This window comes from Epinephelus fuscoguttatus, linkage group LG8, assembly GCF_011397635.1.
Source record: "Epinephelus fuscoguttatus linkage group LG8, E.fuscoguttatus.final_Chr_v1".
Classification (NCBI taxonomy): domain Eukaryota; kingdom Metazoa; phylum Chordata; class Actinopteri; order Perciformes; family Serranidae; genus Epinephelus; species Epinephelus fuscoguttatus.
The window spans coordinates 21,785,647-22,039,263 of NC_064759.1; the positions used below are offsets into that span (position 1 = coordinate 21,785,647).

Below are 253,617 nucleotides of genomic sequence, written 5' to 3' on the forward strand. Positions count from 1 at the left end.
AAATAATATACTATATACTATTTTTTATGACATAATATCCTATCACATTCTCATGACATACTTTACTATGACTTTTTTTGACATGCTATACTATGACATTTTTATGACATGCTATAGGCATACTGTGACATTTCTTTGACATGCTATGCCTTGACATTTTTATGACATAATATACTATGACATCTTCATGACATTCTATCCTATGACATTTTTATAACATGCTGTACTATGAGGTTTTTATGGCATTCTTTACCATATACTGTCCCTTTAACAATGGAGCAGATTTGATCTAACCGAGCCTAATTGTGTAATGAGAATTACTGTCCCTTCTTCATTACTCAAGCAAATCTCCTTTTTTTTTCTCCTGTAGATGAACTCTTCGAATGTGGATGTGATTTATACCAATAAAGCCATTCTGGAAGATGAAGGAGTGACAAATTCTTTAAAACAGGATGTGATTTATAACAATAAAGCCACTATGGAGGAGAAAGGAGTGATCAATTTGTCCAAAGAAGATGTGATTTATGACAATAAAGCCATTGTGGAAGGGGGAGGAGTAGCTGAGGAAGACCTTCTCCAGTATGCAAAAGTGGACTTTGCTAAACTCCAGGCCAAATCTCAGGGTAAGCTTGGGGAAGAGGAGATCAGAGGCCTGGCCTCCAAGACGTCTGAGTATGCTGAGATCCGTCTGCAGTCCCGAGGAAGCAACGGGGACGCAACGGAAGAAGAGACAGTTGCTGACACTCATTTGGGACAAGAGAAAGACACTGATGGTCTTATTGTAGACGAAAAGATTAAGGATTAAGTATGGGGGAAATGCCATTTGAAAGAAAGGATCCTGGACTTTAAACTACTAGGAGACTTCACCAGATCTCACTTTAGTTTTATTGCAGTCAGCTGAGCTCAAAAAGTCTGCAGCAGTGGAGGCAGAAACTGCACTGCAGGCAACTTATTTAAAGTCAGTAAAACACACTGGTGGCTTCAAGGTTAGCTCTGAGCTTTTGTCACTGTAATTTCTTTGGTTTCTCTTTACTGAATATATGCAAAGCTAAACAAAATAACCATTAAAGGTATTTTGAATAAATATAGTAGGTAGTTACCCCACAATCAACCATAACAGCAAATACTCCCTTCAAACTCACAACCTTTATTCTTCTACGTGGTTCAATACTATAGAAAAATCCTGCCACATTTAATTATTGTTGATATTTAATATTTCAATGCTAACTTTGTCAATTTATCAAATAAAACCTTTTCGCAGAGGAAAGAAGCAGTTACACACTTTGTCTGAATTTTTTTTATTGACAATTTTGTATTTATTTTGTGTTAAAGTTCCAGCATGTAAGATTTAGTGGCATCTAGATGTAATGATGTAGAACTGAAATTTCTCCCATATGCAAACCACAAAAACATGAACGGACCGATCTCGAGTTTTTTATTTGTCTGTTCTGGGCTACTTTAGAACAACATGGAGGACTTTGGGAAGAGGACCTACTCTGTCTGTCAGGTGATTATAAACTAATGAAATAATAATGAATATTAAATACCATTTCCATCAATAGATGCCCCTAAGCCCCACACACTGGACTATATGTAAATGTTTGTGCTTGTTTAAAAAAAAAGAAAGAAAGACAGACATTCTTTCTGCTCTTTGGTCGGCAGTTACATAGTTACGTACAAAAGCTGAATTCAAAGCCTGTCATGAAATGATGCAATATTCATATGACACATTGTTTTAACATGTATGTTTCAGAAATAAGCCTCAGTAAAGAACTGCTGCACAGCATAACAGTATTAAAGCTATTTCATCTTCTGCTGTTCATAAATGTCCTCATGTCAATAAATGTTTTATCTGCACGTGCATACTTTCTTGTAGAATGCAGGAATCTGTTTGGTACTTGTTACTACATGTTCATAAAAGCAAAAAGGCACTGAAAATGGTGTATTTGGAGTGAAAAAAAATTAAAGTGGTGAAATCCCAGTTAGAAAATGACTCTACCTGTACGGTAAGACTATGCCAGAAAAATTCCGTAGGATAGTGTGCCATAAAATTGTCATAATATAGCGTTTCATGAAGATATCATAGTATAGCATGTCAAAAAATGTCAAAGGATAGTGTGCCATAAAAACGTCATAGTATAGCATGTGATAAAAATGTCATGGTATAGTATGTCATAAAAACGTCATAGTATAGTATGTCACAAAAACTTCAAAGAATAGCATGTCAAAAAAAGTCATATTATAGCATGTCATAAAAAGGTCATAGCATAACATGTCAAAAACATGTTATAGTGTAGTATGTCATAAAACGTCATAGTATAGCATGTCAAAAAATGTCATTACTTAGCATGTCATTAAAAAGTAATAGTATAGTATTTCATAAAAATATCAGAGTGTTGCATGTCATAAAAATGTCATAAAATAGCATGTCATTAAAAAGTAATAGTATGGCATGTCATAAAAACGTCATAGTATAGCATATGAAAGAAATATATTGTGGCATGTCATAAAAACGTTATAGTATAACATGTCATAAAAACGTCATATTATAGCATGTCAAAAAAACGTCATAGTGTAGCATGTCAAAAAATTTCATAGTATAGCATATGAAAGAAATATATTGTGGCATGTCATAAAAACGTCATAGTATAGCATGTCAAAAAAAATGTCATAGTATAGCATGTAAAAAAAAAATAGTGTGGCATGTCATAGACGTCATAGTATAGCATGTGAAAAAAATATTTTGTGGCATGTCATAAAAACGTCATAGTATAGCATGTCATAAAAACGTCATAGTACAGATTGTCATAAAAATGTGATAGTGTAGCATGTCATAAAAATGTCATAGAATAGCATGTCAAAAAAACGCCATAGTATAGCATATAAAAAAATAGTGTGGCATGTCATAGACGTCATAGTATAGCATGTCAAAAAATTTCATAGTATAGCATATGAAAAAAATATTTTGTGGCATGTCATGAAAAAGTAATAGTATGGCATGTCATTAAAACGTCATAGTATAGCATGTCATAAAAATGTCCTAGTATAGCATTTCATGAAAACGTCATAGTATAGCATATGAAAAAAAATATATTGTGGCATGTCAAAAAAACGTCATCGTATAGCATGTCAAAAAATATCATAATATAACATGTCATAAAAATGACATCGTGTAGCATGTCATAAAAATGTCATTGTATGCCATGTCATTAAAACGTCATAGTGTAGCATGTGATAAAAATGTCATAGTATAGCACATGATAAAAACGTCATAGTATGGCATGTCATAAAGACGTCATAGTATAGCATGTTAAAAAAAACGGCATAGTATAGTATGTCACAAAAACTTAAAAGAATAGCATGTCAAAAAAAGTCATAGTATGGCATGTTATAAAAATGTCATAGCATAACATGTCAAAAACATGTTATAGTTCATAAAAACATTATAGTATAGCATGTCATAAAAAGGTCATAGTATAGCATGTCAAAAAAATGTCATAGTATAGCATGTGAAAAAAAATAGTGTGGCATGTCATAAAAAAGTCATAGTATAGATTGTCATAAAAACGTTATAGTGTAGCATGTCATAAAAATGTCATAGAATAGCATGTCATTAAAATGTCATAGTTTAGCATGTCATGAAAAAGTAATAGTATGGCATGTCATAAAAACGTCATAGTATAGCATATGAAAGAAATATATTGTGGCATATCATAAAAACAGCATAGTATAGCATGTCATAAAAACGTCATATTATAGCATGTCAAAAAAAGTCATAGTAAAGCATGTCAAAAAAAGGTCATAGTATAGCACGTCATAAAAATGTCATATTATAGCATGTCATAAAAATGTCATTGTATAGCATGTCAAAAAAACGTCATAGTATAGCATGTCAAAAAAAATAGTGTGGCATGTCAACGTCATAGTATAGTGTTGTTTATTCAATAGCGATGATGTGAAGGTGATGAAGGAGACTCCGCTGACACCGTCTTGCTTGTATATAGAAAAGTTTATCGCAAGAAACTTAGCTGAGGAAGACCTGCTCCACTATGTAAAGGTGGACTTTGCTAAACTCCAGGCCAAATCTCAGGGTAAGCTTGGGGAAGAGGAGATCAGAGGCCTGGCCTCCAAGACGTCTGAGTATGCTGAAATCCGTCTGCAGTCCCGAGGAAGCAACAGGGACGCAACGGAAAAGACACTGATGGTCTTATACAGTAGTAGACAAAAAGGTTAAGGATCAACGATAGAAAAAATAATATTTGAAACACAGGATCATGGGCTTTAAAGTCTGCAGCAGTGGAGGCAGAAACTGCACTGCAGGCAACCTCATTTAAAGTCAGCAAAACACACTAGTGGCTTCAAGGTTAGCTCTGAGCTTTTGTCATTGTAACTCGTTTTCTGTGTTTTTCCTGAAAATTGCAAAACAAAATAACCATTTAAATCATTTTGAATATATATATATTTTTAGTAGATACCCCACAATCAACCATTACAGCAAATTCTCCCTTTAAACTCACAACTTTTATTCTTCTATGTGGTTCAATACTATAGAAAAATGCTGCTACATTTAATTATTGTTGATATTTAATATTTCAATGCTAACCTTGTTAAATTATCATTATAAACCTTTCTGCAGAGGAAAGAAGCAGTTACACACTTTGTCTGACTTATTTTATTCATTTTGTATTTTTTTGTGTTAAAGTTCTGGTATGTAGGATTTAGTGGCATCTAGCAGATGTTGCAGAACTGAAATTTCTCCTGTGTGCCAAGCACAGTAACACAAATGGTCCTATCTAGATTTTTTTATTTGTCTGTTCTGGGCTACTTTAGAACAACATGGCAAACTTTGAGGATGAGGACCTGCTCTGTCTGTATGTAGACATAAACAGCTCATTGTGAGGCAACAAAAACACAATGATTCTTATTTGTCAGGTGATTATAAAACTAATGAATACGTAGTTATGAATATTATTTACCATTTCCGCCTATAGATGCCCCTAAATCTCACACACTGGACATTTTAAAATGTTTGTGCTTGCATTAAAAAAAAACAAAGAAAGACATTGTTTCTGCTCTTTGGTTGGCAGTTACATAATTATAAACAAAAGCGGAACTCAAAGCCTGTTATGAAACGGTACATTATTCATATGACACATTGTTTTAACACGTATGTTTCAGAAATAAGCCTCAGTAAAGAAATCCTGCACAGCATAACAGTATTAACCCTTAGATGCATAAGTGGGGTCAAAAATGACCCCAGGGGTTGTTTTTCTTCAATATCTATGGAATTAAAAGTTTTTATCATTTCATATTCCAGGTATTCCTCATAAAACATGTTTTTGACATGAGGTCATTTGCATTTTTAAAAAAAATTATATACATTTTAAGAAATTATTGTTTTTGTATCACTACCCCTCTCTTCCATAAGTGGGGTCAAAACATGACCCCAAGCATTTCCTGGATGATGGATGGATGGAATATCAAGGGTTAGACCTAGGAATTTTTGATTCTTATCAACTGTGACTGTCAGGTATACATTTACTGTCGCACTTAAACATCTAATGCCAGCAGTCTCACCACCCAGGAGGATTTTTATACAGCAACATATATGTTAGTATTATATTTGTTTTATATCTTGGAATACATATGATGGTATAAAATATGAACTTATTTTTCCACATGCATGACTTTTATGTGATAAAGTATAGTATTATTGTCATCAAATTAGCCTACTTTGTGGTTAGCTGACACTAGCTTACTTAACTTAGCTAGTGTTAGCTAACTACAATATAGTTACTAGTTAGCTAACTACTGTGTAATGTTAGTACTGTAATGTTAGCTAGCTAACATTACAGTACTAACATTACTGCATTTGTTGTGTAGAGATAAGCAGCCTTACTATGATATTTATAGCTTCCTTGTAATAAAATCTAACCATTAGTGTGTGTGTGTGCGTGCGTGCATGTTAGGTCTATTATGCTATTATTGATTATTCAATGATGTCATTTGTGTGTGTGAGTGTGTGAGTGTGTGTTTGTGAGTGTGTGTGGTTAGCTACATTACTGCATTTGTTTTGTAGAGATAAGCAGACTTACTATGATATTTATAGCTTGCTTGTAATAAAATCTAACCCGTTAGGTAGCCTATTATACTATTATTGATTATTCAGTGATGTCGTTAGTTGTTAAAATGTTAATAAAAAGTGATAAATGAACACGTCAAACATGAAATTATTCTTTTGTTGACCAAAATATAATACAAATCATCATCTTTAACCAAAATGAAAGAAACTGCTTAAGTTTATCACATAAAATGCATTGATTCTAACTGGGGTCATTTTTGACCCCACTTATGGAAGAGTGTAGGTATTGGTAGGTCATGCATCTAAGGGTTAAAGCCATATAAATATGTACATCTGCTGAAGTCTGTTTGGTGCTTGTTACTGAATGCTCATAAAAGCAAAGAATGATATATTTGGAGTGAAAAAACAATAGAGTGGTAAAACCCGAATAAGAAATTGGCTGTGCTTGTAAAGTAAGAGTATGTAAACTCAGAGTTTGACCTCAGAGTACTGCGTCTTGTCTTCATCAGAGCTGCTCGAGTCTCGTCTGGCTCTCTGATGTCCAGGCTTTGCCGTGAAGTTCACCTGTGAGTAATTGAGCTCTACTTCATCCTCACTGGTGTCTGTGTCATAAGCCAGTGGATCTGGAGCTTTGGCTGTGCGTGCTGCGTTGACATTCTCATAGTCCTCCAGCTTTTCTTCAATCTAGGATGGTAACAGTTGTAACCTGATCATTTGTGTCATAACTTCTGACAGTATCTGGATTTTATGCACAGCTAATGTCATGTTAATACACTTGAAGCTTGTAAGGACTGTAAGATGATGTTTTCCTTGATTAAATCATTTATTACAGGTAATTTATTTCTAACAAGGAAACATCTTTGTTACAGTACTGTTGGCACACATATGTACTATACAGAGCATGATTCTGGTATAGCTTTTCTGTAATTTTCTTTATAACCACAGGCATGATATGTATCAACCGTTTATGTGATTTACACATTAAACATAACTGTCTACAATGTTCCACTGTAATAAACTGATCATGACACATGAAAAGAATGTGGTTCATATGTTTCTGACCTTTTTAGGTGGCTTGTGCTTTGACACCATGGCATACACATCCTCTGCTGCTTTTGCCTGTTTGTTCCTAGAAGAACAAATAACATCAGACATTTGGCATTCAATAATACCTTTCTTGTTCTGGTTTTTGTATGAAAAAACATATATTCTCACTTTTGCTCATTTCCAAAGTATAATGACGCGTAGTTGAGAGAATCATCCTGTGTTTGTCCACCTTGCTGTCTGACTGGCTTTGGTGCAGAAGGACCCTGAGCAGATGCAGACCGAAGACATCAGTGAATGTACAGCAGCAACTGAATCAGTTCATTCATGTCTTAAAATGGAAACTGGGGGTTGCCTGGTCATTCAGTGCTCCACAATACTGAATACTGAATGATTACTGTTCTGACAAACAGCGAGGACAGAGTTACAGCTCAGTGGGCAAAGCAACAGCTTAAATAATTAAAGGACACATCCGCCTGTCTAAAGTAGAGCTACACAAATGACCGAAGCCAACGCAGATGTTTGCATATTGGTCTTGCAAACAGTAATATTATTGTATGTGTTAAACTAAAATGGTATGGATGCCATTAAAAAAAAGTCGTAGCATAGCATGCCTTAAAATATATCAAATATAAAATGTGGTGTGAAAAATGTAACAAAAAAACAAACAAACAAAAAAAAGAAGAAGCCATTAAAGGGTCATCATAGAAAATGTCAGAAAAAAAGAAATAGTACAGTATGTCATAAAAAAAAGTAATATTCAAAAAATCAAATCAATTTCAAATACAGTATGTCATAAAACTATCACAAAAAGTTGTGGTATAGTATTCCATAAAAAATGCCATTAAAGACATTCCTTTAAAAGGTCATAATATAGTATGCAATGGAAAATGTCAGAAAAGTCATCGTGGTAAAATGTCATAGTATAGTATGTCATAAAAATGTATAATTTGGCATGTTAACAATTTCATAATATAGTACATAATAAAATGTCACAAAAAGTCACAATATAGTATTCTGATGGAAAAAAAAGTCTTAAAAACATTGTAAACAATGTCACAGTGTAGTATGTCAAAGATAATGTCAGAAAAAAAACTCATGGTAAAATGTCATAAAAAAGTATGTCATAAAAAAGTATATAAAATAGTATGTGGTGGTATGTAAGTATAATATTTTTTTAACAAAAAGTCATAGTATAGTATGTTATGAAAAATTGATAATATGGTATGTCATAGAAAAAGTAAAAAACGTCATAGTACCTTAGGCCATGACAGTATATGTAAGACAACATCATAGTATAGTATGTCTTAAAAAAAATTCATAATACAGTATGTTAGAAAAGGTGTCAGGAAAATGTCATAGTATAATAAGCCATAAAATGTCTTTAAAAAAAAGTTTTCTCTTGTAATACAGAACATCCTAAAATTATCACAACAAGTCATGGTATAGTATTACATTAAAAATGTCATAATAAAGACTGTCAGAAAAAATACCACAAATAGTAGACAGATACATAAAAAAACATTGTAAAAATGTCATAGTATAGCATGGCATTAAAAATGTCAGGAAAAATGTCATAATAAAGTAAACTCATATAAACAAAATATGTCTGGAAAAAGTCAGAGTATAGTATGCCATAAAAATAAAGATCATAAAAATTCATCGTATAGTACGTCATAAAAAATAATAGTATAGTATATATGATATGGTATGTCATGTGAAGAATCAGGGAAAAAAAGCCAAAGATGTTTATCATATGTCAGAAAAAATGTCTATGGTAAAATGTCATGGTATAGCTATCATAAAATGTGGTAAAAAATGTCACGGTACACTATGTCAATAAAAAATGTATCAATTTCATAAAATAGTTCACCCTAAAAACATATATAAAAAAGGTCATAGTTTAGTATTCCATTAAAAATGTCATACTAAAATATGTCAGAAAAAATGTAAAAAACATCACAGAACAGTATGTGATAAAATTATTCAAATCCATTTCATGACATAGTGCTTCCTAAAAATGTCCCAAAAAGTAATAGTCAGTCTATAGTCAAGTATAGTATTCCAGTGAAAAAATGTCATAGTATGCCATGTCATAAAAAAGATAATAAAAAGTCATATTATAGTATGTCATGAAAAATAATATTATAGTGTGTCATAGAAAATACCAAGAAAAAAATTCATAGTGAAAAATGCCATAAAAAAAATTCAAGACAATTTCATGATATTCATCATAAAAAAAAGTCACAAAAAAACATAGTGTAGTATTCCATTTAAGAAAGTAAGTAAATATGGTAATCATATAATTTGCCCTAAAAAAGTCAAAGTATAAAATTAATAATATGGTGTGTCACACAAAAAGTAAAAAAAAAAAAAAAAAAGTTTGCCATAAAAATATGTAACACAAAATCATTTTATAGCTTACTATAAAAAAATATGAAAAAATGGAAAAAAAATATAGTTTAGTATGCGATACAAAAAGTTAAATCAATTTCATAATATATGATGCATAAAATGTCACACAGTAGTAACAGTGTAGTGTTATATTATAAAAAAAATCATAGTATAGTATGTCAGAGAAAGTGTCATAGTGTAGTATGTCATAAAAATTTGGATACAGCGGTACCTGATAATTACAGACCTGTTTCCAACCTGCCATTTTTAAGCAAAATTTTAGAAAAGATTGTTTTTAACCAGTTAAATGATTTTATGATTTCTAATAATATTGGTGACGTATTTCAGTCAGGTTTTAGAAAAAATCACAGCACAGAGACAGCACTGGTCAAAATTGTTAGTGACCTCAGGTCCAACATGGATAAAAGATTAATCTCTGTTTTAGTCCTGTTGGACCTGAGTGCAGCTTTTGACACAGTGGATCACACAATTCTTTTAAACAGACTCCAAAACTACATTGGCATCTCTGGTACTGTTTTTAACTGGTTTAAAACATATCTGAATGGTAGGAAATTTTATGTGAGCACTGGGGAACGCTCATCAAGAACCTATGAAATGGAATGTGGCGTTCCCCAGGGCTCAATTTTAGGTCCTACACTTTTTAATCTCTATATGTTACCGTTAGGAGATGTCATCAGGAGACACAGCATTAACTTTCACAGCTATGCTGATGACACACAGCTTTACATGGCCGTGTCTCCTGATGACACAGGGCCCATTGATGCCCTTTTTAACTGCATTTTAGACGTCCAGTCCTGGATGGCAGACAACTTCTTGCAGCTCAACCAGGACAAAACTCAGGTCTTAGTCATCGGTACAGGTCCAGAGAGAGAGAAACTGGACAAACTCCAGGCACTGTCTTTTAATCCCTGCAAACAAGTTAAAAATCTGGGTGTTACATTTGATTTTAATCTCAGTTTTGAATCACACATACGAGATGTTACCAAAAATGCTTTTTATCATCTTAAGAACATCTCTAGAGTGCGCCAGTTTCTCTCTCAAGCTAATGCAGAGACTCTTATCCATGCTTTTATTACCTGCAGAATTGATTATTGTAATGCCCTCCTCTCTGGTCTTCCTAAAAAGAATATCTCACAGCTTCAGCTGCTGCAAAATTCTGCAGCACGCATGCTGACGAAGACCAGAAGGAGAGCTCACATTACACCAATTTTAAAATCTCTGCATTGGCTATCTGTATCTTTTAGAATAGATTTTAAGGTTCTTTTATTAGTTTATAAATCTCTTAATGGTCTTGGTCCTTCTTATTTATCTGATTTGCTTTTACCATATGAGCCCAGTAGAGCCCTCAGGTCCTCAGGTAGTGGTCTTTTAATAGTTCCCAAAGTTAGAACCAAAACATACGGTGAGGCATCATTTCATTACTATGGCCCCCATCTGTGGAACAGTCTGCCTGAGGACCTGAGAGCAGCACCTACTGTTCATATTTTTAAAAGCAAACTAAAGACCTACCTTTTTAGTCTGGCTTTTAGCTGATCTTTTGCTTTATTCTTCTAGCCTCTCTTTTAGTTTACTCTTTTAATCTTATGTATTTTACTCCATTTTAGTCTCTGAGCTACTATCCTATGTTTTAACACTTTTTGTTGTGTGTTAAATGTGGGCTGGGACGGTGGGTGGGTGGGGTTTTGTATTTCATTTTGTATTTTATTTTGTACCCCCTGACCCTTTCCTGCTTGTGTTCTGTAATGTACAGCACTTTGTGATACATTTTATGTATGAAAAGTGCTCTATAAATAAAGTGATTGATTGATTGATCGATTGATAAACAAATTCTAAAAAGTCATTATTTAATACGTTAAAAAATATGTCATAAAAGGCAGGGATATAGTATGCCAAAAATAATTATATGGCACAACATAAATTATGTCATATAAAAGCCATAGTATAATATGCCATGAAAAAGAAATATGAATTTCACAATATAATAACAAAAATTCATAAAAATGTAAAAAATAAATAAATAAATAAAATGTTATAGAATTTGCTAAAATTGCCATAGAACAATATGCCATAGTAAATGTCTGGGGGAAAATGATAGTTTAATAGCATAAAAATTGATAATATAGTATGCCATTTTTTTTTTTTTTAGAATATTGTATGTCATAAAAAAGAACAGCAGAGTTTAGTAGAACAACAAGCTATGTCTTTTAATACCTCGGAAAATTGCATTCTAGACTTTTTACTACTTAACTGATTTTTTAGGGCCTTAATTGTCGCTCAATCAATTGATCAACTTTTAATATTTTTTAAGACCTCGCTGACAACCTACAGGATGACACTAAAGTTGGAGAACATTAAGGGGTTTGCACAAAACTGTTTTTAAAAAAGAATGGTGCAGAGAGACGCAGCATGCAACTTCCAATAGGAATATTTCATTAGACTTCCTCTACCTGGAAAGCACCCATATCATTCATACTCCATGCCAGGTTTCCAAACCCAGGCTGAGCTAACCCTGAGGACACACTTCACAGGCTAAATGTAGTACCCACAAGTACTTGTGTAAAATTGGCAGACCTCCCCTGTAATAAACTCATTGAATTGTGATATGAAGTCTGCCATATACAACTGTTTTCATGCACTGTTGTGGTAATGAACTGCTGTGAAACTTGAATTGCTTGACTCACTTGTTTTCCTGGAGGCAGATTCACAGTACAGTAAACAGTGCTGATGTTAGACGCAGGCCTGTGGAACACCAATGACGACAAGAACATAAACATGCATACTCAGTGACTGACTATAAGATATGACAGGGAACACTCTCATTGTGCCATTCTTGTCTGAAGGATCTTAAATGGATGCTTTGACTCCAGCATGTGCAGCAGCACCCAGCTCTCTGTCCGACAGAGTGTGCCTTGTCTTGGGTGGGGACAGTGTGTGTGTGTGTGTGTGTGTGTGGTTGCTGTCTTACGTGCTGTCTGGAGGAGGCTGGCATCGTGGCTGGTCTGGCAAGAGGTCATCTCTGCTCCTGAAAGGCTCTGCCGTGCCGGGATGGTTCATCTGATTCCTCCTCTTGGCGCCATTCCCAAAACCCTGAATTGGTATACACATACAAGCGTGCACACACAAAGATGTGTCATGTTTGTCCAGATCTCTTCAATAAAGCAGCATGAAAGGTTGCAAAAATGAGTCATCACCAGCAAACCAAAACAGGGCGGTGTGTTCTTAGCTCTTTGCTGAACTGATTTCCGCCTCCTGTGTCTGAAAAACATAAAGAGACATGACAGTGGTTATACATTCCAATTACACATGCCAGATCTGTGAAATGAATTTGTTTTCATAGTTTACCTGTAGAAAAAGACAATCACAAAGATGAGCAGAATAAGAAGAACAATGACGATGAGCACGGCCTTCAAAAGGCTTCCTGTAGATCAAAGAGACCGAGCATCAGAATAGAAAAACAAATGTGAGAACAAGTAGCACAGTTTCAACTGGCTGTGACTTTATCAGAGGGAGTCTGATTTCACAATACCTACAACACATCTACCATATTAAAGCAATATACTTTAAATTCACTCACGGTCAAACATGTGGACCGGGCTGGACAATCTTTCATAGACTTCATTTTTGGCGATGCAGTAGTAGCTTCCCGGTTGATCTGAATACACTGTGAAATTCTGACGTTCAGAGACCTTTTCATCCTTTTTGTTCTTGTTTATCTTGTACCAAAAGTACTGTTTGATCTCAGGATAGCTGTCACTGCTGCAGCTCAGTGTCACAGAGCTCGTCCCGTCACTGTCCTGCTGCTCTGCTGCTCTTGTGATCTTTGTGTGTTTTGGAGGATCTAAGCAGGGAAATTTAGGAGACAGGGAACCAGGACATTAGCTCAGTGTTAAAGTTTACAGAGGAACGACAGTGTGTCAGTGTTTGAATTTTTTGACATGCCCTGGTGGCTGCAATGAACCACCCACACCTTTAAATGTGTGCTAAAAGATAATTTTTTCCCGTGTAATGTAATGAATGGTAAATATTATTTTGAAGTAGCGATGGTCAGATTTGTTGACTAACAGTTATTGTCTACATCACATTTAAAGGTGCCCTGTGGAGCGATATTCTAAAGAGTGGGTGCCCCCTTTTCTGTATCTTTTGAACACACACAAGAGCGCACAAGTAGGCGTTCAGGCACACTGTTTCACAATGCATATTCCTGTTAGGTTCCAGGTCTCTTCAAGTTATTGACAGTTGTTGGTGGTAAAGCAGCAAGAAATTTAGCAACAGAAAAAGAGCACATTTTGTTTCCACCCCCACCAGAGGGGAAAACAATTCATCACTCAGTTTACTTTGTATTAAGTGAAGATGACTCGTTACTTACGTCTGCTGGCAAACCAACTGCCCAAACAAAGAAGAGCCTTTTAAGCTTATAAGCAGTGTTGGACCTAGCACATGTGGTGGCCCAGTGCCCTCTCCCATATCATCTGTCTGCTCTGAGACAGCCCAATCTGTATTTACAATTATGTGTTGTATCTCTTAGTTCATCCACACACCACCCTGCATGTATCAGTCCACTCACATCTGACTTTAACCTCAGCTTGCTGTGATTTTCCAGTTCCAATCTCATTACTGGCTGCACAGCTGTACCACCCTCTGTCAGAGGGACTGACAGACTTTAAGTCAAAGGAACGCGTCTTCCGAATGACTACATTCTTTCCATTGACCATCTTCATCCAGGTGATGGAGGTCACTTGTGGTTGAGAATGGGCACTGCACTGCAGCGTCAACGTCCTGTTTTCATCCACAACAAAGTCGGGCGTAGCTTGTACGGTCACGTTTTTGGGATGATCTGCGTTTACCAAACATATCATGAAAAAGAGAAGAATCAGATCCAGACATCGTCAGATATAATGACCTGTATGGTTATCACTATCATGATCCAAAACATTTAATTTAAGGTTACCACAGAAACTATTAAACTACTGCGATTAATAATTGCATACTATATGTTTTAATTTTGTCAGAGGGGGACAGTTTAAGGTATGTATTTGTCCATGTGGATGGTGGACATTAAAATGTACAACTGCTAATTCAGAAAAATGGTAATTTTTGAGTTGCAATAGGTGCATTATACCTTAAGGTGGTTTGTCAAAACAAAAACTGAACATTTAAAGCTTTAAGTTAAGACTATTTCATTGAACTATATTTTACTCAGTGGTGGAATAATAATTGGGGTTTAAATAAAAGTAACAATTCTACACTATAAAAAAATAAATGAATTAATACATCTCCAGTAGCTACTTTCTGCCTCTTATTATACAGGTGTGTCTTGTGTCCACCCATTGTACACGATAATTCAACCAGAACCACTGTACTAATAACTTTACACATAATCAAAATGTCTTAACATGGAAAGAACAGATGATAAAGATCTACTTTTGCCCTTTAAAATCAAATTGTTTTTCTTGTACTGAGATTAAATAACTATATGGAAAGTTTTGGTTTTGCTGATTTGTTTGATGAGCAAAAACACAATGCACCACTGAATCACTCACATTTCACCACCAACGTCCGTGTTTCGCTCCTATTTAAACCTTCACTGCTCTTGGCTTCGCAGACGTAAGAGCCTGTGTGGGCTGAAGTTACATTAAATGTGTGATTGAGAGTGTTGGGGTGTGAATCATCAAGTTGAGTGACAAACACTTCTGGACGCTGAGGATTTGATGAGGAAGTCCTTGTAAGGGTGAGCTCTGACAGTGGGAAGCTCTCCACAGTGCAGGTGATGGTGATGAGCTGACCTTCCTTGACCTCAGTGTCCATAGACAGGTTGGGTATGGTGGGAGGATCTGTAGAGAGGAAGCAGTTGTGTGATTTTCAGGCGGATTCACGTTCATTTTTTCAACAAGTGGCAAGATATTACAAGAGCAGCCCACAAACAGGAAGTCAACCTCCGTCTTGAAGGCTTAAAGTTTGACGCTTAATGTTTCATCGCTCAGCGGCAGAGACAAGGGCATAGGTTTCATTTCAGGAGGGGGCATCAAACAAATCTGAGCATCAAACACTCAATTTCCTGCATTCTGATAAATGTTGTTCACTAAGTTATGGCGGAAATGGCTTTATCTATGTAGAAGAAAACACAACATTCAGGTGATATGTAGCAAGTCAAAATAACAATGTAATGGAACATAATCCAGTAAGGATCGCAGCATTCTGTATCACTGTCAAATATTATCTAATTTATAGATAGTCTGGCCTGTAGTGAGTTAGCCAGCACAGGGCAGCTGCCTTTTCATATCACTTAACAATCAATATGTTTCATTTGACACTAGCACTGTAACATTATGATCTCACGGTGAAGCACCTGCAAGACAACAGCCTGGATTTTCATGTACTCCAGCCTCAGTGCCATGTCCTCTGACAAACAATGAGTCATCCAAAATACACACCAGCAATTATACTGTTGCATGTAAAGCAGGTGGAAACAAAGCACACAAACACCAGTAGAAATTATTTCCCATCCAGAAGATCAGATGGAAATTAAAGGCTATCTGATTGAAACACACATACAATTAATAATGACATTAGCGTAGGGAAAAGTCGTAGGGACATATTCCCATCGTCCCAAACAAAAATTCTGCCTATGGGTAGAGAGTTAGATGTACGGATCGATACCACTCTCACAACTGTCTGTTAAATATACAGCTTCAACCAGCAGCAGTTTAGCTTAGCTTAGCATAATGACTAGAAACAGCTAGCCTGGCTGTGTCCAAAGGAAACAAACTCTGCAAACCAGTATCTCCAAAGTTCACTAAGTGACACATTAATTAATCTGTATAGAAACTAGAATGTAAAAATCAGAATTTGCCATTTTATGCAGGGCTATGTGCTGGACCTTTTGTAGGCTGGAAGCAACTGCTTTTTTGTAAAATGGCGAATTGATTCAAACATTTTAATTTGTCAGTTTTAGAGGTGCTTGGAGGTAGATTACCATTGTTCTCACACAGAGCCAGGATAGCTGTTTCCTGTGTTACGCTAGACTTATCTAACCAGCTGCCCGCTCTCGCTTCATATTAACCGCACAAATGTGAGAGCTGATTTTATCTTCTCACGCAGATTAAAACTCTGCCAGAAAACGATTAAGCATGTCTTCTAAAACGCTACTTTACTGACTTTCAAAAGACATGAAATGATGAAAAAATACAGAATGTAAAAATCATATTGCGTAAAATCTTTTTTTTATATACTTAAACTTGATTTAAAAGTTAAAAGAAACTTCAGAATGACAGAAATTTTTCAGGGAAACACAGTTACTTACAGAGTACTTGTATATACACTTGCTCACTATTCTTCCCTGTACTGATGCGGTTGGTTGCGTTGCACATGTAATATGCTTCATCAGCTCTTTGTACATTGCCCAAATACAGAGTACTGTCATAAGTTGTGTTGGACTTCCACTGTAAGGAGTCAGTCTGTTTATTTGTGTTGAAGCGGTACCAGGAGTACATCTCAGCGGCAGGATTGGCATCAGTGATACAGGTGAATGTTAAAGATTCACCAACTTTCACTCTGTTATCCTCTTTACCCATGGATATGTTCGTCTTCCTCGGGCCATCTAGAGGGAAGAAATAACTTAGTATGCTTTTCTCTGTCATCATCGACGCTCTGATATACATGCACCACAAGGAGCTGTGAAACTTACATTGAACGTCAATATGACAAGGTGGGGATATTTCTCCAGTACCGACGGTGTTAGTGGCTTTACATCTGTAGAGGCCTCTGTCCTCAGGCTTGATTCTTTCAACAACATAATGGTGAGTCTTCGTTTGATTAATACTTGTCCCATTCAGAAACCACCAATAGGTTGTAGGTTGTGGGTTGCTTCTTTTCACGTTACATGTCAAAGTCATTTTATCTCCTTGTTTAACTACAGAAGGAGCTGAAACCTTTTCAATCTCAGGCAGATCTGAAACAGAAGATTTAATTATTTTGTTAGGCTGATTCACAATAATAATGGACTGAGAATAATTTACTGTAAATCACAAGAAAATGTATCATTCGAGATTATTGTTATGTACAAATATCAGAGTACGTTGACAAAAAATGTACAGCGGCATTACAGAAGCTACCAAGAATCACAAACACACCAAAATACATTGAGGTAAAACACAGGAAGTACTCACATTCAACATTTATATTAACTGGTTTTGATTTTTGTTTGCCATGTGTATTTTGAGCCTCACAATGGTATTCTCCCCCCTGTGACTCCTTAATTGATGGGATCTCCAATACTGCCCCTGTTGTCATTTCCTTTTGTTCGTTTTTAAACCAGATGAATGTGGGGTCAGGACGTCCTTTTGCGGAGCAAGTGAGTGTCACAGTTTTATTTTCAACAACAGTATTAAGGCTTTTGTTAGCCTGTGTTTCTCTGGGACCATCTGTGTGAAAAAAATAAATACAAGTCAGGAGAAACTGGTCAACACAAAACATCGTTTATGTAAATCAAATATGCTTAAGAATAGAATCAAACTGTATTTGATTCAAGTCCAAGTAAAGATTTTTTTTAAATTGTCTAACAAAGAGGCAGAGCATGAATTTAGCACAAATATGTGACTTCAAAATTCAGATTTTTCTGATATATATATATATATATATATATATATATATATATATATATATATATATATATATATATATATATATAACTAAGCTGTTTATTTATTCAGTGCGCATGAAAACTGTGCCATGAAAGTTGTATTGCATGCCAGTTTTTGAGACCTTTCAAATTAAGTATCAGCTGCTCAAAACGTTCATAATTCCTTATCTTAATATTACTACTTAAAAGCACAACAATTAGCTTGTTAATTCTGTTATTAAAAGAAGAAGCATTTAAAAGCGGTGCAGATACAGCCAGTAGGCACTGTTAGTTTAAGTATTCTTTTCCAAATATTGCATGTCTAGTTTAGGTTTGACACACACAAAAATGCAATGTTTAATATTATTGACCATATAATTCAGAGGTATATAGTCTGAGTTGTGAACAAAACACTTGTCAACTGATCAGAGTTGAAAATGTAGGCCTGTTCCTACTGCTTAGTTTAAAAATGTTTCTGATGTTTTTCTGCAGAGACACTGCCCTGTGCCTGTATTATAATATTCTCTGTGCTCAGGACATTTGTGGGCATGTAACCCCCCCATGGCGCTCAGGTGAAGTCAGAGCTTTTACTTTCATTGGCGAGTATATTAATAAATAGTGACCCACAATCCTGCATAGTATACAGTACCTTTAACAATTACAAGAACAGCACCACAAAACATGAATAACTTAGGCTCATAAATCGTTACGTTGTATTTGCTCCTGTGTTAAAATACTTTTTGATTCATTTGAAAGGGCTCCAAACTTGGGTTTTGATTTTGAGTGCAGGTGCAACCCTTAGTGTACGTTTGTTTATATCCATAATAAATATGTCCACTGTAATGTAGACGTGACATAAATAAACCTTATGAACTTACATTCAACAGTTATACTGATATTTTGAATCAAATATTTGTCATCTAGTACTTTGCATGAAAACGTCTTCCCATCATCCTGCCAGTCGACTGGAAACCTGACTGTGGTGCTTTTCTGCTTTTCCTCTATTTGCTGAGGCTTTGAGGTCAGAGTTGGCGTCAGCTGTGTCAAACCTTCAATTTCTGGGTTGGAAGGACACGAACTTGAAGTAGAGCATGTGAGCGTTATAATGTCCGATTCGTTTAGAATGGGTGGTTTCTTGAAAGTGAGTGGGCATGGATTTTCTGAAAATATGAAAATGAGACAAAAGTATAATGGTGAATATCTACAGTATGACAAAGGTTAGTAAATTAGTATTAATACAGTATCACAATAAAAAATAAAAAAAACCCAATTCAATTATTCTTTTTCTGCATCAAATACTCTGCATAGATACATAGAAGTAGGTAGTAAAATGGATTAGTGATTTAGTAAAACTACACCAGAGTCATAATTGATGTCAATCAATTGAGTTAAAACTCATGAGCCAAGGAACCACAGAGTTCAGATTAAATCTTGAAACACAGTGCTTCCCAGCTGGTCCAGCCACTGGGTCCAGACTTTCCCTTAGTCATTAGTTCAAGGTCCACACAGTTTAATATCTTCAGCATCATACTTGTGCTTGGCCATGCCATTGGGCTAATTTGCTGTCTCTGTCAAGTAGCTGTCCGTTAGTCACTCACTCTACAGCAGGAAACTGCACTTCAAAATAAAACCTCTGTGTTGGGACTTCACTTGATTCCAAAATAAAGATTTTTTTTTTTTTAATTTTTTTTTTACAAACTCAACACGTTCGTGAGTCATTTGTGGTCCATTCAGGATGGACCCCCAACCCACATTTGGAACGTGGCCCACCAGTTGAGAACCAATGCACTAAATTATGTTATCTTAATCTGTCCTAGCATGGGACTGAAAAGAGGGTTAAGCAGGGTGAGCGACACGCACATCCAAAAAACTTTTACAGGTGCTGGATCAAAAAATCAAGCAAATAAAGCAAGAACCACACAGGAGATCTGCACACTGTATTAAAAGCTCCCAGTAATAGAGATCACTAACAGAGATCTTTGTCAGCCATTTTGAAAGGATTTCAAACAGAGATCTTTATTAACATAAATCTAAATTAGACTGGATGGTATTGTGTGTTCTCAAAACCTGTCTTAGAAACTTACATGAGATTTCAATGTGGCATTGAAAGACACACAGGAGAGGGAAGCAGTGCAGTCTCCCTCTGGATTTTTTTTTTTTAACATTTATTCTAACATTGTTTTTTTTATCTTCACCATATTTTTCAGTCTCAACCAATTCCACTCATTCTGCCTTCAGACCAGCTCGTCATCTCATAATGTTTGCATAACTAATCTTTTTGCTGTGTATTTTTTGAAAATATCTTCCAGTATTCTGATCATTCTACTTACCTATAACAGTAAGGATCACTGGTGGATCAGTTTTCCATTTATTTTTGACTTCTTTTCCTACAAATCTGAAAAGATAATCTCCATTGTCAGTTTTGCTCAGGTTACAGATTAAAATATTGCAGGACTTTGGTGGGTATACATCCCTCCAACTTGAAGGTGGAGAGCCGGTATATTTCACTCTGCCTTCAAAGTCTGAATTGACAGGACGTTCTGTGTAATTTGTGCTGTAAATGACAGTGCCCAACAATCCATCTTTGTCAGACCAAGTTGAATTCTTTATCCAAAACCAGTATGCTCCATCAGTCTTAATTTTCTGAGAGACTTTGCATTTTATTTCAACGCAGGACCCCTCGTTACCAGTCACAGCAGTAACCTCTGTTGTGAAGAATGGTTGGGCACAAGAACAATCTGTGGCAGTAAAAACACAAGTGGGAAAGTCAGGTATGTGACCTAAAATCAAATCTTGTTCAAACAAAACATTATTATCATAGTGGAGAAATAAAATTCCTACCTTTTATGAGGGCCAGAATTACAAACCACCCGACTGTCAGAGCATTCATTTTTGTGAGGCACTCAAGCTTGATATCTGAAACACAAAAAAAATGTGTGTACATTATTGTATACATCATAACAACATAGAGCCTTTTTTTAACTGTAAACTATATTTGCATTTTTTAAAATGCAAATGAGTTACAAGATTTTCTTCTTCCTCTTTTTTCTTTCTTCCTCAATTCAAGATTGTGGGGAATCCTCCAGTATTGCAAAAATATAAGTTATTTTTTCCCTCACACGTAGCAGAACGTGTCATTGTTTTCATTAAAAGACTGAGAGAAAAAGACTTCATTAAGAAATATTAAGGCTAAATGTGTTGCACTGTAGTTGTAATTGTCTGTTGTATACAGCTGAGCCCAAAACATAACTATAATTTGAGGCTTCAGGTTTCTTTTTCCATTATTACCTAAAATAGGACTTGGGGCAACATCGTATTTGACATCAACTGTTTGGTTAGATCACTTTCATCTGCTCCACCAGCCGTGCATTCAAAAAACATCCATAATACAGTACACAGAATATTTAGAGTGCAAACAGTAAAGTGCTTTTATTTTACAGATTTGGTGTTCTTAAATGCTCCACAAACAGTATTTACATACAAATGGCAAATCCTGTACATTTGTGGATACACCAAGATAACATGTTGTTGAGAATGCAAATCAACTGAATCAATTTTCCCATTCAATTGAAGGGCTTATTTAGAAATCAAAACTTTCTCTAGACACAGACATTGTACATCCTTCATGACTGAGATAAACCATCACAGACAGAGATAACTCATTCAGTGAAATCAGGCGGTCAAACACAGTAAGTATTTCACGGTGAAAGATACAAAATTAGCTTGTTCTTACCTCAGAGGATCCACTTATAGCAGCCTGCAGCACACACCATCCCTCCTAAAGTAAGAGTAAGATTTAAAAAAAGGAAGTTTTCACAGCTGACTTAAAATCTTGTGAAATTTGCATGCCCATCCATGCAAGCCTGAGAGCACAATCTTTTATAGACAAACTGATGAAGGTGATAATGTATTTTCTTCTTCAACTTGCCTGCTACAGTGTGCATACAACTTCCTCTCACTTCCTCTATTTAATGCCTTTTGTTAATAGTGAAAGCCGCTGTACAGGGTGGGCCAAGTCTTTTTCTGTTTGCAGAACATACGCTAATACAGTATTTAAAGTGTCCTTTTAATAATTTAAGCTCTGAAAAACAGTGAAATATAAACGTTTCTGCAGTACTGCATTAAAAGTGCCTTCCTTATATACCAAAACAGAAAAGTAAAGACAAACCACGCGTAAACAGGAAACGTTACACAAAGATAAAAACATTTTTCTTCATTTCCCCTCCACAAGAGCAACAGCCACTATCTTCTCAGCGTCAGCCGCCATTTCATCAATGGCGCCGTTTAAGGCTTGTAGCATGGCAGCAAATGAGCGGCTGGCAGAGCGGGCATGTCTGGGCATCGCCATCTCCACCAGCTTTGACGAAACCGTGGCCAAGTCCTTCTCTGCCGCCACCAGCCGCTTTTTCACTTCACCTTTACTGACCTCCACTGACAGGACACAAGTCCGCAGTCCTTTGAGCCTTGTGGGGTCCATGCCTCGCTGTCGGGCCAGCCGCTCGACTGATTCATCGTCCAGGCACAGTGATAATTGTGCTTTGGTTAGAATCCGCACTGCTACACTTGAGTCCACCATAGAGGCCACAAGGGGAACAGGAATAGCCGACACTCCACCAGATAGCGAGGCGGCAGCCCACACTAGTGCTTTGAATGCTTCTTTTTTCTGAGTGACCAGAGTGGGGGTAAGCGTCGGGAGAGCAAAGAGAAGGGCGTGGGCTCGGATCTCTGGAAGGTCTCTTCCCATGTCCTCCAACAGACCAGGGAAGTCAAACCTCTCCAGGGTGGAGGGTCTCACCAGGTAGACTTTCGGCAGTGTCACACCCTGTGATGTCAGCACGTCCACACTGGCTTTCCTCTTTTCTTCCAGGCTCTTTTCTGTGTCTTTTGCTGAAGCTAAGAGAATAAAGTACACGGTTTGCCGCTGCAGTGACCGGGCTTCCAGGAACACCTCCACACTGTTGGGTTGGGGCGTCTGTGTGAATGTCATGACGACAGCATTGTAGCGTGGGAACTTAAATTTATCCATGTATCCCTCAGGTTCAAATGGAGAGGTGGATGGGATGGGTGGCAGATCCCACAAGCGAAAGTCAGGATGTTTAGGGTTTGGGTAGCCTGCCACTTCCTCCGGAGCAACAGTGGACTGAGACGGCGCTGCTCCATCGTCCCCAGGACCAAGGCCTCGGAGGGAGTTTATAAAGGTGGCTTTTTCATCCCCACGGTCCCCTATCACAGCTAAGTTGATCCTGCTGATCAGGAGATCCTCAACTGCATCCTTGACATCTGATAACTTATTGAGTTCTATGGACTCTTTCAGGGTCTCAAGGAGGTTCAGGCTTTTCAAAACATCAGCCATGTCTGTGAACAGATGAAGATCACAATTATTTAATAATAAGTGCAGACCAGGAAGACCACATGGATACTTAAAGATATCTGCAAACGTTAAAGCCAATCTACTTTATCATACCGGAGATGTACCAATAGATATGATGACATCTAACATCATGAATAAAAACTAAAAAACTGGCAGCTTTTCAATAGTAACCATGTAACATAATCATCCTAAAAGAAACGTCAAAGCAAAATATATTTCTGGTGTCACAGGAAACCTGCTCATTTCGCACTGCTGTTAACACTTAAACTAAAGGTTTGCATGGTACATTTAACCAATCAAATTTTGACTTTCTGGCAAGTTTCAGATCAAAACCATAAAGCACACACTCACCTACAAATCTAAAGAATCGGCCCTTTGGATGAAATATTTGTCCTTGTTTGTCAAATGTTGAATCTTCTGCAGCTCTAATGCACCAGCAGCGTCAGGTTGATCTATTTAAAGGTGTCTGTCCAGCTGGTGGAACATTCTAATCCTGTTAGCTTAGCCCTAATCCAAAATCACTTTAAGCACATTCATGCACACTGTGTGTTTATGTAAATCTATTTTATTTAATGCATAAGCATACACACATTTACAAGCACATAAAAAATATAATACAAAAACACATTTTTAAAACACAGCATCATTTATGTTACATTAACATTTATATTTAAAACATCTTACATTATTATCATAGCTATTATTACAGTGCAAATATTTACTAATTAGTACAACTGTTCATGTCCAGACAGGAGAGGACGACCAAACAGTTATCAGTAGCCATTAAGTACCTAAAAATATACATTTTATTATCAATATAAACCGGAAAAGGAGCTATGAGGTGACCTGACTGCTGAACGGTTAAGGTGCATATTGCATTACCCCAACATCCATGATCTGACTCCAGCTGTGGACCTTTGCTACATGTCAAACCCCATCTCTCCACTTTTTCCTGTTTCTCTACACTTTTAACAGTCAAAAATAAATGCAAAAATGGCAACAAAAAAATCTGACAGAGATAAATTAAACTCAAAGCCTTAACCAAGTATTTTTAATTTCCTAAATTTTACAACAAATTTTTAGGCTGCATTCACAGCAAATCAGATTTTGCAGCGATAAGCTGCAGGGTTGTGGGCCGGTGTGGGAGTGTCACTTAAATGGCCCTTTTGTGTGTGGGTGGAGAGTGGAGGGTGGAGAGAAAACCACTCTCTCAGTCTAAGCAAGTGAGTATTTGTCTTAGTAAGTTTGTTTATGTTGGCTTGAAAGATCTAGAGACTTTTAATTATCATCAGTGTAGTATCAATACTGACATAAATGCATGCACACACAGTGTGTGCTCTCCTTTGTAGGACAGCAGGCTGCACACGAGCTGTTAATATGCTATATTTCTTTTACTCAATATAATATCTAATGATAGAAAGAGATTGTATTACTTGTTTCCATGGACTGTGGGAGTTTTTCCAGTCTCATCACCAGTGATCAGTTAATGCAGGATTGGCATTTGTGAATGCAGCCTAAGTGTGACAGATCTGTAAAGGACAGATTACCTGTTTTCAATTCAGGTTTAAAGACTTGATTTTCAGAACCTGGCCTACCACCTTGAAACACAAAAATCATAATCAGCAGTATGACAGTTTCATTTTCTTTTCATTTACTGTGAATTTTGGGTTTCCCCACATAGGCCTTACAGAGGCATTACCAATAAAAAGGAACTGAGTAATGTTAATAAAGTTGAAGGAGGCATGTATACTGTATGTGAGCCTCTTAAAAGCCAAGCCACAGATTCTTGCTTTCTTCCCTTTTATGAGGAACCAAGTATGCAAAACAACTGACACCTGGTTGGTGTTTCAGATGCTATTTTAGGCTCACATCCTCTCACACAGTGATTTCCCGTCTTTGTGACAGAAGACGGTGCTGTAAATTCGGGTTTATATGTGTGTTAATTTCAAATACAAAGTAATTTGAACTAAATTCTCAGATAACTTGAAGGATCTGTAATCTAGATCTATTAGCAGAAACGGAATATAATATTCTCAACTGTGTTCTTTTAGTGTATGATCACCTGAAACTAAGAATCATGTGTTTTCATTACCTTAGAATGATCCCTTCATATTTGAAGGGTCAGCCATGTTTTACTGGCATTTTTCTACAGTGGCCCAGAATGGACAAACCTAGCACTGCCTGTAAAGAAGGCCTCCTGCGCCTCACTTTCAATTCACAGTACTGCAGAGAAAAAGATCTATGAAACTATTGACAGGACATCTCAAACTGCAGACAAGATCTTGTCTTTAATCCATGGGGCACATGCTCTACCCACTGAGCCATCGGACGCCCCAATACATCTATGGTTACCTGAAGGCCACCAGAAGTTCTTTAAATGGGGGTGAACTGAGGGTATTCAGCTGGTGGCAGTCTCCAACCTCACTGCTAGATGTCGCTAAATCCTGCAAAATGGTCCTTGTATGTGATATAATCTCTCTGGTCTTTAAAAATAATACTATATAGAGCACAATAATATGTTAAAATTGCTATATTCAGCAGTTAAAGCTGTAGCTGGTAACTTTTATCAGCTTTTTACATTTTCTTAGTTCTATAGTCTTTTGAGTCGGTCTTGAATGTTGAGTTAGGTCACAAGAAGGTACAAATATCTTTATTACGTATGATTTGTATATGTAATATGTACTTTTGTTGCGGTAACAATGTAATTTGAATGACAGCTGCTCTTGTAGGTCCAAAAAATTATCTACAAATCTCTGTACTAATACAACTTTTTAAAAACTACTGCACAGTGGTCAATGCTGCTACTGTACAAAGCTGACTCACTTATGACTAGTACTACCTATGACAGTTACACAATATCATTTGAGGGTTACCGCAGGCTCAGTTTAGCTTTTGAAAACCACAAAATCAATGAATATGTTGCAGGAAAAAAAAATAAATCACACAACAGCAAGAAGTCATCTAATCAGAGCAAATTACATAAGTAATCTTTATCTTCAAACACCTAAGCAGCACTATCAGATCTGACTTATTTATTTGTTTTCTTAACACTGGAATACAGTGCCACATCCTCACCTTCACCTTCACCTTCCTTCTCCTCTGGTTCACTATGTTTTTTCTCCTCATCCTCACCAGTCATTTCCTCCTCACCCTCTTCATCTTGATCCTCCTCTGATTCTTCTTTAATTTTCTTTAGTTCTTTAATTTCAGCGTACTCTGTCTCAGTGGTCCCCTGTGTCTCTCCTGCCTCTTCTGCATCCTTCCTTTTAATCAGGGAGAAATCAATCTTGGAGTACTCCACTTCCGATTTCCCCGTCGCCACGGCTCCTCTTGCTTCATTTGCCACTTGGTCGATGGCCTGATAATCTTCCACTGCTTGACCAGCATCTACCTGTCAGGTCCAAAACATATGGTAAGAGTCATTCATCAGCTGCTACAGTGCAAAACAATTGGAAATCCTGATTGGCAATCCTCAGATGGCTCAACTTGAAGAAGCTACTGAAGCTCCTCCACCTACTGAAAACTCCTGCACTTCTCTTTATCAGGGTGTATTTTTCAATTTTGCCACAAGGTGTCACAAAAGTCAAATCCTACACATTCCAGCTTTACAAATGTATGATATGACTAGCTGTACAAATATAAATACCGGAGGATCCTCGTGACTTGACACCATCTCCAGAGTCTCGGCCAGATTTCCATATATCCTTTGTTTTTTTCTGAGGAGAGATGTTTATAAAAAGCACAAACATTAACAGACAAATACAACAAGTGACTTTTTATCTCACATAACAAACTATAAAGTACCATTGTAATAGTTTAACATGTTTTGGCCCACTTGCTCCAATAAATAAATATTTTCCATTACTTATGATCATTTTCAAAGCATGCACTGTTCTTTATAGCACCCTTTATGACTTACAAATTAACATTTTACATGAACAAAGCTTGGAATAATCAGATAAACAAATAAATATCAGCAAAAAAGTAAAAAATAACAAGACATGAATCAGAGCGTCAAAGTGTACCTGTGACATTTTCTTGCCAAACAGCAAATGATTGCAGATAGAAAGGCGCCAACCGAAAATGCAATGATAATTTCCCACCGTGTGATAATTCGTAACACTTTTATGACTTCACCTAGAAACAAGAGGAACAACTTGTTATAAACAAAACAAAACTGAGGCCACTGTTGCTTCTTGAATGTCATAATACAGAGATTACAAAAAAAGAACATTTCAAGGTTGAGCTGTTACCTTCTTTTTTTTGTTTCTGTTCTGCATTGCTTATGATGAGGTTTTCTTTTGCTTCCCCATTTGTGTTGCTGCTGACACACTCAACAGAAGTGCTGTGGTCTTTTACAGTCAGGGTGGCAGTGCTGTTGACCTTGTGGTTTGACACGGTGATAAGGACTGAGTACTCAGTGTGGTTCTCCAACAGCGGCCATTTGATGGTGGGCAAAGGAAACCCTTCACTAATACACACACAAGTCAGGACCTCTGACTGATGAATGCATCCGGAGCTCTTTAGGATCTTTGGAGACACTGCAAACATCACAACATCGGATAAAGTTTACAGTGAGCTGATAGTAGAGTAGGCAGAATATGATAAGTTTCCTGTAAAGGGGATCTACTTCAAAGTCTACTTACAAATCACCGTGACGTTGGCATACATAGTCAGAGTTTTGTTCAGATGTGTTGCTGTGCAGATGTACTGTCCAGTATGTTCTGCTGTTACATTAGGGATGACAAGAGTAGCTGATCCAGTGCTGTTCTGCAGGTTAGTATCAGCTACACTGTTCAGGTTTTTCTTGGATGGGACTTTACTCCACATGACAAGAGACGAAGGGAAATTCTCAAAACTGCAGGTCAGATTCAGAACATCCCCCTCATTTACACTGGTCTTTCCAGTTATTTCAGATTTCTTCACAGCTATGAGACAAAAATGGACAAATTATTTTTATTTATTAGATAATGCAGTCTAAAATATTCGTAACATACGGCATTGATCTGAAGCTGACAACAAAAGCCTTACGTCTCATTCTCACATATCTTTGCATAAGAATGTGCATCAACCAGAAGTCTGTTCATCTCTGATGTGTTTGAGAAACTCCTCCATATGTTTCTTTTTGCCTCAGTACAGAATCTGCCTGGAATATACTAATGAAGTTGAACTTTTGCATAAGATTTCGGAAAGACAATATGCTCTCGATGTGTAGACAATGATAATACATCAGGGTATCTACCTGCTAAAGAAGAGAGACTTTCACTGAAATGCTGCTGAACCTGTGGAAGGCCAACCAATGCTATTGCTGTAGCATGTGACCAATATAAGTGTTTCCTGATGCAGGATGTGATATGGTTTCAGTCAGTAATGGTGTCAGGTTCCTGTCTGAACCATAGACAGTAAATGATGCATGCACAACAATGAGGGGTGTAATAATACGCATATTTGTATTGATACTTTCGGTTTGGTATGCATTACAAACTGAGCAATTAGTTAAACTAATCCTATTACACTGGGAAAACAAAATGTCCAGCGTTAATTGTGTGCTAACACATAATGCTCTCAGTGCTACAGCACTTAACAGGCAAGGTGCTGTCTGCCCCTCCCCCCACCCCCAAACTAAAACATTCTACTCCAGTGAGACATGCTGGGATGCACGCTATGCTAAGCTAGCTCATTGCATGATGGTTACTAACGCCATCCCCAGACCACAAGTAGAAGATCTTCCAATAACCTACAGGTCTGGCATTTGGAGTTACTTAGGTTTTGCTATGAATTATGAGAATGATGGCAAGAGGGTGGTGGATGAAAAAATCAACAGTATGCCACATCTGCTACACGACAGTAGGTTACATCGGTAGGAATACTTCAAACACATCAAGTCATTAATGCTGACACCACCCCAGTGTGTGGAAACACATACTACAAGCTGATGCTATCCCCGCAGCTTTTAAGCAGCTGTTCCTAATGGATATTCATTCATTCACGCGGGGGGGCTGGAGCCTATCCCAGCTGACATCGGGCGAGAGGCAGGGTACACCCTGGACAGGTCGCCAGACTATCGCAGGGCTGACACATAGAGACAGACAACCACTCAGGCTCACGCTTGCTGTGAGGCGACAGTGCTAACCACCACACCACTGTGCCACCCTCCTAACGGATATGACAGAGCTAAAGAAATAACTGCAGGGTTTGGTAATGTTGCATTTATTGCCATGAATACGAGATAACTACACTGAGCTAGGAGAGCTTCTCTAACATTCTGCAAAGTCAAAAGAATGTGAGAGTATGAAGAACATGTGCTACTCACTGGTCACGTCAGGAGTCGTCATTTTCTCTGTAGCCGTGTTGCCTTTCAGGCTGATGTTCAGAGTCACCGTCTCCTCTGTTTTGATGTTGTTTGTGAAGCTGACCTTACAGGTGACATTGGTGTTGTGGTGTTTGGCTGAAGGGTTAAAGGTCAAAGTTGAGCTGTGTCTCTGAGTGACAGCAGTCAGATCCTCAGTCTTGAGATCAGTGATGTTTCCTGTGATGTGAGAGTCCTTCCCTCCTGCTCCTCTCCACGTCCAGGTGATTTTAGGAACAGATCCAGAGCAGAGACCAGGAGCAGTGCAGGTCAGTGTGGTCTGCTGTCCCTCTGTCAGAGGAGGAATCATCACTGTGGGCTTTTGGGTCAGACCTAATGGGAGAGCAGTCCATGAGTGGAATCAGATTAACCAGAAGGTTATTATTCATTTCAAGTAGGACTTATATAGTACTCTACTCTGCTTAATATTTCAAAGGGGCAATAAGTAGAAGGTATGGCAGAAGTGGCTCAATCTATCAGCGTTGTTGCTGTCCCTTCTTGCCACCCACAGACGTCAGTAGAGGCCAAACATTACTTCAGTGCATTAAAGGTTTATGAAAACCAAATATGTTGGCGTCAGGGTTGAGTGCTGAACTCAGTACTTTTAAGGGTACCGACCAGATAACATTGGTATTACCGAGTACCGATTCATGTTAAATTCATCTCTGCCAAATGTCAGCATCTGTGTGAGACTGCCAGGCTCAGACAACAGTCAGAAGTGAGGCCTGAAAGCCAGTCATGGAGCTCTGAGGCTGGCAACGGAGCTCCTGGTCACTCCATTGGCCTCCAAGCAAGCCAAAAGTATCGCTGCAGCACCGATCTGCTGCAATAGTTTCGGTGTCTGGTCAATTTTCTTTTCTATATCATTTTAGTAAGAACCTCGGATCACTGCTAGATGAACAGACACACATACACACACAAGTAGATGGACAGAGACAAAATATTAGCTCTATGTGTGATTAGAATAGAGCAGAACTGTGTTTTAATCTCCTATGTCAGCCATGCAGCTTGTACACAAATTAAATTTTTGTTATTACAGAGAAAGTGAAGTACAAAAAAGCTACCTTGGGCCCCGATCACACAGGAAGCTTTTTGCAGGTTGCAAAATGCAAAACGCGAGACGCACTGCCCTGCCGTTAATTTTTTTAAAAGTTGAATGCCACTGGCAAAAACAATGCTGCCTGCACCTTTTTGTTGTTGCCAGGCAAACACCTCCTTACCCTTACCTTCCCGTGTACTTAATCTACTGTTTTTTATTCATTTATTTCACAGTAATTAATAGCTAGTTACTATAATGGTGAGAGGCTGTTGGTAAATAGTTCATTGGGCACAGGGAAACGGAGTTCGGTGTGGGAGTATGAGACCCTTAAAAAAAGAGGGTGGATCATGGGGAGCACCACCAGCTGGTCCAGGAGCTTCGCCTCCATGATGGCAGTTTCCAGGCATATTTTAGGATGACTCTGGGGCAGTTTGACAAACTGCTGTCTATCGTCAGGCCATAAAGCTCTGGGTATCCAGCAACCGCTACCACCAGTTTCTCCTCCATTATTTACCATCTGTGAACCTGTTGTCATGACCACCACAGAAGGTCCAGTTCTAATCATCTGACTGGACAATAGGAAAAAAGCAGAGATGATATGGGGCACTTTTCTGCTTTTTTCGACCGAGGAGTTCAGAGCTCTCCAGCAAAACGCCAGGTGCCTAGAGCGCAGAAACACAAGGCGCATAGCAACACAAAAACAGCAAGCAAAAAGCCTCATTCTCATCAAAAACAATTACAAAAACTCACCTCAAGATGCTAAAAATGCTTTCTGTGTGATCGCGGCACAGGTACCAGTACCAAATTCCAGGTAGCAGAAATGATACCAGTATCAATTCAAATGTGAACGGTACCCAACCCTAGCTGATACATGCTTTAGTTATGACAATAAACATATTCAGTTAGCAAACAACATTTGCTGTGGTTCTACTTACCTTTTACAGTGACATTTGCTCCAGAAGATGCATATTCTCGCTCTGTTCCATTCAGGATACCGTTAAGTCTGAAATGATATGATCCAGAGACAGACTCACTAAGGTCATTGATGATGATGCTGCAGTTCTTCAGTGACGCTCGTACTCTAGACCCAGTATGAGCTTTAGGACTGGTGTCATTCAAGTGGAGCACTATGTCAGAATCACTACAGTTCTGTTTAGAAGGATCACATTTGTGCCAGACTCTAAGTTCCAAAGTGATGTCAGGATCAGTGGTAAAATGACAAGGTATCACAACACAGAGTCCAGCCTCTGCTGTTAGTTCTGCATCACTAAGCATGACGCAGGGTCCATTTTGAGAGCATGTTGTTTGTTCTTGAGATGCATCTGTTAAAACAAAGAGGGAAAAACAAACAATTAGAAACACAGGATGTGTAGACAGTAATAATACATCAGGGTATCTACCTGCTAAAGAAGAGAGACTTTCACTGAAACGCTGCTGAACCTGTGGAAGGCCAACCAATGCTATTGCTGTAGCATGTGACCAATATAACTGTTTCCTGATGCAGGATGTAATATGGTTTCAGTCAGTAATGGTGTCAGGTTCCTGTCTGAACCATAGACAGTAAATGATGCATGCACAACAATGAGGGGTGTAATAATACGCATATTTGTATTGATACTTTCGGTTTGGTATGCATTACAAACTGAGCAATTAGTTAAACTAATCCTATTACACTGGGAAAACAAAATGTCCAGCGTTAATTGTGTGCTAACACATAATGCTCTCAGTGCTACAGCACTTAACAGGCAAGGTGCTGTCTGCCCCTCCCCTCACCCCCAAACTAAAACATTCTACTCCAGTGAGACATGCTGGGAGGCACGCTACACTAAGCTAGCTCATTGCATGATGGTTACTAACGCCATCCCCAGACCACAAGTAGAAGATCTTCCAATAACCTACAGGTCTGGCATTTGGAGTTACTTAGGTTTTGCTATGAATTATGAGAATGATGGCAAGAGGGTGGTGGATGAAAAAATCAACAGTATGCCACATCTGCTACACGACAGTAGGTTACATCGGTAGGAATACTTCAAACACATCAAGTCATTAATGCTGACACCACCCCAGTGTGTCAGTAGGTGGAAACACATACTACAAGCTGATATTATCCCTGCAGCTTTTAAGCAGCTGTTCCTAATGGATATGACAGAGCTGAAGAAATAACTGCAGGGTTTGGTAACGTTGTATTTATTGCCATGAATACGAGACGCCACTTGGTAGCAGGCTTTATGAACATGCTTAATGTAACTGAGCCCTGTTACAGTGTTCCATGAGGAGTCCATTTCAGCCAGACCATAATTTCTGCTTTATACTACTTAACACAAGCCTAAATTATGATGTTAGTTTTAAAACATTAAAACATTTAAGAAGATGGGACACTCAGGTATCGCTTCATCATTATTTAAAATAAAAATAGATCATACTTTATGATGTTAGTTTTAATAAATTAAAAATGTAAAATCAAGGAAATTTCTGCAGCATATCTACTAGATTTTTAAATATCTAATGGATTTATCTTTGGTAAATAAATAATTAATTTATTCAGAAGTCAGGTGTTGTGGGCCATTTGAGCTTCAACAAGCTGCTAAGCTAAATTTAAGCGACTAAAAACAGAATACATGTGACTGTTCAAGCAATTTTAAAGCGTGAAAGGAAAACATTTATAATAAACATTTATTAACTGTGGACATTTGATTTTGGTCTCATAACAAGATTGCAATAAAGCTACACACTATACCTTTGTTGGCATAGTTGCTTCCCACAGCGAAGAGCAGAGTCACCCAGACAAGAAGAAACATCCTAATTTGACGATTAAGTCACTGAGTCTCTCCTTCCACAGACAAACTCTTTCTTTCAAAGGCACGAACACCTTATGGAAAAAGTGCAACAAACATACAGGAAGTCTAGTTGATCAAACTGGACCAGAAACACAGCTCCACAGCTGACAGCACAGATGTTAATACAGGATGTTGCATGTTCATCTATTCTGCACTGAGGATAATAAATTTGACTACAATATTCCCCAGGGCCTCATTTTACACCTCTTAGCAACAGCTCTGAACAAGAGATATCTGTGGTCTCTGCACTGTCTAGCTTTATTGTAGCATCACTATTTAGTTCAATAGATTTTATATAGAAACATTTAAAAAATATAGTATATGTGCTGTTTTACCTGTTTGACTCACCTGCTCTCTTCTCAGCTGTGTGACTTCACTCTAAACTGACTCTTTCTCTCAGCATCTTTCTACCTCTTCCTTCTTTGAACAAAAAAAACCCAAGGGTTGTTGCTTCTCTCATTAGACTACTATAATGTTGTAATGCAGTTATAATCTCATACTGTAGTATCACATTATCCTTCATATATACTCATGGGAATTTGTACTTTCAAAATTGAATAATGAAAGGCAAACCATTTTTGTTTAGTTGTTTATTTATTTGTACCACTTTCATGACTCTGAACAGACATGAAACTTGTATGAAAGAGGAAGCTTACAGCGGATGCACAAACAAGAAGTAAAAAACTTTCTGGTCATCTTGAGAAACAACCAACTAGAAATAACTTTTCTTTGTGCAGATATTTATGACTCATGCGTTTGATCAGTATTAAATTAACTATTGGACCAACATTTGTTGGTCCAATAGTTAATTTGATTCTTTTTCCACTGATGAATGCATTAAATACCTACAGAATATCTGTTTGCTGTCATTTTATTTTGAGCCTCTTAGAAAGCACTTCTGTATTTGTATCTCGTGCAACATCTGTAGGTACTATTCTCAGCAAAGTCACTGGCTATTATTTGATGAATTTCCTGATATGGCATTACTGTATTTTTAGTCTCTGATAACTTCCTGTTCTACCACTGTGCTACTAAACTATAACTATCAATAGCTTTAGCTACGTACATGTACATGTTAAACACTGAACCTGCTGAAGAGAGAATCATGAGGGTTGAGAATACACTTATACCTAATTTAATCCTACAATGTTTCCTGTGCAACAAATTCTCTGCTCACTCTTAGCTATGAGCATCATGTTGATTCCTGTTACACATTTCTAAAAAGGGAAGTTATACAACTACTTGTTAGACAGAAACAAGAAGTACAGTTCTGCAGAGAAGTGTTAAAGCTGATTTCTTTAATTCTTCTCTTTTCACATCAATAGTTGTGTGAATTTATGCAAATTTAAGTTTCCTTACCAAAGTGATACATACAGAATGACTCTCTGAAATAAAAATGAAAGAATAAATACTAAGTACATCTCTTCTGTTACAGGGTTAATGTTTATTTCTGTGCAAAGCTGATCACCAGCCAACAGATCAGAGCTGTGCTTAGGCAAACATAGGGGCACTGGAAATCCAGCAGAGCACTTGAGGTACAGACAAACCACCACTGAGAAGCACAGAAATGTGCACATACATGGACTGCGTTTGTACAGAGCTGTAATCTAAAGCACTTTACAATTTTTGTTACAAATGACCAGGAGCTGTCAGGGCTCAGTGTCCAACCCTGCATTTAATAGACGACCTGGTCGCTCCACCTCCCGAGCCACAGATACACGTATTGTTGCTTTAAATAAAGGTTTAAAACAAAAGCGCAGCCCAGTCACAACAAGAAAATGTACATTTCTGCAAACTACAAATACGAGACATTTGCACGTGTCATACATGTCATGTCAAACTTTGTAAAGTGACGTAATGTATGAGCTGACGTCATTGAGGGGTTGAGGTGACGACGAATGGCGACTCACCTAGGTTATACCCATGACCAAGTGGTGCTTGTGCCTAAACCTAACCACATGTTAACCACAACTTTGTTTAAATTTACTGGCTACATAGTGAATGTGCAAATGTCACATTTCAAGTGGTCTGCAGAAACATTCAGTGCCAACATTTTTTTTGGTGACTGGGTTGAAAAGAGCTGCAGTGCCCCCTCTGTGGGCACTAGCACCATAATGGCAACTTCTTCATCAACCTAGAATAAACTAATACAAACTTATAGACAACATTTGAACAAAGACATTCTGTACAATATGAGCCCTGAGCCCTATGTCTTGATACTAATGACATGTTAGATTTTGGTTTATTCAAGCGCAATTTTAGCTGCATGTATTTCTTAAACAGTAACATAAATAACATATTGTTTGAAAGCTTAACTACTATATAAAGCTGTTAATCCTAGCTGATAGTGAAAATAAATCATATGTTTGACACCAAAGATTTTCTCTACAAAAACAGCTTTTTACTTTTTTCCTTGCCTTATTTTTTGGTATTTATACGGTTCAGAATTGCTTATTTGAGGATCAGTCATGTGAAGCTGCAGTTGTGTGGATTAAATGTGTTCTGTACATGAAATAGATGTCACCTCATGTTGTGATTACCTATAATTTAATGGTAGTTTAATGAATGTAAAAGCACAGACTCTAGCATGTAGAGGTGTTGACATGTCTTCAGGCATCACATTAGAAAATATTATATTTGAAACCTACCCCAGAAATCAGTCTCTAACATCTCACTTGCTTTTTTTTCCAGACCCCTGTTAACAAACCTCAACCTAACATCTCTTTGCTTCTTTTCATTTATGAATCTTTAAGTATTGAGAACATAGTTATCCACCTTCATCTTTTCTCCCTACCTCTTTTGTTTTATTTTTAATGTACATACATGTGGTCCTTTCTGTAAAAGGAAACCTACATTAGCATCACATCTAAACATTAATATCTGCACTATATCAACTCACAGCTTGCACTTATGCCTGTGTTAAATGTGATACTCATCTCACTGTATTTATGTTATGCCACTCCTGTCTATATAAAATAATCTGTCATGTTTGTCTCATTTCTTCAATAAAAATATCATACTGAGACTCCACCAGGCTACACAGTCCTCACATCTCACCCATTATTTCATTTACATTGGAGTACATTGCCACATCCTCACCTCCCTCCTCCACTGCAGACACACACTGCTCTGTCTCCTTTTCTTCCTCAATCGTCACTTCCTTTTCCTCATTGCCCTCCAACATTTCCCCTTCCTCTCCACCACTGTCTTGACTCTCCTCTGTAACTTTGTTCTTAATTTCAGCGTACTCTGTCTCTGTGGTCCCTTGTGTATCCTCTGCCCCCCTGGAACTCGTCCTATTTAACAAGGAGAAGTCAATGGCGGAGTATTCCACCTCTCTTGGTTCCACATTACTGTCAGGGGCTGACGCTCCTCCTTCAGCTGCCTCTTGGTCATGGGCCCCACCATTTTCCCCTGCGTGACCAGCATTGATCTGTCAGGTATAAATAAGAAACGATATATTATTTGCCAGCTGATAAAATTCACACAACTGAATGTGCACTGTGCATGAAATCTTTTCAGCTATCATTTAACACAAAACAACAGTAATTCAAAACTCTGCAGGGTTTCTTCACTTACTATGAATCACAAATACTTTACATTCACGACCAAAAGTTTCCAAGTCGCTGTATTATCTTTATTTTTAAATGTATTTTTTCCTGATCTTCGAGGTTGAAACTGGCTCCTACTCAATTATCCTATCCTAGCTGACATTTGACAAGAGGCAGGTTTACACCCTGGACAGGTTACCAGACTATCACAGTACTGTGTATAGCTAAGCAAGTATAAGAAGACCTGATTTCAAAAAGGCAAAAAGTTAAAGATGTCACATTTCTTCCAACATGTTAAGCAGTATTACTTTTTTCATTGTAATCTTTTACACGTTCAACATAAAAAAAAAAAGAAAAAGAAAAGGAAAAGGGCCTGACGCAAAAGTTAGAACACCCTGCATGGTCAGTACTTATTATCGCCCCCTTTGGCAAGTATCACAGCTTCTAGGCTTTTTTGTAGCCAGCTAAGAGTCTTTCAAATCTTGTTTGGGGGATTTTGACACTGTCTTTACTGCAGAAAGCTTCTAGCTCTGTGAGATTCTTGGGCCTTCTTGCATGCACTGCTCCTTTGAGGTCTATCCACAGATTTTCAATGATGTTTAGGTTGGGGGACTGTGAGGGCCGTGGCCAAACCTTCAGCTTGTACCTCTTGCCATTTCTTCAGTACATTACCAACTGAGGTGACAGACACCTAAAATGCTTTGTTATTTTCGTTCTGCTTTCTGGGCATCAATTATTTTAGTTTTCAGAATGCTAGGCAGGTTTTTAGATGAACCCAGGGCTGCTGATTGTTGGGACAAGGTTTTATGAGTCAGAATATTCAAAATTTGCATTACCTGGCCTTTCCTAACAACGACTGAGAAAGAGCCATATTCCTAACATGCTAATTAAGGTCTTAGACCCTGTTAGAAGTTGTCTGAGAGCTCAAATGTCCTGGGGTGCCCAAACTTTGACAAGGTACTAATGTCCTTTTTTTCCACTCTTAAACTGTACAAAACAAAAATAACTAATAAATAGCATATTTCATCTTTAACTTTTTGCCTTTTGGAAATCAGTAAAGGAGAAATAACAGCAGAAATCAGTTTATCTTGAACTATTCACAGTAAAAGAAGTTTTGACCAGGGGTACCTTACCTTCTGTTTGCCAATGTATGCTTTTATTTTATATAGTTGAGATTGCTGTTGGGTGATGATGCCATGCAGTCCTCTTCAACAGGTCTATACTTACAACTGCATAATAGTGCAAAAGTAAGAAAACTCTGACAGTTTAAAGCTACAGTTGGTAACTTTTATGAAAATAACTTTGTGTCCTATTTGCTGAAACTGTCACTATATTCTGAAAGAAGTACATGAACAGATAATCTGTAAAATAAATAAAAAATAAAAATCATGTCCCTTTACCTCTTCCTCCTGCCTCTTATGGTATATGCTAGAATCAGACTGTGGGGCAGCAGCATCAACCAATCAGTGCAAAAGCTTTAAAATGAGAAGTTGGTTCCAGCTGGTGGGCGGTGCTCTGTACTCTAGTCAAGTGTATCCAACATGGTGGCCAGGGTCACAAATGTTCTCATTTGACAGCTAAACAGTACAGTAAAATATGTTTCTGAAAACATTTGAGGTGAGAAATGAGGCAACACAGTGACAGAATACTGATTAATATTTGATCAGTGCTGAATAGTTTGGTTGCAGTTCGTGAGCAGTGATTGACATGATTGACAGCTGCATTAGAGACTCCTCGGCTCTGATTGGTTGTTTTCGTTCACATGTGGTAAGGCCATTAGAAATGCAACAAGGCAATAGAACAGGCAGAGGAATATGATTGTTTTCACAGATTACTGGTCTCATTTAGTGCTGTGTAAAGTAAGTTGTGTATAGTAAGTTGCAGCAAATATGAAAAGTGTTTTTGAAATAAAAGTTACCAACTGTGGCTTTAGGTTTCTGCAAGTTGATATTCATACTGAAATTTTTCATACTATGATTTTCATACATAGTGAAATAAAAGAAAAGCAATGGCACTACATGTCTCATCACAAGATTAATATTTCAGCAAGTACAAAAAACATTTAACTATTATATGCAATAATAACCAGCTGTGTTAATATAAATACCAGTGGAACTGCTTGAATAGTCATCATCTCCAGAGTCTCAGCTGAGTTCTTCTGTTTATTTCTGGGGAGAACATTTAATAACATGGGAACACATGTTAATGAGTAACAACTGATGAGCAGGGATTATTGAATCAAAGTCACATTAAAAAACGTCTCAAAAGGACCACACTTGTGATTGATTGATTAACCTAACATTATTATAACCTTTGTTTAATCAGGTCATCGTGGCTGCTAACCATTGTCTTCTGATTTTTTCCAATTGTTTTCTTTCTATTTACCAGGTAACAATTATTTTATTATTAATTGCTTAATAGGTCATTTTAGCGGCACAATAGCCCATCAGTGTTGCTTCACAGCAAAAATGTTTGGTTTAAACACCACCAGCAAACTGTTAGCAAACACAGTCATGGAGGCGTGTGAATTTGTCGAATTGAAAACTCTGAATTATCCCTGTGTCAATGTGTGTAAATGTCGCTATAATACAGACCATCTGTCCAGTGTACCCAACCTTTCACCCACCACCTGCTAGGAAATGCTACAAACCCTAAGTCCTAAACCTGAGCAGCAAAAACAGTCTAGAAAAGGGGTTCTCAACTGGTGGGTCATGGTCCAAAATGGGCATTATGAACACTTTATTTTCTACGTACAGTGAATTTCCAGCACAAGCTTTTATTTCTAAGTGCCATTTCCTGGTGTATAGAGAGTAAATAGTAGACAGATACTAGTAAACAACAAACTAGCTTGACGACATGGCAAAATGCAAGTATGGCGCCGATTATATTAAACTGTGTGGACCTTGAACTAATGACAAAGGAGAAATCTGGACCCCATGGCTGGACCAGTTGGGAACCACTGGTGTAGAAGATGGATGGATGACGTAAAGAGACAATGCTCCATTAAAATACATTTACAATTTCAGATCGATATATGAAATCAGCATTGCATTACCACACAATGCAATGTTCACTGTGATAGACAATCAAATTCAAGCAAGTTTCAAGTCTTTACATTTAGATTCATACTCTTACATTTATCTATATCTGTATATCAGTGGAACACATTAAATAATGCTAGTGGTATTTCTTGGAAAATGGTTGGCATTAATCAAAGGTATTTGCGATTTACTGTACAATGTATAAAACACTGGTGTGGTCCTTTATATTGATCATTATACACAAAGAATGCTTTTAAAATCTTTTCTAAAAAAGATGAACAGTAAAGTGAAAATAAATGAAAGTTTACCTGTCACATTTTCTGGCCAAACAGCAGATGGTTGCTGAGAGAAGTATCCCAATCAAAAATGCAATGATGACTTGAGGCATTTTAAAAGCCATTAAAAAAATCTTGAGTAGATCTGAAATGGAGATGAAAAAATTGTCCAAAGATGAATAGTCCTGATCACTGCTGACTCTTGTTGAACACATTTTTTAAAAAATAGGTAATGAAAATGTCAGTGGTCTAGAGTGGAGGATGTACACACTGTATTAGTTGTCAACACTTACCCTCCTGGTTTAACACGACTGTTTTGATTGTGAGGTTCCTAGCGTCATTGTTGCTGACACACTTGACAGTGGTGTCGTTGTGATGTTTAACAAATACAGTAATGCCGATGTTCACCGTGTGATTTGACACATTGGTAGTCAGAGAGTATTCAGTGAGAGTCTCCAACAGCGGCCATTCAATGGTGGGTAAAGGAAACCCCTCACTGATACACACATGGGTCAGGACCTCCAACCGAACCACACATGCAGAGCTACTTAAGATCGTTGGAAGAACTGCAAACACAAAAGAAGAATCCCATTAATAGATGATGAGAAGATGATGATATAAATCTCTTTAAAAAGGAGACTAGTAAAGCCTGCTTACATATCACATTCACTTCAGAATCTGTAGTCAGACTGGTCTGGTGTTGGGCTGTACAGATGTACAGTCCAGAATACTCTGCTGTCACATTAATGATGACAAGGGCGGCTGTTCCAGTGTTGTTCTGCTGGGCAATTGTAGTTTCTTTTGGCAGGGTTTTGTTGGAGTCGTGCTTAGGCCAAGTGAGAGCCGATGGATGAGAACTTTTAATACTGCAGGTCAGGTTTAGAGCATCACCCTCTTCAACAGTTGTATTTCCAGTACTCGCAGGGGTCGTTACAGCTTGAAGACAAATTGTACATGAATTATTGGAATCTGTCTGACGGACAGTTTGTTATTAATCTACATATAAGGCCCCAGTCTGAGGCCAAATGCCACCTGGAGGCCTTAAAAATGCATCAGTAAGCATTCAAACCCTTTTTATAAAAGGATTATGTACCTTAGAGCCCAATGTAAGAACAAAATCTCTATATCAGTAACTGAAATGAACTGCCATTTGACTTGAGGAGGCCCTCTGGTAATCAAGATATCTGACAATGAAAAACACAACAATAGTAATAGTTACAAAATGTCCTCACATAATGTTACGTCAGCTTTTGTCATCTGTGTGTTGTTCAGATGTGTTGCTGTATGTACAGTCCAGAATGTTCTGCTGACATATTATTGATAATAGGAGAGGCCGGCGTTGTGTCTTTGCATTTCATTTTTATTTATTTCATGCAAGCTTCTATTGGAGCCAAATTTAGTCCATATAATAAAAGGCACAGGTTAACTATCAGCACTGCAGGTTAGATTCAGAGCATCAACATCTGAGGCTTGAATTACTGCCTTTTGGTTGTATGCCTTTGTGAACCAGTTAAGTAGCTGTTACAGTTTACATTCATTTCTATCCACACTTGTGTAGCCACGACACCTGGCAATGCTTCAAATATGGATGTTGCTGTTAAGAAGCTACAAATTCTGAAACATACATGCTTTACACACATTCAGTATGTGACCCAATGTCTCCTCTTCTGTTCCTGAGTTATGACAGTGAATAATGGCCAAGAAAAAAAAGCTTTTTGCAGAACATTGATGTCACAGTGAAGTTGACCTTTGACCTATTTTCAAGGTCATCTTGGGATATCGTGTTTACAAGAATGAGACAGACGAGGTCACAATGACCTTGAACTTTTACCACCAAAATCTAATCAGTTCATCCTTGTGACCAAGTGAATGAATAATATTCACCTCACAAGAAGTGAATATACTGATGTTGTTTCCTTAGTATTTTGTGTTGTAGTATTCTCTATCATGAGACTGTGCCAGGAAAGGTTGTGACTCCCCCTGCTGGATGTTCTTCTTGTGCTGGCTGCAGTCACCAATAATTATCCCCACCTGTGTGTACTGTTTGTGAAATTGCCTGTGTCTGTGTCACACGTCTGTGTGACGATATTAAAGTCAAATTGGTGTGCTGTCCAAGTCTTTACTTTTTATTATCATTTTATACATCAAGGATACAGGACCTAGTCTTCAAGGTCTCACTGTGAGCTGAGCTGTTTTGTTCTTATTTTCTCAATAAAGTGAGAGAAATTTCACAATGAATGCAATTTGTGAAAGTCCTAAACCAGTCTGGGTTTCAGACCTTCATCCAGACACAAGATATTTAAGAGGGAGCTTAAAACAGCCAATTTTAAAAAAGCTGTTCACGCTGTATTCAGTTAAAAATCTCAGGACGAGCTAAACATTTTTTCCAAGATAAGACCCAAGAGTTTCACCTCAAGTTATGAAACTTTATATATTCACGGTCCAGTTTTAGGATAACTACACTGAGCTGGGAGAGCTTCTCTAACATTCTGAAAGGTCAAAAGAATGTGAGAGTATGAAGAAGAACAGAATGTGCTACTCACTGGTCACATTAAGAGTCTTCATTTCCAGTGTAGTGATGCTGTTTGCAAAGCTGACCTTACAGGTGACATTGGTGCCGTGGTGTTTAGCTGAGGGGTTAAAGGTCAAAGTTGAGCTGTGTCTCTGAGTGACAGCAGTCAGATTCTCAGTCTTGAAAGCAGTGATGTTTCCTGTGATGTGAGAGTCCATCTCTCCTGCTCCTCCCCACGTCCAGGTGATTTCAGGAACAGATCCAGAGCAGAGACCAGGAGCAGTGCAGGTCAGTGTGGTCTGCTGTCCCTCTGTCAGAGGAGGAATCATCACTGTGGGCCTCTGGGTCAGACCTAATGGGAGAGCAGTTCATGAGTGGAATCAGGTGAGCAGCCAGAAGGAAATCATTCATTTAAATTTGGGCGTGATAATTAGATACTTTGTTATTCATTTTAAAGAGCATAAATCAGGAGATATTATCAGGAACTGCTGCAGGTCCTACTGCCTGCCCATAGAGGTCGACAAATGTTAAACATTATTTTATGCTCCATTGAGACTCTAAATACACCAAAGATGTTGCTGCAGTTGTTAGGTACCACAATTAACATCTTTATTGTATATATTTGTTTCAGCTCTTCGTACCTTTAACAGAGACAGTTGCTCTGTGAAGAAAATCAGAGCTACCCGGCTTCCCATTTACTCTGAGTTGATATGATCCAGAGTCAGACTCAGTGAGGTCATTGACGATGATGCTGCAGTTCCCCTGAGTCACATCAGGTTCCAACAGTGACACTTGTCCTTTGAACCCAGACTGAACTTTGTTCTTTTGGTGGTGTTGAATATAATGTCTGAATCACATTTTGGTTCAGATGGTTCACATTTGTACCAAACTATATGTTGGGGTATAAAGCCATTTCCAGTGGTGAAAGAGCACGGTATCACAACACAGAGTCCGGCCTCTGCTGTTATTTCTCCTGAGAGTGATACAGTAGAATCCTTCTTGGCAATGTTTTTTCCTCCTGGAGAGGAACCTGTTAATATGGAGGAGAAAATTTTTTTTTTTAAAAAAGAGATCACTGATAAAGAGGTGAAAGGTGTCCGCATTTTTCTTTAGCATCATTAGTTTATACTTGCTGATATGTGAGGCTGATATTAAACATTGTCCCATCTAATCATGTTATCAAATTTCAGTGATTTTAAACACAAAACCTATATTTAGAAAAACAATATCTAATTTTTGTTTACTTCTTTCCCTATATTTAGCAAGTGAATTCTTAATTTACATTTAAGGTATTCCCAGTAATGAATAGATGTTTTGATAGTTTTAACAAGCTCCAGTCTCACTAATAATGCAAAGTACTTGTATGTGGAGCTTGAAAGGGCAGCGTTTTAAAGGCCATCTAAATGTTAAATCACTAACATTTTAAGATCTTATCAACAGCTTTAAAAGAGAAATACTGGTATCACTACAAGACTCAGTAAAGTTTAACAAGATTATAATAAAGACGCATACCTGTGTCAGCATTGCTGCGTCTCACAGTGAAGAGCAAAGTCGCCCAAATGAGAACAAACATCCTGATTCGATGATTAAGTCACTGAGTCTCTCCCTCCACAGGAAAAACTCTTTCTTTCAAAGGCACGAACACCTTATGGAAAAAGTGCAACAAACATACAGGAAGTCTGGTTGATCAAACTGGACCAGAAACACAGATCCACAGCTGACAGCACAGATGTTAATACATGATGTTGCATGTTCATCTATTCTGCACTGAGGATAATAAATTTGACTACAATATTCCCCAGGGCCTCATTTTACACCTCTCAGCAACAGCTCTGAATAAGAGATATCTGTGGTCTCTGCATTGTCCAGCTTTATTGTAGCGTAACTATTTAGTTCAATAGATTTTATATAGAAACATTTAAAAATATAGTATATGTGCTGTTTTACCTGTTTGGGTTGCTCTCCTGCTTTCAGAAGCACAAACATTTTAAACATTAAAATATTTCAACTGATGAAACTGGACCAGAAACAACTCTGAAGTTGATGGCACAGATTTAAATACAGTATGTTGCTCTTTTTAGTAGTCATGCTGATAAATGTGGCCAACATGTTTTCAGGGTTGTGAGTTCCTCGAAATTTCCCAGCACTTTTTCACACATTACAGGAAGCTGCAAAATAAATAATCTTAAGTAACCTTTTATCTAAAACCCCCTTAAAACCCAGACTTTCCCAATAAAATGCACACCTTGGTTTACAAGTAAAGTAAGGAATTCTAAAAAGCATTTTATGACATTAGTTAGTGAAGAAAAATATATTTTAGAGATGAAAAGTTGTGGTTACCTGTTTTTGTCTTGCTCTTCTGCCCTCTTCTCTCCACAGTGAGCTCTGCTCTGAACTGACTCTTCCTCCTCCCTTTATACTGCTCTCTGCACAACAAGGACGTTTCTCTACACACACACACACACACACACACACACACACACACACACACACAGACTGACACACCTTGAGCAAAAATCTCTAAAATATCAAGGTGATATATTAAATATGCACATATGATGATGTGCAACTTAAACAATGAATGAAATGGAACAAGTCCTTTATTTAATAATCTTTGTGAATGTTAGAAACTTTCAGAGAGGGGAAATACCGTATGTGTGGCCTTTAAAATGTTTTCATCATAACAAACCCACAGTCCTATCTACTATCTGTTTACATTGAAATGCATAATACATTACGTGCATGATGTAAATATGTTTATCACTGGCTTATATCTGCAGTGTCAGCTAAGTTATGAGGAAGTAATTATGACTTAAATATCTGTAGAAAAAAGTAATTGTTTAAATCTTAGTTCAACTGCATGCAGCCTCTTTGAAAGAACCTCTGTGTTAACAGTGTGTTGTTGTTTATTAATTGTGCAACATCTTTAAGTTGAGTTCTCAGAAAAGTCCCTGAAGTGATCACTCATTAAATCATCCCCTTATAAGGCATGACTATATTCTCTCTAACAACTTCCTCTTGACACTTAAAGGTGCTAGATTATAACTATTTTCAGCTACGAACAGGCGACAACTTTGTCCTTATCAGTTGTCTGCAGATTTAACACTCACTACTGAACCTGTGAAATTTGCAGTGTTTACCTGCAGTGAAAAAGGCTTTGTTGTAATTGACAACTCAATGATTTCATCCCAAACATAAACAGGTGTTTTCCATTGAAAAAATACATTTAAAAACAAAGAAAAGAAAAAGAAGAGACACCATGTTGCAAATACTGGTCACTCCAGTACTCAGTAGTCAAGCTCGTTCCTGTAACACTTTAAAAGGGAAGTAATGTGTGACTACTTAAAGGACATTAACATAGAGACAAATCAGGCCAAATGTTTCATCTGTTTGAAATTACAGATTAAAAAAAAGCCAAATATTGAAAATAATAACAATAATAAAAGACAGCTTACTGATTTGTATTTACAAATTCTTCATATTTTAAATAAAATGCATACATTTAAACAAGTTTACAGTGAGAATGTCCGGTTTTTTTTGTTTTGTTTTGTTTTGTTTTGTTTTTTTTTTGTCTTTTTCAAGTAAGTCTTGAAAGAACTCTTAGATGTCTATATGTACATCCAAATTTTTGCAATTAATACTGTCCATAGTGGCCCTAAACAGGACCCATCCTAATGCAGTTCCACTGTCTACAGTCCTAATTTCTGGGGGGAAAATGCATCTCAAAGTTCAGCTGAAGATGTGCAGCTTTAGTTGAAAACACAATGACAGAACTTTGTACCAAAAACAGTAACTTTAGAAGACATCCACATTATGTGTCTCACTAAAGCCTCATTGCAGCAACTTTGGTTGATCTCTGTAATGCAGATTGAACTGTAGGTTTAGATCTCTGAAATCAGACTTGCTTAAGGAAGGGATCTAACTTTCTCAATACATGTATGTCCATGTGAGTACTGCACAGAGATAAGCTAACAGTCTTACATTTGGGTTACCGTCTATAGACACTTACTAAAAATGAAACAAGACAAAGACTACAGCCACACTCGCAGCTACAGTATGAAACTGAAGCTGTTAGGTTCAGTGACAGCTGAGCTGTTTTGATCTAAATGCTAAAACCGCATGCTAACATGTTCACCATGTTAATTTAGCACATTAGCATGCTAACATTTGCTAATCAGCATTAAATACAAGATAAGTTTACCCTAAGGGGGAAATAAAGGTCTGTTCATTGGGATATATCCTCTGGAGAGTGCAACAATGGAGAACTCGCACAAAGAACAAAGATTCAGTCTGGGTCAAAGCACATTAGGGCTGTACAAATGTGCAAAAGTGCTTAGAGTGCAAACATTGCAGTCCATGTTGGAGTTTCCTTAGTGCCAAAAACTGCGGCACTAATGACAGTTCAAAATGGAATGAAACCTTTGCACTGTGAGCTTTATGCACTTTTGAACATTGTTCCGTCATCTGCATAGCCCTAATATTTGAATAAAACCATTTAAAAATTTAGACATTAGTCTGAATCTTTTTGTTCTCTGTGTGTGACTCCTCCATTGCTGCTACTGCACCAGAGAAGAAGACTGGGACTCTTCTGGGGACCATGAGTGTACAAAATTTAATGGGAAACCACTGAATAATTGCTGAGATATTTCAGTTTAAACCAAAGTGGTCCAACAAACTGACCGACACACAAAAACAACTTTGCCATCCCTGAAGGAATTCTGAAAAAGAGTAACCTCTTCAAAGTGAGGGTTAATTTTTGCAGAGAAATGTGGGCTGACACTTAAGGCATGTGTTCATCTTAGTTAAATAAAAGGTATCAAACAAATTTCACTTTGGCTCTCAGAGCAGAGAGGATGGAGATGGTTGCCCCTTTACAAACTGCTGCCATAATGGTGGTGTTAACTTTTTCATGGATGGAGGGAAACTTCTCTGATAAGTTTATAAAAACTAAAACACAACTGACCCTTTGCAAAGTCTCTCCCCCAGACACAGACTGGCTAATCATAACATAGCATCTGGCCGGCTCAGACCAGGGTCTGACAACAACACAGCTGTGCTCCATTGACTCTAATGCAGTCATTTGAGATTTCCTTCATTTTCAGGCTGGTTTTGTGGATTTAGAGCTAAATGTTGTGCCTGGGGCACGTCGTGTATTAATGACACTCGTTACCTGGAGAGGTTGGAAAAAGATAAACGTTTCTTCCCTGTTCCAAAACCAAAATCAGACCCTGAAAAGTGTAGGGTTAGCTAGCTAGCTACTGAAGATACAGCCCACTGAATGTACACATGCTGCTTTTGCTTTTTAATGATTATAACAGTGAGAAAAGACCAACCCTGCTGTACAGGACAAGCACATAAGAAACACAGCCAAACACCATTCATCTGCACACACTGCGATGCCACACAGCTGGTTCAATATCAGAAAAGTTTCCCTTTATATTCATTGTCTTCTGTGGCGATCAGCAGTGATGTGGTGGTTCACTTTTACACTGTGATCTGTAGCCTATAGTTTGGCTTTAGCTTCTAACTATCTTTGTCTTTTTAACCTGTTGTTGCTGCTGAGTCAGTTTGACATCCTGGATATATCCTTCAAACACAGACTGTAGACCCCTCTGTCTGCTTCTCTCTGGAATCACTCTTTCATTTTTCCAAAAATATGATAATATTTCTTCAGGGAGTGCAGTTAGTTACAGTGTGGGCTCCATGCTCACTCTGACAGCTTGACAGACCATCACAAAGTGGCGGGGCTTAGAGAGGGGTCAATGACATATAAGGAAATTCAGTCAAACTTCCAGTCCAGTCTTGGTGGAATGAATGGATTTGCACAGCTCCTAACATAGAGGTGTGAAGTGTCTTCACCACTTAAGGTTACGACATGCTGAAATTGGCGTTTGAGGATCACAGCCTTGTGGTGAAACCCATTTACATTCACCAGAATAACAATCCATCATCAGTCCATTACATCTGATAAGAGCAAGGAAACGTTATCCTCAAGCAACTCCACAATGCAACAGTCCTCACATCTCATCCATTACATCCTTTACACTGGAGTACACTGCCATTTCCTCCCCTTCCTCCTCTTCAGGAACATACTGTTTTGTCTCCTCATCCTCCTCGATCATCGCCTGCTCCTCTTTGCCCTCCAAAACTTCACCTTCCTCTTTACCATTCTCTTCAGTTTCCTTTTTCACTGTTTTCTTAATTTCAGCATACTCTGTCTCCGTGGTCTCCTGCTTCTTTGCTGCCTCCCTGGGACTCCTCCTTTTCATCACTGAGAAATCAATGCTGGCGTACTCCACATCTTTTGGTCCACCATTGAGATCAGACGTTGCTTTCTCTGCTGCCACAGCTCCCCCTTCTTCAGCTGCCTCTTGGTAGTAGGTCTGATCATCTTCCACTGTTTGACCAGCATCTATCTGTTGGGTACAACATAATTTACACCCATCAGCCAGAACATTAAAACCACTGGCTGGTAAGGTGAAATGATCAATGCTATCATTGATCATTTCGTTACAATGCAGTGTTCTGCTGGTAAACCTTTGGTCCTAGCGTTCATGTGGATACCACCTGACACCTTCCACCCACCCAAACAGCAGTGCAGACCAAGCACACCCCCCATGGCAACAGCAAATCCTTGATGGAAGTTGATGATGATGCAAGATGATGAATCAAAACCATGTACATTAAGCGTAAAATCTCTCTCTGGTATATTTACATTACTGCCAACCATTTCTTTCAAATTATGCCATAATCTTTTAATATTGCGCTGCTCAGTAGGTATCCTCAGATCCTTAAAATCTGACATTCCTAATTATTAATCTGCTAATGCTGAAGCTCCCTCTACTACCCCAACCTCTTCCTTAATTGCTGTATCTTTGGTATTGCTGAGGTAACTGTAATGTAATGTCTATAAATGTGTTTGTAACTATGAAACTGTTTCTCCTATAAGTCTCTTTGTTGCTTAGCTGAAGTAATGTACATACCAGTGGATACTCTTGACCGGTCACCACCTCCAGATTTCCAGAGCTCTTCTGTTTTTTTCTGAGGGGGTGAATGCATTTAAAGACAGCAACACAATTAAAGAATGAATAAGATCCACAAACAACTGAAATCCATCATTGGATTCAAAAGTGTACCTGTGACATTTGTTTGCCAAACAGCAAAGGACTGCTGAAAGAACTACCCCAATCACAAAGGCAATGATGACTTCAGGCCGTGAGACAATTTTCAGTACTTCACTGGTTTGACCTGCAGTCATGAACAAAAGAAAAATGTTGCTGTTCATGTTGTTCTGAACACTAAAAAAAACATGCAATGGCTTATTTCCTTTTGAATGCTTGCCCAACGGTTATGTGAGGACAAAGGTAACAGTAAAAAATAGAGGCACTAAAAATGTCATAAAGCAGTGGTCTACAGTTGCTGACGTGTTTTATTTGAGAACACGTACCATCTTGATCTGAGATGTCATTTCGAATGGTGAGGTTTTCTTTTGCTTCCCCATTTGTGTTGCTGCTGACACACTCAACAGAAGTGCTGTGGTCTTTTACAGTCACAGTGGCGGTGCTGTTGACCATGTGGTTTGACACAGTGGTAACGACAGAGTACTCAGTGCGATTCTTCAACAGCGGCCATTTGATGGTGGGCAAAGGAAACCCCTCACTGATGCACACACAAGTCAGGACCTCTGACTGAACCACACATCCAGAGGTTTCCAAGATCTTTGAAAACCCTGTAAACACACAAGCAGAATTACAACATCACAACTAAAAGCAGATAGTGTAAAATGTGATCATGAAATTCCTTTTTCAGAAGATTATTAAGGTCTACTTACAAGTCACAGTGATATCAGCATATGTAGTAACAGTTGTGTCCAGGTGTTGTGCTGTACAGATGTACTGTCCAGAATGTTCTGCTGTCACATCAGGGATGAAGAGTGTGGCTGATCCAGTGTCCTTCTGTAAGTCACTATCAGGTCCACTCTGCAGGTTTGTGTTGGAACCACGTACAGTCCATGTGACATGAGACGGAGGAAAACTTTCAACACTGCAGGTCAGATTTAAAGCATCTCCTTTCTCAACAGTTGTGTCTCCAGTGATTACAAGTTTCCTCATATCTGTGAAGCAAATTATAAACATAATATCTTAAGTCGAGATATGACAAAGAGGTCAGAAACAGATACAGATAGATTTTTCTCAAATCAAACACAGAATACATTGAATTAAATAACAAGACAAGATAAAGTCATTAAACACATTACAACATCTCACAACATTTATAGACAATAATTGACCTTATCCTTTGTGTGAACTAGGGCGCTTCCACATTGTGTGATGTTATAATATTACTTCTGTTTTAGAGCCAAAGTGTGGTCACTTTGCTGAGTGTTGCCAACTTTATCACTCTTTATTTGCCAAAAAGCTGTTTTTAAGCTGGTATTGAGTTTTTATTTTTTTCCAGACACTTTTTCCCAAAGTGTGGAGGATAAATATAATAGCTTACAAACCTTCATGGTTGCCAGGTATATCAGCAGTTGTATATTTTAACTTATTTATCTATTTTATTTTGCTAATGTAATGGTTTGCCACTGAAGAAGAATGAGTGAGAGCCGCTGTTCAGCAGGCAGCTGACACACCTAGAGAAACAGTAGGGATGACTGGTGTGTACAGAGAGCATATTTTCACATCTAACTCTGAATTAAGGAGTTATTTCAAAAACCAGAGTTGGTGATTGCTGTAACTGTGGGAAACTAACCAAGATCATTTCAGTGATTATTTATTTATTTATTTTTGTTAATGTGTTTACAAGACAATTACGTTAGTTTTAGTTTCATGAAAGAGAGAAACTCTACAGCTGTATTCTTCTGTTTAATAAGGAAAACAGATGTGAGAATATTTGCTTTCTTGACATTTTGTGAGTTCATTTCTAAGACTAAAAAAATTAAAAAGTTGTGGAACATAGTGAACTCGCCGCTCAAATACACTTCTCAGTTCAAGCAAGAGACACTACAATGTTATGAAAGAAGTCCTCACATGTGATTTCATGCCATTTTCTCATGTTGTCACTGATGGCTGATGTTTGTACTGTAAAACCATCCTATCACGACAGTACAACTGCTGAATGTTCCCCATTTTCATTCACTGTTTGCAATGCCAACTAGCGCTGTTATCGCTACACCAGGAGGACAAATAAGATTGGATAGAACCGAAAGGCAAGGCAAGTGTATTTATGTTGTTGCATATTTCAGTAATTCAATGTGCCGGCGGCCGGCTGGCCTGCCTCATGCACCTCCCTCGCTACGTGATGGAGGTGGCCTGGCTGACTGCCCCAAACCCAGGCCGGCTGGAGAAGCCCCCCCAATGCCATTGGCATTTTTTTTTAATTACTTTTTTTTTTCTCCCCCTCCACTCACTGGAAGTGGCTGACCTCCCGTCACCCTCTCCCGTGTTAAACACTGATAATAAAGCACGGGGGAAAAAAATAAAATAAGTAAAAGTCAACTATCTTTCTATTTTATGTTATTCGTTCATTTATTTATTTTTATTAATTTATTTTAGGCCCACCTTCCTTCCCTCTTCCCTCTAGCGTTTATACATACTATATAACGTTTTATACACAATAATAGATGGATTAGCAACCGTTTTACTTCTGACGATAAATACTTTCCATCCTACAATTGTATGGCTTTTTAAATTTTTATTTAAGGTGTTAAAAAAAAAAAAGAGAGAGAGAAGACGATACCACAATATCATACCGTCACAGCATCCCCCCAAAATAATACCGTGACATTGATTTTAGGCCATACCGCCCAGCCCTATTTACATGTACTGTCTGTTAGTGTTTTATAATTACCATCGGAGGGCACCAAAGTCTAAAGATTTTCAAACTCCCCACAGAGTGGCTTTAACAGACACGATTTTTATTATTTTGAACATGTGGCTCTGGTAGAGCTGAGAACCATCTGGAAGCCTTCATAGGTTCTAGGACAATTTTTTTTTAAAAAGTTCATTATAAACTAAAGGGGCGGAGCTGTGGAAGTTATTCAGGAATTGAATTTGGTATGATTAGTAAGGTCTTTTGCTCTAAACAGAATGAATAGCTTCAGCTCCTGGATTAGAGGAAAGAGGGAAAAAACTACAAGCCATTTTCTATCGTGGAAGAGTTGTACAGTGTACTTACATATCACTGTGACATTAACTTTTCCCATCAGGGTGTTGTTCTGATGTTTTGCTGTGCAGATGTACAGTCCAGAATCTGCTGTTGTCACGTTAAGGATGGAAAAGGTGTCCATTCCACTTTTTTCCAGGAAGGTCTCAGTGTCGTTCTACAGGTCAGTAACAGTGTCGTTCTGCAGGTCAGTAACAGTGTCGTTCTGCAGGTCAGTAACAGTGTCATTCTGCAGAATAGTTTCTGTTTTATTTTGCTTTTCATCAGAATATTTAGTCCATGTAATGAGAGCTGGAGGGAAACTTTCAACACTGCAGATCAGACTCAGAGCCTCACCCTCCTTCACACTTGTATTCCCAGTGATTTTGACTTCCTTCACATCTATGAGACAAAAATTGTATATTGTATTATATACAATATAATGGCACCACTAAAAAATCCAACATAGCTCAGAAAAGCGTCAGAAATTACATGACAGAACATCTCATATCAAGCATCTCAGATAGTAAAAAAGTAAAGCTGTGAATAAAGTACAGTATGTGTTACTCACAGGTCACGTTCAGAGTCACTGTCTCCTCTGTTGAGATGCTGTTTGTGAAGCTGACCTTACAGGTGACATCGGTGCCGTGGTGTTTAGCTGAAGGGTTCAAGGTCAAAGTTGAGCTGTGTCTCTGAGTGACAGCAGTCAGATCCTCAGTCTTGAAAGCAGTGATGTTTCCTGTGATGTGAGAGTCTGCCTCTCCTGCTCCTCCCCACATCCAGGTGATTTCAGGAACAGATCCAGAGCAGAGACCAGGAGCAGTGCAGGTCAGTGTGGTCTGCTGTCCCTCTGTCAGAGGAGGAATCATCACTGTGGGCTTCTGGGTCAGACCTAATGGGAGAACAGTCCAGGAGTGGAATCAGGTGAGCAACCTGAAGATCATGATTCATCCAAGTTTAAGCTAAAATTATCAAATAATTTGTAATTCATGTTAATGGAGCACAAATCAGGAGATATTATCAGGAACTGCTGCAGGTCCTACTGCCTGTCCATAGAGGTCGACAAATGTTAAATATTTTTTGCTCCATTGAGACTCTAAATACACCAAAGATGTTGCTGCAGTTGTTAGGTACCACAATTAACATCTTTATTGTATATATTTGTTTCAGCTCTTCGTACCTTTAACAGAGACAGTTGCTCTGTGAAGAATATCAAAGCCACCCGACTTCCCATTTACTCTGAGTTGATATGATCCAGAGTCAGACTCTGTGAGGTCATTGACGATGATGCTGCAGTTCCCCTGAGTCACATCAGGCTCCAACAGTGACACTCGTCCTTTGAACCCAGACTGAACTTTTTTGTTGTTCTTGTTAGTGTGGAATATAATGTCTGAATCACCACATCTTTGTTTTGATGGTTCACATTTGTACCAAACTATATGTTGGGGTATAAAGCCATATCCAGTGGTGAAAAGACACGGTATCACAACACAGAGTCCGGCCTCTGCTGTTATTTCTCCTTCACTGAGAGTGATACAGTATCTTCTGTCACAGAATTGTCTTCCCCAATCTGCACCTGTTAATAAAGACAATGAAAGAATATTAGAATATTTAAATTTTGACAATGCACCATATTTAATAAAATATGAAGGAAGGCTACTATGACTGTTTTTGTTTCACATCTCTGCTGTAGAGCAGAATGCATCATAATTTCAACATTTTACATGTTTCTTTTTCCGTTATACATATGATTAACAAAATGTCCATTTACATAGCAAGTCCATTGTTTCCAACTCAGTTAATAGATGCTGTGAGGAATGCTTCTAATGGTGCTGGAACTAAATATAAGTAAATAACTATAAGGACATTAATCACGGCAGATTATATCTATCTATTTCGTTCATATCTTTAATGTCAGCATCATAACAAGATTATAATAAGAGATGCAAACCTGTGTCAGCATTGCTGCCTCTCACAGAGAACAGCAGGGTCACCAGGATGACAACAAACATCCTGATTTGATGTTTGAGACAGACAGTCTCTCCCTCCACAGGATAAACTTTACCCTGAAAATACAGTGAAGATAGAGGAACTAAACCAAAGGAAGCTCCACAGCTGACATCACAGACAAGAATACAGGATGTTGCAGATTTAGTTAGTTGCAATATTAACACACATTATATTTGTTGTGGTAAGGCATTTAGGATTTGGTTACACTTGTCTTTTTAATGCACCTTTGTAATTTAATCATGCCAGGATGCATTAACTGTCAAGTCTAGATCAGAACTTGACCACACTGGGATCTGATCAGCCAGACCACATGCCAAAGTGGCCTGACTGGTATAGGGTTTGGATCTCAGTGAGGTGTGGACAGCATGTAGGCACAATCCGGTCAATTTATCGAACGTAGGTCATCCTCCTGCCACAGGGGAGTTCCTCTCCAGAGCGAGAGCTACAGGAAGTTACAGGGTTTTTTCATACACACGTGCTGGTTTGGCTTAAATCGGCTGAACTCAGCACATCAGCCCAGCGTGGATGGGATGTGCATTTCCATTATAATAGGGCTACCCACTTCAAAGTGTGTCTTTTACTGATCACGGCTTGTCGTTGGTCAATGAAGTTTAAAAGCAAAGGGCTGATCCACAGCTTAAGATCCCAGATTATTTTGCTGTTAGTGGTTTTTATGGCTGGTAACCAAATAGCTCACCTGTTGGAGGTGAGCTGTTTGCAGAGGTGCAGTAAGAGCCTGTTGTCTGCAGCTCTTCATCTAACATCTCACTCTGGCTGTTTCTGCTTGTAGCCTTCCTCCCTGTGGTATAAGTAGCTTTGTTTTTACTGAAAAACAGCTGCTAACAAAGCTGCACTATTTTGGTGATAAACACATTTCATTCCTTGTAAATACTTCCCAATAAAAGTCCCCTGATATTTTGTTAATTAAAAGCTTTTACTGTGAAGCAGCAAAATAAGGAAACTTTCAGTTTTCATGAGCAGTAACATAACACTACTTACAGCTGACAGCAAACATGAAACAGTAAAATAAAGTAGATGTAGTAGGTGTAGGTGTTGGCTTATGTCAGCTATGTGCTCACATAAGCAAATCACAAATCACAGATGTTTATTATATTATTCAGGGAAGAATTAATCACCTCGACAACTTTCATTAACAGCTCAAAAATAAATATAAATGTTAAATAAATGTTTTACCTCTTCCTGTGTCTCTCTCCTGTGGTCTTCTCTCCACTGGTCTTTTTCTGCTCTGAACTGGTTCTTCCTCTCCTCACTTTTTTATTTCTTCCCTCTTTGTGCAACAATCAGGTTTAAGGAAGTTTCCACACACGCTGCTGAGCAACATTTCTCCTCTCCTTAGACTGACATGCTCATGTACACTCAAACGTCATAATATTACAGAAATCTGCACCTTTAAAATTGAATGATGAAAAATGTTTTGCTTCTTATTGTTTTTATCGCCATGATCAAAGTAATGTGGTTTATATTATGCAATATCTGAAGGTACTGTTCTTAGCAAACTCACCGTAATTGTTATTTATTTAAACACTGCTTTATACAGCACCACTGTGTTCTCTGTATCTCTGATAACTTCCTGTTTACATTTTATGCTGCTTTAAGTGTTCATCAAAATGAGGTGGGTAGAAACTGGAAGGGATGGAGGAAAATAATCAATACATTATAGTATTGTGATATTTTGTGTGGCAATATTGTATTGATAGATGAACTCAAAGTATTGATATTTTACTGCTCCAATAAAAAAAGGTGAAAGTGTGATGACTCTTATTAGATAAAAACACCTGTTAAAGTTTTTCCTTCACTTGCAGCTAAAAAAGGTCATAAATTGCAACATATATCACAGTGTATGTTACTGCAATACTCAGCATGTTGCAAAACATCTGTAGTGACAATAATGTTGGAACATGAGCTGAGTATCCTGATAATATCATATCAGGGGGCCCTTGATGATTCCCACTCCTAGAAACCGGTATGACGCATAAGCATGTATGCAAAAAGAAGGCAGTAAAGGGTTGAAGGTAGCATGTATACTCAAACTGACAGTAAAGGGAAAGTTGTGTGTTATTACTAGCACTGACATGGTGTGGGAATAATATGGAGAAGCGGGTAAAGTCCTTAATAGTGGTGCAAAATGTGACTTTCAAATATATCAGACTTATCAACTGCACGATCAAATTTAAACAAATTTAGCACTGACATCTGGCCTATGGGATTCAAAAACAGTCAACATGTAGTATAAATCATTTGTGCATTACACAGCACAACAATCCAGAACAGGGATGTAAAACACCTCAACAAGTAACAACCGGGCTCCAAACTATCAGAAATCACACATGGCAGAAGATGTAACTTTATAGCTGACAAGTGGTGAGAAGTAACTGAGTACATTTACTCAAGTACTGTATTTAAACACAATTTAGAGAAACCTGTACTTGTGTTTCCATTTTGTAGCCTTCCTCAGGAAAATATTATACTTTTCACTCCATGTCATATAATTTATGTACTTTGCTACTATGTTGATAAAGATTATCTTATACAAAACTTATGAAATGAATTGTTATATATGGAAATATCTATCAATAACATACAGTAGTGCACACTGAGTCACATGTACAAGCTAGAACAGTAACAGTGTTTTAGGTAAAGTCAGGTATTTGAATGCAGAGCTTTAAGCTGTATGCTAATGTAGTATTTTACACGGTTTTATTACTACTTTGATTTGGGTAAAGGATCTTAATACTTCTTACACGACAGCATCAGCAACAGGTACACAACTATGTTATGTTACCGACTGCAGAGGCTGGATAAGACAGGAGAGAGGAGAGGAGTGGGTGGGTTTGTTAGTTTAACGTTACTTACTGGAGATGATAGAACTGCGACCTGTCTTTCATGTCGGCAAAATGACCAGCAACCATGTGATATTAAGTCCAACTAGACTTGTCTTCCAACACAGATGCTCCATGATACTTTGCAAACGTTATCAAAGTGTCCGTCCTCATTATAACATCTGTTTGAGGTTAGCATCAAAGGCTAATGTTGCTAGCTAAAAACACGAAGCTGACAGCATTGATACAGACGTTCAGATACCTCCTGACTGTTTAAGTTGAAGGATGTTGCTAGTTTTTCAATGGTTTAATAAATAAATACTTAAATAAATAAAGGTTTCAATTTTTTTTTTCAGAGTTTTTAAATTCCACACCTGCGCATAAAGTTACTAATCAAGGCCCGGAGAGTTCGAAGTACTGAATGCAAATACACACAAAACAGAAAAAAACAGAAAATACAACTATTTTGCATGCATTTTCATTTATTGTGAATTTTGTTTCTTTTATATTCTCTTAGGCCTATGTTGTATTATTGATTGCAGCTTTTATCTCATGGCACTATCTTAAATGTTGATTATGGTCTTGCCTTTTAGCTTCCTGCCTACCTTCCTACTGTGAGGTGAGACGAGGTGGAACGAGGTGAGACAAGAGGAGAGGAGACGAGATGAGGCTTTATTTATAAAGTATCCTGAGGGTGACTGTTGTGCAGCTGTTGCAATACAGAGCTGAAGAAGTGCAAATATAAAATAACAAGAAGGTGCGAAAAGAATGCAAATCCAAAATATATAGGCCAACAATATAAACAATGCCAAAGTCAGGTTAATGATATGGATCATAACATCTAAACACAGATTAACGGTGTCGTGTTCTTAAAGCAATATTTAAAAAAACTAATAAGTTCGTCTGGCCACTGTGTCTACGCAACTATGTTTATTATTTTCTTGCTCGGCAGTCACCCTCGACAATACAATACAGCCTGACGCCACAGCGCCCCCACATGGTAACATGACTCAAAAACTCCCATAGCAATAAACCATACTATGAATCAACATACAATAACACCACAAACGATAGGGATCAGTCTACGTGGGATTGCATATATATGTACAGTATCAAATCTGAAGCTTAGAAAAGTGCCAAACACCCCCCCCCCCCCCCCCATTTTTAATAATAGCTATTTTTGTGGAAGGTGAACTGCTGATGCATCCATACATTCATACAATGTACACCTTTTTTTTGACAATTTATCAAATCCAGTGCAAGAAATCCTGTATTATAGCTGGTTGAAAGTCATCCCAGCAGACTGTGAAGACATGGTGGAAGCTGACATTAGTCCTGAAGTTGGCCAATAACATCCTGCTCTTGAACCACTGATGCATCTATACATTCATACAAACTGAATGATGGCAAAGGAGCTTCAACACGTCTGTAGTCCTGAGTTTGGCCAATAACATCATACTCTGGTGATCTGTCTGTTTTCTGCAGAGACATGTAAGTTCTGTCCTCTTGATTTGGTGTCACCTTTGTTCTTGCTTTCCTTTAGAGAGAGAGAGAGAAAAAACAGAGTGAGCCATGTGTTGCCTCAAAGTCTTCTAATGCATTAACAAAGACTTTGAATCCTAAAAAGCATAAGTAGTAACATACCAAAGGAATATCATGAAGATTGTGCAGAGGGCGTTCACACTTAGAGATACACCAGCAACAGCCCAGGGAAGTACTGCACTGTGAGGTCCACGCTGCTGCACAGGACCTACCATAAGAAATAGGGGATGTAAACAAATCTTTATGAATCACATTTCATCATCATATTTATCATTTATGAGTCATAATGGCCTCATAATGTATTCAAATATGGATATTGCTGCAAAGAAGTTGCAAATTCTAAAATATACTGTAGATGCTTTACACACATCTTCAACCCCAATTCATTATCTCACCAACCTTTTCCTTAGTCATGATGGTGAATAATGGCCAAAAACGTTTAGCAAAACATTATGACGTCTCAGTGAAGTTGACCTTTGACCTTTTTTCAAGGCTGTCTTGAGATATCATGTTGTTGAGAATGACACAGACAAGGTCACAATGACCTTGAATGTCTACCACGAAAATCTAACCAGTTCATCCCTGTGACAAAGTGAATGAATAATATTCACCTCACAAGAAGTGAATATACTGATGTTGTTTCCTTGGTATTTTGTGTTGTAGTATTCTCTATCATGAGACTGTGCCAGGAAAGGTTGTTACTCCCCCTGCTGGATGTTCTTGTTGTGCTGGCTGCAGTCACCAATAATTATCCCCACCTGTGTGTACTGTCTGTGAATTTGCCTGTGTCTGTGTCACACATCTGTGTGACAATATTAAAGTCAAATTGGTGTGCTGTCCAAGTCTTTACTTTTTATTATCATTTTATACATCAAGGATACAGGACCTAGTCTTCAAGGTCTCACTGTGAGCTGAGCTGTTTTGTTCTTATTTTCTCAATAAAGTGAGAGAAATTTCACAATGAATGCAATTTGTGAAAGTCCTAAACCAGTCTGGGTTTCAGACCTTCATCCAGACACAAGATATTTAAGAGGGAGCTTAAAACAGCCAATTTTAAAAAAGCTGTTCACGCTGTATTCAGTTAAAAATCTCAGGACGAGCTAAACATTTTTTCCAAGATAAGACCCAAGAGTTTCACCTCAAGTTATGAAACTTTATATATTCACGGTCCAGTTTTAGGATAACTACACTGAGCTGGGAGAGCTTCTCTAACATTCTGAAAGGTCAAAAGAATGTGAGAGTATGAAGAACAGAATGTGCTACTCACTGGTCACATTAAGAGTCTTCATTTCCAGTGTAGTGATGCTGTTTGCAAAGCTGACCTTACAGGTGACATTGGTGCCGTGGTGTTTAGCTGAGTTAAAGGTCAAAGTTGAGCTGTGTCTCTGAGTGACAGCAGTCAGATTCTCAGTCTTGAAAGCAGTGATGTTTCCTGTGATGTGAGAGTCCATCTCTCCTGCTCCTCCCCACGTCCAGGTGATTTCAGGAACAGATCCAGAGCAGAGACCAGGAGCAGTGCAGGTCAGTGTGGTCTGCTGTCCCTCTGTCAGAGGAGGAATCATCACTGTGGGCCTCTGGGTCAGACCTAATGGGAGAGCAGTTCATGAGTGGAATCAGGTGAGCAGCCAGAAGGAAATCATTCATTTAAATTTGGGCGTGATAATTAGATACTTTGTTATTCATTTTAAAGAGCATAAATCAGGAGATATTATCAGGAACTGCTGCAGGTCCTACTGCCTGCCCATAGAGGTCGACAAATGTTAAACATTATTTTATGCTCCATTGAGACTCTAAATACACCAAAGATGTTGCTGCAGTTGTTAGGTACCACAATTAACATCTTTATTGTATATATTTGTTTCAGCTCTTCGTACCTTTAACAGAGACAGTTGCTCTGTGAAGAAAATCAGAGCTACCCGGCTTCCCATTTACTCTGAGTTGATATGATCCAGAGTCAGACTCAGTGAGGTCATTGACGATGATGCTGCAGTTCCCCTGAGTCACATCAGGTTCCAACAGTGACACTTGTCCTTTGAACCCAGACTGAACTTTGTTCTTTTTGGTGGTGTTGAATATAATGTCTGAATCACGACATTTTGGTTCAGATGGTTCACATTTGTACCAAACTATATGTTGTATAAAGCCATTTCCAGTGGTGAAAGAGCACGGTATCACAACACAGAGTCCGGCCACTGCTGTTATTTCTCCTGAGAGTGATACAGTAGAATCCTTCTTGGCAATGTTTTTTCCTCCTGGAGAGGAACCTGTTAATATGGAGGAGAAAAATTTTTTTTTTAAAAAAGAGATCACTGATAAAGAGGTGAAAGGTGTCCGCATTTTTCTTTAGCATCATTAGTTTATACTTGCTGATATGTGAGGCTGATATTAAACATTGTCCCATCTAATCATGTTATCAAATTTCAGTGATTTTAAACACAAAACCTATATTTAGAAAAACAATATCTAATTTTTGTTTACTTCTTTCCCTATATTTAGCAAGTGAATTCTTAATTTACATTTAAGGTATTCCCAGTAATGAATAGATGTTGTGATAGTTTTAACAAGCTCCAGTCTCACTAATAATGCAAAGTACTTGTATGTGGAGCTTGAAACATCTAAATGTTAAATCAATTTTATACATCAAGGATACAGGACCTAGTCTTCAAGGTCTCACTGTGAGCTGAGCTGTTTTGTTCTTATTTTCTCAATAAAGTGAGAGAAATTTCACAATGAATGCAATTTGTGAAAGTCCTAAACCAGTCTGGGTTTCAGACCTTCATCCAGACACAAGATATTTAAGAGGGAGCTTAAAACAGCCAATTTTAAAAAAGCTGTTCACGCTGTATTCAGTTAAAAATCTCAGGACGAGCTAAACATTTTTTCCAAGATAAGACCCAAGAGTTTCACCTCAAGTTATGAAACTTTATATTTCACGGTCCAGTTTTAGGATAACTACACTGAGCTGGGAGAGCTTCTCTAACATTCTGAAAGGTCAAAAGAATGTGAGAGTATGAAGAACAGAATGTGCTACTCACTGGTCACATTAAGAGTCTTCATTTCCAGTGTAGTGATGCTGTTTGCAAAGCTGACCTTACAGGTGACATTGGTGCCGTGGTGTTTAGCTGAGGGGTTAAAGGTCAAAGTTGAGCTGTGTCTCTGAGTGACAGCAGTCAGATTCTCAGTCTTGAAAGCAGTGATGTTTCCTGTGATGTGAGAGTCCATCTCTCCTGCTCCTCCCCACGTCCAGGTGATTTCAGGAACAGATCCAGAGCAGAGACCAGGAGCAGTGCAGGTCAGTGTGGTCTGCTGTCCCTCTGTCAGAGGAGGAATCATCACTGTGGGCCTCTGGGTCAGACCTAATGGGAGAGCAGTTCATGAGTGGAATCAGGTGAGCAGCCAGAAGGAAATCATTCATTTAAATTTGGGCGTGATAATTAGATACTTTGTTATTCATTTTAAAGAGCATAAATCAGGAGATATTATCAGGAACTGCTGCAGGTCCTACTGCCTGCCCATAGAGGTCGACAAATGTTAAACATTATTTTATGCTCCATTGAGACTCTAAATACACCAAAGATGTTGCTGCAGTTGTTAGGTACCACAATTAACATCTTTATTGTATATATTTGTTTCAGCTCTTCGTACCTTTAACAGAGACAGTTGCTCTGTGAAGAAAATCAGAGCTACCCGGCTTCCCATTTACTCTGAGTTGATATGATCCAGAGTCAGACTCAGTGAGGTCATTGACGATGATGCTGCAGTTCCCCTGAGTCACATCAGGTTCCAACAGTGACACTTGTCCTTTGAACCCAGACTGAACTTTGTTCTTTTTGGTGGTGTTGAATATAATGTCTGAATCACGACATTTTGGTTCAGATGGTTCACATTTGTACCAAACTATATGTTGGGGTATAAAGCCATTTCCAGTGGTGAAAGAGCACGGTATCACAACACAGAGTCCGGCCTCTGCTGTTATTTCTCCTGAGAGTGATACAGTAGAATCCTTCTTGGCAATGTTTTTTCCTCCTGGAGAGGAACCTGTTAATATGGAGGAGAAAAATTTTTTTTTTAAAAAAGAGATCACTGATAAAGAGGTGAAAGGTGTCCGCATTTTTCTTTAGCATCATTAGTTTATACTTGCTGATATGTGAGGCTGATATTAAACATTGTCCCATCTAATCATGTTATCAAATTTCAGTGATTTTAAACACAAAACCTATATTTAGAAAAACAATATCTAATTTTTGTTTACTTCTTTCCCTATATTTAGCAAGTGAATTCTTAATTTACATTTAAGGTATTCCCAGTAATGAATAGATGTTTTGATAGTTTTAACAAGCTCCAGTCTCACTAATAATGCAAAGTACTTGTATGTGGAGCTTGAAAGGGCAGCGTTTTAAAGGCCATCTAAATGTTAAATCACTAACATTTTAAGATCTTATCAACAGCTTTAAAAGAGAAATACTGGTATCACTACAAGACTCAGTAAAGTTTAACAAGATTATAATAAAGACGCATACCTGTGTCAGCATTGCTGCGTCTCACAGTGAAGAGCAAAGTCGCCCAAATGAGAACAAACATCCTGATTTGATGATTAAGTCACTGAGTCTCTCCCTCCACAGGAAAAACTCTTTCTTTCAAAGGCACGAACACCTTATGGAAAAAGTGCAACAAACATACAGGAAGTCTGGTTGATCAAACTGGACCAGAAACACAGATCCACAGCTGACAGCACAGATGTTAATACATGATGTTGCATGTTCATCTATTCTGCACTGAGGATAATAAATTTGACTACAATATTCCCCAGGGCCTCATTTTACACCTCTCAGCAACAGCTCTGAACAAGAGATATCTGTGGTCTCTGCATTGTCCAGCTTTATTGTAGCGTAACTATTTAGTTCAATAGATTTTATATAGAAACATTTAAAAATATAGTATATGTGCTGTTTTACCTGTTTGGGTTGCTCTCCTGCTTTCAGAAGCACAAACATTTTAAACATTAAAATATTTCAACTGATGAAACTGGACCAGAAACAACTCTGAAGTTGATGGCACAGATTTAAATACAGTATGTTGCACGTTCTTTTTAGTAGTCATGCTGATAAATGTGGCCAACATGTTTTCAGGGTTGTGAATTCCTCGAAATTTCCCAGCACTTTTTCACACATTACAGGAAGCTGCAAAATAAATAATCTTAAGTAACCTTTTATCTAAAACCCCCTTAAAACCCAGACTTTCCCAATAAAATGCACACCTTGGTTTACAAGTAAAGTAAGGAATTCTAAAAAGCATTTTATGACATTAGTTAGTGAAGAAAAATATATTTTAGAGATGAAAAGTTGTGGTTACCTGTTTTTGTCTTGCTCTTCTGCCCTCTTCTCTCCACAGTGAGCTCTGCTCTGAACGGACTCTTCCTCCTTTCTTTATACTGCTCTCTGCACAACAAAGATGTTTCTCCACACACACACACACACACACACACACACACACACACACACAGACTGACACACCTTGAGCAAAAATCTCTAAAATATCAAGGTGATATATTAAATATGCACATATGATGATGTGCAACTTAAACAATGAATGAAATGGAACAAGTCCTTTATTTAATAATCTTTGTGAATGTTAGAAACTTTCAGAGAGGAAATACCGTATGTGTGGCCTTTAAAATGTTTTCATCATAACAAACCCACAGTCCTATCTACTATCTGTTTACATTGAAATGCATAATACATTACGTGCATGATGTAAATATGTTTATCACTGGCTTATATCTGCAGTGTCAGCTAAGTTATGAGGAAGTAATTATGACTTAAATATCTGTAGATAAAAGTAATTGTTTAAATCTTAGTTCAACTGCATGCAGCCTCTTTGAAAGAACCTCTGTGTTAACAGTGTGTTGTTGTTTATTAATTGTGCAACATCTTTAAGTTGAGTTCTCAGAAAAGTCCCTGAAGTGATCACTCATTAAATCATACCCTTATAAGGAATGACTATATTAACTCTAACAACAACCTCTTGACACATAAATGTGCTAGATTATAATTATTTTCAGCTACGAACAGGCGACAACTTTGTCCTTATCAGTTGTCTGCAGATTTAACACTCACTACTGAACCTGTGAAATTTGCAGTGTTTACCTGCAGTGAAAAAGGCTTTGTTGTAATTGACAACTCAATGATTTCATCCCAAACATAAACAGGTGTTTTCCATTGAAAAAATACATTTAAAAACAAAGAAAAGAAAAAGGAGAAGAGACACCATGTTGCAAATACTGGTCACTCCAGTACTCAGTAGTCAAGCTCGTTCCTGTAACACTTTAAAAAGGGAAGTAATGTGTGACTTCTTAAAGGACATTAACATAGAGACAAATCAGGCCAAATGTTTCATCTGTTTGAAATTACAGATTAAAAAAAAGCCAAATATTGAAAATAATAACAATAATAAAAGACAGCTTACTGATTTGTATTTACAAATTCTTCATATTTTAAATAAAATGCATACATTTAAACAAGTTTACAGTGAGAATGTCCGTTTTTTTTTTGTTTTGTTTTGTTTTGGGTTTTTTTGTCTTTTTCAAGTAAGTCTTGAAAGAACTCTTAGATGTCTATATGTACATCCAAATTTTTGCAATTAATACTGTCCATAGTGGCCCTAAACAGGACCCATCCTAATGCAGTTCCACTGTCTACAGTCCTAATTTCTGGGGGGAAAATGCATCTCAAAGTTCAGCTGAAGATGTGCAGCTTTAGTTGAAAACACAATGACAGAACTTTGTACCACAAAAACAGTAACTTTAGAAGACATCCACATTATGTGTCTCACTAAAGCCTCATTGCAGCAACTTTGGTTGATCTCTGTAATGCAGATTGAACTGTAGGTTCAGATCTCTGAAATCAGACTTGCTTAAGGAAGGGATCTAATTTTGTCAATACATGTATGTCCATGTGAGTACTGCACAGAGATAAGCTAACAGTCTTACATTTGGGTTACCGTCTATAGACACTGACTAAAAATGAAACAAGACAAAGACTACAGCCACACTCGCAGCTACAGTATGAAACTGAAGCTGTTAGGTTCAGTGACAGCTGAGCTGTTTTGATCTAAATGCTAAAACCGCATGCTAACATGTTCACCATGTTAATTTAGCACATTAGCATGCTAACATTTGCTAATCAGCATTAAATACAAGATAAGTTTACCTAAGAAATAAAGGTCTGTTCATTGGGATATATCCTCTGGAGAGTGCAACAATGGAGAACTCGCACAAAGAACAAAGATTCAGTCTGGGTCAAAGCACATTAGGGCTGTACAAATGTGCAAAAGTGCTTAGAGTGCAAACACTGCAGTCCATGTTGGAGTTTCCTTAGTGCCAAAAACTGCGGCACTAATGACAGTTCAAAATGGAATGAAACCTTTGCACTGTGAGCTTTATGCACTTTTGAACATTGTTCCGTCATCTGCATAGCCCTAATATTTGAATAAAACCATTTAAAAATTTAGACATTAGTCTGAATCTTTTTGTTCTCTGTGTGTGACTCCTCCATTGCTGCTACTGCACCAGAGAAGAAGACTGGGACTCTTCTGGGGACCATGAGTGTACAAAATTTAATGGGAAACCACTGAATAATTGCTGAGATATTTCAGTTTAAACCAAAGTGGTCCAACAAACTGACCGACACACAAAAACAACTTTGCCATCCCTGAAGGAATTCTGAAAAAGAGTAACCTCTTCAAAGTGAGGGTTAATTTTTGCCTGAGGCAGAGAAATGTGGGCTGACACTTAAGGCATGTGTTCATCTTAGTTAAATAAAAGGTACCAAACAAATTTCACTTTGGCTCTCAGAGCAGAGAGGATGGAGATGGTTGCCCCTTTACAAACTGCTGCCATAATGGTGGTGTTAACTTTTTCATGGATGGAGAAACTTCTCTGATAAGTTTATAAAAACTAAAACACAACTGACCCTTTGCAAAGTCTCTCCCCCAGACACAGACTGGCTAATCATAACATAGCATCTGGCCGGCTCAGACCAGGGTCTGACAACAACACAGCTGTGCTCCATTGACTCTAATGCAGTCATTTGAGATTTCCTTCATTTTCAGGCTGGTTTTGTGGATTTAGAGCTAAATGTTGTGCCTGGGGCACATCGTGTATTAATGACACTCGTTACCTGGAGAGGTTGGAAAAAGATAAACGTTTCTTCCCTGTTCCAAAACCAAAATCAGACCCTGAAAAGTGTAGGGTTAGCTAGCTAGCTACTGAAGATACAGCCCACTGAATGTACACATGCTGCTTTTGCTTTTTAATGATTATAACAGTGAGAAAAGACCAACCCTGCTGTACAGGACAAGCACATAAGAAACACAGCCAAACACCATTCATCTGCACACACTGCGATGCCACACAGCTGGTTCAATATCAGAAAAATTTCCCTTTATATTCATTGTCTTCTGTGGCGATCAGCAGTGATGTGGTGGTTCACTTTTACACTGTGATCTGTAGCCTGTAGTTTGGCTTTAGCTTCTAACTATCTTTGTCTTTTTAACCTTTTGTTGCTGCTGAGTCAGTTTGACATCCTGGATATATCCTTCAAACACAGACTGTAGACCCCTCTGTCTGCTTCTCTCTGGAATCACTCTTTCATTTTTCCAAAAATATGATAATATTTCTTCAGGGAGTGCAGTTAGTTACAGTGTGGGCTCCATGCTCACTCTGACAGCTTGACAGACCATCACAAAGTGGCAGGGCTTAGAGAGGGGTCAATGACATATAAGGAAATTCAGTCGAACTTCCAGTCCAGTCTTGGTGGAATGAATGGATTTGCACAGCTCCTAACATAGAGGTGTGAAGTGTCTTCACCACTTAAGGTTACGACATGCTGAAATTGGCGTTTGAGGATCACAGCCTTGCGGTGAAACCCATTTACATTCACCAGAATAACAATCCATCATCAGTCCATTACATCTGATAAGAGCAAGGAAACGTTATCCTCAAGCAACTCCACAATGCAACAGTCCTCACATCTCATCCATTACATCCTTTACACTGGAGTACACTGCCATTTCCTCCCTCCTCTCTCAGGAACATACTGTTTTGTCTCCTCATCCTCCTCGATCATCGCCTGCTCCTCTTTGCCCTCCAAAACTTCACCTTCCTCTTTACCATTCTCTTCAGTTTCCTTTTCACTGTTTTCTTAATTTCAGCATACTCTGTCTCCGTGGTCTCCTGCTTCTTTGCTGCCTCCCTGGGACTCCTCCTTTTCATCACTGAGAAATCAATGCTGGCGTACTCCACATCTTTTGGTCCACCATTGAGATCAGACGTTGCTTTCTCTGCTGCCACAGCTCCCCCTTCTTCAGCTGCCTCTTGGTAGTAGGTCTGATCATCTTCCACTGTTTGACCAGCATCTATCTGTTGGGTACAACATAATTTACACCCATCAGCCAGAACATTAAAACCACTGGCTGGTAAGGTGAAATGATCAATGCTATCATTGATCATTTCGTTAAAATGCAGTGTTCTGCTGGTAAACCTTTGGTCCTAGCGTTCATGTGGATACCACCTGACACCTTCCACCCACCCAAACAGCAGTGCAGACCAAGCACACCCCCCATGGCAACAGCAAATCCTTTTTGTATTTGCCCCCCCCCCCCCCCCCCCAGCAGGACAATGCACCATGCCACACCATAAAAACTGCTCAATTGGAATTTGACAAAGAGCTCAAGGTGATGACCTGGCCTCTAACTTCCCCACATTCAAATATGATCAAGCTTCCGTGGGACGTGCTGGCACCCCACCTCACAACCCACAGGACTTAAATGACCTGCTGCCAATGCCCTGGAGTAAGACACCACACGATACACTCAGAGGTCCTGTCTTGGTGCCTTGACAGGTCAGAGTGAAGTCTGATCCAAGGAGGCCCCACTGTGGACTAGGGGTACCTCTGGGGTACTAGCATGTCCCACAAATGCTTAACAAGACTGGGTTCTGTTGAATCTGGAGGACAGGTCGATGCCTTGAGCTCTGTTTCATGTTCCTCAGACCATTCCTGAGCAGTTTTTATGGTTTGGCATGGTGTGTTTTCCTGCTGAGGGGGAGGGGCAGTGCTATCAGGAAGTGCTGTTGCCAAGAGGAGGGCTACTTGGTCTGTAACGTGTTTGGGTGGGTAGAGCAGCAGAACATTGCATTGGAACAAGATGATGAATCAAAACCGTGTACATTAAGCGTAAAATCTCTCTCTGGTATATTTACATTACTGCCAACCATTTCTTTCAAATTATGCCATAATCTTTTAATATTGCGCTGCTAAGTAGGTATCCTCAGATCCTTAAAATCTGACATTCCTAATTATTAATCTGCTAATGCTGAAGCTCCCTCTACTACCCCAACCTCTTCCTTAATTGCTGTATCTTTGGTATTGCTGAGGTAACTGTAATGTAATGTCTATAAATGTGTTTGTAACTATGAAACTGTTTCTCCTATAAGTCTCTTTGTTGCTTAGCTGAAGTAATGTACATACCAGTGGATACTCTTGACCGGTCACCACCTCCAGATTTCCAGAGCTCTTCTGTTTTTTTCTGAGGGGGTGAATGCATTTAAAGACAGCAACAATTAAAGAATGAATAAGATCCACAAACAACTGAAATCCATCATTGGATTCAAAAGTGTACCTGTGACATTTGTTTGCCAAACAGCAAAGGACTGCTGAAAGAACTACCCCAATCAAAAAGGCAATGATGACTTCAGGCCGTGAGACAATTTTCAGTACTTCACTGGTTTGACCTGCAGTCATGAACAAAAGAAAAATGTTATTGTTCATGTTGTTCTGAACACTAAAAAAAACATGCAATGGCTTATTTCCTTTTGAATGCTTGCCCAACGGTTATGTCAGGACAAAGGTAACAGTAAAAAATAGAGGCACTAAAAATGTCATAAAGCAGTGGTCTACAGTTGCTGATGTGTTTTATTTGAGAACACGTACCATCTTGATCTGAGATGTCATTTCGAATGGTGAGGTTTTCTTTTGCTTCCCCATTTGTGTTGCTGCTGACACACTCAACAGAAGTGCTGTGGTCTTTTACAGTCACAGTGGCGGTGCTGTTGACCATGTGGTTTGACACAGTGGGACAGAGTACTCAGTGTGATTCTTCAACAGCGGCCATTTGATGGTGGGCAAAGGAAACCCTCACTGATGCACACAAGTCAGGACCTCTGACTGAACCACACATCCAGAGGTTTCCAAGATCTTTGAAAACCCTGTAAACACACAAGCAGAATTACAACATCACAACTAAAAGCAGATAGTGTAAAATGTGATCATGAAATTCCTTTTTCAGAAGATTATTAAGGTCTACTTACAAGTCACAGTGATATCAGCATATGTAGTAACAGTTGTGTCCAGGTGTTGTGCTGTACAGATGTACTGTCCAGAGTGTTCTGCTGTCACATCAGGGATGAAGAGTGTGGCTGATCCAGTGTCCTTCTGTAAGTCACTATCAGGTCCACTCTGCAGGTTTGTGTTGGAACCACAGTCCATGTGACATGAGACGGAGGAAAACTTTCAACACTGCAGGTCAGATTTAAAGCATCTCCTTTCTCAACAGTTGTGTCTCCAGTGATTACAAGTTTCCTCATATCTGTGAAGCAAATTATAAACATAATATCTTAAGTCGAGATATGACAAAGAGGTCAGAAACAGATACAGATAGATTTTTCTCAAATCAAATACAGAATACATTGAATTAAATAACAAGACAAGATAAAGTCATTAAATACATTACAACATCTCACAACATTTATAGACAATAATTGACCTTATCCTTTGTGTGAACTAGGGCGCTTCCGCATTGTGTGATGTTATAATATTACTTCTGTTTTAGAGCCAAAGTGTGGTCACTTTGCTGAGTGTTGCCAACTTTATCACTCTTTATTTGCCAAAAAGCTGTTTTTAAGCTGGTATTGAGTTTTTATTTTTTTCCAGACACTTTTTCCCAAAGTGTGGAGGATAAATATAATAGCTTACAAACCTTCATGGTTGCCAGGTATATCAGCAGTTGTATCTTTTAACTTATTTATCTATTTTATTTTGCTAATGTAATGGTTTGCCACCAAAAAATGAGTGAGAGCCGCTGTTCAGCAGGCAGCTGACACACCTAGAGAAACAGTAGGGATGACTGGTGTGTACAGAGAGCATATTTTCACATCTAACTCTGAATTAAGGAGTTATTTCAAAAACCAGAGTTGGTGATTGCTGTAACTGTGGGAAACTAACCAAGATCATTTCAGTGATTATTTATTTATTTATTTTTGTTAATGTGTTTACAAGACAATTACGTTAGTTTTAGTGTGATGAAAGAGAGAAACTCTACAGCTGTATTCTTCTGTTTAATAAGGAAAACAGATGTGAGAATATTTCCTTTCTTGACATTTTGTGAGTTCATTTCTAAGACTAAAAAAATTAAAAAGTTGTGGAACATAGTGAACTCGCCGCTCAAATACACTTCTCAGTTCAAGCAAGAGACACTACAATGTTATGAAAGAAGTCCTCACATGTGATTTCATGCCATTTTCTCATGTTGTCACTGATGGCTGATGTTTGTACTGTAAAACCATCCTATCACGACAGTACAACTGCTGAATGTTCCCAATTTTCATTCACTGTTTGCAATGCCAACTAGCGCTGTTATCGCCACACCAGGAGGACAAATAAGATTGGATAGAACCGAAAGGCAAGGCAAGTGTATTTATGTTGCGTATTTCATCAACAAGGCAATTCAGTGTGCCGGCGGCCGGCTGGCCTGCCTCATGCACCTCCCTCGCTACGTGATGGAGGTGGCCTGGCTGACTGCCCCAAACCCAGGCCGGCTGGAGAAGCGACCGGCTGGAAGTGGCTGACCTTCCGTCGCCCTCTCCCGTGTTAAACACTAATAATAAAGCACGGGGGGGAAAAAATAAGTAAAAGTCAACTATCTTTCTATTTTATTTTAATCATTCATTTATTTATTTTTATTAATTTATTTTAGGCCCACCTTCCTTCCCTCTTCCCTCTAACGTTTATACATACTATATAACGTTTTATACACAATAATAGATGGATTAGCAACCATTTTACTTCTGACGATAAATACTTTCCATCCTACACTTGTATGGCTTTTTAAATTTTATTTAAGGTGTAAAAAAAAAAAAAAAGAGAGAGAAGACGATACCGCAATATCATACCTTCACAGCATCCCCCCAAAATAATACTGTGATATTGATTTTAGGCCATACCGCCCAGCCCTATTTACATGTAATGTCTGTTAGTGTTTTCTGTTTTGTTTGGTGTTTTATAATTATCATCAGAGGGTGCCAAAGTCGAAAGATTTTCAAACTCTTCACAGAGTGGCTTTAACAGACAAGATTTTTATTATTTTAAACTTGTGGCTGTTAGTTTAGCTGTGAGTTTTAATTTTTTACAGGCAAGAAAATAAAAATTTCTGAAAGATTCCCAAAGTGTGATGCAGTTATCCAACACTATTTGGAAATATGCAATTTTTCTTTTCTCAAGGATCAGTGGAAAAGCAGGTACTTCAGTTTGAGCATATGGCCTGTACTGGCAACTATTTTTCCACTCTGGCTACACAAGCTTTTGTACGTCAACCTGCTGGCTGACAGCAAGCAGCTCCTCAAAGCAGTATCGTCCATGTAATTGTGCAGTACAACAAAAACTATATAAACAGATTAAAGCTTAAGTATAGGAGACATATAATAGCTTACAAACCTTCATGGTTCGGGGATTACATACATTACATTGGTACTTGTATATTTTATTTTATTTACTTATTTGGGTGATTTTTATGACTGATTTTTGTCATTTTATTTTGCTAATGTAATGGTTTGCCACCAAAGAATGACTGAGAGCCGCTGTTCAGCGGGCAGCTGACACACCTAGAGAAACAGTAGGGATGACTGGTGTGTACAGAGAGCATATTTTCACATCTAACTCTGAATTAAGGAGTTATTTCAAAAACCAGACTTGGTGATTGCTGTAACTGTGGAAAAACTAACCAAGATAGTTGTGGTGATTTCTTTTTGTTTGTTTGTTTTATATATGATAGAATTAATGTCTGATACTGTACATAACATTAACAAATAATATGAAGTAACTGTGTGTAAAAGTTATTGTTTATATCTATTGTCTGTCTGTGTTTTTTGTTTTGATTGGTATTTTGCCATTACCACTGGAGGGCGCCAAACTTTAAAGATTTTCAAACTCCCCACAGAGTGGCTTTAACAGACAAGATTTTTATTATTTTAAACATGTGGCTCCGGTAGAGCTGAGAACCATCTGGAAGCCTTCATAGGTTCTAGGATTATTGTTTTTTTTTTTTAAAGTTCATTATAAACTAAAGGGGCGGAGCTGTGGAAGTTATTCAGGAATTGAATTTGGTATGATTAGTAAGGTCTTTTGCTCTAAACAGAATGAATAGCTTCAGTTCCTGGATTAGAGGAAAGAGGGAAAAAACTACAAGACGTTTTCTGTCGTGGAAGAGTTGTACAGTGTACTTACATATCACTGTGACATTAACTTTTCCCATCAGGGTGTTGTTCTGATGTTTTGCTGTGCAGATGTACAGTCCAGCATCTGCTGTTGTCACGTTAAGGATGGAAAAGGTGTCCATTCCACTTTTTTCCAGGAAGGTCTCAGTGTTGTTCTGCAGGTCAGTAACAGTGTCGTTCTGCAGGTCAGTAACAGTGTCGTTCTGCAGGTCAGTAACAGTGTTGTTCTGCAGGTCAGTAACAGTGTTGTTCTGCAGGTCAGTAACAGTGTTGTTCTGCAGAATAGTTTCTGTTTTATTTTGCATTTCATCAGAATATTTAGTCCATGTAATGAGAGCTGGAGGGAAACTTTCAACACTGCAGATCAGACTCAGAGCCTCACCCTCCTTCACACTTGTATTCCCAGTGATTTTAACTTCCTTCACATCTATGAGACAAAAATTGTATATTGTATTATATACAATATAATGACACCACTAAAAAATCCAACATAGCTCAGAAAAGCATCAGAAATGACATGACAGAACATCTCATATCAAACATCTCAGATAGTAAAAAGTAAAGCTGTGAATAAAGTACAGTATGTGTTACTCACAGGTCACGTTCAGAGTCACTGTCTCCTCTGTTGTGATGTTGTTTGTGAAGCTGACCTTACAGGTGACATCGGTGCCGTGGTGTTTAGCTGAAGGGTTAAAGGTCAAAGTTGAGCTGTGTCTCTGAGTGACAGCAGTCAGATCCTCAGTCTTGAAAGCAGTGATGTTTCCTGTGGTGTGAGAGTCCGCCTCTCCTGCTCCTCTCCACATCCAGGTGATTTCAGGGTCAGATCCAGAGCAGAGACCAGGAGTAGTGCAGGTCAGTGTGGTCTGCTGTCCCTCTGTCAGAGGAGGAATCATCACTGTGGGCTTCTGGGTCAGACCTAATGGGAGAACAGTCCATGAGTGGAATCAGGTGAGCAACCTGAAGATCATGATTCATCCAAGTTTAAGCTAAAATTATCAAATAATTTGTAATTCATGTTAATGGAGCACAAATCAGGAGATATTATCAGGAACTGCTGCAGGTCCTACTGCCTGTCCATAGAGGTCGACAAATGTTAAACATTTTATGCTCCATTGAGACTCTAAATACACCAAAGATGTTGCTGCAGTTGTTAGGTACCACAGTTAACATCTTTATTGTATATATTTGTTTCAGCTCTTCGTACCTTTAACAGAGACAGTTGCTTTGGGAAGAAAACCAAAGCCACCTGACTTCCCATTTACTCTGAGTTGATATGATCCAGAGTCGGACTCAGTGAGGTCATTGACGATGATGCTGCAGTTCCCCTGAGTCACATCAGGCTCCAACAGTGACATTCGTCCTTTGAACCCAGACTGAACTTTTTTGTTGTTCTTGTTAGTGTGGAATATAATGTCTGAATCACCACATCTTTGTTTTGATGGTTCACATTTGTACCAAACTATATGTTGGGGTATAAAGCCATATCCAGTGGTGAAAAGACACGGTATCACAACACAGAGTCCGGCCTCTGCTGTTATTTCTCCTTCACTGAGAGTGATACAGTATCCTCTGTCACAGAATGGTCTTCCCCAATCTGCACCTGTTAATAAAGACAATGAAAGAATATTAGAATATTTAAATTTTGACAATGCACCATATTTGATAAATTATGAAGGAAAGCTACTACGACTGTTTTTGTTTCACATCTCTGCTGTAGAGCAGAATGCATCATAATTTCAGCATTTAACATGTTTCTTTATCCCTTATACATATGATTAACAAAATGTCCATTTACATAACAAATGCATCGTTTCCAACTCAGTTAATAGATGCTGTGAGGAATGCTTCTAATGGTGCTCCAACTAAATTTAATTAAATATCTTTAAGGACATTAATCACGGCAGATTATATCTATCTATTTTGTTCATATCTTTAATGTCAGCATCATAACAAGATTATAATAAGAGATGCAAACCTGTGTCAGCATTGCTGCCTCTCACAGAGAACAGCAGGGTCGCCAGGATGACAACAAACATCCTGATTTGATGTTTGAGACAGACAGTCTCTCCCTCCACAGGATAAACTTTACCCTGAAAATACAGTAAAGATAGAGGAACTAAACCAAAGGAAGCTCCATAGCTGACATTACAGACGAGAATACAGGATGTTGCAGATTTAGTTAGTTGCGATATTAACACACTTAACATTTGTTGTGGTAAGGCATTTAGGATTTGGTTACACTTGTCTTTTTAATATGACTTGTGTGACGATGTGTAATCCAATCATGCCAGGATGCATTAACTGTCAAGTCTAGATCAGAACTTGACTGCACTGGGATCTGATCAGCCAGACCACATGCCAAAGTGGCCTGACTGGTATAGGGTTTGGATCTCAGTGAGGTGTGGTCAGCATGTAGGCACAATCCGGTCAATTTATCGAACGTAGGTCATCCTCCTGCCACAGGGGAGTTCCTCTCCAGAGCGAGAGCTAAGGGAAGTTACAGGGATTTTTCATGTGCTGGCTTGTCTTAAATCGGCTGAACTCGGCACATCAGCCCAGCGTGGATGGGATCTGCATTTCCATTAAAACAGGGCTACCTGCTTCAAAGTGTGTGTTGTACTGATGACGGTTTGTCTTTAGTCAATGAGGTTTAAAAGCAAAGGGCTGATCCACAGCTACAGATCCCAGAATTATTTTGCTGTTAGTGGTTTTTATGGCTGGTAATCAAATAGCTCACCTGTTGGAGGTGAGCTGTTTGCAGAGGTGCAGTAAGAGCCTGTTGTCTGCAGCTCTTCATCTAACATCTCACTCCTCCCTGTGGTATAATTAGCTTTGTTTTTACTGAAAAACAGCTGCTAACAAAGCTGCACTATTTTGACGATAAAAACATTTCATTCCTTGTAAATACTTCCCAATAAAAGTCCCCTGATATTTTGTTAATTAAAAGCTTTTACTGTGAAGCAGCAAAATAAGGAAATGTTCAGTTTTCATGAGCAGTAACATAACACTACTTACAGCTGACAGCAAACATGAAACAGTAAAATAAAGTAGATGTAGTAGGTGTAGGTGTTGGCTTATGGCTTAGGGAAGAATTAATCACCTGGACAACTTTCATTAACAGCTCAAAAATAAATCTTAAACAAAAATAGGAATGTTATATGTTTTACCTCTTCCTGTGTCTCTCTCTGGCAGTCTTCTTTCCACACTGCTCCACACGAGTTTTTCTGCTCTGAACTGGTTCTTCCTCTCCTCACTTTTTTATTTCTTCCCTCTTTGTGCAACAATCAGGTTTAAGGAAGTTTCCACACACACTGCTGAGCAACATTTCTCCTCTCCTTAGACTGACATGCTCATGTACACTTATGTCATTACATTACAGTAAGTGCATCATATATCTAATTAGAAATTTGCACCTTTAAAATTGAATGATGAAAAATGTTTTAATTTGCTTGCTTGTTGTCTTTATCCTCTCTATGATCAAAGTAATGTGCGTTTTAAAACAGGGAAGTGATGTAAAAATGTGATTTTTTTTCCCCCCAAAGAAATAATATCTTGAGAAACCACAAACTTTTTTGTTTTTGTTTTATATATCTGTTTGTTTTTTAAGTGTTTATTCTAAACAACTGAATGTAAAATACAGTATATCTTCTTAAATTGCTTTAACAATGCCCAGCATATACATCACATATAATGTGTGTAGCTGTAAATGGTCTGGGTAACTTGCTAAAATCTGCTGTGAGAGTTGAGTGATGATGGTCAGATGAACATTGTTTTAGTCCTGCATTAAAATGTAACTTGTGACAGATGAGGCATCAAAAAATTTAACTGGGAAGTTGTTCAGCGTTTCCACATTTCAACTGCATGCAGTTTTTAGAGAATCACTTCTGCATATTTGTTTTCTGGTTTATATTATGCAATATCTGAAGGTACTGTTCTTAGCAAACTCACCGTAATTGTTATTTATTTAAACACTGCTTTATACTTTGGAAGCGAATTATGACTAATATTTAAATTAAAATGTATTTGCAGAAATGCTTTTTCATTTTAAGATTGTGGCTGCATTATTTGACTCATAAATAAAATTAATCATCAATCATCCTATTTGCATTTTAATTTTCTTCTTCAAGACTGCTCATTCTTTTACTTAATTAAAATGAAAAAGAAAAACTCATTTGAGATTTAATTTTCAAAATATGCCCCAGCGTTACATCTGTGGGGAAAAAGAGTAGAGTTTGCAAGATCGGCGAGGTTTATGTCAGAGACAGTGGATAGTTAGTTTCCCTAAATATTTAAACAATATTATTATCCGATTACCATCATCTCCCTGTGCTCTCACCGTTATTTACCTGCAATCAAGTTGTCATCTCTTCACGGCTTAACTTCTTTTTGCCCTCTGCACCTCTGCCCGTTACATTTCTTTTTGCACACCTTCTCTGCTCTCCCTTTCACCTCTCTCCACCTTCCTCTTATTCAAAAGCCCGTCACTGATCAATAAAGTATCCAATCATATGTGGAGACGAGGTCGAAAATAAACTAACGTTAAATGCAATTGAATCCCTTGGGTGTCCCAGAAAGTAACGTTAGTTACAGTAACGTTAGCTAACATTACTACTACGGACACACTACCCGTCTAGAAAGTCTCTAGCACGCTAACGTCAGCTGTGTAAATCAGCTTCACTTTCATTATACAGTAAAAGATGAGGGCCACATGTGAAAAACAAGAAAGAAAGAAAAATAAAAAAGAATACATACCTTTCTGTGTTGCCTGTCCCGGTGTTGTATCGAGATGTGTTCCCTTGTCTAATAATGTTTCCCTTCAGTTAATGTGTCTTCTTACATTTGTTTTCTTATTTGCAGCACGTTTCTGTATTTGCAGCATTTTCTCTTTGCATTTGTTTTCTTATACACAGTCGTTTCTCTATTTGCTGGGCGTTTCCCTATTTGCAGTGCGTTTCCGTATTTGCATCGCATTTGTCCTTGTCGGCCACCGTAGCATAAAGTTACTAATCAAGGCCCGGAGAGTTCAAAGTACTGAATGCAAATACACACAAAACAAGAAAAACAACTATTTTGCATGCATTTTCATTTATTGTGAATTTCGTGTCTTTTATATTTTTTAGGCCTATGTTGTATTATTGATTGCTGCTTTTATCTCATGGCACTATCTCAAATGTTGATTATGATCTTGCCTTTTAGCTTCCTACCTACCTTCCTACCATGAGGTGAGACGAGGTGGGACAAGAGGAGATGAGATAAGACGAGACGAGATGAGGCTTTATTTATAAAGTATCCTGAGGGTGACTGCTATGCAGCTGTTGCAATACAGAGCAGAAGAAGTGCAAATATAAAAGTCAAAAATAACAAGAGGGTGCAAATAGGATGCAAATCCAAAATATAGTCAGGTTAATGATATGGATCATAACATCTAAACACAGGTTAACGATAGGGATCAGTCTACGTGGGATTGCATATATATGTACAGTATCAAATCTGAAGCTTAGAAAAGTGCTGAAGAAAAAAATCATTTTTAATAATAACTATTTTTGTGGAAGGTGAACTGCTGATGCATCTATACATTCATACAAACTGAATGATGGCAATGGAGCTTCAACATGTCTAGAGTCCTGAGTTTGGCCAATAACATCATACTCTGGTGATCTGTCTGTTTTCTGCAGAGACATGTAAGTTCTGTCCTCTTGATTTGGTGTCACCTTTGTTCTTGCTTTCCTTTAGAGAGAGAGAGAGAAAAAACAGAGTGAGCCATGTGTTGCCTCAAAGTCTTCTAATGCATTAACAAAGACTTTAAATCAAGTAGTAACATACCAAAGGAATATCATGAAGATTGTGCAGAGGACGTTCACACTTAGAGATACACCAGCAACAGCCCAGGGAAGTACTGCACTTTGAGGTCCACGCTGCTGCACAGGACCTACCATACGAAATAGGGGATGTAAACAAATCTTTATGAATCACATTTCATCATCATATTTATCATTTATGAGTCATAATGGCCTCATAATGTATTATGCTTTGGAAAACAGAAGTCTATAGTGAAGCAATATGATCATATCAATATGAATCTGAAAGTGTATCTCTGTTAAAGTCTATAAAGTTATCATTCTAATCACTGTACAGCTGTACACAACCAGCCCAAGAGCTCAGAACAATCTTTAAAATCTCTGAAAAACAAAGCAAAGTCCCCTTTTTAAGTCCTGTAGTCAGAGAATTCAGTGTTAAAATCACAAATCGTGTGATGGCTCCATGTGTTATATGAAGGTGTTTTTCAAGTTACTTAGTATGAATTTCATGAGCTGTGGAAATGCTTGTTCTCTGCACTTGCTGGGCTACACAATATCTGCACAAGGACAGTTGTACATTCAGTTTATTGTTATGACCATCAGATGACAGATACAACAATTCTCTTACATTTGCTCCAACTCTTTGTACCTTTAACAGAAATAGTTGCTTGTGGAGAAAATGTAAATCCATCTGTCCTCCCAAACAGGAAACCATTAACTCTGAGTTGATAACAGGAGTTGATGCTCTGTGTTTTTGTGTTTCATTTTCATTTTTTCAACCAAGCCTCTATTGAAGCCAAATTGAGTCCACATAATGAGAGACACACGTAAACTACCAAAACTGCAGGTTAAATTAGGAGCATCAACAACATCTGAGACTAGTAGGGCTGGGGCAATGCGTCGGTTCAAACAAAAAATGGCGGCGTGCAGCAGCAGTATTTGTTATTTACGTGACAACGCCTGAACGCAACACAGGCTCCGCTCCATTGACTATGTGCACAGTGCCATGCTGCGGGTTCGGGCCGGGCTCGGTGACAATTGTCTCAGTTGGGTCGGGTTCGGTCAGGAAAATGCAGCCTGAATGGTGCTCACCTGTGTGTGTGTGTGTGTGTGTGTTTGCTAGCACATTGTTTAATGAAAGGACAAGGTATAGACCTGTTCTATAGGAAAGGTAACCTTAAATGACTTCTGTTGTGATCTGGTGCTATATAGAAAACACAATTAAATAAAATTAACTTGACCTTCAAGGGGGGATGTTTCAATAAATGTTAATGATTATAAGAAATGTTCCGGACTTCATATTGTTTAAATTGCCTCACTAATCAAATAATGGAAAAAATAAAATCACGATTAGATAGAAAATGTAGCCAGAACAACGATGACGATATTTTGTCCACATTTGTCCAGACTCTATGACATAATGCTTCAAATATGGATATTGCTGCAAACAAAAATTAGAGACACACATAACTGCCTTTCATTATCAAAGCAGAGAGTCTAATAACAAAGTTAGCTAAGTTCATGATGTCACAGTGAGGTTCCTTGACCTGTCCAGACTCTTGAGTCATGACACTGCAAGGTCACAATGACCTTGAACTTCTCCATGTAATCAGATGATGAGAAGTGATGAATAAATTCACCTCAAAAAGGAGACTAGATGTTGTTACATATCACATTCACTTCAGAATCTGTGTCAGACTGGCTGGATGTTCTTGTTGTGCTGGTTGCGGTCACCAATAATTATCCCCACCTCTGTGTACCGTTTGTGAAACTGCCAGAATATGTATGCTGAAGACGGGCGTCTAGCCTGAAAAGTCTGTGCAGAGCCGGCTCTAGCCACTTTGGTAGGTCAGTAACAGTGTCGTTCTGCAGGTCAGTAACAGTGTTGTTCTGCAGGTCAGTAACAGTGTCGTTCTGCAGGTCAGTAACAGTGTCATTCTGCAGAATAGTTTCTGTTTTATTTTGCTTTTCATCAGAATATTTAGTCCATGTAATGAGAGCTGGAGGGAAACTTTCAACACTGCAGATCAGACTCAGAGCCTCACCCTCCTTCACACTTGTATTCCCAGTGATTTTAACTTCCTTCACATCTATGAGACAAAAATTGTATATTGTATTATATACAAAATAATGGCACCACTAAAAAATCCAACACACCTGAGCAAAGCATCAGAAATGACATGACAGACTATCTCCTATCAAACATCTCAGATAGTAAAAAGTAAAGCTGTGAATAAAGTACAGTATGTGTTACTCACAGGTCACGTTCAGAGTCACTGTCTCCTCTGTTGTGATGTTGTTTGTGAAGCTGACCTTACAGGTGACATCGGTGCCGTGGTGTTTAGCTGAAGGGTTAAAGGTCAAAGTTGAGCTGTGTCTCTGAGTGACAGCAGTCAGATCCTCAGTCTTGAAAGCAGTGATGTTTCCTGTGGTGTGAGAGTCCGCCTCTCCTGCTCCTCTCCACATCCAGGTGATTTCAGGGTCAGATCCAGAGCAGAGACCAGGAGTAGTGCAGGTCAGTGTGGTCTGCTGTCCCTCTGTCAGAGGAGGAATCATCACTGTGGGCCTCTGGGTCAGACCTAATGGGAGAACAGTCCAGGAGTGGAATCAGGTGAGCAACCTGAAGATCATGATTCATCCAAGTTTAAGCTAAAATTATCAAATAATTTGTAATTCATGTTAATGGAGCACAAATCAGGAGATATTATCAGGAACTGCTGCAGGTCCTACTGCCTGTCCATAGAGGTCGACAAATGTTAAATATTTTTTGCTCCATTGAGACTCTAAATACACCAAAGATGTTGCTGCAGTTGTTAGGTACCACAGTTAACATCTTTATTGTATATATTTGTTTCAGCTCTTCGTACCTTTAACAGAGACAGTTGCTCTGTGAAGAAAACCAAAGCCACCCGACCTCCCATTTACTCTGAGTTGATATGATCCAGAGTCGGACTCAGTGAGGTCATTGACGATGATGCTGCAGTTCCCCTGAGTCACATCAGGCTCCAACAGTGACACTCGTCCTTTGAACCCAGACTGAACTTTTTTGTTGTTCTTGTTAGTGTGGAATATAATGTCTGAATCACCACATCTTTGTTTTGATGGTTCACATTTGTACCAAACTATATGTTGGGGTATAAAGTCATTTCCAGTGGTGAAAAGACACGGTATCACAACACAGAGTCCGGCCTCTGCTGTTATTTCTCCTTCACTGAGAGTGATACAGTATCCTCTGTCACAGAATGGTCTTCTCCAATCTGCACCTATTAATAAAGACAATGAAAGAATATTAGAATATTTAAATTTTGACAATGCACCATATTTGATAAATTATGAAGGAAGGCTACTATGACTGTTTTTGTTTCACATCTCTGCTGTAGAGCAGAATGCATCATAATTTCAGCATTTAACATGTTTCTTTATCCCTTATACATATGATTAATAAAATATCCATTTACATAACAACTCCATCGTTTCCAACTCAGTTAATAGATGCTGTGAGGAATGCTTCTAATGGTGCTCCAACTAAATATAACTAAATAACTTTAAGGACATTAATCATGGCAGATTAAATCTATCTATTTCGTTCATTTTTTTAATGTCGGCATCATAACAAGATTATAATAAAAGATGCAAACCTGTGTCAGCATTGCTGCCTCTCACAGAGAACAGCAGGGTCACCAGGATGACAACAAACATCCTGATTTGATGTTTGAGACAGACAGTCTCTCCCTCCACAGGATAAACTTTACCCTGAAAATACAGTGAAGATAGAGGAACTAAACCAAAGGAAGCTCCACAGCTGACATCACAGACGAGAATACAGGATGTACAGATGATTATCTGTTATCTAAAATCCCCTAAAAACCCAGACTTTCCCAATAAAATGCACACTTTAGTTTACACGTAAAGCAAGGGATTCTGAAAAGCATTTTATGACATTAGTTAGTGAAGAAAGACTTCTATAGTTTCCATTTACAAATTAAAGATATTTTAGAAATTAAAAGTTGTGTTTACCTGTTTTTGTCTTGTTCTTCTGCTCTCTTCTCTCCACAGCGACTCCTCCTCCTCCCTTTACTTCCCTCTGCACAAGGTTGTTTCTCTACACACTCTCCTCAGACTGACACATTGTGAGCAAAAATCTCTAAAATATCAAAGTGATATATTTTATATGTATATATGATGATGTGCAACTTAAATAATTAATGAAATGGAACAAGTCCTGATTTTTCTTAGATCATTGTCATGACTGGCCATATGTGTGTACCATATGTAAGTCCCTGAAGTGATTCTTCATTAAATCATCCCCTTAAAAGGCATCACTGTACTGTCTCTACCAACATCCTCTGGACACTTAAAAGGTGCTACATTATAACTATTTTCAGCTACGAACTGGCAACAACTTTGTCCTTATCATTTACTACAGTACATGTCTATAGATTTAACACCCACTACAGAACCTGTAAACTTTGCAGTGTTCACCTGAAGTGAGAAAGGCTTAGTTGTAACTGACAACTCAATGATTTTATCCCAAACATAAACAACGGTTTTCTGTAAAGAAAAATAAAAAAAAATAAAAAAGAAGAGACACCATGTGTGAAATACTGCTCACTCTCAGTACTCAGTAGTCAGGTTGATTCCTGTATCCATCCATTTTCATCTGCTTGTCTGGAGCCAGGTCACGGGGGCAGCAGGCCAAGCAAAGCATCCAAGACCTTCCCCTCCCCAGCAATGCTTTCCAGCTCCTCCTGGGCGTTCCCAGGCCAGATGACAATTATAATCCCTCAAGCGTGTTCTGGGTCTGCCCAGGGGCCTCCTTTTCGGTAGGACGTGCCCAGAACACCTCCAACGGCATCCTGATCAGATGCCCGAACCACCTCAACTGACCCCTTTCCATGCGAAGGAGCAGCAGCTCTACTCTGAGCTCCCTCTGGATGTCCAAACTCCTCACCCTATCTCTAAGGGTGAGCCCAGCCACCCCACGGAAGAAACTCATTTCGGCTGATTGTATCTGCAATCTCATTCTTTCGGTCATTAACCAAAGCTCATGACCATAGGTGACGGTTTGGAAGTAGATGCACCGGTAAACTGAAAGCTTCAGGCTCAGCTCCCTCCTCACCACGATGGTCCGGCGCACTACTCACATCACTGCAAAAGCCACACCAAACCGCCGATCCATCTCACGCTCCATTTTACCCTCACTCCTGAACAAGACCCCTAGATACTTTAACTCCCTCGCTTAAGGCAGTAACTTTCTCCCAACCCACAGGGGGCAATCTTCTGGTTTCCCGCAGAGAACCATGGCCTCAGATTTGGAGGTGCTGACTCTCATCCTGACTGCTTCACACTTGGCTGCAAACTGCTCCAGTGCATGCTGGAGGTCATGGTGTGATGAAGCCAACAGAACCACATCTTCTGCAAAAAGCAGAGATGCAATTCTGAGGTCCCTAAACCGGACCCCTTCATCTCCCAGACTGCGCTTCAAGATCCTGTCCATGAATATCAAAAACAGGTTGGGCAACAAGGGACAACCTTGGCAGAGGCAAACACCCAGTGAGGACGTGTTTGACTTTATGCTATGTATGTGGACGCAGCTTTCACTTTGGTCATATGGGGACTGGATGGCTGGTCCAAGCAACCCCAGTACCCTATAATCCCACAGTACCCCCCACAAGACTCCCCAAGGGACGCAGTCGTAAGCCTTCTGCAAGTTCACAAAACACATGTATACTGGCACTCCCACGACCCCTCCAGCAGCCTTGCAAGGGTAGAGAGCTGGTCCACTGTTTCACAACCAGGATGGAGTCCGCATTGCTACTCCTGAATCTTTCCAGCACCCTGGAGTAAACTTTCCTGGGAGGCTGAGCAATGTGATACACCCATAATTGGAGCACACATTCTGGTCCCCTTTTTTGAAAATGGGACCACCGACCCCGGTATGCCACTCCAGTCTTCATGCGACACTGAAAACGCATGTCAGCCAAGACAGCCCAGCCCTGTAACACATTAAAAATCCTTGACTTCTTAAAGAACATATTGAGACAAGTTGGGCCAAATGTTTCATCAGTTTGAAGTCATAGGTTAAATAAAAAGCCAAATTTTGAAAATAATAATAATAATAATAATAATAATAATAATAATAATAATAAAAAAGACAGCATACTGATTTGTATTTAAAAATTCTTCATATTTTAAATAAATTGCATACATTCACACAAGTTTACAGTAAAAACTGGTCCTGAACAGGACCCATCCTAATGCAGTTCCACTGTAACAGATGGGGGGAACAATCTACAGTCCTCATTTTTTGGGGGAAAAAAATGTGTCTTAAAGTTCAACTGAAGCCAATGTGCACCTTCAGCAGTCTAAATTAGAAAACTGCAAATCAGAAAAAACTATTCATGGAAACAGAATGACAGAATTTTGTACCACAGCAACTGCAACTTTAGAAGTTATCCACGTTATTTTTGAATCTACGTATGTCCATGTGCATGAGAGTAACCACTTAAAAGTGAGGGTTAATTTTTGCCTGAGGCAAAGAAATGTGGGCTGACATATTTATCTTTGTTAAATCAAAAGCACCAAACAAAAGATCACTTTGGCTCTCAGAGAAGAGAGAATGGAGATGGCTGTCCCTTTACAAGCTGCTGCCATAATGGCAGTGTCGACTTGTTCATGGATGTAGGTAAACTTATCCGGTAAGTTCATGAAAACTAAAACACAATAACACATAAGGAAATTCTGTCCAACTTCCAGTCCACTTTTGCTTGAATGAATGGATTTGCACAGCTCCTAACATAGAGGTGTGAAGCATCTTCGCCACTTCAGTATACGGCATGCTGAATTTGGTGTTTGGGGATCACAGCTTTGTGGTGGAAACCATTCACATAACCGCCATTCATTCACCAGAATAACAATCCATCATCACTCAATTACATCTGATAAGAGCAAAGAAACGTTATCCTCAAGCAACTCCACAATGCAGCTGTCCTCACATCTCATCCATTACATCCTTCACACTGGAGTACACTGCCATTTCCTCCCCTTCCTCCTTTTCAGAAACATACTGTTTACTCTCCTCATCCTCCTCGATCATCACCTGCTCCTCTTTGCCCTCCAAAACTTCACCTTCCTCTTTACCATTCTCTTCTGTTTTCTTTTTCACTGTTTTCTTAACTTCAGCATACTCTGTCTCCGTGGTCTCCTGCTTCTTTGCTGCCTCCCTGGGACTCCTCCTTTTCATCACTGAGAAATCAATGCTGGCGTACTCCACATCTTTTGGTCCACCATTGAGATCAGACGTTGCTTTCTCTGCTGCCACAGCTCCCCCTTCTTCAGCTGCCTCTTGATAGTAGGTCTGATCATCTTCCACTGCTTGACCAACATCTATCTGTTGGGTACAACATAATTTATACAACTTATTTAGCAGCTGCTACAAGCATCAAAACTGTGTATGTTGAGCATGAAATCTCTCTTTGGTATATTTACATTACCTCCAACCATTTCTTTCAAGTCATACCATAATCTTTTATTTTTCAAGTGCTAATTCATTTCTACACTGTTAAAAAAAAAATCAGCATAAGGCAAGACTTGAAATGTACATGTTACATGTAGGTGGTAATGCAATTAGGGATGTCAGTTTCGGTTAAATTTGCTTTTGATAGCCATACACCTATGAACCAGTAACTTTCTGGTTAATTTCTAAAGGAAAAACAAAAAAACGCAAAATGACATGAAACACAAGAGGCTTTTCTATTTAGTTCATTGCTTCATTGACTGAGAAAGCATTTCAAAGTGCTATCAATTTAGAGGTGGTGAAATTTTTCTGTTTTGTGATGTAAATGTCTTGCCTTTAATTTTCTTTTGGCTTTGCTGACAGCTATACATGTACATGCTGCAGTAAAATACAGGGAGTTTGTTCATGTTGTGGTCCTGATTTTCTGTGCAACTGTGTTGGCTGCTATCTGATCCTTCTCTCCCTCTCCCTGCAGAGTGAGTGCCGAGGGGCAGGGCGATCTCCGGGAGCACTGGGCTCCCGGCACACCTGCAGCTCGTTCTGCCTAATTAGCCGGCTTCTTAAGACACACTCTCTTTGTCTCCAGTGCTGGATTATTCTCTTTGCTCTAGTATTAGCTCGTGCTCTCAGTGATCTCCTGCCTCCCGCCACGTGCTTATGCTCCAGTGTTTGATCTCCAGGTTTAGTGAGTTTTTGTGCCTTGTCACTCTTTTTGTTGCACTTTTGTTCTTGCTCTTTTTCCCATGTTAATGGTGATTTTCAGTTTAGCCTTTTCTGTTGTTACTTTTCCCTCAGAAAGAGTTTTGGTTGATACTTTGTTTTGCTTGTATTTTTCTGTGAACTGATTTTTTGTTGCTACTTTGTAAATAAACTTTCTTGAACTTAACTCTGCAACTGGGTCCTGGCTTCCTTGTCTGGCACATAACAGTTCAGGCAGAACACGAAAGTTATGCTTGCTTGAGTTGACTGATAATGGCTGCTTTATTCACATTTCACCATCAGTGACTCCTTATAAGCTGCTTGGCTACAAGCTGAGTAGTAACATCCAATCCCATTCAGGTCCTTAATATCTGACACTTCTATTAATCTGCTAATGCTGAAGCTCCCTCTACTACCCCAACCTCTTCTTTCACTGCTGCATTTTTGTTATTGTTGAGGTAACTATAATGTAATGTCTATGTCTGTGTTTAAGAAGAGGGGATCGTTTCTCCTAGGAGTTTCTTTGTTGCTTAGTTGAATGAATGTACATACTAGTGGATACTCTTGACTGGTCACCACCTCCAGAGTCTCATCCAGATTTCCAGAGCTCTGTTTTTTTCTGTGGGAAAAATGTAAAAGTTAAAGTGTGATAATATCCACAAACAAATCAGAAATTCATTATGGAATTCAACAGTGTACCTGTGACATTTGTTTGCCAAACAGCAAAGGACTGCTGAAAGAACTACCCCAATCAAAAAGGCAATGATGACTTCAGGCCACGAAACAATATTCTGTCTTTCACTGGTTTGACCTGCAGTCATGAACAAAAGAAAAATGTTGCTGTTCATGTTGTTCTGAACACTAAAAAAGACATGCAATGGCTTATTTCCTTTTGAAGGCTTGTCCAACAGTTATGTGAGGACAAAGGTAACAGTAAAAAAAAAAAAGAGGCACTAAAAATGTCATAAAGCAGTGGTCTACAGTTGCTGATGTGTTTTATTTGAGAACACGTACCATCTTGATCTGAGATGTCATTTCGAATGGTGAGGTTTTCTTTTGCTTCCCCATTTGTGTTGCTGCTGACACACTCAACAGAAGTGCTGTGGTCTTTTACAGTCACAGTGGCGGTGCTGTTGACCGTGTGGTTTGACACAGTGGTAACGACAGAGTACTCAGTGTGATTCTTCAACAGCGGCCATTTGATGGTGGGCAAAGGAAACCCCTCACTGATGCACACACAAGTCAGGACCTCTGACTGAACCACACATCCAGAGGTTTCCAAGATCTTTGAAAACCCTGTAAACACACAAGCAGAATTACAACATCACAACTAAAAGCAGATAGTGTAAAATGTGATCATGAAATTCCTTTTTCAGAAGATTATTAAGGTGTACTTACAAGTCACAGTGATATCAGCATATGTAGTCACAGTTGTGTCCAGGTGTTGTGCTGTACAGATGTACTGTCCAGAATGTTCTGCTGTCACATCAGGGATGAAGAGTGTGGCTGATCCAGTGTCCTTCTGTAAGTCACTATCAGGTCCACTCTGCAGGTTTGTGTTGGAACCACGTACAGTCCATGTGACATGAGACGGAGGAAAACTTTCAACACTGCAGGTCAGATTTAAAGCATCTCCTTTCTCAACGGTTGTGTCTCCAGTGATTACAAGTTTCCTCATATCTGTGAAGCAAATTTTAAAGCTAATATCTTAAGTCGAGATATGACAAAGAGGTCAGAAACAGATACAAGATTTTTCTCAAATTAAATACAGAATACATTGAATTAATGACATTTTAAAGGCAAAGTCATTACATACATCATAACAACTTACAATATTTAAAGACAATCATTAACCTTCTCCTTTGCCTGAAAAAAGGCACTTCCACATCGTGCCATTTTGCAGTATTGCTTCTGTTTTAGAGCAGAAGTGTGGTTACTTTGCTGAGTGTTGCCACTCACTCTCACAAGAGCCAATCACTCTTTATTTGCCCAAAAGCTGTTAGTTTAGCTGTGAGTTTTAATTTTTTACAGGCAAGAAAATAAAAATTTCTGAAAGATTCCCAAAGTGTGATGCATTTATCCAAATAACATTATTTGGAAATTTGCAATTTTCCTTTTCTCAACGATCAGTGGAAAAGCAGGTACTTCAGTTTGAGCATATGGCCTGTACTGGCAACTATTTTTCCACTCTCTGGCTACACAAGCTTTTGCACGTCAACCTGCTGACTGACAGCAAGCAGCTCCTCAAAGCAGTATCGTCCATGTAATTGTGCAGTACAACAAAAACTACATAATCAGATTAAAGCTTAAGTATAGGATACATGTAATAGCTTACAAACCTTCATGGTTCGGGGATTACATACATTACATTGGTACTTGTATATTTTATTTTATTTACTTATTTGGGTGATTTTTATGACTGATTTTTGTCATTTTATTTTGCTAATGTAATGGTTTGCCACCAAAGAATGACTGAGAGCCGCTGTTCAGCGGGCAGCTGACACACCTAGAGAAACAGTAGGGATGACTGGTGTGTACAGAGAGCATATTTTCACATCTAACTCTGAATTAAGGAGTTATTTCAAAAACCAGACTTGGTGATTGCTGTAACTGTGGAAAAACTAACCAAGATAGTTGTGGTGAGTTCATTTTGTTTGTTTGTTTTATATATAATAGAAATAATGTCAACTGTACATAACATTAACAAATAATATGAAGTAACTGTGTGTAAAAGTTATTGTTTATATGTATTGTCTGTGTTTTTTGTTTTGTATGGTATTTTGCCATTACCACTGGAGGGCGCCAAACTTTAAAGCTTTTCAAACTCCCCACAGAGTGGCTTTAACAGACAAGATTTTTATTTTTTTTAAACATGTGGCTCCGGTAGAGCTGAGAACCATCTGGAAGCCTTCATAGGTCCTAGGACTATTTAAAAAAAAAAAAACATTATAAACTAAAGGGGCGGAGCTGTGGAAGTTATTCAGGATGAATTTGGCAGGAATAATAAGGTGCCCTAAACAGAATGAATAGCTTCAGTTCCTGGATTAGAAGAATCCAAAAAGAAAAAACTACAAGATGTTTTCTGTCGTAGAAGAGTTGTACAGTGTACTTACATATCACTGTGACATTAACTTTTCCCATCAGGGTGTTGTTCTGATGTTTTGCTGTGCAGATGTACAGTCCAGCATCTGCTGTTGTCACGTTAAGAATGGAAAAGGTGTCCATTCCACTTTTTTTCTGGAAGGTCTCAGTGTCGTTCTGCAGGTCAGTAACAGTGTTGTTCTGCAGGTCAGTAACAGTGTCATTCTGCAGAATAGTTTCTGTTTTATTTTGCTTTTCATCAGAATATTTAGTCCATGTAATGAGAGCTGGAGGGAAACTTTCAACACTGCAGATCAGACTCAGAGCCTCACCCTCCTTCACACTTGTATTCCCAGTGATGTTAACTTCCTTCACATCTATGAGACAAAAATTGTATATTGTATTATATACAATATAATGGCACCACTAAAAAATCCAACACACCTGAGCAAAGCATCAGAAATGACATGACAGAACATCTCATATCAAGCATCTCAGATAGTAAAAAGTAAAGCTGTGAATAAAGTACAGTATGTGTTACTCACAGGTCACGTTCAGAGTCACTGTCTCCTCTGTTGAGATGCTGTTTGTGAAGCTGACCTTACAGGTGACATCGGTGCCGTGGTGTTTAGCTGAAGGGTTCAAGGTCAAAGTTGAGCTGTGTCTCTGAGTGACAGCAGTCAGATTCTCAGTCTTGAAAGCAGTGATGTTTCCTGTGATGTGAGAGTCTGCCTCTCCTGCTCCTCCCCACATCCAGGTGATTTCAGGAACAGATCCAGAGCAGAGACCAGGAGCAGTGCAGGTCAGTGTGGTCTGCTGTCCCTCTGTCAGAGGAGGAATCATCACTGTGGGCCTCTGGGTCAGACCTAATGGGAGAACAGTTCATGAGTGGAATCAGGTGAGCAGCTTGAGGGTTATCGTTCACTTAAATATGGGCCAAAATAATCAGATTATTTGTTAAACATTTCAATGTGGCAATAAGTAGGAGTTTATCAGGAACTGCTGCAGTTCCTCTGGTTGCCATGAGAGGTCAACACATGCAAAACATTACTTCATGCTCCACTGAGAACATAAATTCACCAAACATACTGTTGCAGTTTATAGGCACAACAATAAACATCTTCACTGAATATATTTGTTGTAGCTCTTTGTACCTTTAACAGAGACTCTTGCTCTTGAAGAGAATGTATATCCAACTCCCCTCCCATACAGGAAACCATTTACTCTGAGTTGATATGATCCAGAGTCGGACTCTGTGAGGTCATTGACGATGATGCTGCAGTTCCCCTGATACACATCAGGCTCCAACAGTGACACTCGTCCTTTGAACCCAGACTGAACTTCGTTATTTCTGTTGGTGTTAAATATAATGTCTGAATCACATTTTGGTTTAGATGGTTCACATTTGTACCAAACTATATGTTGGGGTATAAAGCCATATCCAGTGGTGAAAAGACACGGTATCACAACACAGAGTCCGGCCTCTGCTGTTATTTCTCCTTCACTGAGAGTGATACAGTATCCTCTGTTACAGAATTGTCTTCCCAAATCTGCACCTGTTAATAAAGACAATGAAAGAATATTAAAATATTTAAATTTTGATAATGCACCATATTTGATAAATTATGAAGGAAGGCTACTATGACTGTTTTTGAATGCATCATAATTTCAGCATTTAAAATTTTTCTTGCTGTAAGGAATGCTACTATGGCATTGGAACTAAATTTAATTAAATATCTTTAAGGACATTAATCACGGCAGATTATATCTATCTATGTCATTCATATCTTTAATGTCAGCATCATAACAAGATTATATTAAGAGATACAAACCTGTGTCAGCATTGCTGCCTCTCACAGAGAACAGCAGGGTCACCAGGATGACAACAAACATCTTGATTTGATGTTTGAGACAGAAAGTCTCTCCCTCCACAGGATAAACTTTACCCTGAAAATACAGTGAAGATAGAGGAACTAAACCAAAGGAAGCTCCACAGCTGACATCACAGACAAGAATGCAGGATGTTGCAGGTTTAGTTATTCTTTAGTTGCGAGATTAACAAACTTTACCCTGACATTTGTTGTGGTACGGCACGTAGGTTTCAGTTACACTTGTCATTTTAATGTGACTTATGTAATCCAATCATGCCAGGATGCATTAACTGTCAAGGCTAGATCAGAACTTGACTGCACTGGGATCTGATCAGTCTGAGGCCTGGCTCGCACTAAGTTTGGATCTCAGTGAGGTGTGGACAGCATGTATGCACAATCCGGTCAATTTATAACGTAGGTCAACCTCCCCCACACAGGGGAGTTCCTCTCCAGAGAGCTAAAGAAAGAGCAGGGCTGTTGCAAGACCTATTGTCTTGGTTTGAATCCGCTGAACTCGGCACGTCAGCCCAGCATGGACTGGATTTATATTTCCATTACAACAGGGCTACCTGCTTCAAAGTGTGTCTTCAATTGATGATGGCTTGTCTTTAGTCGATGAGGTTTAAAGCAAAGGGTTGATCCACAGCTAAAGAGCTCATATTATTTTGCTGTAATTTTTTCGAACAAAGGAAACACTTCACACATCTATAAAACAAGACAGGTGCGTTGGAGAAAAAAGATCAAAAAGTAGCAAAAGGACTCCTGCACACTAGGTCTCGTACCGAAACGTCGCAAATAAATGATTTATTGCAAGTTGGACAGTGTGCGGGAGTCCTTTTGCTACTTTTTGCTGTAATTTTTTCACAATAAAAGTCCCCTGTTATTTTGTTATTTAGCAGCAAAATAAGGGAATGTTAAGTATTCACATACAGCTGACAGCAAACATTCATTCATTCATTCATCTTCTAACCGCTTCATCCTCTTGAGGGTCGCGGGGGGGCTGGAGCCTATCCCAGCTACATCAGGCGAGAGGCAGGGTACACCCTGGACAGGTCGCCAGACTATCGCATAGAGACAAACAACCATTCACGCTCACATTCACACCTACGGACAATTTAGAGTCTCCAATTAACCTAGTCCCCAAATCTGCATGTCTTTGGACTGTGGGAGGAAGCCGGAGTGCCCGGAGAGAACCCACGCTGACACGGGGAGAACATGCAAACTCCGCACAGAAGGGCTCCCACGCCCGGGATCGAACTGGCAACCCTCTTGCTGTGAGGCGAGAGTGCTAACCACCACACCACCGTGCCGCCCCTGACAGCAAACATGAGACAGTAAAATAAAGTAGATATATTAAAGTACAAACAGTGACAACCATCTATGTACTGTTTAGCTGTTTGCTCAGGTCAGCTATGTGCTAATATAAGCAAACCACAAATCACAGTCCACAGCCTAGTGGAGATGTATCCACTTAAAAAAATGGGTGAGTACTTGCTATCTTTGTGTGTTTGTACTTTTAAAACAGAAAACACATTTTTGCATGTCCTGTTTGTGGACAACCACAAATCCATCCATCCATGCAGCAATACACCTAATCCATATCCAATCAGCTAGGTCACACTGAAATGTCAAGTGTGGACACATGATGTGCGGACATTGCTCAGTTTCAATCTGGTGCATCTAATCACAAAAGTTGCATTGAAAAGACAAGTGTAACCACAGCTTTAGCGATATCTGCTCTCAAAACATCCTTTATACTGTAAAGGATCTTTTCTACAATAATCTACACAGCAACTGCAGCTTTGTACCCCCAGAATCACTTACTGAACGCACCAACTGTGACGAAAACAAACTGATACTCCTACGCCAAAGCACTCTTGATCAAGCACAGTCCAACTTTACTAGCAAATCAAAAAAATATACAAAAAGATGTTTATTATATTAGTCAGGGAAGAATGAATCACTTCGACAACTTTAATTAACAGCCCCAAAATATATCCTAAACATAAATATAAATGTTATATAAATGTTTTACCTCTTTCTGTGTCACTGTCCTGTGGTCTTCTCTCCACACTGGTCAGAATATTTCTGCTCTGAACTGGTTCTTCCTCTCCTCACTTTTTTATTTCTTCCCTCTTTGTGCAACAATCAGGTTTAAGAAGTTTCCCCACACGCTGCTGAGCAACATTTCTCCTCTCCTTAGACTGACAAGCTTATGTACACTTACGTCATTACATTACAGTATGTGTATCATATATCTAATTATAAACCTGTACCTTTAAAATTGAATTATCAAAAATGTTTTAAGTTGCTGTTTTTTTTATTTTATTGTATCCTCTCCATGATCAAAGTAATGTGAGTATTTTGAAATAGGGAAGTGATGTAAATATGTGATTTTTTCCCCCCAAATAACATCTTGAGAAACCACAAACTAGTGAAAGCACTGAACACTTCTCTTTTTTTTAATCTGACTGTTTGTTTTTTAAGGGTTTATATTAAACAATTGATTGGAAATACAGTATATCTAATTAAATTGCTTTAATGATGCACAACACATATGCTGTGCATAGTTGTAAATGATCTGTGTTACTTGTTAAAATCTGCGAGTTGAGTGATGATGATCAGATGAACATTGTTTTACTCCTGCATTAAAATGATAACTTGTGACGGATATGGTCACAGGTAGTTATAGGTATTGAAATACTGAACTGGGAAGCTGCTCAGCATTTCCCCATATCAACTGCATGGGGTCTCTAAGGAAACACTAAGCAAATTTGTCACTGTAGTGTTTATCTACAGTATTTAAACACTGCTTTATACAGCACCACTGTGTTCTTGGTAACTTCCTGTTTGCACTTTAAGGTAGGGGTGGGCGACAGAGCGATCTTGATAAAGAATAAAAATACAATAAAAAAATATGTTGATATGAATGATGAGCTTTAGACATTTTTACTGATATGGACATATTTATAGCCTATCACAAAATGAAAGAAATTAATGCCACGAGTCACGACAGCTGGTCAGTCTGCTGCCTCTCTTCTCTCCGTCACTGCCTGTTTGCAGGAGGGCGGGCCTATGCTCAATGGACAGCGGTGAAACTTCAGAGCAGAGCCCACAGTGAAGGGAAAGAAACAGAATGTAGGATATATTAAAATGGAGTCACGGACATCATTGCTGATTATCCATAAATGCAACAAATGGGAGACAGTAGGGCTGCCCATGACTAAGAATTTTCCTAGTTGACCAATAGTCATCATTTAGGGTCATTAGTCAACTAGTCGCCCGCATGTTTACGATATTAATTCAATTATTAAATGATATATTTTGGGCGGGGCAACACAATGGTTTGAGTTGAAGGTGTGAGAAAGAATAGTATCAGTAACATTGTTAACACTGTGCTACATTACAGAGAAATACAAAACCGTACTAATGAACCTTCATTAATATAGGCCTATATTTTATCTACAAGTGCACGTCACACACTGAGCGAGCCGCCTGTTAATGACGCTGTCGGCAAAGCAGTAATGATTGTGCTAAGTGGCTAATGGGCATGTAGCTACTTCCATGTTTCAGATGATACGTCATGTTTGTAGTCGACCAATGAAGATGAGTTTACATATCACCTTGGGTTCGTCCTTCACCTTCTAAAAATGATCCCACACTTTGGATTTCCTGCCCGACATGTTAACTAGCCTGTGAGTAAGAAGTAAGTGGATCTTTAAGTGTTACAGGGTTACTGCACAGACATTGTTTCTGGCACTACATACTGATTTAAGTGCTCATTAAAGTTATGGGTAGAAACTGGTAGGGGTGGTGGAAACAAAATCAATACATTATAGTATCGTGATATTTTGTGTGGCAATATTGTATTGATAGATAAACAATAAATTCTGATATTTTATTGTAGTAATTATGATTGTTGCAAATACAAATTAAACTTTTGGTAGACTGAGAGTAATTGCTTTTTCAGTTCACTAGATGCATGTTGCTGCAATAAAAATTACAGTAATACATTACAGTATTGTGATATTTTGTGTGACACTATTGTATTGATATTTTATTGTAGTAATTATTAATGTTGCAAATACAAAATAACTTTTGGTAGCCATCTAGAATAAACGTTTTTTCAGTTCACAAGATACATGTTGCTGCTATAAAAATGGTGAACGTGTGATGACTTAACAAGTGTGACTGATACTATCTTATTAGATAAAAACACCTGTTAACTAAGTTTTGAAAAAAGGTAATACATTGCAATATGTATCACAATTGCAATTACTTTATAACAAAACAAAATGTCTAAACAAGCCACTGAGCGAACGCGTGAACTTGTTCCGGATGAATGTTCTGGGCTAACAATAAACCAATGTCCAGTGCACTTGAATTCTTTGGATTTTCATTTACTCTCAATACAATATACACATGCTCATTATAACACAGAGGGGCAACAGCATTGCCCATTTGTAATCATTATGACTTTTCAACATGCTTCGACAACACATGCACATGCATGCTCCACCCTGTGTTCAGTTTAATAACTGCATGTGTATATTTACTTTTATCTTGTTTAGATAAGGACAGAATACACAAACAAACTATATTGTGGCTCCAACAACAATATGTTATTGCAATACTCAGCATATTGCAAGACATCTGAAGTCACAATAATGTTGGAACATGTGTTAAGTATCCTGATGATATTGTATCAGGGGGTCTTTGTTGATTCCCACTCCTAGAAACCGGTATGACGCATAAGCATGCATGCAAAAAGAAGGCAGTAAAGGGTTGAAGGTAGCATGTATACTCAAACTGATGGTAAAGGGAAAGTTGTGTGTTATTACTAGCACTGACATGGTGTGGGAATAATATGGAGAAGCGAGTAAAGTCCTTAATAGTGGTGCAAAATGTGACTTTCAAATATATCAGACTTATCAACTGCAGGATCTAATTTAAACAAATTTAGTACTGACATCTGGCCTACAGGATACATAAACCGTCAACATGTAGTATAAATCATTTGTGCATTACACAGCACAACAATCCAGAGCAGAGATGTAAAATACCTCAACAAATAACAACCGGGCTACAAACTATCAGAAATCACACATGGCAGAAGATGTGACTTTATAGCTGACAAGTGGTGAGAAGTAACTGAGTACATTTACTCAAGTACTGTATTTAAACACAATTTAGAGAAACCTGTACTTGTGTTTCCATTTTATGGCCTTCTTCAGAAATATTATACTTTTCACTCCATGTCCTATAATTTATGACTGGTGTGTACTTAGCTACTTGGTTGATATGTATTTTTTTTATACAAAACCTATAAAGTGAACTGTTATAGGTGGAAATATCTATAAATAACATATAGTACACACTGAGTCACATGTACAAGCTAGAACAGTAAAATGTTTTAGGTAATGTCAAATATTTGAATGCAGAGCTTTAACTTGTACGCTAATGTAGTATTTTATACTGTTTTGTTGCTGCTTTAATAACGTTACTTCTTACACTACAGCATCAGCAACAGGTACACAACTATGTTATGTTACATACAGCAGAGGCTGGATAAGACAGGAGAGAGGAGAGGAGTGGGTGTGTTTCAGTTTGTTACTTACCGGAGTTTGAAGAACTGCGACCTGTTCATGTCGGCAAAATAACAAGCAACCATGTGATATTAAGTCCAACTACAGTTGTTGTCTTCCAACACAAATGCTCCATATATTTTGGAAAAGTTATCAAACTGCCCGAAGGGTGTTGCTATTTTTCACCGATAATATAAATAAAATAATTAATTGAGTAAATATTTACATGAATAAGAATAAACAAATAAAAGCTTCAAAGTTTGTTTCAGAGTCTTGAAGTTCCACACCTGCGCATAAAGTTACTAATCAACGGACATCAACACCACCTGTAGACCTGAGTGATTGGTACGGAGGCCCTGAGAGTTCAAACTACTGCATGCAAATAGACAGACAAACAAAAAGGAAATAATCGCCACCAATTTGACAGCATTTGACAAGGCAAAAAATAAATATATAGGTAATAAAATAAAAAAAATGGAATAACATAACATAAAACAACAGAAAATACATATACAAATAATATATTTTCTTATGCCTATGTTGTAGAGTTGATTGCTGTTTTTTTTTTAATCTCATGGCACTATCTTAAATGTTGATCATGTTCTTGCCTTTTAGCTTCCTACCTACCTTCCTACCATGAGATGAGATGAGATGAGATGAGGTTATAATTGTGTTTATAAAGTATCCTGAGGGTAACTGCTGTGCAGCTGTTGCAATACAGAGTGGAACAAGTGCAAATATAAAAATCTAAGATAACAATAATATGCAAATACAGGGTGTTTACAGGTCCTTCAAAGGTCTTAAAATGTCTTAAATTAAGTTTTCTTAAAATAAGGCCTTAACAAGTCTTAAATTGTCTTAAATTCTGATTTCACGGGTCAAATATTTTTGGTCACATTACCACGGAAATGTCTCCAGGCCGACAGACCCAGTGACTGTTTACAATCATTGGACAGACCAAAGAACTGTAATAATAAATAGCATTTATGACAGTGATCACAATATGACAATGATTTTCCTTTTACATGAAACACATTAATCTTAAACTCACCCAATTGTTGGCATTTTTCCTTACTGTTTGAACTGACATCAGTGTGTTTACTTGGAAAGAGTTCTTACACATGTGCATCTCACACACACACACACACACACACACACACACACACACACACACACACACAGTATATGTAATGTGTATTTCCACTGCAGGTTTGGTCTCCAATTTCATATAAGGTGGTATTAAAAGGTCTTTAAAAGTTTGAAATTTAACTTGGTTATATCTATAGACACCTTGGAGTAGGCTGCAAATCCATCAGTCAGGTCAATGGTATGGCTCATATATACGTACAGTATTTAATCTGAAGCTTGGGCATTCAAAAGCATTGTGCGCCTCTTGCTTAAAAAGTGCTGAAAAAAATGAAAAAACTAAAAAAACTATTTCTGTTGAAGGTGAACTTCTGATGCAGCTATACTTTCATACATTAAATGAAGGCACACGATTTTTTAAAAACAATATATCAAATCCAGTGCAAGAAATCCTGTATCGGAGCTGGCTGAAAGTCATCCCAATAGACTGTGAAGACATGGTGGAAGCTGCCATTTGTTAGTCCTGAGGTTGGCCAATAACATCCTGCTCTTGAACCACTGATGCATCTATACATTCATACAAACTGAATGATGGCAAAGGAGCTTTAACACGTCTAGAGTCCTGAGTTTGGCCAATAACATCATACTCTAGTGATCTGTCTGTTTTCTGCAGAGACATGTAAGTTCTGTCCTCTTGATTTGGTGTCACCTTTGTTCTTGCTTTCCTTTGGAGAGAGAGAAAGCAGAAGCAGAAGTAATAACATACCAAAGGAATATCATGGAGATAGTGTAGAGGACATTCACACTTTGAGATACACCAGCAAGAGCCCAGGGAAGTACTGCACTGTGAGGTCCACACTGCTGCAAAGGACCTTCCTTAAAAAAAGGGATGTAAACAAATCTTTATGAGTCATAATGGCCTCATAATGTATTGTGCTTTGGAAAACAGAAGTGTATAGTAAAGCAATATGATCATATCATTATAAATCTGAAAGTGTATCTCTGTTAAAGTCTATAAACGCTATTGCTGTGTTCACACCTGCCCGAACGAACCGCCCTTAGGGGGCAAACAAACTTGAGTGAGTGAACCGAACCAAATATGGTCACTTCTGGCTCTAAAGAACAAAGATAGTGATGGCCTAAATGCCAAACTTAAGGCTTCAAAACAGGAGTCCACAAACCAGTGGGTTACATCACCTCAGTTGCATACATTATTTTATACAGTCTGTGGTTGGGCAGGAGAGGAGGGGGATTCGTCAAACAAACTGGACTTTAACTGCAGAGACTGAGTTATTTCAATAACGAAGTACTGTGCTAGTATGTGTAGCATACTATGCTACTGACACATGTCAGGCGACGTTGTTATGTTTGTAACAAACAGGCTTATTTTAAGCCAATCCTTTTTTTTTTTTTTTTTTTTTAAATATAACCACATGCTTTTGTTGCTTAACCCAAAAAGGTTTTACTCATGTTCTAAGTTTATTTTGAAAAAGACATGCAGAAATAAACAGAAACTGTGAATTTCCTGTAAAAACAGAAGTTTATTTTGAAAAGACACGATAAATGTTAAGAGTGTAAATTGATACACCATCCCTGAACTTCCAAAACAGACACAGGAGGGTACCTAGCAATCATATTTTGAGGTGAGGGGTTACTGACCAAGCATGAATATATTGCATTTGGAATACCTCTGACAGGACATTTATCATGACAAATTATTGATAACTATTTTGTGAAGTATTACCCTTAATTCTGGCGTTATAACAACATACCTGTGTCAGCATTGCTGCCTCTCACAGAGAAAAGCAGAGTTGCCCAGATGAGACCAAACATCCTGATCTGATGTCAGTCTTTCCCCACAACACCACAGACTTCACACTGAAAGTGCAGCAAACATGCAGGAAGTACAGTTGATGAGACTGAAACAAAGGAAACTCCACCATTGACCTCACTCTTAACAGAAGGCTGTTGCACATTCAGTAATTCCACAGTTGCTTCATTTAATTTCGTTACCACATCACACAGGGCGGGGGCACTGTGTTACTTATTGTGAAGCAGTTTGTGAAATCTGTTGTAGAAATGTGCTATGTAGAAAAGCAAAGTTACAATAGCTCAACACAGCTCTGAAACAATAAAGATCTACAACCTCTGCAATATTCCAGCCCCAAGTATGACAAACACTAACTTCAACAAAGTAAATATCTGTAATCCTCCCAACCACAAGCACAGTTTCTCTATTCTAATTTATGATTCAAAGCCATTTTATAAGATAAGGTAAATGTTTTGTTTTACCTCTATATATCTTGTTCTGCTGCTCTCTTCTCTCCACAGTGATCTCTGCAGTGTTTCTGCTCTGAACTGACCCTTGCCCTCCTCAGTTTTCTATTTCTGTCCTCTTTTTGCAACAAAAAGGATTTAGGGAGTGTCCCTGTTCTCGTCCTCTGCGAGTGACACACTGACACTGTTTCCACTCACTGTTTTTTATGTGACAGTGTTAATATTGTATAATACTTTGTCATTTACAGCTTCTTCATATATTGCTTCAATAATACACATCATAATCAGACTTGTGTTACTATACATGTTACTGGCTAATACCTGTCATGTTTTCCTCGATGGCTCTAAATCCACTCTCACTAACACTCCCAGTTTCACCATCCCCATTGACAACTCCCCTCAGGTTAAGAGTCTGGGTGACATCCTTGACAGCACTCTGTCATTCCAATCCCACATCAATAACACTACCTGGTCAGCCTATTTCCATCTATGCATTATTAATCGTCTCCGTCCATCCCTCACCCTCAACAGCACTGCCATCCTGGTCCACACTCTGGTTACATCCCACCTGGATTACTGTAACTCCCTTTTCTTTGGTCTGCCCCAAAAGACCATCCATAAGCTCCATTTGGTCCAGAACTCCGTCCATCAGTCACATCACACCTACCCTACAACAACTTCACTGGCTTCCGGTCAGATACTGCATGGACTTGAAAATTCTGCTCCACGCTTTCAAGTCCATTCGTAACCTCGCTCCCCCATACCTCTCTGACCTCCTCCACATCAACACTCAGGTTGGCCTCTTCCATCAGCCTCATTGTGCCCTCTGCCTGTCTGTCCACCATGGGGTCCAGAGCCTTCAGCCGCTCTGCCCCACGCCTCTGGAACCTCCTCCCTCCTGACATCAGGAACTTTGACTCATTATCCATTTTCAAATCCCGCCTGAAAACCCACCTTTTTTAATAGGCCTATTTTCTTTAATTGCCATTGCTCTGCTGCAGATTTCACATTTTACTGTGTTGATGTTTGATGTGTCTTTTACCCCTTTTAAAAACAATTGTCTTTTACTTGTTCTGTAAGGTGACCTTGAGTGCCTTGAAAGGCGCCTTTATGCTGGTTAGGTAATAGTGGTCAAGTGAACATTATATTGGCCATGTATTTTTTTTAAAAAAAGGAAGCTGACTAGCAAGTCTGAGTTGCAGATTAAGCACGATGCCCAACCACTGACATAATTAATTAAGTTGCTGATAAAGTCTCACCAGAGGTTACATCGTTTCAACTTAAGTGTGTGTTTAAGAATTATTTCTCATGCATTATCCTCCTACGACCCAAACTTTTCTTTGATATGCATTTTAAAATTCTCCTGGCTATTTGGGATCAGTAGTACCCGATAAGTATAAAAAATAAAACACTGTGAACGATAATAAAGTCCCAATGTCTTCAAACAAGTACTTCCTAATTAACAGTGTCTTAGTGTTACTGTTGCTAAAATTGGTCAAATTTGTAGCCAGACTGACTTGGCAGAGATGGCTGCCATCTTGTTTTTACATGGATTAGTGTATTGTGCTCTTACCACCACTAGATGGCACATAAAAGTGTCCATGAATGAGGACAACAAGTCTGAGGTAAGTAGAATAATGTATTAGGTCAAATAAACCCAAAATGTGATGTCCTCATATGAAGACGCAGGGTCTCTATCAGGCTCAATGTGCCATAGGTTCAATATTCTTTGAGCCAAACACTCATAGTTCTGTGCAGCCATAATGACTTTTCATTGTTTGTGATATGTGGCAAAGGAAACCTCTACAACTAATCTACAAATCGAAATTGCCTTTATTGTCAAAAAGAATTGCATACGCCATACAGCAAAGATAATCAGGTTGGTTTTAAAGAGTGTATTCAAGGCACATTGTTAAAGACACAGTTGTGACCACAATGACAGCTCATAAACATTGTATGATAAAATAATATAAAAATATCAAATAATTAATTTCACTTGAAAACATCTGTTTCCAAATCTCCAGACTCGTTGAGAAATCTGCAAAGCACTTAAATCCCAGGCACCTACAACAGATGACTATGATTATACTGGAATAATGTGTACTCAGTGGACTTCCCCTGGTTCAGTAAATGTAAACAAAAAAATATATATACTGTAAAATACTAAATATAGGTGTGGTAAAATTAAAAAAAAGAAACTGAGAAGCGTTTTACTTATAACATATACATGTTTTAAATCAGAGTACGGAAGTATCATTTTCTATGACACTCAGTGGAAGCTGAACCTTGTTAGCTCAGAGGATGGCCAATCACATCATACTCCGGTGATGTTTCTGTTTTCTTCAGTGACATGTATGTTCTGTCCTCTTGCTTTGGTTTCACCTTTTTTCTTGTGATCCTTTGGAAAGAAGAAAGAGAGACATCTGATGTCAAAGTCTCTACTGCATTAACAGAGCCTTAGAAGCTTAAAATGATGAAGTAAAACCCCAGTTCCAGAGAAGTTCTGATGCTGTGTAAAACCTAAATAACAACAGAATGCAATGATCTGTAAATCCTTTTTGACCTATGTTCCACTGAATACAGTACAGAGACAAGATATTTAAAGTTCAAAGTGATAAACTTTATTGTTGTCTGTAAATATACACTTACTATGATTTTGATGCCTGCAACATGTTCCAAAAAAGTTGGGACAGGGACATGTGTTACATCACCTCTTCTTTTAACAACACTCAGTAAGCGTTAAGGAACTGAGGACACTATGTTGAAGTTTTGAGAGTGTAATTCTGTCCTAGTCTTGCTCGATGTACGACTTCAGTTCCTCAACAGTCCAGGATCTCTGTTGTTGTATTTTGCATTTCATACACATGTTCAGTGTTAGAAAGGTCTGGACTGCTAATTTTTGATGATACTATGGATTGTAGATGATGAAATCCATAAATGTCATGCAACTGTGTGTTGAGAAACGTTCTTACACTGTTGGGCTCTTTGCCCATGCAGTTTTTTGGTGAACTTCACGCTATCCTTGCTTGAGAGCAACTGAGCCTTTCGTGGATGTACCTTTCATACCGAATCATGATACTATCACCTGTTACCAATTAACCTGTTTGTTTTTTGAGCATTTCATAACTTCCCCAGCCTTTTGTTGCCCCTGTCCCAACGTTTTTGCAACATGTTGCAGGCATTAAATTCAGAATGAGTGTATATATTTACAAATAACAATGCAGTTTGTCAGTTTGAACATTATATATCTTGTCCTATACTTTTTTGGTATCAGGGTTGTAGTAACATACCAAAGGAATATGAAGGGGATCATGCAGAGGACATTCACAGTAAGAGATACAACAGCGACGACAGTCAAGAGAGGCACTGCACTTAGTCCATGTTCATCTGCCATTGGAAATAACACAGTATAGATTATATAATTGTTCAAGTGTTATTTAAATGTTGTACACTTAGTGGCTACTGTGTTAGCTAGACACCTCCATTTACACAGTGTTACCTGTAAATGACTGATACCAAAAACTACAAAAATGCTTTGATGAAATTATTCAAGAATATACAAATGGGCTTTGTAACGCCAAAGAAGAAACAAGGGTGAGACCGTTCATCCTAATTTATATTTTAATAGAATCATTTCAACAAACTATATACATATATAGTGTCCCTGGTTCCCTCCCTGTGCGGAGTTAGCATGTTCTCCCCATGTCAGTGTGGGTTTTCTCTGGGTACTCCGTCTTCCTCCCACAGTCCAAAGACATGCAGGTTAATTGGTGACTCTAAATTGTCCGTAGGTTGAATGTGAGCGTGAATGGTTGTCTGTCTCTATGTGTCAGCCCTGCAACAGTCTGGCGACCTGGTGTACCCCACCTCCCAACGTCAGCTGTGATAGGCTCCAGCTGGGATAGGCTCTGGCAGGGTCTGGGCTAAGCCCCAAATGTTCCCAAATCCTAGAAACACCCCTGTGTACACTGACTTGTGCAGGGGCTGCTGCAACTTTTTTGCCTCTTGGCAAAGATAAATGAGCACAGCAAATGTTGAAAAGTAAAAAACAGGCAATTAATTTACTGATAAATATTATTGTTTGTTTGGTTATTAACTGGCCCCTAGCTTCTTTTCATTTTGCAAAAGTGGCCTGATGCCTGCTGTAACCAGCTGTTAATGGACACACCTATGGCACCCTGGGAACTGCCTATTTACCACTGAAGTTATTTCAGAAGAAAAAATGGATAGAAACATCTCATCTTTGTGATCATTCCTGTATTTCTTTGAATATTGTATCTGTAGTTATTAATACAGGCTATCGTTAGATTGCATTTGTGCAGTACAATGAGCAAAGTCCATTCTCTGACCTGCAGTCCATTTCAGTAGTTATAGGACAATAACTCTCTATTACTGTGTTTGATGCTCTGCCTTAACGTCACATACTAACATATGACACATCGTCAGGCAGTAAAAAAAATTCTGGTTTGGCTGATATTGAATGTGCCAAATGATGTGCAGAAAGCTTTGATGCTGATGAGGCCAAAATGTTGTGAAGGAAACCCACCCACTGCTGACTGCATGTCATCATCTTCTTGGTAGTGTCATCAGAAACAGTTGAAAATACATTACGTTATCAACGCATTTTTACTGATATCGTTGATTGGTGATGTGTGTGTGTGTTCACCTTCTCGCCTCTCTGAAGTTATGATGATGATGTCTGCTTTTGATTCCCCACCTTCATTACTGCTCACACATTCAATAGAAATGTTGCTGTGGTCCTTGACAGTTAGGGTGAGGGTGCTGTTGACTGTGTGGTTTGACACAGTGGTCGTAACAGAGTACTCTGCTTGGTTCTTCAACAGCGGCCATCTGATGGTGGGTAAAGGAAACCCCTCACTGATACACACACAGGTCAGGACCACCGACTGAAGCTCACACTTAGAGCTATTTAGGATCATTGGATACACTGTGGACACACAAACAGATTTTTACAAGATATGAACTAAATCAATGTTTCTCACTAAGGCAGTTCAATCATTTGAATTACTACACAGAATCCCTGTATCGTCTTTCACTATCAACTCATAAAAACGAACTGGGGCTTACATGTGTCCCCCTCCATCTAATCACACCTGTCCCCATTCAACACAAAGCATACACCTCTTCCCCTTCTCTCAGAGTCACCTGGTTGAATGACGCTGTCAAGGATTCAGCAGAGTTTCAGTGAAACAAAGAACATTACAGTTCCTGATATCCCATTGCAAACTAATGCAGGTTGTCCAGTTTATTATCCACTGCCTGTGCAATTGCTAGCAGGGTGCTAGTTTGGCTGTGCCCCATCTTCTTTATCATTTTCTCAATGTTTACTGATGTTTACATTTGAAAACTACAATCTGGTCAGCAAGCAGAAGTCAGCAGGAGGAGAGTTTACAGACTGGCGAATTGATTTCCTTGTCCCAGTGAGCAACTTGCAGCCACACACCACCACCGTCCAAAGCCAACCACAACAAGCACCATCAAATAGACAAAACAGCATACATTTAGCCGAAATTTAGTGGAGCTGACAGAACAGCGAGTAGAAACATCTGCACCAAAGTACAAATCTAATGGGAGAGCAGTCTATGAGTGGAATCAGGGGAGTGGCCTGAAGGTCATCATTCACATAAATCTTGGCTAATAAAATCAGATACTGGGGTATAAAGAAGAAGATATATTAGGCGATGCTTTAGTCAAGACCACCTAAACTAAAACCAAGTCATGACCAAGACCAAAGTGTAGTGAGACTGAAGTAAGACCAAGACTTTGAGAGGTTGAGACCAAATCAAGACCAAGACCAGGGGTCTCATTTATAACTACTGTATAATGAAACAAGGCCTGAAATAGGCGTACGCCACATCCCACACAAAAGCTGTGATCTATAAAAACAAACTTGATGGGAGAACGTGCACACCCGTATGGAAACTCAGACCCATGCATACGAACATTTTGAAGACAGGGAAAATTGGTTGTGCTAGTGAGCCATAACTTTAAGCACCTTTCAATTATAAAAAAATTATTAGCCAACTCAAATCTTAATAAAAGATTCTACTCAATATTTCATCAGCGCTATCTAAATCCTTTCACCACCTGAAATGCAGAGGAGAGGGCCGGACTGTATGCTACGTAATTGCAGAACAGAGCATCTAAAGTTTTAAATAATATGATCTAACACTAAATCACAAAATACTACCATAACTTTAATGTAGTTTTTGTGTGTAAAATCGCTGCAGTGAACACGACAGTGTGCATCGCCATCGCTGTCACACATGCCTCACTCCTGTCTTCCCCAGTCACCTTATATCTTCACTGCCTGCACATAGAGCCCGGTCTCACTCCGAAGTCGTCGAAATCCGGTGCTTGGGCAGTGACTTGGGGTGGTGGATGGGTCCAACAAACAAAGACTTTCATGTCGGAGAGCAGTGTTCACATCCCATAAGATTCTAAAGCCAAACCCTCTTCCTTTTTTCCTAAACCCAATCATATGTGTTTGTGGTTGAAGGAAAAAAAAAAACAGCAATTCGCAGTGTTGTACCGATACAGTGCATTTATTTTGAAAGAGGCTGTATGTAAATGGTAAATTTCCTGTGAAAATGGAAGTGTATGTTGAAAGAATACAATGCATGTAACAAGCAGAACTTGACACAGTGTCCCAGAACGTCAACAACCAACGTACCCAGGGTACCATGCATGTCGTATGTCAGCGTAGAAAGTCTCTGACCAAAACATCAATATGTGACAAGGTTGGAGTGAGAATGTGTTGGCACATATAGTCTGTGTAAACTAGCAAAGTCTGGCAAAAAGCTCTTGCACAACTCCATATCCTCATTATGAGTGCAAGTCATAATGCAGGGCAAGTTTCCTATAACCAAACTTAAATAAATAAATAAATAAATAGTGTTCACCTGTCAAACTTTCATTTTTAAAATATATCTCAGGTTGGGCGATACCACTGATTGTCATGGTCATTTTGGCAAGGTGTTAAGCAATCAGTCTGATTGCTGTAAACACACAAACACTGTGGTGATACTGTTGCCATGGACCATTGTTCAGCGGGCTCATTTCTATGCATCAGCATTCATGAGGTGCTGTGCATTGACCATTTATGGCTGAATGTGGGCATGTAGACGAAAGGATATAAGGCTGATCCTACACACTGTTTAATAAATGCAACCCGAGACAAGTGCAGGCCCCACAGTGCATGACACACTTATGATAAAATGTGGAACATGCAAACCATAGGCACACCTCAAACTAATCTGAAAGATCCATATTCCCTTAAAAATACATTCATATCACTAAAAGATGGTGTGTGTGTGTGTGTGTGTGTGTGTGTGTGTGTGTGTGTGTGTGTGTCGGTGTGTGTATATAACTGTACTATAAGAATAATCAAAAGGCATTGCAGAGTTGAATTTTATGAAGGGGAATTTTCCTTTGTTTTCTATGAGTACACAAATACAAACAAACTCAAAGGAGCTGAAATAATCTTAGCTATCTTTATATGGTCTTGACTGGTCTTGAAATAAAATCCCAATTCCTCTTTGTCCATGATAAAAACAAGATCGAGACCTTCAAAACATAGACAAAGACCAGTCTCGGATACTTTAACGCTGCTGTACAGTATGTTGTCCTCTTATTTTTGCAGTTTTACCTGTGCTTTTGTTGGATCCCCAGACCACAGGCTCACTCCACTCACTCCAGAATAAAGACCCTCCACAGGCGGAATCCATTTTGCTCCGCACTTGCAGCTCAACCAGGGATTTGGCGGAGGGCATGTTGATACAGTATTCCTGCATCCCAGGTCTGACACGAGAAGTCTGAGGACAGTAAGATGGAGTTGAGAAAGAGAGATGGGTACAAACCAAAGACAAAAAATATAATGATGCAAAGGCCGAGAGATTATCTTCCTTCAAACTGCCTACCTCCCATGAGCTGTCACTGATCCTGTAACGAGCTTCACTCTCCACACAGTTAGGTAAAATCTGGGTCCAAGTGAGGCACAGATAGATCTGGTCACTCACGTTTGCTGGTGGTGGATTTAACTTCACTAGAGATGACACAGACCATTAATTATACATAATATACAATATGATAACAACATAAAGGGCAGACATATTAAGTCTTGATATTGCATATATTTTATCTCCTCCAGCGTGAAACCTGAAGGCAATCATGCTTTTGGTCATTAGTCCACAACTAATTGCACAAACCGCTGGACCAATTAGTGTGGGTTTATGACTGTATGCTCAAGGATCTCTAGTGGTTGCAGTGAATCGCAATTGTTGAGAAAACCTGTTTTATTGACTGTTTTATGCCATTGTTAACTGCTGACTCCTCACTTTTCTTAATTGGCTGATAGGGGTTGCAAGTTTAAGTTCGCTAAAAACTAATACAAGCCTTACCATCTGTTGCAGGCCACATTTTGGTCTTTGTTGTGGCTCTTCTTATGGATTTGTGACTACGTTTTAGAAACAACCTGCTGTCTCTGTGATGCCCCGAATCCCAACTTGCAACACACATTATCTGGCTGCAAATCAGCTTTGACCCAGGGCTGGTACAGATGGTGTCACAACCAAGTACTCCGAAAACTGGCAGAGGAGAAGAAGAAGTAGTGCGTGCACAGAAGCAGGGTGGAAGGCATGCACCTACCCTGTGGAAGTCGGATGCAGAGGCTGTGTTGGAATATCCAACCAGCAGCTACTGAAAACCCTTGGAGTCATCGGGTCCAAGCAAAAGAGGGCACTCAGAGATCTGGCAGAGGAAGCAGAGAAAGGGAGCTTCTGGCTATGGCTCAGAAGAAAAGACCCCAAGTGAGGGAACCAAGGATCATAGGGCCAGCTGCAGGGAGTGGTAGAGAGACGTCCCTACTGCTGCCCCAGCACCCAGAGATGTTCTGGGATCAAAGGGATGAAACACCTGTGTAGGGTGGCTCCCAGCTGACAATTCGGCTGGCCAGCTGGCACTAGCGGAGGTGCGACAGGCAAAAATGTCCTGCAGGTAACCTACACCTGTTGAGCTGCACCTGACATTTATTTTTATTTAATTATTTTGTAAAGCACTCAGTAACACACAAAACACGAAAAATGATTGTAATTACGAGACAAAGACAGATCTCCTCACATTGAAATAATTGCAACGTCTCAAAGAGAAAGTCTTTAACATTACATTTTATAGCATTTCAGAGACAAAGAAAGTCAAGGTGATTGGCTGGACGCCAAAAGATAACTCAAATTCATCTGAACATCTGTTTTAACATTATGTTTTGGGGCTCCTTTAGTTGAATCTGAGGCCCCCACTTCCTGAAAGGCAATCATAAATCCTAGTTTTGTGTATCTTAAAGCTATGGTCTACATTTAGAAAGACTGATTGTTATTATTAACATCATTTAGATGGTGGTTATGGCCCAATAGTGCCAGCTACACAATGAGAAGAGCAAAAGGAATCAAAAAAATCCATTCTCTCCAGCGGCTGCAGGCCTGCAAAGAAATTGACCAATCACAGCCATCCGGTCCGCATGGGAGTTACTCCTTGCTCAAATTTGCGCTCTCTCTCTCTTACCCTCCGTCCAATCCCGTCGCTCCATTTTGACACTCCTCTGCTCCTCGTCCCGCCTCGTCCCAACCTCCCTCCGCATTTGAAAGTACGAGCGGTTTGTAAGGCCCTCGGGACGGGCCCGCTGCAGTTTGTTTACAATGGTTGCTAAGCTACTAAGAGCAATGCTAACGTTAGCATCCGGTGGTATGTAGACAGCTGAGATGGTGACAACACTCTGCAGGATATTGAGAGAGCCTCAAGGTCTGGATAATAATGGATAATAACAGCAGTGACAGAGTGTGAGGGTACTTCTTTAGCCTAGCCAATATCCCCGCACTTCTGCCTTCGCTCCCTCCGGCGTCTGCGTCGCTTACTCGGGCAGCAGATCCACAGTGACTCCGCAGATCTGCCAATGGCGTCTGGGATGTTGTGTGCCTTTTGAAAGCCTCTCGTGATGTCAACCTTGCGCTTCCAGCCGATGTTGATAATGTCCTGCCGACTATACACAAAATCTGCTCGACATGAGCAGAAAAACGCGGACAAAACTACATATATGAGAAAGCTAAGAGCCGCTGCACTCTCGCGCACCACCATGTTCTGTCTCCTCAGTTCCTTTGACCGATGGAGAAAGCTCCGGCAAGATCTGGGCCTGAAAAATGATGCTGATACAGCAGAGTTTTTGTTGAACAGGTAATATTTCATTTTTATTGTGGATGTTGTAACTGTATGCTGTATGTAACTGTATGTTGCTATGCGGTAGGGGGTGTGTCGTTAGGAGGCTCCGAGGGGAGGGGGACACGAGCTCAGAGGGAGGGGTGTGTGTGTGTGTGTGTGTGGGGGGGGGGGATCTTTCTCATCGTCTTTCTAAACGTAGACCACAGCTTTAAGGAACCAGTTATACCAAACTCCATGCAGTAGGCAGCATGAAAAGTCACAATTAAAAAATGATAAACCTTAATGGTTCATAATCGTTTGCTTTTTCACCAAAATGATAACCTTATTTGTTTATAAGTCATGTTTATATCACACACTAGTAGGTATAAAAAATGTCTTCCATCAACAAAACAAACCAAAAAACAGCAAAAAACAAACAAACAAAAACCTGTTACTTCTTCATTTATTAGTTTAATATTCTGAAAAGTACCTCCCGATGTTATGTTTAACTCTGGTAAATAAGCATACCTTTATCTTTAAGATAATGCTCCTTCTGATGGACATCTTCTCCGTGTACCAGTCTGGTGTAAAATGTGGTGAACCTCCTGACTGAGATGGAGTCGTCATAGGGCTGGTTACATCCAGTGTTTATGTTGTTCTCTGACAGATATGTGGGGCACTCACTGACTACTTCGTCACCATGGAACCTAAAGAAAGAAATCACTATTCAGTCATTCACACACAAAACCAAGTATGCAGCCACGGCAACTGTTAATTGATCATGTAATCATTAGGTCACAGTACTTTGGGTAATGTTTTCTCTGATATTTGCTACTTTGAGATATTAGGCCTCGTATTTATCTTAATCTTTTGAGACTTCCACAAGAGATAATGCTCTAAAGAACCAATTTCAGAGCGTAACATCCTTCACTCAGTGTGAAAGATAAGAACTCCTACTTAAGCAGGATATATACGTTTGTGTTGAAATGATGCTGTGCCTACAGCATAAGCTCTGTGTACCCTACACCGTAGCCTATGCTGTAGCCTGATGTGCATTGTCCCAGAAATGTAACTATACTCCTTGCAGTTTGATAAATTTCGAGTATACTACAAAATTAGTTTTATTTTGTCAGAGTGACTGTCACTGTAATTACGAACCAGCCATAGAAGGTGTAATTGACCTCTGGAGTCCCTTGCTTATTCCAGGAACAGTGAACATATTTCAGATGCACCAACAAACAGTCCACATCTGTCAGAGACACAAGAAGGTAGAGAAAATAAAGATCATTAGGGTTAAACATAGGCCAAGTACAGACCTACGCAAATGGTAATAGATTAATAGCAATCAGCTTACAAACACACACAATGAGGAAATGGAAACACAATGACGCAAAGGGAATTCACTTAACCAAGGAAGTATATGTGCTATTAACAGTGTAACAAGTTCTCGCTCCGAGTGGTCTCCCAGGTGAAAGTGTGGAGTTTGTCTGATCCATCCATCTTTGCTCCTGCCCACTCTTTGCAGATTTTCTTGCTCTATAGGCTACAGCAGCTTAAGGGCTTTACCATAAACTCGGTTTATGATGCTGATCCTCATCCTCATTCGGAATGAATAAGCATTCCGAATGAGGATGATCAGTTTAATAGCCTTTTAATCGCCTTTATTCGGGTCCGCGCAAGGTTTGGGACAGGGAAGGTTTCTGATTGGATAGGGGGCGGGGCGGATGTTACGTGTTTACGTTTACTAGAAGAAAACACTGAAGTCCTCGTTCCATTTCTTTAACAAGATGCTTGACGACGCCGTTCTTAGTGCCTTTTTCGGGCTTGTTTTGCTTATATTCTTGAAGCAGCAGTACGACAACAACCTTGTTGTGCTAATGCTTTGTCTGTTGAGGAGGAGAAGGTCGAAGAAGGGAGATAGAAGACCGCTCAGGACTATCTCTTGTTTTTAGAAGCTGCCATCTTGTCACACGCACTATATATGTCATCGTGCCAGAAGGGCAAAGAAACGAGCATGTGCAGAAAGACCGGAATGAACTTAAAGAGGAATGAGTGTATCCAAGTGCGAGAAATTCTTTAATTCGGAATTAGAAATGGAATATTCCAGCCCCTTACATCCAATTGGATTTTCAATTGCACTGGCCATTTTCATTCCGAATGAGGTGTTTACAAGATCACTTTTAATAGGAATGAACTTTCATTCCGAATGAAAAGGGAATTAAACTGTCCATGTAAACGCACTCAGTGTAACATGTTCTCACTCTCAACTCATCAAATACTGACTCTGGTCAGTGGCCCTACACGTCAAACAGTGATGCTCTCGGTACCCCTCCAGTGTCAGTTTTAGATGCTCAGGGACGGCGTGTCAGTATACACTCCATACATGCATTGTGTCTTGATAAACTTTAATTTCTACAAGAAATTTACAGTTTCCACTCCTTAAATGCATCCAGTTGTTTAGTCATCCATTAATCATTAGATTGGCAGTTCAGTCCGTCCACATGTCATCCACACCATTGGTGTGTGAGAATATGTGAATGGTTACTAAATAGCAGGTGGTACCTTGCATGGTAGCCTCAGCTTGGCTTGTCGTCAGTGCCGACCAACCTTTCCCTTTGTGTTTACCTGGTATCAAATCCTCTGCTCACCCGATGTCGCCTCCTGTCTGCCCCCTCTCGGTACAATTACACACAATCAAGTTTGGTGTATGTGTTCATCCAGCAGATGGCTGGTGACTAACCTGTTCTCTGCTTCAGCGTGGTTCGCCAAAAGTATTACACTGAATCTATGTCTCGGAAGGTTCCGAACCGAGAAGTTGAGTCTCCCTGTTGTTTCACCTGTCTGCTCATTCTGTGTTTTACCAAGCAGTAAATTAAAGGTCATTACAAACTGTCCTGTCTGTCTGTGGTGCTCCATTTGAATCCTTACCACACTGGTCACAATATCCAGTTCTCTTGTCACATGCATGGGTTGGGTTTAAAAGATACATCATGGTTTGGCTTACAGTAAGTACATTTGTTACTATCTTAATGTGACATATGTCACTAGCATAGTATGCTACACACAGGAGCACACAAAAGCGGGATGTATACCTGCAGACCTACCTCTATGCAGAGCCTACGCTGTAGTCTACGCACATGGCCTACAGCATTGTGAGCATTTATACTTGTACAGTGGTGTGTCTGTGTCACTCTGCAGTTAACCCTCCAAAACACTAGTCAGTGGTGGGGTTTCTGTGAAGTGCTGTGAACTTTAGTTGATTCAAAACATACATTAAACATGGCTTAATAGAGACAATTTAAAACACAAGTACACAAATCAAGTACACAAACCGACAAAACAACTGTCTTCGACTAAACACATTTTCCAAACAAGTATAACGTGCTAACGTTATTAGCACAGGCCTATGGCATCTTACATTGGATAAATTAGCCTAGCAAGCGGAGATTTCCTCTGCTCATATGAAGCCAGGATAAATCACACATAAGACTTAAAATGCTATTTTATGGAGGCTTTATTGTCTTCACAATTTCTTGTTCCTTATCTGTGAAATCAAAGTAAATAGAAGCTCTGTTTCCACTGAGGGAAATGGTTTCATATTATAAAAATAGACAGGAGGTCTGTCTTGCCCCTGTGTGTAGTTACATTTCTGGGGAGGTTCGTGTCAGGCTATGGTGTGGGGTACGGCGTAGGTTCTATGATGACACAGGTACGGTGTTGATTTGATTTGATGCAGAAGTATAAATCCTGCTAAAGTTATTAAAATAACTCTGTGACTGACAGTAGACCTGGTTTCAGCTGGCGAGCTCTTAGCGCACCTTCGGCAAAGCCATTTGGCATGAAACTGTCACTGCACCAAGCTGGATCTGTCTGGACCTCCCCCTGCTGTGCTGCCACATCCATTTCAGCGCACCTCGGTCTGCCAAACTACCAAACTGAGTGCGCCTCGGGTTACACTGCTCGAAACTAGCTCTGTGCGGGATTCGCCACCCTGCGCCACCCTGCGCCGTGCCGGGAAACTAGAGGCCTTCATCTTTGCAGCATGCCGTTGCTGCCAGCTTAACTGTGTGTGCATAGAGTTTTACCAAGTGATAAAGCACTTGGTCATACAGGTTTTGGAAGCATACTGAATCAATTAAATGGATCGTTTTACCATTAGGATACATTTATTTGGGCGATTTATTTTAATGTAAAAACATCCACAGGGTTGCTCTGCTACTTCGTGTTGCCTCTGGTACCATGTGTTAATCATTTTATTATTTTTTAAACAGACTGCACTCGGTTTTTACACAGTTCTGTGTAGTTCTCACCTGTTGGAGAGCTGCAGAGCCTCACACAGAGAAAAATAATTAGACCAGTTGTGCAAAATGGCTGTTGAGCAGCAGGGTGCCCACATGGGCAAGCACATCTTCTGTGGTCAGTGTAGCAGTTTCAGTTGATTAAAATGGTTATGCTCTGCTGTGGCAGACATGTCGCACTGCAATCATGTCCCTTTTTTTTGGCCATGAGTGTCAGTATTAAATGAGTTGGGAGAGAGTTAATTCAATTTCATAATACAAGCAATTAATCATTAACAATATTAAGGCCTAATCATATTTCCAGGCAGTTGTACTGTCCCCCGCTTTGAAATAGTGATTTTATTTTTAGGTTAGGTCAACAAAAATATAGCAAAAACCACATGTACATTGTAAATAATTCTGTTTATTATGGATATAAACTAGATTGGCCTATAACAATGAATATACAAATTAGAGATGCAAAAAACTCTTAAATTAATTCAGTAACAGCTCAGACAGATCTAAATGAACCAAAAACAATAATAATTAATATCATGATTCACCAATAATTTAAATATTAAATCAGAAATGTTATTACCTGGCAGTTCTTTGGCAAACACATGTCCTGCCAGACAGAGAAGCAGAAACAGTCCAGTCGGCAGCATGGCTCAGCCGCTGTTTTTCATTTACCCTCATTCACTTAACCTCAGCCGTTGGTATTACGTAACAGCATATGTCACACAGAGGCCCCTCAGAAAGCAGGGGGAGAGTGAACACCTACACTTTTTCCCCTTCAGCCCAAACTATCATCACTTTAACCGCCAGTTAAAGGCTTAGCGTTACACTGCTTTTGACAAATAGTACCTGTAGAGTTGTTCATTTCAATGAGGTGAAGGCGTTCTCTCCAAATGCTATACGTCAGCAGGCATGTGGTTATTAGCTGCGTCCGTTTCTGCTGTGGAGGTTTCCATCTGTGATCTGTATCATGATTATTGTCACTATCAGGCCTGTGGGGCTTTATGGTATCTCGCAAAACAGCCATTTTTTTCATGCGTTTACAGATAATGATGGGAAGAAACAGATCTCACAGGCTCAACACTACAAAAATCTAAACAAATATACAATAAGTTATATGACATTTTTCAGTAGAAAATATCTTCCTTGGTTACAAACTGAATTACAATCTGTAAAAGGTTCAACTGTTGGTAGGTGTTTATATTCAGCTCCCCTTTAGAAATTATGGAAAATTACAGTTTATTTTGTAAAAAACACAATTAATGCCTGGCATGAGGTACAGACATATTTGCGTGATTCCCCTGCGCTTTCATGTTTTTCATCAACATGGGACAATGAACAATTTACCCCAGCTAAAAATGACATGGGCTTTAAAATATGTTCAAGTAAGGGCTTATGTACTGTACAGGATCTTTATAAGGACAAGGATTTAATGTCATTTGATGAGTTGACGTTGAAATATGACCTCCCACAGAAACACATTTTCAAGTATTTACAACTTAGAAGCTTTGTTTTGTCAACCTTGGGGAATTCTTTTCAAAAACCATCATTGTCCACATTAGAATCATTTTCTGTCCACCTTATTCCCCGCCCCCATGATACCTTCATGAATTATGTGTGCAACTTCCGGCGTTGAACCGAAACCGGCAATTTCCAATGGTAGTTTATGGTAGTTTAGTTTCTTTACAGTAGGCTATTCTTCTTTCCAAGATCAAATGGAAAATAGAATGTGGAACACACCACCTGTATAGCTCATTATGTGATCATACCTCTGCCATCTTTGACTGCCATCTTAAAGCATTGAGGGTTTTTTTTCCTTTTAGGCAAAGCACATTAGCAATTAGCCTGCCTTGCTCCGTTAAAATATTGTTAACTTTAACATGGTCCGAGCTAGCTTAAGGTAAATCTTTTTATATGCTATACAGGAAGTACGGGAATGGGTAACACGTTCTCAGACCTAATGACGAAATACATATTTCACGGTATGTTGCTGCGTTTATTTTATGACGTGCAATTTTCGAATGTAGGTTGAGAATGACGTCAGATGGGGAAAGACAGGGATATCATGTACTGACGCTGAGTGATGGACCTGTCAGTCTTGGTGTCATTCTCTTATGCAAATTCTCATAGTCATATTTATTAACTCTTCACCACAATTGTAATATGGAGTACAAACAAGACAAAATACAAAATAGATGATGAACAGTCAGAATGAGTCATCACAGATTAAAGTAAACAAAAAGAAAACCAAGCCTGCACTCAAGCACGGCCATACATGATTTCATTTAAAAAGTGGCAAAACATTATTCAAGAAAGCACCCAGTTTACATATTGTTCTTGAATGATCAGTCTTCATTAAAGCTATACATTTGAACATAGATGGGTGATTTAAAAAATATTTAGGCAAGTACTTGTTTCTGTTCTCAGAGATGGTTAAATTTTTACATTCAAACAAAACATGATATTCATCTCCCAGGTGGCCGTCATTACACAGATTACACAACCTTTTATTACTTTCCAGACCCTTGTATCTACCTGTTATTTTAGGAAGTCTATTATTAGAAGTTATTACAGATGGCCTGACTATACTTCTTGTTTTCTTTTCTTGTTTTGATTTAATACTTTTTCGCTATGTCTGGTGAATATCTTGTGGTTTTGTTTCACATATAAACGGTACCTTTGGCAACAGGAACAATCCCTTTTTGTTCTGGTTACATGTTCAACACAGTTGCTGGAGACAGTTAGTTGTTACAGACAGTGCAACAGGTACCAGAGCTCCGCAAAGACATTTTAGAAAATGCTTAGTTAACATGAGTTAAATATTTGTTAAAAAATAAATCAGTATTTGCTAAACTGAAGGCAAATTACTTTAGAAAAGAACCAGCATCGGCAGTTAGCCACCAAGACTGAGAGTAACCACAGATAGTCTATGGGACTAACTAGCTTAATTCTACTTCTGCTATCTCACTGGAAGTTGCGCACATAATCATTTCTACAGTAGTGCCCTCAGGAGTAAGGGGGATAGGAACTGCTTTGGAAAAGGTCTGGTTACTAACTTGAACCTTCTGTTGGTTGATAACCATAAGGACAACACTGAAAGTAAGAGAACGGAACAGATTCAAGACCTACGAGAGGAGATTTTAGAGAGTGAAAGGGATGCAATATGTGCAAAAGCTCAAACTCAAACCATCAATACTCGACTGAGATTACTACGATATAATGGGGTAATGAGAACATACATCACACCGGTGAAGCTGAACAAGTTTGATCCAAATATTTATGACCAATGCTTTGAATGCCACATACATAAAGGGACATTGTACCACTGTGTGTGGGAGCGTGTTGAGATCAGAGAATTCAGTTGTACACACCCTCCACCTCCCCATCATCACCTGGTCTTCGAAGTTTCATCAGCTTCATCAGCCTAATTAGCCCATCAGTCTTGGCAGAGCCACCACCACCACCAGCGTCTGGACTCCATGGGGGGATTTATTTGCTGCTGCTCAAGGCAAATGCCCTTCAGTAACAATTTCCTGGGGAGTCTATGCACCAAAGACTTTCTGTCAACTCTTACTCATCACATATCATCTGTTAATCTGTATTAAACATTTATCTTTACTTTATTCACCTGGCTCTCCTGACTGAAATGAAACACAGCCAGGATACTTTTAACATCAGCACAGGTTTACTTCTGCTTCAACATTTCACATATTTCACATCTGTGTTTGCTGCTCCTGACCTGACTGTTGTCGACTTTGGTTTCTGATTACGTAAACCGTTTACATATTAGGTTATAGATCAAGATAACATGCCTGCAGTTTGGCCTTATGTTTACTTAGAGGAATACTTTGCCCCCTAATGACCATTTTGATATTAGTTTTCCACCAGGTATTATGCTGAATCCTGGAAGAAAACATTTTTCGGACATGCCTTCACGGTGAAGAAGAGACCAAAAACAGAAAAAAAATTCTTGATAAATTGAATTTGTAGGGGTCTGAGTTTAACAACAACAAAACAATATCTAAACATTCGTTTACAAAAACTCACACAAATCATTCAGTATAATCCAAATGTCATTTATCCAGTCACATGCTCAGTACTTTCTAAACACATGCATTTTTGCTAAAACTGTAATATTTTAGGGGCGTTGGTGGCTTAGTGGATAGAGCAGGAGCCCCATGTACGAGGCTGTTGCCGCAGTGGCCCGGGTGGCCCTTTACTGCATGTCATTACCCCCTGTCTCTCCACCTTTCACGCTTAGCTGTCCTATCTATAAAGGCAAAAATGTCCAAAAAAAATCTTTAAAAAAAAATAATAATAATAATAATTTTAAACATTCCTGTTAATCGTATGCCGCTATTTTGTCCCTCCGACGCACTCTTACTTGTAGTCAATCTGCCACAGTGGTTTCCTGCTTCCTGTTGCCACAGTGATGAAAAATAACATTCCTGTGCTTCTGAATAGCTCATTTCACTTTAAAAACTCCCAGATGGCTCTATTGACAACTTGTGTCAAGCAGAATTAAAATATCACCAAAGCTTCAACCTACGTGCTAAGCCTACACGTGCAGCTGATCAGATTTCAGCAGGCAACCACATTGCTAACGCTTGCAGAACGCTATTTTGGAGTATGTGAATTGCCACAGACCTGTGGTTGAAACTAAATCAAAGAAGTTAACTTCAGCACTTGCAAAACAGGTGGCAACTGACTGCAGACCAGTCAACATCGTGGAAAACTCGGGTCTAAGGGACATCCTCAGGTTGGCATGTTGTGACCTTTCATGTCATGTCTCAGAGGTAAAAGACCTTGGCCTCATATTAGATTCACAGCTAAAATTTGAGAAGCATGTTAAGATGTTGAGCAGGGTTGCAAAAGCAAACTTGCATGCAGCTGGACTTGTCAGAGACTGTCTTCCATTTCACGCTGCCAACAGTTTCATGCATGCTATGATTTTTTCACATTTAAGTTACTGTGTAAGCAGCATCAACAATAACTAAGCCTCTTACAATGATATACAATGGAGCAATTAAATTTTTGGACAGGAAACCAACAAGAGCACATCATTGCCATGTTCTTTAGAAACTAAATATGTTAAGTTTTGATTATTTCATTAATTTTGCAAGTTTCACTCATCCATAAATGACTGCATAATCAGGCTCCCCAGGTGCTCAGTGACCTTGTGGTTCCACTTAGACCTTCTGGCTCAGTAACACGTGAGTAAAACCTCATTTGGACAAACAGCTTTAACACGTGGATTTCTTTACCTACAGAACTCAAATTGGATCCTGATTTGGATTGCTTTAAACTAGCAGTTTGTGTCTTGTGTTGTTCTGTCTGTATTTCTTATTGTTGTTTGTACATTACACTGTTACTTGCGTTCTTGTTGCTGAGTCTTTGTATCTTCCCCAGTAAGGGACAGGCATTGCAAATTAGCTTAGGCTATAAAGGCTGTGGTGTGTGGCATTCATGTATGCTACATATTTGTCCTTATACAAATAAACATTAAATAAGCAAATAATTGACACTGACTGGACATTGCATTCCTTTGCTTTGACAGTTAGACCAGGCCCACACTGTTGAAGCAGTGCAGCACTGATTTGAAATTAATAAATCTAAAAGTCAAGATCACAAAGTAATTTTTTTTGCATTCCTTTATTTCGCAAACAAGACACTCTGTTAAAGGGAAATTTCGGTTTATTTCAACCTGTCTCCTATCGTCCTAAATTTGTTTCAAGTGACTAATGACATAAAAATAATAGTTAGCATGTTAGCCATTAGCCTAGATACGGCCGGGGCGCATAGTAGCGTCAGACCTGTTAAAACGTAAGTGAATGGCCATCCTTTCAAGTGCAAAGTTAGTCCACTAAACAAGCTTTTTTTCCACAAAGACCGCCTCATATCATTAGGATAAATGTCAGAGAACATATAGAAAACGATATGTAAACGTGTTGTCTTACCTTACTGGTGTGCTGCCATGTTTGCTTACCATTTAGCTCTGCTTTCCAAAGCGCGGCCGAAATATATCTCGCCAGCTCTAGATAAAGCCCAGCTGGATACTACTCCAGGTGGAGGTGTCTCGTCCTCGGTCACATCCAGAAAATAAGGCTAAAATGATGGAATATTAGACATGCGATTTAAATTGTGAATAATTGTGATTAACTATTGAAAATCAGTGATTTTGGATTATACTGCACAAGTTGTGTGAGCGTTTGCAAACAGATATTTGGATGTAGTTTTGCTAATGTTAATCACTGTCCCCTTTGACTGCAGTTCAATTATTTGTTCACCATTAAGGCATGTGAGAAAAACAAAGTTTTCTTCCCCAAGTCAGAGTAACACAGGATCAGTAACTGCTAAAAAAAAGATCATTTGGGGGATTTCTGAAATCACAATAACATTTTATAACTCGTGCCATTAAAGGGGCTGTTCTGTATAAATGGCCAAAAGTACTATAGGACAATCTGGATTGTAAAGGTTTGCGATTTCAACCTCTCTCTGAGATGCCTCCTACAGAGACCTGCTGCTCCTCAGATGAGACAGGAACAGTAGGGATGGATGAGAAACAGGTGGTTAACAGATACCGAGGTGGGTCAGAAATCTTAGAGACAGATCTTGAGGGGGTTGTATTAAATGCAGTGTGATGACAGATGACGTGGATGAAGGGCAGTAATTACTGACATTAAACCAACATCACGTAACTCTGAAAGTCTTACAGCCCCAGAAAATACATTAATAAGTTCAAACTATGGCAAATGTATCGTAGGCTTATTATATATATATATATATATATATATATATATATACATTTCTATTTTTAAAATTCATCTTAAAAAGCACTAAGTGTTGATTAAACGATGTAATGATAATAATATCTGAATATTTGTGTTGCAACACTTTGAGTTACAAGTGTTTTGTTGGCTGTCAGAAAACACATGCACATATTCAGCATGTGGTGTATTAATGACAGAATTCAAGAAAACATTTTTTTTTTATTCATTTAATTTGGCAGTATATCTGTGTAGCATCAGGTCCACCTTTTTAACAAGAAGAATTAAGAGTTAAAACATACTTTGTGCTTGACAGAGTCACATGATGTGTCACTTTCTGTGTGTGCTGTTCCAAAGTTAAGTTTTGTGGGTTGTGTTTCCTGCCAGAGGAAACTGTTTCGGAAATAAAGGTTGAGAATGTCAAAAGTGGGGCATATTATCTACGTGTCGTTTCTGCGTTTCTTTTCCTTGGGTGATTTTTCTTGAACTTCAATGTTCTTAGGGCCAAATATTCATAATTATAGCTATAAGGTGTTTTATTGTTTGTGATACATGGCGAAGGAGATCTCTATATCAAAAGTGGCCTTTATTATCAAAAACAATTACAAAGATCATACTGCAAAAATAATCCTGATTCCTTTTTAGGTCGACCTTACAGAATGCATCGCAGACATATTAGTAAAAATACAGTTGCCATCACAAGTGACCTTTCGCTAAGTCCCACTCCTGGACGCAGACTGGCCATTCATAAAGCGGCATCTGGCCGTCTCAGACCAGGGTCTGACAACAACACAGCTGTGCTCCATTGACTCTAATGCAGTCATTTCAGATTTCCTTCATTTTCAGGCTGGTTTTGTGGATTTGGAGCTAAATTGGGTGTCATGAATTGAAAATTATTGTATAATTCTAAATTTAATTTAAATTTTAATTTAATTTAATTTAATTTAAAATTATATTCAAATAAGTGACACATGTTGAATGGAAGTATGGACTTGCTGTCTTCTCCTTCACTCAGGGGAAGCTGACACTTGTTAGCTCAGAGGTTAGACAATCACATCATACTCTGGTGATGGGCCTGTTTTCTGCAGTGACATGTACGTTCTGTCCTCTTGGTTTGGTTTCACCTTTTTTCTTGTGATCCTTTGGAGAGAATAAAGATAGACACCTGATGTCAAAGTCTCTACTGTATTAACAGAGCCTTAGAAGCTTAAAATGATGAAGCAGTAACATACCAAAGGAACATCCAGAGGATTATGCAGAGGACATTCACGATGAGAGATACAACAGCGACGACAGTCCAGAGAAGCACTGCACACGGTCCATGTTCATCTGCTATTAGAGATGAGGAAATGTAGGTTGTATAATTGTTCAAGTGTTATTTTAATGTTGTACACAAAGTAGCTACTGTGTTAGCTTGATGCCCTCATTTACACAGTGTTACCTGTCAATGATTGATACCAAAAACTACAAAAATCCTTTGATGTAATTATTCAAGAATATACAAATAATAGCCGACAGTGGGGTTTGTGTTCCAGCTGATGGACAATGTTCCTTTCACACCAACACACAGTTTGTTCTCAGTACATTCTTATTGATATCACTGATTGCTGATGTGTGTGTGTGTTCACCTTCTCGCCTCTCTGAAGTCACAATGATGAGGTTTGCCTTTGCTTTCCCAACTTCACTGCTGCTCACACACTCAACAGCAGTGTTGCTGTGGTCCTTGACAGTTAGGGTGAGGGTGCTGTTGACTGTGTGGTTTGACACAGTGGTCGTAACAGAGTACTCTGCTTGGTTCTTCAACAGCGGCCATCTGATTGTGGGTAATGGAAACCCCTCACTGATACACACACAGGTCAGGACCTCTGACTGAAGCTCACACTTAGAGCTAATTAGGATCATTGGATACACTGTGGACACACAAACAGTTATAAGATCAGAGATTTTTACAAAGTATGTACTATATCAATATTTCTCACTTTAAGTCAGTTCAACCATTTGAGTATCCACACAGAATCCTGTATCATCTTTCATTATCTGGTCTTTATCAGGGCTCATACATGTGTCCCCCTCCATCTAATGAATTTTACAAAATGAAACTAAGGGAAGAATCAGATCTTGACTGAAGTTATTTTAAGTTATTGGTGGAGAAATTTAGATCATGGCAAGTTACAGATGGTTAAATAAGTAATTTGTCGCTCATTGTTTTGACTGTAATTAAACAGGCTACTGATCCCAATCCAGGAACAACATGTTCGGGAGGGAAAGGCATCAGATGTTTTAAGAAAAACAGATCACACTGTAGAAGATGTTAATGTTTATAGCATCCTGAAAACTTCTTTCCAGCTCAATGTTGATGCTGCAAAATTTCTCAGAACATCAGCAGTGAGCTGGGAGAACACTTTGGTATTTTTTTGCAAGATAAAAGGTAGATGTGAAGGGATAAAGTGCAGCATGCACATTACTCACAGGTCACGTTCAGAGTCACTGTCTCCTCTGTAGCGATGTTGTTTGCAAAGCTGACCTTACAGGTGACATCGGTGCCGTGGTGCTGGGTACCCAAAGGATTAAAGGTCAAAGTTGAGCTGTGTCTCTGAGTGAAAGCAGTCAGATCCTCAGTCTTGAAAGCAGTGATGTTTCCTGTGATGTGAGAGACCTTCCCTCCTGCTCCTCTCCACATCCAGGTGATTTCAGGAACAGATCCAGAGCAGAGACCAGGAGCAGTGCAGGTCAGTGTGGTCTGCTGTCCCTCTGTCAGAGGAGGAATCATCACTGTGGGCCTCTGGGTCAGACCTAATGGGAGAGCAGTTCATGAGTGGAATCAGGTGAGCAGCTTGAGAGTAATCATTCACTTAAATATGGGCAAAATTATCAGATACTTTCTTAAACACTGGTGGCAATAAGTAGGAGTTTATCAGGAACTGCTGCAGTTCCTCTGGTTGCCATGAGAGGTCAACACATGCAAAACATTACTTCATGCTCCACTGAGAACATAAATTCACCAAACATACTGTTGCAGTTTATAGGCACAACAATAAACATCTTCACTGAATATATTTGTTGTAGCTCTTTGTACCTTTAACAGAGACTCTTGCTCTTGAAGAGAATGTATATCCAACTTCCCTCCCATTCAGGAGACCATTTACTCTGAGTTGATATGATCCAGAGTCGGACTCTGTGAGGTCATTGATGATGATGCTGCAGTTCCCATGATTCATATCAGGCTCCAATAGTGACACTCGTCCTTTGAACCCAGACTGAACTTTACTGTTCTTGTAAGTGTTGAATATAATGTCTGAATCACCACATTTTGGTTTAGATGGTTCACATTTGTACCAAACTATATGTTGGGGTATAAAGCCATATCCAGTGGTGAAAAGACATGGTATCACAACACAGAGTCCGGCCACTGCTGTTATTTCTCCTTCACTAAGAGTGATACATTGTCCTCTGAAACAGAATGGTCTTAGCCCCACTGATGCACCTGTTAATGCAAACAGTGAGAGAGAGGCAGGGAAAGAGGAAAATTTAATTCTAAATATACCCCATGATATTCAGTAAATGATGAAGAAATGCTACCACACCTGACAGAAAGCACATTGACTGTTTTTGTTTTATAGAACTGTTGTTGTCAGCAGCGCTGAGCAAACAACAGCAGAGCTCCACTTTTTTTTACGTATTTTCTTATAAAAATTCTTTGTTAAATAGAAGAGTTATTTAAATAACAATTTATCCCATAGTTTCAAAGTGAATATGGTTTTGAGTGCTGAAAAGTGAAAAAAAACCTCCATATTTGTAGTTTTCAAGCATTCTAGTTAAACATTAAAACATTTATCAAAACAAATAATCTTAGACTATTTAAAATTCATAATTTTATTTGAGAAATAAAAACATCTAATGTTAAGATAAAGATGCTTACCTGTGTCAGCACTGCTGCCTCTCACAGAGAAAAGTAGAGCTGCCCAGATGAGACCAAACATCCTGATATGACTGAGACAGTCTCTTCTTTTCAAAAGCACCAACACTTCATATAAAACGAGTTTAAGAAAAACAAGAAGTGAAGTTGATGAATGTGGTTCAGAAACATCTACTATCTGTCTTTATATATATACATGCAGGTGTACATGTATACACCTATTTCCTGACCTTTTTTTTCCATTATAAAACACAAGTTGCTATATCATTAAACTTCCACAATTTCCACAATCACAGCTGCTCAATAACACTGATATCTCTGAATATATCATTCAGGGAAGAATTACACACTCATAAAGGTATTTATAAGATAAAATAAAAGTTGTTTTTTACCTCTTTCTGCGTTGTTCTCTCCTGTCCACAGTGATGTCTGCTGAGTGACTTTGCTTTTAACTGACTAACTCTCTTCCTTCTCCTTTTCTGACTGTGATATTGAGGAAGACACTTATTTGTGTTGGAGACATACTGAGCCACTTTTTTGTGACATAATTTGTTTAAGGAATTGAATAAATTGTGGTCATATTACAGCATCTTTTAACTTCTGTTCTACACTAAAGCAGAACACATAGTCTGCACAGCATTGGGTGAGGACTGTAATTGTCGTTATTATTGTTTTATATCCATGTTGACATGAGAGTATTGACGGTCAGATGAGTGTTTTGTTACTGATAAAATTCAAATGTTATTTATTTCTGTTATAAATGTTAACAATGCAGCCTCGAGCTCTGCATTTATATTTTTCTGGCTTATTTTTTGCAGTATCCGAAGGTACTGTTTACTAGTTACCATAGAAGAAATCATGTTGTCTATCCCAATTAGAAGCTCCATACTCACTACTAAAAACACGAATGGAAACTCCTTCTTGTCAGTTTTTTATGAAGCTGTCTTTGTGGCTAATTCTAATCACTAAGTACCTGGTTAAAAACATAACACTTGCTACCCTGAAACAGTAGATGTGTTGAACATGAGTATAGCCATCATAATAAGACTAGAAATGTATTAATACTGAAACAAAAAGGGTCTGAATTTATCCCATTTGTGTGATTTTACAATATGCAGATTCTGAAGAGCACTTCTCTTTTTGTGATTTTGGTGCAATATCTTATTTCAAGATTGTCAGTAAGATTGCAGATCTTTCACTCATGCTTTGAGCTAAATACTCACATCAGTGTGATGAGCTCACAATGACATGTTAGTATACTGCTGTTTAGCAAGTAACATCTTAGTTTTGCGTATTACCATGCTAACACTTGCTAAAAGCAGTAAACAAAGTATAGCTGAGGCTGATGTCATCAGTGGGGCAGTGCAGGTGTTTAGTCATATTAAACATACTAAAATTTTGAGCTGATAATGGCGTCACGTCAGAAAGTCACCACACTTATTACAACTCATCCTGAGGGGCACATGACTGTGTTCCATAGCAATCACTCCAACAGTCTTTGAGACATTTCACTCAAAACCAAACAAACCCCATGATGGCGTTTGATCAAAAGTCAAGGGATCACTAAAGTCATAAGGGTTCAGTTTCTGGGCACCATGAATATACACTCACTGGTCACTTTAGTAGGTACACCTGTTTAACTGCTGGTTAATGCAAATAGCTTATCAGCCAATCACGTGGCAGCAACTCAATGCATGTAGACTTGGTCAAGACGACCTGCTGAAGTTCAAACCGAGCATCAGAATGAGGAAGAAAGGTGATTTAAGTGACTTTGAAGGTGGCACGGTTGTTGGTGCCAGACGGGCTGGTCTGAGTATTTCAGAAACTGCTGATCTACTGGGATTTTTATGCACAACCATCTCTAGGGTTTGCAGAGGATGGTCCCAGAAAGAGAAAATATCCAGTGAGCGGCAGATCTCTCTTGTAGATGCCAGAGGTCAGAGGAGAATGGACACACTGGTTCAAGATGATAGAAAGGCAACAGTGACTCTAATAACCACTCATTACAACCAAGGTATAAAGAAGACCATCTCTGAACGAACAACACATCAAAGCAGCAGAAGACCACACCAGGTGCCACTCCTGTCAGCTAACAACAGGAAACTGAGGCTACAGTTCACACAGGCTCACCAAAACTGGACAGTAGAAGATTGGTAAGACGTTGCCTGGTCTGATGAGTCTGGATTTCTGCTGCGACATTCAGATGGTAGGGTCAGAATTTGGCGTTAACAACATGACAGCTGCCCTGTATCAACAGTTCAGGCTGGTGGTGGTGGTGTAATGATGTGGGGGATATTTTCTTGGGCCCCTTAGTACCAACTGAGCATGGTTTAAACACCACAGCCTACCTGAGTATTGTTGCTGACCCTTTCCATCACTTTATGACCTCAGTGTACCCATCTTCTGATGGCTACTTCCAGCAGGATAACGCACCATGTCACAAAGCTCAAATCATCTCAAACTGGTTTCTTGAACATGACAATGAGTTCACTGTACTCCAGTGGCCTCCACAGTCACCAGGTCTCAATCCAATAGAGCACCTTAGGGATGTGGTGGAACGGGAGATTCGTATCATGGATGTGCAGCTGACAAATCTGCAGCAACTGTGTGATGCTATCATGTCAATATGGACCAAAATCTCTGAGGAATGTTTCCAGCAACATGTTGAATCTATGCCACCAAGAATTAAGGCAGGTCTGAAGGCAAAAGGGGTCCAACCTGGAACTAGCAAGGTGTACCTAATAAAGTGGCCGGTGATCTTATGTACAAAATTTAATTTCATGAAAAGCTATCTGATATTTCTCGAGATATTCTAGTGGTGGACCAATCAACTGACTTTCAAACACTGAAAAAGAGAAAAGGTGCCACAAATCTGATCATCAGTAAACTACTGACAGCACAATAACCTCAAGTCCAAGACTAACCAGATAAAATCTTTCCTTTCCGTTCTCTGATCTTTCAGTCAAGTTCATGCACGGCTACAGCCATAGCTTCTCTTGTTGTATAACGGCATTTTCATTTATCTTAGAATATGGACAAAAAAATAGTGTCATATTTCAGCCTCTTACACACATAAAAGTAGTCCACTGTCTGGCTGTGGCCAGGTTTAACCAGAGGTAAGACTTTTTGTATGACTGAGTTGTAACAAATGTGCCATTTTGTTTGATTAACGGGCAACGTTCAATATTCTTTGAGTCAAATATTCATACATCTGTGCAGCTATAATGACTTGTCATTGTTTGTGATGCATGGCAAAGGAAATCTCTACACCTAATCTACAAATCAAAATGGCCTTTATTATCAAAAACAGATCTCCAGACCGGTTGATATATCTGCAAAGCACTTGATACTAGCCTAATGCATGATCAGTGGACGTCTCCCGGTTCATTAAAGGTTCATAAGATATAAACTAAAACAAAAATACAAATGCTAAATTTAAGTTTTAATCATATTCAGATAATTTAAAGAAATGTTATATTTATAAATCATGACACATGTTGAATGGAAGTATGGACGAGCCGTCTTCTCCTTCGCTCAATGGAAGCTGACACTTGTTAGTTCAGAGGTTAGACAATCACATCATACTCTGGTGATGGGCCTGTTTTCTGCAGTGACATGTACGTTCTGTCCTCTTGGTTTGGTTTCACCTTTTTTCTTGTGATCCTTTGGAGAGAAGAAAGAGAGACACATGATGTCAATGTCTCCGCTGCATTAACGGAGCCTTCAGAGCTTAAAGGGGAACTAATGTTTATTTCAACCTGGGCCCTATTTTCCGATCTACTTTTGTCTAAATGAGTGATAGGCTGTCCAATATTTGACATTTCTCCAGTAAGAAGCTAGGGCTGACCTGCCTGCAGCCCGTGAGCACACGCTATATTAAATAATGGGGCACTCAGACAGCGTCAAACAACGTCAAAATACGTCCACTAAAAGTGCATTTTTTTTCACACAGATAGGCTCGGATTGTTAGTATAATTATCCGACAACATAATGGAAAGTCATCAAAACAGTGGTTATCAAATTCAAATGGCTCATCCAGATCCAGTTGGTCAAAGTCGGGTAAAAATTCGGACATGTTTGTTGTGGCAAGTCAAAACACTCAGAGAGTGAAAGTCTGGCTCTGAAATCTCACATCTCGCGAGATCTGAATTGCTGCAGGAAGTTACCGCTGGAGTGACCTTACAAACGTGATGAGTTACTCTGTTTGGAGTAGTCATGGCTGAGAGGGAGCAGCAACAGGATGACGAACATGTCCGAACTCAACTAAAGTTAAAAACAAACGTTCATATCTCCTTTCCGTTATGTTGTCGGATAATTATACTAACTGTGTGAAAAAAAAAATCACTTTTATTGGACGTATTTTGACGTTGTTTGACGCTGTCTGAGTGCCCTATTATTTAATATAGCATGTGCTCACGGGCTGCAGGCAGGTCAGCCCTAGCTTCGTACTGAAGAAATGTCAAATATTTAACATCCTATCACTCATTTAGACAAAAGTAGATAGGAAAATAGGGCCCAGGTTGAAAAAAATGTTAGTTCCCCTTTAAAATGATGAAGCAGTAACATACCAAAGGAACATCAAGAGGATTATGCAGAGGACATTCACGATGAGAGATACAACAGTGACGACAGTCCAGAGAAGCACTGCACACGGTCCATGTTCATCTGCTATTAGAGATGAGGAAATGTAGGTTGTATAATTGTTCAAGTGTTATTTTAATGTTGTACACAAAGTAGCTACTGTGTTAGCTTGATGCCCTCATTTACACAGTGTTACCTGTCAATGATTGATACCAAAAACTACAAAAATCCTTTGATGTAATTATTCAAGAATATACAAATAATAGCCGACAGTGGGGTTTGTGTTCCAGCTGATGGACAATGTTCCTTCCAACACACAGTTTGTTCTAAGTACATTCTTATTGATATCACTGATTGCTGATGTGTGTGTGTGTTCACCTTCTCGCCTCTCTGAAGTCACAATGATGAGGTTTGCCTTTGCTTTCCCAACTTCACTGCTGCTCACACACTCAACAGCAGTGTTGCTGTGGTCCTTGACAGTTAGGGTGAGGGTGCTGTTGACTGTGTGGTTTGACACAGTGGTCGTAACAGAGTACTCTGCTTGGTTCTTCAACAGCGGCCATCTGATTGTGGGTAATGGAAACCCCTCACTGATACACACACAGGTCAGGACCTCTGACTGAAGCTCACACTTAGAGCTATTTAGGATTTTTGGATACACTGTGGACACACAAACAGTTATAAGATCAGAGATTTTTACAAAGTATGTACTACATCAATATTTCTCACTTTAAGTCAGTTCAACCATTTGAGTATCCACACAGAATCCTGTATCATCTTTCATTATCTGGTCCTTATCAGGGCTCATACATGTGTCCCCCTCCATCTAATGAATTTTACTGAATGAAACTAAGGGAAGAATCAGATCTTGACTGAAGTTATTTTAAGTTATTGGTGGAAAAATTTAGATCATGGCAAGTTACAGATTTGTCACCCACTGTTTTGACTGTGATTAAACAGGCTACTTATGGAGCTACATGAGGGTCACATTTTTTGTACTTGAAAAAATAAAATTTGAAACTGAAAATTCATGTGTTGATCTTGAATTTTGAAAAATACAACATTGTATTCAAAACAAAAATAAGTGTATGAAACGTTTTTTCAGATTAAATATAATTTTGTTTCACTTTGGTAATTCTTTTGAATGAATAATTTATTTTCACTTTTCACTTCCATATGTATTTTAACATTTGAGGTCTTATTTTTTTCAGTTGCATGTTTTATCTTTTCAGATTCAAATCTTATTTTTTCACTTTCAAATCTTTTTTACACTTTCAGATCTTTTTTTTTTTCAGTTTCAAATCTTGTTTTTGAGTTTCAGACTTTTGACCCTGATGTGGCGTGGGCGGCGTGGCATCAGCTGAGAGGGGTGTGGAATCATGAGTGACAGTGCCTTCGGGGAACATAGGAACTAAAAAAATTCTGACTCAACACTTACATACAGCATATTCATGTGACTGGCAGTGTAGAAATTGATGCCAGTGACAAACTTCCATTTAGAAATCTGTTTTAGACAGTACTGAGCACCAATTGCGGTATAAGAGTGATAAATTATGCCAGATTTTGCAGATCAACAGCCACATTTTAAGTGCTGATATGTCCGATTTCCACATAGCAATGTGAACGCAGCGTAGTGTCCGTTTTGCTTGGATGATGGCGTCCGGTCGGTTGGGTCAATGTGCTGGAGCCCATACGTCCAGCACACAGGTGAGAAATGTTAACTAAGTTTTGGGAAATCATAACAAATATTAAGGGGTTTTTGTGACAACATACATTTTCACAGCTCCATAGTCACGGCCCTGTTGATGCTTCCTCATCCAGACGTGTCCCCTGGATGAAACCTTTGAGCTTGGGGAAAAGGGAACAATTCTAAAACACCTCCCTATTCACCTGACCTGGCTCCAGGTGATTTCTGTGGCACCAGGTGAGTAGGGAGGTGTTTTAGGATTGTTTCCTTTTCCCCAAGCTCAAAGGTTTCATCCAGGGGACACGTTTACTGGATGAGGAAGCATCAACAGGGCCGTGATGATGGAGCTGTGGACAATCACACTTTCCAGCTCTGACAAATTCGCCACTTAAAAGACCTCACAAAAAAAAAAAAAATATTGTCACAAAAACGACCCCTTAATATTTGTTATGATTTCCCAAAACTTAGTTAACATTTCTCACCTGTGTGCTGGACCTATGGGCTCCAGCAGATTGATCCGACCGACCAGAGAGTACGCTGCGTTCACAGTGCTATGTGGAAATCCGACATATCAGCACTTTAAATGTGGCTGTTGAACTGCAAAATCTGGCATAATTTATCACTCTTATACCGCAATTGGTGCTCAGTACTGTCTAAAACAGATTTCTAAATGGAAGTTTGTCACTGGCATCAATTTCTACACTGCCAGTCACATGAATATGGTGTATGTAAGTGTTGAGTCAGAATTGTTTTAGTTCCTATGTTCCCTGAAGGCACTGTCACTCATGATTCCACACCCCTCTCAGTTGATGCCACGCCCCCCACGCCACATCAGGGTCAAAAGTCTGAAACTCAAAAAACAGATTTGAAACTGAAAAAAAAAAGATCTGAAAGTGTAAAAAAGATTTGAAACTGAAAAAATAAGATTTGAATCCGAAAAGATAAAACATGCAACTGAAAAAAATAAGACCTCAAATGTTAAAATACATATGGAAGTGAAAAGTGAAAATAAATTATTCATTCAAAAGAATTACCAAAGTGAATCAAAATTATATTTAACCTGAAAAAACGTTTCATACACTTATTTTTGTTTTGAATACAATGTTGTATTTTTCAAAATTCAAGATCAACACATGAATTTTCAGTTTCAAATTTTATTTTTTCAAGTACAAAAAATTTGACCCTCATGTAGCTCCATAGATACTGACCCAGTCCAGGAACAACATGTTCGGGAGGAAAAGGCCACAGATGTTTTAAGAAAAACAGATCACACTGTAGAAAATGTTAACGTTTATAGCATCCTGAAAACTTCTTTCCAGCTCAATGCTGAAGCTGCAAAATTTCTCAGAACACTTTGGTATTTTTTTGCAAGATAAAAGGTAGATGTGAAGGGATAAAGTGCAGCATGCACATTACTCACAGGTCACGTTCAGAGTCACTGTCTCCTCTGTTGAGATGCTGTTTGTGAAGCTGACCTTACAGGTGACATCGGTGCCGTGGTGTTTAGCTGAAGGGTTAAAGGTCAAAGTTGAGCTGTGTCTCTGAGTGAAAGCAGTCAGATCCTCAGTCTTGAAAGCAGTGATGTTTCCTGTGATGTGAGAGTCCTTCCCTCCTGCTCCTCTCCACATCCAGGTGATTTCAGGGTCAGATCCAGAGCAGAGACCAGGAGCAGTGCAGGTCAGTGTGGTCTGCTGTCCCTCTGTCAGAGGAGGAATCATCACTGTGGGCCTCTGGGTCAGACCTAATGGGAGAACAGTTCATGAGTGGAATCAGGTGAGCAGCTTGAGGGTAATCATTCACTTAAATATAGGCAAAAATAATCAGATTATTTGTTAAACATTTCAATGTGGCAATAAGTAGGAGTTTATCAGGAACTGCTGCAGTTCCTCTGGTTGCCATGAGAGGTCAACACATGCAAAACATTACTTCATGCTCCACTGAGAACATAAATTCACCAAACATACTGTTGCAGTTTATAGGCACAACAATAAACATCTTCACTGAATATATTTGTTGTAGCTCTTTGTACCTTTAACAGAGACTCTTGCTCTTGTATAGAATGTATATCCAACTCCCCTCCCATACAGGAAACCATTTACTCTGAGTTGATATGATCCAGAGTCGGACTCTGTGAGGTCATTGACGATGATGCTGCAGTTCCCCTGATACACATCAGGCTCCAACAGTGACACTTGTCCTTTGAACCCAGACTGAACTTTACTGTTATTTCTGTTGGTGTTAAATATAATGTCTGAATCACATTTTGGTTTAGATGGTTCACATTTGTACCAAACTATATGTTGGGGTATAAAGCCATATCCAGTGGTGAAAAGACACGGTATCACAACACAGAGTCCGGCCACTGCTGTTATTTCTCCTTCACTGAGAGTGATACAGTATCCTCTGTTACAGAATTGTCTTCCCAAATCTGCACCTGTTAATAAAGACAATGAAAGAATATTAAAATATTTAAATTTTGACTGTGATATGTGATAAACTATAAAGAATGGCTTCTACTATGACTGTTTTTGTTTTATATAACTGCTTTTGTCAGCAGCATTGAACAGATAACACAGTATTATATCAGTATTTAACATGATCTTTCTTCCAGAATACACTTGATAAATAAATAGCCATTAAAAAAATAATAAAAATCTAATGTTTAACAAGAAAGATGCATACCTGTGTCAGCATTGCTTCTCACAGAGAAAAGCAGAGTTGCCCAGATGAGAACAAACATCCTGATTCGATGAGTGAGACAGACTCTCCCTCTGACACAAACTCTTCTTTTCAGAGGCACAAACACTTTATACAAAAAGGGTAAGTGAAGTGAAAACAGGAAGTTAAGTTGATGAAACTGGTTTGATTTTACAGATTTTGATACATCCATAATGAAATAAACACAAGGATCCCTCAGCCTATAGCTCTAAAGCTGCATGTTTCATATGTATCAATTTGTTCTAAAGTGACGTTATTCAGATTACATGTACATGGTCTCAGTTTGTCATGAAGAGATGGAGGGGTGGGCGGCTGGCATGGCAGAGCAAGAAGGCTGCTAAGCTGCAGACCACTGTTTAATACTAACAAACAACAAAACCAGTTTCTTTTTTAGCAAGATATCAGCAGCGTTTTCAGCTGCAATCGTATCAGAAAAAGCTGGGATTTGAAGCCCAAACATGATATTTTCCTGACCATGACCAAGTATTTTTTGTGCCTAAAGATAAAATATGTTAATAACAGAATATATAGTTTCAATGTATCCGCTACATAATAACAAGCAAATGTTACATATCTGTGGTTTGCAGAAACAGTGCCAGTATATTTTCTGGCAATTGGATTGAGCTTTTTCCAGAGCTTTTGACTGTGTTCTACAGTGTGTGTGGCTGCCACTTTAAGCAGGTATCCTGATATTACTTGAAGCACAAGTTGCTGTATGAATAAACTTCACTGCAGTTACCTTCAACAGCAACACTGATATATTGTTGAAATATTATTTGGGGAAGAATGAATTAATAAAAAAAGGCATTTAAAAGATAGAAGTTGTGTTTTACCTCCTTGTGCCCTGTTCTCTCCTCTCCACAGTGACCTCTGAGAGTTACTGTTTCTCTCTCCTTCTCCTTTTCTGCTTTTTTATGTCTGTGTTCTTCACATCATCTGTGTGAAACTGTTAAAAACAGGAAGTATATGTGTAATTTAAAAAAAATTAATTGAGAAAGCCAAGTTCGCCATTTACTGACTCAGTTTGTTTTAAGGAATTGGATAATTTTTTATGTGAGATTACAGTGTCTTTCATTAATTTTTCTTTCCTGTTCTACAGTTCACTGTAAAGCTGAACGCATACTCTAGTCTGCACACTGTAGTGTGATCTGTATATCTACACCATCAGTTCTGTCAAAAATGAGAAAAACTGTTTATTAGGCGGGTGGATAATTTCATTGAAAAGTATCATTTACTCTCAGACAGTCAATACAGGTTTAGAGCAAGTAGGTCGACATCAATGGTATTAATGGTGTTAACAGAGGAAATTACTGGTTGTACTGATAACAAGAACTATGTAGGAGTTTTTATAGGTTTAAAAGACGCATTGGACACCATAAACAATGACATGCTACTCAAAAAACTGGAAAGATATGGTGTAAGAGGAGTGGTATTGGTTGGGTAAAAAGCTACATGGGACACAGGCAGCAGTTTGAGCAAATGGGTGATTACATATCATCATAACTGTTGGGGTCCCACAGGGGTCAGTGCTGGGTCCTGTTAGTATTTTTATTTTGTGCATAAATGATGGTGTCCACTGAGGTGGCGAAAAGAAAGAAAGGAGAAGTCTTAGAACAACAACAACATTGTGATGGTGACACATTGTGAAACATTGAGTATGGTCTCAACTGTTCTATTTGCATCAGACAGGGACTTTTATTGCATTCCCTACTCAGGATGGGGTTACTCCACTTTATCTTTTGTTTCATACTTTAAGGGTTTTTGCGTTTAATCAACAGGACAGTGTTGGCGTGAATGGGGAGAGAGAGGGGATGACATGCAGCAAAGGACCATGGGGTAGAATTAAACCCTTTACATAGCAAATAGTTGTTGCTGCTATGTTAATAATCTGAATGTCGCATATGTGTTTTATTAATATTCTTTCCTGTATTCACCTAAAAACAACAGTATTTAAACAAATTAATTAACTTCATTAAATACAATTGGGCTGTTACCAAAGGAAATCGGAATTAATGGGCAGGCCCTGGAGAGTGGTGAAGGGTCTGGCCAATACAGCTGAGAGGTGCAGTCATTGGCTATGGCTGAAGAGAAAGGATCCCATCCTAACCTTCTGACACACACCCAGGCCTGATCAACCTGTGGTGGGTCTCCCTAAACGGTGAGTGTCTTACGATAAAAGCTGAAACACCCGCTGATGTTGAGGTGCACAAGTGATGATGTGTCAGAGGGTTGGCTCTGCAGGGTAGTCATGGTTGAAACACCTTATGCTCTGGCGAGAAGCGTGCTGAAACTCCAGGGATTGTAACACCAAGTCCTAACTGATGAATCTGAATGAGTCCAGATTAAACCTTGCAAAGCCTTGTTTGTGAGCTTTGGGGTTTCAGTTTGAACATGTAAAACTGGAGGAAGTCGATTTCTTTTTGCTTTGTTCTCTTAACCAAAGAAGTAAAACGAACAGGGCACACAGTTTCATCATGATGATGTTGCTTTCTAAACCAAGACAAGAGACAGCATGAGAAACAGACAGTTTGTTTTCTATCAATAATCAACTGTTTCCAGTTTTTGTTGTTTTTATTTTATTCATGTTTGCATGGAACTGAAGACAGATGAATTTGCTTGAGGCATGAAAGGCTTGTTTAAAATAAAAGAGCAAGCAAACTACATCATTGCAGAAACCCTACTGTCATTAGGTAACAGTGCTAATTTGCAGAGAGATTGCAAAACCCTGATCTGAATTATTGTGTCAATCATATATGTAGAAAAAGAAAAATCTCCATAATGATAATTATGATCACCACAAAGTATAGGACATACAGATTTGCTTTACAACACACTGTGACAAAAGATTAGGTAAGACATATTTGATATTTCTACTTAAAAAAGAAAAAAAAGTAAATAGAAAAAATAAGATAAACCCCCCAGTGAGGCATTCAAAGACAGGAAGTGGTTACTGGCTTTGTGCATACAGGCAATTTCAGAATGCTAGCCAGCACATCCACCCTAAAGTCAACAGAACAATGTCTTAATAAAAGGTTAATGTGATAGAATGGTTGATGACAGGTTTATTTACATGCACAGAGAACTGCATTTTTAACCTGTTTGGCTGAGTGTCTATATAACACTGACATCCCCTGTATCTTTTTGCGTTACATACCAATATATTTTGTGGATCTAGTTTTTTTTTATCTACATTGTTTAATTGACTTTTTGGGTCAAATGTAACACAAAGTTGGCTCATTTGTCTGCACTGTTCAATACTTTAAACATGACTTAAGCAGGATAAGACAAAGGAATTCTTTCCAAAGATATGATGCCAATAAAAAGGTAGAAGAAATGTAAGAAAGAAACATGCAGCATCTAGTATGTTACCCTGTAATGTGACCACTAAAATAGTGACGGTGATGTTACTCGGTGTTACTCAGCTGCAGGCGAAAAATGACTGGTGAGCAAGATCTCACTTCTTTGATATGTAGTTTACATACTCAGACCTGCACTGCACAGCATTATGGGTATTAAAAACGACCTGATACATCATATCATTGTCGTCTTTCTGTGCACTGTGTCATAGACAAGCTAACCATCTACATGGTTAATTCAAACTGGGATTTTGGCAGTGACAGATTTATTTGGATTTATGTGAACAGTTTAAACCGAAGAAGTGTGGTGTGATTTGGATGTTTTTCATTTTGCATTACTGAACAGTCTACGCATATATAGAGAGAGTTACCATAGTGACAGGCCTTTGCTGAATTCTGTGCTCCTGCTGTTTGTAAAACCAATTAGAAACAGCTCACACATGCATGCTGGGTAATGTAGGATCCAACAGGTTTGGAGCAGGTCTTTGTAAAATTCTGTCTCTTGTGAGTCACCCAAGTTAATGGAAGTATAATGCTTAATTTACCCTTCCAATTCGGGCTGGACAATATATGAATATTATCTTGATATCTTGATACAAGACTGGATATCGTCTTAGATTTTGGATGTCTTAATATTCTAAGTCTTGTCTTTTCCTGGTTTTAAGAGCTGCATTACAGTAAAACGATGTAATTTTCTGATCTTACCAGACTGTTCCATCATTGAGTGCACTTATATGGACATGAATAACCCATTTATGATCAGGATTTTGGAGTATCCTGTCTGTGTGTTTGAGCGTGTGAACACCAGAATATGCTCGCTGGAGTACTCTGAAAGAAACCTGGATGTATACAGGTTATATGAATTACCCAATTTCTCAGTGCTCATGTAAACACTACATCCCGAATGTGATCATGACCGTGACAAGTCTCATTAAACAGGTTATTCATGTCCATGTAATTTCACTCATTATATCCATATTACTGATGAGTATTTATCAAAAATCTTATCCTGTAAATATTTTGTGAAGCACCTACAATCAACCCTACAATACTGCAATAACGATATTAAGGTATCTGGTCAAAAATATACAGATATTTAGTTTTTTATTTCCAATGGTTAAAGATATACTACACAGGATTTTCCTAAAACATGATGCATAGACCCATACAGAAGTAACCCCTCTCAAGCCTCATTTATGACCCACCGGAAGTGTGTGGCGCTGTGTTTTTCTGCAGAGACTCTGCCCTCTGCCTGTGTTTTCTTATGTTCTTCTCATTTACTGTGTTCTGGACATTTATGGGCATGAACTCCCACAGTGTTCAGGTGAGATCATGGCTTTATAAAAAGGTAGCGACCAGGTGCTAGACTGTAAGCAGCAGCCAGCCAGGAGACACAGCACTGAAAGAAGGCAAACATATCAAGGCTAAACACCTAACAGGAGTGAATCTGGGGCTGGCCTTTACTTTCATTTTCGCACTGTCAGTCCTGTATAGTGTACCTTTAATACAAAAGATAACACGGCAGGTATTATACTTTAAACCGCAATCACAGGCAATAAGAAGGTCACTCCCTGCATGTAAACAAGCCTCTGATTTGATGTTGACTATAGTGCACACTAGCTGGAGGTTGATCCACTAAGCTCATATTAAGACAGTGTTCAGTCAGTAATGTGTGACAGGACTGTTTTTACTTCCCACACTGGCTTTTACCCATAATTTAATATTTATACGTGTGCCTGCTGGCCAAACACTCATGCGGGGTATTTACTGTACATACTGGCTTCCCTTTCCCTATCAATATACATCTTATTAATATATATTATTGACACCATCATTATCAAGTTAGACTATTAGTGCTTTTCGATATTACATCACAGGTCCATCAAATGTCTTTGAATAGCGCAACCAGCTGGCTAGTCAGCATCACCTTTTCTCATTCAAACATCTGATACAACGCTGTGAAAATAAAGTATCACTGTCTCGAGTGAAGTGATGCTTGAACTTCCCAAAGACCCCAGTGATCAACGATCAGTGTCCTATGATCTTTCAGCACGATTTAAACACACACACGCATACACACACACATTGTCTAAAAGAGATAACACTTTGGCCACTCGCGCTCAAACATGTTGTGCTTTAAAAGTGCTGAATGTAACACTGGAGAAAGAGATGTTGGGTCTCATTCCCAGGTCGTCAGATACTGATGCTTTGGGTTGGTGGTTCGGTCAAACTGCCAATCCAAAGCGTCGGTATTTGACAACCTGGGAATGAGACTCAGCAATCAGCTATCTTTCTCCAGAGTTACATGCAGCACCTTAAAGTTTAAAGGTTGTATTTTCCACATCAAGCTGGAGCTCAAACTCATGCTTTAGGGTGAAGAAGTAGGAAATGAGACAGACATTTTGCGTTGGCCACAGTGAAAGGCCCCCAAATCTCACATTCTACAGTTAACTGGAAAATGCTGGACAGAAGCTGTGACATTTTTCAGAACTAGACAGTGTACCACTTGAATTTACAAAACCTCTTCCATTATTATCAAAAGTGATGGTGACATTTTTTTTTTTCCATTTATTATGAGAGGCTACCGAGTCACAGCACACATTAAATACAATTACGTGGAAAGAAAGACGTGTTTTCATTTCTTGCCTCAGCCGGTTATCGTCTCAGGATGTAATTAACCAAAGGAAAAAGAGAAGAGATGTTTGCTCTCTGCTGACAGACACACATAAATATAAGAGAACAAAAAGCGCAGTTACTCCTTGCCCTGATGCGTCGACTGGCAGCAGACACAGTGACAGTTATAAGAGACAGATGTAGAGCGAAATAGTGAGACGGATGCAAGCGCTCAGGTGTGTGTCGGTTGACAATAACATCGACAATCACAATGAAGAACATGGAGAAAGCAACAAAAACATGGTCGCTGGTTAACACTGCATGTTTGAGAGCCCATGTACGACAACTGAGGCTAGAAACTTAAATAATTTCTTTTGCATTGTCCAGTGGGTCGTGCTCTGACCCGAAAAAGTACCAGTTTCCCAGATGATGGCGTGCGAAGGGGCGTCCAATTGTGGAGGGGCAGCATGAGGGGGGAGTAGTGGCATCGAGTGGTACATTATATGTGACAAATCTGAAGAAACAAGGAGTCAGGGTGAAATCCAGTAGAGGAAGGGATGTTATTACACAGTTTATGGGGCTGAGGATGTGTTGGGGCTGCCACTGCGTCTCGCATAGCCGAGGGATCAGGGAAGGATCGCGATTCATTTGGCTTTGATTTCCGTGTAGTTGCTGCCATCATCCCCCCTCCCTGAGGCCCCCTCCCTGGACCTGGCCCCGATAAACTCCAGAGCAGCGTAATTCAGCTCTTGCCTCTCCAGTCCTGCCATAGAGCCCACAGGTTGATAATCCCCGTCTTCTCCCTGCAGACAGAAGGACCGATGAGCGGCACAAACCACTGGCAAGGTGCCGGCGACACCTCAGATGACGGAGGAGCGCGACAGACCACATAAAGAAAAAGTGTTAGTGGTTACTGGTCGACAACTGACAAGTAGACTGAGATGTTTCCTGTTAGTTTGGCAATTTGTGTTAGCGATGAGGCAGCCATGCAGAAGGCAGATTCGGAAACAAACGGCAGTGTACAGAACAAAGAAGCTGATATGCGAGGAGATGCATCTGTCACTGAGGCTTGTGCTTTTAATGGGGATTTGTTTAGGAACCTTACCGTAGTCTCCTCTAGAATGGAGTTAAACTTTGAGCCCAACAGCTCTGTCTTAAGCTGTGCAAGAGTTAGGGGAGAGAGAAACAGACAGAAAAACGCAGAGAAGCGATGAAAGCAAGAGAAAACAGTGTTTGGAAAGGTCATGGTTGGAGCTACTGGACTTCTGGTGGGAGAGACTCCTCCTGTTGCCTCGTTTTCAGAGGTCAAAATGGGGTCTCATAATTCACAACTTGTTCATTACACAAAACTGTAACCCCAAACAATCTGAGAATGGTCGTCCAACCCATCCTTCATCATAATCATAATCATTAACATTAGCATGTCTCACCACTTTCTTCCTCAGATTTTGTTTGTCCTTCTTGACTGCGCTGTAGTACAAAGCAGGGTTCTCCAGGACCACGTCCTGCCTAGGGTTGCCATTCTCTCTGGGGGACGGAGTCACATAATCAGACTCGGTCTCGACTGCCACTAACGCAGGGCGACACGCCAAGCCTGGGCATCCATTTTAAAACAACAAGCTCTGTAAGGTTAAGCTGGAGGCCAACTGTGGGTGTGAGTGACGTGGTTATTTTATGGGTTTAGTCGCTGAGCTCACACCCACTTCAGGGGTGATTTGTCAGAGAAAGCTTGCAAATTTGGGGGTCCAAATATGCCTTGAGGCTAAAATAAAGCACCTTGGTTAAGAGGGCTACCTGGGTTTTATTTAGCACAGCAGGTCAAGGATACAGAAGCAGTGAGAGAGCAGGGAATCGAGCCTGCAAAATATAAGGTTAGTCCAGCTTGCTAACCCACTCTCCAAGGCAGCCAATGTGGATGTTCGAGGGAAGGATTTCAACAGGTACTTGTCGTGGCAAAGAAAGTGCTAAATTGCTCTGGAGAAATGATTCTGACGTCCACATCAATCCCACATTCACTCATTTACAATGTGCAACAATGTGTTTTAGAATGGATGACTAGGCTTAAGTGTTTCCTTGGATTTCAGAACATGCTTAGTGAGGAAAATGACCACTTCTGCCTCGCATCGGCCTCTACATTAGTTTGTCATTTATACTCACTTCTTGTTGTTGTGGCCAACGTATCTCACTGCTGCAATGATGAAGGCTATAACCGCCACGCCCCCGATGGTGCCAACTATGACTGCCATCATGTACTTTTCTGAAAACAAAGGTGATCAAGATTAAAAACAAGAGCATTCAAGTTGATTATTCAACTATTGTTCAATATTGAACTACACATAGAAAACTTGTGCACCTAGCCAACAAGTTGACACCATATGGGGCAAAAGAAGAGCATAAGAAAGAGGAGGACAATATTTTAGAACTTCAAATTAAGGGATTGTTCACTTAATCACAGCATGATTGCTCAACCAATGAGGTGACAATGGTAGGAAGGAGAAATGTGGAATAAGCAGGAGAAGAATGTTTTACCGTAAAACTTCAATTAAAAGCCCAGTCCCTTTTACTAGCCCGGTGTGACCAATATACACTTGTCTCAATTAGATGCCTGGTCTTTTTAAATATAAAGTCTTCAGATGTGTCTATTCTTCGATGACCCTGTAAGTTATTCATATTCCTTTGGCACCTAAGGGTCCTCACATCAAAAGACGATTGATTTAATCACATAAAAGCCCAGGCTATTAATTGAAGTTTGCAGTATCCTAATATTAATTTCTAAAAACACAAATAACCATTTATACTGTCCATCATATTTTTATGAAAACTGCTGCAGTGTCCACAAAACATGCATGTTCAGAAAGGGCCGATCACTCTGCTGCTGGTATTGCTGCTTGCAGCTTTCTTGAGAACCGCTCATCCAAACTACTTCACACTGTGCTTCACTGGGTCCTGAGCAATACACCTGCCATGACATAGTTGCATCCCGAGCAGTGCTGTAGTACACGCCTGACTACTTCTGGGGAACAAAGGCCTTCATTCTAAAAGTTATCTCACTGCGGCTCTAAATGTTTGAGTTTGCTTCAACGTAACATCTCCGGTTTCTCTTTCTTCATCTGCTCCTGAATGTATCGTAGTGAGGGCAAGCTGTACCCAGCATGCCATTCAGCAGTCTAACAGTTAATAGGGGTCCCCTCTCAATGCACTCCACAGTGTGTAAAAACACACCTCTAATAAATATGTCCTTTAGATCTCAAGAGCTCGCACTCGACACTGCACTTCCTTTGGTCCTCAGCAATACACCCGCCAAGTGTGAAGTGGATCGGATGTTATAGAGAAAGTTGAAGGACAGATGCAGATAAATACAGAGATTCCTGCCATTTTAGTCAGATGAATTTCAAGGATAAGGCTGACATTAACATAGACTTACTTATTATCATGACCCCATTGGTCCCATGAAGAGACCAAAAACAAATGTCTGTCTCAGTCTCAATCCAACAAGAGCAAAAACGTTTACAAAACAAAGTAATGTAAAAATGAAAAGCAGCACATAATCTTACAAAGCAGCTAACAAGGATACTATGGAGTACATTGAAAAGGAACCTAAATAATCACAATATTACTTTTCAGACCTGGCATCTCAGCCCTTCCTGATATTTGGGCCATGCTTTAGATTCTTTACAGAAGTCCCGGGTGGATTAGAGAATAGGGTTGCTCTGGGGGGAGCTCAGAGGTGCACAAAATTAATACCAAATCTTCACTATCCCTCTCTGAAGTAAAAGTACAGTTGTCTTTTGCCTCCCCTAAATGCCAGAATTGCTAATGAACATACACTGTAGAGGTCAGCGTATCTGGGGTTAATTCAGTCAAGGTCAAATCAGTCAAACCAGACAAAACATAAGCGACAGATAACAGCCACAAACAAAGGCCTTTCTCTGCATGGTGTAGAACCAACTACATTCTTTCCTGTTTAAGATGTATATCTTTAAAATTAAACTTCAAATATATAGTTGCATTTAAGCTGCACACTCTGGGCACTGTTGTTTTTGGCAAACGCTACTCAAACAGGAGGAAACTGCATTTGTTGGGGACTATTTACTGCTGTGGATCAATACACAATTGATTAACTTATGGCAGCAGGACAGCGTATAAAAGATCAGCTCAAAATAAAGTGTCCATGTTCTTGGTAATGAAGAATCATGTGGTCTTTTCATGGGATGTGTTGCCAAGGAAAATGTAGAATATCACCTGACTTATCCTTTAAATTTTACAATAGTGTCACATTAGTTTAAATAAGGATAGACAGTAGAACACAGAGAATGCAATTAGACAGATGACAAAGAGAAGGCAGAGGCAGGAGGAAATTCTCAAATGATTTTATCAAGCATCACTACAGGTAAAGTTCTGGTGTACAGTTAATCTGAACTCACTCTCCTGCTGCAGCTCCAGGAGTACGCTCTCTCTTCCATACATGTTGGAGATGCTGCAGTGTACGTTGACAGCAGGGCCGCCGTTGTCGACCCGCTCGCCTTTCTCCCGCAGCTTGATCATACCCGTGGAGGTGTGTCCGTCTGTGTGCGTGTAGAAGTTGTACCGGCCGTCTGTTTCGTTGATAGTGATGTTCAGGTCGGGCAGGTAGAACTCGATGGTGGGCTCAGGGTTTCCTGTTGCCATGCAGACACACTGGACGCCCTCCCTCACCACTGTGCACTTTGACTCCTCCAGAAGGACTGGGGCATCTATTGAAGGAGGCAGCAGAGTAAAAAGCTAAAATGCAGCAATGGATTTGAATATATGAATCTGAAACAATATTTTGGTCTGGACAAGTGTTTCTCACATAAGAAAAACTTGTTTACTCAATGAAAGTATGATGTTTTTAGTGTTTTTATGATCCTTTTGGCCTGCAGATCATCATCAGTCTTCTTTTTTACACTATACCATTGGGTGAAATGCACGAAAGTGAGGCACTCACACTCAACAGTGATGTTGAAGGAGCTGCTGGCTCTTCCATGCTCGTTCTCGGCCAGGCAGCGGTATTGTCCGTCTCCCTGCGGTGTGATCTCTGCAATCTCCAGCACTGACAGCTCGTCGGCAGTGATGGTGCCCACCAGCTCTCCGTCCTTCAGCCAGGTGAGGGTTGGGGCCGGGCTGCCCTGGGTGCTACAGTGCAGAGACAACGTGGTTCCCTCTAGTACCGTCATAGAGTCGTTTACCAGGGGCTCTCGGGGAGGGTCTGCAAAAAAAATATAGTGAGATTAATTTTGTTTGTTTGAGAAAAATGTCTGTTTATCATTTACACAGTTCTAGAATATACAGTGTATCCTCCTTTAACATGAAGGACCCAAAGTGTTGTTAAACTGGTAATAACTGATTTTTTCTTTGGCCACTTGAGGGCAGCAAAAACAAACTGTGAGCACAACACTGACATGTTATCACTCAACAGCTGATTCACACATCACAGCAGTTACAGAGCAACCAACCTCTAACAGCTCCTGAGGGAAATATCTATCACTTAAAGGGACAGTTCACCTCAAAATCTAAAATACAGATTTTCCTCTTACCTGTTATGCTGTTTATCAGTCTAGATTGTTTTGGTGTGAGTTGCCCAGTGTTGCCGATATCGGCCATAGAGATGTCTACCTTCTCTCCAATATAATGGAAGTAGATGGTGCTTGGCTTGTGGTGACCACAGTGCCAAAAAAATAAATCTGAAAAACTCAACAACAATGTCTCTTTCCAGAAATCATGACCTGGTTACTGAAGATAATCCACAGACTTTGTTGCGAGCAGTTTCATGTAGGAACTATTTTCTTTCTACCAAACTACACCCCTCAGCCATATCACCACACTGAAGGAGGCGTGCATCTATTCATGGATGAGAGGCTTGTGCTCGTGACAGCACGCACAGATTGCAAACATTGACGGCGTCCTCCTTGGCTGAGCTGTAACGTCAGCTAGCTCTGTAGTGCTAGGTGGGCAAGCAGTAGATGCACACTTCCTTCTGCACTGTGATACAGTTGGTGGGTGTAGTTCCGTCAAAAGAAAATAGTTCCCATATTAAACTGCTCACAACAAGCCTGTGAATTATCTTGAGTAACCAGGTTCAGTTTATAAAATGTTTTTCTTTGAGCACCACAAGCCGAATGCCATCTGTTTCCATTATATTGGGGAGAAGGCAGACATCTCTACGGCCGATACCCCCAACACACCAAAATAATCTAGAGTGATAAGTAGCACTACAGGTAAGAGAAAAAATACATAGTTTTGATTTTTGGGGTGAACTGTCCATTTAAGCTTCTACGTGCTATGTTCACCAGCTAGTTACTAAGTGTGTGGTTTTGCTGTCTGATGGTGAACAAGATGTGGGCAGTGGGTTTTTGGAGCTTTTTGTTGAAAACAGCTGCTGCTACATCAGGAAAGGACACCATGAGGGCTGTTAGAGTGAAACAAATCAGTAAATTTACAGGTTCGGACAGCTAAACAATGCGCTGAAAGTCACTATAAAGCTCCATAAAGATTTGGGTGATAACCCTCTGTTGCTTCATCACTGTGAGCAATCTCTTCATCATTGTTTTCACATGTTCATTTGATACGTTGTTAAAATAAAAATGACCCTTTAATGTTGAGCATCCTACAAAGGGAGTCTGAGTATAAAATATATGTATGTTTTAATGAGTGCATTATTACCTTGGGCAGAGATTTCTGGCTCTCAAAACACAGAACTCCTCCAACCTACTCACACTTTCACTGTTTAAGTGGAAGCACTCATGAGCTGTGTCCCAGTTCCAGACTACGTATCAATGATCAGCAGATTTTGAATACATAGAGCCTTCACGCAGGAAAAAACAAAAGTAGACTCAATCTTTATTTTTCCGCCATCGCCTCCTTGTGGCTCTGAAGCTCTGCCTTGCATTTTGAAAAAAGGATAGTTTGGAAAAGACTGAGCATCTGTATGAACAGCAGCTAAAGGGATGATTTGAGACAGATCAATGGATGTTTTTTATTTGTACCCTGTTGAAATCTGTTGTAGCTTAATCCAGGCCGACAAGAGCTGCTGTCTTTTATAGATACGTGGGCTGCAAATTTCTAAGAGCCACATTGTGAGCCTACAGAGGGTGAGCATTTGATACTCAAAACATTTTCAGTGGACTATTCCTTTACTGTTTCTGATGGGAGAATTTAAGCTGATTGTAAACTCATTTTAGGTCATCATCTGAACTCACAAATGCAAATCAAATGCAACTTGCTGCACCCCAGTTCCTGACTACATACTAACTGAACACAGCATGTATACAGCCTCACAGACTTACACTTGACGGCCAGGTACATTGAGGTGTTCATGATGCCGTAGCCATTGTCCCCGACGCAGGTGTAGATTCCCTCCTGCGCTGGCGTAATATCGTCCAGGGAGAGGGAGACATTGGACGCCGTGTCCCACAGCAGCTCCTGGTCTCCGAACATCCAGGAAATCCTGGGAGGAGGGTTACTGTCCACCTCGCAGTGCAGCGTCACAGAGCTGCCCTCCATCACCTCAGAGGACACATTCACCCACACAGAGCGTGGAGCATCTGGGAGGGAAAGTAAGGCAGAGAACTGAATGTCCCACAGCTCAGCAACACTGGATGGCTGCCTCTTGAAAAAACATGGATTGATCTGAATCAAATTTAGCAACATGTAGAGAGGCAAGGTCCCTCCCCCTTCAGGTGGACCACCATGAGACCTTATTTCCAAATATATGTTTGGAATTTAATGTCTCCTGTTCTGTTTGAATTGTGATTGTGAAAGATCATTTAGCAAGTCAAGGAAGTCATAGTTTTTCATAAACCTGTAAAGTCTTAAAAGAAAGACTACACAACTCGCGAACGTGACATCATTACTTCCTCTCTCGCTTAAACTATGATGTCTGTGGGTTTCAAACTGGGATGTACTCACGCGGGCAAAAAGTCTCGCTCCTTCTTTTGTTTCCCGGCTGATAAAAAGACCGGGAGTCAATGAACACAACACATCAGGTCAGATAACATTACATTTGTGCTAAATGACATTACGACAAACTGCGTCTTTCTGAACTTGCAAAATTATCTTTAAACACGATACTTTGCCAATTTTCAACCGGCTCTGTATCATAACAATGTGGGTAATGTGTGTAAATGATCTGTGGTAAACTTCCCTCCATTTAACCAGCCAGCAGAGCTCCCTGCTCATTCCCAGCTCAAACACAAAGCACGTCACCCAGTAAATTTTTGCTGGCTCTGGGTTTGTTGCTCAAACTACAGACACGTACTTCCACATTTTCATATGCCCGCCACTACAGACACGAAAAGAGGGCCACTCCTCTCCCTCTTTTTCTCAGATCAAACAGTAAAACTAAGCAGCGCTGATCGAATATGAACCAACCTTCTGTCACTGTATTGCCTATAAATCGCCTTAAACTTTTTAAGAAACATATTTTAAATTATTGTTTAACTGCAAAACAAGGTTGTTTATTACCAGATGGCCACCATATTGTTTCCTGTGAAAAAACGGAGAAGCTCTCATTATGTTGCCCACCAGCGGGAGCATTTATTGGTCCAGTGCGGAGCAGTGCATTCTGGTGGTTTCAGGTGTTCTACCTCTTGATCTAAAGCAAATGCCACAGCCCTTTTCCTCTGTTTTCTCTGATCATGTAGCTAGAGTTCTACAAGAGAAAAGACTGTCTTTTCAGCATTAAAATACTTCTTCAAACAGACAAACATCCTGTAGTTCATAGCACAATTCAAATGGGCTAAAAAAAATGTTGTCTTCCAACGCTGACTACCGTACATATTAATACCACATAAAATACCACTCCATGGGGGACACAGGAAGCGGAGGGACTTTGCCTCTCTATAACTCAGTTAAATGTAGGACAGCAATATGTGCATGCATGATGCAAACACTAAAGAGAATATGTTCCAGCTTGGGCAACCACTGAGAAGTCTGCTTTATAGGAATTCATTACTGCTGTTGGGACTCTAGTATGGCGTGTCAGACACAAGTCCCTTTGAGACTATGGATAAAAGTGGAAAAGTTTCATTACTACTTATTGGCCTATTGTGAGAAGTGCTTTTCTAACTTACACTTGATGTCCAGAGAGATGAGCCTCTCGTAGACCAGTGTGGTGTTGGGGAAGTAGACCCTGCAGCCCAGCAGCTGCCCGTTGTGCATGGGTCTGGGTGTGAAGGTGAGGGTGCTGGAGAGCACCGCTGTGTTGCTCTCCTCCAGATAGTCGGAGCTGAACTCTGGGTCAGGCAGGTAGTCGGTGTACATCCACTGGATCTCTGGAGTCATGTCGGGGCAGTTGTCTGGAGCGTAGCACGTCAGCTCCAGACTCTCATCGCTGACGATCTCCTCTGGGACGTCAATGTTGGGTTGATCTGGTGGAGAGGAAATTGCTGGATGATTTAACAATAATAAGAGGAACTTCATTTGTAAAGCAGCATTCTGTCCTCATGCGGAGATGCAAGAGATCAAGGCTAAGCAAAAATACTGTAGTAACCTGAAAAATTCCAAAACAATGACACAAATTAAAAAGGAAAAAAGGATTAAAATGACAAAGAACCAAACATATAAAAGCTGTAAAAGGAAGGTCATCCCAAATAAGAAGCCAAATTAAATTAAATGGCAAAGGTTTTCAAAAAATTTTTGAAAGACTATTTTCAGCCTTTTCAGCTGGTGATTTAAGTCATAACTCAAATAATTATTACATTTACTATCACTGATTTCACATATTTGTGTCTGGTTTATTGGTTGGGCTGCGTGATGTGGAGAAAACCAAATATAATACATCTCATTATTGATATTTTGACAGTTGGATTGAAGGGTATACTATTGGTGCTTTCACAAATTATTTACACAATGAGATTTTTGATAAATAATCATCAGTAATGTGAATATAAGAATAGGTGGATAAAGAAAAATAAAAGAACAACTAGAACAGTCTGGTAAGTTCACAAAATTACATCACTTTACTGTAATGCAGCCTTTAAAACCAGGAGAAGACAACACTTTAGATAAACGATTTTTTTTAAATCTAAGACTATATCTAGTGTCACAACATTGATATAATATTAATTTCTATTCATTTCTGTTTTAATTTTATATGCATGAAAAAATACAAAACACAAAACGACTAACAATATTGATATATTGCCCTATTTATCGTTACAATTGAATGTGTGTTTCACTCTGATCAGTGACTTACCCAGAACTTTGAGCTCAGAGAAGTCTGGGTACGTATACATGTTGGCACCACCGAGGTCAGCACGAAAGTAGTATCTTCCTGAGTGCTCTGTGCCGACGTTGTTGATGAGCAGAGTGCAGTTCCTCTGATGCAGGTCACCCAGCAGCTTGGTGCGGCCCTTGTAGCTCTCATGCACGACGTCTGTGCGTGATTTGAAGACAACAGGAGGGAAGAGTTGAGGGTACGGCTGGCCGAAGTACCAGATACCGTGAGTGCCACGGTACGGCCTGATGCCGGACGGATACATGAAGGTGCATGGGATGACCACGCAGGAGTTTGTCATGGCCGAGATGTCCCGGGGTACCCAAACATTCCACTGGCAACTGGCATCTGAGAGGAGATCAGAGACATAGTGTGAGTTTATTGCACTGATAGTGTGACAGTGGAAGAATATATCTACTATCAAAGAAGGAATGAGGTAGAGGGATTTATTACCATTGATGATCAACAGCAGTGGTAAGAGCAGCTCCAAACACCACATGGTCTCTGCTCAACGCTGAACCATAGACCTCTGCAACACATAACATCCTGTCAGTTACAGCACACGCATCACCAAGAGAAAAAAACCTGAAATATCTTGTTTACAGCATTGGTGCTGCTGAGTGAGTCAGACACTACATTTACCTCTCAGAATCACACCGATTCCTCAAAATGTTTTTGAGATTGAACAGTTTCTGGGCTTTGACTAAGGCATCGTACCCCAAATTATACCAAAAACCTTTTTAAATAGAACTCTGAAAACCACAAAGAAGAACAAAACAGCTTTAACTCCAGGACTATGCATTTTAAATGGTTTAAAAATCCCAAAGGTTGTACAATTTGCTCAGCCCACAGAGGAACATCTAGTCTTTTGACTGAATCACTGATCACCAAGATTGGAGTCAGGCGATGTTGGCATGACAAAAGGGGATATATATACCTCTGCAATATGAAACATTTTTGTACAATTGCCAAAAAGCAATTCCAACTTCATATTTTTATAACATCACAGATGGTTCTGTATCAGTATTCATCCGAGCACAATAGCTCATTTCATGCCCCTGATGAAACAAAACCAATATAACACCGCAGCCGTGATTCAAAGACATATTTATCTACAAAAACATCACAATGCACTAATTTTCTCCCTTAACAATAGGTAGGAAAACAACACACATTATATCAGTCGTTTGTTTTGTGAAATCCTTTTGTCTTACATCATTATCATTATTAACAGAATAAGAAACTGATAAAATGATATACGCCTGGTTTTCACCCACTGTTCAGTAGCACATTATGGACCACGTTATGGACTAAATAACTGGATAAAGTGACAGAAATGCCGCATGTTTCAGTGCCTAATAAACAAAACACCATCAGAGATGTCCCCTTGCTGTAGATGGTGAGGAAACTGAAATTCCTTTAACATCGATTGCTCTTCACTGAGATAGAATTAGATATGATAGTTACTATTCAGAGCTTAAAATAGCTATTTGTTTTCAATGTATTGCAGTATCTATGAGTAGCTACTCGCATTCTTAACTCAAGTGAGTATTTTTGTGTTAAAGGTCCAGTGTGTAGGATTTAGGAGGATTAATTAGCAGAAATGAATAATAATATAATGATAACAATAATTAATTTATAAAGCACTTTTCATGTAGGATGGTACGTTGGTGTGGTGGTTAGCACTCTCGCCTCACAGCAAGAGGGTTGCCGGTTCGATCCCAGGTGTGGGAGCCCTTCTGTGCGGAGTTTGCATGTTCTCCCCGTGTCAGCGTGGGTTCTCTCCGGGCACTCCGGCACACAGTCCAAAGACATGCAGACTGGGGACTAGGTTAATTGATAACTCTAAATTGTCCGTAGGTGTGAATGTGAGCGTGAATGGTTGTTTGTCTCTATGTGTCAGCCCTGCGATAGTCTGGCGACCTGTCCAGGGTGTACCCTGCCTCTCGCTGGATGTCAGCTGGGAAAGGCTCCAGCCCCCCCGCGACCAAGCGGTTAGAAAATGAAGACTTTTCATGTAAGAAAAATCTCAAAGTGCTACAGCACACAGTAAAAAGATAGATCATTAAAACATTATAAAAACAAATCCAAAGAGTCCTAGGTTGAGTCAAAAGCTTCTTTAAAAAGGAAAGTCTTTAAGCCTCTCTTAAAGGCATCCACTGTCTGTGGGGCTCTGAGGTGGCCGGGTAGAGAGTTCCACGAGGGGCAGCAGAACAGAAGGCACGGTTCCGGGGAGGTGAAGAAGGTATTGGTTTTGGGAGCGTAGATTATGGGTTGAAGCTTGCCGGGTGAGTAATTCATTGAGATAATCCAGGGCATTTCCATGGATACACTGATGGGTGATGAGAGCAAGTTTGTAGTTGACTCTGGCGGAGATAGGGAGCCAGTGAAAGGTGCGGAGAACAGGTGTGATCTGTTCGTGTTTTCTGACTTTCATCAGGATCCTAGCAGCACTGTTCTGAATAAGTTGTAATTTTTGCAGACTTTTGCCAGTAATTCCAATTAGAGACAGAGGTGAAGATGAAGATGGTAGAGCAGTTGAAGGGGTTGGGTCAGTCTTGAGATACAGTTGAGTGTCATCGGCGTAGGAGTGGAAAGAAATCCTGCACTGTCTGATGACACAGCCAAGGGAAAGCATGTATATAATGAATAAAGGTGGGCCAAAGACAGATCCTTGAGGGACACCGCACAAAACGGGGAGGGTTTGGGACCTTGCAGCTCCCAAGCTGACGAACTGTGTCCTCCCAGAGAGGTAAGAAGTGAACCAGTCCAAGGCGGAGTTTTAGAGTCCAATATCATCACGGAGGTGTTTGAGTCCAATAAAGGAATTACAATAAGTATGTTTTCCTTTGTGTATAATCACCTGAAAATAAGATTCATTGTGTTTTTGTGACCTTAGAGTGAGCCTAGGGCTGGGGGATATAGACAAAAATTCATATCTCTATTTATAGGGGATAAGGAATATATCGCTCCGTACTTTCTACAAAATGGGCTACATGTTCAGTTGCAAGTCAAAGCCACATTTGAGATGTCTCAAGCACTTTTATAAAAAAACAGACTGTGATCAAAATAAAATGCAAAGACAGGGATTATTCCCCTGTTTGTAAATATACAGCTGCACAACATGTACATTAAAAATTATATAAAATAAATAGCAGGGCTATATGTTAACTTTTTTTTGCATAACATGAGTATAAAAGTATCAAGTAAGCCTAAATACAATGTAGTTTGAAACAGTTAAAAATCTTTGCAGGGGAACTTTAACAAGTCATTTTCTATGGCCTTTCAAATGAATCTAGAGCTGTAAAATGATTTAAATCTTTTTTATTTATTTAGGCTATTAATCCTTTTAATGCACAGAGCATCAACAGAAAGGCAGAGGGAAGGAAGGAGCAAGATATACTTTGTCCTCGTTAAATACATCTTGTATAGAAACGTGTGTGTTGTGGCTGCATTTTTTAAACACATCTGTCGCCTGCATCCAGGCGCTGTCTCCATGTCACAAAACCGACTACAACTACCAAGAAGAACGGCAACACGCTATGATCCACCTCACACACAAACTAGCAGTGCAGCGCTGAATTGCACATGTGCTGCTGTAATTTCATTCATCTCACAGACTGATTTAGTGTAGCTTGTGCAACATATAGACCACTGTCTCACTGTGTCTCTCTGAGTGTTGCTGGAGAACTTGTGAGTGAGTGAGTGGGGCGGAGCTGTGCGGAGTGTGAGAGAGGAGAGATGCACACTGGAATGCATTAAGTTGAGCCTATATCCATATAAACAGTGATGTCTAAATTTATATCTAGCTTGAAAATATATCTATATATATCTCGTACATAGTCGTTATATCACCCAACCCTAAGTGAGCCATTTTTATTTACACAGGGAGCGGGTCCCCACCTATGGAGATCCCCATTTTACACCGGCATGTTTCTATAGTAGCCCAGAATGGACAAATCAAACAATGGCTCTGAATAGGGCAATTCACATTTTCACGTTTTTGTGTCGGCCACAGTAGTTAGTCGCACCTCCACGACAAGCAGTGCCAGAAAAATACTGATTTGCACCGTGAAACTACTCTATTCAGTGTTTTTACCTTTTTTTAAAATTGTGTTTATCACTGGTTCTGTTTGTTAGGGAGAGGAAGTGACCTCTGCAGTGATTCAGCTCGTGAAACTCACTGAAGGAATTCTATCGGGGAGAAGTTTTAGCTAGGTGCAGTCTGCAGTCCTCACCAGTAAATGCCACTAAATCTCCCTAAATCTTACACACGGGACCAGGGGTGTAAATATAGACAGTCCAGACAGTGCAGTTGCACCGGGGAGGGGCCCAACTGCCACCTGGAAATACGCTTGTGTTTAAAGTTGAATGTTATTAGCAAACAATATGTGATAAAAAAAACACGTGTATAAAAATAAACGTGGCAGGGATTGTGCAGGAGAGCTAAGAAACTCGAGGGGGCTCATGGTGAAAACCTTCCCTCTAGAATTACACATCTTTTATAACACAAATAGTATTCCTCTACTGAACATGAGAACATATCAGATTAAGAATTTGAGTAGCTACTCATAGATACTGCAATAGATTGAAAACAAATAGCTAATTTAAGCTGTGAATAGTAACTATCATATCTAATTCATCTCAGTGAAGAGCATCTGATGTTAAAGAAATTTCAGTTTCCTCACCACCTACAGCAAGGGCACATTTCTGATGATGTTTTGTTTATTTGGCACTGAAACATGCAGTATTTCTGTCACTTCAGCCAGTTATCTAGTCCATAACGTGGTCCATAATGTGCTACTGAACAGTGGGTGAAAACCAGAATATCATTTTATCAGTTTCTTATTCTGTAAATAATGATAAAAGATATTTTGCGGCTCCAGACAGATTCAATTTATCTTTTTGGGCCACAAATGGCTCTTCTGGTAGTAAACACTGCTGAGCCTTGCTCTAGCAGTTTAAATATTATTTTGAGCTATAGTTGAAAATATAATTTGAATAGACTGACTTCATTCTCAATCACATTTTGAAAACTGTTAACTGAGCATGTTTTGTGTCAAAGCCATAAAAATAGTTATTCATGGTCTGGTCTACATATAGGACTGCTGTGTGAACCTAAAAGAAACTAAAATTAAAAGTTCTTATAAAAAAGAAATTGTGCTGTGACTCGTGTCTGTGCTTTCACCTTGAAACGCTGATGGTTAGAAAGAGACAGAAGCTCTACAACACAGCTCGTCAGCAGCTCCACTAGAGGGTGTTTGCTCACACCCAGACACCTTGACAGCCTTCTTCTCTGTAGAGAGAGAGAAAAAACAAACAAACTCAAACTAGTGACATCAGCATCATCAGGCGATGACATCACTCCCAGCCCCCTCGGTCTCACGGGGCCGTAGTAAGTGACACAAACTCAGCGTCAGCCAGCACCTGTTTGCTCCCCCTCAGTGGAGTCACTCATTGCGGCTGCCATACGTAAGCCCGTCCAATGAATGACACTCACTGTTGGCTGAGCTCTGACACAACACCAAACCCCAGCCACCACACATCATGCCATCAGCACATTACTGACACTATCTGTGCTGTGCTAGGAATAAATCAGGGGAAGAAGGGACAGATAACGATATTCAGTGATGACAAAACAAATACCACTGCATTTATTTAAAAACTAGCGCCAGAGACGCACATAAATCATTTAGTATCACAGCTGCATTTTATTCCAAAATCACACCATGGGTGGTTTTACTCATGAGATATCTTTAAATGTCTTTTTGTGATGGGATTCTTTTGTTGGTTTTCTCTTGTCGTGTCTCTCTGTTTAAAGTCTGGAATGTAAACTCTCAGTTTTAGATCCACATAGAGGCACATATAGACACTGTATGTTGTAGGACATTTTTATATACATATATACATCTATTTTTCCCTTCATTTTAATAGCTCTGTTTATTCTTTACCTATCTTTGTCCATGTTTTTAGCTTTATGTCTTTTTCTATCCTCCTGTTCGTTGTTCTTGGAGCTGTATTTAAGTATTTTAAGAGAAACTTAAATCTGGAGTGAATTTCCTTATATCTGGACATGTACCTGGAGAATAAAGCAGATTTGGACTCTGAGCCGTTACCAATCAAGCTAGTATAGCAACCTGAGTTTCAACAGCCGTAAAACAGTAACCATAAATATCAATAACGGACAGGGATTTAACAACACTTAAATGTCTCTATGTAAATTTTAAAAAGCAATTTAAGCAAAATTACATGAGTGTACTGAATCACATCCGTGCTGATATTCAGTCAAACAGTTCAACCTTGATATTGCTTTTATACAGCAGTTTTGCAAGCACTATTTATTAGTTAAAAGTCCAGTGTGTAAAATTAGGAGGGATATAGTGGCATCTAGCCAGGAGGATTGCAGATTGCAACCAGCTGAAACTTCTCCTGGTAAGAATTCCTTCATTATTCATCGTTCAGGAGGTTTTTACAGGGAGCTGGATTATCTCCTCCTCTCTGAAACAAACTGACCCGGTGATGTGAGCCAGTGAAAACACTGAAGAAAACAGTTTCACATTACAAATCAGGGTTGTTGCAGATGGGATTCTAACTATGATGGCTAGTGGCCAGTGTTTGGATTGTCCACTCAGAGCTACTGTACACTCGAAAAAATGTTTAATGGAGTAAGTTGATAACACTTAAAATACAGTGTTAGTTTTTCAGTGTAAAAAAATATGTTTTTTACTTTAAAGTGTTTAAGTCGGTTGACAACTAATTTTAAGAAGTTGGTCCAGTTTGAGGCGTCAGTGGCTTGGTGGATAGAGCAGGCGCCCCATGTACGAGGCCATTGCTGCAGCGGCCCGGGTTCGACTCCAGCCTGTGGCCCTTTGCTGCATGTCATTTCCTCTCTCTCTCTCTCTCCCCCCTTCACGCTTCACTGTGCTATCAATTAAAGGCAAAAAAAAAAAACGCCCAAAAAAATATCTTTAAAGAAGGTGGTACAATTTAAAAATTACATTTAACATTTTTGAGTAGGATCGAATTAAAATAAATAAATTAGAATGTCTCAAATAAAATAATTTGACCACTCAATATCAAAACAAATAAATATTAAGTTGGTTCAACTTAATTAAACCTTTCAAGGTCAAAGCAAATCTGGTGTGTTGTACTAAACTAATTGAGTTTGTCAGATTACAAAAGATTAATAGGACTGACTCAATAATGCCAGAGTTGGAACTACTTAAAAAGAGGCATGCCAATTGTTACCTTAATTTTTTTTTAAGTTGAACCTTTGGATTTTTTTTTTTGGACCTTTGGATTGTAGGAACATGGTGGTGCAACATGGCGATCTCCATAAACAAGGACCCGCCCCCTGTGTAGATAGAAACAGCTCACTCTAAGGTGACAAATACACGAGGATTGTTTTTTTTTCAGGTGATTATACACAAAATAAAACATGCTTATTATATCATCTTCCATTTCTGCCAATATATCCCCCTAAATCCTACACACTGGACATTTAACGGTAAGAGTGAGTATTAATTTGATCATTTATTTGGCTCCGCTGACCAAAACAGTTCCACACTTGGACTGGGACTGGACTGATGCCAAGCAACACATAAACTTTCCTTTGCGTAAGTGTGCATGTCACTGCAGGCTGGCGTCTTTGTATCATGTACATTTATCTGTGTGTTTCCATTTATTGTGCCTCCAGAATCTGCTGACAGTCGCTTTGGTGACAAATGTACGAGTGATCTCGTACTATTAATGGTAAATGTAATTCACAGTGATACATGCATAGTTAAAAGTCCCAGCTGTTATACTTTGTATCAGCACTCCTGTAATGCCTCTTGCTCAGTCAAATTACTTCATCACAAGTGTCTGTTGTAATTTATGTTGAGGCGCTGTAAGGCTATATCTCTGTCTGTCTCAGAGGCACATGCAACAGGTGTAAGAGTGAGTGAAGTGTAAATGTGGGATTTGTCCAGCCGCTGTGGTTGGAGGAAGCTCTTGATCTCTTGGGTATTAAAATTAGTTTGGTCTTTGAATTACTTTAGTCATTTAAACTAAAAAAACCCTTAACATTTGCATGTAAACCAGGAAAAATATTTCCCCTGAATTACATAAAAGTACTGCGCATTACAAGGATTTTAAAATAAATACACAACTTCCATAGTCAGCTGTAACGGGTAGTGCAACTTTGATTTTACATATACAGCATGCCGGCACTGTGCTGCTGCTGCTTCAGAGGAACAGGTCGAGTTTAGTGGCTGTCATAGCCTTCTTACTTCTGTCGAAAAGGTGAACTAAGAAAGAGAAAACATAAAGCACTGCTTCCTGCTTCAAAACGGAATGAGAATAAAATAATTTTTACACCATGTTGACGAGACACAAATACATTCCAGCCGATCGTTTCAATGATAAAAATATAACAATAATAATGAGACAAGAACAATCTGTACCTCTACAGTCAAATCAAACTGCTTTGCTCCCTCTGATTAATCACTAATGACAATTAATTATACATCACCACTTCCCCAGCTGATGTTTCCTCCTTATTTTTAGTCATTCACTTAGCATTGACTGCTGACACAGTAATATTTAAGACTGTTAATTTAATCATCATCATTTAACGTTAAGATGTTCACGATGACATTTGCTGTGATGTGTATTAAACACGTGCAGGCTGAAAGAACATGATAATAAAGCAGCACCAGCAAATATTGTAATCCATCTGTTCACACTCAGCGTTATGTGATGTCACTGCTTCATGTATTATTTTAAAGTGTTCATATTTTCAACATGCTAACTGCAGCGTTATCTTTTATTTTCAATGTACTTAAAGAAGCCTGTGACTGTTTCAGTGCTATGTAATTAAAAATATATATTACTGTCACGATGACTGTTACTTGTGCAGTTGGTGTAGAATTAATACATGCAGAAGTAGAAGCAGAGGATTTAGCCTCATGCCACAGCAGCCGGCGCGTGCAGATGGCAGGCCTAAGAGTGGATTGTGTATTAAAGCTTCGTGGTTAACACGTCCCAACATCCCCCGGAGAACCCACCACCAATATTAGCCTTGTTGGTGGAGGGAAGTGGAGAAATGCTGTTGTTTTTGACATTGCAAGAGGCCACGGATTTGTCGCGCTGCTCATCGTGCACCAAACGGTCACAAATTCATAGATTTCGGAACACTTACAGCTGCTCTCTATTCACCAATTTGCTGCTGCTCTATAAACCTGCAATAACAATGGGGTTTTTTCTTGTCACTTGAGGAGGCGGAACCTTTTTAAGCCGATATGGTGAATCATCATCAAGCAGCTACAGAGCAACATCATCATTTAACTCATTAGAAGGTGTGTTTCTGGCCACCTGATGCAAATCCAGCATTCATTTTCTATTTGCGAGGGGTGTAATGCTATTTGTTTAAGTCCCGCAACACACTTATGATGCACATGGTTAAGTTGTGGCTCATTTCGAAGGTTATGTAACCGGTGGCAAGTTTACATACATTAGTCAACCACAACTATAAAATGGCTGCCTTTCCATCTTTGCTAGTTAACAGTTAGCTAGCTAAAGACTGGGATAAAATACTTTAATTCACAGTGCTGCTCCAAGGCTACTGCCCACAGCAACTGGCAACTTTTAAGGTGGAATCTTTTCTTGCATGTCACTCAATGCATGAGGTGACATCATGAATCAATCAGCACACCTTAAATGTTCATATGACAACTTTGACAACTGTCTCTCTTGCATGATGACAGGATCAAATGCTTATAAAATGCGTATGAATTTAAACTGCAAATATTTTATTGCCTTAAAAGTTGCAGAGCGTCATTCTGGTGCACTCCAGCAGCACATCCTGAAGGGAATATCTGTCTTTTTAGTTGCTAAATGCTCCACCATGTTCACCAGATAACTGTGTCTGTCTGCTGTTTGGTGCTGCTGCAGTGAGGTTTTTAGAGCTTTGTTGCTGTTTGCTGTGGCTGAAAGCAATGCTAAGAGAGCTGTAAGAGTGAATCAAAACAGTAACAGATACACTATGAGTTAAAACTTGCAATATATCTCCTCGAAGCAGGGGGGAGCTGTAGATTTAGGTGATAATTCTCTGTAGGATCATCTACGATACAAATGACCCTTTTCTCATTTGATATATTGTTTCAAAAACATCGATTTCAGCTGCGTTGAAAGTAAACATTGAATATATTGACAGAGGCCACATTTCGAGACGTCTTGGCCTATAATGACACAACTGTTGGCTGTGACAGTTCTAACTTTTCTCCAGTGTTGCGTCAAGCTCCACCATCTGCACTGCAACAAAAGGCCGAGCGCCGGGCGAGTGAGCCCGAGCAGGGAGGCCGTGCATCAGCAACGGCAGGAGAGAATGGAGCCGAGCAGCCAGGCAGAGCCACTGACACCACCACCAGCCCCAACAACAACGTCCCCATTGATGGGGCAGACAAACGGCTGGCACAGCGCACACAGCATACGTGTGCACACTTAGACACAGACACACGAGACACGCACACACAACACTTGCCTCATACCAGCCTCAGCACCAGGCTCCTGCTCCCTCACAGTCCTGACTTCTTCTTCTTCCTGTTGCGTTTGTTCTCCCTGAGTCGGTCTTCTTGCTCTGAATCCTAGATGTCCGATTCTGTGGGAAAGGATAGAAAAAGGGAGATAAAGGGAGATGTTAGAGGGAGACAAGGGGAAGAGAGGGAGTCTGTGTGAGCTCTGGTTTACATGTGTCGTGGGCAGCTCTGAATATGCGTTCAGGCATTTCTGGAGCTGTTCTTTGGCCCACTCAGCATTCCTTTCCTTGGTTCCACCATGTCCCTGATCTGTCCCGTGCGTCTTAATGCCTTGAAATCTGGGCCTTGATCATACGTTTGTCTGAGGTCAAAGCAAAGCATGTTGACATCAGTTGAACTCTTTCATGCTCATGGTGCCAGAGACGCAAGGGCAAATGCTGCGCGCCGAAGGAACGATGACTCAGTTTTGAGTAAGGCTGCGTTAGAGCAACATACGGAGAGTAGGAGGAACATGGAACTTGTGAGATGAATATGCTTATGAAAATTCCAGATTTACATTAGTTTGATACAGATTTTGATCTTAGAAAGGTTCATTTGTTTGAAATCAGCACCCAAAAGAGCCAAAAATCACGCGGTTAAACTCAGGAAAGGGTTTGAACCTGAAGCCATGTTTGAATGAATTTGAATTTCAGAAGTGAAAAAATAGGCCTCAGGGCACAATCATTGATCTTTACAGTCGTATGCAGATCAAATATTTTCCCTGCTGAAGAATGTCTGTAGGCGGGGAGCACAAGCATGGATCCACTCAGAAGTCTACGTAGTTTACATATAAGAGCAACAAAGGCGTCTTGTCTTTCCAAGAGGCTCTTTTTTTTCCCCACTCTCATTGTTACATGTCGGATGAGTCACTGTGTCCAAAAGCCTTTAGGCCACCGGCCAAGTGGTGGCATCGAGCGAGCCTGCGGATAACCTCAAGGGAATCCCTCCGTAAACAGTCTGGAGAAGAGCTGAAGAGGAGAATGCTGCATTGACGCTCTGGAGCCACGTACAAACGAATACGTGGCATGCCATACCCCCCCTACACACACATGCACCATAAGGCAAGCCAACAGGCTCCTCAGTGTGGGGTGTGCAGATATGTGACCTTCCTCTGCATCCCCTATGTGCTGTGTGTATGCTCAGATTGCTCCATTGTCCTGCTGGGACTATAGTCACTGTATAGACAGTATGTATACATTAAATGTGCGAGAGCAGACTGCGTGAGCGTCCAGTTGAACACAATCATGTCATGTTTGTTTCTCTTCCAAAAAAGGAAGCAAAAAGGCCAAGCTAAATGGCAAGAAAAAAACATAAAAAAGTATAAGACAAAGCTCAGGTTAGACTTGAGGACATGTAATCCAACAATACATCTGTCTTTTTTCTGCTTTGTGCAGAACCTCCTAATAACCTCCCTCTAATATCTCAGGTAATCAAACCTCAACATAATCACTTATTCCACATCACGCTTCAGGGATACAGTTGCTATCTGAACAATCAGCTCCTCTAAATCAGGCCACGACACCTTTTATGAGTCATTTTACAATATTGAAATTGCTCACACAAACCAAAAGGCTCACACAAGCAGTCGACTGTGCCAAGAAGAACATTTTCATTGTGAATATCGCCTGCAGCCCATGTACAAGAGCTTCGCCGTGGCTCTTGGACAGAGGGGGGAAAAAAGAATGGGAACCTTGTATGCAGAACACTGCCCATTGTGCGAGGCACAAACTGGAGGAATTTTTTTTCCGGAACAGGCCCGCTCACAGCTTGTGCTTTGCCGTTTGCCTGTGACGCGGGTTTGTCCACCACAAGCTAAGGCCCCCACTAAAATACCCAGAGGAGCAGATGGTCTTAAAACATGACTGCACCCCCTCCCACACATGCCGCGCTGAGCTGTGATGAGCACAGCTCAACACACACACACACACACACACACACTCATGCACACAAGACACAAACATAAACACGGAGATATGCCAATATCCAGTCACACAGTCTGTCCAAGGTACTGCAGAGTGTGCTGGCATAAATAAAAGATTCAGATCGGACTTTGAGGTAGAGATAGAAAAAAAATATTGTTGTTTGCCTCTTACAGTAGATACTTTTTTAAAGTATAAAGTGTGTAAAGCACCTCTATATTTATTTTTCTTGCCCGTAATGTATGTGGCATTTTAGTGTTTAACACTTTTTATCTTTCGTACGCATCTGTTGTTGTATCTGCTGCTGTGACAGCTGAGTTGTTCAAGGAAGTGTTTGGAAGTGTTGTTTTTCATGAGACAGTGAAACTCCAAATGTGACTTCAGGATGTCAAGAGTGTTTCTTGTTGGGTTGCAAGGGTCTGTGGGTGTGTCTCACTCCCTGCTACACATTTTTGTGTATTTTCTATTTTACATTACTCCAGTTTGGTTTGAACTACAAATCATTATGCATTTTTTTCCATTTCAAAATAAAACCTTAAGCGATAGATTCAATTTTAGAAGTGTTTCACCAAGAGTACATGATGTGAGCATGATAGTAGAGTGAGCTTCAGCTGGCAGATCACCAACATAACAAGAGACCAGGAGCACCAATAGCTTATTTCCACCGTTTCTACCTGGCAAACCCAGTGACTCTGGCAATCCCCGGTCCAGTGGGCAGATGGCGAGCCACAGGCCTCCTCTCTCATTAGAGTGCACTCCCTTCCGCTCTGAACAAAAGGGGGCGACAAACAGAGCCGTCACCTGTTCGGCCACACAGAAGAATAAAGCGTGGCTCCGTCCCAGCGCTCACTAAAATCCTCCACTTGACTTGCTGTCCTAAACCAGGACAGCGAGTCAAAATCTGGCATCTGATTTTGGTGAAATTTGGAAGGATGACACATTTTTGTACTGAAACAGTAACGATGGGAGGCTCTGTCGTTCTTGATGGAACAATGCATGATGAATATTATTGCACTGCTACTCAGTGTATCATGAATAAAAAGCTGAAAGTCTAATTGGATGGAGAAACTTGCTACACATGTCCATGGATTCATTGATTAGTCTAAAGGGGAGGGTATAATTAAAGGTCAGAATCTGAAACTCAAATTTGTCACCATGATGTGATTTAGCCTAGGCTGGAGGGATTATGCTTTTTGGCCCTTGATCTAGCTCAAAATTCACCAACAGGGCCATAATTATGAATTAAAATGACACAGCTCCACCACTATTACTTTGGTTTTTCTAAAATACTTGTGATCCCCTTTTTCAAACTGCAAGCCTGCGACTTTTTCTCTATAAATTTGCAGATGCAATGACACACTGTGGCTTCTGACAGAGACATAAAAAAAAAGAAATCTTTCATTCGTTTTCATAATGCAGAGCACTGCTGTTAAATCACTTGTAAAAATGTTTTGGTTAGCTCTGTAATCAGAGGCTCTTCTACCTGGCATCAGATGTCTGTTTGGATGTGGTAATACGCTCTGGTAATTACAGGAACGGCTCATCGCTAATGGCACAGGCAGCGAAATCTGTCCAGTAATGATTGGCTGGGCTTTTATCGGCCCCCGCTAACAGCGAACGCAGGCACACACACTCACTCATGTGTCCACACTTACACATCATCACAAACGTTCACTCAAGCACGCATTCATTAAGGCACACACACACACACACACACACACACACATACACTTATTCATTACCTAACTCCGTCTAAGTAGTGACTCATCCAGCTCTTTCACTTGCTCATCTATGAATGCTCACGCAAACAAGCACACACTCACCCTGACTGTAGGTGTTTGACCTTAAGGAACAAAAATCACGGAATGATAGTTAGGAAGAGAGAAATAAAGATAGACCCTCGAGGATATGAATTCATACCAAAGCATCATAAACACCCCACTGCTGCTGCTCACTTGTGTAGAGAAAGCACAGGACATGATCAGAAGTTATTGATGATCAGCATTTGTCTCCCATTAGTCATTCCTTCCTTTATCTGCACAAATTTGCACCCCTGTCCTTTCTTACTGAAAAAAATCTCCAATTCCAAAAGCTCCCAAGGTCATAAAAAATACCAAATCAGAATACCCTGCAGCTGCTCACCTGTGTAGGTGACCTCCAAGCGTTCAGTAGCTCCCGTGTGACCAGCCTTCCCTCTAAACTCACATGCAAAGCGTCACACCAGCCCGTTGCCAGCAAGACCTCTCGCCACTCTCTGTACCAAGCCCCAATGGTGGAGAATAAACTGCCCGCCCCACCACCACCACCATCATCACTGCCGCCACCATCATCACCATCACCATCACCCCTCCCGTATGAAAATCAGTCCCTCAGTGTAGCAGCATTGTTCTGAGGCTTCGCCCCGAGGCTCAGCCATTCATAAATACACACAGGGCCACAAAGGGCCACACTGTTCAAACCTCGCCCCAACAAATATGGGTGAGGCTTTGAGCTCCAAGCCCTTTCTATCCAACACGGCCAGTTGCTGTACGCTGGATGGAACTGAGCATATTTGATCATTTTGGACTGCTGGAGAGCACATCCACTTTTTTTTTAGGCCATTGTAACAAAAGACAGGAAGTGAGGCTGGGAGGGGGCGATGCAGATGATGGGGACAAATATGAGGGAAAGCAGCAAGGAAGCCACTTGGTCAAATCTGTCACTGTTTTGAATCTAAAAACCAAAGTTAACACCTCAGAGGCTTGACAAACTAAAGACCCTGAGCAGTGTTTTAGCATGTTTTACCTCAGTGACCTCCAATCTGCCTCTCAGCATGACATAGTGGTTAATGTTTTAAGATGTATTTTCCCACCTCTCAAGGAGCCACCACTTTCCAGCCATTTCACTTCCGAAGCCAACTAGCAGAATCTTGACTCCCTTTCAGTGTTGTCAAAGACACATAATGATTTTAACTGATTTTTAAAATCTGAACTACATTACATAGCAATAATTAAAGATTGACAAGAAAAACTAACATGATGGCCCTACTTCACAGATTCTCACAGGAATACACAGTAAACTATAGCTGGTAATAAATGGGCTAAACTCCAACATCAAGCTGCAGAGTTCACAGCCAATACAGCATTACTATTACTGCGATTACATAACAGACTGAAAAACACCACCTACTAAAAGATCATCACCTGCTCTCATGTGTCACATGGAATGGATGATAGAGAAGAGAAACATTCCCATGTTTGTCTCGATATGGTTGCAGAGTTGTACGAGCATTAGAAATACTATAAACTCACTATGTAACACTACATCCATTGATTATGAGTTTAACTGCATTGACTGACAGACTTTTAGCCGATGTGCGGCACATGTAATATTGGTGATATCAGAGGTTTCAGGAGGAGTGAAAGCTTCCCCGTTGTAGTTACATCTAGATGTTGAAGTGAACAGTGCAAGTAGAAACTAGGAATTAAAGTAACTCTGATGTGACATGAATGCAGAGTTAGTGTCATAAGGAGACATTTGTGTCTTGTTTTAGACAAGCAGCAACCTCCGTGGCTGAAAAATGGAGCCAACATGGAGGTGCCAAAAACTGCAGTTCCTGGAATGGCCACTTGAGGCTGGCTTTGTAAACGAGTCAATCCCCACAGACCCCATTTGGAAATACCCAACTTTACAGCAGAAATAAAAATGTTTACAGCCTGGTGCAAAAATATTTTTGGTCTCTTAAGCTAATTACCTGTTGATGATAACTTTGCGGGGATCCATTGCTATATAACTCACCCATTTAAATTTTATTAAGGCTTAAAATTGTGCTTTATTACAGATGTGACTACTTTGAGTTACAGGTAGGCACTGTCCCTTGACAAGTCTCTACCATGGTGATGTTGGTTTGGTAACAAAACCATGGTGTAACCTTTGATTCACAGAGTATAGGCTTAACCGTAGCTATCGCTATTTCCGTTTTTCAGTTCATTAAAGTTAATTCTAATGCTTTAGTGGCCTAAAAAAAGCAATTGATTTTGGTAAAAGACCCTCTAGGGAGTCCAGTGTAATGTTTTTCTGGTAAGTACATTTGTTTTAATGGATTTAAGTCTGTTTTTTTGCTAGCAAACCATAACCATAGCTGTAAATACACTGTGCTAACCAAGCTAGCAGCTAGCGTTAGGGTTATCTCCACCTCCATCGTCCAAATATGGACACAAAATCCAAGATGGCGGCAGCTTCAAAATGGAAGTCTACAAACCATTGGGTGGCTGCAATGGCTACATCCATTATTTATACAGTCTAGGTTTTTAGAAAAACAACTGCCATCATCTCTCTTCCAATTTGTTCAGAAATCATTACTACAAATGAGCAAATGCAAATCCGGGCCATACAGTGGTACAGTGGTTAGCATTGCTGCCTCACAGCAAGAGGGTCCCTGGTTTGAGCCCTTGTGTATCAAGTTTGCATCTCCTTCTCGTATCAGCGAGGGTTTCTCCAGGTACTCCGGCTTCCTCCCACAGTCCAAAGACAGGCAGGCTAGGCTAACTGGTGACTCTAAATTGGCTGTAGGGGTGTGAATGTGAGTGTGAATGGTTGTCTGTCTCTATGTGTCAGCCCTGTGATAGTCTGGGGACCTGTCCAGGGTGTGCCTCGCTTTTCACCCAATGTCAGCTGAGATAGGCTCCAGCTCCCCCGCCACCCCAAACAGCATAAGCAGTTACGGAAAATGAATGAATGAGTACAAATTCAGCCTATGTAACTAAACTAGAAATAAATAATTTAGTTGTATCTTAATGATACTTGTGACTTTTGCAATGATATCACTGGCCTGCTTTAGTCCACCTTACTATAAAGCTGGAGCTGGCACACATGAGATGTGCGTAAGAAACATCTCCACTGTCTCTGTGATCAAAGACACTACACATTCCTCCTTGATGCCCTTTGATTGAACCACACGGTGAACTGAGGTCACTTTGAAGCTGCTTTTGTCTTTCTACAGTCTGTGTGACAGTTCCACTTTGCAACCCTCCTGATCTTCAACACATTATGAAAAACACAACAAAAAAATAAAGGCAATCTGGATAACTTAAGTCATGATAATGTGAGTGTTCTACTGGTGAGGTTCACTGTCTTTAAGGTTTTTTAACTACTTCACAATATTGTCTTTTGATTGTTTTGAGGCAATTGAACATCAAATTGCATAACAAGCCTGTATAAACCTGTCAATTCATCCTCACCATCAGTAAAAACACAACACATTATTAAGCCTAAATGTGGCATTAAGAGTGTTCACACAGTTGGATGGTGTCGTGACCGTGTCATGAAACCCCAAGACTTGTTAACGCACCCCCTCCCTCCTCCTGACACAGTACCCATTGTCTCCCGAGGCCTTCTGGGACAGAGCAGCTCAGCTCGAGCCTGACACCGCACAACACTGGGAAGTCGATGTGCACAGATAATTGTCTTTTAATCACAACAATCCCCTTTTCTCTGGCCTCGCTCGTTTGTTTCTGTCTCTTGTTCGACCTTTCTGTCGTGGTTGTAACTCTTGTGGCTTTTAGCAAGTTCGACCGGCCACGCTGAGCCTGTGAGCCGAGGCTTTTGTGATGGAAACGGGGCTGGAACCAGAAATGGTGGTTCCCATACAAGAGGGACAAACAGTTGTTTTTTAATCTATCGAAAGTGGCTTTGGATGATACAACCTAACATATTGTCGCAGGATGCACAATTCAAGTCTTCTATCATACAGACTACCTTCACCAGAAAAACAACACCATCAGGTGTTTGTTCAAATGTTTAATACACCTCGTGTTTGCATTTTCCTGTTAACCAGCCTCCTGTGGTCGTGTAATGATGACTGCCCTCCCTCAGACACAAAAACAAATCATGACATTATCATTAACGAGTATGTCTGCTTCAACCAAAGTGCTTTTAAGATGCTCAAACAGCGTTTAAAGCACCCTCTCCCACACCTTTCTTATGACATCACTGGAGAGCGACTGTGTCTGACCATTTCTGCACTTCTTCTTCATAACAGACAAACAGATTTTAATACCCACTTCACACTGCGATTGGTCAGCTGTGTGGAGGTGAGAAAGCATGCAGGGTTTGAACTTCTCTTTTGCTCTCTTTTTTCACACTTTGCATAACTATTTTCTTTACTTTTTGTAGAAACAAGGAAAGAAAGACACGAGAAGACTGTCTGAGTGCATGTGCCGTTCCCCAATTGGAACAATTTACTCCGCCTTTGAGTGTGACCACTTGGAGCAGTTGTAAACACTTCTGCTTTCAGACATGGTCGGACAACATTTCATTAAAAAAACTTGCTCATTTCAAGCACCTGGCTTTTATAGGCTCCCAAAACAGCATCAGGGGGTTGGTTATACAAAGTGTCTGACTTTAAAAGGGAGGGTTAACCCCATAATCAAAAACACATATGCTTCCTCCTACCTGTAGTGCTATTTATCCATCTAGATTGTTTTGGTGTGAGTTGCTGAGTGTTGGAGATATTGACTGTAGAGATGTCTGCCTTCCCTCCAGTATAATGGAACTAGATGACACTCAGCTTGTGGTGCTCAAAGCTCGAAAAAATACATCTGAAAAACTCAGCGATGTTTCTTCAGAATTCATGACCTGGTTATTACTCATGATAATCCAGAAACCATGTTGTAAGAAGTTTCATGTAGGAGCTATTTTCTTTCTACCGGACAGTCAGCAGTATCATTGCACACAAGGATCTATTCAACACTTGCCAGCTCACACCAAAACAAATGATTGATAAAAAGCACTGCAGGTAAGAGGGAAAATATGTATTTTTGATTTTGGGTGAACTATCCCACGAGACAGAAAAGCCAATTATCTTTCTGTCTCTCACTAACAGCCAATTTGTTTTTAACCATAATCACAATACTGTGTTGTTAAAAGGTCCAGTGTGTAGGACGTAGTGGCATGTAGCACTGAGGCTGCAAAACTGAAACTTCTCCTGTGTGCCAAGCATGTGGAAGAGCTGTGGTGGCCAATGCATAAAGACAAATGAACTTGTCTAGAGCCAGTGTTTGATTTGTAAACTCAGTCTCACTCTGAACTCATCGAAATTCTGCACTTGGGCAATGACTTGCAGTGTCAGACAGTGATGAAAAAAGCTGTCATTTGACGTTGGCATGATACACGGCTGGTTGCAGTTATAGTTTGATGACGCTCGGCAGTGTCAGGGTGAAACATGGCGTCACAAGAATGAAAGTTAAGGCAACGGAAGTCAGAGAGGGGAGGGTGGGAGGGGTGTAGGATGGGTCCAACAAACACTGACCTTCACCCCAAAGAGTGGTGAAGGATAGTCTCGTTTCCCTAAACCTAACCACGTGTTTTTGTGCCTAAACCTAACCACGTGTGTAAGTTGTTAAAGGCAAAAATATCAATTCACAGTGTTTTACCGACGCAGTGCATTTATTTTGAAAGAGACTGTATGTAAACGTTAAATTTCTTGTGAAAACGGAAGTGAATTTGAAAGAAGACAACACATGCAACAGGCAGAACTTGACATGGCGTCCCAGAACGTCAACAACCAACGCACCCAGGGTATTCTACACACTGATTCTGGACGTGGAGAGTCCATGACCAAACATCAATATGTGACGAGGTCGGAGTGAGAATGTGTTGGATTTGTCCATGCTGGGCTTCTATAGAACAACATGATGGACTACATGGAAGAGGACTTGCTCCTAGTGCAGATATAGAGGGCTCATGCTAAGGTAACACAACCAGATTGATACTCATTCAGTTGACTATCAAATAATGAAAACATAGTTATGAATATTATACACTATTTCTGTTAGTATATTTCCCTGAATCTTACACAGTGGACCGTTAATAAGTTGAGAAAATGATCTGACTATGAAAAGTTTTAACAATTTTAATTGTTTTGGCTGATCACACCTCCTCTCAGAGCTCTGTGTGCACATACACATCAGGCTTAATTGACATATCCCTCACTCTCTGATGCACCTGCTGGGCCTAAATTACACCTTTGTAATTCTTATTACACATTCCCTTGACATCTCGTTATATCAGCATAGCTCCGCCCACCTTAAACCTGAGCAGACGTGCAATCAGCCAGAATAATTTAAAAGACCTGTGAGAGTATACAGGGTGATTAAAACCCTAATGGATGTATTGTCAAGCTGTTTAACATGTGGCTCTGTTGTTAGGTTACTAAACTGTTTAGTGCTGCTCTGATCTTAAAAAAAGCAGGTGAGTCAAAAGCAGAAAATATGTACGACTGAGAATTTAGAAATTGTGTGGCAAGGGTGGAAGAGGTATTCAGATATTTTACTTGAGTAAATGTAGCGTACCACAGTGTAGAAATACTGTGTTACAAGTAAATCTTACTGAGCTTAAAGTACACATGTAAAAGCATCAAAATAAGGGTGCTTTCACAACCTGCCCTGTTTGGTTTGGTTCGGTTCGATCAAACTCAAGTTTGTTTTCCCCCTAAGTGCGGTTCATTTGGGCAGGTGTGAGCACAGCAATCGCACTCAGGTGCGCACCAAAAAAATCAGGCCAAGACCTTTTTGAAGAGGTGGTCTCGGTCCGGTTACAAACAAACTCTAGTGCAGTTAATTTGGGGTGAGAACGTGTTCTGTCTGTCTAAATCTATAACAACACATTATTCATTAGTTGGGTGATACTGTGTTTGAACAGTGTGAATCTGCAAAGTAACAGGTATCTAACGTTATCAAATAAATGTAGTGGAGTAAAGAGTACAAAATTTGCCTCCAGGATGTAGCGGAGTATAAATGGAATTAGAAATGTACTTCGTTTGATCCCACCACTGCTTTTTGGGGACACTGGGTTGTCATTGTTACCATACAGCTGGCAACAGTTCTTGTTGCTGTGCATTAAGTAAAACACATGCCAGAATCCACCCAGTGTAAACATACACACATACATGCTTTTACAGTAGCATGGTGTAGACATGGAAGGTGGTGTGGGGGGAGAGATGGCGTGTGTGTGTGGGTGAAGGGCGTTTGTTGGGATTGTGCTGGACGGTGACAGAACAACACACTGAGAATGGATCCATTGTCCCTCTGTCCACTTCACTGGGCAGAAGCAGTGGATGGCTGCCATTTGCAAAACTGCTTGAAATGATTAGGTGTTAACCTAAATCATTTTACAGTTTGGCCTTTCATTGGGCATGCAAAAATATGGACAACATTTATCAACAGCAGGCTTAAAATCTACTTTGGTTAAAGAGACAACGTGTCTGCTGCTCAGGTATTTAAATACTGAGGTTTTTCTAATTCTGACAAAAAAAGTAAAACATATTTTCATTTGTCAAGGTCCTAAGTTTAATTCTAACGTCAACACAAAGTTGAGACAAAATAAAATGTATTATCTCTTTTCTTTCAGAATGAAATATTACTTTCTCAGATACCGACCCCCTTTACACCTTTACATTAGAATTCTTCTTGTATTCAGATTGTATCTAAATATGATTAAACCTGATTGCGTTTACGCCAGTGTGCACATTGAGATTTGATTAAGATCAAATCGCTCTGTCCAGCTCAAACAACTGAGTCATTGAACCCTTCCTCACCACTTCCTTAGCCATTGCTTCATAAAATGCTTGGTTGCGATATGAATTGCCAAGTTTAGCTTATTTACTTTCGTCAGACCAAAGTGAATGCACACACTTGGTCTCATCTTTTTTCTCATCTTATTCACATGTATAGTGAATATTAATGAGCTTTCTTTCTGCTTTCTTAACCGGCTAATGGCTGCCACCTCGCTGGTTTGGAGGAGTCAAGGGCAATTTGATATTTATGCCCACACAGTTATATGTGGACTAAAAACCCTATTGCATTTAGACTTGCGTTCAATGGTCACAATAAGTCCCCGACCACCTCTGGAGGTGGTTTGGCCAATCAGATCACAGTCTGTCCTCAGTAGGGCCAAGTACCTGTACCTGATACCTTTAAGGTATCGACCAAAATCACCCTGTAGTATCAACATTTCTTTAATTAAATGATGAATGTATTCAATCCTTTTTGCACTAGGGGTCTGATCCTGGTCTGTCCTGACCTCCTGTCAGATCAAGAAACTTTCTGTTACTGCAGTCTCCAGAGCCACTTCAGGTCAATGTCTGCCTGGTTTGCAAAAGCGAGCACAAGCTAACACAGCAGCAACCAAAAACACCTAACACTGAGCTGTTAAACAGTCCCAACAAGGTCACACCGCCATGGAAACAGTTGAACTCTGTAGTTCATTCATTCATTCATTTTCTGCAACCGCTTATCCTGTTGAAGGTCGAGGGGGGGGGCTGAAGCCTATCCCACCTGACACTGAGCGAGAGAAGGGGTACACACTGGACAGGTCGCCACACTATTGCAGGGCTGACACACAGAGACAGACAACCATTTACACTCACATTCACACCTACGGGCAATTTAGAGTCACCAATTAACCTGCATGTCTTTGGACTGTGGGAGGAAGCCGGAGTACCCGGAGAAAACCCACGCTGACATGGGGAGAACATGCAAACAAGCAACCCTCTTGCTGTGAGATGGCAATGCTAACCACTGCATCACTGTGCAGTTAATTAATAACCTTTAGATACTGATAGCTGTTTGATGCTAACAGTTAGTGGTATGTGTGTGTGACTAGGCAGAATCTCACAACTGTCCCTCAGCAACAACACATACAGTGTGTAGTGTGGTGAAGTTGAGCATGATGTATTTGACAGTGTTGGCCGTTCAGTGTGCCGAGATGCCCTCAAAACGTCTGAAAATATGCCGATATGTCACACACTTCTATTCACATTATGGGTCTGAAATTAAGTAGTATTTGTAGCAATATCACTTTTAGGGTACTTGTATCAGAAATTTTAAAATGATATCAAGCCCTGATCGTGAATGCGTTTTGGAGTACACCGTATTTGTGTACACCTTTGCCTTCATGTGGTCAAGCACTATCTGATTGAAATCCAATCACCTTAAACCCAACCCTAAAGTACCCAAACCTAATGCATGGTGTAAAAGGACTCAGTATGTTAAAAAGTATACCATGCAGGATTTTTCTAAAAAAGTAACCCCTCTCAATCATTCCTTACAACCTACTGGAAGTGTGTGTCAGTGTATTTTTCTGCCCTCTGCCTGTATTTTCTTTTTCTCTTCCCATTTTCAGACGTTAATGGGCGTGTTCCCCCACAGCGGTCCGGTGAGGTCAGAGCTTTATAAAAAGGTAGCGACCAGGTACCAGACTGTAAGCAGCAGTCGTCCAAGAGACCCAACACTGAAAAGAACGCATATATAATGAGTTTAAACGCCACATGAGAGTGAATTTGGGCTTTACTTTCACTGGCGAGCATACAAACACTACAGGACAATCCTGCATAGTATATCTTTAATGAATTTCAACTATGGCACTAAATTTGTTTCTTAGTGTCCTCATGCCCAAAGTATTGGAATAGCATTTTAAATGTACTGTATGTCTCAATGAGGGATTATTGACCCAATTCAGGATTTCATACCCACAGCCCTGCCATACTGCTGTCCCTGCGTTACATGGGATTTTATTCCCAAAGGTGCAACTAATCTCAAATGTGTCCTACTTGGCCTAAGTTCCCTTATTTCGCTCCAACTGTCACTGTGCGGCTTGTATTTGCAGTGTGCTTGATATGAAGGTCATTTTTTACTTTCGCAGGCTTTTACCATTACAGAGATTGTCAACAGCCATTTAGTAAAAATGCAACGCTGATCTCAAAACGTATCACTATTAGTCTTTAAAAGTTGTTTGTGTTATTCCGGCAGTGTTTTCCAACGACTGAAATGCGGTAAATTGAGGGGAGCACAGGCATCTAAAGCAGTGAGAGTTATGTATTTGCACAAAATGACAAACTGTTATCGTGGCTGTGATGACAAAAAATGTCAAACATAATAATTAGGTGATAATTTGACATGGCAAAAAACAACATGAAACCCATTTGGTTTGTTCTTTAGTCAAAAATATTCTGGAAAAATAGAGGGTTTTTCTAGTCTAAAGCTTCCACTAAATACTCAGATGAACACATTATGCATCATCAAACAGAACAGATAACCCATTACTTATTTTCTGTGTATCATCCCTGGGTGTAATCCATTAAAATGTGTCACAGCATCAAATACAGACACACTGTAATAATAAAATTATGTGGTGGAGCTACATGATTAACTCCACATGTATGCCACACTGCTGAGATATCTGTCCCTTTAGTGCTGCCACTAAATCATCACATTAGTCCACTCACTGCCGTTCTGTTGCACAGACAGGATTTTAAAGTGAGAGATTTTCAGAAGAGAAAAGAAAAACAGAGTTATGACTCAGAGTGGAGCAAAACCCAGCAGCAGGATTTGCTCATAAGGAAATCTTAAAGTAATGAATAATGATTGCAGATTAGAGAGCAGTAGAGCTCTTACCTTATCAGCTGATCTGAAGCCAGTGAGGAGCTCAGAGAGTCGTCTTCTCTCCTTCAGCATTTGTTTTCTCCGCTGCTGTCCCTCCTCCCTCTTCTCTCCCTCTCTCTCCGTCAGCAGATTGGGTCTCTGGCATACAGAACCTGTGACTGGAGGGGTGGGAGCAGCTTCCAGGTTTTAGATTCACACAATATTTTTTTTATTTAATTCAAGGATAACTGTGTTTTATTTTTATAGTTCGGCCATGATTTCTATCATCATGGTTAGATTGTACTCATCAGAGTGATTGCTGAGATCTGGGAACACAGCAACATCACACATGATTGGTCAGATGAACTAACAGTTTGCCAGATTATTTACACCACTCTATCTGGAGGTAAAACAGAAAGCAAGCACACCCCAAGTGTCGGTAATGATCCCTCGTTGCACAAGAAAACTGTGTGTGTGCATGACAACGTCAACACCTGATTACGTCAAGTAGCTTGCTGTGAGTAAAAGTACAAACGGGGTTCCCAAACATTTTCATGGACAAAATTTCAAAACTTTTCTTGACTTTCAAAGGACCAATAATCAAATTTCCATAACCATTCATAATATGTGACACAAACAGCACTGAACTTCACTCCAAACTCCAAATGTATTAATTTTCCATAATCGCTTATGGGGGTTGCGGGGGTGCTGGAGCCTATCTCAGCTGACACTGAGCAATTCGGGGTACACCCTGGACAGGTCACCAGACTCACAAGGCTGACACATAGAGACAGACAACCATTCACACACACATCCACACCTACAGGCAATTTAGAGTCACCAGTTAACCTGCATGTCTTTGGACTGTGGGAGGAAGCCGGAGTGCCCTGAGACAACCCACACTTCCCCCACCCTGGGTTTGAACCAGGAGACCCTCTTGCTGTGAGACTAACCACTCCATGTCCAAATGTAATCACAATAAAATCTTCAATTAAAAGCCTAGTCCCAGTTAAATGACCAGTCCCTTTTACTAGCCCAATGTTGCCACACAATTAACAAATATAGGCCTGTTTCAATTAAACGCCTGGTCTGGTTGCCAAGCAAGTCATTTTCATGGATGTTCTTGGATGTATAAAACAGGCTGTTGGCTACAGTCTTGAGTTAATGTTACAAATTATACAAATATAACCATGGGTACCAAAGAAGACCGAAATTCAATCACATTTACTGGCATGGTGAACAAGAGACTAAAGAAAAAGAGGTGACCCCTACCTCTAAAGCTGTCAGAAAACCTGTCCATTCCTTGATTACCCAGTTAGTTATTCATATTCATTTGGTTCATAAAAGTCCACCGATCACAAGAATCAAAGTGTTTTTTCATTCAATTTTATTCAAGAGAGTTTTATTTTAACAGGATAAAGTGGTGTTGTGTTGGTGCCGTGACCCTCAGGTGCTGTGAAACAGTTGTCGTAACTCTCTCTCTCTGATGCACTCTGTCTGTTGGAGCTAGATCAAATGCATGATTCATAACTGGTGTTATCTGAAGCCTATTTTTATACAAGCAATATTCATACTGGTTTATATAAACAATTTGATTGTATTTCCTGATCTTGCTGAGTTTTATGTTAAAGGAATGAAAGGCCTGTCCCAAAAATGGGCCTGTTAATTTAAGTGATTTAAGCAAATCATGGTAGCCTGGGCTACGAGCTGAAGTTTTAGGGAATGTTATTATTATTGCTGTTGGGAGGAAAAACTCCCCCCAAACAATCTTTAACAGGGAAAGAAAATCTCAGGAAGCGCACCTGAGGAGGGATCCCTCTTCCAGGACGGACAGTTGTGCAATGGATGTCGTGTCTACAGAACAAATTAACAATCCATATGAGACCTTTTCTTTTTTGTTTGTTTTACAGTTAAATAGCAGGGATGTTCCTTTTTTAAATCTGAACTTCTGCTTTTTTCTCCGATATAGTTCTGGGCCAGTAATCAACTTTATAGTTGGCTACATTTGCCATTAATTCCTTCGTTACAACTGTCTGCTCTAAATGTGGTGATTGAGTGTAGGGGAGAAAGTGCTTGAGGCGCACTTCTACTGCAGATGCCGCGCTGCCAGCTGCCTGGAAGAAAAAGAAGCACCACCTGTCTTTTGACCATGATGTGATGATGACGGAGCAAAACCCAGAACAAGAGGCAGTTTCCTGCAACAGTCTCTGGCCACATCTGGACAGATATTTTATATTAAAATCTAAACAAGACATCAGTTATGTTGAAGTGCTTGTAGTTCCTCCTGAATAACACTCAAACCTCCACTTTTAGAAACTCCTAACCTTCACAAGCACGTTGGAGTAGGATGCACATACTTAAGGTGAAGATGTAGTTGGCTGGCTAACGTTAGATAAGTAATGATAATCTTTGACGTTATGATAAGGAAGAGTGATTGAGAGGAAGAGATGATATAGTCTATCCTTAACTGTTTGATTAGCCTGTCTGCTCTACATCATAAAAAAAATTTATCAACACGCTTTTTTTTATCATTATTTTTCACTAGCAATTAAACAAAAGGGGCACAAGCCACTGTGGGGGACCCAGAGGACAGGTCATCATGTTTTGTTGCACTTTAAGCCTTCACCTGGGGCACACTATCATGTTTTATCTACAGAGGCATCCAAGTGGGCACTTTCACTGCATATTTTAACATTGATTTACCATTGGCGAGGCAGAGGTTGTACTGTAAGGCATTTGCCTTCTGTCACAGGCCTGCAACTGTTTTATTAAATGCAACCATGATCACCTTAAACTCAACCATACAACAGCTGTCATGCAGACATACTGTTAAAAGCCTAAGTTATAAAAACACTGTTGTTGAATTATCTGACATTGATATTCTTGACAAATACCCACTTGGTGGTCCACTGGTGCAAACAGCCATTAACACCCTGAGCTGTTTTCACTCTCACATTAGTACCATTTATTACTGCTGCTTCAGATGTGTCGGATGCAATATGAATATCCTGCTGACAGCGTTCAGCTTTGACTCATGTACTATCACAAACACATCTCCTCTTCTTTTGGAAAATCTCTGGCGGGACACAAAATATGAGAAACAGCTACAAAATCTTCACTTTTTACTGGCTAACATAAAGTTATCAATATGATTTAAAGACATGCATAAAGTCATGTGGTGCAACAGTTATGAATGATAGATATATTAGTAAGTATTCTAAAACATTAAGACATTAATTTAAAACATTATGTTAGAAATACAGGTAAAATAAGGTCACTGTCACTCAGCTGTACCAGATACTTTCTACCTTATTACTGTTGTAGGAATCACAGCTAGACCGATAGCTTCTCATATATCAGGTGATATTGGATTATCACAAATATATCGATAACTGCGTGTATGTTGGCTGAAAGTAACAACACATTGTCACTCCGACCCTGTCACGTATTGACGTTTGGTCATGAACTTTCCTACATACAACGTGCAAGGTACCCTGGGTGCATTGGTTGTTGATGTACTGGGACACCATGTCAAGTTCTGCCTGTTACATGAATTGTCTTCTTTCAAAATACACTTCCGTTTTCACAGGAAATTTAACAATTACATAGGCTACTGTCTCTTTCAAGATAAACACACTACGTCACTACAACAATGCAAAAAACGTTTTTTTTCCTCCAACAACTAACGTACATGGTTAGGCTTAGGAAAAATGAACAGGGTTTTGCTTTAACATCTTATGTGAAGTGAACACCTGACTCCCAGGTGAAAGTCCGTGTTTGTTGGATCCATCCACCACCCGTCCCAGTCAGACTATCCCTGCCATAACTTTCATACTTGTCCCGCCACATTTGCCACTGATGCTGCCGGGCACAGTTAAACTATAATGGCAGCTGACCGTGTATCATGCTGATGTTAAAGAACGCCTTTTTTCATTGGTTTCTGATGCCACAAGTCACTGCCCAAGCGCTGGATTCCGACAACTTTGGAGTGAGACCAAGCTTGTGAGACTGCACTTTGTCATTGTGTATTGTTCTTTATTTATAAAGACAAATCTTACCATATGGTTTACTGCTATAACACTATTACACTTTACGGTCTTCTCTAAATTGTGTAAACTGTAGCACTGCAGGAACATATTTTTGTTTGCCTGTATGCTGTACAGGATTTGAAATGAAGAAGTAAGTGAATTTAAAGGAACAGTGTGTGAGATTTAGGGAGATGTAGTGACATCTAGCAGTGATGATAACAGACTGCAACCAGCTCGAACATTTAATGGTTTTAATTCCTTTAGTGTTCATTATTCGTGAGGTTTTTACTGGGAGCCGAATTGTCTGCAGAGGTCTCTTCCTCTCCAAAACAAACAGATGTGGTGATATAAGCCGGTAAAAACACTGAACAAAGCAGTTTCACATTTTAAGGTGATGAAAATGCAACAGTTCTTATTTTATAAACTAAAGTAAACATACTTTTTATATTATATTCAATCTCTGCTAATACACCCCCCTAGATCCTACACACTAGACCTTATTGCTTGGGAAAATGACACTTTGAATCTTGGAGTGAGCATTTTCCATTCCAATTATTGTTGCCTCTAATGAACTGAACCAACAGGCTGTAAATCTACACTCTCTTTGAGTTTGTGTAAAATCATCTTTACATCATGGCTGGGTAATGGTAACTGGCTGCAGGTTATTGGTGGCAGGTTGAATTACATTTTTCATACAGTTCTGTTAAACAATAGGCCATAACACACCTCCTGCTGCCCTCATGACAGTGTGAACCTTAGCTATAATTAACTTCACACTTCCATTTGAAAATATTTCATGTACATGGAAATTGAGTTTGTTGAATATGTCACTTTAACTGAGAAATATTACAAATTAAAGTGCAAGAGAGACATTTTGTCATTTTAAAGGGAAACTCCATTAAATTTCATGTTGCCAAATCTGTGGTGGCACTCTGGGAAATGTAGGATCAAGCATGTTTGGAGCTTGACCCGTTCTACTGACTAAAAACTGCCTCTGCTACATTGATTCTGAAGATTGTTATTCTAATCTGACTCTTGTGAGCCCTCCAACTTTATGGAAGTGAAACACTAAATCTCTGTAGTGCCTCCTCTCGATGAAATTGAAGCCGGCGTTCCTTCTCCGATTACTGTGCAGGAGCACTCACTCAGGTAAATGTGTTTTTCTTTTCTGGAAGTTGATGGATCTCAGAGGTGAAATGAAGTTTTAAGTGTCACTATAAACTGTAATAAGGTTCATGATATCAGTCGCCTTGCTTGTCAGTCGTTCAATAGGTGTGAGCTTGAGGGAACCAATCTGTGGCTCCTAAAGTGGGGCCTGAGGACCATTAGGAGTCTCTCAGAGGGTGACACAGTGTACCCAGAAAAATACAATGAAACACAATTACTTTTTCACCGACACAACTGGTACTATGTGTCCTCTCTGCTGCCTCCAGCCAACACAACAAATGTATTTAATATAACTATCGAAATGTCAGAAATGAAGGGGCTGTGGTGTGTTTATATGAAGGTCCTTAAAAAAGTCTGAGAAACTGAGTGGGTGGATCCAGCAGGTCTCACATCAGCCTTTTACATACAGAGCACAAATCATAGTTTCTGGTTAGGATGACTGTGGTGAGGCTGAATTAAAGCCTGTGTTTCAGTGTGTGTGAGGCAGATTATTAATGCCATACCCAGTTTGTAACACTGTCAATGCAAGTACTTTCATCAGTGAGCTATAGGCACAGTCACCACTGTGTTACCTCAGATGGTGATACACAGTGACTTCACAGACGTTTACTTAAAAGAAAATGTTACAATAGCTTTAAGCTTTAATTGTGTAAAATGATTTATAAAGCTGGAACTTGTTTTTTTTTTGTAGGCTTGAGTAGTTATGACATAAAGTCAGTCTTAATGCAATCACAGAAAGTTAGATATTGGCAGAAAACTTCCTTTGGAGAGAAAAATGCAGAAATTAGACAGAAAAAAGCAGAAGTGGCACACCGGTCTGTCTCGTGGGCAATCATGATTATGTCAAACACTTAAATATGAAACAACCAAGAAAGCATCCTTCAGTGTAAAAGACTTTGCCATTTTGACAACATACCAGTAACTTCACATAGGCCACGTGCATGTTAACACTACACACATTGTGTGGTAATGTGGAGCAATCAGCAAAAACCTCCGTCACCTACCATACTTAAGCATCAGGAACCTCGGGGTGATGATTGACAGCAGAGAGGAGTGTGGAGTGAGGAGGAGACAGCCTCTCTGGAGAAAGACACAAACTGCCAGAAATCCGGACACCTAAAGCAGAGGATCATGGGAGCTCTAAAACCAAAATACTACAGTTTAAATATGGATTCTGACTGTTATTTGAACGAGTTAACATAAATGATTTGCCAGTGTATTCTTACCTCTCAAGTAACACACAGGGAAATGTTTTGTAGGTGATGCACATACAGGTGATACATAGTGACACCAGACAGCAGATGCTTCTTTTTCTTTATGCACAAGAATGACTGTAATATCTTGTGCAAAATCACATAGATGTAAGTGACTATAATTTGAGTGGACAAACAATAAGCATACTGCACAGGGAGGACTGAAAACATTTGTAAAATATAAAGTCATATGAAACCTTTGCAATGAATTCCAGCTCTGTTAAAAGTTTAAACTTCATAATTAGTTGTGTCAGAGAGCTGGACAGATGGTCTTTTCATGTAACTGGGCTGTCAAAGCAGTAAAGACACAAATACTTTCGAAATTGGTGCTACATGACCGGAGAAAATAGAGGACAAGTTCTGCAGCGTTTGCTTTAGCTCAAGAGGGAGAAAACCAGCAGCTACAGTACTAGAATACACTGCACCGCACTGGACCAATACACACTCTTCTGGTGGGTGTTGTAACAGTAACAGAATCTTGTTTCATATTTTATCAGCATTGCCTGGTTTTAACCGTTTGATCTGTTTTTCAGCCTCCGTTTCTACAATACAAGAAACCGCATGGCGCCCTCTTCCTGTTCACAAATTCTTGTATTACAGCCAAACACTGCACTAAAATGATGGTTCCCAACTGGTGGGACAAGGTCCAAAAGTGGGTTGTAGGTCCATTCTGAATAGGCCGCAAGTGACTCATGAATGTGTCCCATTTGTAAAAAAACAAACAAAAAAAACACAGTTTGTTTTGAAGTACTGCATATTTCCAGCACAGAGCTTTTATTTAGAGGTACCACTTCCTTCAGGAGAGCAGCTACTTGACAGAGACAGCAAACTAGCTTTACGACATGGCCAAACACAAGTATGATGCTGAATATATTTAACTGTGTGGACCTTGAACTAATGACTACAGAGAAATCTGGACCCTGTGACTGGACCAGTTGGGAACCAGTGCACTAAAATATATTTCTGAAGACATTTTAGGGGAGAAACAGGCAAAACAGTAACAGAATCATGGTTTAACTTGATCAGACGTTGAAAAAGAGTGAGGGGTGGGACTCTCTCTTCATCCACTTCAATAGAAATTTTCCCCAAGTGCTTTCTACCAGAAAGGGATCTCTTTTTTACAGTTAGAAAAAAAGGGCTTTCTTGGAGAAGGTGTTCAAGAAAATGTCTCCCATGGTGGTGGGAAGCATAGGAATATATGGAAGTACAAGTACAATCTGTAGTTTGAGTGACAGACAGTGAAAATCTGCTGCAAACTTGAGCTGACGGATAAGCAGGGAGATCTGGGTGCTGGGAAGATGGAGGGACATTTACCACAGTTCATTTACACGTACTACTCACACTGTTCTGATACAAAGCTGGTTGAAAATCAGCAAAGCATCCCTTGAACTATAGATGAATTTTTGAGGCTGTAATTTGTGGTGTTGTTTGAATATAATAGTCCTGCACAGGCGCACGGTCTTGAGTCAACATCACTTTATCACAGATTTCTTAAGATGGATTGTGTTATACTGCATCATCGTTCCTGTTTTTGTGCACATCCCTTGAGTGCCGACACTGACACCAAACTGCAGGGCTGCTGCAACTTTTAATGAAGAAACAACGTGTTGTGTTAGGTTTTTCAAGGGTCTAGCTGCAGACTAAAATAGAGGAACAGAAATGCTTTAGCTGGTACTGAACTTCCAATAATAAGCAATGAGAATTCCTCTGTTACTAATTTCTCAGTAAATAAAGTTGTTTTTAGTCTTTAACAGTGTGCTGTTCAAAATCCAACAGAAATAAACAAGCTGCCATGGTTAATACGTCCTAAGATCCAGAGCAACACATCTACTGTGGCAATAAATTATGGAGCAACACGATGGTGTCATCTAGTGGTAAAACTCTGCAAGTCTGCAGTACTGAGTCCCTTTCCACTTTCAAATCTGAAAACACACCTTTTCAAGCTGGCATATTTGTTCAGATTTAATGGTGACACACATACAGAGACTTGCACTGATGATGATTTTATACCTAATATTTTTAATATGATTTTTGTCAAGTCATTTTATTAAGTGTTATTGTATTAGTTTGATTTTATGATCTATGGATAAGTTACTTCTTGTTTTTTAAATGAGTCTCGTAAGGTGTCCTTGAGTGCTTTGAATGGTGCCCATAAATAAAATGCATTATTATTAATATTATTATCAGTTGTAGTAGTAGTAGTGGTAGTAGAAGTATTATTAAGTCAAATAAATGGCCCGGCAATAGAAACCTTTATTGTAAAATTAGGTTTCATCACATCACAATAAACATTTTGCATATTCAGAGTGTATTACTGGTCGGCTGTACAATATACTGCAGGTTAAAGCTGAAATTTTGTGTGGGAAAAAAAAAAAAGTAATTACTTAAACACAGATTCTGACCAAGACTGTTTTGTTCACCAGGTTTCTAAATACATTGAGCACACTTAAACAAAACTAAAAGCATACGGCAGATAAAACACAATTCCTTTAAATGTACATATTTTTTCATATAAAAACACATTTTAACAAGTAAAAAGCCAGAAAAATCTATAGACCCCTACAAATCTACATCAGTAGCTGTATCAGCTAACTGAAACTACATAAAAGTAAAAAAACAAACAAACAAACAAAACATTAAAACCAATTGGACCATGTTTACTCATCAAGATTTTAACACCTTCACAGAGAATTATTTATCACCTTGACTTTCACATCTATAAGCAGGATTCTGTACATGCTAAGGCACTTGTGGCAGCCACAATGTTTTATACATGGAAAGGTGCATGACATCCCTGTTTAGAAAAGTATACAAAAAGATTCAGTATCAATTCATGGTCAGTTTACTGTAAATTAAGAAGTATAAAAATCAGCACTGCCAGTTATCGGTGTGACTAATATTTACAGTCTTAGAAATCATCTGGTCCAGAGCTGCACTGTTGGACATGTTGCTCACGTCATGGCTGGTTTTACACCACTAGGCTCTCCCGACTCACAGCTCCGTTCTGTAACACAAGAAAGGTTTCAACATAAATGAACTACAGAAACAAGCATAAATCCTAATTTAACAGGGATAGGTGACCCAACCAGTCATGAAGAATAAGGCTGGGGATATTCAATATTTTTCTTACTGTCAACAAATCCAGCGAAAAGACCAAAATCAACAAAGCTTTAGTCCATCTCTCAATCTTTTTTCTGACTTCCCTACTCTGTTTGTCCCTCAGCTCCAAGCTCATGCTCAAGAAAAATGCAGTATTATTTTAATCATCATTTCAACAACTCCCGTTGCCTAAAGGTGTGGACACACCAAACCGACATCAAAGAACTAGCGGCAACAAAAGCCAACTGTTGCGTCGTCTACGTCGCCTCACGTCGCCCTGTGTCAGTTGCATTTGAACACACTACATGGACTACATCCGACGGCCAAGTAGCATGTGTGTACTGTGCCTGCGTGAGAGGTAGCTGAGTGAGAGAGTGGTACATCCTGTCAGCCGAGGGGTTTCCTATCTGTGCAGACGAGCACCGCAGCACCTCCACGGACTATTACATCCAGATGGTCCCGGTGTTTCCTCCGCAGGCTCCACTTCACTCAGCTGCCCGACACACCCGCTGCTTCTCCCCACTTTAACCTGAATAACAAACCAGGGCTCGGTGCTCCGGTTGGATCCAAATGGAGAGCCGGGGCTAGCTCAGAGACTAACGGAGGTTAACTGGCTGTGCTTCCCTCCGGTCATGCTGCGGCTACCACTCCCCGGTTTGTTATTCAGGTTAAAGTGGGAAGAAGCAGCGGATTTGTCGGGCAGCTGAGTGAAGTGGAGCCTGAGGAGGAAGCACTGGTTACCTGAACAGCCAATTAGAGCGATCTCTCTCACCGACAAGCTCCACCGCCGATTCGACATGCTCAATCGGCTGAAAAGCTGCCGCCAAAGTGCCGACGGTGCGGGACATATCGCAAAAACTAGGGCACAGGCGCTCACCGACGGCCCAACTTTGGTCGACGGCCAACTGTCAGCTTGGTGTCAGGGCCTTAATACAGCCGTAGTTTCTGACAAACGTTACTCAAACAGGAGTCAAAAGTGCATTTGTTGAGGACTGTTTTCAGCCATGGATTACACACCTTTTTGTGTTGTTGAGTATTCACAGCAGCAGGATGGTGTATGTCGGACTGACTCAAAATAAACTACAGTGTGTCTATGATCATAATCGAAGGAACATGTTGGCTCATTGATGTGTTGGCACAGATATAAATTTTTCAAGGCGTTGGCTACATGGGTAATTAGTTCGTAGATTAGTAGACTTTGTTGACAGTAAGGAAAATAAAGAATATTTCCAGACTCATCCTTTAATCTAACTGCTGAAGAAGTAATGTGGCTTCCTCATGGTGTGTCCCATCACAGAAGTCATAACTTTGATTATAATAATCACAGAAAATTAAATATCTGTGTCAGACTTGAGGACTTTAAAGGACAGGGGCACACATGTGTCTTAAAACAGTAGTCAGGTGCGTCTATGAACACTGAAGCAGGTTTTGCTTTCCTCTACAGCTGTCAAATTTTCTCCACAGTTCCATTCAAATGTAATTCCTTATATTTGAATTTAATACTCATTTTTAATGCTCATATTTAGTCTACTATTCTACTATGTACCTATACACTGTAAGCACAAGCTTATGCACTGCCATTGACACCATCAGCATGTGGTTGTTACAAGTTCTGTCCACTAGAGGGCTTTCGAGTAAACAATTGGAGTTATCAACAAGTGCTAAAAATAATGATGTGTCAAAGTAACAAAAATTAATTGATGACAATGGAAGTCATACCAATGCATGAGTTGGAAAATGAAGCCGTAAAAAATGGATGTGAAATGGAAAAAAAGAGCATTTGATTAAAACAGTCGTGATATGACTGATTAATCATTTTCTCCTTCTTACATTCATTATTCATCATCATGAGCAGAGATCTGACTGTAACCACCGTCTGAGATTCTGAGACTTACTGTGCGTTCCAATACCCATATTACCATACTATTTAGTATGCCAGAAAAAAAGTAGTATGTCCCAATACATAGTATGTCAAATGCATACTTTTCTGGCTATTCTGACCCACAATCCTTTGAACAGCAATAGATGCGTCACATCAGCTGAGCCCCAAAATGCTTAGTGCCACCTGTCAGAAGTAGCAATGATGATTGACAGAACCTACAATGTATGCAGTTATACTTAAAATTTAAAACAACATACATCGCAAAGTAAAAACAGCAGAGCTCTTTCGGCTGACTCCCATCTCTGGCGAGCTCGGTGAACGGCTTTATGTTTTATCACTAATAGGTATTAGGGGGTATGGGAAAGAACTGATACAGCATAGTATCACGTTATTTTTGTGTGGCAATATCATATCATCACACAGTGCCTGGTACCCAATTTTTTATTATTTACATTAATAATATTTCAAATACAAAGTAAACTTCAGATAGCCTAATTAATTCCATTAGTTGCCTTTTCAGTCCACTAGATACATTTTGCTGCTGCAAATAAATGGCTGAAATGAGATGAACGGACTGAAAATTTTATTTTATTAGATAAAACAGATGTTGACAAAGTTTCCTTTGGCGACATAATTTACAGTTGAAAAAAGGTGATAAATTGCAATTTATTTTAGCGCAATGCTCTGCATATTGCAACATATTTAAAATCACAGTAATATTGTATTGAAACTTAAGTACTGTGATAATATCATATTGTAGGTCCTCTGGTGATTCCCACCCCTAATGGATATTTGAGAAAGAGGGATAAAGTTTTTGAGAGTGTTGAGAAAGAAATATGTCCTGATTGTGTGCATACTGCATGCAACAGTGCACACGCTACTTTTTAAGAGCAATTGCAGTACCTACTAAAAGTAAAAAAGTATGTGATGTGGAACGCAGCCTGAGTCTTGATGTCTGTTCTTTGTGTACAGACTGAGCTGAAAAGAAGCTTTTATGTGCTCTGCCCCCTCACTTGGAACAGGGTTCAGTAAGACTGAAACTAAGGCTGCTTTCACACCTGCCCTATTTGGTTTGGTTCAATTGAATTCAAGGCTGTTTGCCCTCTGGGTGCGGTTCGTTTGGGCAGGTGTGAACACAGCAATCACACTTGGGTGCACACCGAAACAACTTCTTGAAGAGGTGGTCTCCGTCCGGTTACAAACGAACTCTGGTGTGAGAATGTGTTTCGACCTCGATCTGAACCAGCTGCAGTCACATGACACATTGTCTGGGTTGAACATGAGCATGTTACAGTCCTGGAGGATTACTAATGTGCACCTCCTCCTGTACTGCCTTAATATGCACATTCAGCACATCCAATGCATCAACACATTGTTTTCTAGTTGGAGCCGCGCCTCGTTTTCAAACTGTATGGTTTGACTAAAATGAACAATTACAGCAATATAGTCCACGATGAGCAGCGCTAAAATCAGCCTGAGTAGTTGTCCCTCCATTGTGACATTAGAAAGTGTCGCATTTATCTTACAAGTGTACTCTTCTTCAACGTTTTGTTCACTTCCTGGATTTTTCCGCATGGAAATTCTGACCAATCAAGAGCAGCTTTGTCACACAAGGCATTTTATCTGGTCCACTTGTAAATGCTGAAGTGAGAACGTGAACCAACTCTAGGCAATTATGCAACTTTATGACAGAATTAGTCCCTGATTTGGACCAAAGCAAGCGAACCCTAGGTCTGACAGCACCCTGAGAGAATTGGTACCTGATTTTAAAGCTCTTACAACAGTGAATGAACCAGTTAGTACTTGTCATTGAGCACAGGTATTTTAATATTTCTAAGTGTCACTGCACATCATCCATGTTTTTTTTATTCTGGTTATTGTTGTTTGTCTAACTTTTTCTGATGCTGCTGTCTTGGCCAGATCTCCCTTCTGATCTTCTTCAGATCTCAACGGGACTTACCTGATTAATCATGGGTTAAATTAAAAGAAAAACTGCCATATATCATTTAAAGAATGTGGCCTAGGTTGGACATATCAAAACAATGGAAATGAAAATGATAAAATGCTTACAAATTAATAATTCAAGTGTTGAAATTCATGTTAAGTGAAAAACAGAGAGGAGAACAATGGATGCAACATGAAAAATAAAGGAACAAATTACCAAATGATATGATTAATTTGTCTATCATTCATCATTCACAAAACCCAAGTGACATTTATCGTTTATGGCAACTATTTTTCTTGCTGTTTCCGATATTTCTGGGCACTCCCTGGAACTCCCAGTGCTTTGAAGTCATTCTGTACATTCACAAACAATCACTGAGCTGTTTCGGAGTTTTGCCGTGACTCACCTTGCGAAGGTTGCCTTTCTTTGAAGATGACACACTTTCATCTTCACTGTACGGTGGAGGTGGAGGAGGTGGGTAGCCATCATGGCGACCGGGATGTCCAGATGGTGGGATCTGGGGAAGTGGTGGGGGCCCACGTGGCACCCTCCCCCGATCTGAGCGGTCGCTCTCGCTGTCCAGCCGCTCCCGGCTGCGCGCCCTCTGCTGCTCGCCCATCTTCTTCCTCTCCATGGCTTCTCGCAGGAAGCTGTCATCATAATCATCTCGCCTGCCCCTGGCATTGCCACCAGCCCGGCGATCCCTCTCCAGGTCCATCAGATCATCACGGCTGCGGCTGCGTCTCCCCTGAAGGCCACCATAGCGCCCTCCATCTCCTCTCCGACGATCATCAGGGGAGTAGTCACGGCGCCTGCGGTCGTCAAAGTCGCGGTTGTTACCGCTGCGGGCGCTACTGCTCCACCCATCATCAGAGCTGAAGAGACAGAAAGCAGCACATTGAGGGGAGGATGCTGAACATATTTTAAGACAAGTTTTAATTCAAGTTTAAAACTCTTTGTTTCAGTTTAAACTAAAGCTGAAGTTAAACCCAGATGCTAGAAGTCACCTAACTATGGAACATCTGAGGTTTGAGCTGTATTGTCCTGTGTGTGCTATAAATAATAATAATTCAGACCAAAGACCAAAGATTCACGACGAGACAAGCTGAAACATGCAACTGTAACATTACAAAAACTTCACACCAATGCAACTAGATGGGACGGTGTATCATCTTAATGCAACAACTCTCTGTAGCTCAGCTCTGATTTTCACCTTTTCAGGCTGATTTTGTAGCTGAATATAATTTGTAGCTTCTTCAAATATGACTGAGGATAGTGATAGTGAGATACTGGCTACAGTTGCATTTGTAGTAGTGATGAAACAAACAAAACAAGCATCAGATGGACTGTATTCATCATAAATACACCACAATAATATTAAAAACCAGCCATATTAATCAATAGTCAATGAGAATGCGTGTGTGGGGCATAAGCACATACAGCGAGCAGCAGCAGCAACCAACCATGACGACAGAAACAGGGGGCTCAGCAGGGACGGAGCAAGCAAACACGGCGCCTGTGGCCATTTTTACTTCACCAGCGGACTTCACTACAGGCTGATTGGCTGTAGAGACAGGTAGCATGCTTTATGTTCTAAAGTCAGCCGCCGGCGATTTGAGCAGCGGAGGTGCAGGTGACACCATCAGCCAGCTTGAGTCGAGCTCAATTGTGACTGCCAATTGACACCACTTCAACTTTGCTCTGCAATGTTCCAAAACAGTTTCATGTTGTCACGAATTTTTGGTCTGAACTGGGCTTAAGAAAGTCGGATATTTTGAAGCAAGGGAACATATTTGTTAAAATAGAAATAAAATGGTGCATAACAGGCGTGGCCAGCCAATTTGAACGTAGGGGCAAAGCATGAAAAATAAAAGAAATATATCTTGTGCACAAAACAGTTGACCAAAGAGTGGACTGGCATTGTGTGTGTGTCTCTGAACAAGGACGATGAATTACAAGCACACAATAAAAAACATGATGTACTGTATATGCTACACACAAGAGCCATCAGCCATCCCTTATGTACAGAGTAAGCATTTTAAACACAGTTAACCTGCAGAGGAAACTTTACTTAGGGAATCTGCAGAGAACAGTAAAAATACAGGCTGGTCTATTGCAGTTAGGATGATGAATGCAAAGCCTCCTTGTGTGTCTTTTGCAAGCTAAATTTTGCAGCCTGCCCCCCTAAATATTTAAATATTTCATAACTATTTGTATAACTGCATCAATTTAAGGCCCATTGCTGTTCCCTCTGTATATAAATGATATCTGTGCCTCAGCAGAAAACTGCAAAGCACATTTTTATGAAGATGATATAGTTCTTTATGCTTGTGTGCCATCTGCGGTGGAAGCTGTGTCAGATCTTTAATGTGCATTTGACTGTGTGCAGAAACCCTTAGAAAACCTTGGTCTGGTTGAAATGAGTGTAAAACTAAATTCATGCTATTTGGAAGGCCAAGGAGGTGTGACTGTGACGCCTGAATTGGACTCACATTGAATGCATTACAGATCACAATTACCTTGGCACCTGGCTAGATGACAAGCTTTCATTTCAAACACACATGCTTGAGCTCACAAAGCAGGCGAGAGTCAAACTGGGTGTACTGTACAGAATTTGGTCATACTTCTCTGTAGAAAGTAGAATGACAATTGTTCAGTCAATGTCAGTCTTAGACTGTGGTGGTATTTTGCATATGCGCGCAGCTCAACCCACACTAAAATTCCCTGATACAGTCAACCACAGATCTCTATGTTCTTTGAATTAGTTTTTGAGCTCACCACTGTGAACTATGTCAGTATGTGAGGTGATCTTCTCTCACTCTCATAAAAGAGAAAGGCACTGCGTCCTTCTTGTTTATAAGGAATCTTCTCTCTTCAAAATCAAATCCATTTCTCATCACACAAGCTCACAGAAATGTTTATCTCTTAGAACTGCTCAGAGTAGTACTGAGCTTCGTAAATTAGCTTTAAGTTTTTTCGCACTAAATTAATGGAACAAAACAAAAGAGGTATTGAAATCAGACAGGTATGTGTCAGTAGATGATTTTAAGTGTATGCTTGATGATATGGTTATTGTACAGTGTTCCTGCTTTGGTTAAGTCACAGACAGGATATTTTTTTACAATCGTTTATTTTCTACATTTTATTGCGTTTGGTGTTGTTGCGTATCTTTCATTCATGGCAGATTTGTTTATTATTTTGTCTTTTTCTTGGTTTTATTGCTGTTTATACTTCTTGACAAACACTGCTGTTAGTTATTTGTTTTTATGGCCTTCTTCTATCATCTTATTGCGAATGCTATCATACATTATATATCCTTCCAACCCACTGAATGTGAATTCAGGGCACTGCTGTAAAAGTCAAATTTCAAATTTCCCTGAATAAACAATGGTTAACAATGATGATGATCTTTTAAACTCATGTTGTTTGTTAACGTCCACTTCTCAATGCCTGCTCTCATTTGTCTTGTTTTAATATAATGTCACATCTGCCCCAATATATTTATATTTTAAGCTAGAAATTAGCATTTTGGTTGTCTGGAGGAAGCCATTTCACAATAACCATGGTTTAACTGATTAAGTGATGACTGTCAGTAAAGTAGGTGGGTGTGACATGAGGTTTATTCAACCACAAATCACAAGTGTGTCAAGTAAGACAAGGTGGTGGGTGGTTTGGATGCAGCTCAAAATGAGTCAAAATACTGCAGTCATCATTTTGACAGTAAGATCTTGTAGGGAGCAGGTTAAACCACTGAAACTACTGGTGTGCTATTTTAGTTTGGGAAAATCAACCTACTGCAGAACCTCAAGTGGAAGGCCTCTGTTTCTGAGAATTTAAAAAAAAAATAAATAAATAACTTACTGAAGATTTCACTTTTATATTTTTGGTGCATCACCTTCAAAAATGGGAGAATGACTTCTAAATATTTAGAATGATAATGCCTTCTTCTCATATACAAAATATGGAAAAGTATAGTAAGGATTAGCATCAGCATTTGTATAACCTTATTCTCTAGTAATGCCTCATCAAAACCTGACTAACAGTCATATATTAATGTTGCATATTATTTCTACATTTTTTTCTTCCAAATTAAACATACATTAAAAAATTGGCTTTTTAAAAAAAATATATCAAATTTGTGACTAATGCTGCTTGTAATGGCTCAGTTACACTATTATCAGGGTACATGGTCACTAATTTGATATGTATTGCAGCTTTTTGACTACTGTGATTTTACAAGTATTGATATTGTGACTGACTGCAATATTTATTAATTTATTTTTATTTTTTTAAACATTACACCATGGGATAAAGTTAAATCAAACACTTCTAGAAACTGTATATTAGGGCTGCACAATATTGGAAAAAACTGATATTGCAATTTTTATTTTCCAATATATATTACGATATTAAACAATACAAGAATTTTCACCAAATGACTTAAAGTAAGAAAATTTAAAAAATGGTGGCAGGGCTTTTACTCACAACTGCAGAGGCTACCAGCTTCATTTGAAACAGACTACATTATAAAGGGGCCGTTATTTATTAATCCCTCTTTATCTTTATATTTTTACTTTTTATCCGCTCCCATTTACATATACATACTTATATATTAGGGCTGGGTATCGATTCAGATTTTCCAGATCGATTCGATTTGATTTTCAAGGACTCAGTTCAATCCGATTCACGATTCGATTCAATTCAATTCAATTCAGTTCAATATTGATTCAGTCAAGTATATTTCAATTATGATACAAAATTTGCTTGGATATTAAGATATTTTCTGAGAACTAACAAAGTATATTTAACAAGGAACCCTCTGACCTGGTGCATTACTATTAAAAATACTGTTTACATTAAGTATTGACCCCAAAGCAGTACATTAGTCATCATGTACTTTTATTTAACATTACCTGACCAACACATACAAAATAAATATTTAAAATTAAATCTAATCACAAGGCAGACAATTTAAATGAAGTGGCTACAAAAATGTAAACAAAGGACATCCACAAGTTTGCTGCCTGTAACTGTCTTATAAAGCTTTTGTGCAATACACTACAGTGGTTGTGATGCACACATTGACTGTAAAAGAAGAGAAACAATATATGTAGGTGAATCCTGCAGCAAAGTGAATCCTCTTCCTCAGAGATGATCTTTGCCTCCCAGTTTGTTCCTGGCGGCAGAGCAGAGTGAACCGTCTTTCTTCTCAGAGGATCTTTGTCCCTTTCTCTATCTGTGTCCGCAGTGTAAACAACTTTAGCTGGTGATTTGACAGTGACTAGAAGCACATTATGACCCTTTGTAAAAGTTTCTGTGTGGTACATGTGTTGTACCTGAGCTAACCTTAGCAGCTAAGGAAGGACTGAGAGGCTGTCCGGTATGTGTGTGTGTGTGTGTGTGTGTGTGTGTGTGTGTGTGTGTCTGAGGAGCGTCAGTACGTTAGCTTGTTAGCCGTAACGTTAGCCTTGCTGTTTGTCATGTTAACGTTATCGCCGGCAGCCCTGAATAGCTTGTAAAGCTTTAGCATAGTTAGTTAACACATTTGTTAACGGCCCATGTGTTTACTGCTACAGAGAATGAATAAATCTTTGGTTTATTTGCACAACATCGCTTCTCTGCCGTCTTTTATCACGCTTGCTAACGCTAAGTTAACTTTACCAGCAGATCTGTATGAGGTACAAAGTGAGCAGTGTGCTGATGCTTAGTGGTATTTCTTAATCTTTTCTGCGGCATTCTTCAGAAACCCAAAGTACGCCCAGACCTCAGACTCTGTGCGTTTAGTTGGGAGGGAAATGTCCTGCGTGCGGCTGTCACCAACTTCCGCCAAATTTTCATTCTTTGTGTTTACACATGCTACGCATTCAGGCAGTGCCTGCATCGCGAGACTCGAATGAGGCTGTTATTACTAGGGATGCACCGAATATTCGATAACCGAATATGTTCGGCCGAATATTGCAAAAAAAACACACATTTGGTATTCGGTGGAATAAGTTAAAAGCAAGGCCGAATAATAGCGGCGTGTTTTGATAACGCAATCAAACGGCGTGCCGTGACGGGCGGAATAAAATGTCGGCAGTGTGGCGATCCGTCCCTCACTTGGATTTGTGACTAAAAATAGTTTTGAGCGAGCAAAATAGGCTTAAATCATTCAGCACACTGTGCGAGCAGCCTACAGATTTCAACCACCAGCAGAAACGTAAGGCGAATCCCATATGTTGTGGGTTGAACGGGGGTCACAGACACAGACAGTAATGTATTCCTGTCAAATACAGCGGCCATCGGCTTACCCGGCGATGGAGAAGTCGGCTCCAATAACATCCTCTTCTTGGCGTCATGACTGCCCAGAAGTACCTGAACAGCCGAGCCAGCCGAACACAGGTATGTGACGTGTCAGAGGAGAAACGAGCCGTTCACATTTCTCTCTTTCTGGCAGTAACGGCCCACAAACCTCACCGCACTTTAGGGACTGTTCATTACTTATGAAGGGACTGTCAGGGGAGGAGGGTGGCTGGTTGATTTTTAATTTATTTATTTTATTTTGATCCCCCCTATGTTAATCACTCATTGATGCTGTTTTTGAAGTATGAATAAGTCAATAAGTAATTTATTCCATTGAAATATCAAAAGTGATTTATCTTTTCATAAATGACAAAAGGCACATCTGCCTCATTTTCGCTGTGGTATCGTGATACTACTCAGAACCATGATATTTTCACTGGTATCGCACAGTGGGATCCAATTTTGGTCACGTGACAACACTAATCTGGAGGGGGTTCATCTGCAAAAACTAATGAAAAACTAAACAATGATATTCGGTATTCGGTACTCGGTATTTGGCCAAGCGTTTAATAATATTCGGCTTTGGCCACAAATTTTCATTTCGGTGCATCCCTAGTTATTACATATCCTGATAATCCACTGCGATAATGCAATTAATTTAAACATAAACGGTAATTCTTACCGTGTAAAAATTAACCGAAATTTAACACACTGTTGGGGATTTATTCAAAATTGAAGGCACACTGAACCAGCATGGCTACCACAGCATCCTGCAGCGACATGCCATCCCATCCGGTTTGCGTTTAGTTGGACGATCATTTATTTTTCAACAGGACAATGACCCCAAACACACCTCCAGGCTGTGTAAGGGCTATTTGACCAAGAAGGAGAGTGATGGAGTGCTGCGGCAGATGACCTGGCCTCCACAGTCACCGGACATGAACCCAATCGAGATGGTTTGGGGTAAGCTGGACCGCAGAGTGAAGGCAAAGGGGCCAACAAGTGCTAAACACCTCTGGGAACTCCTTCAAGACTGTTGGAAAACCATTTCAGGCGACTACCTCTTGAAGCTCATGGAGAGAATGCCAAGAGTGTGCAAAGCAGTAATCAGAGCAAAGGGTGGCTATTTTGAAGAAACTAGAATATAAAACATGTTTTCAGTTATTTCACCTTTTTTTGTTAAGAACATAACTCCACATGTGTTCATTCATAGTTTTGATGCCTTCAGTGAGAATCTACAATGTAAATAGTCATGAAAATAAAGAAAACGCATTGAATGAGAAGGTGTGTCCAAACTTTTGGCCTGTACTGTACATATATATAATTGAATAATGATCCTCCCTTCATATTTGAATTATATCCATTCAGACATTAAAAAAATAAATAAAAAATCGTAAAAGGAAAAACCATGATACTCATATGTATAACATGGAAATAGGAAATTCTACCTACTCATGATCCTGTTAACAGATCTATTTTGTTGTTTGGTTGAGACAGGGACATAATATACAGCTGAAAGGAAAAACCATGATACTTATATGTGATATAAATGTTTTCCTCCCAACCCTACTGCTTGTATAACACGGGAAATAGTAAATTCTACCTACTCATGATCCTGTTAACAGATCTATTTTGTTGACAAACGTAATATACAGCTAAAAGGAAAAAAGAAAAACTGAGTTGAGGTAAAATCATTATAACACTTTTCTTAATCACTTGCTGCATACTTAATCAATCATCATGTTTAAATAAAATTAGAGTGATGGTGGCAAAATGGGGGTCTTGTTAAGAGAAGTCTAAATGAGATCTACATGATATCACCATAAGTAATGTGAATGAGGGTAAAGCACCCTTTCAATCATTCATTTTACTCAGCGAGAACAGTTAAATAAAATGACAGATCATCACTTATTGTGATGCAGCTTGAGATAACAGGCAGAGGAGGACAGTCAGGTACTTATCGCGGGACTATTTTTACACTGATGCATAACTCAGCTTCGGGGAAAGCACCTTCATCGTCTCATAATTAATACTAATCAGAGGGACAGAAAGTCACAGTTGTCTCTGGAAATCCCCCCAACCACTGCGCAGACAGTTACTGTTGTTCACAAACTAAAGAAATTACGCTTATTTTTGTTTACTTTTTATTGAATATTTGAAGGCAAATTGTAAAACTATATCACTTATTTTGTTGCAATTCTATTTTCTTTAATTAATACATTTTGTTTTCTAATTTGTCATATCGTCAAAAACATCATATCGAAAAAATACCCTGAAATACCGTGATATTATTTTAGGGCCATATCAGCCACCCCACTGTGAATATATTACATAAAAACACACCGTAATATTAAGATTGAATACTCATACATACAAGAGTAAAATAGAATGAAATACAAGTGCATCTACATTTTTATCATAACATCTATGATTGTCTATGTTGCAAGGATAACAAAAGTTAAGGTTATAGCAACTGGTACTGGATATTTGAGGTGGATACCAATATCAAATTCTAGAGCTTAAAAAATCTTTACCTGCCTAAATTTATTTCTAACACAATTGGGACCAACATATCTACTGAGAGGGACATCATGCAGCTGAAAAATAAACCTTTCAGTGTTTTCTGATGAGCCAACCATGTGCATTGCTTTATAAATACCACAGACATTTATATATATATATATATATATATATATATATATATATATATATATATATTTCATTTTTGTACTGCAATATCTCGTTACTGATCAGCCAGATTTGCCACTCTTCAGTGACCTCACAGTGATTTGCTTACTGCTGAAAGTCCATCGGTCACCTCTGAAGGTAGAAATAATTTAAAAAAACATCACGCTTAACCAAAGACAATTAAAAAGAAAAAGACCTGGAATGCATGTACCCACAGTCAGACAAAAAAGTGCAAAAAAGGGGATTTGCACACCCAAGTCTCCAAGTCTGTCTGATTGCTCCTTGAATTCAGTTTCAAAGTAGAGAGAAATAATAATAATAATAATAATAATAATAATGTATTACTCTGTGCGAACCCTTTTTTGTATCAGTGATTTCCTAGAGTCATGTGAAGTTTGAGTCAGTAGGCATAATAAATTATGTTTTAACATTTGAAAATAGCGAATCAGTTCTTACCTTTTATACATCGTGATATTACTAAATAGTGGAAGAAATTAACTGCACAAAAATAAATCTATATGGTATTCTCTCTTCTAATCCTGCCACACAAAACACACTAATTCAGCATTTGCTTCTTCCTGATCCAGCCTCCATCGAATACAAGTAAATCCCTGTAGGGACAGTGCCCTAAAACTAAACAAAAAAAAGGTATTCACAAATTATAGCTTATCTTTGGAGAAGCAGATACTTTCCTTCAATCTATATTTCAAAAGAATGTAATAAAGTAGTGTTGAATTTGGTCTATCATCAGCTATTGCTGGCTTCACTGGTCCACTCAGACGGCGATAACACACCCAAAAGGGAGCAACCAAAAGGGAGCACCCAAAACTGTTTAAATACACTATGAATCCAAACTTAAAATGCTGTTTTGTTTTCTAAAGGATCATTTTGCTTGGTGGGAAAAGAGGCAGATAAATTAGGAAGCCAGGTGCCACTGCTGACTGGGATGATAAAAGTTGCAAGGAGATCTTTTGCAGGGAAAAAAAGACTCACCCTCTCCTGCCTCTGGGCTCGTCTGGGCGCCGGTAAGGTGAGTCATCTCGGCCGTAGCGCCGTCCGATGTCGTCAAGGTTGTCCATGGAGCGGGCACGTACACGATCCCCCATGTACCCTCCATCACGACGCGGGTAGTCATCACGGCGGCGGCCTTGCTGGGAAACACTGCTGATGGTGCTCATGGCTTCATCTCTGTCATAGACCGTGGCCAGAGGTGGCGGCTGAGAACGACCACCGCGGCTTCGAGCATCCATGCTATCATGCAGGGAGCTGACTTCAGTCATATTATCCACTGAGAAGGGAAAAAGAGATTTTAGGTGGAACAGACAATTTAACCTTTAGGAATTTACAGGCTATGATCTGAAATAGACATTAAACCAGAGCTGCCCAAAGTGGGGCCCGTGGGTCAAAGTTTGTCCGCCGTAAGGTGCAATATGATGTTATTTTTTGTGAGGAAAAAGTGCTCTTCAAATATGTAGGATTGCTAATGATTATTTTCCATAATCGGAGTATGGCAGGCAGAGTGACACTTGGCACTGGAAGACAAAGATGGGGTGGTAGAGACAGTGGCACACGGTAAAATGCATTTCAATTAAGTGAACTTGGGGTCCCAGTGCCATTTTGCATCTTAACAATACAAAGCAATTCAACAGTCGTATGCCTTTGGCCCGTGGCCCACAATCAAGTTTTAGTTGTGGCCCTTCAAGGCAAACAATTTGGGCATCCCTGCATCTACTTTAAAATGCAAACTCCTCGAATTACCAGAAGCTATCAAATTTGATTTTGTTGGGGTAGAAGTGATGCTATCCACTGAAATGTCCCTCATTTTAATATGTCTGTATCGCCACCCATCTGCCAAAGCAGAAATTTATGACCAACTAAAAACCATATTAAATTCACTTGGTTCAAATAAAGAGCTAATCATCCTAGGTGATTTTAATGTAAACTGGGATGACAAACAAAGCAGGAAAAACCTCAAATTAACCACTGAAACTACAACCTAAAACAACTAATAGAGCAAGCAACTAGATTGACAAATAAATCACAGACAAGAATCGATCTTTTATTTACAAACAAGCCCGATAGAATCGTTAAGACATACAACTTCCTGACTGGTATCTCTGACCATAACAGCATTTTTTTGTCTAGAAAGCTCACTAACTCAAAGTTTACCAGACCATCTACAGCCCACCCTTCCCCCTGTATAAATGTAAGACCGAAGAATCAGCTACAAAACCTCAGTGAGGGCATAAAAAACATTGATTGGGAGGAAACCCTCTCATCAAACAACTTAGAAACTATCTGTGATTTCCTCTTCACCAGGAGAGGGCGGCATAGGGCCAGGACACGTAATGCTCTGCCATGGCTTGATCAAAATTGCAGGGACTTGATAAGATCTAGAGACTCAATACTTAAGCATTGCCTGAAATCTGGCCTGCCTACCGATAGGCTAAAATTTACTCACATGCGCAACAAAGTAGTACAGTCCTTGAGAAAGGCCTAAGCAAATTTTTTTTTATTTCCATAATCCAGGGTGCAAAGGGCAACGGGAAGAAGGTGTGGCAAACTTTTAATAAACTATTAGGTAAGGATATCAAACATGAAACAAACACTCGTGAACTAAAAATTGATAATAATATGGTGAAGGAACCTGCCAGAATTGCAAGCACTTTTAACAATTATTTTTTAGACAGTGTGACTGAAATAACAAGACTTTTTACTCCTTCTACTATTGCACCCCACTTGATCAGTGATGAGCAGCCCATTTTTCAGCTGGCAAACATAACAGAGACGGAAGTCACAAAGATCATTTGAGCACTCAAATGTTCCAAATGAAAAGATGTACACGGTATCGACACAAACTTCATAAAGACACATCATGCATTACTCAAACCCATTACCCACTTGGTTAACTTATCAATTAACCAAAACAAAGTCCCGCCGGCCTGGAAGGTGGCCACGGTGACTCCCATTTTTAAATCTGGCTCCAAAACATAGGAGGCCAACTACAGACCGATCAGTATATTGCCAATTATTTCCAAGGTAGCTGGGAAATGGGTAGCAAATCAACTGATCAAACATCTGGATGAAGGTCTCACTCCATTACATCCTATGCAGTTTGGCTTCAGGGCACACCATTCCAATTGTATGTTCATGGAAAAAATTAAGTGTCTGTTGGATAAATCCCCATGTGTTGGTACTGTATTTCTTGACCTTAAGAAGGCATTTGACACGATGGTACTCTTAAACAAGCTCACATTTTTTAACATCTCTGATAACACCATGCAATAGTTCAAATCATATCTGTCAAGCAGAACTCAATGTGTAAGTGTCGACGGGGTCAAATCGCCTTTTTGCACTACAACAGTTGGTGTCCCTCAGGGTTTGATCACTGCACCTTTGTTATTTTCACTGTACATAAATGACCTCCCAGATGTGTGCCCAGACCTTAATGTACAGATGTATGCGGATGACGCAGTCATTTTCACACACTGTTCAAACTCCAACCTCCAACAAACTCACAAATGCTTCAACTAAGGTACAAAACGGGCTTAATAACAACTGCCTTATGCTCAACACACACAAAAAACAGAGTGTATGACACTCACAAAGCGACCAGCAGAGCAGAACAGATCCAACGTATTCATAGGAGAAGAGGAACTTGAATTGGTAACCCAGTTCAAGTACCTTGGTATTACATTAGACACGAATCTCACATTTAAGAAACACATCAAAAATGTGGCCAGCACGATAAGAGTCAGCCTGCAAAATTTTAAACAAATCAGGCCCCTCATCTCGATGCCGCTAAATCTTATCTCCACTGCATGATTCTGTCTCATATTGAGTACTGTTTTGTGATATGGTCGTTTGCTGGAGTCACCACACTGAAACCTATTGAACAACTCTACAAAAAAAGCCATCAAGGTATTCGCCAAAAAAACATACTCCGCACATCACTGTCCAATTCTTGCGAGGTACAATTTCTTGAGTTTTGAACATTTTAAAACTTTTAAATACAGCTGCCTCATCTATAAAACCCTCAACGGGTTGGCTCCTCCCCCACTGGAGGATTTTTTTAAATGGAGAGACAACACGCTCAGTACCAGATCTGCCTCCAGAGGGGACTGCGAGGTGCAGTTCAGACGAACCTTTATAGGCCAAAATTCCCTTACTGTAAAGGGCAGTGCAGGTTGGAACGGTCTCCCAACCTCAATCAGAGACAGTCCCACTCTCACTACTTTCAAAAAACAGCTTAAAGGATGGCTATTGACTCATCAAATCTGCACCCATGAATGAAACATTGATCAGCCCTCTCATACAGTTCTCTACTGTAGCCCCTTGTTGTATCAATTGTATAACTGCTGCTAATATTGTTGTGCACTTTATATGTTGTTGATTTAACTGTTATTTATGGTACGTCTGTTTGTCTTTTAACGTGAGGACTACGGATGGAAATTAGCTTCTAGCTAAATCCGGCATATTTACACGACGTCATGTATTGTACCGATTATTCATTAATATGCACTGTCCTCTTCAAATAAAGTGAAATTGAAATTGAAATTAATCAAACAGGACAGTGCCTCCACAGAGGAAAGGACAGTCAAAAGGGAAAGCCCCGTTTCCACTGAACTTTCAGTATGGTTCCTTTGGAACCAAAAGTAACCCCTCAGACATGGAACCTAGACCCTAGCGTTTCCACTGCAAACCGTACCCTTAAATGTGGGCAGGGGTGTTGTCATTCACTGCTCCGTCCAGCACCCACTGTATTTCCTCATATCAGTGACACAGATGGAAGTCTGCACCTTGTTTATCGTCCACAGAACGAGGCTGAGTCTCTCTCCATGGGATATTTAAAAATAGCGGGTTTGTGCATTTAGTTCTTCGAAGGCAAGCTCAGGGGTTAAGTGTTGCTGTAACCTGATGCTGAGTGAGGATTAGAATATATGCAGTTCACATAACGCGGCCAAAATGAATACACACAAATGCTTGAAGATCCACTCATTACTAAAAGTGTATGACATATAAAAACTAAGTAATGGTCAGAGTTGTCATATGGAATACTTAAGGTGTGTTGAGTGATTCACGTTGTCAGCTCATGCATTGAATAACCTTACAAATAAACATTCCACCTTAAAAGTTGTGGCAGTCGGCCCAGTGAATTAAGTTATTTTTTTTCTTAGTCTACAGCTGTTGCAAGAGGCAACAAAACATCCTTTCATTTTATAGCTACAGTCTACTACTCCCTACCGTATGAACAGTGGTACCATCCACAACTTTTTGCAGTGGAAACAGAAAAAAAAGCAAACCGAACTGAACTGTACCGTACTACTCAGTGGAAACAGAGCTAAAAGGAAAAACCATGATACTTATATGTGATACAAATGTTTTCCTCCCAACCCTACTGCTTGTATAACATGGGAAAAAGGAAATTCTACCTACTCATGATCCTGTTAACAGATCTCTTTTGTTGTTTGGTTGAGACAGAAACATAATATACAGCTAAAGGGAAAAAAAAAACTGAGTTGAGGTAAAATCATTATGACACTTTTCTTAATCACCTGCTGCATACTTAATCAATCATCATGTTTAAATAAAAATAGAGTGATGGTGGCAAAATGGGGGACACCATGTGAGGTGAATTCGAGTCAAAAATTGTACCCCTTCTCAGGGTCATATCTCCGTCACATCTTAACACACAGACATAAGACACATACTGATAACAACCACTGTGACTAACACCTCCTGAAGATATCATTATGTCCATGTGTCCAAAAATCTGCTGAAAGCTAAGAGAGAAAAGATGCTTCAGATCTTGCCTGAGACTCATCACCATATAAAGTTTTCTTCACTATCAAAGTAATTCACTGATGGATGTCGTACATTAAAGGGTACACTGGAGACAGGAAGTGCTTATACTTAATTCACCTTACTTATAATGATGCCAATTTGTGTGATAGTTATTGTAGCATAACAGCCTGTCACAGGTTACAGTGTGATGATTAGAGGAGAAATGGCAGAGCATAAAGATCCAGGTGGAAAAAAAAAACAACTCAGTCATGTAGGATTTTGCTAAAAGAAGGAAGTCACCTGTTCATTCATATATATAGATCCCAGGGGATATTCTGTGCATTTGGGAGCTGTTTAAATGTGTCCTTTGTGGTAGATTTTATTTTGCTGAACTAAATACTAAACTAAATAAATATTGTATACAGAATGTGAATCTCACTCTGAGTTACTGTTGTTCACAAACTAAAGAAACAAGAGATCATTTTTGTTTCGTTTTTACTGAATATCTGAAGGCAAACTGTTGACATGTAAAACTACATCACTTATTTTGTTGCAATTGTATTATCTTAAATTAATAATATATATTTTTTTTTTGCTAATTTGTCATATTGCAGAATATTGTCGCAAAAATGCCCTGAAATTTCCGGATATTATTTTAGGGCCATATCGCTCATCCCTAGGAGACATGTAGCCTACATAGCAGAAAGAAAGGGCAAATACTATCAGCTGGTTGTAACACTAACCTTAAACTTATTTATGCATATTTTATTAATTTGGCATGTTTTTTGTTTTATATTTTACTGTGAACCATGAATTTATAACTCAATAAATAAAATTTTACCTTTACATCTTTGAATTTATACTCTTCATCTGTGGTAAAAGGTTATAGGGGGCGAAGGTGTTGAGGATGGGCCATTTGCTGATAAAATCTCCCTCTTTTTCCAAGTCTTATGTGGCAGGCATGTTACAGTAAAAGTGAAACCGTGTTCATGTTTTTTGTGTACAATAACATTACGTATTGTTCAGGGTTTTCCCATTACTACATCTCACAACTCTTAAAGGAAAGACTGTAAAAATAACTTGCAGGAAATGTAAACTCGACAGAGGCAGAAGTTAAGAGGCAGCCTCTTAGCTCTTGACAGCTTTTACCACAAGTTGATTTGCTTTCTCCCACAGTAGTCTAGGGCTTCGCAACTGTAAGCAGAATAGCAGGAAGTGATCGGCCACTCACAGCGGTTGTAGTTGCCAGGTCTGGATGGGTCCATGTTGGCCAGCTCCCTCTCCATATAGTAAATGGCACGCGTGGCGTTCCCAGCAGGGTCCACCTGGATACGATACCCACTGCGAGCTGAGGAGAAGAGAGAAAGTCAGATTTCAGCTTCATGCAAATGTACTGAATTAGTGTGCTATAAAAATAACTGCAGTACAAGTACCTGCACACTGTAGTCATGGGCCACTTTAATTTTTATTAGTGCTGGCTCTGATCCAGATCTGAGGTATTTAACACTGGGTATCTACTGGTTTCAATTGCAACTCCAGCCCGATACTTATATTTACCTAAATGTTGATTTAATATCTGAAACACTGAAATCCCTGGTGTAACCTGCTAAATATGACGCAACGTTGTTGTTGTTTTTTTTCCCCCTCACTGTGCCTTAGCCGTAGATATACCATCAATTTGACGCAGAAGTATCAATCCCGCTTTACAGAGGGGAGGTTCTTCCCTCACAGAGGATCTTTAGCCGAGTACAGACACTGGCTGCAGAAAGCATGCAAACCAGGCTTAATTTTGGCTCCAACAGCGACGATGGCAATTTTAAAGGTATAATATGAAGAAATTGATGGTTGTTTATTAAACACTATAGCCAGCATTTGAAAGCCACCCCCAGATTCACTCAGATAGGAAGATATCTGAACTGTGTAACCTCATCAAAAGGGGCTGGTGTGGCAGGGGCGAAGTCAGAATACTGAATACAAACACTGCAGTTCCTGTAAGTGTCTGTTTTTTCCTCATTTTACTCACTGTGGTCCCCTCCACCGTCTTGGTCATGCAGCAGAGGCACCTGGGAGCCCTGACCAACTGCAGAGACACAGCAACGCAAACTTAAACAAGGATTCATCAAAACTCAACATTAAGCAAATTGAGTGGGAGATTTTGTCATTATGAAACTCATATTTTCAGTTACTGTTGAACTGTTGAACAATTATAAGAACTGCTACAGGAATGACTAATCAGCTGACAAGATTTAAAAAAAAAAAAAAAAAAAAAAAAAAAAAAAAAAAAAAGAAAAAAAGGGCAACTTACCAGAGCTGGCGCCATCATAATCACGACTGTAACCATTATGGGGAGGTGGGGGTCCAGCTCCATTGGGTAGAGGAAGCAGAGGCATAGCAGGCTGGTTCATTGAGCCACCGTATGCTGGCTGAGCATACATACTGGGAGCATAAAGGGTGGGAGCATATTGACTCATTGGCACACCACCTTTCTTCACTGCTTTTCCTGCCTCATACACTGCAAAATAAAGGAAGACAGTTGGTTAGAGTTGAGCGAAAACATTGGGTGGAACAGTAGAAACACTTCTCAGGTCTTCGGGTTGCAGGACAGAGAATTAACAAACAGCACCTGCTAAAGCCAATACAATTTTAAGGGTGAACTTAAAGGAATAGTTAAAAATTTTGGGACACAATTGTTTATTTCTTGCTGAGAGTTAGATGGACACACCAATACCGCTCTCAGACAAGAGTGGTATCAATCTTCTCATCTCATCTAATTCTACCATAAAGCAGTAAATATATTTCCTAAACTCTTGCAGTAAGGATTAAAGATGGTTTCATGGTGGATAATTTTTGGTAACTTAGCATGTACAGCACAGCTAAAAACAATAGATAAACAATCAGAACCCACTTTGTGAGGCAATTTTGCTTTAACAATTCAGTAAGCCGTGACAAGTGGGTAAATTTAGATCCTGTTTATATGACAACGATTTTAACCGAAAGCGGTAAACTTAAGTTGTGTTTTGGCTGATTGTTTACACGACAGCTGTGTTTTGGGTGCCTGAAAACACACAATTTGAAAATGGGCTCCAGAGTGCAATCTTTTGAAAACAGCACCGTCTCCGTTGTCATGTAAACTTGCAATATGCAGTTCCTCTTTTTGCACATGTGCATTACGGTTGGGAAAACTTTGTGAATGACGTTGTTGAAGAGAATGAATGGAGGGAAAACTTTCGTATGTCTAAGTGTTTGTTTATACATCACCGCTCTGTAGAAGGAAGCGCATGTGTGCTGTTTCATTACAAAGTCACATCGCCAACTACTGGCCTGGCAAGTATACTACAACGGTTTTGGTTATTTTGTGGATCCATGTGCAAGGATTGTTATCAAATCATTGTTGTCTGACCACGGAACTTTTAACAAAACGAAAATGAGAAATGATTCTGCCTTAGAGTGTGTGTTTTCATTTGTTTTCTTTGCACATAAAAAAACAAAGACAAACAAGAGCACAACAGCACATATGATTAAGTACGCTAAGACTGGGAACTTTCCCTTTGTTAATGTTACATTCAAGCTGGGTATAGTTGGACAATTTTTTAATACTTGTGCCAGAACGATATCAAAGTTTTCATACTGATGGCAAAGCATTTTTTTTTAAAATATATTTTAGGAACCAAATTATGTGTAGTTTAAAATGTTTCATTTTTGTAAAAAGTGACCAGAGCTTAATTTGATCGACATAGGTGTGTGTATACCTGCATGTTCCTGAAATATATATTTAAAGCCTTTTGAGACTGGATTAGTATTTTATTAGTTACATGTGTTTTTATTTTTATTTTCTTGAACATGTTTTTTTTTCTACAAAACCTTTATTCATTTAACAAAAGAAGCCAAACTTGGCAAATGTTAAATGTTTAAGGAGCCATACAGGAAATTTGCCTATATGAAACACAGCCTAATATTAGTAAAACTATGATTTGAATCAGAAACTGATCTGAGATTCTGATCAAAGAATCTGACTGAGTCATTCAGTGCAACAATACTTCACTCAGAGCTTTAGGTTGATACCAGGGCGGTAAAAGAAAGACAACAAGTTCAGTCATTGGCTTTCCATTTGGTACTTACATGCTCGTGGGCAGCAGCAGCGGTCGGGGCAGCACGGGCAGCTGATATAGCAACAACACGTGTGTGGGCAACACTGGCACCAGCAGATACCGATCAGGAGCAGCAACAACAGGAAGCCAAAAACCACCAACACAACCAGTAGCCAGTCTGTGAACCAACAAGGGGTGCATTAGATGAATTTATATATTTATTACATTATTATGTTTTTTGTGTTTTATGTATGGAACTTATGTGTGCTGTCTTGGCCAGGACTCCCTGGAAGAAGAGATCTTGTATCTCAATGGGACATTTCCTGGATAAATAAAGGCTAAATAAAAATAAATAAAAAAAATTAATCCATGAGACTTGATTTTCCTCCTTTAAGGCAATACTTCACCCACAAAATAACTATATGTATCTATGTGTCATGCTGTGTTACCTTGAATTCATGAGGAAAACTTTGCTTTTCTCACATGGCTCCATGGAGCATGGTGAACATATTGATTTATTGATTGGGGGTCACATTTAACAACAGCATGTTGTATGCAGTATAATTCAAGTTTCATTTATCCAGTCATACACTCTGTCCTTCCCAAACACGAGCAGTTTCTCTGGAAAAGCCTCAGCAACACGTCTGGCTTTACAGAAAGCAATGATACTTTCACTTTCAGTCAGTTTTAAATAGTAACATTTCAGCAGATGTGTGTCTGGGAAGTACTGAGCGTACAATTCAAAACAGATGTTTTGATATAGTTAAATAAAAATCAATATGGTCACCGTTTTCCGTGGAGGCATGCGAGAAAAAGTTTTCTTCATGAATTCAAGATAACAAGACATGACTAATTAATATACAAATGATCGATTTGTGGGTGAAGAATTCCTTTAACAGTTAAAGTAAGTCCAGAAAATAAGAAGTGATTATTTTCATATGTTTACAACACGTCATACACATCAAGCTTGAGTCAGTTTGCAGCCCTGCGCTACAGATGCATTAGTCTGCAGCACACTGCAGCAGTGTAGGGGAGTGACTAGTTACACGTAATTAAATTACATGAAAAAAAAAAAAATGTTATTAAAAATGTAATTAAATCACAGTTACTACTCAAGGTGTTGGTGATTACAAAGGTGTTCAAAAGGCATCCAAATAAACTCTTCTCAGTTCAAAGTTTATTTTTGGAGAATGACATTAATTCTTTAGCTTTGCATCTTTTCACCATGCAGGAGTGTCTTCTTTTGGCCTATTTCCAGACATCTTTAAGCTTTGTTGCCCGGTGTAAAACATCTGTTACAAATGTAATCAAAGTATCACAAGTAATAAGTCACATTACTTTGATGAAGTAATTAAAATTGTTGCATTATTTATTACATGTTTAGCAAGGCTACTAGTGATCTGTAACCTAATGCATTTCAAAAGTAACCTCCCCAACACTGCTGACATACCTGAACCCCTTTTCCTTGAAATCACACCCCTTTATATAAAAAGTGTCTCAGTCTGAAAGGAATTAAACTTCAAAACAGTCTGTAGGAAATGTAAATTAGACACAGGCAGGTGTTAAGTGGCAACCTCTTAACCACTTAAATTTCAAAAGTAACCCAGTACTGAGTATAAGTAGATATATAATTTAATAAATCACTTAAGTTTTGGTTGCATTTCTCCATAAAACAGTAAATCTCCAGGTAGTTGCATACAAATGCATCTCTGGAAACCAGTCAAACAGAGAGTAGCAGAAGTTTGGGCAGCCTAATCATAGGTCATCCTGCTGTTTGTTTACAAGTGCAAACAAGTTTCAGATTTCATTTCTGTTATTGAGTGTTCAGATCAATGAAGCATGTTAGCTACAGTGGTAATTTGGGTGTCTTTCAAGGTTCTGTCAAACCGGTAAAGCCGGTTCATCCATGTACCAGGGGCATGATTTCACTCTGCATGTCAGTTCAGGCAGCACATGCCACTTAGCAAGGAGACAAAAACAGCAAAGAGAGGGGAGAGAGTCAGTTTAAATGATTCAACTACCTGGTTTGTTGGAGTTTAAAAAGCATTATTTGGTTGTGTGCACTGATAAGGACATAGCATAACCCTGAATGCCCTTTTGTTGCACCACAGACTACAGAAAGTCACACATGGGAGCTGAGCCATAGTAAAGAAAGAAAAAAACAGAGGCAGATAAGGAGGGAGTGTAAGCTAGAGAAAGGTAGCGATTTAGGTGAACACAAGCACTCAACATTTTTACCACCAACAGGATGTTTGTATTTAGAGGCCTGTTCTCAAGATGAGTCATAGTGGTATTTTGTCAGTAGTTATGCGCTTAAAGTGTGATCTTGGCCAGAAAATCTATTGCATGTGTAAGGACTACCTCTTTCAAACTGTTACCACAACAAAACAAAATAAAACCTGAATACACACTCAGTACAGCCTAGGTGTTGTGTGAGAAATGTTTGCCAGTCCCATCTCCTTTACAGCTAAACTTAACCCTCACTCAAACACTTCTACTATGGGTTAAAAACATGAGCGAGCTATATTAAGGGGCTTGTACTACCTTCCATAACCAGTAAGTCAATGCCAGGCAGGAGGTCAGTAGTATTTGACTTTCTCTCTGTGAAAGAAAGATAAAGCCACAATTACTTGAAAGTGGTATCGGTCTAATTCTACTGCCTACATTGAATGCCTCCAAACACTGGTGGCAAGTATCCACCCTGTTGACTGTACATCTGCCCACACACTACTTCATTCAGCCACTTGTTACGTCAGGCCAACTTTATTTGGAGCTCTTCATTATTTTAAAAACCTTATGTGTAATCATATGTGTGTGAGTGGGAGGAGGAAAGTGAAGAAAAAAAGGAAACATGACAAGAAAAAGAAGAAACGAGTTGTGTGTATATGCGTGACCACATACGCAAATGAATGCAACCCACCCAGTACAATTAGCTCTGTGTAGTCTTCGCCATTTCCTGAAAGGTCCTGGGAAGAGATCACAGAGCAGACGTAGACACCGCTGTCACCCCACGCCGTCTGCGCTATATTCAGGTCTGCGTCTGAAAGAAACAACAGAGCCAGATGGGTACACTCATTTTTTCTCAGGTTGCCTTCATTTTAATAAACTGAAAATGGTTAATGATGTACAGATCCTAATGACTCTTTTTTTTTTTGTCCACACACATTTGGGAAGTTTAAGGGGCGTACAGGTGAATTCTAAGTTTACTTTATTTACTTATCTGATTAATTCAATCACAATGGCCAAGAGGCAGCAACAGGAGGCAAATCCGTGCAAGACATCAAGCAGATCCAACCAGGCAATTTAATTGGTCAACTATACCTTTAAACCCGATCAACTCAGCATGACAGCACACCTTCCACATTAATAAAATTATCACTCCACCATTTTCCCAGAACTAAATCAAAAATCAGTATGCTGCAATACTTACACAAAATGGATCGGTCTAATTTATGGTACTGCCAGATCTCTGCTTGTGAAATTACTGTTTTTAAAGGCTAAGGGGAACAAACATGGGCTGAAGCAGAATATTTTGTAAGATATAATCATGTTGTGAATCTTTTTTTCCAATAAATTTTGACTTTTGGACTTTACAACGCTCTGGAGTTAATTGTTATTGCAAATGTTTGGATCACATCAGCTGCAACAGTGAGTCAACTACAAAGCAGTGACATAATCTTAAAAACACCCTACATGTGAGGTTTGAACATAGCAGTCTAAAGTTTTCATCTTGTTAATCACAACAACACTGAGCAAGCAAGGCATGGCTGAGTTTGAAATGTGTGGTATTTATTCAGCTTGGGGAAAATCCAACAATCTCTACAAAGGGTTAACTTAGTTAAACTGGCAGGCTGACTCAACAGGGACTAAAATCATCTCTGTTCCTGAGTCATTACTAAAGGTTGACATAATTGCTGATCAGAAACTACTGCTTGTAGTGATTTTTTGAAGAAGGGGAAACAGCATGAAGGTGTGGAGTTTTAACATCTTTCGCACCTTATTCCAGTCACTTGAAGCTGCAAACCGGAACAAGTGAAAGCCAAAAGAGATGTGGGCTTTTGAAATGACTATATGAATGAATGTGTTAAAGCATAAATTGTGTTTATACTTGAAGATACGGAGGGGTTTTGCAAATGGTAGTTCTTATAAATGATCTGAAACCAGTGGATCTGTTGCTTGGCATGCAGTGGTGGCCAGTTCACAAGAGAGTACAGGTTACAGTGATGAGTTTTGGAAGGGGCACAGATGACGAACCCAATGACATTTACCAGTTAATTAAGTTGCCATAATCCAGCACTGGGAGAATTATCATATTAACCAAGGTCTGCTTTGCAGAGTGGGTGAAAGATACTTTATGATGCTACAGGAAACCAATTCTTGCTCTAACATTAAAGAGCAATGTATGAGCAATGTTATGTGTGTTTGAAAGGAGAGTGAATTGTGGAGCCAGATACCCAGGCATTTAGAGTGCTTTCAAACCTGGTTCAGTTAAATCAAACTCAAGTTCATTTGCTCTCCAAGCGTGGTTTGTTTGGGCAGGTGTGAGCACAGCAATCGCAATCGGATGTTCACCAAAACAACCCGAACGAGACCTTCTTGAAGAGGTGGTCTCAGTGTGGTTATAAACAAACTCTGGTGCGGTTCGTTTGTGGTGAGAACGTGTTCCGACCTCAATCCAACTGCAGTCACATGACGCATTGTTTGGGTTAAACATGAGCATGTTACAGTCCTGGAGGATTATTAATGTGCACCTCCTCCTGTACTGCCTTAATATGCACATTCAGCACATCCAGTGCATCAACACATTGTTTTCTAGTTGGAGCCGCACCTTGTTTTCAAACTGTATGGTTTGACTAAAATGAACAATGACGGCAATATAGTCCACGATGAGCAGCGCTAAAAATCAACCTGCATAGTTGTCCCTCCATTGTGACATTAGAAAGTGTCACATTTATCTTGCAAGTGTACTCTTCTTAAATGTTTTGTTTTCTTCCTGGATTTTTTCCGCAAGGAAATTCTGACCAAGCAGCTTCTTTGTGCAGGAATGAAATCAAGGTCTGAAAGCGCCCTTATAAGATTTGACCATTTCCAGTTCAGACTCATCAAGTGAGGAGATCTTGAGGCAAAGGGCGATTTGAGCTAAGTTCTGGTTAAGGAACACACATTTTGTTTTACTGGCATTTAGTTTCCCTCATTTTTATAAGTAAACTTGAAACAGTCATGTCTGTTGTCAGGTTGTTCCAGTCAATCATTAACAGACAAAAGAAATAGGTGTTTGTTAATAAACGTGCACACAGTAGATAAAGACTGTCAGGATAACTTTAAAGCATTGCACAGTCGTGTGTGTGCGTGCTTGTGTGTTGCACGCACACACTGCTTGAGAGGCTGTGTAAAATACAGACTGAAGAGTTTCAGTATGAAGCTCCACTGGAAAGTATGACCCCCTACAATGTACACTCCATTATGAAAACCAGACCACAGCAGGCTGACTCACAGGGGACTATTCATTCTGGACCAAAGACGACAGATATGGCAGTTTCACCCTAATCAGTTGATACAGTACAAGCTTTTTTTTTTGTTTGTTTAAGTAATATACTGATACTTTCTTCTGTTGCTTATTTTCAGGTTTCGGCATATGTGACCTCCAGCTACGTCACTGAGTTGTAAACTCCCTATCAAGTCATTGTTTGAGTCACTGTCTGCACTCAGCTAATGCATTACCTTTTCTTACAACTGTACTTAGCAAATACTTGTCCATGTGTCATTGTCTCTTTATCTTTTGTGTGATATTGCATACGTATTAATTCCATCATTTTATCTGGTTTTATTGGTATTGTTACTGTTTTTTCCCCTTGCTTCAGCCCAGTAAAGACTGGACTTTGAAACACTCTAAAGTTATGATGATGATTTTCTCCACAGTATCAAAGTATTTCTGTCATCTAAATAAATTATTTTCTCAACTGTCCACCTTCCAAGTGGGTACGAGGCAGGAGTCCATTACTGAATAACAACCCTGCAGCGTGTGTGGCGTGTGTAGTGTGTAGTGTGTAGCTTACAGGAACATGAGCATGAAAAGGCCGGTCATAAAACCACTAGCTCCTCTTTTTATGTTCCTCTCTCGTGTGCCACCCCCGCACTTAACTGCACTTACTGAAAATATGACCATGTGATAAATAAACCTTGATGTTTTATGTAATCTGTCGATAAAATAGTGTCACTCCTGGTATCCTGGTGTGTGCTTGAACTTTGATTTTTATCATGGTTTACTGAGGTTTACCTGAGCAGCAACCTCTAAGGCTGAAAAATTAAAAATGCCAAAAGCTGCAGTTCCTTGAATGGCCACTTGAGGCTGGCACCAAAAGTGAGTCATCAAAATATACGCCCATGTTAAAATGTCCAAATTTATGTACATTATTTTGTACTTTTTTGTACTTTATTCAGAATGGGAAGAGTGGGGAGTCAAACTGCATGTTATGTCTACGTTCACCTACACCAGGGAAATAACAGCAGAAATTAACATTTGCCTGGTTAGAAAAATATATAGCAAATTTCCCCATTCATGACAACTGCATGGGGGGTGAATTTTTACACAAACCACCTGTTAAAATATTATTAAGGCTCAAAGTTTTGTGAAATTACTAGGGCTGTAGTCTCCTGGTCGACTAGTCGATTATTTGGCCGCTATGCTCTCGTCTGACCAAATTCTCATTAGTCGAATAATCGCCGTGTTACTTTCATAAGGAGAAAAGTGCCACATCAATAGCTTTCCAGGATTAATCCATTATTTCCTGCGTGGGAGGACAGGCTAAGTTACCTGTGAAAATGGGGGTGTTTTCAAAACACCCCCATTGTTGACAGAAAGTTGAACTCGCCCACCCTCACGCTCAGCGTCGTGGTGACGTAGACCTCCTGTCAGTTTCTGTAAGCTGAAACCATTTCCCTCAGTGGAAACGAAGCTTGTATTTACTTGTATTTCACAGATAAGAAACAATAAGTTGTGAAGACAGTAAAGCCTCCACTAAAATAGCATTTTCAGTCTTGTGTGTGATTTATCCTTCAGGGATTTATACGTCGGGATTTATCCTGGCTTCGTATGAGCAGAGGAAATCTCCGCTCTTCGCTAGGCTAATGTATACAATGTAAAATGACATAGGCTGGCGCTAATAACGTTAGCATGTTTAGGATAAGACAGTCGTTTTGTCAGTGAATGTTGTGAGTTGTAATGGAGCCCAACTGTGTACCGTTACCTGTGTTAGATGCTGCTGTTGTCCCTGGTTTTATATAAGAAGAGGAGAAGATCGCTAGACACTAGGCTAATTTATACAATGTAAAACGCCACAGACTTGTGCTAATAACGTTAGCATGTTGTATTGGTGGGGGAAATGTGTCCAGATAAAGACAAGTGTTTGTCTGTGAATACTGTAATTTATATTGAAGCCAGTTTGCGTACTTGTGTTTGAAATTGTCTTTATTAAGCCATATTTAATGTGTGTTTTGAATCAACTAACGTTATATAAATAAAGTTTGATTTGAACTAAACTTTACAGCATTTAACCATAGACAGTCCTCCACCGCCGACTAGTATTTTGAAGGTGTAACTACAGAGTGACAGACACACCACCGCAGAAGTAAAATTAATGTGCAGATTTTTTTTTTCCCACGACTAATCAGTTAGTTGAAGATTATGTGCGACTTTAGTCGACCAAGATTTTCTTTGGTGGACTACAGCCCTAGAAATTACGGGCATAACTGCTATGAGTGACAGGCTGTCTGTGAGGCGTCACCTTAGGATCTTAGTCAGATCAACCCTCTCGTCCAAATTTGGTCATTTCTGGTAAAAAAAGAAAAAAGAAAAAAAAAAAGCTACCAACAACGAAAAACACCAAATCCAGTCCACAAACCAATGGTTGACGTTACAATGGCTCCGTCCATTAGTTTTCTTAGTCTATGTCTCCATTGAAAAATTATTGCTGTTTTATTCCACAGGGAAAATTGACATTGATGGCATGAAGATTAAAGTTATTATTAAAAGATAAATTGAGAATTTAAACTGTTTCAAATATTCAGAATCAATATGTATCAATAAATTATTTTTTGACAACACTTCAGTCTGTGGGTTTGCCCTGCACCAGCTGGCACCAAGGAGAGAAGAACCACTATGCAGGGAGTACTTTCAGTTCTTTAAAAATTGATGTGAATGTAAATCTAGAGGTTGAATCTTAATTTCTGGAAGAGTCAGATTCACATATGGTTTCCACACTAACGTCGATCCTTTCTGTCCCATGAGGCCACATTCAAGCTATCTCAGTTTGAGAAGCAGATCTACACAGATATGAGAGTGGACACTCATACAAAGCTCTGACGTAGTGAGACTAGTGTATACCCAATTTACACATACAGTTACTAACGGAGTAAACGTGAAATCATTCACTATCTTTGACATACTGGGTACGAAGAAAAAAAGCACATTTACCATGAATTTTTGCTCAATAGTATGTGTAAAATATCATCATAACGCTTTAAGCTTTTTAAATTAATTTGTGTCACAATTTCATAGAGCCTGAGGTGGTCTCCTTAAATGTTTTGCTGTATTCAACCAACAGTAAACACTCAAAGATATTCAATTTACTATGATGTCACATTCAGAAACTACAGTCATGAAATATTTGGCCTTTTTGCTTTAAAACTGACTTAAACAATTCTTTGATTCATCAAAACAGTTGCCAAATAATTTTCTGTTGATCGACTAATCTTTGCAGCTTTGATGTTATATTAACACCTACGTTTACAAGATTTTTTTTTTTTTTTTTACATTTAATATATTTATTTACCTGTTAAGTATATAAAGAAAATCATACCCTGTTATTACTGTACATCTGAATGCGATTTCAAGGTGTTCAAGTTTCAACTTACTGTTTAGGATGCTGATCTTGCGACCCTGGTATTCGGTGCCGAGGGTGACAGCATTGCCTTGCTTGGAGGCCACTATGCGCACCGTCCTCTGGGAGTCGGCGCACTCGATGTTGGGGTCATAGTTGGGGTTGCCCTGAGATAAAATATTCTCTGCGCTGCTGGGATTTAATGCAGCCTGGATGGGATCCCGGCAATACGATTTGTACCTCCAGGTGACAACAGGAGGCTGGGTGGCAGTTGTCTGGTAGTTACAGTTGAGGGTGACTGGCTGGAAGAGGATGACAATGTACCTCTTGGTGGGGCACTGGACCGAGATAGCCATGGTGGACTCTAGACAGAAATATTAGAGAATTAAATTGATGACATTGAGAGGAAGATGATGATTACTATCGAATGTTGCTCACATTTTCTCGTATTGGTTAAAGGTTTCTAATTACACCACAATACCCCTAGGGTGCGGTTAGTGACAAACAGTATGTCTCAACTGCTAGTATCACTTAAAGTAGGCATGATGAGTCACCTCAGACAGGCTCTTTCTGTCAGCCTGACCATCACAGCCGAGTTGAGAATGACAGCTATGCAAACTTGCATGCCCTGAGAATAGAGGAAAATAATCTAAACCAGGCTTCATTTCCTGCCACACATGGTTTATAAGAGGTTTTTAACTTGTTAACAGCAGTGACATCATCTGCTCTGATTTCACTAGATTCCTTTCTCACCAGCTTCTTTCCCAGTATTGCTGATGTTAAAACATAAAGGCCCTTATAAACCATAAAACACAGCGTCACAAAATGTGGAGTAAGTGTGGTTTCTCGATGGCATTTTCAGCATTAACTTCTCATAGCCACATTAGCGGAGTTTTTTAGTGAAACAGACTCACTGTAATCAGGCACAGCTTGTTAAATATTCTCACAACTTCATGTTTTGTTTGTATGCAGGTTTTCTTTGCAGACATTATAGCATTTAACTCTACGTTCTGAAACGCCTGCAGCTTCAATTCACATAATTATGATAGCTATGCTGAGTTTTTGTTGATTCCGCTGTATGCCACCTTGTAATTTGTGGTGCCTTTGAAATTAACTTTGTTACACTGGTCAAGGTCTCTATCAAATATTTTAGCCATCCACAGAGTGTGTGTCTGCTCTGACTCAAACTTCCTGTCATCCACTGGATTGCTTAAATGTATGGACCCTACTGAAACTAGACAAGACAGCGCCAGACTGTGGTAACCAGATGACACATTCAGCATAAACATTTCCTGGGTAGATGCCTCCAGCACCACTTCATTTTTCATTTACACACTCACAGCATTTTATTAAACACAACAGGAATGCTGCAAAACATTCAAAGTCTATGTTACATATGTTTGTTTGTGTAACCCTGGAATCTCCCATTGTTTTTGCAGGTTTTGCTTGCAGGCCTTAGTTTCTGCCATATCAACACATATAATGTGATTTAAGTACAAAATTACAACCAGTTTCATTGTAGAGGAACATTCTAGGTAAGGAAAACTAGAACAAAGTATCTAAAATATCTATCTCAATCTACAAATACTGCATTACATGTAAAAGCCCTGAATTTAAAATGTGTAGGTACAAAAGCATCATCAGTAAAATGTACTTAAAGTATAGTAAAACAAAAATAGGCCACTCATTGTGCAGAATGGCTCCTTTAATTGTGTTATTTAGTATTATATAATTCAGTTTTATCACTGGTGAATACATTTAAGTGCATTTCATTGTTGCAGTAAGTCAAGGTGGAGCCAGTTTCAGATTGGCTACTGGGCAGATTAGTAGCATAACACTGCATTATGAGTGTTTGCTATGTAAATGTGGGCCTAACCTGTGACTGTAGGTGTCAGGTAAATGTAGCTAAGTAAAAAAAAACGTGCTATATCTATATAAATGGATAAGTATATAATAAATGCAATGGATTAGAGGTATTAAGTGAAAAGGAAATTACTCCAGTAAACAGGTTGTTTTGCGGTTTTAAGACGTCGTTTGATGAACTGTTGTTCGGTAAGTAAATGCATCATTTGTACTAAATAAGTCCTTACACGACCCCTTATATGACCCCAAAACAGTGACTTAACTACTAAAGAAAAGAATAGAAAAAATGTGTGGAAAAGAGAAAGACTCGAGCAGCATATTTATCAGCGGACTTATCACGGAAGAGGGCCCACCCTGTTCAGCTGAAAAACAGGCCAACTTACCTGTTGCCACCAAGGCGGCGATAATTAACGTCCAAAACATTTTTAATGCCGTTTCCTCGAGGTCTCAGTCGACTCAGCTTCTTATTATCTCCTCAAATACACAGATAAAACTTAGTATTATGCATAATAAAGAGCGCAACTGTACTTTTCCTCAGCCAGGTAGTTTCAGCTCCATTTTGTGTCTGTGCGTTGCTGGAGAGAGTACCTGAACGCCTAAAGTCAGCTGCGCAGCCAACAGGTGAGCTACTAACAGACAGGTTGCGAAACACAGGGGTGTGTAGAAGGATTTGGTTTGTTTTAGCTGTCGACGGTGGATTCATTTGGCCACAAAGGCCTGGCGGTGAGAGCAGGATAAAGTTTTGAAACACAAAACCCCTTACTTGTCGATATATTTTCATTCGCCACGGTAGAAATTTGCCCAAGAATTTATGTTTAACCTACCCGCCAGTTGGTACGACCCAGTTACTGACAACAGTATCAAAGCACCACTGTTTGTTAATGAACAACCAGACTGTGGGCGCGTAGCCGATGGTGTGCGCGTGGAAGTGAATTTGTGTGTGAGTGTACGTGCGTGTGAGAAGTATGGCCCGCTTCCTGTTGGTGTATGGTGTGTGATGTTGCAATTTTACCACTGACCGCATTTCACAGTAGCCTATATGGTGGGAAATATCTACGCAGGCCTACATTTACTCGAGTAATCAACTTTGAGGTAGGATACTTGTACTTATTCGAGTATTTCATTTGCTGTTTTTTTCCGTACATTTGACAAATAAAATCAACAAACTTTATTATAAATTAAACTACCTGGCAGTAAATAGAGTAATTATAATTTTACTAGCTGCAACATGAACATGACGCTTACACACTGATCCAACAACGATTACAATCCACTATAGCCTACTATTCAGAAATGGGCCATTCTATATAATGAGTACTGGTATGGTATTTTAGGTATTTTTTGTTGCTTGTGGCTAAGTCGATAAAAAAAATGAATGTAGGAATTGAAAGTTGTATTTGTAGTGCAATACACATCTTATTCACCCACTCTACCCCACTGCACACTTAAAACTAAAGCTTAAACAATTTGGACATTTGTGTAATATACCGGTAGTGTTGTGGATTTATTTTTTATTTTAGTATTTTTATTTTAGTGTATTTATGGTGCTTTATAGCATACTATATATACACACCGATCAGCCAAAACATTAAAACTACCGGCGGGTGAAGTGAATAACACTGATCATCTTGTTACAATGCAATGTTCTGCTGGGGAACCTTGGATCCTGGCATTCATGTGGATGCTACTTGACATGCTCCACCCACCCGAACACCGTTGCAGACCAAGTAAACCCCCTCATGGCCCCCCCAAGCAGGACAATGCACCCTGCCACACCACAAAAACTGCTCGGGAATGACGCGAGGAATGGGACAAAGAGCATTTGAGGGACGTGCTGTTATCCCAGAGGTACCCCCAATCCATGATGGATGCTCCTCGGACCGGACTTGGCTCTGACCTGTCAAGGCATGAACACTGGACCTCTGGAGAGTGTCCTTTGGTGCCTGGCATCACGGCGTTACTTTCAGACCTTTTGAGTCTTATGGGTTGTGAGGTGGGGTACCAACACATCTTACAGATGTATGATCAGATCGGGATCCAATTAATTTGGAGGCCAGGTCGATGCCTTGAGCTTTTTGTCTTGTTTGCTTCCTATCTATCTATCTATCTATCTATCTATCTATCTATCTATCTATCTATCTATCTATTTGTATTACTACTTTTACTGAAGTTACAGAGCACTTCTTGTACTTCTGACTATTCACTAAAAACTCTATTGCTTGTGTTATAAATAATGACAGATCTATATGCTGTTTAAATCAGTTTTTTTTATTAATTAAGACAGCAGGCACACAGAGGCATTAAGCAATTTATGCTGAAAGCTAAAAAAAAAAAAAAAAAAAAAGCAACTAATTTCAAACATCATCAGCTATCAAGAGCTGATTTGTCAAACAAGTGATTAACTAAATTAAATAGGCCAGAGGCTCCCGACAGTTCCAGCCTCTCAGTCGTAGAAATTTACTGCATAGTTTTCTTCACTGAGGCCCAATGATTAATTTATTAACAATAGCAAAAATAGCATCTATGTTGCAGCTAAAGCAAGATTATAATATGGAAATCAAATGGCTTGGCGCGAGAATGGCCTCAACACTGCTGTCTTTCGTCTTTACAGTTCTTCACTGGCGGCTCTCAGTCCTAAAAGGATAAAAGAAAGAAAGAAAGAAAGAAAGAGAAAAAAAAAACATGTGCTCTGAGTTTCTAGCGTGAACCTGTCCAGTTAAAAATATTCACTCTCCACCAGGGGGCCTCCTGTATTTTTGGAATCATTGCAACAAGAGAGAGACGTGATAATAAAATGTGCTTTTTAGAGAAATGGACTGAACCTACCTTTGTTTTCTGTGGCAGCCCTAAAAGGAAAGAATAAAAAAGGAATTTAAACAGTGAAATGTGACCTACCATATCATAAACAGACAATCACCTTATCCTTTAAATTGCACTGAATAGATTTTATGTGGTCATATGTGTGACCTAACATATAAGCACTTCCAGTGAGTAATGCAGAAACCTGTTTTGAGATAATTCTGTGTCTCAGTTTAACAAGTTGTGTGATCAGTGAACATGTTGAGTCATACTCACAATGTAGATCACCAGCGCTACCACCACAATCAAAAAGAGGACTGCAAAATGACAACACAAAGCTGTCATGTTGGGACAAGATATGACTTTCATATCAAGTTATGCAGTTCAGTAGTGACAATATTAAACTGACAGTCAGTGCATTAGTTATATACATACCACCGCCAACAATGAGTCCATTACGTGCACGGTCGGGGATCTGCTTCTGGTCACCTAAAGAAAAGAGAAAAATTAAAATAGCATCAGATTTTATGGTGATTTCATGATGACAAACACAAAGTTGCAGTTACAATATAGCAAGAGTTTAGTGTAAGTTTACAGTGAATGATGTAACCAGCTATCATCCCTACTTATCGAGCTCCACTAGTCTTACAAATAGGTGTATCAGAAAAAATTCACACACCATTCTCTCTCCTGATACACCTTTAAAGAGACAGCTCACCCCAAAATAAAAAATACACATTTCCTCTTACCTGTAGTGCTAGCTAGATTGTTTTGATGTGAGTTGCAGAGTGTTGGAGATATCGGCCATAGAGATGTTTCTCAAATATAACTGAACTCGATGGCACTCAACTTGTGGTGCTCAAAGTGCAAAAAAATAAAAATACATTTGATAAACTCAACAGAAATATCTCATTCCATGTAGGAACTACCTTCTTTCTAACAAACTACAACCGTCAATCAAATCATAGTTCTAAATATTACATACTATTTCTGTTAATAGTTGCCCCTAAATCCTACACACTGGACCTTTAAGAGTTGGATAAGCATGCTGTGGACATGTCCCTACCAATATCCAGTGACTACTTAATTGTCCTCTGCAATAATTTTGATCAAAATTAAATGTTCTTCTTCTTTTAATCTGGGCAGCAGAGCAAAAAACAACGGACGCGTTTCAGCTGTAAGCCTTCATCAGCATTGTGACCAGGTGGCAGTGATGACTGCTGTGCTGCCAAGATTAAAAGATCTTTAAAAGGACATTTGTGAGTGCTGGCCTCCTTTGATATTTTTTAGTTTTTTGTGGCCGTGCACCTCATTCATTTTTTTCTATTTGAGTGTGCTCACGTGTTTGCTTTTTTAGTCATGTGATTAACACATTACTTCCTCTAGGACCTATTCCGCTACCCTGGAAATCCAGAGCTCTCGCGAGAGCACAGTTTGAATTTGCTCAGCGAGCCTAAATCTTTCTAGGTTTGGGTCTGGATTTCTAGGCTATTATTCCACCTCCCTAACGTAACATCACTGACTTCCTTCACTTTTTCTTGCCATTGTGTGAGACTGTTGCTGGGCCCTTCATGTGGCTCTCAGCATACCTCGCTGGTCAGAACTCCCTTGAGCACTGACCAGCGAGGTACAGGATGTTAGTCAGAGTACAAAGGAGCTCCCTGCCTGTGGTTCCCAAAACCAAGCTGAGGGAAGCGGCTTTGGGCTGCACATTATCAGAGAATTTTATTTACATTTTTGTGGACAGTTATAGGCAGAAGTACTTTCAGTTAGTTTCAGCTTTCAAACTCAGAACAATGAAGAGTGACATACAGCCACCTCAAATGTCTCTTGTCCAGACAGTCCCAAAACATACAGCCTGAATAACGTCATGCACAATGCAATGCGATATTTGTCAGTAACATAAGCAGAAAAATTTTATTGTCATTATCAATTTTACTATTATTGTTAATATAAATAGGCCTATAAATAAATGATTATAAAAAACAGAACTGTTCCACACACAACAGAGGAAAAGTCACAACTTGTAAAGACAGGATATTGTAAGGTAGCTTTCTCTCTCCTGTCTTACCTATAAACTTACTAGTTACTGACTAAATTATCAAAGAGCTGTGGGTGAAGTAAGAGCACAGGGACAGCTCCTCTGGGTAACCTGATGTTCTTTTTCGGACATTAAAGTGGATCAGGCAATCATAACTCTCATTGCCTGCATGTGAGGTGCGCGATATTGAATAGTTCCACATTTAACGTAAAGAGCAAAATAAAACGTGTAAACAATATATGAATGTAGTTAACATTAAACTGTGTTGAAAACCCAAGACAATCTACTGGATACGTCTTCATGAGAATAAATCTCATTTTACAATATATTCCACTATATTAGATCTATAGAACAGGCCTGTTGCGGGAGACTCCACAGAGGAGCTTGGCTGTGCACTAGGCTGTAAGGTCTGCATCGATGGTGATGACAGCAAAATCATTTAGACGTACCTACTCATTCTTGAACACACAGAGAGGGCCTTAACTGGGAGAGTTAAGGCTTTAGGCCGACATATAATTATGATTGATGAAAATCATGTGGGCTGTTAGGGTGCTCCCTCTTGCGCTGGTGCCATACACACAGCGCGTGTCTGTAGCAGCTGCTGTGTCTTCTCAGCAGTGGCATAGCACCAAATTCTGGGCCCTACGCATAAGCAGTCTCTGTGGACCCATGTCTGTGTCAGGCATCTTTTTATTTATTTATTTATTTATTATTTACATTGTAATCCAGGTGACATGATGTTACCTGTATGGATTCTGTCACTGTTAGCAATGCGTTATGTTTACCTACCGTAGAAAGGTCTGTTATGGCAGTTACTGAGTTTTCCCGCAGGCTAATGTCAGTGCATGTGTTAGGCTACTTTAATTTCACAGATAAGAAACAATAAATTGTGTAGATAATAAAGCCTCCACAAAAATAACATTTTAGGTCCTGTGGATGATTTATCCTTCGGGGATTTATACTTCGGGACTTATCCTGGCTTCATACCAGCAGAGGAAATCTCTGCTAGGCTAATTTATACAATGTAAAATGCCATAGGCTTGTGCTAATAACGTTAGCATGTTGCATTTGGTTGGAAAACGTGTTTAGTATAAGACAGTTGTTTTGTCAGTGAACCTTGTGAGCTGTAATGGAGCTGAATTTTGTAACGTTACCTTCGTTAAATGTTGCTGTTGTTCCTGGCTTTATATGAGTAGAGGAAAAGTCCACTGGCCACTAAGCTAATTTATACAATGCAAAATGTCATAGGCTTGTGCTAAAAACATTAGCATGTTGTATTTGTGGGGAAAATGTGTCCAGATAAAGACAAGTGCTTTGTCTGTGAATGCTGAGCGTTATAGTGAAGTCGATTTGTGTTTGAAATTGTCTCTATTAAGCCATGTTTAAAGTGTGTTTTGAATCAGCTAAACTTAACAGCACTTCACAGAAACCCCACCGCTGACTAGTGTTTTGGAGGTGTAACTGCAGAGTGACACATACAGCACCACACAAGTATAAATGCTCACAACAGCATAGGCCACTTGTGTAGGCCACATGCATAGGCTACGGCGTAGGTTGTGCCGCATAAGTATAAATCCCAAGTGCAAATGCCAAATGCCAAGGAGTGGGAGTTGCTGAAGTAGATGCTAGTGCAGAGAACAGCTTGTAAAGCAGACATGTTTGTTGTTTTGGCGTTGGCTATGGCCCACAATAGCCTGTGTTAAAGTTAAAGTATAAAAAAACAGCAAAACGACGTCATGCCTCATTGTTAAGGGACGCTACAATATTTATTTATTTATTTGCTTATAGCCTCACGAACAATAAAACAGGCCACTTGATGTTAGTGTTACTAAACTCCTTTTTGTTTCCACTACATGAGCTCACCTTGTTTCATGTAGTCAGTAGCATTAACAGGAGAGGGTGAGGGACTGGCTGCTTCTCCACTCTTTGTGCCTGAAATGGAGAGCCACATATGGTTCGTAATGTTAAGTCACACTGACAGGTAACATTTAGGGCTGTCAAAGTTAACGCATCAATAACAGGTTAACGCAAATTCCTTATAACGCCACTAAATTTTTGAACGTACGTTTGTTCTATACTTATGACCCTCGGCCCACCCTGTAGTTTGAGGAATCGGGAAGCGATTTAATGTTACATTCAGGTCAATATGTCCATCTGTTGTTGCTTGCTGGGCTTGAGCTTGCCACAGTATGTTTTTAGCATATTTTTGGAGTCTGCAGAACCTTTGGGGTTGTTATAGAGAATATTCCGGACAGTCTTTGTCATGGTTTTGGATAGCTGCAGTAATAATTAACATGCATTTGCAAAAAGCAAGCACATTTTCCCAATCCCATGTTGATGAGAGTATTGAAAACTTGAAAAATGTCCCCTTAAGGTACATTTAGAACAGATAAAAAAATGTGTGATTAATTTGTGATTAATGGTGAGTTAACTATGGACAATCATGCAATTAACCGCACTTTGCATGACGTGGCAGGAGGTGAGCCAATTCAAAGAATAACAAAAAACAGACTGCCTCTGCTCATCTTGAAGGAAAACATTATTATGAAATCATTAAAAATTTATGGGGAAAGAGCAGAGGCACCTTTGCACAGAGACACTGGCATACATCTCATGTGGCTGAACACCTCAGCTTAACAATTTCACGAGGGAAACCCTGATAACTTTTTTTTAGCATCATTCCAATGAATATATCTCAATGAATAGCTGTGAGTGTCTGGACAATGAAATGTTGTCATTTCAGTGCTGTTGAAACAGCAGTTACATGTAGCCCCAAAGTTTAAAATATGTTCTCATTTCAACCAATGCTGTCTCAAATTTAACTGTCCAGAAAAGCTGCAGAGATTCATGCTTAATACACACACATGTAATACGTACAGCATGGAGAGATGTCCACTATTTGTCCTTTAATATCTTCCACGTCGATTTTTCCGACATCCTCTGAACAGTAGATGGTAATGTTGGATTGGTCCTGGCACACCACACAACTCATAGGACCAGGTGGAGAGATTACGGAGCATTCTGGTAATGAGTTATTGAGGCCTCTCTTGAACAAAATATTGTTCTGATCAGTCTCATATATGGTCAGCAACTTTGGGCATCTGTCCTTGTCCATGCAGGTGAAACACTTAGCTGGAGTCAAAACAGATAAACACACTGATGAGTAATACATATAAACAGCCAAAGAGTCAGTGGGTTAAATGTGTGTAAATTCGAATTTGAGATGAAAAATTGTTGCTTTTGTGTTACTGGAAATGGTAAAAGTGATTTGGTTCAGTCAGTAGGTTTACAAAATGTCTTACACTTTTCATCTGCTGCAGGTTGAAAATATCAAGTTGTTATGAAAATGCATTATACCTCAAAAAATTAATTCATATTCTATTATAAAAAATAAATTTTAGCCTCTATTTAAGCCAGTTGAACCTAAACAAACACATGGGTGCACTGTTGCCTGATGCTGAAGTAAATTCACACTCTTCATGACATACCAGGAAAACCCCCAGAGACAGGAACACATGTGAATGCCACCCAACATAGCAGATACACTGAAAATACAGACAAAACAAATTAAAAATGTATTTTCCACATCAAGATAGTATTGATTACTGCACATTATAACTGAGACACAGAAATAACTTGAGAATTATACAGTCACTGGCCACTTTATTTTACTATAATGCACAGGAACTGAAGGAAGACCAAAACTCTTTTTATTTATTTTTTATAATTTCATATGATAATTAACCAACCCATAAAGTCAATTTCTATGATGCCCACAACTTTTTTAATTACATTTTTTACACTGTCAGAGGCGGTGGTGATACATCTATAATCAGAATCAAAAATATTTTATTGATCCCAGAGGGGAAATTATGATTCGTTACAGTCGCTCCGATGTAAAGAATAGAGAATTATTAGACGTAAGAATAAGAGTCTGAAAAAAAGTGTGTAAATATAGAGCAATAAATACAATTATTAAAGGGATTAAATGTGCAGAAAAAACAAAAAAATAATGTGTGCATTATGCTACCGGGATTAACACTAGGAATTAAGATGTAAAAAAGAAAACAATAAAATAAGATATGTATTGTCACTGTGCTGGGGCTGTCAGTGTGAAACTTTAACTACAATATATACATCAGTAGAATAAACAACAATATAATTAGAGTAAGCATAAGAAACAAATGATAAATTTGTTTTAGTATTAAGGTTATTAAGGTCATTAAGGTCATAGTTAATGTTAGTATTGTACTAGACTGCATTATACTGAGAGGTGTTTCTAATATTCTGCCACCCTGACATACGTGCTCAGTATAATGTAGTCAGTATATAACTCCATCTTTGACATACACTTGAATTCACACATTTGAGAAAATGTCAGCCAACATTATAAAAATTATGGCTGAGCTGTAGCATTAAACTGCAATAGATAAAGTGGCCACTGACTGGTTATTATATAGTGATTATAATACGGCATATTAATGTGAAGGTAAAAATAATTCAAATTGAAATTTAATTACATTTCCAGTGCCTCCCAGCAGCTCTTCTCCTGCGTTGGTTGCCGTTTCTCCTGCTTCCAGGACCCACTGGTGGACCTTTTGGTTTTGCTGGGTTTCCCCAAGTATCCATCTTAGTGCAGCGTTCTTCTCCTGCGACCTCTGCATCAGGTTCCTTCTCTAAAATGTCTGCTTTCAAAACTTTGTCACTCTTCTCCTCTGAGCTGCTCTCTGACCAATCCTGAGGTGGAAAGTTGGGTTTTTGAAACACAGCCTGAGATGGCAGTTTAATAAACGCCTCCTCAGCAGACACAGGGCGTGTCTTTGGATAAAGCGCATGCTTAAGCACTGATGGCTGTGACCAGATCTTTTTCACCATCACAGAGTAATGAAAGCTGTCTGGTTCGATCTTGGGAATTGGCATCACAAAGCTGCCCTTATCTGCCACAGGCCCACTACTTTCATTGTAATAATCAGTGAAGCTGTGCTCCATGTTGGAGGAAAGGCCAGCATCACTGTCAGGAGGAAAAAAAATAAATAAATAAATGAAACTAATTAGACCTAATTACCAAGATTTAGCCACATTCATGAAAACAAATGCAATAAGGGGCTAACATTACAGTGACTCCAGCAATTGCTGGTTGAACAGTGACAGGACATTCAGATTCATCCACATGATAAGAGAACAAACGTACCCGCTCTCCTGGGTGTGTGCACTCTGCCCGCCTTAAAGTGTAAAAAAATGAAAACAGTAACATTACTATAAACAGTTATTATTTACAAAACATTCCATTTTTTATTTTTGTCTTGAGCGTGTCTGAGAATCAATTACCTGAAAAAAATTCTAATCAGGCTTATTTTTGGTTCACTTTTGAAAATAATCTCTTAAACTGATAAAAAGTTCACACTCTAATGTTGATCTGTAAAAAAGCCCTGACAATAAAACACAACGATAATAATAATGATAATAATACAGTTAGATAAAACCGCATAAAGGAAGGACTGCAACTGCCTGTGTAGGAATGTAAACTGCAAATGCGACACAGTTGCTTCTCTATTGTTTTTTCCCTCACTCTTAGTTTGTTACAGACACAATTTCAGCTTTGAAAATATGACCTAAATCACTTCTTTGGTCACTGAAGTTAATGAAATATGCAATTTGATCAAAAACTAAACGAGTTTATTCCAAAGAACGCACAGACAGATATCCTGTTTGAACCAGTTTGCAAGCATGAATGAATGAAGCATGCAGCAGGCCCTTAAAATTAGCTCAATAAAAAGCTTTTCTACTGTCCGCCTGAAGCATCAGAAAATAGAAAGTAAACAAACAAACTTACTTTGTGGATGAGAATGGAAAAAATAATCCACTGGGTGGGTCATTTTGTCAAACTGAGCAAGAGTCCAGATAAGCTGTTCTTAGTGACTTCCCTTGAAAGAAATCGGCAATCAGGAAATGAATGGCAGTTATATAGAGCATATAGGGCCTTCTTCTTATAATACGACACCACCATCTGGTGGATCTTGAATGAAGTCCACTTCTCCCAGGCTGATGTAATCATTAACAAATGTGTCCCTAACTGCACTGAAGAAGCATCAAGTGAATAATAGCGTTTCCTCTTTCTTTACCCTGTCTCAACATGATCTCGGCCTACTTCTATTAATCCCTTTCACTTTCCATTGATTGTTGTCTCTGCATGTGCAACTTGTTTCTCACCACAGTCATTACATCGCCGTGTCGAATCATCATCTATAATGTCGCCGACATTGTCTCTATTTTTAGACCTTGTACATCTGTAGAGTTGTCTGCACCAAATTCCTGATCTCATGACGTTACAGAGACTGTTCCGCCTGGCGGGGCTGTAACCAGGGTTTTAGAAATACAGAGGTCAAGTAAAAACGCTTATGAATAAATAAAAATGCATAAATAATAAAAATGGAATAAAAGGTTATAAAAAAGGCTGAGTCAAAGGTCCTGTAATGTGCTCCTAAACCTAAAAAGTCTCTAGACTGATCAAATAGATTTGTTTTTTTTTTATATTTGCAGTGCTGTCAAGTCTTCACTCAACCTTGAGTAACCTTAATTAAATAATGTTTCAAAGCACAACACCTCACAAATATGTTGATGTTCTGCCAACCTGCGCCGGTCTGTCATGGTGACGAGGGAGCTGAGCCAGAAGGCCAAGCTTTTGATTTACTGGTCCATCTACATCCTAACCCTCACCTATGTGTGACTGAAAGAATGAGATTGCAGATACAAGCGGCCAAAATGACTTTCCTCTCTGGGGTGGCTGGGCTCAGCCTTAGAGATAGGATAAGGAACTTGGACATCCGGAGGAAGCTCGGAGTAGAGCTGCTGCTCCTTCGCGTCAAAAGGGGTCAGTTGAGGTCGTTAGTTGATCTGATCAGGATGTCTCCTGGGCGCCCCTCGCTGGAGGTGTTTCAGGCATGTCCCACTGGTAGGAGGCCCCGGGGCAGACCCACAACATGCTGGAGGGATTACATATTAGTGATGGGATACGCGATTCCTTTTACTGACTCGAGTTTGTATGAGTCAGTCACTAAAGTGAATCAGGTTTTCGGGTCACTTGAGTCAGTCACCCAGAGTGAGCACACTGCTCAGGTAAGAGAGGGAGTGAGCTTTATACTGCCGGTGAGCTGGGAGTTGGAGCTACTGAGTGAGTGAGTGAATAGTTCGTTTTCTGTCGCCTCGGCCTGTGATACAGCTCAGCTCAGGGCAGGGTGGAGATGGGGGAGTTGAGTTAAAATAAAGACCAGAGCTGTTGCTTCTCCCACTGGGCTAATACACATGAACACATTAACTTGATATATTTACCTAAATGCAGTTAACAATTGCACAATAGTCGCATGTTGTCTGGTCTCCTTTTTGCAAGTAGCTTGCAGTAGCAGGGGCGAGTCAGTGAACAAGTTAAGAGTGAGAGGACTTGTGGCAAAGACTGTATCTAAGGAAGTGAGTGATTCATTAATTTTGGTTGCTGCCTGTCATAGAGCTCAGGGCAGGAAGGGGAGGGAGTGTTGAAATGAAACAAAACCAGAGTTCTATCTTTTCCCACAGGGCTAACACAAATGCAGTTAGAATAACAGTTGCGTGGCATGTTGTCTAGTCTCCTCTTTGTAGTTAGCTTGCAGTAGCAGGGGCAAGTTTCCGAATGATTCGTTCATGACTCGCACAACACTATTACATATCTCATCTGGCCTGGGAACACCTCGGGGTCCCCCAGGAGGAGCTGGAAAGTGTTGCTGAGGAGAGGGACGTCTGGGGTGCTTTGCTTGGCCTGCTACCCCCGCCACCTGGCCTCAGATAAGCGGATAAGTGGATGAAAATGGATGGATGGCTGGATAGATGGATGGATGGATGGATGGATGGATATCACTCCAACAACAGCTGCATATTTGATCACATATGGGAAACAGGGCAGTAAAAGTTAAAAAAAAAGGGAAATATAGGCAAGAGTACATTTTGTTTGGTTTCACATGATAAGATAAAAGGATGATAAAAGGCAAAGCTTGTGTCGTAAGATGTGCAGATTATGGAAAACAAGAATTGTCTTGACTTTGCTGATGTGGCATGCTGTCGTTAAAACAGGAAGCTGTCTCGTGATGAAACTGCACCATTTGAACAAGACTCAACGAACAACATCTTGGTACAATGTCATTTCTGGAAACAAGAGAGCAATATTACCAGCCAGTCACTGTAGTAGTAGTAGTAGTAGTAGTAGTAGGCTCACTTAGCATTCAAGTAATAGAAATAGTTGTTGAGACATTTCACTCAGAACCACAAATATCAACCTCATGGTGGTGCTAAAGAAAATAAATAATAATAAATAATGGTTATTTATTTATGTTTTCATTTTTATTCATCATTATTGTAGGCCTAAAGAAATGCTTACATTCTCCATTTGTAAAAATGTGTAGCCTATGCACTGAATAAATAGTTTTAACATTTCATCAACTACAATGTGCATCATATGCCTATCCACTCAGTTCTGCCAAACCTCAACAGCAGCAGTTAGTCTTGAGCCTCTCAAGCTCGGCTAGCAAAGGATTCCTGCCAGGTATCCGTTAAGGGAGGACCCAAATGCAGAATAACAAGCAGGTTGAAGTTTTGACAAAAAGCGAGCTTTAATGCAGCTGAAAAAAAAACATCCAGAACAAGCAGGTAACTGAAAGTCCAAATGAAAGCAAAACCAAAACTAAACTGAAAACCAACCGGGGCAATACGATGAAGTCAGGCCAAAAAAACATATCAGACAGACAAGAAACAGGGCAGGGAACGACGCCAAGAATACACGGATGAACAGAGGACAAACTGATAAGGAACACCCATATATACATACGCAGAAAACTAATCACAAGAACGAGACACAGCTGGAGCTGGAGGACACGGGCGAAAGGAGGGAAATGGGGATTGGCTAACAACAAGGGTGTGGAGGGGAACACTGGGAACACTTGTAGTCTGAGCCCTCACGGACTTCAGCTGTATGTAGTGTGATGTAGTGTGATGTATTTACTGTCATCACGTAAAGTCTGCGAGGGCAGAGACTGCAAGTGGCTGACAGACAGCCCTTGAGACTGTTTTACTCATTGCCATGGAAACTATTGCTGCTGTCATATTCATGTCATATAAGTTGATGAACAGTGCCTTCTCATCTGTTCCTGCAGATAACAAGATATTAATCCCATGTTTGGCCTTTTGTGACTGAACAAAATGTAGGCTATTAATACATCCCTTTATAGCATACAGGCTACAGACAATTAAAATCAGAAATGTTTAAATAAGGACAGGAGTATAACTCAATACATTGGGTATTACTGACATTAGAAGACCTTCTTTTGTGTTTTTACACTAAACCCCTGAACTTGCCTTAGAAGGACTAAATGCACAAACACACTATTTTAAATATCCCATCTAAAAGAAACTCTCACTGCAGCCTGTTCTATTTTGTTCTGAAAATGTAGGTGTGCAATCCCGTTCTGTGGATGATAAAAGAGGTGCAGACTGATAAGGAGGAAATACACTGAGTGCTGGACAAGGAGACTCAGTGACATCAACCCCGCCCATATTTAAGAGTACTGTCTGCGGTGGAATTGCTGAGCAGACCTAGGGTTTAGGTACCATGTCTGAAGGGTTACTTTTGGCTCCAAGGGTACCATACCGAAAGTGTTTGGTGGAAATGAGGCTATAGGTTCTAAATTTTGCTTAAAGCCCCTTTAAAATATTTCAGTATGAACCAGAGATGGACCAACATTGCCATCCTGATGTAAAACGACTACGAACAGTATGGGCTCATTGTTTGATAATCTGTCCATGTCTCATTTAAACAGTATAACTGAGCACACTATGTATGTATAAGCTACTAAGTGGCTCCTGTATTTTCCACCTGGTCATTGGCTTGAAAATATCCCCTCCCCCTCACCCTGACTGCATCATCCTCATCCCCACAGTCACATGTCCTGCAATCTGGATATCCATCAGTAAAAAAAAACAAAAACAAAGAAAAAAAAAACTTTTTTTTTTCTTCCAGAATCTGTCTTGAGAGATTACATGTCCTGTTATCAGATATTTTCTACTCTTGTTTGTTTAGTTCACAGTTTGTTTCTCTTTTAAGACCTGCAGCGCTCAGGTGTGCCTGCTTCGCTGAAGGCCATGGACTGGATACAAGAAGGCGTGGAACAGGTTTAAAGAGAGGAAACTATGTCAACTCATGTTCAGACCTGACGCGGCTGCTTTTCCTCTACAGCGAAAAGGTAAGCACCTGAGAGGCTCTCTATGGAAAAACACAGAACCTTGATTAATCCACTTTTAGAACATTTTAGAGCAGGTTTAGAAGGTTGAAATTGCAGTAAAGCTGGTGAAAAATATGTTAAGCCTTTAATGTGTCCACTTGTAATTATACTTTTTTTAACACCCTCTGTCCGTCCTTTGTGAATGTTATTTGCTGTAAGACGACTGTAGTCTCTCAGATACTATGAGTATAATTCTCAAGCTACTGGCTGGAACTTAACCATTACAGTGTTTTTTTTTTTTTAATGTGCTGCCAACCTCATGCTCCAGCTAATGCTAAGACAAACTATGTTTTCTCTTGTGGACTTACCAGTTTGTCAGCTTTTTTATCTCCCTGTTATACAACAAACAGCTACAAGTGTGTGTGAAATGTGCTGCAGAATGCTGACTGGAGGCCACTCTTGTGTTAAAGTTCCTAAAAAGATAAACATGTCTGTTTAGATCAGCTCAGGGGAGCTGTTATTTACACAACAGCCTCGGTTATGGTTCATTCATATGGTCCCTGAGGTGAGCAGCTCTCTCGTATTATTTATTCATGTTTGTTTTTTTATTTTATTATTTTTGTAGGTTACTTAAGGATTCAGGATATCCTGGTTCAAGGCTTTTTGAATCTCTGCCCATATCGTAACTCTAATTAGTTTGGTGATTCAAATATTGATTCAAACGAAGTCAAACTTAATGACAGTTTGGTTGAATTACCAGGTTTTTTAACTTTGAAGTGTGACACACACTCAGTCTTACTCAACTGAGATGGCACTCCCTTCCTGGGAATGCTTATTACTGCTCATTTGAAAGCTTCACTCATGCTGAAAAGACACTTGACTGGGTGATACACGTAGAAGCATTTTCAATTCATACACAGTGGCTCTGTGGTTTAGTAGAAACCTGGAGAATTTCACAATGTTTGCAGTTGATTTTATGAGTTCATTGAGACTGTTAGTGGTGGAAGAATGTCTAGTTGTTTGACTTGACCTATTCAGAACCCAATTATATTTCAGACACGTATAAACGATTATCATGGTTGGTACTCTGAATGGAACCATGAATTATTAGCAATTAATGTTATTAAGTACTTTATGGGGTATTTTTTCTGTCCATTCCAACGGACTGGAAATCTGAACTATGTACCTAATAACCACAATAGTCTAAACTTCTGCTATACCCTAAATTTCTGATTGTACCAGAGACGCACACATCCCCCGTCCATTCTAATGTTCAATTGTTTTATGCTGGATTAAAGCCATTCATCTTTTGTGTGACATTTTGACATTTAAAAGCAAAAAACATCTCTTGTTTGCTTTAAAAACTGTTTAAACAGAAATGATGTACTTTAACCATAAGCGGATTATGACACCATGGGCCCCTAGGCCTGCTGGACATCCCAGCAGGTCAGGTCCAACATGCTGTTGTCGGTCCCCACAGAGCTGAAGGGTCCGTATTGCATAGAGTACTGAGCTCGTCCTTTCGCTATACTGAGGGGATGAAAACACACTTAAAATATATCATTATAGTTTCTTTCTTGTGACATTTTCAAAGTGAACGTTTAGACTGTTCCTGTTCAAAGATGCAAAGTTAATAACAGAGACTTCACACAGAGGCTCTGGTTTAGGGGACCTCTGAGCCCCCCAGGATTTTACACCCATAACTTTAAACTATGCCCATTTTCAGAATTCATGTTATTCCTATGGTCTAAGACAGTCCAAAAATATTAGTAAACATGAAAAACTGAAGTGCTAGAACTCAAATTTGTGACATCATAGGGTATAAAGTCTGGAGCTGCTCCACTGACAATGAATTGGGAAATATGTTGCCGTAAAACTTCAATTAGTAGCCTGGGCTATTATTTTCTTAAATACCTGAACTCAATAGGTTTATATTTGGGACAGGCGTCTATATAGGACAGGCCTTTAACTCCTTTCACACAAAACTGTTGCTCAGCGAAAGATGGGAAACACAATCAAGTTATTTATTTGAACCACTATGAATATTACTTGTATATAAATTAGGCTTTGAATAACATATCAATTATGTGTTAAGACACTTGTTTGACGGCGCTCTGCATACCAACACAACACCACTTTATCCTGTTAAAACAATATTCATCACTTGGATACATTTTTATAAAAACCCTTGATTGTTTTGATCAGTGGACCCTTACGGACTAAATGAATGTAAATAACCTACCATGCCGATAAATCTGAATTAATTACAGTCTTCTCTGGTGTTCACAGTTTCAGTAAAATAAACTGAACCAAGCTAACGCTGTGTAGCATCTCCATACTGACAAAAGTTTAAACATTAATATTTATATACACGATCTAAACAGCTTTCTAATATTAGCTTAAGTGGGTAGTCAACAATCCGGTTTTATACGTCCGAAGAACTTCTATAAAATAAACTGCTTGGTAGCCAGGTGTCTAATTGAGGCAGGCCTTTATTGGTGAAAATATGTAGCCACACCAGGCTAGTAAAATAGACTGGGTGTTTAGTTGGGACCAGGCTTTTCATTGAAGTTTTATGGTAGATGACACTGAGACACCAGGGGAATGTTCTGAGTATATGGGCACAATTTCTGTTTCATAACTAAGAACACTACAATGGAATAAAGCTCATTTGGGTATAAAAAAGAAAACAAACATTCTGTGAGTCCACAAAATCAGGCTCCCATTTATTTTTTATGGAGCAGCTCCAGCTCTATACCCTACCACATGTTTGAGACTGATCTGGTTTCTGGCTTTGAGAGAGAGTAGCTCATGTTCATAAACGTAGATTGAACTTTACTAGACCACTGAAACAACACATTGGAAGTCTTAAATTATGTGGCGTTCCCCTTAATAGATGAAAATACGCCTCGAGCTTTTTCCTTGCCTCACAGTTGGCCACACTTGTTAAAAAAGGGAGTGTGGCTGTATTCCACTTTAGATGATGTAGAACACTGTGATTGGCTTATAGACATCCAAATCCAAATACGTCCGATGGATGGAGTCAGATGGCAGTCATAGTAGATCTGGGAAATTCACATCCATTGGAATGAACGGGAGATGTGAAAAGATTATGTAAAAATGGCATAAAAATGAAAACTAAAAAAACAAAGTGAAGTCCTGCATTCAAAGTTGTACTTCAGTAAACAAGTATTAGCAGCAAATTGCTATGAGTATCAAAAGTATTCATTAGTATTAGTATTCATTTATGTGTATGACACACTTGATTGTTTATTGTTGTTGAAGTTAAGTGAATCACAACTTCTTTGTATACTGTTGTATAGTTCCATTTATAAAATTGTATATTGTATTAGCAGCTCATATAGTTTATATTTAAACCTTCATTTTTGAACTCTAAATAAATCCAGTAGTTTAAAAGTTACAATATTAACCCATTTAACTGTAGTGAAGCTGAAGCATAAAGTAGCATTGAGTTGAAATACTCAGTACTTTCCACCATTGGAGACTGTTTTGATTCTTAGCTGTCTGAGTAAGCTTAAAAATGTACCTGTTGCACAATGCTGCTTGGAATTTTGCTTAATATGAGTCGCCTGCTTAATATGACTCACCTGTTTGGTTCTTTTTATAATCATAATCATAAAATTAGCTCCTGTCTGAATCGTTCTTGCACCACAGCTCTGAACACTTTAGTATCATGCACAGTGACAAAGAGGAAAGTCCCCAGAATCCCAGCAGCATTTACGAAACACAGGAAAGCTGCACCAGCAAACAGAAAAATGCAATGTTCTGCTGGGGAAACCTTGGGTTCTGACATTCATGTGGTTGCCACCAGACACACTCCACCCACCTAAACACCACTGCAGGTGGTATGTCCAGGTACGTCCCCTTATGGCAGCGGCAGTCCCCAGTAGTATTGGCCACTCCAGTAGGACAATGCACCATGCCCCACCCCCCGGTGGCTGGAGGATCATGACAGAGACCTCAAGGCATTGACCTGGTCTCCAAATTCCCCCAATTCCCCAAATCCCCTATAGGACACCCCACAAAGGTCCTGTGTTCATGCCTTGACATGTCAGAGCCAAGTCTGGTCCAAGGAGGACCCACCGTGGGTCGGGGGTACCTCTGGGGTACCAGCACGTCCCTCAAATGTTCAGTCAGATTGGGATTGGGGTATTTGGAGACCAGGTCAACACCTTGAGCTCTTTGTCCCATTCCTCGGGTCATTCCTGAGCAGTTTTTGTGGTGTGGCATGGTGCATCGTCCTGCTGGGGTGGCACTGCCATCGACAAGTACCATTGCCATTACGGGGTTTACTCGGTTTGCAACGGTGTTCAGGTGGGTGGAGCGCATCAGGCATATTGTTCGGCCTAAGCTTCAACATGACTATTAACATGACCTCACCGTCACTCTCCAGTCCTCACAGTGTGGCCCAGATGGCATACTCCACCGGAACTATCGCAAAGGGCTGTTTTGGGAAGGTATACAAGGAGAAATACAATGATACCTGGGCTGCTATAAAGAGGGTCCCCCAACAGCTCATCAGTAGGAAAGACCTGGAGAGAGAGTGTAAAGTCTATAAGTAAGTACAAGTGGTTTTGTTAATGTTTATTAAGTTTTTGTAAAATAACATTTCGGGGAAGCAGCATGTACTTAAAATGCAATTAAGCGTGTTCCAACATCTTCGGACCTGACTACATTAAATGGCTTGATTTTGTATTACCTAACAACATTTTACAAAATCTAAGTTGCAGAGTTTTGGGGATGAGATGGTTTCAAATCATTGTGTTTTATTTAATGCTGATTTCTCCATTGCTCTTTCTCTCCATGACTTGGTACCGCCGAACTGCAGCAAAGCAAATCATCCCAACATAGTGAAGCTTCTGGGCAACATAAGTCTGAAAGACGGAAAATGGGTTATTCCTCTAGAGTTTATCTTCGGAGAGGACTTAGAGACGACCATCTTCAAAGCATCAAAGTCTAAAATAACGGTGAAGTTATGATCACAGCAGACAAAAAGCACATGATTCAAGGTGACACTATAGATAGCAGTTAATTACAGTAGGGCCTGGAATACAAAATAGTAGTAAAACCACATGTGCTTTTTATAAAGTGCGTAAAGTCAGGATCACATTTCATGATTTAAAGTCTGAGTATGAGCACAATTTGGCAATAATGACATGTTTTTTAATCCCGAGAAGTCAAAGCACACAATAAGCCAAGTCACCATGGACATTTGGGACACGTCCTGTTTATGTAGAGTGAATTAGTTTAAGATAATAATATCCCTCATATACTGTCAGCATGATATTATCTCATTGTTGTATTTTAGGACTAAAATCTGCACAAATCTAAATCTGAGTTTGTACAGTAGTTCACGTCACACCCTATTAACTTCGGGCCTGTTTCAGTCAAGCAGTTTCATGTCTGAAGTAAAAGGGCATGCAACTTAATATTAAGGAAACGACTTGCTAAATATGAGGAAGTTGGATTGAATATTATGTGGGTGATACTTGATGCCAGTCCAACTAACCTTGATCTCAAATTTCCATCTCTGCAGTTATCTCCGTCTGTTAAAGGCACTATCATTGTCGGCATGTGCGAAGGGTTGGCGTTCCTCCACTCCAGAGATATTGTCCATCAAGACCTCAAGCCTGAAAACATCATGGTGAGTGGAGGCATGCGCTGACTGTCAACATACTGTACGAAGGGTTCATGTCAACTTGGGAATGTCATGATCTAGTACAAAACTGGGACTCAGTTGCAGAGAAAAACACATAACACCAAAAACAGTTCAAATCCAGATCTTTACTTAGGAGGTCAGGGGTCAAACATGTGCGCCAGATGCTCTCTTAGGTATCGAAATTTGGTGCTGATTGATTTAACATGACTCAATACTTGGTAGTACCCAAGTAATTTGGTCAGTATCCTTTAAAATATTGAGTGCGGTACTTAACCCTAGTTGTAGGAAGCATACGCTTGTGGGCCCATAGTTGCAGAAGATCTGTATAATTTTTTATACCCATAGATTAATTTTTTTCACTTCATGTGGCACTGAGCAACTTACATAGGCATCAGTGGGGGCCCGCCTTGAACGCTGCATCTGGTTCTCTTTATACATCCATGGTATGGTGAAGTAAAGTCTCACAGAGCTGCTAGCATGGCTGTAGACTATGGATAGAAGCTGTAGATGAATGACCACCTTACTGTATGTTATCCCATTTTTAAAATTCTGATATTTGTTTTGTAATTTTGTAAAAGATGATATTTCAAACACTAACACTTAACACATTTGTCTTTCAGGTGGAGCATGACACCAACAGAGCTGTCATCATCGACCTGGGACTGGCTAAGTTCTTCCGTTTTGGTCTCAACTCTGCCATAGACATGGGGAACGAGGCCTACTCAGCCCCTGAGGTGTTGCAGAGAGGCAGTCAGAGAGACCAGCGATCAGACGTGTGGGCCATGGGTAAGATGATTGCTGAGCTTTGTGCCCGGATTCGGCTGTACACACCCAGCGTCTGTCCTGCCAAGATTAAGGAGATCCTTAAGGATCAGCCATACTGCCATGCCGTGTGTAGAATGGTGGAAGCCGATCCTTCTCTGAGGGCATCCATGGGTGGGGTCATGAATGAGATACGAAAAGCCGCAGGTGCAGGTGTCGCCAACGATGCACCTGTTCAGAAAGACCACCTTAAGCTGCCTTCACCTCATACAAATGCCAGAAACCGGTCTCCGTCACCTGTGAACAGAGGTGCATCTCCAGCGAATAGAGATCCATCGCCAATGAACAGGGCTCCATCACCGTTTAACAGGGATGCGTCGCCAATGAACAGGGCTCCATCACCGTTTAACAGGGATGCATCGCCAATGAACAGGGCTCCATCACCATTTAAAAGGGATGCATCGCCAATGAACAGGGCTCCGTCACCGTTTAACAGAGATCCATCACCACACAATGTGTCTCCATCACCGCTGAAATGGGAGCGCACACCCAGACCAGAATTCAAAGCTGTGCGAGCACAAGCTGCAGCACACATCTCCCCTCAGAGGCTAGAGGACAAGAAAAAAAAACAGGCTCTGGTCCCATCAGGCGGATCTGACATCACACAAGACCTCATGAAAATGAAGTTGTACCAAGAGGCTGCCAAGGATCTGCCCTGCAGCCTGCCCACAACGGGGAGGGTGGTTGTGCGGCGCTTTCAGGAGAAAGATGGGGAGGTTGAGACATGGGAGCAGAAGGAGGTGGTGACTCGTGGTGGGAAGATAGTCAAATTTGATGACATCAAGTTTAATAGCAAGTAAGATTAAGAGTGTAAGAACTTTGTCACCTCAAAAAGGATTGCATGTGCTGATTGAATGGTTGGTGCTGGGTCACCTAACTTTTGGTATCTTCTTAGGAGAGCATGTAAAACACACTTCCATTGAGTAAAAAATAAAATGAGATTGAAGGGATACTTTGCAGATTTTCAACCAGCTTTGTATCATAATAGGATGGGTAATACGTGTAAATGAACTGTGATAAATTTCCCTCAGTCTTACCAGCGGCCAGATCTCCCTGCTCATCCCTCAGCTCAGATCCACTGGATGATACTTTTCATGCATCCAGCAGATTTTTGCTCGCTCTAGGGCTGTTGCTCAAACTACAAACTGTAGCCTACACATTTTTGTCAAAGGCTGGGACACAGCCTGACAGGACCTTTTGGGTACTCTCTAATGATGGGCAGCCGATGTACAATAAATCATTTTACACAACTCGCCGCAGGGCTGTAGGCTACATAGGAATCTTAAAATGTCATCTTGTTGTGTTATTGGGAGCCAGAAATTGGGGAGGTATTAAAAGGACTGTTGGTTTTCTCTGTAACGCTAACTTTTAGCGCATTAGCTAACGTTAGCTTTTGATAGCAAAACAAACTGCAGGAAACTGTTCAAGTGTCGTCCTCCTTTGTAAGATTGGCATAATAATCGACCACAAAGCCGGCCCACCTTCGGCAATCCCATCAAATCATCCATCCACTGAGTGAGAGCGTACGGGTCGGCCAGTCTGGTCCCGTTGGTCAGTGTTCACTTTTTCAAGTAACACTCGCTGTTCCAGAGAGTGAGTGACCTGACATGGTGCGTTCATAAATTAAATCTGATGCTCTACACTTAAATGAGAGCCCTGTTGGTCGAAGAAATGGAGCATTATATTTCTATATGAGTTAACAAACAGTTACACACACATTCACTCTGCTCAGCTGCTCTGTCTCCGCAGACAGAGTGCCTAGCGTGCGGCGCTCTGGATAACCGAATGGTACATTCAGACAGCGCTTCAAATTATGCAAGGCCCAGTTTGTGCCAGTGTGCGAGTCAGAGTCAGTATTTCTTAATGCACCCCTCGCATCATCTTCCTCCATTGGCACTGGCTAATGTTTGTGGAGAATTGTTTTGCCTCCAGCTAAGCCCCGCCCACCAAAAAACATGATCAGCCCCCCCAGGTGTGATAAGTGGTTGGTTCCATAGCCTTGGTCTATTATGAGGAGCCTGACCTGTCCGAGCCGAGTTCGGGCTCGGGCAGAGAATCTAAGCTCTACTTCAGAAACATATTTTAGTGCACTATTTGACTGTTATGCGAAAATTTGTGAACAAGAAGTGGGCACCATACTGTTTCCTGTATAGCAAAAATGGAGGCTGAATATTCTGAGATGAAATGATAAAACTAAGCAGCTCAGATCAGATATGAACCAAGATTCTGTTACTGCGTTGCCCATTTCTTCTCTTAAATGTTTTCAGAAACATATCTTTGTGTACCGTTTCACTGTAATTTCAGACCCTTTTTTTTTTTTACCAGCCAGCTGCCTTATTGTTTCCTGTGGAAAAACGGCCAGGCTCACGTTATGTCACTTACCAGCGGGAGCATTAATTGGTCTGGCGTGGTGCAGTGCATTCTGGTAGTTGTAGGTTTTCTACTTCTTGAGCAAAAACAAATGCCACAGCCCTCTTCTTCTGTTTCCTCTGGTCATGTAGCACCAAGTTTTAGAAGTATTTGCATCTTTCTACTGCACAGACAGCCAAGTTTTGTAAAAAGTATTTCTAGCAGTTCTTCAAGCTACAACAGGTGTCTGTTTTTCTCACACACAAAAAAAAGGATTTGAAACTAGTTACAAACTTGGAAACACAATAAGGCAGTTTAAAGCAGTAATAAGAGGACATCGTGCACTGGCTTTGGATGTGCTGTAACATGCTAGTCATCTGTGTCATTTACTTGCCAAGAAAGAAATATGTGCAGGCATGAACAATTATCTGTGAATGGTTTTTTTAGCATCTGAATGAGTAAGACTGTGAACATGGCTCATACATTATGTGTATGTTTCTGTATATAAATAAATTCTGAAATCTCACTTGCAGAGATGGGTTTTGTTATTTGTTTTGGGGGTTTAATTGTCGTTAGGCTACTGTATTAATAGAAAATCTGAGCAGCAAACACTAGGCCTATAGACTAGCTGATGGTTATGAAGAAAAGTGGTTACTTTTCTGTAGCTAATACATTATTGTAATGTAGAGTCAGTAGCATACAAAAAACAATGAAGTACAGATTTTACTGGTATTTATTAGCTACAATATTAATGACTTCTAAATGGCTTAACTTAGGAGTCACATGCTTCTTTTATGATCATGAAAGTCTCAGGCTGATGACCACATTTCAAAATATGATGTTATTGCGAAATACCTCAAATGTGTCTTGCTTGTTTGTACATCTCAAACTTGTTAAATGATTTCAGCTCAGTGGAAAGTCAGGTCATGAGCAACGAAAGTGACTTTTTAGGTGATCCAAATAAGATGTAATTTGTGAGGCACTTTACTCTTTAGTCCATAGCTCCTGAAGTGTGAGGTGTGGAAGCTGAAAAACTTGATTTTTTGATTCAGACTGGTAAAAAGATTTTCTGTCATTTTGATTCTGTGGCAAAATGACAAATTTTATCCCATCTTCTCCAAACTTGGTTCACAACAGTCTGATCTTTTAACAGTTAAAACTTAAAACAACATAACGCTCAAGGTGAATTCAAGCACCCAAGGAACTTTCATATCTTACACCTGTAGGTAGATATGATTCTGACTGATTTGAGATTTTGTACAGGCCCCCCTTACTGGGCATGATTAAGTTTTTTTTTTCCAAAAATCCTTATTTCTATAACCACCTCAATGCCAAAATAAATTTTGGCAGTGTATCTTTCTGCAAACATGAACATCTGTGTGTTATTATGTAGCGGATATGCTGAAACTTTATGTTTATGTATAACAGTGTAGTGGTTAGCATGTGGTGAGATTTAAGCACAAAAACCACTTGGTTATGGAAAGGAAAAGGTGATTGTACCCGACTCACTAAAAGACAACTGGTTTTGTTGTTTGTTGGTGGCAAACAGTGGTCTGCAGTGTTCTGTGGCTTAGCAGTCATCTTGCCTCAGTGGCATGTAGGGATGAAACAGTATGAACATTTCTTATCACAATTATAGTGACCAAACGGTTATCATTGTGGGATGAAAATCTCCAAAAAGCACTGATGCACATACTGAAATAATGTCACCAAGTTTTATTTTGAAAACCACAAATATAATTAGCAGCACTTCTGTTTGCATAAACATTAAAATAGTAACATAGTAGCCTTTTGTAGGCTAAACATACTGTATATCAAATGGGCATTAATATTAAAGATAGCCTGTCTTTGAAATGCTTGCTCAAGTGTCTGTGTCACTGTGGATGAGGACAAGGGACCAGGAGCATCACTGGGTTTGCCTGCTGCACACCCAGTCGGTAAACAAGGAAACAGTGAAACAAACCCACACTGCATGCTGTGCCAGCATCTAGGAGACTGTTGCTAACTTTGGATTTAACACACAGTTTAAATGATAATTCAAATTTGAAATGGTAATACTAACTGGCTGAATTTTACCGTAGTTTAGCATTAAACTGGTAACCTGGGCAGTTGGTGTCCCTACTGGCATGCCATCCTCCATCCCTTCAACCTGCCAGAGACAAAATCAGCTCATGTAGTCAGAATTACAGTACTTTGGAAACATTGATTTGATGTGTATGGATAACCACAGTTTGCAGAGATGTACAATGCCAACATTTTTTTCTGGCAACTGGGCCACTATCAGCCAGCATGTGTCCATCACTCTGTGTGTAGGCCTATGTATTCATAAACATATGTACATTATTAAAATAACTCATTCACTGTATTTTGCTTTGTCAGATGTACACACATTAAACCTTTTACCATCAGCATGCTTTGATTACATCTACTGTCAAATATATATAATATTAACACACACGTTTTGGGGTTTCTTTCAGGGTTATAGTACTAAAACAACAAATAACGGTTACAGCTGTCTTTCCAGGGTATGCATACAGGGTGGCAGCGACTTCTCAAAGGAGGTTGGCTGGATTACAGGAAAACTACTAGTCCCATTTTCTTAAAACTTGTTGGAAGGGTATAGCATGGACCAAGAAACAACCCATTAATTATAGGAGCAGATACAAAGGTAGGATACACAAAATATTTTTCACTCTTGCTGCCATTGTGAGATAGGGCATTTGGCCTATTTCATTTCTGCAGGTTTCCCTTCTAGTTACTGATTGATCTGCTGATTATTTCTGAATTAATTGTTTTGTCTACAAAACATCAGAAAAAAAAACTGAAGAACTTCTTAACTTGATGTCTTCAAATGTTTTCCTTTGTCTGATCTACAGCATGAAACCAAAGGTATTTGATCTCCTGCAGTATTAAAACAAGGAAATGCTCAAAAAATGACTGCAGCCATTAAGTGCACATCAAGATAGTTACTGATTAACCAACATGGTTCAGAGATCAGCACTCAAAAAGCGCAAAACCAGAGGCACTGTTTTTTTTATTGTACTGACCCTTTTGAAAACCAGAAGAGCTTGTTTCACAGTCCACCACTCTGTTATTGTTTAACACTACTGCAGTAATGACCTACACCTGTCTGCAACAACTACTAGTCTGCACAGGGTGTCTTAAAACATCTCAACTGACTGCACTGAACTCTATTCACTGTGCTCACTGTGTCAAATTCTAAGATTTATATTCTGTCTTTGTCACATGTATGTGTCTTAAGACTATTTCACACCCCTCCTCATCCAAACCAATGACACTGTAAGTTCAAAAGCATCCATGCTCAAGAGTCAGAAATTATTTTAAACTTTGAAAACTTTTCACATGACGAGGTGAATTTTCTCAGTCCGCAGCTCCCGCTTGTGCAGATTTTTTCTCAGTCACATGTGGATCTGGGGCAGTAAATCTGTCAGTCGATCTAAGCCACATATTGAAAGAAAGTGGGCTGTGTGGTTTCCTCTGCAGTACTGAAGAGTGAATAGGAGCCTATCCCAGCTGACATTGGGCGAGAGGCGGGGTACACCCCAGACAGCTCACCAGACTATCACAGGGCTGACACATAGAGACAGACAACCATTCACACTCACATTCACACCTACGGACAATTTAGAGTCACCAATTAACATGCACGTCTTTGGACTGTGGGAGGAAGCTGGAGTACCTGGAGAAAACCCACGCTGACACGGGGAGAACATGCAAACTCCACACAGAAGGGCTCCCCCACCCCAGGTTCGAACTGGTTACCCAAGATGCTGTGAGGTGTCAATGTAATAACCACTGCCCCACTGTGCCGCCCTTTTATTCTCTTAATTTTCTCAGTTCTTATTCTTATTATTTTATTTTTTGTATACTGAGATCTGTTTTATTATCATAATTGTACCATGCTGCAAAACCAACTGGCAATTAGAGACAAACAAGATGGAGCGGTGTACCAGCATGTCACACAGACCCCCAAAGGGTGGGTCCTCAAAAACATAAGAGCGTAAGTGGGCATGCTAACATGTCCAAATTGACAGTGCTAACATGCTTAAGGCTGGCAGGTGTGGAAATAGCATGTTAGCATTCTACCATTTGCTAATTAGAACTAAAAACAAATAACAGCTGATGTTCATGAGAATGACAGTAGTTTTACAGATATGGTCAGAAACCAAATAAATTGAATAAATAAATCTGAATGTCTGAACCAGATTTCATGGTAATCCATCCAATAGCTGCTAAGACTTTTCACTCCACACTTCCACAAGTGTAAAGCACAGACTGCATAATACAGACGAAATACATGACAGCTCCTTGAAAGTGAAACCAGGACGTCTTAATCACCCCCTAGTGGCTGGCTACAGTATGGGTCACAAACCCGGCCCCCCTTCATGTTAGTGGAAGGGACATGAGCCAAACTAAAAGATCAAAGCACATGTCCAATAAATTTTCTAAAAGATGATTTATTATATCAGCCCAGTTCAGATCAGATGTGTGTGTGGGGTATGAGCACTTAGAGCGAGCAGCAGCAGTGACCCACCGTCCGACACCAGCACACATGAGGACGGAAACAGAGGCCTCATCAGGGATGGAGCACCTGCCACAGCAAGCAAACACACCATCTGTGGTATTTTGACTTGACCAGTGGACTTCACTACAAGCCAGTTGGCTAATGAAACAGGTGATATGCTTTATGCTCTAAAACAAGCCACTGGCGTTTTGACCAGCGGAGTCCCAGGTGACACCATCAGCCAGCTTGAGTTGAGCTCAGACCAGCCAGTTCACACCGCTGCAACTTTTTTATGCAACATTCTAAAACAGTTTTGTCTCGTTGCGAATCTTTGGTCTGAACTGGGCTTAAAGTAATTGTTATCACACTGATATATGTTCAAGTGCTTGTTTTTCTGGTAAGTCTGGTTTTAATTAGTAATTTGATGCTATAGAAAGGGGGTCTGAAATTATGACTGACAGCTATGTGTGCCAATCAGTGTGCTCCCTATCAATGGCGCTGCTTTTGATTGGTTGGACAGGCTCTATAGCTCTGGCTCCAAATGACATCACCAGTCCGAGATGGCCGAGGCTGTATCTCGCCTTCATTTTTGTACAGTGCGAGGAAGTGGAGACGCGCTGACCATCTTTATATATAGTCTATTAGTGTCAACTTCATGGTGGCGCTAGAGGAAAAGGCATTAAGATTCATCCTCTGCGGACCATAAATGTCTGTACTGGATTTTGTGCTAATCCATCCAGCAGACGTTGAGATTTTTCTCTGAAAAAAATTAAAAATTTGACCTCCTAGCGATGCTTGATAAAAACTCAAGGGATCACCAAAGTCATTTCAGTTCATCCTGAGGGGGACATAAATGTCAGAACCAAATTTTATGGCAATGCATTTTTGAAATTTGGGAGAGTATGTGTAGAACTACCAGATTTGGCTTCCATGAGAGGAATTACACTAAATTTGAACTTAAATTTTTTAGAGATACATCATTTTTAGAGTAAAAATCAGGCTACATTGTGTTGGAAGAAAAATGTGGTGCCAGTAGATGTGGAGATTTTTCATCGAATAAATGTAAACTTTGACCTACTGGTGACAAAAACACTTTCATTTTCATTCACCTCAGGGTGTGGTTTGTGACATAAGGAGATGTATAGAGCCCCTGCAGGTTCTTTTCTCTTCAGCAGCAGAACGTAAACCTACACAGCAAAACAAGGTAAGTCATACCATTAAGAGTTTACCCTTGACAGAACTTAAATCTAGGGAAGAGGACTTTATCTTTGGGAGATGTATGAATTTTACATTTGTACGTATGAATTTTACATTTGTACGTATGAATTTTACATTTGTGATTAAACAAATATTCTTAAAAAGTTTTAATTTGCCCTGCTCTGAACTGATTATTGGACACTCGTGGTCTGAGGCCTTTCGTACAAAGAAACCCTCAAAAGGGTTTCTTTGTACGAAAGGCTGTTAATATTACTATGTGTTAATATTACATAGTTTACAGCAGAGTTCTACTGTTGGCTTTATGATCAGCTGCTGGGACAGTATGATACAAAAATGGTAGAGGCTAGAGGAAAATTAAGGGCATTACCAGCATCAATAGGATTTATCCTCTGGGAACATCTGTACCAAATTTAATGGCAAACTGTCGTTGTAATACTTACATATTTCAGTTTGACTGACATGACATTACTAGAGCCACAGCATTACCGCGGCTAAAAATAGTAGCATTTAACAGGTCAACTGGTGAATATTAACATAAAATACTGCTCTACCATTTTTTTCTCTGCATGTTAAGCCACCAGTCACCCTATTAATAATTACTGAATTATGCCTACTTAATGTCTCCACACTCAAGTCAGCATCAGAAAGTCTCTAAATAATGTATTTCTGATGTCAAACAGTTTTCTCCTGGGTGAATCTACTTCATCAACACAATGTGGCCGTGGTTTGATCCGATTTAACAAATGCTGGCAACATAAGCAAACAACCCACCATCTGTCATCACATTTTAAGTTATATACTGTTAAGTCTTGATTCAAATTCAGGCGTCCATCTCAGACCTCATCTCTCAGAGCAAGAAGCTGATTAAGAAAATATGTTTCAGGGCCTTTAACTTCACTCTCTGACTGTAGATCGTGAACAGGAGCTGAACACCTGGTCACTTAAACATCCATGATGACTCAAATCTTAACAAAAATGGTGACGCGTTGTTCGCTCTTAATAAAATCACAGTAACTCAGTTCAGTGTGCGATGATTTTTGTTAAGATTTGAGATGTTCCTGCAGCCAACCAGCACCTTATACTTGAGACTGGCTGTGCAGAGGGAGTTCGTATGACATCACATAATAAGTTTAGAGTGTATGAGTTGTCTGCACATGGTTCTCATGGAGATAACTAACTAGCTAACGGTGCTAACTCTATTAACAGCAGGAAACAACAGCAACAGTACCGACGGTGCTAACCGTGGGGAACCAGAGGATGGGTGCTACGCTTCTGCACCAAAGCCATCCCTTTATCAACGCTAACCGCCATATAAGCACAGGGCAGATCTGTGGCGATGAGCTAGCTAGTGGGATACACACATGCACTTACATGCACTCACGAGCAGACTGGTTTACCACAGCAAACCACAGAGAAGCTCAGATTATAACACACACAGAGGTAGCATGACATCATTCTCTGCTCAGGGTGCCACTACTCCACTGTATTAATGCTCTGAATGTCACTTACAAGGCCTTTTGTTGAATACCTCAGTTCCTCTTTCTTTAATAATCTCACGCAGGTGGAAGGCAGCACATTCCGGGCTGTGATCATTGACTTGGACTTTGCAAAGTTTTACCGTGATGGCCTCAACTCTGCCCAAGATAGGGGGAATCTTGCATATGCCGCTCCAGAGATCCGGAGAATACCTCCGGGTCAGCGCGACCAACGCTCAGACGTGTGGGCGATGGGTAAGATAATCGCTGAGCTTCTCAGTGGAAACAGACTTCACCACACAAGCCCTGCTTACATACAGGATACTCTGAGGGGAAATCTTTACTGTGACGTGGTCACCAGGATGTTGGATGGCAGTCCAGTACCGAGGGCCACTATGGCAGAGGTCATTGATGAAATAAGAGAGGCAGGGAGAGTCGCAGATAGACGCAATTCAATGTCCAGTCCTCCTTACATGTCAGTCCAGCAGTATCAGAGCAGTGGGGAAACGGATAGTGGCTTTGGATCTCTTGGTTTGCCTCCAAATTTCCATTTGCCACGTAATTTACCCTCCAATGGCACTGTTGAGTTTAATTATGCTCAGTTTGGCCATGGGGGGAAACGGAAGTCAACCATACAGGGAGAAGTGCGAATGAGGGGTGGCAGACCACTTGATGCTTGGTGGACAAGAGTAACATCTGAGGATCGACATGCACTAGAGGATTAGCTCCTCTAGGAATTGAAAATTTCCAAGCTCTACATGCCACTTAGTAGTGGAGGGTGTACAGAGCTACATGGGGTACATCCACCTCTTTGTCTGAACATTTACAGTATAGCCACTGATCAGCCAAAAAGCCACTGGAACATATAGGAGAGTATTCCTACTTCCTCCTTGGTAATCTACCCATCTATCTAGTAGTACACCCGCCTTATCAACTACCACTACACCACTGGCTACAGTGAAACGAGAGGTATCAGAGGGGAAGCCTAGTGCAGCTATGTGTCGGTATTTTGCAAGCTAAGTTTAGGTGGGGATCAACATTTATCCAACAACATTAACAAGACATTAATAGCTGTAATGAGCAGATTTTATCTAGACCATTTACAAGCAGGGATTTGTGTGTTTGATGAGCAGAGTCGAAGGTGAGCAGGTACGCTCAAACTGCAGCTGATGGCTGGTAGGCATATGTAATTTGCATATAAATAAGGCTAAGGTGCAGAGTTACATCTAAGACTTTATAAGGCAACTTAGACACCTGTATCTGTGTTGAACAGAGATGAGTTTTTAGGAGTTTAAACAAACACTTCATCCCTGAAAATATAATGTGTTTACGAATTTCTTACCCTGTGTTATGCTGAAATTGCAAGGAAAATTTGTTTTTGTTAAATGCCTTCACGGTAAACTGTTAAGGTTTTAGCAAAAATCCATGCCTCTGGCAAATACTTAACACACAGCTAGATGAATGAGACTTGGATTTTCTGCACGAGTTGTGTGACAGTGTGTAAATGGACGTTTTGATATAGTTTTGCTGTTGTTAAACTCGCTCCCCTATGACTTCAATTCATCAAGAATTGTCACCCTTTTTGGATTCTTCGTTCGCCGTGGAGGCATGCGAAAATAAAGTTATTGTCATGTATTCAACTCAGCACGGGGTGAGTAACTGACATACAAATGGGTGGGTGAAGTATTCCTTTAATCAATGCCTGGAGAGGAGCTTTATCTATGTAGAGGCTACAGTATTGGTAGTTTACTTTCTAAGTGTAGCGTGGTTTCTTGGTTGTTTTGAGTTGATTGTCCAACATGGGGACACTAGACATTGTAAATATAGGGGTTGGGGGGAGACATTAGTACACTGTGTCTTTCTAGTTTTTAATTTTTACTATCAAACTCATTTTGGTGGTTGATACATGGGATAGACTATTTCTCCTGAAAGTCTTATGTCCAAATGTAAGAAGGGTTCATTTTAAAGAAGAGAACTATACTGTTTCATTATGGGATGAGTCTGCCAAGCTCATATGTGGTGACATATACTCTGATTTTAAAACTGTAATGATACTAAATCAGTGTAAAAATATGATTACGTGAAATAAGCAGCTTTGTGCAGGATTTATTTTGTTTACTTTCTCTGAGTTCTTAGTTTC

General features: G+C 39.5%; 13 protein-coding genes and 2 long non-coding RNA genes across 30 annotated transcripts in view; 4 read left to right on the forward strand and 11 right to left on the reverse strand.

Moving 5' to 3' along the window:
• Nucleotides 1-817, forward strand: part of LOC125893344 (B-cell receptor CD22-like) — a 12,944-nt gene extending 12,127 nt beyond the window's left edge. Inside the window, exon 12 of the mRNA XM_049583943.1 lies at nt 371-817. Within this exon, the coding sequence (XP_049439900.1) occupies nt 371-805 (435 nt within the window). The 3' untranslated portion in view covers nt 806-817. The remainder of the gene's footprint in view (nt 1-370) is intronic.
• Nucleotides 818-4,474: 3,657 nt separating this feature from the next.
• Nucleotides 4,475-22,371, reverse strand: si:dkey-24p1.1 (uncharacterized protein LOC556718 homolog). Its single transcript, XM_049583936.1, has 17 exons — nt 21,892-22,371; nt 21,000-21,074; nt 20,489-20,896; nt 19,037-19,318; nt 17,707-17,961; nt 17,226-17,489; nt 16,842-17,138; nt 15,082-15,372; nt 14,106-14,375; nt 13,116-13,379; nt 12,884-12,959; nt 12,733-12,796; nt 12,507-12,628; nt 12,223-12,280; nt 7,298-7,392; nt 7,145-7,211; nt 4,475-6,766 (listed from the first exon to the last, which is right to left on the reverse strand). The coding sequence occupies exons 2-17, from the start codon at nt 21,046-21,048 to the stop codon at nt 6,551-6,553; spliced, it is 3,078 nt and encodes a 1,025-aa protein (XP_049439893.1). The 5' UTR covers nt 21,049-21,074; nt 21,892-22,371; the 3' UTR covers nt 4,475-6,550.
• On the reverse strand, nt 22,372-23,511 carry irgq2 (immunity-related GTPase family, q2). Its single transcript, XM_049583967.1, has one exon. It carries the CDS (start codon nt 23,509-23,511, stop codon nt 22,372-22,374), a length of 1,140 nt encoding a protein of 379 aa, XP_049439924.1.
• Nucleotides 23,512-24,119: 608 nt separating this feature from the next.
• On the reverse strand, nt 24,120-39,473 carry si:dkey-24p1.7 (sialic acid-binding Ig-like lectin 6). Of its 2 annotated transcripts, none has more exons than XM_049583948.1 (9): nt 39,413-39,473; nt 33,655-33,786; nt 31,853-32,239; nt 29,843-30,211; nt 28,176-28,457; nt 27,783-28,070; nt 27,555-27,666; nt 27,176-27,245; nt 24,120-26,920 (listed from the first exon to the last, which is right to left on the reverse strand). In XM_049583948.1, the coding sequence occupies exons 2-9, from the start codon at nt 33,713-33,715 to the stop codon at nt 26,558-26,560; spliced, it is 1,932 nt and encodes a 643-aa protein (XP_049439905.1). In that variant the 5' UTR covers nt 33,716-33,786; nt 39,413-39,473; the 3' UTR covers nt 24,120-26,557. The 2 variants fall into 2 exon arrangements, with proteins under 2 accessions (XP_049439905.1, XP_049439906.1); XM_049583949.1 differs by lacking the exon at nt 39,413-39,473 and adding an exon at nt 34,090-34,138.
• Nucleotides 39,474-43,168: 3,695 nt separating this feature from the next.
• LOC125893362 (uncharacterized) lies at nt 43,169-135,318 on the forward strand. 4 transcript variants are annotated; one of them, XR_007449876.1, is made up of 3 exons: nt 43,169-43,265; nt 53,949-54,059; nt 135,208-135,279. It is a non-coding gene; the product is annotated as an uncharacterized LOC125893362 (long non-coding RNA). The 4 variants fall into 4 exon arrangements; XR_007449879.1 differs by lacking the exon at nt 53,949-54,059 and adding an exon at nt 82,371-82,481 and having other exon boundaries at nt 43,185-43,265; nt 135,208-135,318; XR_007449878.1 differs by lacking the exons at nt 43,169-43,265; nt 53,949-54,059 and adding exons at nt 53,885-53,948; nt 82,371-82,481 and having other exon boundaries at nt 135,208-135,318.
• LOC125893342 (sialic acid-binding Ig-like lectin 10) lies at nt 46,533-84,469 on the reverse strand. 5 transcript variants are annotated; one of them, XM_049583942.1, is made up of 10 exons: nt 84,029-84,469; nt 83,650-83,764; nt 82,879-83,274; nt 82,270-82,590; nt 74,224-74,640; nt 50,965-51,246; nt 50,581-50,862; nt 50,270-50,381; nt 50,117-50,174; nt 46,533-49,549 (listed from the first exon to the last, which is right to left on the reverse strand). In XM_049583942.1, the coding sequence occupies exons 2-10, from the start codon at nt 83,708-83,710 to the stop codon at nt 49,151-49,153; spliced, it is 2,328 nt and encodes a 775-aa protein (XP_049439899.1). In that variant the 5' UTR covers nt 83,711-83,764; nt 84,029-84,469; the 3' UTR covers nt 46,533-49,150. The 5 variants fall into 5 exon arrangements, with proteins under 5 accessions (XP_049439899.1, XP_049439895.1, XP_049439898.1 ...); XM_049583938.1 differs by lacking the exons at nt 82,270-82,590; nt 82,879-83,274; nt 83,650-83,764; nt 84,029-84,469 and adding exons at nt 74,809-75,129; nt 75,418-75,813; nt 76,189-76,303; nt 76,951-77,024 and having other exon boundaries at nt 46,535-49,549; XM_049583940.1 differs by lacking the exons at nt 82,270-82,590; nt 82,879-83,274; nt 83,650-83,764 and adding exons at nt 74,809-75,129; nt 75,418-75,813; nt 76,189-76,303 and having other exon boundaries at nt 46,536-49,549; nt 84,029-84,465.
• Nucleotides 86,178-101,682, reverse strand: LOC125893346 (sialic acid-binding Ig-like lectin 10). Of its 2 annotated transcripts, XM_049583945.1 has the most exons (10): nt 95,214-95,364; nt 93,140-93,254; nt 92,462-92,863; nt 91,853-92,173; nt 91,340-91,684; nt 89,625-89,906; nt 89,241-89,522; nt 88,926-89,037; nt 88,779-88,845; nt 86,178-87,401 (listed from the first exon to the last, which is right to left on the reverse strand). In XM_049583945.1, the coding sequence occupies exons 2-10, from the start codon at nt 93,198-93,200 to the stop codon at nt 87,003-87,005; spliced, it is 2,271 nt and encodes a 756-aa protein (XP_049439902.1). In that variant the 5' UTR covers nt 93,201-93,254; nt 95,214-95,364; the 3' UTR covers nt 86,178-87,002. The 2 variants fall into 2 exon arrangements, with proteins under 2 accessions (XP_049439902.1, XP_049439903.1); XM_049583946.1 differs by lacking the exons at nt 93,140-93,254; nt 95,214-95,364 and adding an exon at nt 101,622-101,682.
• LOC125893357 (cytokine receptor common subunit gamma-like) lies at nt 103,962-117,442 on the reverse strand. Its single transcript, XM_049583966.1, has 8 exons — nt 117,208-117,442; nt 113,491-113,581; nt 112,861-113,039; nt 110,067-110,191; nt 109,796-109,961; nt 106,793-107,074; nt 105,417-105,513; nt 103,962-104,524 (listed from the first exon to the last, which is right to left on the reverse strand). The coding sequence occupies exons 1-8, from the start codon at nt 117,272-117,274 to the stop codon at nt 104,416-104,418; spliced, it is 1,116 nt and encodes a 371-aa protein (XP_049439923.1). The 5' UTR covers nt 117,275-117,442; the 3' UTR covers nt 103,962-104,415.
• LOC125893355 (sialic acid-binding Ig-like lectin 10) lies at nt 123,515-127,775 on the reverse strand. 2 transcript variants are annotated; one of them, XM_049583963.1, is made up of 7 exons: nt 127,700-127,775; nt 127,311-127,415; nt 126,468-126,875; nt 125,861-126,184; nt 125,020-125,301; nt 124,624-124,720; nt 123,515-124,531 (listed from the first exon to the last, which is right to left on the reverse strand). In XM_049583963.1, the coding sequence occupies exons 2-7, from the start codon at nt 127,369-127,371 to the stop codon at nt 124,435-124,437; spliced, it is 1,269 nt and encodes a 422-aa protein (XP_049439920.1). In that variant the 5' UTR covers nt 127,372-127,415; nt 127,700-127,775; the 3' UTR covers nt 123,515-124,434. The 2 variants fall into 2 exon arrangements, with proteins under 2 accessions (XP_049439920.1, XP_049439919.1); XM_049583962.1 differs by having other exon boundaries at nt 124,624-124,723.
• On the reverse strand, nt 130,602-137,234 carry LOC125893356 (sialic acid-binding Ig-like lectin 5). Of its 2 annotated transcripts, none has more exons than XM_049583965.1 (7): nt 137,127-137,234; nt 136,258-136,380; nt 135,605-136,009; nt 134,996-135,316; nt 132,267-132,548; nt 131,876-131,972; nt 130,602-130,970 (listed from the first exon to the last, which is right to left on the reverse strand). In XM_049583965.1, the coding sequence occupies exons 2-7, from the start codon at nt 136,313-136,315 to the stop codon at nt 130,874-130,876; spliced, it is 1,260 nt and encodes a 419-aa protein (XP_049439922.1). In that variant the 5' UTR covers nt 136,316-136,380; nt 137,127-137,234; the 3' UTR covers nt 130,602-130,873. The 2 variants fall into 2 exon arrangements, with proteins under 2 accessions (XP_049439922.1, XP_049439921.1); XM_049583964.1 differs by having other exon boundaries at nt 131,876-131,975.
• Nucleotides 137,235-140,630: 3,396 nt separating this feature from the next.
• LOC125893508 (uncharacterized) lies at nt 140,631-142,078 on the forward strand. The gene is made up of 2 exons (XR_007449895.1): nt 140,631-141,838; nt 141,928-142,078. It is a non-coding gene; the product is annotated as an uncharacterized LOC125893508 (long non-coding RNA).
• A 1-nt stretch (nt 142,079) lies between these two features.
• On the reverse strand, nt 142,080-157,794 carry LOC125893507 (myelin-associated glycoprotein-like). 3 transcript variants are annotated; one of them, XM_049584222.1, is made up of 11 exons: nt 157,685-157,794; nt 152,950-153,025; nt 152,476-152,844; nt 151,352-151,648; nt 149,567-149,824; nt 147,229-147,489; nt 146,687-146,995; nt 144,420-144,519; nt 143,693-143,789; nt 143,368-143,421; nt 142,080-143,065 (listed from the first exon to the last, which is right to left on the reverse strand). In XM_049584222.1, exons 2-11 carry the CDS (start codon nt 152,993-152,995, stop codon nt 142,907-142,909), a joined length of 1,950 nt encoding a protein of 649 aa, XP_049440179.1. In that variant the 5' UTR covers nt 152,996-153,025; nt 157,685-157,794; the 3' UTR covers nt 142,080-142,906. The 3 variants fall into 3 exon arrangements, with proteins under 3 accessions (XP_049440179.1, XP_049440180.1, XP_049440181.1); XM_049584224.1 differs by lacking the exon at nt 143,693-143,789 and having other exon boundaries at nt 142,986-143,065; XM_049584223.1 differs by lacking the exons at nt 143,368-143,421; nt 143,693-143,789.
• A 28,604-nt stretch (nt 157,795-186,398) lies between these two features.
• On the reverse strand, nt 186,399-220,944 carry lsr (lipolysis stimulated lipoprotein receptor). Of its 2 annotated transcripts, XM_049582882.1 has the most exons (11): nt 220,711-220,944; nt 218,499-218,828; nt 212,506-212,625; nt 212,130-212,186; nt 209,617-209,763; nt 207,803-208,009; nt 207,521-207,577; nt 206,729-206,845; nt 200,707-201,001; nt 191,150-191,618; nt 186,399-186,821 (listed from the first exon to the last, which is right to left on the reverse strand). In XM_049582882.1, exons 1-11 carry the CDS (start codon nt 220,748-220,750, stop codon nt 186,786-186,788), a joined length of 1,875 nt encoding a protein of 624 aa, XP_049438839.1. In that variant the 5' UTR covers nt 220,751-220,944; the 3' UTR covers nt 186,399-186,785. The 2 variants fall into 2 exon arrangements, with proteins under 2 accessions (XP_049438839.1, XP_049438841.1); XM_049582884.1 differs by lacking the exon at nt 212,130-212,186 and having other exon boundaries at nt 220,711-220,943.
• zmp:0000000881 (dual specificity testis-specific protein kinase 1) lies at nt 220,491-244,785 on the forward strand. Its single transcript, XM_049582885.1, has 6 exons — nt 220,491-220,516; nt 235,291-235,429; nt 239,823-239,987; nt 240,258-240,396; nt 240,966-241,073; nt 241,709-244,785. The coding sequence occupies exons 3-6, from the start codon at nt 239,842-239,844 to the stop codon at nt 242,708-242,710; spliced, it is 1,395 nt and encodes a 464-aa protein (XP_049438842.1). The 5' UTR covers nt 220,491-220,516; nt 235,291-235,429; nt 239,823-239,841; the 3' UTR covers nt 242,711-244,785.
• On the reverse strand, nt 222,657-231,105 carry LOC125892722 (uncharacterized). 2 transcript variants are annotated; one of them, XM_049582886.1, is made up of 10 exons: nt 231,001-231,105; nt 230,359-230,389; nt 229,688-230,178; nt 228,656-228,712; nt 228,045-228,299; nt 227,031-227,099; nt 223,562-223,615; nt 223,403-223,443; nt 223,154-223,173; nt 222,657-222,961 (listed from the first exon to the last, which is right to left on the reverse strand). In XM_049582886.1, the coding sequence occupies exons 1-10, from the start codon at nt 231,041-231,043 to the stop codon at nt 222,943-222,945; spliced, it is 1,080 nt and encodes a 359-aa protein (XP_049438843.1). In that variant the 5' UTR covers nt 231,044-231,105; the 3' UTR covers nt 222,657-222,942. The 2 variants fall into 2 exon arrangements, with proteins under 2 accessions (XP_049438843.1, XP_049438844.1); XM_049582887.1 differs by lacking the exon at nt 227,031-227,099.
• Nucleotides 244,786-253,617: the final 8,832 nt, after the last annotated feature.

Bases quoted from the DNA above. Each gene is read 5' to 3' on its own strand.
- LOC125893357 (XM_049583966.1), bottom strand. From the start codon at position 117,274: ATGCTGCCGACTGGACTGTTTCTGCTTCTCTGTCTGGCAGGACATGTG. The intron at 109,962-110,066 runs GTAGGCAGTTTG...TACTGTCCTCAG, and splicing joins TCAGTGACAGCTCATGGGAG to ACTTCTCGTGTCAGACCTGG. The intron at 107,075-109,795 runs GTAAAACTGCAA...GTGTGTCCACAG, and splicing joins GGGATCCAACAAAAGCACAG to TGTATCCAATGATCCTAAAT.
- lsr (XM_049582882.1), bottom strand. From the start codon at position 220,750: ATGTTTTGGACGTTAATTATCGCCGCCTTGGTGGCAACAG. The intron at 218,829-220,710 runs GTAAGTTGGCCT...ATTTCTGTCTAG, and splicing joins CGCCGCCTTGGTGGCAACAG to AGTCCACCATGGCTATCTCG. The intron at 191,619-200,706 runs GTGAGTCTTTTT...CTGTCTCTTCAG, and splicing joins GAGCCCAGAGGCAGGAGAGG to CTCTGATGATGGGTGGAGCA.
- LOC125892722 (XM_049582886.1), bottom strand. From the start codon at position 231,043: ATGACCCACCCAGTGGATTATTTTTTCCATTCTCATCCACAAA. The intron at 230,179-230,358 runs GTACGTTTGTTC...TCCTCCTGACAG, and splicing joins GCACACACCCAGGAGAGCGG to TGATGCTGGCCTTTCCTCCA. The intron at 227,100-228,044 runs GTACGTATTACA...TCTCCATTTCAG, and splicing joins AGTGGACATCTCTCCATGCT to GCACAAAGAGTGGAGAAGCA.
- LOC125893346 (XM_049583946.1), bottom strand. From the start codon at position 101,682: ATGTTTGGTCTCATCTGGGCAACTCTGCTTTTCTCTGTGAGAGGCAGC. The intron at 92,864-101,621 runs GTATGTTGTTAT...CTTTATTAACAG, and splicing joins AGGCAGCAATGCTGACACAG to GTGCAGATTTGGGAAGACAA. The intron at 91,685-91,852 runs GTGAGTAACACA...TTTGTCTCATAG, and splicing joins AGTGACTCTGAACGTGACCT to ATGTGAAGGAAGTTAACATC.
- irgq2 (XM_049583967.1), bottom strand. From the start codon at position 23,511: ATGGCTGATGTTTTGAAAAGCCTGAACCTCCTTGAGACCCTGAAAGAG.
- si:dkey-24p1.7 (XM_049583948.1), bottom strand. From the start codon at position 33,715: ATGTTTCTTCTTGTCTGGGTGACTCTGCTCTTCGCTGTGGGAAGCAAC. The intron at 32,240-33,654 runs GTATAGTGTGTA...TTGTTTTAACAG, and splicing joins AAGCAACTATGCCAACAAAG to ATGCATCTCAAGAACAAACA. The intron at 28,458-29,842 runs GTGAGTAGCACA...TTTGTCTCATAG, and splicing joins GACGACTCCTGACGTGACCA to CTGTGAAGAAATCTGAAATA.
- LOC125893355 (XM_049583962.1), bottom strand. From the start codon at position 127,371: ATGTTTGGTCTCATCTGGGCAGCTCTACTTTTCTCTGTGAGAGGCAGC. The intron at 125,302-125,860 runs GTGAGTAATGTG...GTGTGTCCACAG, and splicing joins AGTGACTCTGAACGTGACCT to TGTATCCAATGATCCTAATT. The intron at 124,724-125,019 runs GTGAACACACAC...CATCTCTAATAG, and splicing joins GACTTCAGAGAGGCGAGAAG to CAGATGAACATGGACCGTGT.
- si:dkey-24p1.1 (XM_049583936.1), bottom strand. From the start codon at position 21,048: ATGAATGCTCTGACAGTCGGGTGGTTTGTAATTCTGGCCCTCATAAAA. The intron at 12,797-12,883 runs GTAAACTATGAA...TATGTTTTTCAG, and splicing joins GTGATTGTCTTTTTCTACAG to ACACAGGAGGCGGAAATCAG. The intron at 12,629-12,732 runs GTGATGACTCAT...ATACCAATTCAG, and splicing joins CGCCCTGTTTTGGTTTGCTG to GGTTTTGGGAATGGCGCCAA.
- LOC125893507 (XM_049584222.1), bottom strand. From the start codon at position 152,995: ATGTGGTGTTTGGAGCTGCTCTTACCACTGCTGTTGATCATCAATG. The intron at 149,825-151,351 runs GTAAGTTAGAAA...TTTCCCTCCCAG, and splicing joins CATCTCTCTGGACATCAAGT to ATGCTCCACGCTCTGTGTGG. The intron at 147,490-149,566 runs GTAAGTCTGTGA...TTTTTTTTGCAG, and splicing joins AATGTACCTGGCCGTCAAGT to ACCCTCCCCGAGAGCCCCTG.
- zmp:0000000881 (XM_049582885.1), top strand. From the start codon at position 239,842: ATGGCATACTCCACCGGAACTATCGCAAAGGGCTGTTTTGGGAAGGTA. The intron at 239,988-240,257 runs GTAAGTACAAGT...GCCGAACTGCAG, and splicing joins AGAGAGTGTAAAGTCTATAA to CAAAGCAAATCATCCCAACA. The intron at 240,397-240,965 runs GTGAAGTTATGA...CCATCTCTGCAG, and splicing joins CATCAAAGTCTAAAATAACG to TTATCTCCGTCTGTTAAAGG.
- LOC125893356 (XM_049583964.1), bottom strand. From the start codon at position 136,315: ATGTTTGTTCTCATCTGGGCAACTCTGCTTTTCTCTGTGAGAAGCAAT. The intron at 135,317-135,604 runs GTACAAAGAGCT...TTCTCCCATTAG, and splicing joins AGCAAGAGTCTCTGTTAAAG to GTCTGACCCAGAGGCCCACA. The intron at 132,549-134,995 runs GTGAGTAATGTG...GTGTGTCCACAG, and splicing joins AGTGACTCTGAACGTGACCT to TGTATCCAAAAATCCTAAAT.
- LOC125893342 (XM_049583938.1), bottom strand. From the start codon at position 77,010: ATGAAGAGCTGCAGACAACAGGCTCTTACTGCACCTCTGCAAACAGCT. The intron at 75,130-75,417 runs GTACGAAGAGCT...TTCTCCCATTAG, and splicing joins AGCAACTGTCTCTGTTAAAG to GTCTGACCCAGAAGCCCACA. The intron at 49,550-50,116 runs GTATGTACATTA...TGTACCCAACAG, and splicing joins CCGGTCAAGAGTATCCACTG to ATAGATGCTGGTCAAACAGT.